The 245024-nt window shown below is 41.2% G+C and overlaps 2 protein-coding genes across 8 annotated transcripts; one reads left to right on the top strand and one right to left on the bottom strand.

Annotated features, from left to right (window-relative positions):
* The first annotated feature begins 4736 nt into the window (after positions 1 to 4736).
* Positions 4737 to 228015, top strand: ZNF609 (zinc finger protein 609). 7 transcript variants are annotated; one of them, XM_032623517.1, is made up of 11 exons: positions 4767 to 4873; positions 13444 to 13524; positions 32791 to 33664; positions 163923 to 164148; positions 215853 to 215940; positions 216644 to 218984; positions 220216 to 220624; positions 222125 to 222300; positions 222549 to 222765; positions 223238 to 223316; positions 223626 to 228015. In XM_032623517.1, exons 3-10 carry the CDS (start codon positions 32918 to 32920, stop codon positions 223309 to 223311), a joined length of 4278 nt encoding a protein of 1425 aa, XP_032479408.1. In that variant the 5' UTR covers positions 4767 to 4873; positions 13444 to 13524; positions 32791 to 32917; the 3' UTR covers positions 223312 to 223316; positions 223626 to 228015. The 7 variants fall into 7 exon arrangements, with proteins under 7 accessions (XP_032479411.1, XP_032479410.1, XP_032479407.1 ...); XM_032623520.1 differs by lacking the exon at positions 13444 to 13524 and having other exon boundaries at positions 4737 to 4873; positions 220216 to 220582; XM_032623519.1 differs by lacking the exon at positions 13444 to 13524 and having other exon boundaries at positions 4737 to 4873; positions 223253 to 223316.
* A 2368-nt stretch (positions 228016 to 230383) lies between these two features.
* OAZ2 (ornithine decarboxylase antizyme 2) lies at positions 230384 to 243526 on the bottom strand. The gene is given in 6 exon segments (XM_032623747.1): positions 230384 to 230753; positions 230994 to 231079; positions 231848 to 232023; positions 233284 to 233364; positions 233366 to 233441; positions 243340 to 243526. Coding segments are annotated over 6 exon segments (570 nt in total). The 5' UTR covers positions 243360 to 243526; the 3' UTR covers positions 230384 to 230622.
* Positions 243527 to 245024: the final 1498 nt, after the last annotated feature.

Here is a 245024-nt window from a genome sequence, read left to right as displayed (position 1 = left end):
AGGAGGTTGGTTTGAAATGAGATTTTTACTAGTCATTCTGGTCCCACTTAGTGAAGCACTTTTTTTCTGAGGCTGTTCAGAAGAGCTGTCAGAATCTCAGTTGCTGGCATCCTCAGGAAATTCACGGTCTTAAATGTGTATGTTCTGCTTTTTATAAAGCAGCACTACCACACTGGGGAAGTTGGATTCCCTCCAGCAGTTGTGTGCATGACTTAAAAAAGAGAGCGCAAGGGAGAGAAAAAAGTGCCCTGTGTTATGAAAAAGATTAATTTCCCCTTTCTTTAATCCTTCATATTCAGCATTTATTTGCATTGAAATGCCTCCACTCATTATGCATTGATGCTCACTCAACTGTGAACCCTGCTTGTTGCAGAGCTCTGGGCATTGGTTTTGTGGGGGCCTGATCACTCTGGATTCCCAGGCAAAACCCACCCAATTCTTGTTCTAGTGATGAAGGCATGTTGTATTCTTTTTTTTTTTTTTTTTCTGTTCAACTTCTGTAGAGAAAGTTGGAAAGGACGCCAATGGCAGTTCTTTAGGGGGGAAAAAAGTCTCTCTCTGGCTTTCTGCAGACCCTAGTACTATTAATGAAGCCACACTGGGTTCACTATGCAGTTAATAGTTTACCAAGCAGTAGCAATTTGAATTCTGTGCTGGAATTGCCTGGTTTTCTTAATACCAAAATAAAATTGAAAGGTAGGCGGTGAAGAACCTAAGGAGCAAAAAAAAAAAAAAAAAGTTTATCTTTCTGCCTTTTTATTTGAACGACAGACAGCCTGAACACAGAGGAGTATGGATTGATTTTTCCACCTGGATAGATTGTGTGTGCATGCCTAAAGAAAAACATCAGGAGATGCAGGAGTTCAGGTTATGCAACCATTTTGTGTGCTGTGATAAGAAAGTTTACGAGAACTTTACAAGTTTATGAGAAACCCACCTCAGCAACCAAAATATGCAGCTGGAGCCACATGAGTAAAGGCAGAGTAACTTGGAAACTTCTCCTTTTCATGGTTAGACTGTGAAAGACTCTCTTCAGTTCACGTGGTGGTGGTATAAGGTCTCTCTTTTATTTGTGGAGACACCTGGGAGGAAGTGTGGGAGAGACTTGGGGGTAGATGGCCGTCAGTTGCTCAGTGATGAATAGCATAATTTAAAGCCTAGTGGAAAATCTTAGCAGCCCGAGTACAAACTCACCCAGGAGTAGCCTTTCAGTACTTTACAGCACTTTGCACTGACCCTGTAACTCTGGGATAGCTTGGCCTGAGGGAAGGTCCACATTTCTGAGCTGGTTTACTTCTACAGCCTAAATATCTGTACCCTCCTTTGGATGGTTGGGTTCATTGGCTCTCAATTTGTATAGTGGCTAAAGGATTCAGCGTTTTTGTTTTTCTAGGCAGGACACAGTCTCAATTATATAAGCTCAAAGTAGGATATATATAAAACTGGAGTCTTTCTCTGCCAGGATTTTTAGGAGGCTTTGGCCTTGCAGATAGATGTTTGGAATGGAGTAGGGGTGGGGTGCGGTGGTGTTTGCTTGCTATAGCTAATCTGGAGAAAGAAAACTAGGTGTCCCTTTTTTTCTTTTTAAGCAGGAAGTTTACAGAAACCCGTTTTTTTCCTAGGGAGTAAGTATAAAAAATTGACTATAAAGATTGCTTTTACAAATAATTACAAAGTTATGGCTTTTTATGAGTTATAACCCTAATCTCTTTCCATTTTAACTACTGTCTTTATTGAAGTCCATTTATGTGGATTTCATTTCATTTGGTAAGTTTTTTTTTTTTTTAATGCTTTTGCTAGAGCTCCTAGCCAAGATAGAGACAGTATTGGGGTTGTTCTCTTGCCCAGTTAGACAAGGCCAGTAAAAAAGCAAGCATCTATTAAACTAGAGAAACCAGCTAACTTCAGTTTATTAGGCCTCGGAGGGCAGGAAAGAAAGTCCTGTGATGAAGGATTTTTTTTCCTTGAGATTCAAATAGCAAGTGCACATCTGCTGTTCTCAGCTTCTGTGAATGTGTTTGGAGGGAGGTGATCCATATCACAGGCTCCAGCAGCATCAAGGAATCTAGCATGTGGAGGGCTTTCTAATTCTCTCATGCAGAGAAGAACGAACATAGCCACAGTGCCATCCTCTGACACAAAGAAACTTGTGTAAATGTGTGTCCATTTATGTGTGTGCACATAATGTGGGTTAATTCATGCAGTGAAACCTGGTAGACTGATTAGATTTCTGTTGTGACAATGAAGAGTCTAGAAAGAAACCCTAGTAAATATTGTACCCTGACTTGGGGTCAGATAGATAAGGTGGGGCAGAGAGGGCAACTGAGAATGTGTAGATGTGTCACAGGAAGGGAGTGAGATGTTGGGACAAGGGGCAAAAAATGTTGATACATAAGATTTGAGGAGCATCTAGAGCTGTGCTGTCTAATATAGTAGCTACTAGCCACATGTGATTATTTAAATTAAGTGAAATTAAGATTCAGTTCTTCAGTCACAGTACCATATTTCAGGTTTTCACATAACTACATGTAACTAGTGACTTCTGAATTGGACAGCTCAAGAATAGAATATTTCCATCATTGCAAAAAGTTCTATCAGACACTGCTTGTTCAGAGCAGGGGTCAGCACACTTTTTCTGTAAAGGGCCAGACAGCAACTATTTTAGGCTTTCCAGGCCATATGGTCCCTGTTACAACTATTTAACTCTGCTGTTGCAGTGCAAGTGAAATGAATCCATAGATAGTACGTAGGTGAATGAGCATGGCTATGAGCCAGTAAAACTTTTTTTATGGACACCGAAATTTGAATTAATATATTAATATAATTTTCACATCACAAAATAGTCTTCTTTTGATTATTTTTCAGCCATCCAAAAATGTAAAAGCCGTTCTTATTCTTAGTTCATGGGACATACCAAAACAGGCACTGCACCTGATTTGACCTGTGGGTCATATTTTGCCAAACCCTGGTCTAGAGGAATAAGAAGTCAAAGCTTAAGATTCTTTTACTGTATAGGACATCAATTGCTTGAAAATTTTTAATGGTTCTTCTAGGCTTGAAAAATTTCTGTCTAAAAATTGAAGTTCACTGTAGGAATGTTTGCTTTGTTCCCCATTTTTGCAGTCCAGTCTTTTTCAGTGGTAGAGTCATGCTCTTCAGTAGAAGATGACTACTCAAGTGTTAACCTTTAATTCATACCTAAGTCTCTAAACCCTTCTCTTTGTCTACCTGCAAGTAGCTGAATCCTCGCTTGTAACATCGTCCAGTACAGATTAGAGGTCTTCTGTCACCTGGGGTCAGTTTTGTTCTTGTATGGTCCTAGAACAAGCTGAATATGGGTGGATCAAGGGGATATTATTTTTCCTAGGCCAGATAGGCTTAGTGTTCATCTTTAGCCATCACCCCCTGACACACACACACACACACACACACACACACACACACACACGCACGCACACATTTTGCATGTGTATTTGGAGATATAAAGGGATTTTATGACCTGGCTGTATCCCCAAGTCACATACTCTCTTGAGTGGCACTGTTGAAGGATGCCTCAGGGTAAGGGAAAGGAAAGATAAAAACTGCAGAGCTGGGAATTCCCTGGCGGTTCAGTGGTTAGGACTCTGCACTTCCACTGCAGGGGGCACAGGTTTGATCCCTGGTCAGGAAACTAAGATCACACATGCTGCGCAGCCAAAAAAACCCTGCAGAGCTAAGATGGTCAAGGACATAATTGAGGCTAAGACTTGAGAATTAAGATAAATTTCTTTTCTCAAGGGAAGGGGGTGGACGTTTTAGGGAAGAGGTGGTGAAAAGTATGATAAGTTTCATGAGTGAGAGGTGAGTGGGAGGGTTCACTTAAACAAGGACAGGATGCCTACTAGATAGAGTGCTGGGCAATCAGATGAATAGCAGATAAGATAAAAGTTACAATAGTTGGAATGGTGGGTTGGAAAAGAACCGTAGGAGTTTTAGATAATAAAAGGCAACAAGATTTGGTGATATGGGGTGGTGAGGTGAAAAGTGATATTAGAAGGATTAGAAATGGGTACTTTTAGGAGGAAAACTAGTGGTAATCCTACAAAAGAAATTGGAGAACAAAGGATAAAAAATTAGGGGATTGATACTTTGCTGAACCAAGGGATACAATGGGTGAAACACGATGAGCTGTGCTTGCTCTTCTGTTCTTTGTGGATGTTCACGTTCCGACCCCTTGTGACCCTTTCCTCTCCCCACGGTTGGACACCTACAGAATTGATGTCTTCCGCATTTAAGGTATGATACTTCCCCAGAGACCTCTCTGCGAGGAAGTCTGGTTCAGCGAGAGTTCTTTCCACGAGGAGAGAGCGTTAGAGGTTCGAGCTCTCCAATCCAGGTTTCTTCGAGTTTATCTCTGTTTTAACCGGCTCGCCGGGTTTTCCAGCATTCCCAGAGCTCCGAGTCTCTAATCCCGGCCCCGAGTCTCTAATCCGGGCTCCGTGTGACCGCGCGTTCCGAGACCCAGGATTTGGTTCGTCCATCCAGGTTCCGGGTTTCCCCTGCGCTCTACCGCTCCAGACTGCACACCAGCCCGGGATCCGGATCCGAGGGCCCGGTAGTCCAGTGTCCGGGTCTTGCGGGCGGCCCTGGTTGTCCCGGATCGCGGCGGCGGCGGCGGTGGCGTCGGCGGAGGGACCCGCGGCCCCGGATACAGCGGCACCGGCGGGCGGGGCGGAGCGGCGCGAGGAGGGGGCGGAGAGCCGGAGACGAGGCGGGGTGGGGTGGGGGGGAGGGGCCGCGGGAACGGATGGCGGCCTGGGCCCCGTAGCAGCGGCGACTCGACGGCCCGGGGCCCGGGCGGGCGGAGGTGGCGGCTCCCGGGACCGGCCGCGCGGTGAGTCCGGAGCTTTGTGTGGAGACGGGGTTGGGGGAGGAAAGAGGCGGCGGCGCCGGGGGGCCAGGGGTAGCGGCGCCTGACAGAGGAAGTGGGGGTTGCGAGGCCGGGGCGGAGCGAGGGGGAAGGTGTGTATGGCGCGGGTGGTGGGGGTGTCGTTGCGCGGGTGGGGGAGGGGGCGTCGAGGGGCGCGGGGTGAAGTTCAAAGCGCGGCCAGGGCCGGTTCCGGCTGAGGGTAGGGGTGCCCGAGAGGGGATTAGGGTCTGGCCAGGTTGTGGGGACAGGCCAGAGAGTTTCAAAGGCGAGTCTGGGTATCTTGAGGGGGCCCAGGGCGACTGGAGCTAGTCAGGGAGTTAGGGGGGTTCAGGGCGAGGGTCTGGGAGCAGGACGTGTGCGCAGCCCAGGAGGGGGGAGCAAGGTGGCCGGGAGTGTGCAGTAAGTAGGTTGTGGGTGTGTACTCCTTCCAGTCTTCAGGTCACATTTACTCCTGTCCTTTTCTTCAAGATGGAGGGATTCCTGGGCCTGGCCTTAACTGCTATCCTAGTACCCCCGGGAGGGTTTGTGACCCTGTCCTGTTTGGAAAACCCATGCTGCCCTCTTTTCCCTTTATGTGTAATTACGGTTGGATCATCTCTGTGCTTTGCTCAGATTCTCCTTCCTCCCTCTGGGGTTGAGGAGGAGGAGACACATCTGACCAATTAATGTCTGTTTGTGAAACAGGCAGCAGCAAACAGTCATTTCAGGTTCTAGGAATTAGGCTCACACAGGGTGGAGAGATCAGAGCCCTTCAGGGGGAATATTTCTGAACAAATCACAGATGATTAAATTCTCTAAGAAACAGCTTCCAATCTAAATGAGAGTGGGAAAGACGGGGAAGAAAGCCTGTCTGTTTCCAGCCATGTGTCCAGAGCCCTAGGGGTTGAGGAGAGTCCTCAATCCCCTACAGGCCTCTCTTTTCTGTATGAGGCTTTGCTCTGCAGCCTTGAGTTAATTTCACCCCTGCTGCTTTGTCTTGGGGGAGGGAGTGCTGGTTTAGGCTGTTGTGAGGAGATGACTGTTCTGCTGCCACACACAATAGTCGTGTCATTTTATCGGGACTGCTACCCCAGGGCTGAGAACTGCTGCTGCAGAGATAAACCGGTCCCTCTCACCCGCCTATTGTGTACACAGTGAAGGTCATAGGTTCAAGTCTTGTCTGAGAGCTTTGGATATGCTCCATCTCCCAGGCTCCTCAGTGTCATTTTCTTCCTTTTCCAGACTGGGGCTTGCCATTGGAGGAGGCCAGACAGAAAGGCTCTTCTTTTTGAGTGAGGAACAATGCAGAGCTCATTGGCACACATTTTTCAGAAGAATAGGGAATGCCAGCCATGTTGTGCCTGACTCTTTGGCTAGCCTGTACTAAGTTGAGGAGGAAGAGTGGCTGGGAGGCCCAACCCTGATGTTTGTGTCAGACTTTTAAGGAAGAAGACTCCAAGGGGAGGGTTTTACTCTTGTTTGAGCCAGCATATTTAATCCTTTTTATAGAGATGGGACACACACAAAGATTGTTTATTCGTTTAGGAATACCGCTAAAAACCTGTGCAGGGTTAAGATAGGGAGTCAAGGACCTAGTACCTTTTTAATGGTGACTTCCTGGTCAGAATAATTGCACAACAAAAAAGCCACAGAATTTGCCTATCTGGGCAAGGGCTGGGGAAACGAAACAACTTTCCTTTTTATCTTCATTTTAATTCTGATGAAAGGAGGTGACTTGTCCATTGTGTAGAAAATCCATGTGTGCTTCTGTGTTAGGGAGAAGTTTGCCAAAGAGATGAACATAAAAAAAAAAAAATCATGTGAGATCTTGGGAGTTACTAATGAGAGAAGGATGAGAACAAGCTAGAAGGAACCCTGTCCTTGCATTTACCTCATAGAAGTGCCCAAATAGCATTTAGGCACTATTAGTTGGGTAAAGAATTATTGGGGGCTACAAATGAGGTTTTCCTTTAGGACATTAAAGAAAACTTTTCTTTGAACAGAGACTAGAAATCAAGCTCATTGTGGGAGGACAGTTGTACACAATGTACACTGTACACAATAGCCAACCATTTCCTATAGAGTGTTGTTGAAGAGGAACTTTAGCCTTTGGTCGTGGTAAAGGTCTTTCTGAGGCCCTAAGTCTGACCATGTTGCCTCCCTTTTCTCTTTCAATGAGTTTCTTAAAAATGATGGCTTGCCACTTAGGTGTTGGGCTTTGTTAGGAAGGAACAGGTTGTTCTGACCTTTATGTTTCTTGATGACAGAACTGTCTTAAGGTCTTACTAGAGATGTTGTCTGTCTTTAGACTGTTTCCAACTATATGTCCTAGGTCTCTGAGTGAAGTCTCAGCTAAACTGAGTCCAAAGCTTTTTGCTCTTGGGCTGTTGGCATTCGTTTCTTAATCCTGTCACGTGACAGTGAAGGCAGGAGCCTCAGATTAAATTTGCCCTGATTAGATTTAGTGGTTTCAGAATTGGGCCCTTGCCACAAGGAGTCTTATAAGTCTTCTGACTGTGACCATATTTCAGAGAGCACTTTGGATTTTTTTCCCCCAGCTTCTTGTTAGAAAATGTTTCCTTGTGAGAGGTCTAGATATCTGGACAGATTATTGCTTATTTTGTGTGAGGATATGGAAGCATAATTTTGGCTCCTGGTAGTAATTATGCTGCAATTAACATATAGCCACTAAATGACTGGAACAGGATAATTTGTTGAGGGGTTTACTGATTGCTCTGTCAAGTGGAAGTGCCACTCCTTACTTATTTGACTCAGAACACTACTGCCTGGGCTCAGCCGTGGAGACTTAATAAGTACAGGAATGATGTGTGGTCTCTAGAAGTTCACACTCTGTTTTCTCTCTCATCACTGCCAGGTACTATAGAACCTTCTAGTGCCACTTTCTCCTGCTCCATAGGTAGCTAAGCAATTGTTATTTCCCTTGTGGAAACTGGTCATGGATGGGAATACTGCCAGACAGATGGGGCCACTCTGAGATGAGGCAGCCTTATGTTGTGCGGCAAATTTTCTTTTAAGCAGCTGAATTCTCTCTTCTGCCTGATTTTTAAATATCAGATTCCTTTAAAAAAAAACAACCCTGCAAAATACAAAATCACGTAGTGTACTAAATATGCCTTTGTGATATCTCACAAAAGTTGGCTATGACAGACAAAACGAAAAGAGGAGATGCTGATTGGCAGGTTCAGCGCCCACTAAGTGTCAATGAAGGACTGTTTCCACTAAGGAACAGGTAATTCACCAAAGCACCTGCCTAGCTGGGCATGTGGAATTGGCAGCAGCTGTGCAGTTGCAGAGGGATTATTGAGCAGGTGGTTAAAGAATCACATGCCACAGTGACAAGAAAATACTTGGTCTTCTGTGGTTTAGGTTCAGTTCATATGTGTGAAATTCTTCTTTGTTTCACGTTTCTTAATGCCTGATACTGGTTTGTTAGTGAGATGATAATGGAAAAGAGATTCTTCCTTTTCTCTGTGTTTCTTTTAAATTACTGAGCAGCTTGCCTTAGACATGGTCCTAGACGGCCCTATTATATTTCTGAGAGTTCTGGCCTTATGCCCTATGAATGGGAAGGGAATAATAGTAATTCAGTGTTTCTAGCGCTTGTTTATTAGGGGGATAGGGAAGGAGAAAATTCTTTGCTTTTAGGGTAGTGAAAAGGATTTAGCTGCTGGGAGGATACCCAGGTGCAAAGGATGTAATTGACTTTTTGTGTTAAGTCTACCTGACATCTTACTCAAGACTTTCACATGTGTTTTTATTTTATGAATGTAATTCTCCACATGAAGTTTGCACCTCTTCTGTTGTTTGTTTTATTCCATTTTTAGTTTCTCCCAGCACCTTTATAACTCTTTTTTTTCTGGCTTTCAGATTAACATCACTGTTAGAATCAGGTCATCATCAGAGGGCCAAATCATGCTAAGGAAGTATCTCAACTAAATGTTTATCTTAAAAACAAGAGGTTTTCTGCAAATTCCCAGATTTTCCTTCTAGGTTATCATCATCTTCTGTTAATATCATTTTATTTTTCTTTCACATGATCATGCCACTATAGTAGGCAGTGGCGTAGAGCCTAAAATTTATAAACAAGCAACTTGGTGTTTATTTTGTGACTTCTTAGTGTCCTCCAGTGATTTTCTGTGTTGGGCTGACAAGCTGTGTGCTTGAAACACACGCAGGCACACACATACACACAATCTAATTGAATTCACAGGGTATTAATTAACAGTTGATTGACAGCAAAGAAGTGACTTTAAATGTTTTGGAGTTCAGAAATCCCTTTTCCAAGTGAAGTGAAGGCTCTGATCTGTCAGAGAGATTGAGACAGAGATTTAGGTAGATGGCTGGCTGTCTGGATGGATAGATAGATTTTTTTGATTGATTTAGGGAAAAGGGAGGCAAACAGTGTGACTGAGGCCAGGGCCAGTGGACCACTACAGAGACAGGGACATTTGCAAGAATCTGTTTAAACCTAGTTTGCAGCCTAGCTTTAAGTAGGAGCCTAGCAGTCATTTGTATAATATTCACTTCTGGGAAAAAATATAAACTTCTTTATTTCCCCATATGAAGCCATCACAGCTATTTGTTTTAAACTGTTCACAAACCACCATGTATTTTCCTAGCATTCTCAGTAGTTTGCTTCCTCATGTTTTTCCCCCTCCCCCTTCTCCCATCCACATTCTCTGCTCTGAAGACTTCCCTAGCAGCCTGGAAACACTCTAATTACTGTAGCTATTATAGTCACAACCCAGATCTTCCACCTCCTTCCCACTCACCCCTTTCTATCTTCCTTCCCCCTCCCCTTGCTCTAGCAGCAGGAGTTGAACTGCAGTCTCATGAGCACAGTCAGATCTATGAATGAGCTTTATATCTTGTCAAGGCAGAACTCCAGATCCAACAGGGCTGATTTTTCATGGTTCTCTTGCTGTTTGTTCTTGGATCAGAGTCCCAGAAATAAGAGATGGCAAATACCTATTAGGTCATATCTAATCCATCACTCAGGACCAAACCTGCGATCTTTCTCTTGTCTCTGTGAGAATTTTTTCCTTCTTTCTTTTGCAGGTGAGAGCTGTCTGATGCCAGGCAAGCTCTGAAACTGCCTTCTTTTTATTATGCTCTCTGGTCATTAGTGTCAGGCCAGTGTTGCTCCCTTGGATTTTTATTCTTATCCCATTTTCAGGATTACTTGCTCCCAGCAAAATCTCCACCCTCTTCAACTTCAGTCCTCTCTTCTTTTTTTTTTTTTTAAATTAATTAATGTATTTATTTTTGGCTGAGTTGGGTTTTTGTTGCCGTGCGGGGCTTCTCATTGCAGTGGCTTCTCGTTGCGGAGCACGGGCTCTAGGCACGCGGGCTTCGGTAGTCGCAGCACGCGGGCTCAGTAGTTGTGGCTCCCGGACTCTAGAGTGCAGGCTCAGTAGTTGTGGCGCACACGCTTAGTTGCCCCGCGGCATGTGGGATCCTCCTGGACCAGGGCTCAGACCCATGTCCCCTGCATAGGCAGGCAGACTCTTAACCACTGCGCCCAGGGAAGCCCCCAGTCCTCTCCTCTTGATTGTTGGCACCACGTTTGTGGGTTCCTTTTGTACCATCAAGTTATCTATGCCAGAAGTTACCACTTTTCAGTCCTTTGCCACAAGAGTCAGTGTGGCATTCTCTTAAGGAGTTGCATTTGATGGAGCACAGGACACAAATCCGAGCAGGTGGTAATTAATAAAATGGCACAGAAAATATGTACGAGGTTGTGCCCTTAAGAAAGCCCCGTACTGTATGAACAAATGCTCCTTCTTTCTGTTTGAATTGGGGTACTTCCTATTCTAACCCTTTGTTCTTTTTAGATGGATGAATTTTATTTTTGTGTGGCTTAGTTACAGTTAGTTATTTTCTGATTTAATAGTGTAAAATGTTTATTTGCTAATATAGCTTTTCAAAGCATAGAGGAAAAAGCACAGAATTGCGAGTCATAAAACCCAGATCCTGATCACTGTTTTGCCTCTGACTAGCCATGACTTGTGCTAGTCACTCCTATGTTTTCATTTTCCTTATCTGTAAAGTGAGCATATTAGACATGATCATCTCTAAAGGTTCCATATAGTGTTGAATTTTATGCTATCAAGATTATGATGAAAGAATGGGACAAAAATGGTTGATGGTTGACATAAGTGGGCAGTTTTTTATTATTGTGTCAGTATTCAGAAGGGCAAATAAGTGCAGCCTTAGTTCCTGGGGGCTTGACTCTCACTCCTCTTTGATATGTTTATAAAGTTTATGCTGTGCTTTTTTTTTTAATGAAGTTATCTTCTTTTGGAGAGTCTTGTACCTCCATTCTGCAGGTTCACCAGTTTGTCAAATATACCTTTTTCTAGCCTTCTCAAGCCATAGGAGTGGGGATCAGAAAGCTGTACAAAAAGAACCTCAGCTTGGGAGAAAGAAATCAAACCTGAAAGGATTTGCCTGATATCATTAAGAAGTAATTTTGTGTATTCAGTCAGTAATCTAAGATCTTTAAATCTCTTATATCTGAAATCTTGAGCCAAGGGACTGATTTTGGAGGTGGGTTGGGCATTTTTCCATTTTTGTCCAGTTAGTGGAAAACCTACTTTGAATTAACTTCTTGGGATTGAATAAGAGTTGCCCACTGTTTTGTTTACAAAATAAAAGTGTTATTTTTAATGATCAAAATGCAAAATCTGGCAGTTTGACCAACAAGGGGGATCTCTGAAATACCCCCTAAAAGGGACTGAGCAAATTAAAGTTGATGGGTGACTTTAGGAACTTTGAAATTGGTAGTACAGTTGACCCTTGAACAACACAGCAGTTGGGGCACCCCCCCTCCCCCAGGGAAGTAAAAAATTCTCATATAACTTTACAGTTGGCGTTCCAGTATCCAAGGTTCCAACCAACTGCAGGTTGTGTGGTACTGTAGTACGTATTTATTGAAAATAATCCAGATATAAGTGGACCTAAATTACAGTTCAAACACATGTTGTTCAAGGGTTAACTGTGATGTTAGAAAATCTTTGCTTTCAAGCAGTTTAAAGGAATAAAATTGTATAACCTAGTTGTTAATTCCCCAAGTTAGGATTTTTATCAGTATTTTCCAGTTAGTTTTTGGATTTGGAACTTCCAATAGCAGCTGTTTATTGAATGTTAAGAAGATGATGGTCTTTTAGTCTTTCTTTTTGGGGAATGTGTTTAACATGGCAAAATCACATGTTTAATCTACCTTTGAACATTGGAAGAAGCATTCACTCTTCTTAAATTTGTACTTAAAACATCCATCTGTCTGTAATAGAAAAATTCAGTGGGAGGAACTACTGTTTATTCTGGACTCATAAAAAGTCCTGGGAGTGTTTTGCTTTATTCCCAGCCATCTGTAGCACATTACTAATTTTCAGGTAATCTAAAGGTTATTTTGAGAAGTGTTCCACTTGCATGAGATTTTTTTAAAGATTTGTATTAGAAATATAAGTGGCTTTTGTAGATAGATTTTTTTTTTTTTTTTAAGTGTCAAGTGAAGGGTTTTGAATTGGAAAGTGACCAGTGCCATGCAGCCTTAGGAAATCAAACCACACCATGATTGAAATCCAGGTCTGGCAGTTAGGCCACGTTGCCTGCTGGTACTGCATTGCATGCTGGTACAACATTGCATGTTGGTACCTGTAGTTTCTTAGGCTGCAGTTCAGTATTCATAGAGTAAGGCAGCAGTGTCTGCTCTGTTCTATGTACAGAGTAAAGCCAGAGGGCTTTTGGTATGTTATCAGAGTGTTCCTAGTAACATTCCTAGGTAAGCACTTTGGGTTTGGTTAAGATGAACTTTTATTCATGTGAGCAGAAGTGAATGTTCAAGAATGTCCCTTGTAACTTCAGTTACAAATTCTGAGGTTTGGTGTGAAACTCAGCAAGAATGGTATCAGAAATGGAACTATAGAGAAATTGGAATTGTGAGGCTCATGGGGTCTATGAATCTGAAAGGTATAGTGGGAAGGGGGAAATTTTTTTTCTACTTGGTATTTGCTTTCGAATGTACCTCCAGTCCATCATTTCTGAAACTTGCTTACCCTTTTCTCCCCTAAGCATTACAGTTCTTCCAGTTGCCGTGGCACAAAACTTTGGGTTCATATTTGGTTCTTTTTTTCTTCCTTACCACCTCATCTGATCATTCACCAAGTTTGAATCATTCTAGATACTTTATCATTTAGCTTCACCTTTTCACCTGACCTAGTTCAGGCCTTCATCTGTATATTATTTTAGTAACCTCATGGTTAATGCTTCTTTCTGTATTACATACTACATACTACTGCAATATTATTATAGTTTTTATTTATTTATTTAGTGAATACAGACATCCCTTGTCTTACTGCGCTTTGCGGATACTGTGTATTTTACAAATTAAAGGTTTGTGGCAAGCCTGTGTCGAGCAAGTCTATTGGCACCATTTTTCCAGCAACATTTGTTCACTTCATGTCTCTGTGTCACAATATTTCTCTAATTCTTACAATATTTTAAACTTTTTCATTATTATTATATTTGTTAAGGTGATCTGTGATCAGTGATCTTTGATGTTACTACTGTGACTTGCTGAAGGCTCAGATGATGGTTAGCATTTTAAAATTAAGGTATGTACATTATTTTCTAAGACATAATGCTATTGCACACTTAATAGACTACAGTATATAATAAACATAACTTTTACATACACCGGGAAACCAAAAAATTTGTGTGACTTGCTTTACTGTGATATTTGCTTTATTGTGGTGGTCTGGAACCGAACCTGTAATATCCCCAAGGTATGCCTGTATTTATTGAGCACTTATGTGCCAGGCTAGACATCATCTCTGTCCTTTCTGGACTTACACATCTAGTTGAGGAAACTAGCAATCATTTAACGAATGTATGATTATGAGCTGAAGTGCTTTGAAAGGAAAGAATTTGTTTCTAGAAGAATATGTAGCAAGGAATCCCAGTGTAGACTTTTAATTAATTAATTAATTAATTTATTTTTGGCTGTGTTGGGTCTTCATTTCTGTGCGAGGGCTTTCTCTAGTTGCGGTGAGTGGGGGCCCCTCTTCATCGCGGTGCACAGGCCTCCCACTGTCGCGGCCTCTCTTGTTGCGGAGTACAGGATCCAGATGCGCAGGCTCAGTAGTTGTGGCTCACGGGCCTAGTTGCTCCGCAGCATGTGGGATCTTCCCAGACCAGGGCTTGAACCCGTGTCCCCCGCATTGGCAGGCAGACTCTCAACCACTGCGCCACCAGGGAAGCCCCCAGTGTAGACTTTTAAAAACACAGTTCTGATTATTTCACTTCTTGCTGAAAACTTTTAAGGACTCCTTACTGCCTATATAGGCCAGCACTCAAGATCCTCTATGATCTGACCAACCCTAGCCTTCAGTCTTACTTCTTTCTCTTTTTCCAGCCATTCCTTCCGCTTACCCTGCATTTTTCAGTCTCAACACCTTAGTTTTTTTCTTTTCTTTTTTGTTGGAATGCCCTTCCCTGCTCCAAGGCATTCAGCTTTAAATCTGACCCTTCCTTCAACCTACCAAAAAATTTCATCTCCTTCCTGAAGACTTTCTTAACTTTCGTCTTCCCACCCGCCTATATCTCCAGAATTGATTTTGTATTCCTCTGTATCTCTTTAACTCTTTGCTAGGATCTCTGTTATAGCACTGTATCACACCTTGACTTTAATCATATGTGAATATATTTTTTCCCTACCTTATTCTAAACTCCTAAGAGACCTGAGTCTCCTGTTTCCCATGGCTTTCACCCCAGTGCTTTGAATATAACTTTATGTGTAATGCTTGCTGAATTGAATTGGAATTTGATTTTTGAAAACAGAAACTTCTTGTGATTTTTTTTTTCAGACCTTCTTTTATGTTAAGGTAACTTGCATTTAACACATTTTATCCCAAACTGAATAACCTAGGAACAAGGCACAGACTGTGAAAGCCTTTAGAAATCCTTCAGACTCAAGGACAAGCATTTGTGCCCTTTAGTGCCTGCAGCAGTACTGTGGTTCCATATATCCTAGCTGATGGAAGACTTGAGGGGAAGGGGAGAGGTAGTACATGGCAGACAGAAGCAATGTAGGTCAGTCGCGGGAACCAGACTGATTCTGTAAGAGGAATATAGGCATGGTTGGGCCCTCTGGGTATTGTTGACCTCCAAGAGGTCTTTTTAGTTTTTCTTATTTATTTCCTTCGTTCCATAAATATTTATTGGATTCCTGCTATATGTGAGGTCCTGTCCTAGCTGCTTAGGATCTATCAGTGAACAAAATACACAAATCCCAACCCCATGGATCTTGTCTTTTAACAAAAGGAAATATAAATAACGATAATAAATAATTATATAGTGTAAAGAGGGTGATAAATAATGTGGGAAAAAATAGAACAGAGTAAGGGAGATTAGGAGTATGGAGGAAGGATAGGTGGGGGAGGTAGGAAGGTTGCAGCTTTTTTTTTTTTTTTTTTTTTTGCGGACACGCAGGCTCAGCGGCCATGGCTCACGGGCCCAGCCACTCTGCGACATGTGGGATCTTCCCGGACCGGGGCACAAACCCGTGTCCCCTGCATTGGCAGGCAGACTCTCAACCACTGCGCCACCAGGGAAGCCCTAGGTTGCAGCTTTAAATAAGATGGTCAGAGTAGACATCTTTGAGAATTGTGATGCTAGTGTGTTACTGGTTTGTTAGGCACTTGCCTGAGGGTGCTAAATACTCTTCTGCCCAGAAGAGAGATAGAGGCACAGTCTGCAGTTGTTCCAAAGGGTCTAGCTGACAGTGAGGCGGAAAAATGTTCTTTTTTCTTGGCTGCCTCCCTGGCTGGCATTCCTGGAAGTTAATCATGGTGAAAACTGCAGTCATGTCTGGAAGACACCAAGGGTAGAACTGGAGGCCTTGTAGCCAGTTCCCTGAGGAGTGGGATTTACTCTCCTGTTGATTGGCCCTTGGGTGCCTAGAGTAATGGGTGAGTGAGACCTCTGAGTTTTCTCCTTCCTCAGCGGGAAAAGCCCATTATCATGACCTTCCCTCTTCTAGTGAGACCTCAGCAACTTTGTTTGGGGTAGCTCATTAAAAATAAGTTTTCAGGGACTGTACACTTTGCTCTCAGCCTAAAAATAGAATTTTAAGGTTTGTGGTATTTCGACTTCCTCTCAATGCATAGCTAGCTATGTTCTGGAAGTCTCAGTACCTAATTCATTAGCCTGAGGATGAAGATGTCTTATGATGTCTAGATGCTCTCCTGTTTGACTTGTGTTTTGTAAATTTTCTTATAGTTTCCTTGCTTGCTCTTTACTAACCCTTCTACTACTTCATTATTTTTCCTGTTGCCTCTTCCCTTTTTCTTTACATTAAGCTGATAGGAAACAGAAATCCCTTAGGCCGTTTTGGTAATTGGCTCCAAGCTAAAATTCCTACCTAACGTATGAGAGATGTCTTATTTCCGTCCTTGGGTTGTGTAGAATGCAGCTTATGGACATCAAGCTCTCAGCACGTTTGTTACGTTGTATGCTATTTGAGGTAGCTGAGAGGTGCAGGATACCTGTACGCTCTATTTTTAGTTATTTATATCATCATCTTGTGCAGGTGCAGTGCACAAGGAGACCTATTTGCCATTCTGAAAAAATGTGCTATTTTGATATAAAATTTTAGAGTAAAGGTTCTCGATGAACTTGGGGTCGATGCTAAGAAAAATCTGTTAACTTTTAGGCAGATATGGTTCTAATGTTAGGTGAGCCTCTGGGCAGATTTCACATTGCTTTTCTTTGTCAGGATTTGCTGCATATCAGACTTGAAGTCATACTTCCTCACCACATACACTCAAGTGGTACAATAACATATTACCGATATTATGAACTTTAAAACCAGTGTCTGTTAATTCAAGTGTGTGTTGTTTTTTTCCTCTAGTGGTTAAAAGGGTTTCAGTTTAACTGACCAAGTTGTTTGCTTTATTAGTAAAAATGCTTTAATGTTGCTTAGTTTGCTAGTGATAATTGCTTTTTTAGTAGTATTGTTTCTGTGGTTTGTATTAGTCGTCCCTTCTAGTCCTAACAGAGCTAGAAATCCTGGCAGTGTGGATTTCACATGAGTTCCATAACACTACCTGGCAAAGAGGGTAATGCAGGACAGTGTCTGGTAATATTCTTTTTCTTATGGAGCCTTCGTATAAGAAAGAAATTCAGCTTTAACAAGATTACATTGGGGTAGGTAATATAACAGTGACATTTTCTTCCAACAACAAGTCTATAATATATTTTACCTGAATTTGTGATCTGAAGCATTAGATTTGTTTTAAAGTGTTACATAAACATCATGAGTGCCATTTCTGTCATCCTCATATAATTTTTTTCCCTTCTCCTTTCTTGGTAGGCAAAATAATGATACAGTGGTTTAATTCACATCTCAGATACTTGATGGAAGGAAACTAATTGTTGAAATATGGTGCTACTAGGCTCTGCACTTCATAGGAATGATACAGGTTGCAAGGGATTAAATTTTTATAAGGATCGAAATCCTTACTTAAATAAGAATGTCACAGCCCTAATCACAATAATGTGGCTGAGTTGAAACTGTTAAAGGAGATTGGAGAAGCTGCAGAATTAGGCCAGATAATAATAATGTGGGGTTTATTTACTTATACATAGATTAGTTAAATACTTTATTGACAGCAAGTATGAAGATGTGGTTTTGAGTAAGATAAACCACTTCACACAGTTGGCAGTTTTAGATCCCATAAAGCAAAGAAATAACCTGGATTTTGCTTTGAGGAACAAACAAGAATTGATAAACTTTTCTGTAGGTCAACACTATTTAATAGTAACCATAATGTTGATTAAGCTCAACATTCTTCAGGGAGAGCAGGAATAAAATCTATCATATGAGGATTCATTTTTAAGAAATTGAGCTGCAATCAAGTATGTACAGTAGGAAAAGTGGAAAGATTTTAAAAAACAACCCACCGGAAGTTTAAAGACCTAAAAGCCATTTTATTAGAAAGCAAGGGATCAAAAGGACTGTGCAAAACAGATGGTCACTTGGCATAGTCTCAGAGGTTGTGGAGAGGAGAAAAGCATCTTTTAAAAAAATTTTTAAACATTTTCAATCAAGACCAAAGAAGCCCACAAAGTGATGGTGGTTAGTCACACGTGCTGCCTAGAAATTAGGTGAAAGAAAAAAAGATGAATTAGTTAAGCTCTTTGCTCAACTGATGGTAAGAGTTTATGTTTGTTTTTGCTTTTTTAAGAAGACATGTTAAAAATGGAAAGGCAACTAGAAAATTGTAAGACTGCTTGATTATGATGTGAAAGATCCATTCAGGGATGAAGACGTTGGAGAATTTCCACTTCTGTTTTTCCCGCTTCCCAAGCAGTTTAAAGCTTCTGGTCAAATGATGATAAATGCTTAACTTTAAAAAAAAATTAGGGCACGAATTAATCTTTTTTAATGCATAGAAAGCACAGAAAAATGTACAGAAGTCCCTGGGGTTATTCCAGAAATGGTAATATTTATTTAGTCTTTCCAATACATTTTTTTCCTAGCTACCTAGGCTTTTCTTGATCATATCAGTAAATTTGATGAGATTAAACCTATCTACCCAAGAATTGAGAAAGAATTCAAGGATAAACTGTAACTCTTAGTGAAAGTATATCACTTCATGTTTTAAGTGGCATGGTCATTACACTAAGGGACTAGTGTAGATATGTGGTTCTGTCCGTAGAAGGGTTTGGAGGTGGAGGGAATAAAATCTATATTAGAAAATTGAAAAATGTAAATTAAAGATTGAGATGACTTGGTATCATTCATATCATATACTGGGGCCAAGACGATGGGTTAGTTTATATAAGGAGAAGTCACAAATGACAAATCATTGACAGTTGTGTGTGGACAGAGTTGTTACCAGTGGACATTGTTTAGTTTTGGTGTTTTTTTTTGCGGTACGTGGACCTCTCACTGTTGTGGCCTCTCCCGTTGCGGAGCACAGGCTCCGGACGCGCAGGCTCAGCGGCCATGGCTCATGGGCCCAGCCGCTCCGCGGCATGTGGGATCTTCCTGGACTGGGGCATGAACCCGTGTCCCCTGCATTGGCAGGCAGACTCCCAACCACTGCACCAGGGAAGCCCTAGGTTTTTTTTTTTTTTTTTTAATATTTATTTATTTGGCTGTGCCGGGTCTTAGTTGCGGCATGCGGGATCTTCATTGCAGCTTGCGGGATCTAGTTCCCTGAAGAGGGATCGAACCCAGGCCTCCTGCATTGGGAGCGCAGAGTCTTAACCACTGGACCAGCAGGGAGGTCCTGACACTGTTTAGTTTTAAAAGATTTTTTGTTAAAGTCAGGCCAAAGGCTATTTAAAAACTTTAGTCTTGGAAAGGGAGAAAATGTTCTGTTGTGCCTTAGCAAACTGACTTTCTGACAGTAAACACTTCTGTGTAGGTCCACAGTCTCTTCTCTGCCGTTTTAAAACCCCAAAGTTCTGAAAGCTGAAAGATTTTTTGTAAGGTAGGCACAAGCCTGACTTCAGCTAATGAGGCTATTTATAACCTTTTTTGGTGGTTGTTCTATTTCAAGTAAATATTTATTCATTTTGTTGTAAGAATATTAATGAGTTTCTTGTCAGGGTGCTGTTCCAGTTTCTACTGAGAGTATTAAACTGTGTATGGTATACTAATTATCTCAGCTTTTTATAGGTGAAATAACTGAGGCTCAAATAAGTGCAGTGACTTGCCCAAGATTCTTACACATCTAGGGGGGAATAAAGAGTAGACTTGAGCTGTTGCTACGTCCTCCTTTGTTTTGTTTTGTTTTGTTTTCCATTGTACTGTGCTGGTTTCTCATGACTTTACCTCCAGAAACCATCTTGATAAGTTCTTCTAGGTGGAAGGGTTTAAGTAGTGACACTCATTTTATTTGACATTTTAATAAATGTTTTACAAAAGTGACATATTCAGGTTTTCTCATGACATTAAACTCTTTCAAGTACTTAGGTTCCCAAATTGTTCAAGATTATACTTCTGAAATATCTTGGCTGTGTGTGGGGAATGAAAACTAGAAGATGAGCTTCAGTGTGCATAGTATTACATTTAAAAGAGGCAGAAAGTCCAGGGGACTTCCCTGGTGGTGCAGTGGTTAACAACCCGCTTGCCAATGCAGGGGACACGGGTTCGAGCCCTGGTCTGGGAAGATCCCACGTGCCATGGAGCAACTAAGCCCATGCACCACAACTTTTGAGCCTGCACTCTAGAGCCCACGAGCCACAAGTACTGAGTCTGCGCACCTAGAGCCGGTGCTCCGCAACAAGAGAAGCCACCACAATGAGAAGCCCACGCACCACAATGAAGAGTAACCCCCGCTCGCCGCAACTGGAGAAAGCCTGCGCACAGCAACAAAGACCTAATGCAGCCAAAAAGTAAATAAATAAATAAGAGGCAGAAAGTCCAAACCACTTTGTTAGCATGAGTAACTTCTAGCTAACAATTATAGCCCCCAAAGGAGACTAGAAATCTTGGTAAGCTATCCCTCAAAAAATTAGCTCAGTGTGCTGCCAGGGAAATGCTAGGCGTCATTAGGAAGAGAACTAAAGAAAGATAAAAATAAACTTCCCTCTATACAAAAGCAAGGTTTGTCTTTGTGTTACTGTGCGTTCTTTGCATCCCTAAGAAATATGTATCAGAGCTGGTGGCCAAATGAGATGAAGGCTTTAATGAAGACATGTAAAATGAAAAAAAAAAAAAAATCTTTAGCTTTTAAAGACAGAGGGAGTATTGTCAAACCCTATCAGGCGATGAGAAGAACATATAGACTTGTTCACCAGTTCTTAGGATCCTGTATTGGATAGAGAGCACCTTTTTTTTTTTTTTTTTTTTTTTCGGTACGCAGGCCTCTCACTGTCGTGGCCTCTCCCACTGCGGAGCACAGGCTCCGGATGCGCAGGCTCAGCGGCCATGGCTCACGGGCCCAGCCGCTCCGCGGCATGTGGGATCTTCCCGGATCGGGGCACGAACCCTTGTCCCCTGCATCGGCAGGCGGACTCTCAACCACTGCGCCACCAGGGAAGCCCGAGAGCACCTTTTCAAATTAGAAATGAATTTAGCTTAATTATTGGGTTGCTCTTATCAATAGTAAATAAATAAAATTTAACACTAGAGGTAGTAGAAATTTAAAAAAGGGTTTAGGGCTTCCCTGATGGTGCAGTGGTTGAGAGTATGCCTGCCGATGCAGGGGACACAGGTTCGTGCCCCGGTCTAGGAAGATCCCACATGCCGCAGAGCGGCTGGGCCCGTGAGCCATGGCCGCTGAGCCTGCGTGTCCGGAGCCTGTGCTCTGCAACGGGAGAGGCCACAGCAGTGAGAGGCCCGCATACCGCAAAAAAAAAAAAAAAGGGGGTCTAGAAGGCTTTCTTGTTTTTTTTAAATTAAAACTTCTTATTTAAGATAATTGTAAGAGTCTCATGCAGTTGTAAGCATAATACAAAGGAATCCCTTGTACCCTTTACCCAGTTTCCCCCAGTGGTAATGTCATGCAAGTATAGTACAGTGTCACAACCAGATATTGACATTGATACAATCCACCCAGCTTGTTCACATTTCCCCAGTTTTACTTGTACCCATTTATGAGTGTGTATATTTAGTCCTATGCAATTTTATTACCACCAGTCAAGATACAGAACAGTTCCATCACCACCAAGGTACCTCACATTGCCCTTTTATAGCCACACCTGCCTCACTTCTGCTACCCCTCTTCCTATCTCATAAGATTTTTGATAAATTATTGGATTAATATATTTTATAATAATCTGTCAAGGGGATCCAGGAGTATTTGGGGGAGTGTATCCTTAACTTTTTATAAAATTATTTTATTTTTTAATTTATTTTTTCAGCATTCCAGTTTACTGTATTTATTGTAATGGAGTAATGACCCCTTTAAAAATCAGTGTCCATTGATGGACAGGAAACAACTATTACAATGAAACTAAAATATTTGAATGTTACAAATGAAAAATAAAATCAAATATACAATCTCTGAATAGGAATTGCTTTATGCTCTCTTAGAACTTTGCATCTATTTCTTTTTAATTAATTATGGAACTATAATAACCATAGAAAGTTATTTTAACATGTTTTATTTATCAGATTAATACATGTACTTTTTTGTTTTTGTCTTCCCATGAACTTTATATTAAAAGTCAAATAGTAGTATGGCTTTTAATGAAAATCAGTAATCCACTGTTTATCCCTTCCCATCACCAAGTCTCACTCCCACTAGGCACCTGCTTTAAAATTTTCAGTCTTTTTCTTGTATTTACTCCCATATTTCTAAGTAATAAATAATATACACTCCTATTGCCCTCCCCTTCTTATCAAGTCAAATGTTTGGTTTCATCAGTATCCATTATTTATTGTGTTAAGTAAATATTTATTATTGAACCGTTTAGTATACTACTATTATGTTTGTTTGGTTTTTTACATTTTAGTTTGGCTGCATCGGGTCTTAGTTGCAGCACGTGGGATCTTTCATTGTAGCATGCTGGATCTTTTGTTGTGGTGTGCGGGATTTCTCTAGTTGTGACGTGCGGGCTTCTCTCTAGTTCTGGCATGTGGGTTTTCTCTCCTCTAGTTGTAGCGTACGGGCTTTTTCTCTTCTCTAATGTGGCGCGCAGGCTCCAGGGCATGTGGGCTCTGTAGTTTGCGGCATGCAGGCTCTCTAGTTGAGGCGCACGAGCTCAGTAGTTGTGGCGCACGGGCTTAGTTGCCCCACGGCATGTGGGATCTTAGTTCCCAGACCAGGGATCAAACCCGCGTCCCCTGCACTGGAAGGCGGATTCTTTACCATTGGACCACCAGGGAAGTCCCCTGTTATGTTTTCTTATACAACTTAGGTTTTTTTCCAGGATTTAATATCATTAAGTACCTCACTGTTTTTGGTTTGTTGTTATTAATGCTTTCAGACTCTCCAACAGATCTATAAATTTCCTCACAATATCATCAAACACATGGTAATCCTTAAATGTAGTTCCCTTCCTTCCTTCCTTCCCTCCTTCCTTCCTTCCTTCCTTCCTTCTCTCCTTCCCTCCCTCCCTCCCTCCCTTTCCATCCCCCTAAATATCCTGTGGGGATTGATGGCATGATTCCCTTTTACCGTGATCACATAAAATGCTATTTTAGGACCAGGACCATGATCCAGTAATATAGTCCTTTTATTCATAGGTGTTTACTATTTTACCTTTTTTTTAATATAATGTGCATATGATAACGTGCATAAAGTACACCAATCTTAAGTGTACAACACAGTTTTTTGTTTTTGTTTTTTATCGTTTTGTTTTTTTTTTTTAATTAATTATTTATTTATTTTTGGCTGTGTTGGGTCTTCGTTTCTGTGCGTGGGCTTTCTCTAGTTGCGGCGAGCAGGGGCCACTCTTCATCGCGGTGCGCGGGCCTCTCACTGTTGAGACCTCTCTTGTTGCAGAGCACAAGCTCCAGACGCGCAGGCTCAGTAGTTGTGGCTCACGGGCTCAGCAGCATGTGGGATCTTCCCAGACCAGGGCTCGAACCCGTGTCCCCTGCATTGGCAGGCGGATTCTCAACCACTGCGCCACCAGGGAAGCCCCTACAACACAGTTTTTACATGTCTATATAGCCATATAACTACCATCCAGCTCAAGATAATAGAACACTTCCAGCACCCACAAGGTTCCCTCATGCTTCTTTCTGCTCAGTCACCTCCTCCCAGACATGACCACTTTTCTGACTTCTGTCACCTTTGATTCATAGATATTTAAAATGTGCTAACTGAACGTTTTAAGTCTGATAGAATGTATCATACATTTAAGTATGAGGCTTCCAAGGGATTGCTTATGTCCAGAAATCCTGATTTGTGGGCTAGCCCTATTTTGGGTAGCAGCTATGCATGGATGAGACTGAAGGCTGAGAATACTCCAGAGCAGTTAGGCATTTTTTAAGAAATGTGGGGACTGGATTGTTTTCTTACTTTTCCCCTAGACTCTTGGTAAATCTGTATCCTTTATCTGTATCTTAGAAGAAAGAGGAATCCACACTCTGTTCTAGTAAGTTTGAAAACTGTTAGGTAATTGAGACAGCATATAACTAGTGACAAATCAAACTCAAGTAAGAATGGAGATGAGAAATGGCAGCCTTGGCAGTGTTATGATTCTGCGCATTGAGGAAAGCAGTGTTCATTCACTCATTTATTGACCAGAATATTTATTGAGGGAGCACTGTGACATAAACACTGTTATTAGGATACGATGGTGAGCAAAAGGGATGCAGCCCCTTGCCCTCAGGATGCGTGCAGTCCAGTGGAGGAAACAAATGTTAATCAAATCATCACACGCACTGGGAGGTAGGATGTGAGCAGGGAATGTCTGAGGTAAATGCCAAAAGGCAGTAAGGTGGGAATGGGGTGCAGAGGACAGAGTGTGGCCATGAGATGAGGCTGGAGAAGTCAATCTAGCTTAGATATCCTAAGGGATGTGTGTGTGAATTCCACCATTTTTTATGGTTAGTCTAACAGTGTAGATAGTATCTTTTTTTCTTTTGGCCGCCCCACGCAGCATGTGGGATCTTAGTTCCCTGACCAGGGATCAAACCTGTGCGCAGTGGAAGCACGGAGCCTTAACCACTGGACTGCCAGGGAAGCCCCTAGATACTGTCTTTTGATAGAGAAGTTTTCTTTGTGTGCTTTTTAGAGTTACTATAGGATAGTAGTTAAGTAAGAGACTTAGGAAGGGAGGTGAGGTCTAGAATATAAAAATGAAGGTAATTCCTCATGTTTCCTGAAAAGTGCTTAGGTTTTTTTTGTTTTGTTTTAAAATATTTATTTATGTATTTTATTTGGTTGTACTGGGTCTTAGTTGCACCACATGGACTCCTTAGTTTCGTCAGGCAGGCTCCTTAGCTCCAGGGCTCCTTAGTTGTGGCACATGGTCTCCTTAGTTGTGGCATGCGAACGCTTAGTTGCGGCATGCATGTGGGATCTAGTTCCCTGACAAGGGATCAAACCTGGGCCCCCGGCACTGGGAGCGCAGAGTCTTATCCACTGTGCCCCCAGGGAAGTCCCTGCTTAGATTTTTTCCTTTCCCCCATTCCTATGAACTTGACCCATATTATTCCCTGTTTTAGAGGTGAGAAAAGCTCTGCCACAACAGTTCTGTGTGGAGGGCCAATTTCTTAGATCTCCTGATTCCTAAGCTAACTCCACTATTCACTTTTTTCTTGAGAATTTGACATCACCTCTTTCTCTTTAGTACAGAATGTTTACCTCTGGGGAAAAGAACTAAATTATAAAGGGCTACATAGCCCTTCAGTTTTTAGGGGAGGAGGGATGGTAGAGCTTTATTGTTTACTTTAGATGATCTTTGCCTTCTGCTTATACATAGGCCTTGGTAAGGGTTTTCTCTGTGAACCAGTTCCACCAATGAATCCCTATAAGGTTGGGACTGAATTATTTACATGTTTAGTATGCTGTTTAGCCTATTGTGAGATGTATGCTGGCACAGAGCAGTATTGACAAACACCAAGGCTCTAAACCTGAGCCCTGTTGAATAATTATGTCTAGTGGAAGTGTCATTTGCTTATGTGAAATGAAACAGGTCAAGCCTCATAATCTTACTCTGAGAATAGCAGCCTGTGAGGACCATAAAACTATTCATGAGGTGCAGGTTATAAACACTGAGGGACTGGAAGATGCTACACTTTTGCTCTTCTGTCCTTAGGTGACACATGGTCAGATGAGCCCTGTTGAATTGGATCCATCTTCTCAAATTGGCACTCTTAGTCTATCTTTATCTGATCCCCATTGGAGATATAAGCTGAGAGGTATGGTACTTGAGGAGATGACACAGTTCCTTTGTTGCAGTAATTAATGTAATAAATTAAGGAAGAGACCCAAAGGAAAGTTGATTGTTTCTTGTTAGAGCCCCAGTTGGAAATTCAGTTGATTAGTGATCTCTAATGTGGCAGCTGGAGAGGGAGATGCCTGTTCTTCCAGCTGGGTAAGCTCAGAGTCACCACGGATGGTTTACATGTTGTACTAGCCTCACCTGAGGTTGGCTGAGTATGTGATTTCAGGGTAGCATCTGGAATTCAGGGAAGATGGTATAGTTTGGTTTTCTCTCAACTTTGTTTTATCCCACTGCTTTATTGACAGTTCCCTGGGGCATCAAACCCTGTGAACCTCACACAATTTAGTTTTGAAGGCCTGTCAGGGGGGGTCAACAACCTACTGGACTGGAACAGTTGGCAAAAGAGATAGTCCAGATGTTAAAACCATGAGCTTTGAGGTTGGTACCTTGGCCCTGAGGGGTTTTTGAAGCAAGATGGAGTCTTTTTGTCAGTCACTATAGTGTAGGATTTTATGAGCCACATCTGAAGGTAGGAGTAGCCTAAATGGAAAACCAGAGTAAGTGAAAACCACTGAGTAATTGAAAGAAGAAAGGATTGCCATTTTCTTTCGTAGAACTCAAATGAATATCAGTACTACCTGTAATTTAATTTGTAAAAATTTTTTTAATATTTATTTTTACTGTATTTTAAAAATACTTTAGGTCTTTATACAGTGTATAACCATGAAGCAGGCCTCTTTAAGTTGAGACCCTAGAACATTGTGAGAATATTTGGGTCATTTTATACTTTTGAGTTGTCATATTTTTCAGATTTGGATCCTCATAATATGCTTAGAACCATGATGGATTCTCCCTCCATTTTATAATAAGAAAATTAATATTTAATGAAGCAACTTGGCTAACATCCTGGCTAGGGTCATTGGAAATCTGAGTCCAGAAATCACATCTCTCTCTTTTTTTTTTTTTTTCAGAAATCACATCTCTTGATTCTCAGCTCAGTTTTGTGTTCTACACCATGCTGCCTTCCTAAAATTGAGTGTAGCATATTTTTCTTTGTCCATATAGCTTTCCGTGAGAACTAGCTAGCCAGACGGATCACCCGCACACCCAAATGTGTGTGACCTGTGTGGTTGCAAGCAGAGTGTACTCACTCAAACACAACTGTCACTTGCACAGACCAAAGCCTGTAAGAAGATTGATACAAAAACTGTAACAAGAGGGGAGGACAGATAAATTTACACTGGGAGAGCATTGGACAGTTTGCTACTTAGACCAGATTAGCTCTAAGTAATTGGCAGTTAAAGAGATCCTTTCTCTTTGATGCCCTGTAGGATGGATACAGAGCTCTATCTGGGCAGAAGGAGAAGTATTCTTCTTCATATTGTGTTTGGACATAAGTAGGGTCAGTTGTTGCTTATGTCCTCTGGGCAGGGGCAGAGACCTCGCGTGAAGACTCTTTTTCTCATTCTTAGTCTGGAAGAGAGGCCTTGCTCATTACTGAGGTAGGGAAGTGGTGTAATCTATGGCATATGCCCTAGTAAAAAGCAATTAATGACCTGAAATGTATGATTACAAACCAGCCTGTGGGCTGGGAGTCTGAGGGATGGAGTTGGGTTCCAGAGAGGAAACTGGAATTTGAACTTTCATTGTTATAGATACAGGGTATGAGGAGTGATTGTCATGGCCTATCTTGGTCCCTTAGCTATATCCACGCAGAGAAGAGTTCTTAGTGATCAGGTGCAGAACAAAGCAGAAATGGCACTGGCAAGTAATTCCAGAGTTTGGTGAATCATGGTCCTAAATAGCGAAGTGTAGTACAATTAGACAAAAGAAGAGAGAAGAAAATATATCCAGAAGCTCCTGCAAGTTTAAAGTACTTTTTGGTCTCGGTAAGGTATTGGTTCTCCTGATTCTGCACTTTCTCTGCCATGGAAGCAAGAGGTCAGTGCTTTTCATTTCCAGCTACCATGTTAGTTACCCTACCTCCTGGGGTTAAACATCTCTGCTGTGAACTGTCAGAGAGTTTGATTATTGGCTGTATAAAGCCAGGGATGTGGTAGGGAGCAGATGGAAAGTGGTCTGGCTGCTGTAGCCAGGCTGATTAAAGAATCCTTGGCAATTTTTCAGTATATCTTTGGAAAGGTACCACCAAAGTTACTATGAAACCTGCTGGGTTTGGTAAACTGAATTTCTGAGAAGTCACCTGGTTGAAAAGTGGTACTTACTTAACTCACTCAGAAATTAGAGGACAGTGGCTCTCTATAGAGCATCAGGACCACTAAATATCAGTCCTCAGGATATGTTTTCTTTGTTTGCATCCTGGTCATTCAGAAATTCTGGGTAGTTTTCTAGTAGGGAAAGCACTTTAAAAAATTTTTTTTATTTATTTATTTTTATTTTTGGCTGCATTGGGTCTTCGTTGCTGCACGCGGGCCTTCTCCAGTTGCAGCGAGCAGGGGCTACTTTTCGTTGCGGTGTGCAGGCTTCTTATTGCGGTGCTTCTCCTGTTGTGGAGCATGGGCTCTAGGTGCGCGGCCTCAGTAGTTGTGGCTCACAGGCTGTAGAGCGCAGGCTCAGTAATTGTGGCGCATGGGCTTAGTTGCTCCACGGCATGTGGGATCTTCCCGGACCAGGGCTTGAACGTTGGCAGGCGGATCCTTAACCACTGCACCACCAGGGAAGCCCAGGGAGTGCACTTTTTGATAGGTACATTAACAGAATTTCAGATTTGAAAAAGGCCCTGGGCATGTCCAGACTACTCCCTGTCACACATAGAAGAATTCTGTAATTTGCTTGACAGGTGATTATGGTTTTTCTGGTCACTACTTTCAGTGATAAAGATATGGCTTCATTAAGCATTGTGGGTCATTGTTGGGAATTCCAGGGTATTACATTTTTTCCTGAGTTAAACATCTGTCTTTCTGTAACTTCTACTTACTGGTCCATTTTATACCCTCAGCATAACAGAATAAGTTTCTCTCTTCCACATTGCAACCATCATATATTTGAAGCTAACCAGCCTGTCTCCCTTCAGCTAACTCCTTTCCAGATTAAAGAATACCAGTTTCTAAGACCTTTCCTCTTACGAAATGGCTTTTTGGTGTTTTACTATACTCTAGGATATCCTTCCACTTAATGAATATCTCACTTAAGATGTGGAACTTGAAAATGAGCACAGAGCATCAGATGTTCTTTTCATCTCCAGCTCCCTTTTAAGAAGAAGCACAATTTAAAAATCATGTTAACAGCAATATTTCTTTTTTTTTTACATCTTTATTGGAGTATAATTGCTTTACAATGGTGTGTTAGTTTCTGCTTTATAACAATATTTCTTGCTTACTAGAAAAAACAAAACAATTTGCCATGACATATGGAATTGGGACAAAAGGAATTTGAGGAAGTGTCTTTCCTTACTGATGTTAAGGCTGAACGTTCTAGGTTCAGCATTATTACAAGCATTGATTTTGCCTCCTATCTTTTCCAGGAATGTCTGCGTTGAGTTTACTCTTAAGATTACAAAAATCATTTGGTATTTCTGTTTACAAGAATTATTCAACTTTATGCTACACTGAACTGATTTTAATGCTTCAGATAGTTTTTAACAAGGTGGATATATATATGTTCCTACATAACTGAAAATCTTTTGTTTTTACACGTGACAAACAACTTGACTCAGTGAAAGACTCTTGAAAAATAACCTTTTCTCTTCAAAATTCTTTGTAGATTTTTCATTCTCTTTTAACATTTAATATTGCAGAGCAGTCTGAGGTTGGCCTAAGTTTTGTCCTTTGTAATTCAAATATTTTGTTAGGATGTCTGCAAGTTTGGCTTTTTTTAAATTGATTTTGCTGAAAAGGTAGTGAACTTTTTCAAGATCTTTTTCAGCTCAAGGTGTTATTCATATATTATGCCTCGACGGGTTGCTTTTCTCCCGTTTGTTCTAGTCTCTTCAGTTTTGCTTTGAGTATTGTTAAATACTTTCTCTGTCTTTCAGTTTCTCTCACTGTTTTCTTTTTGCTGTCCTTTGCCTTTGCCTTCTGGAACAGTATCTCAGGTTTTCTTGTAATTTACAGATTCATTTTCCACAGTTTTAGTTCAGTGCTTTTTTGATTTCTGTATGAATTTTAATTGCATTTTTCATTTCCTTGCATCTTCCTTTTTTAAAAAATAAAATCAGATTCTTTTGTCTAAGTTCGTATCTTTCCATTTCAGCCTAGTATCTCCTTAATGCTGTGTCTTCTTTACTGTCATATTTTGTTTACCCTGCTCCATACGACAGGTCAGCCAGTGCAGAACTGTCAGGAGCTCTCAGTGAGCACAAACACTTTTATGTACTTTATATTCTTCCCTTTATATACCTTTCCAGAGTCTCTCTTCCATTAGCATCCTGTTTTCTAGAGGAAGGGTTTTTGTTTTTTGGAGGAAGGTCTTTTGAAAGTTTTATTGAATAAACAAACATGGAATTGTTCTTATGGTTACATTACATACTGATGATAGTGCAGCTCAAGAGGAAAGTGGGTAAGTGTTAGATGAATGTGGGTTATGCTCTGAGCCTCACCACAATTGCAGAGATTGCAGAGGTGACAAATGATGATGTTGGGAAGAACTATACTTTAATAATCCTTTGTAGTGCAGATTCAGTTGGCATTTCCATTTCTAGAAATGCCTTTGTCCCTCATAATAGAATTATTTTCAGTATCATGTTCCACTGCCTTATACACTCTCACTTGCTACTGTATTCCCAGCACCTAGTTTAGTGCCTGGTACTTAGTAGGCAATTAATACACGTTTTTTTGAATGAATTAGTGTATAGTATAGAGAATTCCAAACATTTTACTAAAAATGTCTTCAGAATTCTAGATCACTATCAGAGGTATCATTTCTTTAATTTTTTCAGAGATTATGTTGCCTTTACCTTGTGGGTGGCATTTTTTCATAGTTCTTTTTTTTTTAAATTATGTATTTATGGCTGCATTGGGTCTTTGTTGCTGCGCGCGGGCTTTCTCTAGTTGTGGTGAGCGGGGGCTACTCCTCATTGCAGTGTGCGGGCTTCTCATTGCGGTGGCTTCTCTTGTTGCCAAGCACGGGCTCTAGGTGCACAGTCTTCAGTAGCTGTTGCACATGGGCTCAGTAGTTGTGGCTCGCAGGTTCTAGAGCACAGGCTTAGTAGTTGTGGCGTATGGGCTTAGTTGCTCCGCGGCATGTGGGATCTTCCCGGACCAGGGCTCGAACCCATGTCCCCTGCATTGACAGGTGGATTCTTTAACCACTGTGCCACCAGGGATGCCCCATAGTTCTTATGTGATGTTTTCCCCCACACACAGTTTTTGCTCATCGTTTTATGAAGTAAGATCTATGTGGACTCAACGTCAGCAATGATTGGTTGTTGGCACTAAGCTCTCTACTTGGGTAAAGGATGTGTTTTCTTCTCAGATCTATGGCTAAATGGCAGGTTAATGTGCTGCCATTATTAACGCGCTGAATTTCTCTCTTACATCCCAGTTGCTGTCAAGCACTCACTTGGTATAGCTCTGCTCTCCTAGGTGACATCTTCTCTTGAACTGCACCCTGGTTCTTTGACACTGCCTTGAGAGAGGCATATCTCTTAAGAGATATTGATGGCATTTACCTGTTAGATATTTACTTTGTAGGATTCATTGTGCCACCTCTGTTTTACCCTTTCTGCTCTGTCATCTTATAAGTTCTATATGCATATAGAAAGATGGTAAACGGGAGTGAGCAAGAACAGAAATCTTTGGTTTCATCATAAAGTAATAGCTGGGGGCTTCCCTGGTGGCACAGTGGTTGAGAGTCCGCCTGCCGATGCAGGGGACACGGGTTCGTGCCCCGGTCCGGGAAGATCCCACATGCCGCGGAGCGGCTGGGCCCGTGAGCCATGGCCGCTGAGCCTGCGCGTCCAGAGCCTGTGCTCCGCAAAGGGAGAGGCCGCAACAGTGAGAGGCCCGCGTACAGCAAAAAATAAAAACAAAATAAAGTAATAGCTGGATGGTGTATGTTGGCTGCCAGGTTTTCTAGATGGTACACTCCCAAGGAGAGGTATAAATTGCCTTTTTTACCACCCACCCCATGCCACCCCCTTTTTTAGCTATCTCTGTTCCGTGTGGTGAGGCCCTGGTATTTATCAATATAGTGCCATCAGTCTTATACTATTAGAATGTAGAGACTTTTCCCACATTCTAACATGAGGTTTTTTAGTACTGTTCAGTTATTGATAGGGTAATATTTTTTCTGTGTGTGTGTGTGTGTGTGTGTGTGTGTGTGTGTGTGTGTGTCTTCCTGGGTATTTTAGTGGGTAGTGAGAAAGACTACAGTGGATTCTGCTATTTAGACATAATTTGAAACCTGGAGTTTAATAAGGCTGGCTTAACTGAACTGAAGCTGATTGGTTAAGTCCTCTCTGAGGATTGTCTCCTCTAATTGCAGGTTTTGCCCCTATCCTGATATTGTATTTTTCCCCAGTTCTGTTTGCTTTTCTCTTTTACTTACCCACAATTAGACACCACCACCCCCAGCAGTAGAATGACAAGGAATCTATATTATTTTTAGTAGGGACAGGCCCTGTGAGTAGAGGGATTTAGCCTTTGCTAGACTATGTTCTGAATCTCTGATAGTTCAAGAAGAAGCAAGGAGAAAAGAGGTATGAGTAAAGTTGTGCTAGAGGATGTGCCAGGGCCTGTATTGATAGAGGGAGGATTGCCGCCTGGCAGTGGTAGTAGAAATAAGTCTCTTCGGAATGGGAAACTAACTCTAGAGAATTCCTAGTTAAGACTGCCGAATTTCCGGGCAACTGCAAATATTGTACTCTCCCCTGTGGAGATGGAGTGGGAATTAGCTTTTCCCTTGGTCCAATGTGACTTGGTTAGAAATACAGCTGAACCTGTTTGTCTTGTCTATTGTGGTGTGATAACCACCTAGGAAGGGTCTGTTTTTTGTGGGAGTTTATTTCAGCCTCTTTGCCTGTATTGTTTCCTTTAACAGCTCTTTAAATTTTCTTTTTCCAGCAATGATGTTGTCCACTGGGCATATACTGACCAATGTGGCAGGTCTGAGAACATAGCTGAAGCTGAAAATAGGAAAGCTGGGGGCAAGGAAGAGCCTTGAATCTTGAGGTGGGACGTTGACTCTAAGATGTCCTTGAGCAGTGGAGCCTCCGGAGGGAAAGGAGTGGATGCAAACCCGGTTGAGACATACGACAGTGGGGATGAATGGGACATTGGAGTAGGGAATCTCATCATTGACCTGGACGCCGATCTGGAAAAGGACCAGCAGAAACTGGAAATGTCAGGCTCAAAGGAGGTGGGGATACCAGCTCCCAATGCTGTGGCTACACTACCAGACAACATCAAGTTTGTGACCCCAGTGCCAGGTCCTCAAGGGAAGGAAGGCAAATCAAAATCTAAAAGGAATAAGAGTGGCAAAGACACTAGCAAACCCACTCCAGGGACGTCCCTGTTCACTCCAAGTGAGGGGGCAGCTAGCAAGAAAGAGGTGCAGGGACGCTCAGGAGATGGTGCCAATGCAGGAAGCCTGGTTGCTGCTATTGCTCCCAAGGGCTCAGAGAAGGCGGCTAAGGCATCCCGCAGTGTAGCCGGCTCCAAAAAGGAGAAGGAGAACAGCTCATCTAAGAGCAAGAAGGAGAGAAGCGAAGGAGTGGGGACTTGTTCAGAAAAGGATCCTGGGGTCCTCCAGCCAGTTCCCTTGGGAGGACGTGGTGGTCAGTATGATGGAAGCACAGGGGTGGATCCAGGAGCTGTGGAGCCACTTGGGAGTATAGCTATTGAGCCTGGGGCAGCGCTCAACCCTTTGGGAGCTAAACCGGAGCCAGAGGAAGGGGAGAATGAGTGTCGCCCGCTAAAGAAAGTCAAGTCTGAAAAGGTAAGAGGTGGCCAGATCTGGCTGCCCACTGCCAGTCAGAACTGCCCTGGACTAACCGCCAAATGCTATGTGCACTCTGTGGGAGCCTCATTAGTTTGTGGGTAATGACCAATTACAAGGTCAGAGCAGCTGGTAATGATAACGTGGTTTTGTTCCAAATTAGGGGATTCCCTACAGATTCATTAACAGCAGGCCTGGACATTTTGGAGAAGAGTGTCTGTTGTTGTGGGTAGCTGCTTGGTAGAATGAATTTTCCGTAAGTCAAGAACCTCCAGCCTTGTCCTTGTCCCACCTCAGATACTTGTTACTAGAGGCTGGCATCAACCTTTATATGGTTCCCAGCTTGATTGACATTTCATCCTTAGAGTCATTGATAAACTTAACAAGTTGATAAACTTAATAGGCTTTCAATTGAGTGCTGTTTTTAATGGGATAAATGGTGCTGCTGGGTCTCTGGAAGAGAAAAGGGTTAAGTAAGTTTCATTACATGGTATCTACCAAGTGTTCTGTTGGTGACTGCCAAAGAGCAAAAGGTCACAGTTTGGGGCAGGTAAACAGTGGAGCAGGAGGTACTGAGGTACTTAATCAGGTCTTATGGATTAGTGTAGTGGCTATGAAAGTTTGGCCTTGAAGGAGATTCTTTGGCCACTAAAGTATAGTTCTTGTCTGGGTATCTCCCTCAACTATTGGGAATCAAGGTCTCCTGGTGGTTTAATAGCTGCCATATGGTGTAATGATACCTTGCCTTCTGCTTGACTTGGAAGGACAGGTGCCTGCAGCCCCACAAGGGGTTCTCCTCCTTTGGGAAGATGATCTTAGTTCATGTCTCAGTAAATGGAGTTTGGAGGCCTAGACCAGAGTGGGTGTGAATCTAGGGTCAGCTCAGGCTGCCTTAAACTTCTGCAGCTTACAATTTCCTGCAAAGCGGCTGGCCTGGTAATGTGCTGTTCACTGGCTCTTGATTTTCCGCTCTGTGTTCTGCTCACCCTATGCTTTCAGCTGATTCCAGAAGATGCAGTATAAATTGATTTCTCTGTAATTGCATCAGCTGCAGCAGGGAATACCTCTTTCCATATGTAAGTGTTAATAGAGGCAGGATGTGTATGTTTGGGTGGTGGTGTCCTCTCAGTGCTAGGTTACGCTTTCTTTGCTGTAGGTGTTTTGGTCCTTGCCTCTGGCACATCTGTGACTCTTAGCAACATCTGGGCTTCCCTGGTAACAGGACTGTGAATTTTCTTCCACTAATAACACAATGGTTTATTCCCTTTTACCAGTGGCAGCTGCCAGAGAGTCTGCCTATGTTTAGGTGGCAGATGCTACAGTCCACCTCAGCAGAGTCAAGTTCCAGCTGGTTACTGGCATGGTGCATCGTGTGCTGGCTGTGATTTACCATTTTCTCTGGGGTGCAGATGGATAATACTGTTTTAAAGAGGCTTAGGAGTACCAGGAGTTCTTGCTTCTATTCCAGGCCCATTAGACTGTTCCCTACATCTGGCTCCAGTAAACTCTTGCTGTATATCCGTGTTCATAATCTTTGTTCTTCCTGTGCTGAAAAGTGGCCACTTCTGAGGGTGGCCTTCAGTTTCCTTTCTGTTTAGAACTCTTGACTCATGTTGCAATCTTCTAAGCCCAGTAGTGGTCTGTGGATGAAAGGATTAATGATGCTTATCTTCATATTGGATTTAAGTCTAAATGTCCTTGAGAGTCTCCAACAGAGAAGCAATGGAACCCTTTTTCTTCTTACAGGTTCGGGGACTGGTTGGGTGGCTGCCCTTCAGATTATAATTGGGCTGAAAGATGCAGTATATTCAGCTAAGAATACACCTTGGTGCCAGGGAGGTTTGCTTCTTAATAATATAGCTGTGTTATATGCCTTGTCACCCCAAAAGACTGAGATTGGGGCAGTGGAATGGGAGAGAAAAGGGAAAGAGACTGTGCTTCTGTTTTTGGAGGAAAGGTAAAATTGCTGAGAAGTACTCTTAGAAGAGGAAATTTGCTGTGCAGTTTGATGTCACTCTAAGCAAGAACCTGCTTTCTTAGTTCTTTTCCCTGTTCCCTCAACCCTCTTGAACAGTCTGGTTCTGTGGGGTGCCATTCTAAAGCATTTGGCCATTGAAATAAATAATTATGTAAATAAATATTTGGAAGTTGCTAGGAGATGAAAACACTGTGCAGAAAGACAGCGTTTCTGGAATGGGAGGAGGGAAAGGTGCAAAAGGGAACGCAGGCTAGGAATCTCGGAGTGGAGCAGCTTTTGAGAAACAAGGATCCCAGGTTGTTGGGCATAAGAGGTGTTTGAGTCGGTGTTTGATGATTAATACTATAACTCATAAGCTAAGTCTTTAAAAACTTTCTTAAGATTTTTGTCTCTGAGATATGGGCTTGCCTATGGCTTAACTGGTTTGGAATGTTTTCTTCCACGTGGGGGACAACCAACAGAACCAAAACAACAAAACAGATGTTTTGATATAATCTAGGAATTACATACTCTGAGCTGGAAGCTGTCATGAAGAGGGAAAACTCATAAAATTTGGAAAGTGTCTTAGCTGGAGTCTCCTCACCCATACCCACTCCTGTAACCCCTTGGAAACAAGAGAGAGAAGACAAGTGGAGTTTGTGGTGTAGGACAGAATTGTCACATGTCTACAACTAGCTAATTAGGGAGATTTGAATATTCTAATTCTCTACCTCAGGACCTCCTCTCTCATCAAGGTGGGTATCTCAGTCTATGGCTGAGCGAATTTCAGTCAGCCAAGAATGTGAATTTCCCTTCATGGGATCCCACTTTTGCTCCACCACACCTCTCTCTGGCAGGCTTCACTGTGCTATTTCCCAGAGTTCTAGGAGAGACCTAGAGAGTCTTAGCAACTACTGCTGCCCTGAATTGTCATTGAACACTCTTGCCTCATACTTCCTGCCAGCTGAAGCGATGGGGGAGGGAATGTTGAGGAATAAACAAGACAGAGCCTTCCAGCTCCTGTCTGTTCCTTGTCTTTGGTTTGATTGATAGGTTGTTGAGTTAGGGATGGAAAGGGAGGTAGGATGAGGGAGAGTGCCTGTCTGAATGTCCCCAGCTTAGTGCTCACGTTACCACTCTGACAGGCAAGAAAAAAGAATTTACAAACCACAGAAGGCAGTGATCTATCTGTGTTGACTCTGAGTTGGGGCTTAAACCAGGAGTTTAAGGTGAGACTCCTTTTTTTTCCAGATTGTATAAAGTAAAGCTCTAGTGGCTAAAGGATCTAGAAGTTTGCAGCCAGAAGCTCTCCTTGTCTCTTCAGCTGCTGCTTTTTATCTTGGAAGGTAGAAACACTGCACTGTGCTTTCCCCATGTTTGTGTCTTAGCTTCTGCTGCTCTCAGAATGCTGCATACACATATTTACCACTTACCCATTAGTTTAGGAGACAAAACTAAAGTGTGCTCTTTGCTCTTTCCCCTTCCGATCATGTTTGCTATCATATCCTGTGTTCTAAGAGCATCTTCCTTTGCCCTTGATTTTGTTTTCTTGCCCTAGTTTATGCCTTCCATCTCATTTCTCTCGTGTTGCAATCCCTCATTGCTCAACCAAGGTCAGGTCTCCTTTATTCCTTCTGATCCAGGGCTTGCTCTCTTAACACCTTCCTCCTTCACAAGCTGTTCTTTCTCAGCTAGGGATGAAATAGCAGTTAGCCTTGCTTCCTGAAGCCAAATGCCCTCAAGCATTTTCCTTCTTGGAAAAAATTAAAAGAAGTTGATATTTATGTGGGACAGAGATGCATTCTCTAACTACAACGAAGTCTGAGCTTAATTTATTTTTTCTTCAGCAGCTCTGTTTTCCATCCGGGTGTTGTAATTCAAGGAGGGCCCTGAGAAAGATTATCTTGTCCAATCTCCTCACTTTATAGAAGAGGGAACTGAGACCAGGGAGGTCATGTGACTTACCTAGACTGTCACAGGTAGTCAGTGGCAAAGCCAGGTTTTTGTTTACCAAGTTCTTCTGGCATATTGTTACTCTGGGATTCTTAACAAATCCTTCATTGTTATGAAGGATTCTGTTTTCCCACTTAAAGACTACCTCAGAAACATTGGATGTAAATGCCTAGGTGCTCTTAAGACTGCTTTCATTTGTTTTCTATACCGATTTTAATATTGTAGGCACTCAGTAAACAAAGGATCTTTGAGTTTCACTTTCTTTGGTAAGGTGATGATGTTTACAAAGAACAACCATTTATAGCTGGTGCTGAACCTCCCCTGTTATACATACAGACGGAAAGTTACTTTTTAAACTGCTACTTTGAGTTTGACTTCCTGAGAGAGTGTGTGTGTGTGTGTGTGTGTGTGTGTGTGTGTGTGTGTTCTGGAGTATTGCATTCAGTCAAATTTTCATTGTAATCATTGAGGCATTGCCAGTTCCCTCTTTATTTGGCAATTGCAGGTATGAAAAAAAAAAAAAAACCCTGCCCTTGTGCTTCTTGGATATATCACTAACAGGCAGACCGTAAATGTATTGTGGATATTAACTGTTTTGTAAAGAGATGATACTGTTAGATACCATTGTCATGTTTCATTCATTCTGTATATTAACTGAGTGCATTTTACATTCCAGGTATTGTGCTTAGTACTGGGTGTATACTGGTGAACAGAACAGAGATGGTTGCTGCTCTTTGCTTACAGTTTACCATCTAGAGCAGAGTTCCTGAAATTGTGGTCCATAAAACCATGTGCATCATGTCATCTGAATGTCAGAAATGCAGAGTCTTAGACCTTACCCCAGATCTGCTAAATAAGTTTTAGGGGTAGGGGCCCAGAAATCTGTACTTCCAGAAGACTCTCCAGACAATTGGTATATACTTTAATGTTTGTGAATTTTCTTTAACCATCATTAAAGGTGGGCACTTCATAAGCTGGGCATTGGGAGCCACTTCCAACCTAAAACACCAGTCTTGTAAACTTAAACTGCACATGAGCTCTTATGCATAACTTAGTGATTAAGAGTATAAAGTCTGGAGCCAAACGACCGGGGTTTGTATCCCAGCTTTGACACTTATTAACTGAGTGATATTGAACAAATTACTTAACTGAGCTACCTCAGTTTTCTCATCTGCAAAATGAGGAAACAATAGTTCCTTAATAGGATTTTTGTGAAATTCAATTAGTTAATTCATATAAAACAGAACGGTGTTTGGCACATACGGAGCATTTAGTAAATATTACAAAAGAAGAATAACATGATTTGAGTTGAAATATGTCTCAGTTTGCTGTAGGCAATAATGGGCTGAAATATAACAACATACCACCTATACCAGAAGCCCAGTATGAATAGATAAGCATGTTGGCTAAGACGTGCAGCACTGTTCTCAGGAGAAGTTCCAAACCTGGATTGGGAAGCTTGAATGCTGGTAATGTGTTCTAAGGGCCCTGATATTTATAGTGGGGTTTGATGAGGTAGAAACCAGAAATTGGCTTCAAAGGATATTGAAGTGGCCTGTTGAATTTCAGATTTCATATGAATTGAGTTTCCTTTTTGGCCATATCCCTGGTATGGGGTTGAGTATGTGGGATAGATATTACTGTGGGTTTGCCAGCAGGTGCAATCTCATGTATGCTGGAAGAGCACTAAATGTTTCTGTTTCTGCACAAGAGTACATGGAAAATCTAAGTCCTAGTCCTTAATCTTCCTCCCCCAGCGTGAACTTGTATTTTTGCCATTTGTGTATAAGAGCTTTTACCAACAGAGCTCATCCAGGGAGGCAGCAGGGCTTGGGCTTTCAGGCTGGAGATGGCAGTAACATGCACAGCTGAGATCCTGCCACTGCTGGCTGTCTGAGCCCTCCTCTCTGTGGTTTTCACTCTTCAGGCCATGCTTGAGTAACCCACCTCCAGAGCTGCTGACAGGGCTGTGTTCAGAGGCCTTGGAAATTACACTATTCATTTCCTTATCATCCCCTGACCTGCAGTGCAGAGCCTTCTGGTGCAGGAACAAGGCAGAAAAAAATCCAGACGGCTCCCAGCCAGCATGTGTCAAGGGCTACAAAGAAGGAAATTGGACTTGCTCACTTAAAAACGTTGGGGTTAGGCTTTGATTTTTGGTTCCTGCTGAGAGTTATTTGTGTGTGTGCGAATGTTCTATCTCAGTGTATATGTATAGAAATGAGTCTGTGCGTGGCAAAGCTGTAGAGGAGGAGCATCTGAAAGTAGAGAGCAGAGAGGAGATTGCTTTTCTCTTCATTTAATTTCCCAGTTGTGCCATTGGGATGGGCCTGGAAGGATTACCATCAGGAAAGTGCTAGGCCATATTAATATTTTAAAATATATTTCTCTAGGTACAGTTTAGTCACGGTTGAGAGCACCCACCCGAGTACGAAGCTTCCCAGGCTGACTGAGGAGACATTTTTAACAAATCCTATTCTCTGAAGTTGTTCATCCTAGGTGACATTGACATAGTCAATATTTAAGCTACCTAAGAAAGTATAGAGTTTGGGTCAGTCTTCAGTAAGAGGAATAGCTCTTTTGAGATGGAGAATAGTATGACAAAGGAAAGATAGGGATTCATAGCATTTTGTGATTTTTTTTACTTATGGAGCAAGATTCTCTTGTTTTCAGAGCCTGTCCTTGTGTTTTTAGTGTTATGAAACAAGCTACTTCTTTCTTCCTTTGGGCATTTCTCTTGCCTTAGGAGACCCAAAGGAAACACTTTTCAGACTGAAGAAGTAATACGTGCCTGGTAAGGTTCTTGAGCAGAGTTTACAATCATTCTGACCTTAATTTTCCTTTTTCTGGATTTCCACTGCTTTAATGTCATTTGTGACATTGGAGCCCTTGTGAAGTGGGGAAAAAAAAAGTCTTTTAGCTTTCAGAACCTGGAGATGTTTTTAAATCCTAAGTGTCTCTCTTGTTGGAAGTGCTCCGTAGAGAAGTGTTTTTACATGAGAAAGGTGACAGCTAAGGTGAGAGAGAATTACTTCCTTTTACCTTCTTATAAAACTGTTATCCCTATACCAGCAACATCAGCATAGCATCTGGGAACTTGTTAGAAATTCAAGTATCAGGCCCCATCCCAGGCCCCCAAGTCAGAAACTCTAGGCTTAAGGCCCAGCAATTTATGTTTTACCGTTAGCTCTTCCATTGATCATGATACACACTAAAGTTTGAGCTCCACTGTTGTAGAGCACATTGTCCTCTTAATAGTGAAGATCAAATTCACCAAAAACTTGAAGGGGTAAAAAGTAACTCTGGACAGTAGGTATGATTTTTTTTTTTTTTTTTTAATTTCCTGAGTGATGTTCAGATATATCTTTTCTCTTTATGGGCAAACTGACAGGAGCCTAAAATTGGAAGCAATCCTAAGGGTTTGGGACTTTGAAAGCAAAAGGGATATTTAACTTTTGTGTGTGTGTGTGTGTGTGTGTGTGTGGTACGCGGGCCTCTCACTGTTGTGGTCTCTCCCGTTGCGGAGCACAGGCTCCGGATGCGCAGGCTCAGCGCCCATGGCTCACGGGCCCAGCTGCTCCACGGCATGTGGGATCTTCCCGGACCGGGGCACAAACCCGTGTCCCCTGCATCGGCAGGCGGACTCTCAACCACTGCGCCACCAGGGAAGCCCCTGAATTATTTTTCTAAGCATTGAAATGGCTATAACATGATTGTTTTAGTAAATGTGCTGCCGAAGCGAGCACAACATGATTGTTTTAGTTCGGAAAGTTTTTTTTTCCTTCTGTTAATCTTTGAAGAGTGCAGACTTTAGCCTTTTGAAAGGATTAGAACTACAGGTAGTCTAAATGGTCAAGAGAAGAATAAGGATTGAGATGCTTCTTTTTGTGAATTTGTCACTAGCTGCAGGAAATAAAAAGGCAGTTCTTAGATTTTTAGGAGGTGGTCAGTTTTCAACTTGAAATATTGTCCACTGGGAGAGTACAATTCGACTGTGTGCCTGTGAAAAATACACTAATTGAGTATTTTCAAATTTGAGACCACTGGGTTCCAGCCTTAGTGGCAAATACTAGCTTGGTTTAAATGAGCCAAACCTTTACATTAAATCCATTCTTGGCCTTTTTTTTTTTGATTGAGGTATAATTGACATAACATTATATTAATTTTGGGTGCACAATGTAATGATATAATATTTGTATATGTTGCTAAATGATCACTTCAGTAAGTCCAGTTAACATCCTCATTGTTACAAAAAAAAAATTTTTTTTCTTGTGATGAGAATTTTCAAGATTTACTTTCCTAGCTACTTTCAAATATGCAATACAGTATTATTAAATATAGTCACTATGCTTTATGTGATATCCCCACGACTTATTCATTTTGTAACTGGAAATGTACCTTTTGACCTCCTTCACCCATTTCGCCCACCCCCCACCCCCTACCCCAGGCAGCCACCAATCTGTTCTCTATGTCCATGTCCTCAGGATTTTGTTTACTTGTTTTTAGATTCCACAGATAAGTGGAATCATACGGTATTTATCTTTTTCTGTGTGAATTATTTCACTTAGCATAATACCCATTCATGCAGTCACAAATGGCAAGATTTCATTCTTTTTATGGTCAAATAATATTGCATTGTGTATATGTGTATATATATACACATGCACACCCCACGTTTTCTTTACGCATTTATCCATTGATGGACATTGAGGTTCTTTCCATGTCTTGGCTATTGTAAATAATGCTGCAGTGAACATGGGGGTGCATATGTGGTTTTTTTTTAACATGTCTTTTCAAATCAGTATTTTTGTTTTCTTCAGATAAATACCCAGAAATGGAATTGCTAGATCATATGGTAGTTCTATTTTTAATTTTTTGAGGAACCTCCAAACTGTCTTCTATAGTGGCTGCACAATTTACATTCCCACCAACAGTGCACAAGGGCTCCCTTTTCTCCACAACCTTGCCAACACATGTTATTTCTTGTCTTTTTAATAGCCGTTTTAACAGGTGTGAGGTACTATCTCATTGTGGTTTTGATTGGCATTTCTCTGATGATTAGTGATATTGAGTATCTTTTTGTGTACCTGTTGGCCATCTCTTTGTATTCTCTTGGCCTCTGTTTTTGTTTAGTAATGGGTTCTCTTTACTGTAAAAAGTTTTTTGTAAACTGGTACCCCAGCCCACTCAGCTCAGACTTGACATTTCCTATTTGATATGTTTCTTTCAAGTTAAATACTTAACTCTGCACTGACTGGTACAGAGAGTATTGTAGAAAGGAGGTGTACATATTCATCATATACCAACCAAAGTAGCATGAGGTTAGAGAAATTCTGGATGAAGAGTCTCTTGGCGCTGAGGCTTCTCAAGTGGAGGTGCATGTCAGACAGAATCCCTTCTGGAGCTTCTACAAAGTAAAAGTGCCCTACTGAAGTAAAATCTACAGGGTTGGGGACCCCAAGCATGTACATATTTTTTTAAAACTTCAGCAGGTACTTTTAATGTGCCTCTTGGTTAAAAACCACTGTCGTGGGCTTCCCTGGTGGCGCAGTGGTTGAGAGTCCGCCTGCCGATGCAGGGGATTCGGGTTCGTGTCCCGGTCCAGGAAGATCCCACATGCCGCGGAGCGGCTGGGCCCGTGAGCCATGGCCGCTGAGCCTGCGCGTCTGGAGCCTGTGCTCCACCACGGGAGAGGCCACAGCAGTGAGAGGCCCGCGTACCGCAGAGAAAAAAAAAAAAAAAAACCACTGTCGTTGCGGAAAGGACTTTGATTTCACTATACAGCCTCTGGAAATCCCTGTTACTCACTCAGCCAGGGAACATTTAAAGTTCTTGCTTTTTGCCATTTGCAGATGGAGCTGTGCACTGCACTTTAGATATCGTGTGATCCTCAGGTGTTTTACAGCATGGTCAAGATCTTCCTCCAGCTTTCCTTTTTCATTGCTCATTGTGTTGGGATCATTTAGGTATAGACATAATGAATCTGACTTCTCATTATCCCCTTAATTAGGAGAATTAATTAATAAATTTTTGATAGTTATAGCCTTTAAGGTAGAGCATCCAGGGCTTCTCTGGTGGTACAGTGGTTGAGAATCTGCCTGCCGATGCAGGGGACACGGGTTCGTGCCCCGGTCCGGGAAGATCCCACATGCCACGGAGCGGCTAGGCCCGTGAACCATGGCCGCTGAGCCTGCGCTCCGCAGCGGGAGAGGCCACAACATTGATAGGCCTGTGTATCACAAAAACAAAACAAACAAGCAAACAAAAAAAAGTAGAGCATCCATATCAGTGTTACTGATTCATTTTAAAATTATTGTTTCAGATTTTTTAAAGCAAATTTGAACAAAATTCCTATGACTAGATATGTTTTGCCATATATAGGCAACTTGTGGTTTTTTTCTATTTAAATTGGAGGGGAGCAGAAGACAGGTTTAGATAATCTAAATTTATTGCTAATCCAAAAGCAGCTTCTTTTCTCTTTGATTTGTGAATGTATTTCTGTGCTTATATTGGACAATAGGTGGTCTTAATTTTCCAGAAATCCATGACACTCCAATATAAAATAATGCAGCTATCCAATAAAGACCTGTTCCTGAGCCTTCTTCTGGACATATTCAAATTAAACATGCTGTTTTAAGAAGAGACAGCATCACTTCACAAAAGTAGTAGAGGTTCACTGTCTTTCTTTGCTTTCTTTTTGTAAACACATACTATTTCTTTGAAGTCAGGAAGAAAATTAAATGTTTTTGAGTATAAAGTATTTCCCTACTGGGATTTTAAGTCTCATTATAGTTAGAATGCTAATTGTTACCAGAGATGAACACATACTTGAATATGCTGCAAACTTATAGTTAAAATCATTATGGAATGTCATGTTTGGGGCAAAATTATAATCACATAACCTGAAATTTTCATATAATAAATTTTTTTTAAAATTCGGCTGCACTGCACAGCATGTGGGATCTTAGTTCCCTGACCAGGGATCGAACCTGAGCCCCCTGCAGTGGAAGCACAGAGTCTTAACCACTGGACCGCCAGTGAAGTCCCCATATAATAAAATTTAAAACATGGTTTTTAGTACTGATAATTGTATTATCTATGCTGTCAAAATTTACAGTAATCTATACTTAAATGGATCTTTTTAGGTTTTTGAGTATGCATATACCATTGCAAAGGAGGAGAAAAAATTGGCAAATGTGGGGAAGAAGTCATCATACAAAGTGACTACACATTTATATACACCATATTAGACTAGATCTTAATTCTATCAGTATGCAGATTCCTAAACATCTGGTAGAGTGTCTGTTTTAGATAAAATATGCCATAAGGCATTTTTCCTTTTGCTTATACATATGTTGGAGATTGCCATACTGGCTTCATAAATTCAACATGAACAATTTTTTCTTTAGCATTGAAACAAACCATTATTTCTTCAGTTGCGGTCTCATGTAAAAGCTGGCTTGTGTTTGAGGACTGTATTGATGAAAAATATGTATTTGTAAGCACTAGAATTACCCTAACCCTGGCAAAATGCTTACGCTATGAGGAGACACATTGTAATGGAAACCAGATAAGTGAACAGCCAGTTCAAGTCTCCCATCTCTGGCTCCCTCCAGAGTGTATACTCAATGGATGGAATAACTGCTAGGCCCAAACCATTCACATTGTTCTTTGTTTTTTCTTTTTCTTTCTTTCTTTTTTTTGCCAGTCACATAAAGTTGATTTGGTTATGTTATCTATTTAGTGTACAGAAGTATTTTATGACAGAAGAAATCTTGGGGTCCAGAGTCTCTCTATAGTGGAAATTTACGGGTCGATGGATTGAATCCAGCCCAATATAATGATTATTCTTCTGTAGCATTTACTTTTCAGTTCTGACTTTCTTTTCTTTTCTTTTTTTAAATTTATTTATTTATTTATGGCTGCATTGGGTCTCCATTGCTGTGTGCAGGCTTCCTCTAGTTGGGGCGAGCGGGGGCTACTCTTCATTGTGGTGCGCGGACTTCTCATTGCGGTGGCTTCTCTTGTTGCAGAGCACAGGCTCTAGGCATGCTGGCTTCAGTAGTTGTGGCTGGCGGGCTCAGTAGTTGTGGCTCACGGACTCTAGAGCTCAGACTCAGTAGTTGTGGCACACGGGGTTAGTTGCTCCACGGCATGTGGGATCTTCCCGGACCAGGGCTCAAACCCGTGTCCCCTGCATTGGCAGGTGGATTCTTAAGCACTCTGCCACTAGGGCAGTCCCAGTTCTGACTTTCTTGTTCCTCACAATACCACAAATTCCTTCTCTTTAGGTTCCCTTGATCACTGAAGAAATAAAGCCATTTGTATATGCTAACCTCATATCTTATCCTTGAGTTAAACAAAAACCATCCTATAGGCAAACTGAAGAACAGAGCTGTTCTCGTCCTACCAACATAAATATCCTTGAGCCTAATCTCTCTTTCTTAGGCCCAGTGCCTTTTGTAACCTCCTTCAGCTACTCTTCATTTTCTGTCCTTTTCTGACTTACACTTAGAATCTATATCATGCTTCTTTAATATCCTGTAGTTGTTTTAATTATTTTTTGTTATTTATGATACTCACTTTTACATTTGTTATTGATCCAGTCCTAACCGTATGGGATTATATTTCATTATGGAGATTTAGAGAGGGGCTTTTCTTCTCTCCAATTGAAAGTAAGTAGCCAGGAAAAAGTAGTCATTTTTATATGTTCTACCATGGGTATTCATTACAGTCTGGACACAGCATTGGTTGTATCAAGAAAACCACTGTACTACTGACTACAGGTTTTTACCTGCTGTGAATAGGATACCTTATTTGAAGGCTTGGTGCCAGTGCTATGCTTCTAGCTGTGTACTGGTGGCAGCTCTTGGCCAGAACATTGCAGTTGGCCTATAGGACTGGAGAGACAGAAGTTTTCGTGTTGAAGAGCTAAGTGAAATGTTTTTGGTTGTAGGCCAATGCATCGCTGAGGAAGAAGGAAAGTACAGTTTGCCACTCCCTGGGAAGCAGTTTGGCTAGAGCAAAGCTACCGGAAATGGAATTCTGAACTTATTGATTTAGGAAGCTTTGGGGTTTTTTCCCTTAGCCTTTGTGAAATGGAGCTTCTTTTCAAAGCGGGGGAAGGGATGGGATAGAGCGGACTTAAAGGCTCAAAATAATGTCACTTTCCAACTCTTCAATCAGCCCTTTTAGAACTAAGCAGGTAGGTGTCCTTAGATATCGCACAAAGAGGAAAAACTGACTGTTGTTTAGAAACCAAGTTAGTTAGGGCTGTCTCTGGCTTCTTCTGGATTAGTGACCTGAAGTGGCATTCAATGCAGAGAAAAGTCTGGAAAGGTAGTTGGAAAATAATACTCCAACGACATTTTCATATTTGACTAATATTTTCAGATTTTTCATTTGTTTTTATTCCCTAGTCACATTTCATCTTCCATTTCATATCTAATAACCAAAAGCAGGAGCAAAGAGGCAGCAAATCCCACTTTAATCCTTCCCATTCCCTTGCCCGCATAGAGCTTTTTTTTTTTTTTTTTGCGATACCCGGGCCTCTCACTGTTGTGGCCTCTCCCGTTGTGGAGCACAGGCTCTGGACGTGCAGGCTCAGCGGCCATGGCTCACGGGCCCAGCCGCTCTGCGGCATGTGGGATCTTCCCGGACCGGGGCACGAACCCGCGTCCCCTGCATCAGCAGGAGGACTCTCAACCACTGCACCACCAGGGAAGCCCCCGCATAGAGCTTTGATGCTGGTGAAAGCTTGTTGAAATGAACTGGGAGCAGCCTGAGAGGTATGTTTGGATGATTGTGACAGTGAGGAAGTAGTGGAGTTGGGCTTTGTGATGGTGGGGTTTGGAATGAGTGCCTAAATATAAACTTTGATGGTTTAGTTTTATTTTTAACAACAACAAATAAATATTACTACTTTTGCTATCACCTGTTTACTTGCTACTGGCAAGAAAAATAGCAAATGGCTGGTTTATCACCCTTTAGGGATGGTTTTGGGTAGGAATTTGAGATCAGTGTAGTTTAGGACTTGATAGCAAGAGATGATATCTTTGGCCTAAATAATACCTCCCAAGAAACAAACTTATAAAGGAAACTTAGATTTTATTTATTTATTTATTATTATTTTCTTTTTGGCCAAGCCATGGGGCTTGCGGGAGTTCCCCCACCAGGGATTGAACCCAGGCCACGGAAGTGAAAGCACAGAATCCTAATCACTAGACCACCAGGGAACTCCCAGAAACTTAGATTTTAATTTGGTGCTCACTTAGTAAAAATTATCTTTTCTTAAATGTTCTCCTACTGACCTTATCTTAGGAAATGGTTCCTTATCATTGTATTTATCCTGCTTATATTCTTCTACATCTTTCAGAAACATTTCCCAAGTTCAACTTGCAGGCCACTGAGTAGTAAATCTAGTAGGAGAGACAGAATGGAATCAAATAATCACATGCATATCAGGGTCACTGTCAGAGAAAATATCCATGAAGAAGTTTGAGTAAATATCTGAAGAATGAGTAGTAGTTAATTTGGAGAAGGGAGTTAAATGAATGAACAACCAAGTGGAAATGTCCCTTAAGGTCTAGAGGTTATGAGAGAGAACTGGAAATCTAAAGATATGGGGATTACTAATGTGAACAAGTAAATGGTAATTGATGCCATAAAGGTGGGTGAGCTACCTAGGGAGAATGTGACCCTTGAATGAGACAAAAAGGAAGGGGCCCAGGATAGATCCCTGAGGAGCACCAAGAATGTAGCTAACTTAGATGGCATACTGGGCAGTGCTTCCCTGTGTAATGGAGAGTGTACAAACCTACAACAGGGAACACATGTCTACAAAATCATTTTTAAATTCTCTGAAAGGGATTATAGAACTTGCTTAGGGGCTTCCCTGGTGGCACAGTGGTTAAGAATCCGCCTGCCAATGCAGGGGACATGGGTTCGAGCCCTGGTCTGGGAATATCCCACATGCCGTGGAGCAACTAAGCCTGTGTGCCACAACTACTGAGCCTGTGCCCTAGAGCCCGCGAGCCACACCACTGAGCCCGCATGCCACAAAGACTGAAGCCCACGCGCCTAGAGCCTGTGCTCCGCAACAAGAGAAGCCACCGCAATGAGAAACCTGCGCACCACAACAGAGTAACCCCCGCTCCCTGCAACTAGAGAAAGCCCGTGAGCAGCAACGAAGACCCAATGCATCCAAAAATAAAATAAATAAGTTTCTTTAAAAAAAAAAAAAAAAGAACTTGATTAGCTCTGTAGTTAGATTTGGTTTACTGGATTGAGTCATGCTTTAAGGAAAAGTTCCTTCCCCATGCTACTTGTGAATAATGAAAGTGATCTTTGCTTTGTACTTTAACCACTTTCCCTATTTTTTTCTGCCTTTCACAGCCTCTTCCAAATCATTCTGAACTTCCACAATGGAATTAAAATGAAAGCATAGACTTTGTAATTAGACCTGTATTTGAACCCCAGCACTGCCACTGAATATATGTGGAATCTTGCAAACTGCCTCTCTGAATCTCATTTTCCTTAAATTGTTATGGATTAAAAACACACTGTAAGTGCATAGTATGTGGTAGTCTAGTAGTTGTAAGCCAGCAGCAAATGTTTGTTCCGTTTTATTTTTTCTTCCTTGCAACCTCTCCTGTTTTTCCCAGGCAGGTGAGTTTTTTCATCTCTGATCATGGTAACAGCAGCTTTTCTGCTGGAGCAAAGGAGTTTTGTATTTCAGTGGTAAAACCCCTTACTGGAGAGAAAGTAGAAGGAGGGTTTCTGGAGGGTAATCCAGAAGTTTCAACAACAGCATCATTGGCATTTGGGGCTGAGGGCAGCCCAATGTATTGTAGGATGTTTAGCAGTATCTTTGCCTTTACCCACTAGGTGCCAATAGCATTCCCCCCAAGCTGAGACAAACAAAAATGTCTCCAGGCATTGCCAGATGTCCCCTAGAGGGCAAAATCCCATTTGAGAACTATTTGCTAAAATACTGTTTCTTGATGTGGGTGTTACACGGCTGTGTTTATGTAATTTTATGTTTATGAAAATGCAGTGAGTTGCATAATATATGCAGTTTTCTGTTGTTAATGTTATGTTTCCACACACACACACACACACACACACGCACGCACACACACAAATCTTTATCTTTTTTTTTTACCAAAGGCAGTAGAGAACCAGGCTCTAACCAATAGCTATGTCTAACTATGTCTAGGTTTTCACTCTCTTTTAATCCCTAAAAGGTGGGATGGAATTATGGGGGGAAAGGGGTCTATGGTAGGATGGAAAGGCAAAAAATAGTCTAAAAATTTGGCTTCCAAATGTCTCTTTTCAACTCCTAGTCAATAGGGTGTGGAATTTCAATGTAGGAAAATTTCTATTACAAGATTTCAGAAATAAGCTCTGGGTGCAGGACAGATTATTAGCAAAACAGGTATCTTCTTTCCCACCCTCTCTTCTGTATTGTGACAGCAAAGGAGAGGGTCACCCGATTTTGGGTCATTTCCACTCTTATGACCTCTTTCTTGATGGCCCATTGAAGTTACTTCTGAAAGTGTTTGCTTTTATCTTTGATATAAAATCGTTCAGTTTTTCTCCACTATGTATGGGTGGGTAAATTGTCCTTCCATATTGGATGATATTGCCTGCTCCCTGAGAAAACTGTCCCCAGAGAAGTCATTGGATAGGACCTAGGCTGGAAACAGGAGGTCCAGTAAACCACCTCAGTGTCTTAGGAGGAGTCCAAGAAAAGATCGCGTTTTGAAGTTTGAAAGATCTTGCAAAGAGAGGGCAGGCCTTGGGCCAAGCAGCCTTTGAGGTAGTAACGGGGCTCATAAACGATAACTGGCATGTGCCCACGGAATTTCTCATCCTGTCTCCACAGTTGGCCGAGGAGGGAAGTGTGTGGAAGGCTCTGTAAGTGGAAGGATTGTTCTTGGCTTTGGCTGTTGTGTGGCTGGAAACAGCAGGGAGGGAGCTTGGACCTGGTCTCTGGAGTCTAGGCATTGTCCTGAGAAGGTTTTTTTCCCCCGCTTCCATTTCTTGTTGTTAATGTTTTTTTCCCTCCCCTCCCCAACCCCCTTTAGTACTTAACATTTCAAGGTACAGGAAATAGTTGCATATTGAGTGTTTTATAACTCTTCTAACACAGCCTATTAATATTGGTCTGCCAAGACGAAAGCCGGAAGGGATTTAACTAGGTAGAATCAAGGCTCATAACTTTTATTAAAGTACCCCGAGCAAGGTACCTTCGGTTTATTTGGAAGTGTTTAAGTTTTACTGAAATCCCATCATTGCCAGCATGGTTTTTTAAAAAGGATAGACAGCCATGGGGACTTCCCTTGGGGGCGCAGTGGTTAAGAATCCGCCTGCCAATGCAGGGGACACGGGTTCGAGCCCTGGTCTGGGAAGATCCCACATGCCACGGACAGCTAACCCCGTGGGCCACAACTACTGAGCCTGTGCTCTAGAGCCCATGTGCTACAACTACTGAGCCTGCACTCTAGAGCCAGCGTGCCACAACTACTGAGCCCTTGCACCTAGAGCTGGTGCTCCGCAACAAGAGAAGCCACTGCAATGAGAAGCCCGAGCCCCGCAACAAAGAGTAGCCCCCGCTCGAAGCAACTAGAGAAAGCCTGTGCGCAGCAACGAAAGACCCAACGCAGCCAAAGAAAAAAAGACAGCCATGGTGGCTAAACCAAGGAGACCATAAGACCTGAAGTTGGCAGCAACATGAGCCGTCTGAGGACAAAAGGAGAGCGTTGGTATGGGAAAGAAACATAACTATGTCTCTGGACCCCTGTCCCCTCATTATTCTTTACTGGCCCTGGCAGCTGCCAAAGCTTGCTCAATAGAGTTGTGGGCTGGGGATTGTTTCTTAATCCCTGTAAGGAGTACCAAACCTCAGCTGTGTTATCTAGGCTCTGAGCCTCTGGCACTTGGCTAAGGCACTTGCTGAGGCATCTGGTGACTCTAGACAAAAGCCTATTTTGTCAGTGAGAAGATTGGGGCAAAGTACAAGCATTGTTATCTCTGATGCCCTCAGAGCAAACTGTCTACTTGGCAAGTGGGAGAGTCTTGACCTTGTGAATTACAGCAACCTGTCCACGTGGTTTTAGGTTTCTTTGAGATTATTTTCTTCTCCTGAAGTTTCAGCGTTTAGGCATTAAAATCCACTATTAATGCTTTTTTTAAAAAAAGTTTTAAATACAAAAGTAATAAGTGCTTTATTTTAAAGAATTTGGAAAACGCAGAAAGGTAAAAGGAACAAGAGAAAAATCATGTTTAATTCTACCATATTCATTTTCTTAATGGAAGAATTTTTTTAATGTGAAGCTGGCTGAGATTCTTCGTTCAGGGCTGGCTTGTACATGACCTATATACCTCATAAAGCTCAATCCTGTTCCCTTAAGTTTAAGCATCTTTTATTTTACCATTTGAGAACTGACCTGGTCGGGCTCTGCTTGGCTAGATTTTATTACATTTGATGAAATCTCACCCTGGAGTATGAAACTATCTTCTATATTTAAGTTTTTATAACTTGTTTTAAGCCAAGTTTTTATCTTCATCTGTGATTATCTTTAGAAGTCTGGGTGTTCCTGTTTTAAATTAGTGATGGTGAATGAATGTGTAGGGGGAGATGGTTTTGTTATTTTTAAAGGCTAAATATTGACCTGCTTTCTCAAACCCTTTTTTGGAAAGAGGTGTCTGTGGTATCAGTTAACATAATAATTTGCTTTCATTGATGAGCATTGTCAATTTTGTCTTTTGAGATTTCTTGTTGTATAAAAGAAAAGCGCTGTTTTTCATGGAATCTTGAGACAAACTGAGCTACAGGAACTTTTTCTTTTCCCCTAGAGCAACATTTTAGTTAAGGCAACAGCACAGAAACAAATCCTCCCTTTTTCTCTATATAATTTTCTATCTGGATTTATGTTGACCAGTCTGGAGCTTCTGCTTATTAGATATTTACATAGATATTATAGATTTTTGTTTAACTCTTAAAGGTTTATGGTAAAGAAGATGGAAATCTTGGCTTAGTAGGGAAATTATTTTGGTCTTGTTTATTATTCCTTATTAACATTAAAATGAGACAGGAACTTCAAGACACTGGTGTCTGAAAGTACTCTTTGACATTTGCAGTATCAGGTATAGCCATTCCCAAAAGAGACCTTCATTAATATACCCTAAAGATCTTTTGACAGGACAGAAATGGGGAGAGATGCTAGTTGGGCCTGTTTTTATTTATATTCTCTGAAAGTGTGCATTCTATACTGGTAGGTTATTATTGTAGATTTTCTTTTCGTTTAACATGGAATCTCTCCATATAATAGGAGAGAGAGAGCTTCCAGTCAAAATAATCACTCTAGCAGCTCTGAGACTAATCTTTGGAACTATCTTTTTACAGTCTTTCAAATTTTGGTTTGAAGAAATCAAATCAGACAGAAATGTAGATCAATGGAACAGGATAGAAAGTCCAGAGATAAACCCACACACCTATGGTCACCTTATCTTTGATAAAGGAGGCAAGAATATACAATGGAGAAAAGACAGGCTCTTCAGTAAGTGGTGCTGGGAAAACTGGGCAGCTACATGTAAAAGAATGAAATTAGAACACTCCCTAACACCATACACAAAAATTAACTCAAAATGGATTAAAGACCTAAGTGTAATGCCAGACACTATAAAACTCTTAGAGGAAAACATAGAAAGAACACTCTATGACATAGATCACAGCAAGATCCTTTTTGATCCACCCCCTAGAGAAATGGAAATTAAAACAAAAATAAACAAAATGGGACCTAATGAAACTTAAAAGCTTTTACACAGCAAAGGAAACCATAAACAAGACAAAAAGAATGGGAGAAAATATTTGATAATGAAGCAACTGACAAAGGATTAATCTCCAAAATTTACAAGCAGCTCATGCAGCTCAATATCAAAAACACAAACAACCCAAACCAAAAATGGGCAGAAGACCTAAATAGACATTTCTCCAAAGAAGATATACAGATTGCCAGCAAACACATGAAAAGATACTCAGCATCACTAATCATTAGAGAAACGTAAATCAAAACTACAATGAGGTATCACCTCACACCAGTCAGAATGGCCATCATCAAAAAATCTAGAAACAATAAATGCTGGAGAGGGTGTGGAGAAAAGGAAACCCTCTTGCACTGTTGGTGGGAATGTAAATTGATACAGCCACTATGGAGAACAGTATGGAGATTCCTTAAAAAACTAAAAATAGAATTACCATATGACCCAGCAATCCCACTACTGGGCATATACCCTGAGAAAACCATAATTCAAAAAGAGTCATGTACCACAATGTTCATTGCAGCTCTATTTACAATAGCCAGGACATGGAAGCAACCTAAGTGTACATCAACAGATGAATGGATAAAGAAGATGTGGCACATATGTACAATGGAATATTACTCAGCCATAAAAAGAAATGAAATTGAGTTATTTGTAGTGAGGTGGATGGACCTAGAGTCTATCATAGAGTGGAGTAAGTCAGAAAGAGAAAAACAGATACTGTACGCTAACACATATATATGAAATCTTAAAAAAAAAAAAAAAGTTTCTGATGAACCTAGGGGCAGGACCGGAATAAAGACATAGACATAGAGAATGGACTTGAGGACAAGGGGAGGGGGAAGGGTAAGCTGGGATGAAGTGAGAGAGCAACATTAACATATATACACTATCAAATGTAAAATAGATAGCTAGTGGAAAGCAGCTGCATAGCAGAGGGAAATCAGCTCTGTGCTTTGCGACCACCTAGAGGGGTGGGATAAGGAGTGTGGGAAGGAGCCGCAAGAGGGAGGGGATATGGGGATATATGTATGCATATAGCTGATTCACTGCTTTACAGCAGAAGCTGACACAACACTGTAAAGCAATTATACTCCAATAAAGTTGTTAAAAAAAAAAATCAAATCAGGATTGACACCTAATAGTAGGTTTTGACCATGAGATTGATTTAAGAATTTAAGGAAATCTAGGAAAATCTTTGTAAATCTTCCATGTTATTAACTTAAATTTTATATGACTAGAAGGTTGAGAAATTATGGAGCCCAAGCTGTGGGTAGAATTTCTGTTTTTTCATGTTTATCAGATGGCTTTAATGTTCCCGCCTTTCCTTATTTATTGTCAAAAGGTAGAAATTAACCTATTTCTAGAATCCATTAATGACTAATAGATAGTTGGAGAATTTGGTTGCAAGAGGTGAGCTAAACAGGTTATAGATGGGGATTTTTTTCCCTTCATACACAATTTAAAAATTTAAGAGAGTCATATTTCCTTTTTTTAAGTGTATATAACTCAGTGGTTTTATATACTGCAACCATCACCAATACTTAATTGCAGAATATTTTCATCACCCCATTAGCAGTCTCTCTCCCCCCCCACACACGCGTGCATGCGTGCGCGCGCGCACACACACACACACACACACACACACACACACAGCCATTCTCCCTTTCTCCTACCCCCTGCCAACAACTAGTCTACCTTCTGTCTCTATGGATTTGCCTATTCCGGACATTTCATGTAAATGGAATCACACAGTATGTGACCTTTTTGTGTCTGGCTCCTTTCACTTAGCATAATGTTTTCAAGGTTCATTCGTGTTGTAGCACGTATCAGTACTTCATTTCTTTTTATAGCTGAATAATGTTCCATTATATGGATATATCACATTTGTCTATCCATCCATCATTGATAGACATTTGGGTTGTTTCCACTTTGGGGCTATTATGAATAATGTTGCTGTGCATTTGTGTATAAGTTTTTGTGTAGACATGTATTCTTTTGGGAATATACCTATGAGCAGAATTGCTGGGTCATATGATAGCTTTATATTTAACTTTTAGAGGAACTGCCAAACTTTTTCCTAAATCAGTTGCACCATTTTCCATTTCCACCAGCAATGTATGAAGATTCCCGTGTCTCCACATCCTCGTCAACACTTGTGATTGTCCATTCTTTGATAATAACTATCCTAGTGAGTGTGGAGTGGTATCTCATGGTTTTGATTGGTATTTCCCTAATGACTAATGGGCATCATTTCATGTGCTTATTGGCCATTTATATATCTTCTTTGGAGATATGTCTATTCAAATTATTTGCCCATATGTTTTTTTCTTAAAAAATTTGTTTTTGTTTTGCCCGTATTTTTAATTGAGTTGTTTGTCTTTTTATTGTTGAGTTGTAAGAGTCTTTATTCTGGATACTAGTCTAGTCTCTTAACAAATATATGGTTGGCAAAATTTTCTGCTGTTTCTGTGGACTGTCTTTTCACTTTCTTGATAGTGTTCTCTGAAGCACAGAAGTTTTAAGTTTTGAGGTAGTTCGTTTCATCTTTTTGTCCTTTGGTTGCTTATGCTTTTTGGTGTCTTTTTTTTTTAATTAGTTAATTTATTTATTTATTGCCATGCCTTGGGGCTTGCGAGATCTTAGTTCCCTGACCAGGGACTGAACCTGGGCAACAGCAGTGAAAGCATCAACTCCTAACCCTGGACCACCAGGGAGCTCCCAAGGTGTCATATTTTAAACCATTGTCATGAAGGTTGACATCTATGCTTTATTTTATTAGTTTCATGGTTTTAGTTGGGTTTTTCTAAATAAATTTATTTATTTATTTTTATTATTGGCTGTGTTTGGTCCTTGTTGCTGCATGCGGGTTTTCTGTAGTTGCAGCGAGCTGGGGCTACTCTTCGTTGCAGTCCGTGGGCTTCTCATTGCAGCGGCTTCTCTTGTTGCGGAGCACAGGCTTTAGGTGCGTGGGCTTCAGTAGTTGTGGCACGCGGGCTCAGTAGCTGTGGCTCCTGGGCTCTAGAGCGCAGGCTCAGCAGTTGTGGTGCGTGGGCTTCGTTGCTCCGTGGCTTGTGGGATCTTCCCACACCAGGGCTCAAAGACGTGTCCCCTGCTTTGGTAGGCAGATTCTTAACCACTGCGCCACCAGGGAAGTCCCTGGTTTTAGTTTTTACAGTTAGATCTTTGATCCATTTTGAGTTAATTTTTGTACATGGTGTGAGGTAAGGGTCCAACTTCATTCTTTTACATGTGGATATCCAGTTTTTCCCATCTCCACATATTGAAAGGGGTGTTCTTTCCCCATTGGATTGTCTTGACACCCTTGTAGAAAATTAATTACCCATAAATGTATGGGTTTTTATCTGGGCTCTCTGTTCTGTTCCACTAATCTACATGTCAATCCTTATGCCAGTTTTACCATCTTGATTACTATAGCTTTGTAGTAAGTTTTGAAACCAAGAATTGTGAGTTTTCTGACTTTGTTCTTCTTCTCAAGAGTTTTTGGATTCTGAGTCCCTTGCCTTACCATAGGAATTTTAGGATCAGGTTGGTAATTTCTGCAAAAAAAAAAAAAGGTAGCTAGGACTTTGATAGAGAGTGAGTTGAATCTGTCACATAATTTAGAGAGTACTGCAGCCTTAACAATTTTCCAATTCATGAACATGGAATCTCTTTCCATTTACTTAGGTCTTTAGTTTCTTTTAGTGATGTTTTGTGGTTTTCAGAGTACAAGGCTTGGACTTTTGTTAAATTTATTCCTAAGTGTTTTATTCTTTTAGATGCTATTTTTTGTTGTTGTTTTGTTTTTCTTTTTCAAATTCTTTTCCCATTTAGGTTATTGCAGAATATTGGGCAGAGTTCCCTGTGCTATACAGTAGGTACTTGTTGGTTATCTATTCTAAATATACCAGTGTGTGCTCGTCAATCCCAAACTCCCAATCTGTCCCTCCCTCCACTGGTAACCATAAGTTTATTCTCTAAGTTGCAAGTCTGCTTCTGTTTTGTAAATAAGTTCGTTTGTATCTTTTTTCTTTTTAGACGTATAAGCAATATTATGATATTTGTCTTTCTCTGTCAGACTTACTTCACTTAGTATGGTAATCTCCAGGTCCATCCATGTTACTACAAATGGCATTATTTCATTCTTTTTAATGGCTGAGTAGTATTCCATTGTATATATGTACCATATCTTCTTTATCCATTCATCTGTCGATGGACATTGAGGTTGCTTCCATGTCTTGGCTATTGGAAACAGCGCTGCAATGAACACTGAGGTGCATGTATCCTTTCGAACCATGTTTTTCTTCAGATAATATGCCCAGGAGTGGGATTGCTGGATCATGTGGTAGTTCTATTTTTAGTTTCTTAAGGAACCTCCATACTGTTCTCCATAGCGGCTGTACCAATTTACATTCCCACCAACAGTGTAGAAGGGTTTCCTTTTCTCCACACCCTCGCCAGCATTTATTGTTTGTAGATTCTTTTTTTAATATATATGTAAATTTATTTATTTATTTTTGGCTGTGATGGGTCTTCGTTGCGTGTGGTCTGTCTTTAGTTGCATCCAGTGGGGGCTACTCTTCGTTGCGGTGTGAGGGCTTATCATTGTGGCGGCTTCTCTTGTTGCAGAACACAGGCTCTAGGTGCACGGGCTTCAGTAGTTGTGGCACACGGGCTTAGTTTTTCCATGGCGTGTGGGATCTTCCTGGACCAGGGCTCGAACCCTTGTCCCCTGCATGGCCAGGTGGATTCTTAACCACTGTGCCACCAGGGAAGCCCTGTAGATTCTTTGATGATGACCATTCTGACTGCTGTAAGGTGATATCTCATTGTAGTTTTGAATTGCATTTTTCTAATAATTAGTGATGTTGAGCATCTTTTCTAGATGCTATTGTAAGTGGAGTTGCTTTCTCACTTTCATACTCGAGTTACTTATTGCTGTGTATAGAAATACAGTTGATTTTTATTTATTGATCTTGTATCTTGCTTCCTTGCTGAACTCATTTACTAGCTCTAATAGTTTTTTCATGCATTCTTAAGGATTTTCTCTGTATCAGATCGTGTCATCTGCAGATAGAGATACTTTTACTTCCTAACATGGTTGTCTTTTTTTCTTTTTCCTTGCCTAATTGCCCTGGCTATAACCTTCGGTACAATGTTGGATAGAAATGGCAAGAACAGATATCCTTGGCTTGTTCCTGATTTTAGGGGAAAACATTTAGTATTTTACTATTAAGTATGATGTTAACTGTGGTTTTTTTCAGAGGTGTCCTTTATTAAAATGGAGTTTTGAAGGGAACATTTATACTCTTGTTTGAGATTTAAGAGTATTTTTATTTTTTAATTTTTAAAAATTTTTGGCCACTCTGTGCTTGCGGGATCTCAGTTCCCTGACCAGGGATTGAACCCAGATCATAGCAGTGAAAGCCTGGAATCCTAACCATTAGGCCACCAGGGAACTTTATTTTTATTTTTCATAACAAATAGTCCTTGAGGTAGGGGCATGTGTGTGAGGGTGGGGTTGGAGAAACCTGTGTAATGTAAAGTATAAAAGATTGAGAGTAACTGGATCCTAGTGTCCATTCTACCACTTAAATTGTGTAACTTAGGACATTCTGTTTTATTCTCTGTGCCTCCTTCATTCATGCTTTCCATTCATCAGATATTTATTTATTTATTTATTTATAAATAAATTTATTTTATTTATTTTATTTTTGACTGTGTTGGGTCTTCGTTGCTGCACACGGGCTTTCTCTAGTTGTGGTGAGCAGGGGCTACTCTTTGTTGTGATGCGCGGGCTTCTCATTGCGGTGGCTTATCTTGTTGTGAAGCACGGGCTCTAGACACGTGGGCTTCAGTAGTTGAGGCTCGCAGGCTCAATAGTTGTGACACACGGGCTTAGTTGCTCTGTGGCATGTGGGATCTTCCTGGACCAGGGCTCGAACCCATGTCCTCTGCATTGGCAGGCGGATTCTAAACCACTGCGCCACCAGGGAAGCCCTATCAGATATTTATTGAACGTCTTTTTTTTTTTATATGAAGGTGGAGGTGTTGGGTATATGTTGATTTGTGGGCATGTGTTAAGGCCCTGCTTATTTTCAGAGTTCAGTATGGTTTTGGTGTTAAGACTGGCCTTATATGTAGATAGCATTAGTGCTACTTACATGTCAATCTCTTATACTTCCATTTTTTCAAACTTCTGTAGTCACAGCAAGGACCCCCAAATCCTTGTCCTCTGCCCTGACCTCTTTCTAAAGTTTGGCCATGGTTTCCAGCTGCCTAAAATTTCCTGGCTTGGTTGTCCCAAATGTACTTCAAACTCACAATGTCCAAAACAAAATTGTCCCTAAAGCCCATCTCATGTTTTCGCAGTTTCAGTAGTGGGAATATTTCCTTCCTTTTAGCCAAACTAGAAACTTCTGAGTCATCCTTACCTTTTCCTCTCTGCTCAGATCTAGTGCATCACAAAGGCCCTTTGAGAGACTATATGCTGTATACCTCTTTTTATGTCACCTCTTCTCTGTACTTGTTGCCACTTCTTTTGTTCAGACCCTTATCATTTTGTACCTGGACCAGACTCTACTCTCACCCTCTTTCATTCCCACTTGGTAAATTGTCATTCTGGACCCAGTTTAAACATCACTTCTTCTTTATGGCATATTCTTGTTAGCCAAGTCTTCAGACTTCAAGATGAAATTAAACATCTTTCTATTAATGTTATGGAATATTTGAATATTGTATAGGTATTAATAACGTATGTTGTAAAATCATACAGACTTGAGTTTGGATCCTGGTTATTAATAGCTGTATGACCTTGAGCATATTACTCAGCTTCTCTAAGCCTGTTTCCTATCTTAAAGTAAAGCTAATAACTACTTCATAGAGCGGAAGTGAAGATTAAATGCAGTATAGATAACCAGTGAGAACCTACTGCACAGGGAGCTCCGCTCAGTGCTCTGTGGTGACCTAAATGGGAAGGAAATCCAAAACGGAGGGGATATATGTATATGTATATCTGATTCACTTTGCTGTACAGCAGAAACTAATATAACATTGTAAAGCAACTATACTCCAATTACCAAAAAAATCTCAGGTATCAAAAACAAAAAGATTAATCAATGATTAATTGATTAAACAAAAAGAGGTAATCAATGATTATAGTAATCATGGCCACGATACATTGAACATTTGTTATTTGCTAAACATTGAGCTAAATATAATACTCGATACAAATTGCTTATTAAAAGCATCCAGCTTAGTGCCTATTGTATAGCAGACATTCAGTTAAAAAAAGGTAGGGACTTCCTTGGTGGCACAGTGGTTAACAATCCGCCTGCCAGTGCAGGGGACATGGGTTCAATCCCTGGTCCAGGAGGATCCCACATACCGTGGAGCAACAAAGCCCATGCGCCACAGGTCCTGAGCCTGAGCTCTACAGCCCGCAAGCCACAACTACTGAGCCCGCGTGCCACAACTACAGAAGCCCGTGCTCTGCAACAAGAGAGGCCACCGCAATGAGAAGCCCTCAACGAAGAGCAGCCCCTTCTCACCGCAACTAGAGAAAGCCCGCGCGCAACAACGAAGACCCAATGTGGCCAATAAATAAATAAACAAATTTATTTTAAAAAAAATAAAAATAGTATTTTCTGTGTTGTTTTCTTCCACTGTGCAAGAACCATGCCTTATCTTTATGAAGACAGTATGGTAGATCATCAATAGACAGTTGCTGAATTTGAATTTATTTACTGTGATTTGACGAAATGTTAGGAGGTTTTATAACATTCCCTGCCAACTTGACTGCACTTCCTTTGGGATTTAAAGGTTTTGAGTTTCCTATTAAAGTATACATACCCCTGGAGAGAGATAATACCTTGTGCTATTTATGAAGAACTGTCCTGTGGGAATTAGTTGTCTATCAGCTGCTTTCTTTTTTTTTTTTAACATCTTTATTGGAGTATAATTGCTTTGCAATGGTGTGTAAGTTTCTGCTTTATAGCAAAGTGAATCAGTTATACATATATTCCCATATCTTTTCCCTCTTGCGTCTCCCTCCCTCCCACCTTCCCTATCCCACCCCTCTAGGTGGTCACAATCCAGGTAGCTGATCTCCCTGTGCTATGTGGCTACTTCCCACTAGCTATCTGTTTTGTGTTTCATAGTGTATATATGTCCATGCCACTCTCTCACTTTGTCACAGCTTACCCTTCCCCCTCCCCATATCCTCAAGGCCATGCTCTAGTAGGTCTGTGTCTTTATTCCCATCTTACCCCTAGGTTCTTCATGACCTTTTTTTTTTTTTTCTTAGATTCCATATATATGTGTTAGTATACGGTATTTGTTTTTCTCTTTCTGACTTACTTCACTCTGTATGACAGACTCTGGGTCCATCCACCTCACTGCAAATAACTCAATGTCATTTCTTTTTATGGCTGAGTAATATTCCATTGTATATATGTGCCACATCATCTTTATCCATTCATCTGTTGATGTACATTTAGGTTGCTTCCATGTCCTGGCTATTGTAAATAGAGCTGCAATGAACATTGTGGTACATGACTCGTTTTGAATTATGGTTTTCTCAGGGTATATGCCCAGTAGTGGGATTGCTGGGTCATATGGTAATTCTATTTTTAGTTTTTTAAGGACTCTCCATACTGTTCTCCATAGTGGCTGTATCAATTTACATTCCCACCAACAGTGCAAGAGGGTTTCCTTTTCTCCACACCCTCTCCAGCATTTATTGTTTCTAGATTTTTTGATGATGGCCATTCTGACTGGTGTGAGATGATACCTCATTGTAGTTTTGTTTTGCATTTCTCTAATGATTAATGATGTTAAGCATTCTTTCTATGTGTTTGTTGGCAATCTGTATATCTTCTTTGGAGAAATGTCTGCTTAGGCCTTCTGCCCATTTTTGGATTGGATTGTTTTTTTATTGTTGTTATTGAGCTGCATGAGCTGCTTGTAAATTTTGGAGATTAATCCTTTGTCAGTTGCTTCATTTGCAAATATTTTCTCCCATTCTGAGGGTTGTCTTTTCGTCTTGTTTATGGTTTCCTTTGCTGTGCAAAAGCTTTTAAGTTTCATTAGGTCCCATTTGTTTATTTTTGTTTTAATTTCCATTTATCTAGGGGGTGGGTCAAAAAGGATCTTGCTGTGATTTATGTCATTGATGTTCTGCCTATGTTTTCCTCTAAGAGTTTGATAGTGTCTGGCCTTACATTTAGGTCTTTAATCCATTTTGAGTTTATTTTTGTGTATGGTGTTATGGAGTGTTCTAATTTCATACTTTTACATGTACCTGTCCAGTTTTCCCAGCACCACTTACTGAAGACGCTGTCTTTTCTCCACTGTATATTCTTGCCCCCTTTATCAAAGATAAGGTGACCATATGTGCGTGGGTTTATCCCTGGGCTTTCTATCCTGTTCCATTGATCTGTCTTTCTGTTTTTGTGCCACTACCGTACTGTCTTGATTACTGTAGCTTTGTAGTATAGTCTGAAGTCAGGGAGCCTGATTCCTCCAGCTCCATTTTTCGTTCTCAAGATTGCTTTGGCTATTCGGGGTCTTTTGTGTTTCCATACAAATTGTGAAATTTTTTGTTCTAGTTCTGTGATAAATGTCATTGGTAGTTTGATAGGGATTGCATTGAATCTGTAGATTGCTTTGGGTAGTGGAATCATTTTCACAGTGTTGGTTCTTCCAGTCCAAGGACGTGGTATAATCTCTCCATCTATTTGTATCATCTTTAATTTATTTTATCAGTGTCTTATAATTTTCTGCATACAGGTCTTTTGTCTCCTGAGGTAGGTTTATTCCTAAATATTTTATTCTTTTTGTTGCAATGGTAAATGGGAGTGTTTTCTTAATTTCACTTTCAGATTTTTCATCACTAATGTTTAAGAATGCCAGAGGGCTTCCCTGGTGGCGCAGTGGTTGAGAGTCTGCCTGCCGACGCAGGGGACGCGGGTTCGTGGCCCGGTCTGGGAAGATCCCACATGCCGCGGAGCGGCCGGGCCCGTGAGTCATGGCCGCTGAGCCTGCGCGTCCGGAGCCTGTGCTCCGCAACAGGAGAGGCCCGCGTACCGCAAAAAAAAAAAAAAAGAATGCCAGAGATTTCTGTGCATTAATTTTGTATCCTGCTACTTTATCAAATTCATTGATTAGCTCTAGTAGTTTTCTGGTAGCGTCTTTAGGATTCTCTGTGTATAGTATCATGTCATCTGCAAACAGTGACAACTTTACTTCTTCTTTTCTGATTTGGATTCCTTTTATTTCTTTTTCTTCTCTGATTGCTGTAGCTAAAACTTCTAAAACTATGTTGAATAAGAGTGGTGAGAGTGGGCAACCTTGTCTTGTTCCTGATCTTAGTGGGAATACTTTCAGTTTTTCACCATTGAGGATGATGTTGGCTGTGGGTTTGTCATATATGACCTTTATTATGTTGTGAAAAGTTGCCTCTATCCCTACTTTCTGCAGGGTTTTTATCATAAATGGGTGTTGAATTTAGTCAAAAGCTTTCTCTGCATCTATTGAGATGATCATATGGTTTTTCTCCTTCAATTTGTTAATATGGTGTATCACGTTCATTGATTTGCATATATTGAAGAATCCTTGCATTCCTGGAATAAACCCCACTTGATCATGGTGTATGATCCTTTTAATGTGCTGTTGGATTCTGTTTGCTAGTATTTTGTTGAGGATTTTTGCATCTATGTTCATCAGTGATATCGGCCTGTAGTTTTCTTTCTTTGTGACATCTTTGTCTGGTTTTGCTATCAGGGTGATGGTGGCCTCGTAGAATGAGTTTGGGAGTGTTCGTCCCTCTGATATATTTTGGAAGAGTTTGAGAAGCATAGGTGTTAGCTCTTCTCTAAATGTTTGATAGAATGCGCCTGTGAAGCCATCTGGTCCTGGGCTTTTGTTTGTTGGAAGATTTTTAGTCACAGTTTCAATTTCAGTGCTTGTGATTGGTCTGTTCATATCTTCTATTTCTTCCTGATTCAGTCTTGGCAGGTTGTGCATTTCTAAGAATTTGTCCATTTTTTCCAGGTTGTCCATTTTATTGGCATAGAGTTGCTTGCTTGTAGTACTCTCTCATGATCTTTTGTATTTCTGCAGTGTCAGTTGTTACTTTTCCTTTTTCATTTCTAATTCTGTTGATTTGAGTCTTCTCCCTTTGTTGCTTGATGAGTCTGGCTAATGGTTTATCTTCTCAAAGAACCGGCTTTTAGTTTTATTGATCTTTGCTGTTGTTTCCTTCATTTCTTTTTCATATTTTTCTGATCTGATCTTTATGATTTCTTTCCTTCTGCTAACTTTGGAGTTTTTTTGTTCTTCTTTCTCTAATTGCTTTAGGTGCAAGGTTAGGTTGTTTATTTGAGATGTTTCCTTTTTCTTAAGGTAGGATCTTATTGCTATAAACTTCCCTCTTAGAACTGCTTTTGCTGCATCCCATAGTTTTTGGGTCGTCGTGTCTCCATTGTCATTTGTTTCTAGGTATTTTTTGATTTCCTCTTTGATTTCTTCAGTGATCACTTCATTATTAAGTAGTGTATTGTTTAGCCTCCATGTGTTTGTATTTTTTACAGATCTTTTCCTGTAATTGATATCTAGTCTCATAGCATTGCAGTCGGAGAAGATACTTGATACGATTTCAATTTTCCTAAATTTACCAAGGCTTGATTTGTGACCCATGATATGATGTATCCTGGAGAATGTTCCATGAGCACTTGAGAAAAATGTGTATTCTGTTGCTTTTGGATGCAATGTTCTATAAATATCAATTAAGTCCATCTTGTTTAATGTATCATTTAAAGCTTGTGTTTCCTTATTTTCATTTTGGATGATCTGTCCATTGGTGAAAGTGGGGTGTTAAAGTCCCCTACTATGATTGTGTTACTGTCAATTTCCCCTTTTATGGCTATTAGTATTTGCCTTATGTATTGAGGTGCTCCTATGTTGGGTGCATAAATATTTACAATTGTTATATCTTCTTCTTGGATCGATCCCTTGATCAGTATGTAGTGTCCTTCTTAGTCTCTTGTAATAGTCTTTAAAGTCTATTTTGTCTGATATGAGAATTGCTACTCCAGCTTTCTTCTGATTTCCATTTGAATGGAATATCTTTTTCCATCCCCTCACTTTTAGTCTGTATGTGTCCCTAGGTCTGAAGTGGGTCTCTTGTAGACAGCATATATACGGGTCTTGTTTTGTATCCATTCAGCCCGTCTGTGTCTTTTGGTGGGAGCATTTAATCCATTTACATTTAAGGTAATTATCGATACATGTATTCCTATTCCCATTTTCTTAATTGTTTTGAGTTTGTTATTGTAGGTCTTTTCCTTCTCTTGTGTTTCTTGCCTAGAGAAGTTCCTTTAGCATTTGTTGTAAAGCTGGTTTGGTGGTGTATCAGCTGCTTTCTAATCTGTGAAAGATCTTGCAGGATGAGACTGGTGGGGAAGAAAGGGGAGAGGAAGAGACCTGAACACACAGTAGCATGGGAAACAAAATCACTGTTTCCCATTTACCTGAGAGTTACTGACTCTCTCTCGTAATTTGTAATGCACATCATACCACCTAACATGCAGGGGCAACATTTGGTAGCCTCGGCTCTGCTGTAGAACCATAGGATTAGACCATGTAAAAGTAAGTCATTTCTGTTACTTGAAGGTCTGAATTAGTTATCACTTTGTGATGTTATTAGCATGATTGCAGATTCATTCCCTGTAAAGACAGTTAATAGCTTTATATTGAGTATTGAGAGAGAATATTCTAGACATAGCCCCTAAATTTGGCCAGCTGTTTTGTAAATGGTTGTCAGCTATCACCTACCCAATAAGCTGCCCAGAGGATTGTTGAGCACAAGATCGGATGATAAACCTGAAAGCACTGAAAAGGCTGCACAAATGCAAAGTGTATTATTCCAGACTTTAATACAGTACCTGTCTTTGGAAAACTCATTTAACTTCCTAGGCCTCAGTTTCCTTATCTCTAAAATGAAAAACTTGGAAAAAGATATTTCCAAGGCTCCTGCCAGTTCTAAAATTCGGGAGACGCCATTCTCTCTTGCCTTCTAACTGGTATCCCTTGCTTCCATGCAGTCTTAACACATCAGCTGTAGTTATTCTTTTAAAACTTGTCCGTCACTCTCATGACTTTCCTCAGAACCCTCCATTGGCCCTTCATTTCATTCAGAGAAAAAGCTGATGGCCTGTACGTCCTTACATGATCTGTGCTTCTCACTGCCGTGCCTCTATGGCCTTATCTCCTATGTTCCCCCTCTCTCAACTCCTCTGCAGGTGTTCCTTGAACATCTCAGGTGTGCTTCTCTTGCCTTAGGACTCTCACACTGAAAGTTTCGGCTTCTAGAATTCATAGACAGCAGCATTGCCAACTCCCTCATCTCCTTCAAGTTTTTACTCAGATGTCACCCTGCTTTTTTTGTTTGTCTGTTTGTTTGCTTTTGGGGGTACGCGGGCCTCTCACTGTTGTGGCCTCTCCTGTTGCAGAGCACAGTCTCTGGACGTGCAGGCTCAGCGGCCATGGCTCACGGGCCCAGCCGCTCCGCGGCATGTGGGATCTTCCCGGACCGGGGCACGAACCCGTGTCCCCCGCATCGGCAGGTGGACTCTCAACCACTGCACCACCAGGGAAGCCCTGTCACCCTGTTTTAAATTTGCAGCTGCCTCTGCACTGCTTCTCCCCTACTTCTTTACCCTGCCGCATTATTTTCTCTCAAAGCTCGTATGTCCTTCTAATTTAGTAAAATGTGTACTTAACTATTATGTTTATTGTTTATTGACTGACTCTGTCTGCTAGAATGTAAGCCCCATTCACCCGTGTTTCCCAAGCAACTTTAAGAGTACCTGGCCTGGGCTTCCCTGGTGGCGCAGTGGTTGAGAGTCCGCCTGCCGATGCAGGGGACACGGGTTCGTGCCCCGGTCCGGGAAGATCCCACATGCCGCGGAGCGGCTGGGCCCGTGAGCCATGGCCGCTGAGCCTGCGCTCCGCAACGGGAGAGGCCACAACAGTGAGAGGCCCGCGTACCGCCCAAAAAAGAAAAGAGTACCTGGCCCATTAAATATTTGTTAAACATATGATGGGCTGTGCAGTGTAGTGAGTACTGATCTCATTTTTAGCTGATATAAGCCTCAGTTGACTCATTTATGAAATGCTGGTTTTGATGTCTATCTTTATGTAAGAGGCTTTCCTCAGATATCTGATAGTCCTTGGTTGTCTGCTCATGTTTTAACCATCTTTAAGATGGGGCACTGAATGATTGAGTGGAAGCTAAGTGCATCAACAGAGCATATTATGGTCTTCACAGTGAGATGGTTAAGTTGGCAAACCCTAGATTTCAGTATCTTTAGGTCTTTCTTCATGGGTTTACCAGATTCCTTAGAAAAGCCTCTTCTAATCCTCATGGAAGGTAAGATTTTGCTGCCAGCTCTCTTTGGCCAGGTGAATAGAAGAGGACTGGGGCCTTGGCCTTCAGCATTCATTATGCTTAAGTCCACATTTAATCCCCTTATTTTAGTTTTTAATTATTGTTTTTTAAATATTTATTTGGCTGCATCAGGTCTTAGTTGCAGCATGCGGGCTCTAGGGTGTGCAGGCTTAGATGCCCCGTGACATGTGGGATATTAGTTCCCTGATCAGGGATCAAACCCGCATCCCCTGCATTGGAAGGCAGATTCCTTTTTTTTTGGCTGCATAGGGCTTAGTTGAGGCACGCGGGATCTTTCATGGCAGTGCACAGGATCTATGTTGTGGTGCGTGGGCTCCTCTCTAGTTGTGGCATATGGGCTCCAGAGCACATGGGCTATAGTTTTTGTGTGCAGGCTCCAGAGCGTGTGGGCTCTGTAGTTGCAGCACGCGGACTCTCTAGTTGTGGTGTGTGGGGTTAGTTGCCCCATGGCATGTGGGATCTTAGTTCCCCAACCAGGGATCGACCCGCGTCCCCTGCATTGCAAGGCGGATTCTCAACCACTGGACCACCAGGGAAGTCCCTAATCCCCTTATTTTAGAGGTTCCTCAGGTCCTCCCCTATGCCTGGAGCACTCTAGTCCAGAGATCCTCTGTTTGACCCATTCCAGAGAATAAATCTCTAGTCTTCTGATTTGGGGATGGTAACTGAATGAGAAAAGGGATTGAGGATATAATTGCTTCTGAAACAATTTTCAGTCACTCTTATTCAAACTAAATCACCAGGCTCTCACCCACCCACCCCCAGCTTGAGTTATCTGGCACCAGCAGTTCCTGAGCTCTTGGAGGGAAGAATCTGTGGTGTTGATAGTTACAGTTGAAAGTTTTCTCCATTGCAGGATTAGTATTCAGCATTCTTATGTTGACTTAACCTGTTACAATACTTTCATTTCCTTTCTAGATTCCAAAATGTTAACTGTTGTTTCTTCTTCCCTTCCTTGTGGGTTTGTCTTTTAGAAAATCCTTCAGTGTAGTTTTAGTCTGTTTTTGTCTACTATATTTATTGTAGCTATTTTCTTCTCTGTCATTTGTCTTTTGTTTTTAATTGACATTTTAACTGAGATAGTTATTTAGAGTCACATGCAGTTAAAAGAAATAATACAAAGGTTCCCTTGTACACTTTACCCATTTTCCCCCAATAGTAACATTTTGCAAAACTATAGTATAAAATCACCCAAGATAAGGACATTGATACAATCCACCAGTCTTATTCAGATTTCCTTGGTTTTGCTTGTTGCTTGTTTCTATGCAGTTTTATCACATGTGTAGGTTTGTTTATCCACCACTATCAAGATTCTGACCCAGTTCTCCACTACAATCAGCATAATTCTCTGGAGATTCATCAAGGTTGTTGTGTGTAGTAGTTTACTGTTTTTTATTGCTGAGTTTCTATGGTATGGGTGTGTATGTGCCACAGTTTAACCAGTCACCTGTTGAAGGACATTTGGACTGTTTCCATTTTGGAGCTTTAGCGAAAAAAATTGCTGTGAACATTCATATACAGGTTTTTGTGCCAACATAAGGTTTCGTTTCTCTGGGATAAATGGTAATTGTGTGTTTAGTGTTTTAAGAAACTGACGAATTATTTTTTCCAGAGTGTCTGTGCCATTTCACATTCTTGCTAGCAATGCATATGAGATCTTTTTTTTTTTTGTATCCTTCTCAGCATTATCACTGTTTTTACTTCAGTCATTCTGATAAGTGTGTGGTAGTATTTAATTGTAGTTTTAATTTGCATTTCCCGGGGCTTCCCTGGTGGCGCAGTGGTTGAGAATCTGCCTGCTAATGCAGGGGACACGGGTTCGAGCCCTGGTCCGGGAAGGTCCCACATGCCGTGGAGCAACTAGGCCCATGAGCCACAACTACTGAGCCTGCGCGTCTGGAGCCTGTGCTCCGCAACAAGAGAGGCCGCGATAGTGAGAGGCCCGCGCACCGCGATGAAGAGTGGCCCCCGCTTGCCACAACTAGAGAAAGCCCTCGCACAGAAACGAAGACCCAACAAAGCAAATATAAATAAATTAATTAATAAACTCCTACCCCCAACATCTTAAAAAAAAAAATCTTAAAAAAAAAAATTGCATTTCCCTAATGACTAACATTGTTGAAGTTCTTTCATGTATACTTGTTTGGCATCAGCATATCCTCTTCTGTGAAATGTCTCTGAATGTCTTTTGCCCATTTTATAATTGTTTGTTTGCTGTTGTTTTTAGTGTTCTTTATATATTCTAGATCCAGTCTTTTGTGAAATATTTTTGCCCAGTCTGTAGCTTATATTTTTATTCTCTTTACATGAGCTTTCACAGAGCAAAAGTTTTTAGTTTTGATGAGGTCTAATTATCAATTTTTCCCTTTATAGATTATGTTTTTGGTGTCAAGTCGTAAGAACTCTTTACCTAGCCCTAGATCCTGAATATTTTCTCCAATATTTCTTCTAAAATTTTTATAGTTTTATGTTTTACACTTAAACTGTGATCCATTTTGAGTTAATTCTTATAGAAAGTGTGAGGTTTAGGTTGCAGTTCATATTTTGTGTGTGTGCTTAGGATGTCCAGCTGCCCCAGCACCACTTTCGAAAAGGTTCTCCTTCCTTCATTGGATTGCTTTTGCACCTTTGGCAAAAATCATTTGAGCATACTTGTATATGTCTATTTCTGGGTTCTCTGCACTGTTCCATTTGTTTGTGTGTTTACCCCTCTGCCAGTAGTACCACATTGTCTTGATTACTGTATAAGCCTTAAATTAGGGTGAGTGATTCTTCCCATTTTATTTTTCTTTGTCAGGGTTGTTTTAGTTATTTATATGGAAAGGCCAAGTCCTTTAGTTTATCTGTATCTACACAAAACCTTGCTAGTATTTTGATAGGAACTGCACTAAGGGGAGAATTGATATCTGTCAATTTTTTTGTTTACTGATGCGTTTTTGATCTAATAGAAGTTTATAGTTAATGAAATCTGAGGGTTTTTTTTTAAATGACTCCTGAATTTCACGTTTAATTTAAAAACAACTTCCTCACCCAAGCTTATAACAATATTAACCTGTATTTTTTTCTTGACTCTTTGTTAAGCCATCTGATATTTATTTTGGTATTCTATAGGAATCTAATATTCTGTTTTCTAAAACCCAATTGGTTCGGCTTCCCCGGTGGTGCAGTGGTTAAGAATCCGCCTGCCAATGCAGGGGACATGGGTTAAAGCCCTGGCCCGGGAAGATCCCACATGCCGCAGAGCAACTAAGCCCGTGCGCCACAACTACTGAGCTTGCGCTCTAGAGCCCGCGAGCCACAACTACTGAAGCCCATGCACCTAGAACTTGTGCTCTGCAACAAGAGAAGCCACCGCAATGAGAAGCCCATGCACCACAACAGAGTAGCCCCCACTTGCCACAACTAGAGAAAGACTGCGTGCAGCAACGGAGACCCAACACAGCTCAAAATAAATAAATATAATAAAATTAAAAATTAAAAAATAAAACAATTGAAGAGTTAGTTGTCCTCATCATTTACTGATTATTATTCATAGTTTTTCATTGATTTGAGATGCCATCTTTATCATAATCTAATCTATGTATTTGGTCTGTTTCTGGGCTTTCTTGTCAGTCCAGTCATCTATTACATCATCATATCACAGTTTAATGATCTGCTCTAGGCCTATGAGGCAATGCAGTGTCTAGGAGGAGGCATAGCATGATAGTTAAGAGCTTAACTTGGAGGTTAGACTTGCCTAGTTGAATGGTATTTCCCCGTTTACTAACTAAATGACTTAGTGCGAGTTCTTTAAATTCTCTAGACTTCAGTATCATCTGTAAGATGAGGATTATAGTATTACATACAATAGAGGGTTATTGTGAAGATTAAAAGCATTAATATATGTAAAGCTCTTTTAATGCTGTGTAACATAGGGCCATGTAAGAGTTAGACTGCATAGTTGTTCTCGTAGTCCTTCTTTCCAGGATAGCTTTCAAAATGCTTTTTATTCTCCCCCAAATCCAATTCAGCTATTGACTGGAATTACATTGATTTTATAGATTTAGTTTGAGGGAGAAATGTTCTTTATAATAATGTAATAAAGTACTGCATTATCATTATATAATATTTGTTTACCACCTAAGAACATGACATAATCTCTTCATTTACTCAAGTCTAGAGTCTTGTGTCAGTTCTGGCTTAATAGATGGAGAGAGTGTTTTTTGTTCTCATCCAATCTAAAACACAAAAAGAGAAATATCAGGACCTATGTAAACTTCACAAGTGTGACATTATTGGCTTCCTTTTTCCCTAGAATAGCAACACAAGACAAATGTGATGCCATAGACTACATCATGAGGTGCTATGTAGGTGTTTGTACCTATGTTGGTGGTTTAAGCACATCTTCTCAGTGTTGTCTCACATTTCTTAACCCTAAAGTTAATGAGTGTTTGAGTGAATAAAGAAGAAAAACTCAAGGAATGATAACCTTTGGAATGATACTAAAACTCAGACAATATGTGAAAAAATATATGTGTGTGTGTGTATATGTATATATGTGTGTGTGTGTGTGTGTGTGTGTGTGTGTGTGTGTGTGTGTGAATATTGAGTGAATATATGGAAATGAAATATTTAAATACAATTGATTCCTTTGAATTTGACCATTGGAATTTTCCTAAGGGAGAGCCTCCCCCACCAGCCCCGCAAGATCCCTGCTTTAGGAGAGAATGCCTATATCCTCAACCCCTATCTTCTTTCCTCAATCTTCTTTTTTTTTTTAATCTTTTTTATTTTATTTTTTCCCCTTTTTTTTCCCCTCAATCTTTCATATCATCTGACAATGAACTCTAGCTAGATTCTTTATATTTTAGATTATTCATTTTTAGAGGAGAAACTACTTTGGATTGTGTGTAAATGAGATGCCTGAAACCAAATTCCCAGCCTGCATGTATCAGTTAACTGCTTCAAGAAAATAACAAGTAGAGCAAGACTCTTTAATTCCAATGAGGGCTACAGGAGATGTCATATACACATGTACTTAAACCATGCTTGTTCCTGTTTTTCTGATTTTTCTCCCAGAATTCTTTAGGTTTGATAGGTGGTTATATTTACACTAGGAAGTGGTGGATTAGGGGTAAACAACAAAATAGCTGTATATTTTGATAAGAAACTTTGAGTTGAAGGACAGATCAGTAGAGATGCCAATCATAATTCACCAGTGTATACTGTTCTTTCTATATTTGCATATGTTTGAAGTTTTTAATAACATTTGGGAGTACAACAATATATGTAAGTAAATAAAGGTAATAATTATCAATTATATAGAATAAAGTATGCTTAAAAAAAACATTTTAGGGGCTTCCCTGCTGGCGCAGTGGTTAAGAATCCGCCTGCCAATGCAGGGGACACGGGTTTGATCGTTGGTCCAGGAAGACCCCACATAATGCGGAACAGCTAAGCCCATGTGCCACAACTACTGAGCCTGTGCTCTAGAGCCCACACAACTACTGAGCCCACACACCACAACTGCTGAAGCCCACACACTCTAGGGCCCACGTGCTGCAACTACTGAAGCCCGCGTGTGCGCCTAAAGTCCGCGCTCCGCAACAAGAGAAGCCACTGCAATGAGAAGCCCCCGCTTGCCGCAACTAGATAAAACCCGCACGCAGCAATGAAGACCCAACACAGCCAAAAAAACCCATTTTATTGTACGTACAAAAAGTGCACTAGTTATAAGCTTACAGCTCAATGAATTTTCACAGTTTGAACACACTCATGTAACTAGCCTGGAGATCGAGAAACAGAATATTGCTCGCCCCTGGAAACTTCCCTTGTGCTGCCTTCTAGTTACGAGCCCCCTAAGGCTATAAACACTATTCTGACTTCTAATAGGATATATTAATTTTGCCTATTTTTGATTTTTTTTTAAATTGAGGTATATGTGATGTACAATATTATATAAATTTCAGTTGTACCATATAGAGACTGAAAATTTTTAAAGGTTATATTCCATTTATAGTTATTATAAAATATTGGCTATATTCCCTGTGTTGTACAATATATCACTGTAGCTTATTTATTTTATACATAGTAGTTTGTACCTCTTAATCCCCTGCCCGTATCTTGCCTTCTCCCCCCTCCCCCTTCCCACTATAACTATTGGTTGTTCTCTATGTCTGTGAATCAGTTTGTTTCTTTTTTTAAATAATATTTATTTATTTATTTAGGCTGCTCGGGTCTTATTTGCGGCATGCATGTAGGATCTAGTTCCCCAACCAGGGATCGAACCCCGGGCCCCCTGCATGGGGAGCTAAGAGCCTTACCCACTGGACCATCAGGGAAGTCCCTGAATCTATTCCTTTTTTGATATATTCCCTAGTTTATTTTATTTTTTAGATTCCACATATAAGTGATATCATACAGTATTTGTCTTTGTCTGGCTTATTTCACTTAGTGTAATACCTTCCAAGTCCATATATGTTGTTGCAAATAGCAAAATTTCATTCTTCTTAGTTGTATTCCATTGTGTATATATACCTCATCTTTACCCATTCATCTGCTGATGGACACTTAGGTTGCTTCCATATCTTGGCTATTGTAAATAATGCTGCTATGAGCATTAGGGTGTATGTATCAAGTTAGTGTGTTTATTTTTTTCAGATGTGTACCCAGGAGTGGAATTGCTGGTTGATAGTTCTAGTTATAGTTTTTTGAGGAACCTCCATATTGTTTTCCACAGTGGCTGCACCAATTTACATTCCCACCAACAGTGTATTTTTATATACATGGGGAGTCATACACTTTTTTATCTTTTTATAAATTTATTTATTTGTTTTATTTTTGGCTGTGTTGGGTCTTCATTGTGGCGCGCAGGCTTTCTCTCGTTGTGGCTAGCAGGGGCTACTCTTTTTTTTTTTTTTTTTCAGTACGCGGGCCTCTCACTGTTGTGGCCTCTCCTGTTGCGGAGCACAGGCTCCGGACGGGCAGGCTCAGCGGCCATGGCTCACGGGCCCAGCCGCTCCGCGGCATGTGGGATCTTCTCGGACTGGGGCACGAACCCGTGTCCCCTGCATCAGCAGGCGGACTCTCGACCACTGCGCCACCAGGGAAGCCCAGGGGCTACTCTTCATTGCGGTATGCAGGCTTCTCGTTGGGGTGGCTTGTCTTTGTTGAGGAGCCATGGGCTCCAAGCGTGCAGGCTTGGTAGTTATGACTCGTGGGCTCTAGAGTGCAGCAGGCTCAGTAGTTGTGGCACACGGGCTTAGTTTCTCCACAGCATGTGGGATCTTCCCAGACCAGGGCTTGAACCCATGTCTCCTGCATTGGCAGGCAGATTCTCAACCACTGAGCCACCAGGGAAGACCGGGAAATAATTTTTTACTTTTTTTTTTTTTACAATCTACCATATCCATATTTTGCATTTGCTTTTAGGAAAATAAATCCCAGTGTTCCAACTTGACTGACAGCTTCTCTTTCGGTTTTGATATGCATTTATATAAACTTTTGTTTTCACCTCTGTTTTAAAACAGTCTTTGGAGTGATAAGTGGAACTAGGGCATTCTTGAGAGTGGTATTTTAATTTTATTTCTTCTTCTTCCCCTGCTTTTTTTTCTGTGCTATCCACCTCATTCAAGATGCTTAAGAACACCTCTTCAACAAAGCCTTGTGTCATTCCACCACACCCCCACCCTGGCATCTTTCCTCAGGAACACCTCATGACAGTATTTAGCATACACAACATTTTATTACATTCAGTTGTTTTCATGTCTGTTTTCTGTTATTAGTCTCTAAGCTTCATTCTGTATCTTCAGAATCTGAGATGCAAGTTTTTAAAAATGATGGATGAAATTGTGAGAGAGCTGCTAGACTTTTTTCCTTTACCAGACCTGTCTTTTCCATTTTAGTACAGAATTGTTTATCCCTATGCTTTTGTTTGGGTGTAAACGCTGCTACTTTGACTGGTTGACAGGATTTAGATTTAGGTTACTGAGAAAGGTCCAATATCACCATTCATATATAAAAATAATTGCTATTACTTTTTTTTGTAATACTTATGTTATTTTGATTAAATATAATTTTATTTTCTCCTGATATACTATGCTTTTATTTAGAATGTAGTATTTTACATAAATATGCCTGTAATACTTTGGAAGATGGAATAATTCAATACATATAATGACCGTTTGTCTTTTTTTTTTTTTTTTTTTTTTTTTTTTTTGTGGTACGTGGGCCTCTCACTGTTGTGGCCTCTCCCATTGCGGAGCACAGGCTCTGTCTGGACGCACAGGCTCAGTGGCCATGGCTCATGGGCCCAGCTGCTCTGCGGTATGTGGGATCTTCCCGGACCGGGGCACAAACCCGTGTCCCCTGCGTTGGCAGACAGACTCTCAACCACTGCGCCACCAGGGAAGCCCCGTTTGTCTTTTTTTAATGCTACCAATTATCTGAGCCTCTGGCCTTTGGGGGATATCCTCACCTTATAAGTCCAATGTCTACTGTAAAATCAGAAAATACCAGATGCTTACTCTCCCAGCTCTGTTAGCAACAAGGTTTTGAGACCTGACCCAAGCCTCACCAGCTGAACATGTCATCCCTGGTATTTTCAATCAGTCCCTGATGCCAAGGAACAATGGAAAATTGTTTATAGTGGTGGTCACAGCACCATCCAATCTCCAGTGGCATCACTGGTTCAGTGGTGGAGGTAGCAATGTCCTTTGCAGACTGATAGTGTGGCATGATTTGTAAGTGGTTCTGGTTGTATAGCCTCTTCCTGTGCCTGCTTGTTTTCTGAGCCTAATTTTTCAGACTTCCTGGGAGTTCTACACGTCACCCACTTGCATCTTTTGTTCTAATCAGCCACAGTTAGTTTCTATAAGCAACCATGAACCGTGAGAGATATAGTAAGTTGAATTTTGAGAGTAGAAACCACAGTATATATCAAAGAAGTGTACCTCTTATTGAGAGACAAAACTCATGAGATGGTAGATCTATATTACATAGAAATATGATAGCTTATATAACAGATTATTGATATAAAGAAAGGAAAAATAAGTGGAGGAGTATTACAAAACAGGTTTATAGAGAAAGTGGGACTCAAATAGTGGGTAGAATTTGGATAGAAAGAATAAATGTTTAGAGAGGTACAAGTCTTATAGCTGTATTGTTAATTATTGTCACTGAGAACTTTTGATAGTATTTAGATACCTCTGCTTCAAACTGGGTGAAAACAGGAAAGGAGATGTTAGGAATAGGAAAGGGGGGAATCTTAGGATTGTATATCAACTAAGCTAGATAAGTGTGTGCTTTCAGTGTGCTTCTCATGACTCCCACTTCTCATGGGAGTACTTCTCACTCCCCTGTTTCACTGGGAGTGCTACAAGTCTGCCCATGGAAGAATACGTAGACATTTATTTTTGCAGAATTTCTTGTTTTAAAGTTCCCTGAAGGCTATTAATAATTTTTTTTTAAGGGCAGGGAGATTTCGCTGTTTCTCTCTCTTTCTCTTAAACTTAAAAAAAAACTGTTTGATATGTGATTTACTTTTGGAGTTCATACTCCCTAAAATCTGTTGATAACCAGTAATCCATTTGTTCATCAGATATCCTAAGCCTCAGGGAGTACACTGGAACTTTCTCTTTCTTCATTTGGTAAATTAAATAAATAAATAAATAAATTTAAATTTTATTGGATTATAGTTGATTTACAATGTTGTGTTAGCTTTAGTGATTCAGTTATGCAAATACATATATTTATTCTTTTTCAGATTCTTTTCGCATATGGGTTATTACAGAATATTGAGTAGAGTTCCCTGTGCTATACAGTAGGTCTTTGTTAGTTAATCTTTTTTTTTTTTTTTTTTTTTTTGCGGTGTACAGGCCTCTCACTGTTGTGGCCTCTCCCGTTGCGGAGCACAGGCTCCGGACGCGCAGGCTCAGCGGCCATGGCTCACGGGCCCAGCCGCTCCGCGGCATGTGGGATCTTCCCGGACTGGGGCACGAACCCGTGTCCCCTACATCAGCAGGCGGACTCTCAACCACTGTGCCACCAGGGAAGCCTCCTTAATCTATTTTATATATAGTAGTGTGTGTATGTTAGTCCCAAGCTCCTAATTTATCCCTCCCCCCTCCATGTTTCCCCTTTGGTAACCATAGGTTTGTTTTCGAAATCTGTGAGTCTGTTTCTGTTTTGTAAATAAGTTCATTTATATCATTTCTTAAAGTTAGATTCCACATATGAGTGATATCATATGATATTTGTCTTTCTCTGTCTGACTTCACTCAATATGATTATCTCTAGATCCATCCATGTTGCTGCAAATGGCATTATTTTGTTCTTTTTTATGGCTGAGGAATATTCCATTGTATGTACGTACCACATCTTCTTTATCCAATCCTCTGTCGATGGACATTTAGGTTGCTTCCATGTATTGGCTATTATAAATAGCGCTGCAGTGAACATTGGGGTGCATGTATCTTTTCAAATCCCAGGAGTGGGATTGCTGGATCATATGGTAGTTCTATTTTTAGTTTTTTAAGGAACCTTCATACTGTTCTGCGTAGTGGTTTTACCAATTTACATTCCCACCAACAGTGCAAGAGGGCTCCCTTTTCTCCACACCCTTTCCAGCATTTATTGTTTGTAGACTTTTTGATGATGGCCATTCTGACCGGTGTGAGGTGATACCTCATTGTAGTTTTGATTTGCATTTCTCTGATAATTAGTGATGTTGAGGATTTTGGTTTTTGGCCATCTGTATGTCTTTTTTAGAGAAATGTGTATTTTGATCTTCTGCCCATTTTTTGATTGGGTTGTTTGTTTTTTTGACATAGAACTTCATGAGCTGTTTGTATACTTTGGAGATTAAGTAAATATAGTTTATAATTGACTTTGTGCAGGTGAAAGTAAAGCTTAATTGAGGCCTGTTCTTCTCCAGCAAATAGATTGCAAATGAGTATACTTTTTCTTTGCTCCCATGATTATTTTGCACCCTTTATTGTAGCACTGATTTGTATTATTCTATTGTAATTTTTGTTTTTGTATGATTCCCTCCCCTCCCCAACCTCCCCCCTCCCTGTCTATTGGCTATTTGGTAAGGACCAGGACTCTTATCTATCTCTGTAGCTCCAGTGTCTGGCTTCTAACTGGGCTCTATAAATATTTTTTAAGATATAATAGATTATTTCCTTTAAAGTGCTCTTTGGTAGGAGTTATGAGAAGAATTAAGATTTTCTTTAACTCAAAGTTATCTTGGACATTAACATTGTGTAACTGTTCTGGTATGTTTGTTTGTTTTGTTTGTTTGAAAGATTTAAGATACCTTGGTCAAATGTGATTTGTTTTGGGGTCTAGCAATTTCAACAATTCTTTTTTTTTTAAATAGACTATCTTTTAGAACATTTTTAGATTTACAGAAAAATTGAGATGATAGTACACAGTTCCTATATATCCCACATCCCGATTCCCCTCCTATTACCATCTTACTAATTTGTATGGTACATTTATTACTGTTACTGAACCAGTATTAATATGTTATTATCAACTAACTTCCATACTTCATTCAGATTTCATTAGTTTTTGCCAGATGTCCTTTTTCTGTTCCAGGATCCCATTCAGGAGACCACATTGCATATAGTTTTCATGTCTCCTCTAATTCCTCTGGCTGTGAAAGTTTCTCAGATTTTCCTAATTTTTTATGACCTTGACAGTTTTGAGGCATAGTGGTCAGATTTTTGTGGAATGCTTCTCAGCTGGTATTTATCTGATGTTTTTTCTCAAGATTAGCCTGGAGTTAATGGGTTTGGAGAAGAAGGACGGAGAGGTAAAGTAACATTTTCATCCCATTACTTCAAAGGTAATACTGTTTACATGATTTATCACTGTTGATGTTGACCTTTTTCCCCTAGCTGAGATAGTGTTTGTCAGGTTTTTCCACTGTAAAGTTACTCCCCCTGCCCCATTTCTGTAGCCTTTGGAGGGAAGTCACCCTGTGCAGTGCACACTTGAGTCAAAAGTCAAGTGCTCTCCCTCCCTGAAGACAGAGTAGCTACATAAATTATTTGGAATTTTTCAGCATGGGTTATTCTTTTACGCTTTTTAGTAACTGATTTATGATGGTGGAGGAAGGTAAAAAGGTGCAGGGTGTTAACAGAACTCCCTAGCTCCAAGGGTCTTGTCCCTAGGTTCTTGTTTCTGTAGAAAGTCATGATTCTTTGGTTTAGATGGTTTTTGTTTCACCTCCTTTTTTTTTTTTTTTAATAAATTTATTTATTTTGGCTGTGTTGGGTCATCATTGCTGCATGTGGGTTTTCTCTAGTTGTGGCGAGCGGGGGCTACTCTTTGTTGTGGCGCGTGGGCTTCTCTTTGTGGTGGCTTCTCTTGTTGCGGAGCACAGGCTTTAAGGTGCCCAGGCTTCAGTAGTTGCGGAACTTGGCTCAGTAGTTGTGGCTCAAGGGCTCTAGAGCGCAGCCTCAGTAGTTGTGGCGCACGGGGTTAGTTGCTGTGTGGCATGTGGGGTCATCCTGGACCAGGGATCAAACCCGTGTCCCCTGCACTGGCAGGCGGATTCTTAACCACACTAACCACTGCACCACCAGGGAAGTTCCTGTTTCACCTCCTTTTGCTGCGTAGACTTTCTTTGAAAATAACATTAGTAAGCATCTGGAAAACACTGAGAGCTTTGTCCGTATACCTGTGTCCAAAAAAATATACCCTAGGACACTAATGGTTTCTGAAGAGTCAGCTTCAGTTTTAAGGAAGAGGAGGTTTTATGACTACATACAACCACATTGCATATTGAAAGGCAATGTTTGTTACAGTGCTGTAGGAACCAAAGATCAAGACCCACTGGAGTGGTTCTTGAAGATATATCTTCACTTTTCCTTAAATGTTTATATCTGGTATATGACTCAAATATGACTACAGTAAATATTTCACTGGTGTAGTCTGTTCGTTTAGATCAGTGGTTCTCAGAGTGTGGGCCCCAGATCAGCAGCATCACCATCATATGGAAGGAAGCCTGTGGGGAATTCAGTTTCCATTTTCATCCCAGACCTACCATCTTGGAAACTCTAGCAGTGAGCCCCAGCAACCCATCTGTCTTGACAAGCCCCTTACGCCTTAATGATTCTGATACCCTCTAAAGTTTGAGTATCTGGTCTGGTTTACTGAGTGTGAATGGAGAGCAGTTCTTAGGGCATATTGGCTATGAGTAGCATTTGCTTTTCCTACAGGGCCATGAAAAATCTTTCCTCTTTTAATCAGAGTGTCTGATTTCTGAGATGTTAGTTTATATTTTTTTTCCCCTAAGATCATATTTGCTGAATTGCTGTATCTACAACAGGGGTTGGCAAACCATAGACTACAGGCCACATCAGAGCCATCTCCTGTTTTTGTACAGTCTGAGCTAAGAATGGTTTTAACCTTTTTAAACAGCAGCTTTACTGAAATATAGTTCACATATCATGAACTTCATCCATGTAAATCATTGGTTTTTAATAAATTCACAGAGTTCAGTCATTCACCAGTATCTAATTTTAGAATATGGTATCACCCCCCACAAAGAAACACAGTACCCTTTAGCAGTCAGAGCCTTTCTTCCCCACCCTCACCCCGACCCCACCACCCTAGCCCAAGGTAACCACTATTCTATTGTCTGTCTCTGTAAATTTACCTCTTCTGGACACTTCCTATAAATGAAATTATACCATAAATATGTGGTCTTCTGGGACTAGCTTCTTCCACTTAGCATAATGTTTTCAAGGGTCATTCATGTTATAGTCTCAGCACTTTATTCCTTCTGTTGCTAAATAATATTCCATCATATGGATGTATCACATTTATCTGTTTGTCAGTTGATGGACATTTGAGTTGATTTTTACATTTTTGAATGGTTGAAAAAAATCAGGAATATTTTATGATGTGAAAATGATAGGAAATTCAAATCTATTGTCCATAAATAATGTTTTGTTGACACACAACCACACTTAACTCCTTTTATGTATCATCTGTGGCTATTTTCATGCTACAGTGGGAGAGTGGAATAGTGACAGCCTTCAGCAGAGCCTAGAATATTTACTGTTCGGCCCTTTGGAGAATACGTTTGCTGACCCCTGTTTCTCAACCTTTTTCTTCATGTTTGTTTCCTAAGGAGTCTTTTTAGACATTTTTTCCCTACTTGCCTTCCTCTCCATGAAATTTTAATACCAGAGGTGTACTGTATATCTCTTTGTGTACTGATGTCTCGGTGGAACACAAACCACTGTAATATCTTAACGACTTTTTTTTTGTCCCCTCAGGGACGATATCACCCTAATTGAGAGTGACTACTTTAGAGTAGTGTTCTGGTTAGGTTAATCTTCCTTTGTTACATTAGGAGGTGAAAATTATTTTCAGATGGGTTATATTTCCCCCAGAAAAATTTCTGGTGTTGAGGTATTTAAGCAGTATGTTGTGATCTCCTGTTAGATCTCAAAGCTAAGAGAAATGACTGTCAGCATAGAACACAAGATATTACCGTATTGGCATTTTTAAATTTTGGGGAATTTTGATGACTGCTCATCAAAATATTTGAGGCTTTTGCTTTAGTTCATAGATTGGTTTATTAGATTATCAGTGTTTATTAGTAAATTTGGCTATAGGAAGAGGCCAGAGAGTTTAATTTTAAAAAATTTTATCTGTAAAGAGAGGTTTTTCTTATTACCAGCTGGTTTGTGATGCTAGCTGTCTGCATTTCTCCTATGCCTTATAGTTCATTAGAGAAAAGATTATTTTATCTTCCCTCATCCTCATCTTCTGTTCTTCCCTAGAGTGTATGTTCTTGGGGAGGTAGGAATAGGCAGAGCTTTGTGAGGATTTGAAGGCTGGAGAGAGGAAGGGCTGGTCAAAAGAGGAGATTCTATTCACAATTTACATTGTAAATTGGAACAGCTGCTATGGAGAACAGTATGGAGGTTCTTCAAAAAATTAAAAATAGAGTTGCCATATGATTCTGCAGTCACACTCCTGGGCATATATCCAGACAAAACTCTAATTTGCAAAGATACATGCACCCCAATGTTCATAGCAGCACTATTTACAATAGCCAAGACATGGAAGCAACCTAAATGTCCATTGACAGATGAATGGATAAAGAAGATGTAGTACAAATGTACAATGGAATATTACTCAGCCATAAAATAGAACGAAATAATACCATTTGCAGCAACATGGATGGACCTAGAGATTATCATATTGAGTGAAATAAGTCAGACAAAGGCAAATATATGATATTACTTATATGTGGAATCTAAAAAAATGATACAAATGAACTTATTTACAAAACAGAAATAGACTCACAGACATAGAAAACAAACTTATGGTTACCAAAGGGGAAAGGCAGGGGGGAATAAAGTAGGAGTTTAGGATTAACAGATATACACTACTATATGTCAAAATAGATAAACAACAAGGACTTACTATATAGCACAGGGAACTAACTATATTCAGTATCTTATAATAATATAATAACCTATAATGGAAAAGAATCTGAAAAAGAACAGGTGTGTGTATGCGTGTGTGTGTGTGTATAGCTGAATCACTTTGCTGTACAACTGAAACTAACATATTGTAAATTAACTACAATTTTAAAAAATGGTTAAAAAAGGTTCTAATTTAAAGCAACAGAACACTAATGCTAACTACCTCTTCTTTTTGTCAATTGTTGATGGTTTTGTGTTTAGTAATCTAGAATAGGCCATTAATCTTTATGAAAACAGATATGTTTGTTAAATGTAGATTAAAAAAACAAGTCTAGCAGCAAAACAAAATCCATTTTCGTCCCCTTCCTCTTCTTTACCAAATAGGATATATGGAAAAGCAGAAATGAGTTGCATTTCTTTAAAGGGAGAACGCTTGGCAGAATTGAACATTGTAAATGAATTACACTGGGACAATAACTGATTTCATGGAAAGGAATTGTTATCCAGATGGGGTCTCTTCTCTTTGCCCTTGCCTTTTGGGTCCTGCTATTCGGTGAACTGAGACTTTTCTTCTCTTCAGTTTGTCTCTTTTCTTCAGTTTAAGTTTCTCTTCTGAGAAAGGTGAACCCAGAACTTAGTCCCCAATGTATATTTTCTATGCTGTATGAGAGTAGGGAAGCTTAAAAATGGTCTAAAATCATTCTTCCTCAAACTCTGAACTTGCCTTACAAAATTTAAAATATAATTTTGCCTGAATATTATTAGAATTGTTTTACAAGTAGTTATTGTGAGAAATGGCAGAAGAAATGATAACCCCTTTCAGGTACAACTATGAGATGTAATACAGTTTTTCTGTAATTTTATTCCTGACTTAAGATTTCTCTTTGTTATTTTTTCACATCATCAAATGGAACGTCAGCCCTGTAATACTGAAATAGAATTTAAATATTGTCACCTTTCAAGGTTCTGTGCACTATAGTCCAGTACTTACGTTTTAATCAACATATCTAAAATAGTTATCTTTCTACTTAAACTTGATTTTCTAGTAATATTCCATATCTTAGTGATGCTTAATGCACATCCACTCAATTGCTAAAGCTGAAAACGAGAATTGTCCTAGACTCTCCCCTTTTCATTTATCCAGAGGTCAGAAGTCCTGTGAATGATTCCTATTAAATATATCCTCTCTTTTCCTCTAAGGCACACAGGTCTTCAGAATCCCATCCCAGTCTGCTTTTTCCTAGCTTCCTCTTCTACCACTCCTTTATTTCAGCCATAAAAGTACTTGCAGTTCTCTAGACATGCCATGGGGTTTCATACTTCCTATTGTTTCATATCATTGTGCCTTTGTATATACTTTTTTCCTCTACCTAGAATACTTTTCTCTGCCATTTTTGATCAGATAACTTCTGATTCTGCTTCACTAATCAGTGGAACTTTTACTCTGGGTTTTTTTTTTTCAAAGACCTCATATGTATTTGTGTCATAGCATTTATCACACCATACGATAAGATCGAATTCTCTCTTTTCCACCTAGACTGTAAGATATTTTTTGAGGGCAAGTGTTGTGTTATCTTTATCTTAGGCTCCATATTACTTAACACAGCACCTGGTTCCAAGTAGCTTGCTCCATAAATGCTCATTGACTGGATCTCATTCATGTTAAAAAGAAAAAAATTTCAATGGAGCAGACAGGTTTTCAACTTGAGCTCTGAACCCATTTATTTTGAGTAATATTAATTAGACCCAAAGTCCAACAAAATCAAAGAATTTGAAAGCACTTTGGGGCCTGTTGAAATATAATTTGATGTGCTCTATATGTTTACTGATTTTTGGTATCCAGATTCATACAGAATGTGATTAAAGGTAAATTTTGTCAACTAGACAAATGATGCCAAGGTTGAAAGTTCTCTTTTCAGGCTCGCTTGCATTCCTTTGTGTTGAAACAGCAGGCAGTATTCTTTTTTGGATAAAATGAAGGCCTGGTTTCTTCTACAGCCTCATCTGAAACCCCTTTACAAGGCCATGGGTCACTGTCATACTTTGCTCATAGTTTTCTCAACAGCAATGCCGGGACTAATCCCTTCTCATAAATCCTCTAAGCTGTCAGCAAACAAACCCCTTCTTACCAATCTAGCATGAAAGCCATGAGCTAGGAATACAGAGCAGGTACATAGCTGTTTTAAGGGCAGTTGTTTTTCAGTCTCCAGATTGCCAGTCAGTGCTTTCTCCTCTGCTGTTGGCCCATCAAGTTGTAGGTGTTGTGCTGGGTGTTTCAGGCTGGCCCCTAAATGTTGAACACTTGCAGAAAGCTGCAATTTCCCTATTATGAGAGACCTCTGTACTTGTGGTTTCTGCCGCTCTGATTAGCAAGTAAAAGAGATTGACGGGCTGCTTTCAGGATTGTGTGAGACTAGAAATCCACTTCTTTCTTGAAGCCTTTGTGTCATTCCTGGAGGTACTTTCAGCCCTTTTGCAATCAGATCTGCTTGATAAAGGGAAGGAGAAAGGGTTGGTATAGTGAGAAGAGGATCCAGATAATCAGGACTTTAAAAAATCAGTTTGTTGAAGTATAATATTCATACAATAAAAATCATACATTTTGGGCTTCCCTGGTGGCGCAGTGGTTGAGAGTCCGCCTGCTGATGCAGGGGGCACGGGTTCGTGCCCTGGTCCAGGAAGATCCCACATGCCGCGGAGCGGCTAGGCCCGTGAGCCATGGCCGCTGAGCCTGCGCGTCCGGAGCCTATGCTCCGCAACGGGAGAGGCCACAACAGTGAGAGGCCCACGTACCGCAAAAAAACACAAAACAAACCAAAAAAAACATACATTTTAAGGATACAGATTGATGATCTATGACAAATGGATGCATCTCTTTAACCACCACCCAAACCAAGGTGTAGAGCATTTTAATTTCTTCAGAAAGTTCCTTTGTTTCCCTTTGTAATCAGCCTCTTCCCCCCAGCCCTGTTGCAACCAACTGCTAATCTGATTTCTAGCACTATAGATTAGTTTTGCCTGTAAGGAACCATACAGTACCTATTCTTGTGAGTTCTGCTTCTTTCTCTCAGTATAGTCTTTGAAAATTGTCCTTGTGGTTGGCATGTATTAGCAGTTTCTTTCTTTTTTATTGTTGAATACTATTTCATTGTATGGATATACCGCAATTTGTTTTCTCACTAATTGAAGAAATTTGAGTTATTTCTAGTGTTGGGCTTTTATAATTATATAAAGCTGTGAATTGCTTTCTGTGGGTTTCATTTTTCTTGGAGAAATACCTAAGAGTGGAATTAACTGGGTCATATGATAAGTGTATATTTATTTATTTAAATTTATTTATTTATTTTTGGCTGTGTTGGGTCTTTGTTGCTTAGTGCGGGCTTTCTCTACTTGCGGTGAGCGGGGGCTACTCTTCGTTGTGGTGTGCAGGCTTCTCATTGCAGTGGCTTCTCTTGTTGCAGAGCACAAGCTCTAGGCATGCGGGCTTCAGTAGTTGTGGCACATGGGCTCAGTAGTTGTGGCTCACAAGCTCTAGAGTGCAGGCTCAGTAGTTGTGGCGCACGGGCTTAGTTGCTCCGCGGCATGTGGGATCTTCCCAGACCAGGGCTCGAACCCATGTCCCCTGCATTGGCAGGTGGATTCTTAACCACTGTGCCACCAGAGAAGCCCCTGATAAGTGTATATTTAACTTTATAAGAAACTGGCAAATGATTTCCTGAATGGTTGCACCATTTTATATTGTGGCCAACAATGTATGAGAGTACTAGTTGCTGCAACTCTTTGCCAAAACTTGATATCTCTCTTTCATTATAGCATTCTAGTGGGTATGAAGTAGTATTTCATTGTGATTTTAATTTTTGTTGCTGTTCTAATTGGTATATATATATATATATATATATATATATATATATATATATATATATATAGTTTGGCTGTGCTGGGTCTTCGTGGCGGTGTGCGGGCTCTTCGTTGTGGCATGCTGGCTTACTTACAGTATGTGGGATCTTAGTTCCCCGACCAGGGATCGAACTTGGGCCCCCTGCATTGTGAGCCCAGTCTCAACCACTGGACCACCAGGGAAGTCCCTAAATGGTATTTTAAAAATTTCATTTTCATTTACTTGTTGCTAGTACATAGAAATGCAGTTGATTTTTGTATACGACCTTATATCAAAGTCACTTCGTTCTTCTAGCAGTTTTTTCTTTTGTTTTTGTTTTGTTTTTAGATTTCCTGTGATTTTCTACATAGACAACCATGGTGTTGTTATTACATTTACCTTATTCAACTTTAGTCAGCAAGGATAGGATCCACATAATCTGGATTTTTGGCTTGTTTAGTTTTCTGGATATTTGAAAGCCTTATCTTTATAGGCCTTTGCATGCCTGTTAGGATGACACAATTGAAGTGTGAACCATGAATATGAGTGGATAAATACAGTTGCAGTAATAATTATATATAGAATTGGCATGGCAGATGGTAAAGAAGGCTCTTTTGCCCTTTGGGCTTTTGAAAATTTAGAAGGAAGGCCCTGTATTCTAAAGAACAATAAAATTTAGCTCTGGCCCAAAAGAAGCACTTCCTAAAACCAGGTTACGTTGAAAGGTATTGGCATTACCTCTGGCCATGTGTAAAGCTGTTTACCAATTCATTCATTGGACAAATATTTAGTGAGTGACTGCCCACCTAGTACCAGGAACTATTCTGGTACTTGGGATACACTAGAGAACAAAACAGTAAAAAAAAAAAATCCCTGTTTTGACTACATTCTTGTTGGAGAAATACACAATAAAATATTAAGCATTAAAATCTGTCTGTTGGTCTGTTTAGAGTAAACAGCGCTTTGGAGAAAAATGAGGTAGAGAAAGGGGATTGGGGGGATATGGGAAGTATGTTGTTTTTAAGACCCTTATAGACTACTTCATTAAAACTGGAAAGTAGTCAGATTCACCCCAAAAACCAAGTAGCAGGAAAACAGGTTAATTTATAATTAATTATTCAGTCCATGATGATCCTTTGATGAGGATTATCTCAAGTTTAGATACGTATTCCCCAATGGTTTTCTTCTCCAACCTAATTGACTTATTTTCAAGGAGGAGTTTTCAGAAGAAACGGTTCCAAGCAAACTACACTAATCCCTCACCACAAAACATCCATTTTCACAGAAAAAGATAAGAATTTTTTCAGTGTCTACAAACACACAATAGGAAACAAAGGTCATAGCCTTACACAGTTGCAGAATTGTTCATTTTACTATCTTGCTTAGAAATGGTCAATATTATGTTTGAGATCAGTGAAGAAAAGAAAATAGAAAAGGTGCCACTTTTGAGTAATTCTACTTGTGGACATTGTAAAACATCAGATGCCATAGAAACAAAACTATACCAGATGGCTATTAAACCTTGCTTTTCATTACAGATTGATGAATAAATAAACATTAGTAAGCATGCCCAGTTATTAGTAGTACTGGTTAGAGTCCCTAAAGAGAAATTCCTAGAACATTGTTCTCTACATATCTACTGAAACAAACTACTTGAAATGAAATATTCAAAATTATAAATGAAACCTTTGAAAAACTAAGGTATTATGGATATATTTCCTCAGTTTGTGTAAATGGTAGTCTGCTTTATATCAAGAGTTCACCTGAAAACCCTGAATACAAGATTTATCTTGTTTTGATTGTTTTATCCAATTTTGCATAGGGGAAGCTCAATTTTGCCTGTAGACCTGACTTCCATATTATATTATGTTTTCAAAATGGTGAATCTAAAAACAATAACAAACATTTAAAAATAGTACTCACTGTGTGCTAAGACTGTTGCGAGAAGTTCACATATATTTACTAATTTAATCACCACAACAGGTTGATGATGTAAGTACTATTAATGTCATCCCCTCTATAGCTGAGGAAATGAGGCACAGAGCTGTTAGGTAGTTTGCCCAAGGTCACGTAGCTAGGAAGTGGCAGAGGGAAGATTCAAAGCCAGGTGATGTGGTCCCAGAGTCTATACTCTTTTAAAATTTTTTTTAATTAAAAAAAAACATTGTGGTAAAACATACCTAACATAAAATTTAGCCATTTTTTAATGTACACATCAGTCGTGTTAAGTGCACTTTGTTGTGCACCCAGTCTCCAGAACTCTTTTCACCTTGCAAAACTGAAACTATATCCAGTAAATAACTCCAAATTCTTCTCTTCCGCTGCCCATGGCAACTACCATTCTACTTTCTCTTATGAATTCGACTACGTCATATAAGTGAAATCACACTTTTTGTTTTTTTGTAACTGACTTCGTTTATGTAGCATAATGTCCTCAAGGTGCATCTGTGTTATAGCATGTGTCAGAATTTACTTCCTCTTTAAGGCTGAATAATATTTCATTGTATGTATATACCACATTTTGTTTATACATTCATCTTTTGATGGACACTTGGGTTGCTTTTTCACCCTCGGCTGTTGTGAATAGTGCTGCTATGATCGTATTTGTGCAGATCTTAGCTTGAGTCCCTGCTTTAACTTCTTTTGGGTATATACCCAGAAGTGAAATTACTGACTCGTATTGTAATTCTGTGTTTAATTTTTTGAGGAATTGCTGTATTGTTTTCCATGTTGGCTATAGCATTTTTTATATTCATACTAACAGTGCACGAGGGTTCCAATTTCTCCACATCCTCACCAACATTCGTTATTGTTTCTTGTTTTGTTTTGTTTGATAATAGCTATCCTAATGCATAAAATGGTATCTCATTGTGGTTTTGATTTGTGTTTCCCAAATGATTCGTGATGTTGAGCATCTTTTCATGTGCTTATTGTCTATTCATATATATTCTTTGGAGAAGTTATCCATTCAAATCTTTTGCCCATTTTTTTTTTTTTTTTTTTTTTTTGCGGTACGCGGGCCTCTCGCTGCTGTGGCCTCTCCAGTTGCGGAACACAGGCTCCGGACGCGCAGGCTCAGCAGACATGGCTCACGAGCCCAGCCGCTCCGCGGCACGTGGGATCTTCCCCGACCGGGGCACGAACCCGTGTCCCCTGCATCGGCAGGCGGACTCAACCACTGCACCACCAGGGAAGCCCCTTTTGCCCATTTTTGAATTGGGTTGGGATTTTTGTTGTTGAGTTGTAGGAGTTCTTTATATATTTTAGATATTAATCCATTATTAGATCTGTGGTCTACAAATATTTTCTCCCATTCAACTCTTGATACATGAAAGTTGTTTTTTTTTTTTTAATTTAATTAATTAATTTATTTATTTATTGGCTGTTGGGTCTTTTTTTTTTTTTTGCGGTACGCAGGCCTCTCACTGTTGTGGCCTCTCCCGTTGCGGAGCACAGACTCCAGACACGCAGGCTCAGCGGCCATGGCTCACAGGCCCAGCCGCTCCGCGGCATGTGGGATCTTCCCGGACCGGGGCACGAACCCGTGTCCCCTGCATCGGCAGGCGGACTCTCAACCACTGCGCCACCAGGGAAGCCCGTGTTGCGTCTTCATTACTGTGCGTGGACTTTCTCTCGTTGCAGCAAGCAGGGGCTACTCTTCGTCGCAGTGTACATGCTTCTCTTTGTGGTGGCTTCCCTTGTTGCGGATGCACAGGCTCTAGGCACGCGGGCTTCAGTAGTGTGGCACACGGGTTCAGTAGTTGTGGCTTGCGGGGTCTAGAGCACAGGCTCAATAGTTGGGGCACAGGGGCTTAGTTGCTCCGTGGCACGTGGGATCTTCCCGGGCCAGGGATGGAACACGTGTCCCCCGCACTGGCGGGTGGATTCTTAACCACTGAGCCACCAGGGAAGTCCCGATACATGAAAATTTTTAAAATTTTGATGAAGTCCAATTTAGTTTATCTTTTGTTGCCGGTGCTTTTGGTGTCCTAGCCAAGAAATCATTGCCAAATCCAGTATCCCCTATGTTTTCATCAAACAGCTTTATAGTTTTAGCTCTTATGTTTAGGTCTTTGATCATTTTGGGTTAATTTTTATATATGGTATAATGTAAAAATCCAACCTTTATTCTATGGCTTAATTTCTGGCCCATTGTTTTTACCTCCAGGGGTTCTTACCCCTCAATTTAAAGAGTTGGCATAAAAGATTTAGGAAAAGTGGGTGGTAAAAAAGTGGCAGTAGCAAGTATAGATTACTCACCTAGAAATTTTAGTAGTTAGAAGGGGGAGGAAAAGAAAAGGATTGCTGTTTTTTAAGGAGAGAGTATTTTTTTAAAAAAACATACTCATTGAAAAAAGGAGAGTTCAAGACAGTATTAAGAAAAAAGGTAAACATCTTAGATCACAGTAATATATAATGTTTATAGATGCATAAATATATAATATGTGCTTAAAATCTATGCTTAGCAGTGATCACCCCTGAATTCATGACAGTGGTTTTACTTGGGGTGTGGGCAGATGGAGGGGAACAGGATGAGGGAAGGGTACCTCTGTGTTTTAAGTTTTTTAAAAGGGGATATCTGAAATAATATGACCTAATATTAAGATTCAACAAAACTCATTGATGGGTACAAGGGTATTTATGTTCTTTATTCTTATCTGTTTGAAATATTTTATATTAAAAATAATCCAAAACAAACAACATAAAAGAATAAAGCCTAGAAAGTTTAGTTATATCAGGAGGAGGATTAGCTCTTCCTTTAACATAGGAGGGGGCAGAGAAAATAGAAAGGAACTTTGAACTGAAAAGAATAGAAATTTAAAGAAGTCCAGGTCATATAAATCTTAGTCTCATTTTAGTGGCAAAGTCATTTGCTGAGGATAAGGTGGGATTACTAGGATAGTCTGGGGAGTTCCAGGTTGGATGGTTGACAGATTCAGGATAAGGAGTCATATAGAAAGAAATAAATTGATTTCTGAGTAGCATTAAAGGACTACCAAAGGATGGAGTTATCAGGAATTTGTTGTTGGGCAAGATACCACAGTTATGTGGATTTACTAGCACTACACTGTAGCCCAGGAGAAAAATAAAAGAATGAAAACAAAATAAAAGCAAAAAATTGAATGATAGGGATTGGGTTAAGGTTATTAGGAATAATTGGGTTGCAAGAGAAGTCCTCTCTAACAAAAGTCAGTGGGAGAGTTATTGTAAGGCTTCAGGAGACAATGATAAGGGCAACGAAAGGCAAAAGTACAGCTAGATACCTCTTGAGTACATTTATCTCTGCATCTCTTCTCTCTTTCTTGACTGGCCTACTCTGCACATGGCCCCACATGACTGACATAGAACTTACTTTGCCTGAGTCCCCACCCTTCTCATGAATTGCAGGTTTGACTGATTAGTGGATTGTGAAATCGTGTTGGTTGCAATCATCATTTTTTAAAAAAGAAATTCAGTACAGTTAGTAAGGTTAAATTGTATGTGTGTTTGAATGCATACTTATTGCAACATAAAATTAATTCATTCCACTTAGTGAGTAGCTACTCTGTAACACACAGGGATACATTAGTAAATAACCCCAACTCCTTGCCCTGTGCTCCTTCCTACCCAAGAACCTTTTAGAATAGAAGGCAGAGTTCAGTCGCCCCATGGGGAGGGAAGGGGGTCAGTGCAAGGAATAGGGATTGGAAGGATTTCAGGATACCTGCCTGAGCTATATGCTATATTCATCTTGCACTGAGTAGGAAACAGAGGTTGTCTGCCACTGGGGTAGTCTCCATCCCTAAGGTTCAGGTGCACAGGGCCTGCCTAAGACTGAAACTGGAGGAAGAGAATCCTGTTCCCACTACTAGCCTTATACCAAGTAACAAGTACTAGCAGTCTACCACTGGGACAGGGGCAAGAACATGGAGAGACACCTGCTCTATGGCACAGGTGTACAAGTTCTACTGAAAACTGATGGAGCAAAAATTCTGAGAAAAATTCTCTAGCACTCTACTCCTAGTACTAAAACACAAGGTAAATTGTCAGTTCACCACTGGAAGAATTTGAAGCCTATGATGCACTGAAGCTAATTAAGCAACAATAAAACCCAAACCCTCGGGCTTCCCTGGTGGTGCAGTGATTGAGAGTCCGTCTGCTGATGCTAGGGGACACGGGTTCGTGCCCCGGTCCGGGAAGATCCCACATGCCGCGGAGCAGCTGGGCCCGTGAGCCATGGCCGCTGAGCCTGCACGTCCGGAGCCTGTGATCCGCAACGGGAGCAGCCACAACGGTGAGAGGCCCGCGTACCGCAAAAAAAAAAACCACCCAAACCCAGTTCACCTAATCACTAGATTGATTCAAACCACCACCCTAATGGCCTGGCAGAAACAAGTGTGCTTATTTCAAAGTAAAATATTGTTTTTGTCTACTGTTCTTTTAGGCACAGTATCTAGTTCAATAAAAAATTAAGAGATACATAAAAAGGCAAGACAAGCAGTGCAAACATAACCAGACCTAGAGGTTGTCCAGATGTTGAAACATGAAGTAAGTTACTTTTAAGTAACTGGTAAAGATTCTAGAGGAAAAATTTCTGACTTTATGGCATTTATAATCTGGGGGACAGAGACAGACAATAAGCAAAATAAACCTGTGGTGTGTTAGATGGTGATGAGTGCTGTGGAGAAATATAAAGCAAAGGAGAAAGTGTGAAGAATTTGTGAGGGAGAAGGGCAGAGAAGATGACATTTGATAAATGACCTAGAGGAGGTAAGGAAGCAAGCTTAAGAGGACATCTGGAGGGAAAATGTCCTAGGGGGATTTAAAAACAGCAAGTGCAAAGGTACTGAGGTGAGAGGGTACCTGCATATTCAGGGAACAACAAAGGAGTCATTGTGACTTAGAGCCAAGAGAGTTGAGGAGGTAAGTAGTAGGAGGTAAAGTCAAGGAAGTAATGGTTGGGATGGAGTACATTATAAGTATTTAGGTTTCTGATCTGAGATTGGAAGCCATTTTTATTGAATTAAAAAAACATTTAAAGATACTTTAATAGCTTTGTTACAGTACAATTGACATAATATATTGTACATATTTAATGTGTACAGTGATGTTCTTTGATATACAAATATATACACACACACCTGTGAAAGTCACCACCGTCAAGATAATGAACGTTATCATCACCCAGAAAAACTTCCCTGTGCCCTTTTGTAATCTCTTCCTCCCACCCCTTTCTGTTCTTCATCTCAGTCTCCAGGTAACCATGGATCTTTTATTACTATACATTAGTTTGCATTTCTAGTATTTTATGTAAACGGAATGTATTCTTTTTTTTTTTGTCTAGCTTCTTTCAGCATTAATAATTTGAGATTGCATGTATATACCATTTATTCCTTTTTATTCCAGAATAATATAGCGTTGTATGAAACGTATACTACGATTTGTTTATCTAGCTTGTTATTGGACATTTGAAATATTTCCAGTTTTTGGCTATTACCAGTTAAGCGACCCTGAACAAGTACAAGCCTTTGTATGGATAGATGCTTCTATTTCTCTTAAGTTGTTAGGATTGGAATGGTTGGGTTACTTGGTAGTATATGTTTAACTTTCTAAGTAACTACCAAATTGGTTTGCGAGGTGGTTATACCATATGACATTCCTACCAGCAATTTATGAGAGTTCCAGTTGCTCCATAACTTTGCTAACACATTGTATGGTCTGGGTTTTTTTTGTTTGTTTGTTTTGTTTTTTGGTTATTTATTTTTCAGACAGTGGTTTCTCTTTTTTTTTTTTTTAAAGACATTCTAATGACATGTAATTGTATTTCTTTGTGGTTTTGATTTGTATTTCCCTTTTGACTAGTGATGGTCTCTTTTCATGAATTTATTTACTGTCTATATAGCTTCTCCAGTGAAATGTCTCTTAAAAACCTATTGCTTATTTTTAAAATTTTTATTTATTTATATATTTAGTTATTTACTTTTGGCTGTGTTGGGTCTTCATTGCTGTATGTGGGCTTTTTTTTTTTTTTTGGCAGGCTTTCTTTAGTTGTGGCGAGTGGGGGCTCCTCTTCGTGGTGGTGCGCAGGCTTCTCATTGCAGTGACTTCTCTTGTTGTGGAGCGTGGGCTTCAGTAGTTGTGGCACATGGGCTCAGTAGCTGTGGCTCGCAGGATCTAGAGCACAGGCTCAGTAGTTGTGGTTCGTGGACTTAGGTGCTCTGCAGCATGTGGGATCTTCCCGGGCCAGGGCTCAAACCTGTGTCCCCTGCATTGGCAGGGAGATGCTTAACCACTGTGCCACCAGGGAAGACCTCTATTGCTTATTTTTAAATTAGGTTGTTTTCTTATTATTGAGTTTTGAGAGTTCTTGATATATTCTGGATATATCTCTATTAGATATGTGGTTTGGAAATATTGTCTCCCAGTCTGGTTTATCTGTTCATTCTCTGATCAGTGATAAGGGAACAGAAGTTCCTAATTTTGGTGAAGTTCAATTAATCAGTACTTTCTTTAATGGGCCATGCTTTTGGCGTCATATCTAAAATCTTTGCCTAAACCAAGATTACAAAGATATTCTCCTATATTTTTCTTCCAGAAGTTTTATAGTTCAGGTTTTATATTTAGATCTTTCATCCATTGTAAGTTAACTTTTGTATATGGTGCGAGGTATGGATCACAGTATTTGTTTTTAAGCTGGGACAAAGTGAGAGAGTGTATGGACTTACATATACTACCAAATGTAAAATAGATAGCTAGTGGGAAGCAACCGCACAGCACAGGGAGATCAGCTTGGTGCTTTGTGACCACCTAGAGGGGTGGGATAGGGAGGGTGGGAGGGAGACGCAGAGAGAGGAGATATGGGGATACATGTATATGTATAGCTGATTCACTTTGTTATAAAGCAGAAACTAACACACCATTGTAAAACAATTATACTACAATAAAGATGTTTAAAAAAATTTTTTTTAAGTATTTGTTTTTGTTTGAGAATCCAGTGCTCTAGCACCATTTGTTAAAAAGACTATTCTTTTTTTCCACTGAACTATATTTCCACCTTTCTCAAAAATCAATTAACCATTTATCATACATGTGTGGTTCATTACTTGATTCTGTTTGATTCAATTTTTATATCTTAATGCCAATATTACATTGTCTTAATTGCTGTTACTTTATAATAAATCTTGAAGTCAGGTGGTATAAGTCCTCCAACTTTGTTCTTCTTTTTTAGAGTTGTTGTGGCTGTTCCAGGTCCTTTGATTTTCTTATACATTTTAGAATCAGTTTGTTCATTTCTTTTAAAAAAAAAGTCTTCTGTGGTTTTAATTGGGATTACATTGAATCTATTGATAAATTAGGGGACAACTGACATCTTAACAATACCGTCTTCCGATCCATGAACACAGTATCTCTCTCATTTATTTTAGGTCTTCTGTAATTTCTCTTAGCAGTCTTTTGTTTTCAGTGTATAGATTTTGCACATTTTTTGTCAGTTTTATTCTTATTTCATATTTTGATGCTATTGTAAATTACATTTCTGAATTTCAATTTCTGAGTGTTCATTGATATATAATAGAAATAAAATTTATTTTTGTAAATTGATCTTATTTTCTGTGACCTTGCTGAACTCATATATCAGTTCTTAGTAGCTTTTTTGTAGTTCAGTAGAATTTTCTAGCTAGGCGAACATGTCTTCTTCAAATTAAGAGAGTTTTACTTACTCCTTTCCATTTTGAATACCTTTTATGTCTTTTTCTTGCCTTTATTGCACTAACTATAACCTCTAATATAATGCTCAATAGAAGTGGTGAGAGTACGCATCCTTCCGTTCCTGACCTTAGGGGGAAGGCATTCTGCTTTTACCACTAAAAACTATATTATCTGTAGGTTCCTCATAGATGCCCTTTGTCAGATTTGGAAAGTTCCCTTCAATTCCAGGTTTGCTGAGCATTTTATCAGGAATAGTTGTTAGATTTTGCCAGGTACTCTTTCTGCATTTACTGAGATGATCACATACTTTTTTTTTTTTTTTAAGATTTAATTTTATTTATATTTGGCTGTGTTAGGTCATCGTTGCTATGCATGGGCTTTCTCTAGTTGTGGCGAGCAGGGGCTACTCTTCGCTGTGGCGCACGGGCTTCTCCTTGCGGTGGCTTCTCTTGTCGCGGAGCATGGGCTCTAGGCGTGCGGGCTTCAGTACTTGTGGTGCATGGGGTTAGTTGTTCCGTGGCATGTGGGATCTTCCCAGACCAGGGATCGAACCCATGTCCCCTGCGTTGGCAGGTGACTCTTATCCACTGCGCCACCAGGGAAGTCCTGATGCTTACATACTTTAAAAACATTTTTAGTCTGTTACTGTTTACTCTGTTAGTGGTGAATTACATTGATTGAATCTCAGATGTTCAAACAATATATCCCTGGGATAAAACTCAGTCATGATGTGGTAAGCTTTTTATATATTCTTGGATTTGATTTGCTAATTTTTAAAGAATTTTTACATCCATAATCATTAGTATATTGATCTAAAGCTTTCATATAATGTCTTTGGTTTGGGTACTAGAGTAATTCTGGCCTCATAGAATGTGTCAGCAAGTATTCCCACCTCTTGAATTTCATGGAAGAGTTTTTGCAGAACTGGTATTATTTCTTCCTTTAATGTTTAGTAGAATTTACCAGAGAAGCCATCTGGGCCTAGAATTTTTCAGGGAGTGGAGGACTGGGAAAATAGGAGTGGTAATGCTTTTAACTAAAAATTCTATTTCTTTAACAGAGGGAGGACTATTCAGATTATCTTTCTTCTTGAGTGAGATTTGGTAGTTTGTGTCTTTCAAGGCTTGCATTGTTTCTGTCAAATCTGTGGTCACCCTTATATTTGTTTCTCTATGTGAGTCTGCTTTTAAAGTTTAAATAAAATTTAAGTAAATTTAGTGATTAAAAAATTTTAGGCTTGGTTGGTTTAACATTTTTTCTATCACTCATTTTAATGAGGTTGATTTTGATGTGCCTTGATTTAATTTTCTTCATGCTTCTGGTGCTTGGGGTTTGTTGTGATTCTTGTTGCTGTGAACTTATGGTTTTCATCAACTTTGAAAAATTTTCAGCTATTATTCAAATGTTTTTCTTCCCCTCTTTGCAGACCTGAATTACGTGCTTATTATTCTACTTGAAGTTGTCTCTTTTATTCAGACTTGTTTTCATTGTATTTTATTTTGGATCATTTCTGTTGCTGTGTTTTCAAGTTCACCAGCCTATCTTTTGAATTGTCTAATCTGCCATTAATCTCCAACAGTGTCTGTTTCATCTTAGACATTATAGTTTCATCTCTGGAAGTTTCATATAGATCTGTTGTATTTACAAAATTCCACTTAACATTTTTTTTAAGATTTCTTTTTTATTTATTTATTTAATTTATTTTTGGCTCCCTCAGGTCTTAGTTACAGCATGTGGGATCTTCGTTGAGGCATGCGGGATCTTTTGTTGGGGGCGTGCGGGCTCTTCATTGCGGTGCAGAGGCTTCTCTCTAGTTGTGGTGTGAGGGTTTTCTCTCTCTAGTTGTGGTGAGCAGGCTCCAGGGCACGTGGGCTCTGTAGTTGTGGCGCATGGGTTCCAGAGCACATGGGCTCTGTTGTTTGTGACACGCGGGCTCTAGTTGAGGCAGGTGAGCTCAGTAGTTGTGGCACGCAGGCTTAGTTGCCCTACTGCATGTGGGATCTTAGTTCCTGACCAGGAATCGAACCCGCCTCCCTTGCATTGCAAGGTGGTTTCTTTACCACTGGACCACCAGGGAAGTCCCTCCACTTAACATTTTTAATCTTTCCTCAAGCTTCTTGAATATACGGAATATTAAAATGATTGTTTTAGTGTTCTGTCTGTTCTATCATCTGTGTCATTTCTGGGTTGATTTTGATAGATTAATTTTTCTTCTCATTCTAGGTCATATTTTCCTGCTTCTTTGCATGCCTGGGAGTTCAATGCCAGACATTGTGCTGGATATTTTATTATTACTTTAAATATTCTTGAGCTTTATTCTGAGTTGTGGTTAGATTTCTCAGAAATAGTTTATCCTTTTAAACTTCCTTAGTAGGACCAAAGCAGTGCTCAAGAAGGGCTGATTTTCTCCACTACTAAAGCTGAACCCTAATGTGGATCCTATCTGATGCCCTGTGAATTATGAGGTTTTCCTCCCTGGTGGTAGGAACAGGCACTTTTCCCTGTCCTATGTGAGCTACAGGTATTTTTCCCTTCTAATTCTTTTGGGTGGTTCTCTTCCTAGCTTTGGGTAGTTTCCTCACAGACATGTGCTCACTGGCACTCAGCTGACAACCTGAAGGGACCTTCTGAAGATCTCCACAATTGGGGCAGCACTTTCCTTTGTTGTACTCTGCCCTGCAAACTTGAGCTGCTTTTGACCTCTCCAAACTTCCAGCTCTGTCATCTCTGGGTGACTGCTGGGTTATGATTGGGTTCCTCCTTCCTATTACAGCTGCTTAGAAATTCTCTCAGGCAGAGCTGGGGCATTTGGAGAGCTTACCTCATTTGTTTCTAATCTCTCAAGAATTACTATTTTCATTTCCTGATGTCCAGGGTCTTGAAAAGTGTTTCATATATTTTTATTGTTTTTTTTTTCCTTGTTTTTTGACAGGAGGGTAAATCTGATCTCTGTTATTCATTGGAAGTGAAAGTCTCACCACTTAGTTCTTAATGGGATCCCTCTAGTCTGTCCTGAGAATAGACTGAGGGTTGTCAAGGGTAGAAGCAAGGAGACCATTTGGGAGAGAAATGTGTAATAGTCTGAGAGAGATGATTAAATAAAATGTAATTTTCACTATATGTTACAGTCAGAGAGGTTGCAAGCCGTTGATCTAACTCACTCTCCATCTCTTGTTTTAAATTTTCAAACATTTAACTGATCTTTTAGTGGTTCTCCTCTGACTTAGATCTTCAATACCTCCTATCCTCCTACTCCCACACAGTGCATTTATTTATTAGAAGTGTCCCTGGAAGAGGTTGGTGTGGATTGGGGCAGATTTCTTAAAGGAGAGGGGATAGGAAGAATCAATACTGAAGTGGAGAAAATATCTTCTAAGAAGAACTTCCAAAAGATGTATTCTAAAACAAAGTATCCATGCGTATTTTTTAACAGTCTTTAAATTCTCTTGCCATATATATTTTGTCATCTTCATGTTGAGTGATGGAAGGTGGCCCTGCAGCCTTTTCCAGACCTAGTCTGCTATGCCCAGCCCTTCAGGGAAAAGTCCAAGTACTGCTGAAGGGCAGACACTGATGTCCCTTAACTGCCTTCTATTCTATTCTGAAAATTCAGAAGTGACATCCATGCTTCAGTTCTGGTGGCACTAGACATCCTTATGTAAAGAAAATGATTACACAGAAAAAAATATTATAAAGGAAATTTAAAAAATTTGAAAATTAGAAATATTTTACAGCTGAAAAAATTTAATTCTTTTTGTCTTTTTTCTTTTCTTCCTGGGAAGGCACTGTCCTTTATTTTGAAATTGCCTTTCCTACTTTTGGTATTTAAATGCCCTTTTATGAAATTATGATAGTAGATGGTGGTGTTTGGGGTTTTATTTTGGTATCCTTTTTCGACTAAATACAAAGTTATCAATCGTATATTAGTCTCGTAATTTTTTTTCGTAGTTAGTTGTGGTTTATGAAATCCACCATAGTAAGATCCTAATTTAAATGGTCTTGAAGTCAAGCCAAGTGCAAGGGAAGTGTTGGTGAGGATCAGGGTAAACATGGAATATGACCAAAAAATCGAAGTACTGGAGTTCTCCAGTGGCTCACAGTAACCGATTGTAGAGACCTGTAGGACCAGGGGCCTAGAGAGAAGGGATTAGAATTAAGATCAGAGGGCATTTGTCATTTAATATCCTACAGGTGAGGCAGTTCAGAGTGATGATGAAATCCATAGGGTAGCAATGTTTGTGGGGATAAAAGTCATTGTGAAAATTTCATTTTATACCTTGGTCATTTTTTTCTTTATTTGGTGACGCTCTAGAATGTTGGGGCTAACCCAAGTATGTTTAGTACATGTCTAAAACAAGAAAAGATCTCTTTACTTACTACTGACTTTTGATGAAATCTGAACTCAGGATGAAGTATTTGTTTTCTCTCCACTGTCATCTCATCCTTGTTACCTGCTTGTTCTTCTTAAAAAGATATGTTTATTTGAAGTGTGCTGCATGTGATTTGCAAAACAAGTAAAAACTGTCACTTCTACTTACTGCCAGCCATACAGTTGTAGGTCCTAATTGACTTTGGTACAATCTTTCTTTCTTTTTTTACACAACTTTGCAGTAATAGCTTTGGAATTATTTAGTAGGGATTCTAATTGTGTTTCCAGTTCTTTGCATAGTGGAACCCAAAGATTCTGTGTTTTCCTAACATGTAGCAATAACCACTTGTAATAGTGCCTACATTTCTCTTATTATATACATTTTGCTTTGTACCGCTGAACTCCTACTGCTTTTTCAACTTCTTTATTTCATTTAAAATTTTCTGTAAACATTTTTAGTTGTTGCTAAATACTCCAGCATCAAGGTATATCATAAATTACGGAACAATTTCCTTCACTCCCTAATGTTAAACTTTTAGAGCTTTTTCAGCTTTTTACTTATAAATAAAATTTCAGATTCTTTTACTAGACAGTTTAATCTACATTTATTTTGTGGATAGAGTCTTAGATACTAATACTCCTACAGTGGACATTTTCATGCATACATTTTCATTTGCATCTTTTTTCTTGGGTAAATTCTTAGAAGTAAAATAATAGGGTTAAATAATTTTTCAAATGTGTGATACCTATTTCTATATATTTTTTGTAAATTCTGTTTTGTTTTTTTGTTTTTTTCTTTTTTGTTTGTTTGATCTTTGGGACTTTGTGGATCTCAGTTTGTTTTAATTATTTGTATGAGCCCTTTGTTACAACCACTAATCTGCTGTCGATAATAAGCACAGCACTTATTAATTGCCAGGTATTATTCAAAATGCTTCGTATACGTTAACTTGTTTAGCCCTCATGATGATCAGATATTGTTTTATGGACAAATTAAATAAGTGATCAGTTTCCTAAGTAAAACTTTAACACAGAAATCTTTGTCCTTCTCTCCTAGCCACTAATAACACTGCTAGTCTTTGGCATTGTACCAGTGTGTTTAATCTGACTAGATTAAACCTCACGATATCATATTCACAAGTACACAATTGTTATCATATACATTGTGTTTTAACAGTTGTAGCATTAGCTAGGTCTTTTGAGATTTTTTTCGTGACTAAGATTTAGTATATATTTAAAGTTATTCACCACTTCCAAGGATTTTTAAATTTTTATTTATATTCTACCTGCTTTGAAAAAGGATTTAATATAACTTACAATAAATGAGACATGCAATAGGACTTTTAAACATTAAAGATCCAAAACCTTAAAGAGGAAACAGGATAATTATACCCCAAGATCTAGGCTCATTTGGTATTAAATTTCATTGTTTTTCCTGACATTTCTGGTAAGAATGAAATTCTGGCTCTTGAGGATAGCCCAAATTTATTCACTTAAAATTATGGTGTTCTGTATGTCAGATGCTACTCTGAATGCTAAAATATCTGCCACTGAACAAACCTGAAATGTAGTTTTTTACATACCTTCCATTAGCTGGAGGTAAAAGAATTTTTTATACATGTAATGATTTTAAGGAGCATTGAGAAATATTAAGGTACTGTTGCACAAATTCTTTTCCCTCCTCTGTGCACCCGTTCAAAATTGTGAAACTGTGCAAGTGTGACAAATATATTGTTTGTAGGTTGAAGTATGATACAAAGTGTGAAATTGAAATATTTCTTCCAAATTTTTATTCAGCAAAGAGTGTTTGTTCCAAGGGCAAAAAAAATAATTATATCTGGGACTGAAATTTGTGATTGAGATTGGTAGAAAACAGTTTAGAAGAGTGATGGAGGCTGTTTTACAAAGGCTCAATAACTTGGAATGCATCCTATAGTCAATGGAGTGCTACTAAAGACTTTTTGAGCAGGGTAGTGATATCATGAAAATGATGTTTCGGGAAGTTGAATTCTGACGGTTGTATAAGGAAGATTGTCCCAAAGGAAGAGACACCAAGAAATAAGCTCATTGCTGTAATATACACACTAATGATTCTTGGGTTTGATACTGACTGCCTTAATCCAAGGTTTGAGGAACCCCAGCTTAATCTGGTTTCTCTTACATTTCCATTCTTAACCTTTCCCAACAGCCCACCATACTGAGCTTCCTTCAATTCTTGCTGTATCTTTTCTCCTCTCTAAGTTTTAACGCATACATTCCTCTGTCTGTCACACTTTCATTTTCCCTTTGCTTAACATCTCTTTCCAACTCACCCCATCACCTCCTATCTTGATGTAGAGATAGAGCCTCTAGAGTACATTGGTTCTAATCCTGGTTTCTGCCCCTACTTAGCAGTGTGACCTTGGCAAATTACTTAATCTCTCAAAGCCTCAGTTTCTTCATCTATACAAGGTAGATAATAAAAATAGTTCCTACTTCATGAGGTAGTTGAGAGAATCAATGGGTAAATATATGGAATTTATATAGTACTTGGAGCTTAAAAAGCACTGTATAATTATTACTGTTATTGTTGTCTGGCTCGTATTCATTTTTCTGATCTCAGCTTAGATTTTACTTCTGGGAAGTCTTTCCTGACCCTAAAACTGGGTTAGATCCTCCTTTGTGTTCCCTTAGTTTCCTGTATTTCCCTCACCATGTTATTATATCATCATTGCCTAGCTGTTTGACTGCCACACATTCTTTTTCTGCTACCATCACATCATCATATCCTCCTTGACTGGCACATAGTAACTGCTCAATAAAAATTTGTTGTCTAGCACACACATACAGTTCAAATAGAAAATTAAAACTGATTACAGTGTGGGGAAATTTTGGTATTTAAACTATTGAGGTTTATTTCAAAGAGTTTTATAGATTCATTTGTATAGCTTTTTTTGCAGTATGTGGGCCTCTCACTGTTGTGGCCTCTCCCGTTTAGGAGCACAGGCTCCAGACATGCAGGCTCAGTGGCCATGGCTCACGGGCCCAGCCGCTCTGCGGCATGTGGGATCTTCCCGGACCGGGGCACAAAGCCGTGTCCCCTGCATCGGCAGGCAGACTCTCAACCACTGCACCACCAGGGAAGCCCCATTTGTATAGCTTTGAAAGTCTAAAACATTCCTTCCTTCCTTCCTTCCTCCTTCCTTCCTTCCTTCCTCTCCCTCCCTCCCTCCCTCCCTCCCTCCCTCCCTCCCTCGCGCGCTCGCGCTCTCTCGCTCTCTCTCTCTCTCTCTCTCTCTCTCTCTCTCTCTCTTTCTCTTTCTTTCCACTCCATTTTCTTTTAGTCAGCAAATCTTTCATTTGGACCTTGACCCAAGAAGTAAAGGTTTTTCAATTTTACCCCATTTCCATCCCCCAGTTTGAAACTGAGCTATTATACTAAGTGAACTTTTTAGTATCTGTAGGAATTCATGCATCTGCAGTTAAATTCACCCCTTTAGCCTTGGCTGGAATATGAAGAAATGCCCAGAGAAGATAATTCCCAGGCTGGGCCCTAACCTCGTGAACTATTTAATGTGGAGCCTCAAAGATATAAATTTTTCATTTTAGATTGTGGAGGTGCTTGTTACTCTGCCTTAATTGCAGTGTCTGTTTGGAAAGAAATGATACCTCGGCTTAAAGATGGAATAAAAAAGTGATGACGGGGAGATTCGATTCCTGGAGATAAAAAATGGAGAGCCAAAAGCTGACCTGACTTTCTTGGTTAGTCAGCCAGGGATGGGGTGGAGGAAACCTCAAAGATTAAAGTGGCTGAGTGACAACAGCCACTGAGGCTCTGGGGTCTGATATAAGAGGGAAACTGACCACTAGTAGCCAGGTGAGGACCTCTTAGAAGGGGCCCTGTGGCTGAGCACTAGAAAAGCTTTTGTGTGAAGTATTCCCAGTTCTGACATTTATTTATCGTCTGCTGTAGTGGTCATTGTTTGGGGGAATTAAAAAATGACATGGTCTCCTAGAGAATTTCAGAATCTGATAGGAAAGATGGACATACAATGAATTAATTATATTAATAACTGCTAACATTCCCCACCACTTCCAAGGATATAAACTTCTGCTTCATGAGGTAGTTGAGAGAATCAATGGGTAAATATATGGAATATATACAGTACTTGGCACTTAAAAATCACTGTATAATTATTACTGTTATTGTCTGGCTCGTATTCATTTTTCTGATCTCAGCTTAGATTTTACTTCTGGCACATAGTAGCTGCTCAATAACTATTAACTGAATAAATTAATTTGTTTAATCCTTCCCAATTTACAGATATCTCATTTAGTATTCCACCTTTCTCTCCTGTTCACCCCCTTTGTGGTATAAGCAAGATGGATAATAGTATCCATAAGAATAGTAGTGTAGCATAAGACAAAATAATTTTGAGTTAAATAGAACTTCAAATATGAGACTGTAAAGGAGAAAAAAATTAATTCTGGCTTGGTAGGGTCACAGAAAGGGCACAGTCTTTTTACCAGGTCTTTAAGGAGAATAAGGTTTTAATAAACAGAGTAGAGGAAAATAGGAGCTTATGTAGCCATATCTTACACCAGATGGGTTGCTATACATCTGTCCTGGATCTAGAGTAACCACATACTTTCAATTTCATTTGCTCTTCCTGGTGTATCCCTAGTTTTTTGTTTCATCTTTATCAACAAAGGATCTTTTGGCTTTCTACAACCCATCAGATGCTGTTTCATCTAGATAGAGTTTATACATTCCTTGTTCATATTCCTCTCTTACCCAGTGAATCCCTTATTTCCTCTTCCTGGAAATGAAATACTGTTTCATACTCATTTAGATTCTAACAAAGTAAACTGAGGGACCTCCCTATAAAATTACCTCGTACATTGGGCTTCCCTGGTGGCGCAGTGGTTGAGAGTCCGCCTGTCAATGCAGGGGACACGGGTTCGTGCCCCGGTCCGGGAGGATCCCACATGCCGCGGAGCGGCTGGGCCTGTGAGCCATGGCCGCTGAGCCTGCGCGTCCGGAGCCTGTGCTCCACAACGGGAGAGGCCACAACAGTGAGAGGCCCACGTACCGCAAAAAAAAAAAAAAAATTACCTCGTACATTTTCTGTGCATTCATGCACATGAGCACATGATTGGGAAAAGGGGGAAAAGAACAGAGATGGAAAAGATTTTAAAGTGTGATGCTTGGCAGAAGGAATAAATAAATGATGATTTTGAAGGAGATATTGGCAAGACTTAACTGACTGGATTAGGGAAGCAAGGAATAGAAACAGGTCAAAGATGGCTGAAATCTATAGAATTTGTATTTTAATTTAAGTGCTAAACTTGCTCCGTACATTTCTCATGAACATTGAAAGGCTTTATGTGAACCTGTGAACTTTATCAGAAAACAGCATCTTTAGATTTCAGTCAGTCTCAATGTCCCTAATTTCTCTGCTTAGAAATCCTCTGGCTCATCAAATTAGGATAAAATCCAAATTCTTTTACCAAAGCCAAAAAGTCCCGCATATCTGACTATGACTGCCTATTTGTGTGATCTTAATCACTGTTGCCCATTCATATACCAGTTACACAAGATTTGTTTCTGGTTTTGCCTCAGAGTTTTTGCTCCTGCTGGTCTCTCAACCCGGTTGCTCCTCCCTAATAGCTGATTTACTCACCATTCAGCCATCAGTTCTTCCAGAACCACTTCCTTCCCCAGTTATTCTTAATCTAACCTATTACCTTCTTTTATTTTTGTAATAACGCTTACCACTTTATTTTCTTGTTTGTCAGTCTGTCTATTCTAGAGTAATCTTTGTGGGAATTGGTCCTTGTCTTTTCTTCACTGATTGCTGGAGTCCCATTGCCCAACCTTTATACTATATCAGTCTTAACATAACAAACCAAAATGGAATAGATCTTAATTTCAAAAAAATAATAATGCTATTTATTGAGATTTGATTGCTTAAGACTTAAGGTTTGTGTATTCTAACTTCCTTTTTATAATGCAAAACGGATTTTCTTGTAATAGTTTTCATGTCTTTCAGAGCTGATCTCTAGAGAGAAACTTGTACCAACTAAGGTCTTATGGCCAAAAACCAATGCTAGGCAACAGATCAACTGTTAACATTATGTTTCCTCTCCTCTGAGGACTAGGAACTAAACAGTGTTGTGTTGGGATATTATGAGGATGAAAGTCATTCAATTAGTATTTTTCAGAGTGGCTTAATGCGTGCCATTTGTTAAGCTACCTTAAGAACTGGAGGTCGTGCTCAAATTTAAGTGAGATAAGGATGTACCTACTGCTGCCTGTGAAAATTTTGATATTATGTTTAATAATGTAGCATCTGGCATCTGAATTATCCTTTTGAATTTTACAGGTCACCAAACTTCTTGCAAACTCCTGAGAATAAATCCCAGTTCCTGGTATAAAACCTAATAATTTCACTTCAATCTTTTCATTCTCCAAGATCCACTTTTCATTCTTTTAAGTACAAGCCTGTCTATCAGTTTGGCATAATACCAAGGATATTGATGAATGTTGGTTGCCAAATAAATGTAAAAAGTCTGTTCACTGAAAGTCATTGTAATTAGTAATAATGGCTATCATTTATTTTGAGTGCCTTCAAAGTAGACCATGCTAGGCAATAATTTATCTTGATAATCTCACAACAGCCTTGACAAGTAGGGGGTCACTATTCTCGTTTTACATTCGAAGGCACTTTGGCTTAGAAACATTTACTTCCCCAAGGTCACACAGCTAGAAAGGAGCAGAAGTTGATTTATCACCTAGGTCTGTGTGTAAATTTAAAGCTGGTCATCTTGCCACAATGCTTGGCTGCCTATATTGTTTTATTTGAGGGAGGCACTAATACAACATCCACCCTGGGTTCATATGTTACTAATAATCCCTCTATCACAGCCACACACATTCTTAGAGTTCCTGGTTGAGATGATTCTATTGAATTCTATTAAATTTCTTAGATTTAACTAATGGTGCTAGACAGATAGGAAGTAGGCTTTATTTGCAATAATATCATAATTGTTATAATTAAACAATAACCTGAGTTTATGGTTCAGAAGCAGAAGCCAGCAAAAATTTAATCTTAATATTAGCGGTAGCTTCGTGTGTGCTTCCATGTATGTGCACGCGTGCATGCGCGTAAGGAGGGAGAGAGTAGTTACTATGCCAAGTAAGAAGTCTGAAGTGTAATTGGCGGGGCGGGGGGGAGACCTGTACTTATAAAAAGGATTAAGATGATAACTAAGTATATACCAAACAATAGATGAGCCAGATGAGTGATAGCCACAATAATCACCCAGGTGGCTCAGAGAAGAGAGAGCTGTTGTGGTAAGGGAAGTTGCTTGTTATGAAATCCAGTATAGTGCAAGGTAATCAGATGAGAGGAGATGTAAGCATACTGAGTGTTGTAGCTTCTCTGGTCTTAGGGGGCATGGTATAAGGGAGAGGCTAACATTTAGAAGTTGAGAGCAAACAGTGAAGGTTTATTTTTCTTTTACAGAACTTGAAATAAAATGCATTTTGATTTGTTTTCAGGCATAATGATATCAATCCCGTAGTTAGAATTTATCCTCCATGGTATTTTGTCATACCAGAGGTATGTTTTGTTGTAGAGCAAGTGAAAAGAAGAGTACCCATTTCAGTATGGCTTCAATCTGTGATCTAAGTTTAATTAAACTGGCTGTATATAAGGGCATGTCAAACTCAGCTACTTCCCTTCAACCCACTGAGATTACAGTGAATGACAGCATTGTCACTGATCCATTGCTACGCCTATTGCTACCTAAACATATCCTTTTATCCACTAATAGTCCTTGCTTTTTTAAGTCCTTGTTTCTTTAGTAGGATAAAGTAAGTTCTTTGTTGATAATTTATAAAACTGTGCCATATTTACCATTAATGTCTGCTTAGGCTACTAAGAATGCCCAGTAAGTTACATAAGCATTTTAGTAAATGAATTTAATGTCTTTAATTTTAGCAGCACTGAATGCAAGAAGGAAAACCAGGAAATTAAGGTTTGGCAAAAAGGCATTTGAAGTTATCACTGTGGTGATTCTGATCATCTCTTAAGAGAACCAAGTTAGGAAGGATACTAGAATAAGCATCCTTAATATTAAGATAAGTTTCTTTTTTGTGTGCCTTAAAATTCACCACAAATTTTAGTTAAAGTAAGGAGGGCAGTAAGTATCCACTTGACACTGACCTGTATATTCATTTAAGTACCTTTCTATTGTCGTATTTTTTTAAATAAATTTATTTATTTATTTATCTGTTTTTGGCTGCGTTGAGTCTTCGTTGCTGCGCATGGGCTCTTCTGTAGTTGCGGGGAGCAGGGGCTCCTCTTCATTGCAGTGTGTGGGCTTCTCATTGCGGTGGCCTTTCTTGTTGTGGAGCACGGGCTCTAGGCGCGCACAGGCTTCAGTAGCTGTGGCTCACAGACTCTACCGTGTAGGCTCAGTAGTTGTGGCTCATGGGCTTAGTCGCTCCGCGGCATGTGGGATCTTCCCGGGCCAGGGCTAGAACCCATGTCCCCTGCATTGGCAGGCGGATTCTTAACCACTGTGCCACTGGGGAAGTCGTGGTAGATTTTTGATGATGGGCATTCTGACAGGTGTGAGGTGATACCTCATTTTGATTTTGATTTGATTTGATTTGCATTTCTCTAATAATTAGTGATATTGAGCATCTTTTCATGTGTTTGTTGACAGTCTGTATATCTTCTTTGGAGAAATGTCTATTTAGGTCTTCTGCCCATTTTTGGATTGGGTTGTTGTTTTTTTTTGATATTGAGCTACATAAGCTGTATATTTTGGAGATTAATCCCTTGTCAATTGCTTCATTTGCAAATGTTTTCTCCCATTCTGAGTGTTGTCTTTTCATTTTGTTTATGGTTTCCTTTGCCATGCAAAAGTAGGTCCCATTTGTTTATTTTTGTTTTTATTTTCATTACTCTAGGCAGTGGATCGAAAAAGATCTTGCTGTGATTTATGTCAAAGAGTGTTCTGCCTATATTTTCCTCTAAAAATTTTACAGTATCCGGCCTTACATTTAGGTCTTTAATCCATTTTGAGTTTATTTTTGTGTATGGTGTTAGGGAGTGTTCTACTTTCATTCTTTTTCATGTAGCTGTCCAATTTTCCCAGCACCACTTATTGAAGAGACTGTCTTTTCTCCATTATATATATTCTTGCCTCCTTTGTCGTAGATTAGGTGGCCATAGATGTGTGGGTTTATCTCTAGACTTTCTATCCTGCTCCATTGATCTATATTTCTGTTTTTGCCAGTACCCTACTGTTTTGGTTTTGGTTTTGGTTTTGTTTTGAGGTATGCGGGCCTCTCACTGCTGTGGCCTCTCCCGTTGCGGAGCACAGGCTCCGGACACGCAGGCTCAGTGGCCCTGGCTCACGGGCCCAGCCGTTCCGCAGCATGTGGGATCTTCCCAGACCGGGGCACGAACCCGTGTCCCCTGCATCAGCAGGCAGACTCTCAACCACTGTGCCACCAGGGAAGCCCGGCAGGCAGATTCTTAACCACTGCACCACCAGGGAAGTCTTCATTACCGCTTTTAAATATCACACCTATACACTCAAGTACTTAACTCCTCTGGATTCAATCGTTTTGCCTTCTAAACTTTAATCTAGTGTTAAAAGCCTAAGATTTCCCCAAATTGAAAGTTTGTATTTATCTCTTTCTTAGTTTTATTCCTATTAGAATCACAGTATTAGAACAGATTGAGGAGAGACCTGTATAATGAACAAATTCAGTTCCCTTGTTCTCCAGATGGCCATTTTGAACTAGTGGTTCTACGGAGTAATGGAAAAGGTGCTGGACTGGGAGTAAGAGATTTAGATTCTGGTTCCAGGTTCATATTGAACTACCTATAAGTAACAAGGCAAGTTGGCAAATAACTTCCTTTCTCTGAACCTCATTTCATTCGTGTGTAAAATGAACGATTAAACTGGATAGCCTCTAGCATTCTGCGAATCAATGAATCCAGGGATTTTGGCGTCCAGTTCCACACTACCTTACTACTTGCCCTCTAGAGACTTTTAAAGCATATGATGCGGGCTTCCCTGGTGGCTCAGTGGTTAAGAATCCACCTTCCAGTACGGGGGACACGGGTTCGAGCTCTGGTCCAGGAAGATCCCACATGCCGCGGAGTAACTAAGTCCCTGCGCCACAACTACTGAGCCTGCGCTCTAGAGCCCACATGCCACAACTACTGAAGCCCATGCACCTAGAGCCCATGCTCCGCAACAAGAAAAGACACCACAGTGAGAAGCCCACACATCACAACAAAGAGTAGCCCCCACTCAGTGCAACTAGAGAAAGCCCACGCACAGCAATGAAGACTCAAAGCAGCCAAAAATAAATAAATGAAAAAAAAAAATTTTAAGCATATGATGCATAAGGATGGGCTTATGTCTTTTCCCTTTTTTAAGTCCATGACATTGCCAGGAATGAGAAATGACATTGCCAGGAATGAGAAATTATTTTTCACAGAGTGAGTGTTGAGGTTGATACATAAATTCCTTCTTTAGACTGTTAATCCTGAAAGGGAAAGAAGGAACTTTGGAGCATAGATCCTTTAGTGGAGCAGAAAGTCCAGCAGAGTGCTTAAAATACTTCAGTAGAGTAGCTCATAATGCGGCCACTGATGATGGTGGTAATGAGAATGACAGCCAGCGTTTCTTTCCTGTGTGCTGAATACCATGCTAGGCATTTAAAATGTATTAATCGAATGGATTAAAGTGGGTTAATAAAAGTAGAACACACAGAATAATGCCTGGTACGTGGTAAGAGCTATATAAGTAGTCATTGGTATTGTCATTTTTATTGTCATGTTATTGTGGTGGTGGTGGTTGTAATTAGTCTTCCTAGCATCCCTGTAAGGCAGGTACTATTTTTATCCATTTTTTAGATGGGGAAGCTAAATCAGGCGTTAAACCAAGAAACAGAATAGAATTTAAACTCTAGCCTATGTAGTTAAGTTTGGATAGCTGTTTTACTTAGAGCAGCCCCTTCCCTCAAAGGGAAGGCCCCTTTGAGGAGGTGACATTTAGGCTGAAATTGAAAGATAAAAAGCAAGCCATTCAAAAATAAGGGTAGGGTACACCAGGAGGCCTTCTATGCAGATAGTAAGGCAAGTGCAAAGGCCTATATTCACCTTCTTAGTGAATACTCTAAAATTACATGCCTGCACAAACTTTCTATCCCCTCCTCTCTGTTTTATTTTCTCCCTAACCCTTCTCACTGTCTCACATACTGTATAATTTATTTTGGTTTTGTCCATCTTCCCCAACAGTGGGATAGAAGGTCCATGAGGGCAGGGATCTTTGTCTGATTTGTTTTGTCATTATACCTAGGGCCTCTTTTAGGCCATCGGGCTTCTTTCAGCAAATTAGGACAAAAGCCTCCATTCTAAGAGGTGGCAGCCCCACACCAGGACAAGCAGCTTAGCTAGCATAACATGATCTGGACTTCAACTTCCTCCTGCCTCCTCAGCCAGGAGCCCTTGTGTAAGACATAATTGAACAAGCATTACATGAGAGTCCTACATGCATCCATAGTACCTCCAGCAGCGCCAGGATGTAGGAGGCACTGAATAAATATTCATAGAATGACAGCATAGTTTAGAATGAAGCGGGTGAGTTGTTATGAGATGAGCAGGTAGGCAGAAACCAGATCTGGTAGGGACTTGTAAGGAGTTTGATTTTTTTTTTTCTTCCCTAATAGCAGTCAGCTAAGAACTACTTTTTTTTTTTTTTTTTTTTTTGCTGCGTTGGGTCTTTGTTGCTGTGTGCAGGCTTTCCCTTGTTGCGGCGAGCAGGGGCTACTCTTAGTTGCGGTGTGCGGGCTTCTCATTGCAGTGGCTTCTCTTGTGGAGCACGAGCTCTAGGCGCACAGGCTTCAGTAGTTGTGGTGCACAGACTCAGTAGTTGTAGCTCGCAGGCTCTAGAGCGCAGGCTCAGTAGTTGTGGCGCACGGGCTTAGTTGCTCTGCGGCATGTGGGATCTTCCCAGGCCAGGGATTGAACCCATGTCCCCTGCATTGGCAGGCGGATTCTTAAGCCTCCAGGGAAGTCCAGAACTACTTTTCAATGAATCATAATCTTCTGTATTTTTAGTAAGCAATGCAAGTAATTCTGTAGTACAGAAAGGCATAGGCCAAGTTAATTGAAGTCCAACTTTCAATACTTTTGGACCTTGGCTTTAGGAATCTGTCTCCTGCCTACTTTATCCTTATCGATTTGGCATTGCATTTTGCCTGCATATGTTGGTTTATCGTGTTCTATCAAGATCTGTGTGGGCACTGGGATAAGCTATATATAAAATGATCATTTTTCTTGCAACCTCAAATCCAGACACAGTAGGGTAGAATTTTTCAATAAGGGCTGTTGCAGAAAACCCAGGACATCTGGTCCTTGTGTTTGAATAGTGACTGAGCAGAGAGAGGAGAGCATCTGGATATTATTCTCTTTAGGAACTTCTTGTATGAATTAGTCAAGAACCTCTAATTTTTTATCAGCTCCCACCCTCACTCCCCCCAAAACACCAACCTTCACTGATGTAATTTAGGGTTCCCAGTTCACTGAGGAGATGACAGCTGGAATCTTGGCATTAAATGACTGTTTGTTTGAGCTTTTGTTTCTCTTTCGTGCTGATGTTTTTTTGGCACCCAAGGCCACATTTGAGAATTCACTTTCTCTCTGAGAGGTTTTTGTTGGCAGTTTTTATCTTATTTCGTTTCTTTTCTGTGATAGGTTAAGGTTACAGCTTGGAAAAAACAGAAAAACTGAAACTGCAGGGGTTTATTGATGGAGTTCCTGCCCCACCATGCACTAGGCCTAGTACGTGCATGCTTCTGATGAATCACTGCTGTTAGTATTTAGTATTTACTGATCCTCATATCCCAGTATTGTGCAAAGCATAGAATCTGCCCCAAGGACTTAATAGCTGAATAGCCTACTCAATCTGTTGGTTTCTCCCTCCCTCATCTCTGTTGGTGGCTACAGGGAGGAATATGGGAGACATGAAACTGTAAGCAAGAGGAAATCTAGACTCTGTAGCTTTATTGCTGCCTGGGAAGTGGCCTGAGAGATCAGATGCAAGGATTTGATGCTCTGTGCAGCTGCCATAAATAACCTCCTCTCATTGGGGTGAGGATGAAGTATTTCCACATGGTTGCTCAGGTCTCTTCTCTTTGCCCTGATGCTTCTTCCCTCTTTCTTTCATTAATTGCTTAGCAGTTGCTGATGCAATTAAAATGAGATGTGTCTGCAGTCTCTGTGGTTTGCTGTCAGGGCCCTCTCTCTAAGGTCTTCATCTTGTTGCTAGGGATGGGTGAACATCTGATGTTGAAGCGAGAGGAGGGAGGGACCTGTGGCTGCAGTTAAATGCATTTTTCTAAACGCAGCAGCTTGCAGAGCTAGATTTCTCCTGACACTCTAATCCTTTTACCAAACCAAGTGCTAGTCCCTTGTGCTGTTCATTAATGGAGCTTATATTTGGCAGCACAATATATAGAAATGAATTCTGCTGAATTGCTTTTGTTGGTGATATAGAAAGTGCTTTTCATTTTTAAATAGGCGAGACCAAGATGGAAACAGCAATCTCAAAGTTCAGAATTCTGAGTCAAAACCTATAATCCCCAGGTTTCTATGAAAAGCAAGAACCTGGAGATGTTAAGAGGGCTGGATTGCAACACTTAATCTGTTTTGGGTCACTGGGTGGAATATACACTACACCTGCTATTATGTGTCTCCCTACTGGCCAGCATTTTCAGCCTGCTTCTGACTTCTGTTCCTTTTTTGCTTGTCTTCAGAATTGCCAGGAGACGCTCAGAGGACCTAACCATTGTGTTTTTACTCAGTTTCTGGTAGAGGAGGGCTGACTGCTCTTTACCAGTGCTGCTTGGTAATCATGTGGCAGGTGGATTGCTGTGAGACATGAATTCTCCATCTGCTTACCTGCACCCCAGACCACTGTATGCATTTGCCACATTCGCCAAGGGATCACACTGCCTACTCAAACTTCAGCATGCATGAGAATCACATGGAGAGCATGTTAAAACACAGATTTCTGGGTTGAATCCACCAGAGATTCTGATTGAGTAAATCTGGGGTGAGGCCATTTGGCATTTTTAATAAGTTCCCAGGAAATGCTGATGCTCATGCTCCCAATCTGGAGACCATACAGAGTAATACTGGCCTAGGGATGATGCTTTACACATAAATAAGACTCAGTATTTGCTGATTTGATTTGATTTTTCTAGTAGTTCTATCTTAGGATGTGATAGATTCCAAAGATTTTTATCTGCTTTTACCTTCAAATGTTAGTCAGTTGAAATTATCTGAGTTTTTTACTTTCAGCAATCCTCCTACACAGATCTCTTGTCAGATCATCCGTGTTCGTTGCTGGCTATATATCTGTTAGGGTGCTTGATTCTGTTATGCAAAGATGTAGTTACTTTGCAACTTAAATGTCTTATATGTGTTTATGATTAGACATCTGATCTGATATTATGCGCCTGGATGACAGGTTCCAAATTTTTTCCTAAGGTAAGGGAAGTATGCAATGTATGTTTCCTTGTGTACTCTAATTTATTAATTTCCTTTACTGTTTTAGAACAGTTACAGAGTTGCAGAAAAGTTAGTTTAGACAATTCCCATATACCCCCACACCCAGTTTTCCTTGTTGTTAACATCCTGTATTATTAGATGATCTACGCCTTACAATAATGAACCAGTATTGGTTTGTTATTATTAAGTCTGGGATCTTATTTAGATTAACTATTCCTTTTTCTGTTCAAGTCTAATCTAGGATAACACATTACTTTTAGTTGTCATGTCTCTTTAGGCCCTTCTTGGTGGTAGCAGTTTCTCAGACTTTTCCTTGTTTTTGATGACTTTGGCAGTTTTGAGGAGTACTGGTCAGGTATTTTGTAGGAGGTCCCACTGTAAGAATTTGTCTTAGGTTTTTCTCATGATAAAACGAAGGTTATGGGTTATTGGTAGGATAACCACAGAGGTAAAGGACTGTTTTCATCACATCTTATCAAGCACACATACTGTTAACATGATTTATGACTGTTGATGTTGACCTTGATCACCTGGCTGTGGCTTGTCAGGTTCTTCACTATAAAGTTACTCTCTTTTCTTCTCCTCTTTCCATTTGTATTCTCTGGAGGAGAGTCACTAGACATGGTCTACAGCCTGAGGAGTGGGGAGTTACACTCCCGCTCCTTGAGGGCACACTATCTACATAAATTTTTTCAAATCTTCTCCATGGGAACTTTTGATTCTTCTTCCCTATTTACTTGTTTATCCAGTTATTTATTTATATCAGAATGGATTCATGGATATTTGTTTTATATTTTGGGTTGTATTCCAATATCACTTAATTTTGGTTCTCAAATAGTTCCAGCTTCGGCCATTGGGAGCCCTTTCAGTTGGTTTCCACATTCCTTTGCATAGCATCCTTAATGTGTGTGTATGTCCCCATGCATACTCGCTTGTGTGCATTGTTACTGTTGGTGCACTTCCTTGCCTTCTGGTGCTATAAGATGTGGTAGACTCATCTTGTATATTTCATACTCCAGCCCTAGAATGAGCCATTTCTCCAAGAAGCCCTGATTCCTTTTATTAGAGACTGGTACTAGAAAATAAGATCTAGGCAGTAGTCATGCCCCTAGCTACTGGAGTGGGGCCATTATTTATTTTTATAAATTTACTTATTTATTTTTAGTTGCGTTGGGTCTTCGTTGCTGCGTGCAGTCTTTCTCTAGTTGTGGCAAGCGGGGGCTACTCTTCGTTGCCATGCGTGGGCTTCTCATTTCGGTGGCTTCTTGTTGTGGAGCACGGGCTCAGTAGTTGTGGCTTGCGGGCTCTAGAGTGTGGGCTCAGTAGTTGTGGCACGTGGGCTTAGTTGCTCCGCGGCATGTGGGATCTTCCCAGACCAGGGCTTGAATCCGTGCCCCCTGCATTGGCAGGCGGATTCTTAACCACTGCGCCACCAGGGAAGTCCTGGTACTTTTTTTTTTTTTTTTTTTTTTTTTTTGCAGTACGCGGGTCTCTCACTGCTGTGGCCTCTCCCATTGCGGAGCACAGGCTCCGGACACGCAGGCTCAGCGGCCATGGCTCACGGGCCCAGCCTCTCTGAGGCATGTGGGATCCTCCCAGACCGGGGCACGAACCCGTGTTTCCTGCATCGGCAGGCGGACTCAACCACCGTGCCACCAGGGAAGCCCCGTAGGCCACTATTTTTTAAACAAACATACTCTAGGGAGTAGAAGTGGGACAGCATTGGGGGTGAGGGCAACTTTTTGTTTTTTAACAAACTTTGTGAAACTCATATTCTTTAAACAACGTGTATGTTTAACTTTGATATTTGAAAAATAGTTGTGGGGACTTCCCTGGAGGTCCAATGTTTAAGACTTCGCCTTCCAATGCAGGGGGTGCGTGTTCAATCCCTGGTCAGGGAACTAAGATCCCACATGCCTCAGGGCCAAAAAAATCCAAAACAAAACAGAAGCAATATTGTAAAAAATTCAATAAAGACTTTAAAAATGGTCCACATCAAAAAATCTTTTTTTAAAAATAGTTGTGTATAGCTAATCATCAGGAAATGCAAATCAAAACCAGGAGATAGCACCTCACATCTGTCAGAATGGCCATCATCAAAAAGAACACAAATAGCAAATGTTGGTGAGGATATGGAGAAAAGGAAACCCTAGTACACTGTTGCTGGGAATGTGAATTGGTGCAGCCACTGTGGAAAACAGTATGGAAGTTTCTCAAAGAACTAAAAATAGAGCTATCATATGATCCAGCAATTCGATTACTGGGTATCTAACCAAAAAAACACAAACATTAATTCGAAAAGATACATGCACCCCAATGTTCATAGCAGCATTATTTACAGTTGCCAAGATATGGAAGCAACCTAAGTGTACATCAAGAGAGGAATGGATAAAGAAGATGTTGTGTATATATGCAGTGGAATAGTACTCAGCTATAAAAAGGAATGAATTATGCCATTTGCAGCAACATCGAAGGACTAGGAGAGCATTATGCTAAGTGAAATAAGTCAGAGAAAGACAAATACATTATGATATCATTTATATGTGAAATCTAAAAAATAAAACAAACTAGTGAATAAAACAAAAAAGAAAGACTCACAGATATAGAGAACAAAGCAGTGGTTACCAGTGGGGAAAGGGGGGGGCATGATAGAGGTGGGGGGAAGGGTGTTATTAAAGTATTATATGAAATCACATGTGTGAAACTTTTGAAAACTGTAAAGCACTATAGAATTTAAAGAATCTTTCATTCAATTAAAAAAATAGTTGTGTGCCTAGGAGGAAAATGTTAAAGGAAAAAGACCAATTTAAAACACAATTAGTTACACTCTAAACAATAAATTTTACTGTGGTGAGACTCCTAGTTCAGTACATAAATCTTTGTCCACATTTCTGATTTATCAGTTAATATGCTTTTGCTAACCCTGTTTTTATTTTTTAAATGTGTGTTTTGTTTTGTTTTTTAATTTATTTTGGCTGCGTTGGGTCTTTGTTGCTTAGTGCGGGCTTTCTCTAGTTGCAGTGAGCGGGGGCTACTCTTTGTTGCGGTGCGTGGGCTTCTCATTGCAGTGGCCTCTCGTTGCAGAGCACTGGCTCTAGGTGCATGGGCTTCAGTAGTTGTGGCACGTGGGCTCAGTAGTTGTGCCTCGCAGGCTCTAGAGCGCAGGCTTAGTAGTTGTGGCTCATGGGCTTAGTTGCTCTGCGGCATGTGGGATCTTCCCGGACCAGGGCTTGAACCTGTGTCCCCTGCATTGGCAGGCAGATTCTTAACCACTGTGCCACCAGGGAAGTCACACAAACCCTGTTTTTAAATAGCATTAGGAAATTTCTTATCGCTCAGAATTTCAGAAGTAGGTCAGGTTTGGGTTTTTTGTTTGTTTGCTTTGGATAACGTGATGACTCCAGCTTTTTAAGGATTTCATTCAAATACCACAACATGAGGTTAAGAAGGGAAATTTCCTTCTATTTCTTAGGAGCAAGGAAGTCTTTCCCAGAAGCTCCCAGCAGACTTTTATTCTCACATCTCTGACCATAACTGGGCCATAAGCTCTCTTTTAAACTAGTTGCTGAGAAGGGGAATGGGATTTCAATAATTGTCTTTGATGTTCTCGGGTGAAATGGATGTTGGAAGCCAACCACATCTGCTATCCCAGTCATTACCTGTTAAGTACTTTTTGAGAAACCTCCTCCTCTTTCATGAAGCTTTACTGTTTAGTTAAAGGTAAAAAGTGAGTGGATAAAACAGTTGATCATCAATATGGACAGTGTCATAGGTCCATATTTATTGAATGAATTAGGTGAATGTAAGTAAAACTTTTTGACATAGATGTGCTTTAGGAGTTCTTAATTAGGGGGAAATACATGAAAATAGTTTAGTAACTAGACCAGGAAGCTTCTTGAAGAAGAGAGAAGACTTAAACTACTGTTTACTCATCAGCTAGTCACAGTGCTGTCCTACTTCTGTCCAGTGTTGTGCTGGTAAATGTTTAACCAGCTGGGAGAAGGGGACAGGGCTTTTTGTAGTGTTTACCAATTTTCAGAGTGTAAATGAAACCCTGGCCTATTTTAATCTATCAGTGTGGAGTCAACTGCCTTGCACACCACTGCTTATATCTAAGAGGATTGTTTAATTTTCTAATTAATCTACTGAGACCACGTATTGACAAAAGCAACATTTCACTTTTTTAGCCTTGTAAATCATCAATAATAAAACCTAGATTACCAATATAAGGTAGTTTGGTTGTGGTGTTTTGGACAGTGGTGTGTTAGAGAATTGTAATTTTAAGGTAATATTAAATACTGGTCTTTGTAGACTTTGAGAAATGAAAGAAACCTTATTGTTAGCTTTAGGTGGTAGGTGAAATGTTACTAATTCAGTTTTTATGGAGCACCAACTATGTGCTCCGTGCTGTAAAAACAAAAATAAATAAGACTAGAATCTCAAGAGCCTCTCTCCTCAGTCTGTTAGAAAGACAAAAAATTATCAACAGATAACTTGAAGTGGAAGCGTGATAAGGGCCCTTGAGCTTTAAAATGCTCTAAGAACACAAAGGGGAAGTCAGCTAAATTTGGGGACATCATGGAGGAGGGTGTTTGAATTATATCTTGAAAGGAAATACGGCATTTGCATTGAGGAGATGAAAGGAAAGGATCATTTCAGGCAGTAGGAAGAACATGTCCCTAATTGTTGAGGGATGAAAAATCTGATACGTTTCATGCCTTTTTTGGGTGACATGCAGGTAAAACCCAGGGTGAGTAGAGGATAGAGAAGAGAAAAGAGAGATAAGCCAAGGCCATATTGTGAAAGGTCTTAAGTCATATTATGGAGTTTGGATTTACTTATTATTAAGTATGAAACTTCTTAATATAAATAAGATTTTAATACAAAAGTTTCTGCCTCTCCATATCTTTAACCAAACTGGGTGTTTATGATTCTTTATAATTAATGCTAATTTGATGGGGGAGATGCTTTGTCGTTTTAATCTGTGCCTTCCTAATTATTAGTGTGGTTGAATGTAATTTTTAAAATATATCTATTGGTCATTTGTATTTCTTCTGTGTATTGCTTGTTCATATCCTTTACTCATTTTTCTGTTGAATTGTTTTTCCTAATGATTTGTAGGAACGATTTATATGAACTATAGATATGAGTCCTTCATTTTAAGGCTTTTTTAAGACAGTAATTCTAGCCTTTGTGGTGGATGGATTGGAAAAAGGAGAGACTGTTGTCAGTTTGGCCAATTGGGAGATATTACAATAACCTATAGCCATAGACCAGAGATGATGTGTTGTTAAACTGTGGCAGTGGGGGAAGAGGGCTGCAGATACAGAGATCAAGGTGCCACCCAGTGGCTTTGTAGTGGAGCTTGGATTAAATGTCAGTACTACTGCCTTTTAATTTAGTGATTTTTCTAGAATACGTTGTCTCCTTTACACTCTTCCTTCTGATTCTAGGAAAGAAAAATAAGACAGTTTTATACAGCAGAGTCTACAGTAAGGTTAAAATGAACGGAGGCTCTAATTTAGGAATCTTGTATATAAAAGAGAAAACACAGATGAATATTTTTTATCTGTTCTCAGGATATGATGGACTTTTTAAGCATGAATGCTAAGGGAAGAAACATAAAGGAAAATATTGATAAATTTTTACTTAAAACTTTAAATTTCTTTATCAAAAAAGATCATAAACATCTCCACAGGATCCTGCTACAGTGCAGTCCTCTGGAGTGGTATCTGTCCTCTCTCTCATGTTCCATATATCAGTGGACTTAAAAGTGGGTGTCCTCTTTTTTCTTTCTTGCCACTTGCAGATCATTATCTCTCCTTTTTCTCTAAAACCTCATAGGTTTGTAAGTCTTGTCATTTGTCTGTTTTAGTAATTTTATAGACACTGGGTTACTTCCCCTCATTCTTTAATTTGAATGTTTAATTTGATTACATTTAACATAATTACTGATGAAATTTATGTCTGCCATTTGCTGTTTATTCTCTATATGTTTTTTTTTTTTTTTTTTTTTTTTGCGGTACGCGGGCCTCTCACTGTTGCGGCCTTTCCCGTTGCGGAGCACAGGCTCCGGACGCGCAGGCTCAGCGGCCATGGCTCACGGGCCCAGCCGCTCCGCGGCACGTGGGATCTTTCCGGACCGGGGCACGAACCCGTTTCCCCCGCATCAGCAGGCGGACTCTCAACCACTGCGCCACCAGGGAAGCCCTCTATATGTTTTTAATATAAATTTATTTATTTTTGGCTGCGTTGGGTCTTCATTGCTGCACGCAGGCTTTTCCTAGTTGTGGCGAGCAGGGCCTACTCTTCATTGCAGTGCACAGGCTTCTCGTTGTGCGGGTGGCTTGTTGTGGAGCACGGGCTCTAGGCGCGTGGGCTTCAGTAGTTGTGGCATGCGGGCTCAGTAGTTGTGGCTCACAGGCTCTAGAGCGCAGGCTCAGTAGTTGTGGCTCACGGGCTCAGTTGCTCCATGGCATGTGGGATCTCCCTGGACCAGGGCTCAAACATGTGTCCCCTGCAGGCGGATTCTTTACCACTGTGCCACCAGGGAAGCCCCTATTTTCTATATGTTTTATGTCTTTTCTGTTCCTCTATTCCTCCACAAAGTCTTCTTTTGTGTTAAGTGGAGATATTCTAGTATACCATTTAAATTCCCTGATTGTTTATTTTAATATAGTGTTTAGAGTTATTTTCTTAGTGGTTGCCCCAGGGATTACAATTAACATTTTAATTTATAATAATCTAGTTTGGGTTAATGCCAATTTAATTTCAGTAGTATGCAAAAACTGTGTATGTGATAGGCAGAATAATGACCCCCTAAAAAATCCTATAACTCCTAGAACCTATGAGTGTTACCTTTCGTAGCAGAAGGGATTTTCTAGATGTGATTAAGGATTTTGAGATGGATAGAGTAGCCTGGATTATCCAGGTTGGGCCCAGTGTAATCACAAGGGTCTTTATAAGGGAAAGTGGGATGCAGAAGAGTAGGAGTCAGAGATTTAAGGATGTTATACTGCTGGCTTTGAAGATGGAGGAAGGGGCCATGAGCTGAGGAATGCAGGCAGCCTCTAAAAGCTGGAAAAGGCAAGAGAACGAAGTTTCCCCTAGAGCCTCTACAAGGAAATGTAGCCCTACCAACATCTTGAATTTAGCCCAGTGAGACCTATTTCAGACTTGCAACTTCCAGAACTATAATAAGTTTGTGTTGTTTTACGGCTGTAAATTTGTGGTAGTATGTTGCAGCAGTAGTAGAAAACTAATATAATCACGGGTCTACCTTTACTGATGTTCTTTATTTCTTCATGTGAATTCAAGTGACTGCCTAGTATTCTTTCAGTTCAACCTGAAGGATTCCTTTTAAAATATTTCTTATAGTGCAGGTCTGCTAACAATGAATTCTCTCAATTTTTTGTTTACCTGGGAATATCTTAATTTCTCCTAGTTTTTTTTTTTTTTTTTTTTTTTTTTTGCGGTACGCGGGCCTCTCACTGTTGTGGCCTCTCCCGTCGCAGAGCACAGGCTCCAGACGCGCAGGCCCAGCGGCCATGGCTCACGGGCCCAGCTGCTCCACGGCATGTGGGATCTTCCCGGACCGGGGCACAAACCCATGTCCCCTGCATCGGCAGGCGGACTCTCAACCACTGCGCCACCAGGGAAGCCCGCTCCTAGTTTTTTAAGAATAGTTTTGGTAGATGTAGAATTGAATGCTCACCCAGGCAGTTGACAGCTCTTCACTTCTGCTTGCAGAGCCTCAAGGTCAACCAGAGATGAGAGCTTAGAGCCTCCTCAGGCCTTTTCTGAACAAGTAGTGGTCAGCCCTGGGCATGTGGGTGCCTTCTAGATTCCCAAGAACACATCAGAACTTTTCAAAAGCCTCTGTGGACAGCTGCTTTCCTATCTTCCTTTAAGCTTTTTTGGTTAGCCTATTATTTACCCCAACTGTTACCTACTGTCTTAGGCAGCCACAAAGTTAAACACTTGGCAGTGGATATTTTTGGCCATGTTTCCATCCCCAGGGAGAAGGCTTTTCACACTGGGCAAGCTCTAAATCTGGTCAAATATAGACAACCTTGCAAGTGGGGTTTTCCAAGAAGCCACTAGAAAGGTCAAATAATGACAATTCTTTAGGAACAAAGCTTGTTCTGCCCTTTCCAGTAGTTGTCAGGCTGCTGCTTTTCACTGTGATTGTAGGCAGTTGATTTTCAGAGCTGAGGATGGGAATAGGGTAAATTCAGATGCCACAGAGCTCACTTTTCTTATTGAGATTCGGCTTATTTCTTGAGTAAATGCTTCCCTGATTGCTGCAAGCCTTTGGCTAATTTCCAGAATTCTGAAAAACTTAATTCTGACCATTTTTGTGTGTGTGTGCAGTACGCGGGGCTCTCACTGTTGCGGCCTCTGCCGTCGCGGAGCACAGGCTCCGGACACGCAGGCTCAGCGGCCATGGCTCACGGGCCCAGCCATTCTATGGCATGTGGGATCTTCCTGGACCGGGGCACGAACCCGCGTCCCCTGCATCGGCAGGTGGACTCTCAACCACTGCGCCACCAGGGAAGCCCCCTGACGATTTTTTTTTTTAGTTTTCCTACTTCTTTTATGGAGGAGAGAATTTTCAGAGATCTCCGCCATTTTGAGGATGTGTCCCCTCATTCTTTTTTTTTTTTTTTTTTTTTTTTTTTTTATGCGTTACGCGGGCCTCTCACTGTTGCGGCCTCTCCCGCTGCGGAGGACAGGCTCCGGACGCGCAGGCTCAGCGGCCATGGCTCACGGGCCCAGCCGCTCCGCGGCACGTGGGATCCTCCCAGACCGGGGCACGAACCCGTGTCCCCTGCATCGGCAGGCGGACTCTCAACCACTGCGCCACCAGGGAAGCCCTCCCCTCATTCTTTAAAGGTTTTAGTTCGTGGCTCACAGTCACTCTCTCCAGTGCTACTCCTGGCTTAATTCTTCTTAAACTCAATGTTCATACTAATGATCTTACTAATGCCTTTGCTTCTTAGTTCTTGGCCACATCTCTCCCAGTGATTTTATTCTCCATCCTGTCTCAGCTACTAATCCTAGGTCATATCCTAAACCAGTGCCCCTGGCGGTGCCTCTGCCAAACTGTGTATTTTTGTAAATAAAGTTTATTTAAATACAGCCTTGCTCCTCCATTTATGTGTTGAATACAGTTTCTTTCACACTATAGTAGCAGAATTGAGTATTGCAGCAGAGACCAGTGGCTCTCAAAACCTAAAATATTTACTGTCTGACCCTTTGCAGGAAAAGTTTGCAAGGCTTCTGTCCTAGACCTACTCATTTAGAGCTGCATCTCCTCTATTATCCCAATTTCAAGCATCCTGTTCTTCATCCAGCCCCTCGTTTTTAAAAGCTTCTTAAAATTTGTTTATTTTTGCAGTTCCCTTCCTCTAGAATCCATCAATCCTTTGACCTCACCACCTTTTGTACTGTGCATCTCACTTTTTTCACATATTTACTTCCCTCCTTACCCTTACCTCCTTACATTATTGATTACTTCCTTCTATACACTCTTAACTTGCTCATTGATAAAACCCCAACCATGGTTAAAACCATCTTTTGGCTTACTCCATGCCTACACCTTTGCATCTAAATGTGGCTAGAGAAAACTATGCAACTGTTCTGCCTGTTCTCATATTAAGTTCATGGTTATTACCCTTACGCAGGCCTTTAATACTTCACGGCAATCCTACTGCATTTCCCTATCTATTCACTCTTTCCTACCTTCTTTTCTCTTCAAACTTCCTGCATCCCTCTCTCATCTTCAGTCTTACCTTGCTTACTGTTTCACTGAAAAAATAGAAGCAAGAGCTTCTACCCATTCTACACACATCTTCCCATTTATTTTTTTACTCGCATATACCCATTTATCTGCATGTTTGCTCATGGGCTACTTGTGAACCTATCTAGAGCTAATCGCTCCTCTCATACAGAAGATCTCTTCCTCCTGTCTCTCAAGGGCTTCACTCCAACATATCACCTTTTTCTCTATTGCAGAATTACTATTTTTTCCTGTATATAGATTATTCCCATCAGCAGCACCCATGCACTAATTTTTTCTACTCTTTTAAAAACAACCTCTCTTGATCCCACGTCCTCATCCAGAAAGTGCTCTATTTCTCTGCTCCCTTTAGCAAAACTTCTCAAAGAGCAGTCTATACTCCAGTTACAGTATAGACTCAAATTATAGTCTTCACAGTCATCTCCATTCTTCTCCTTTCTCTCCTAAACCAACTTTAGTTTGGCTTTTTCCTCTGCCATTCTACAGAAACTGCCCTAGTCAAAGTCACCAGTGACCTGTACATTGGTAAATCCAATGATCAATTCTCAGTATTTTTTTAAGTAGGAGTCTTCTTGAGACACAATTTACATGCCATATAATTCACATTTTGAAAGTATGAAATTTAGGGGATTTTAGTATATTCAGAGTTATGCAGCTATCACTATTATCTAATTTTAGATCATTTACATCGCCCCAGAAAGAAACCCTGTGCCCATTAGTAGTCACTATACATTCCTGCCTTCCTGTAGCCCTTGGAAACCATTACTGTGCTTCAGACTGTATGAATTTGCCTATTCTGGACATTCATATCAGAGGAATCATACAATATATGACCCTTTGTGTCTGGCTTCTTTCACTTGGAATAATGTTTTTAAGGATCATCCGTGTTATATAGCATGTATCCATACTTTGTTTTATTTATTTATTTTTGGCTGCGTTGGGTCTTCGTTGATGCGTGCAGGCTTTCTCTAGTTGCGGCGAGCGGGGACTACTCTTTGTTGTGGTGCGTGGGCTTCTTATTGCAGTGGCTTCTCTTGTTGTGGAGCACGGGTTCTAGGCACGCGGGCTTCAGTAGTTTTGGCACGTGGGCTCAGTAGTTGTGGCTTACAGGCTCTAGAGCGCAGGCTCAGTAGTTGTGGCGCACAAGCTGAGTTGCTCCACGGCATGTGGGATCTTCCCGGACCAGGGACTGAACCTGTTGTCCCCTGCACTGGCAGGCAGATTCTTAGCCACTGCGCCACCAGGGAAGCCCCATACTTTGTTCTTTTTTATAGCCATATATTCCATTGTATGGATATATATATATACCACATTTTGTTTATCCATTCATCAGTTGATGGACAAATTAGAGTTGATTCCCCTTTCTGGATACTGTGAATAATGTTGCTGTGAACATTCATGTGTACATTTTGTGTAGACATATGTGTTCAGTTCACTTGGTTTTATACCTAGGAGTGGAATTGCTAAGTCGTATGATAACTCTGTTTAACATTTTGAGGAACTGCCAAACTTTTCCAAAGTGGGTGCAGTCCCACCAGCAGTGTAAGAAGGTTACAAGTTCTCCACATCCTCATCAACACTTGTTATTGTCTTGTTGTCTGTTTCATTTGAGCCATCTTGGTGGGTGTGAAGTGGGATCACATTGTGATTTTAATTTGCATTTCCCTAACGATTGGTGGTTCTGAGAGTCTTTTCATTTGCTTATTGGTCATTTGTAAGTATATGTGTATGTGTATGTATATATTTTTTTTTTTTGAAAAATGTCTATTCAGATCCTTTTCCCATTTTTAATTGGGTTGTTTGTCTTTTTATTGTTGAGTCATAAGAGTGTGTGTGTGTGTGTGTTTGTATTCTGGATCCAAGTCCCTTATCAGATATGTGATTTGCAAATATTTTCTCCCATTCCGTAATGGGTTGTCTTTTCACTTTCCTGATAGTTCTCAGTTCTCAATCCTTATCTTTCAGCAGATTTGATTACTTTCTCTTTCCTATACTTTCTTTACTTGATTTCCAGAATACCACATTCTCCCAATTTTTTTTTTCTCACCTTACTGGATTCTTCACCTGTCTCCTTTGCTGCTTATTTTTAATCTCTCCAACCTCTAAACATTGAAGTGCCCCAGGGCTCAGTCCTCAGACTGCTTATTCTGTCACACCACTCTTTGTTATCTCTTCTGCTCTCATTTATATGCTGACAACTTCACATTTACTATCAGTCTCATATATTCATCTGCCTACCTGACAATTTTTTTTTAAATTTATTTTTGGCTGTGCTGGGTCTTCGTTGCTGTGCACGGGCTTTAGTTGTGGAGAGCGGGGGCTACTCTTCGTTGAGGTGCACGGGCTTCTCATTGCGGTGGCTTCTCTTGCTGCAGAGCACGGGCTCTAGGCGCGCGGGCTTCAGTAGTTGCAGCACGCGGGCTCAGTAGTTGTGGGTCACAGGCTCTAGAGCACAGCCTCAGTAGTTGTGTCACACAGGCTTAGTTGCTCTGCGTCATGTGGGATCTTCCCAGACCAGGGATTGAACCTGTGTCCCCTGCACTGGCAGGCAGATTCTTATCCACTGCACCACCAGGGAAGCCCCTACCTGACATTTTGACTTAGATATCTGATAGGCATTTCAAATTTAAAATGTCCAAAACCAGACTTTTGAATTTTTTCTCCAAAACCTGATCCTTCCTCAGTCTTCATCATCTCAGTAAATAGCAGTTCCATTTCTCTAATTGCTTGGGCCAAGGAGTCATTCTTCTCAATCCACCAACAAATTATACTGGCTTTATCTTCAGTATATTTAGAATCCAACTCTTCTTACCACTTTCACTGCTACCAGCTGGTCTAAACCACTGTTTAACCTCTTCTGGATTATTGTAATAACCTTTAATTAGTCTTCCTATCTTTAGTGCCTTATAATTTTTTCTCAGCATAGCAGAGTGATCCTTTTTAAGCATGTCAGATTATTTTACTCCTCTACTTAAAACCATGTAGTGGCTTCCCATATCATTCTAAAAAACTCAGAGTTCTTATAGTCACTTAGATCATCTAGCCCCTATTTTCATTTTGACCTCCTTTACTCTCTTCTCTCCCTGTCTCACTCTTTTCCTTAATATTCCTCAAATGCTCCAGGCACATCCCTACCTTATGGCCTTTATGCATGTTGTTCCTTCTGTCTACAATGCCCACCCTTCTGTTATTCTCATGGCTTCCGTAACAGTACTTATGCAGAGCCATATTGAAGCCAGAAGCAAAAGGAAAAATCAATGAGGTCAATCTAATCTTTATTTAAATTTCAGTATTTTGTTCATTGTGGATTTTTGCATTACATTTGACTTTTTGAAAATACTGCATTAAAATATCATTTATCTTTATTACTGAGGTTTTTGGTGCCCCCTTAAATTTTGCACCTGTGGTTGATACTTCCCATGCCTCATTTGCCTCACCCTGTTCAAGAAAAAGGAATAGAAGCCAATCTCTTCCTGATAGATACCATAAACCTACAGCTGATGTCATAGTTAATGTTGAAAAACTGAATGCTCTTGCCTTAGGATAAAGACCAAGGTAAAGATGTCCTCTCTTACTACTTCTATCCATCATTACACTGGAGGTTCTAGCTAGTCCAGTTAGTCCAGGAAAAGAAATAAAAGGCATCCAAATTGGAAAGGAAGAAATAAAACTGTCTTTTTAAAATAGATGTTATGATCGTCTATGTGGAAAATGCTAAGAAAAAAAACAGATAACATGAGACTTTAATAAAGAAATATTTATTAGAATCATACAAAAAGAAACTGCTAAGGAAGCTACAAAAAAGCTATTAGAATGATAGTAATATGTGAGTTTAGCAATAGTGCAGGACAGAAGTTCATTGTATGACAATTGATTGAATTTCTATATTCTGGCAATCACATTGAAATTTTAAAAACATAATTTATAATGGCATTAACATATAAAATAGTGAGGGATAAACCTGACAAAAGATGTGTAAAACCTGTACACTGAAAACTACAAAACATTGCTGAAAGGAATTTAACAAGACTTTAAATGAATGGAGAGATTTACCATGTTCATGGATTGAAAGACTCAACAGTATTACAGTGTCAGTTGTCCTCAGATTGATTGATAGATTCAGTGAATCCTAATTCTCAGCAGTCTTTTTAATAGAAATTGACAAACAGATTTTAAAATTCATATGGAAATGTACTTACACTACCTGACTTCGGTTCTTATTATAAATCTATTTATCTATTATAGATCTTCTGGTAACTGTCTACTTGGTGCTATACATGTCAAAACTTATTAAATTATATACTTGAAATTTGTATGGTTTATTGTTTGTCAGTTATACTTCAACAAAGTTGGTAAACTAACTAACTAGACTCCCATTGTAATCAGAATGTGAAGCATCTCATGTCCTGTTACTAGGAAAGTTCACTGATGTAAACTTACTAAAAGGTAGTTTAAGAATATGTGTTGAAAACCCTACAATTTCACTTGTAACCAGTTTACGCTTATAAGAAGTAACTGGAAACATTTTGCAATAACTTATGGACAAGTATGCTTAAAACACAAATTCAGGGCTTCCCTGGTGGCGCAGTGGTTGAGAGCCCGCCTGACGATGCAGGGGACCACGGGTTCGTGCCCCGGTCCGGGAAGATCCCACATGCCGTGGAACAGCTGGGCCCGTGAGCCATGGCCACTGAGCCTGCGCATCCAGAGCCTGTGCTCCGCAACGGGAGAGGCCACAACAGTGAGAGGCCCGCGTACCACAAAAACAAAAAAACAACAACAAAAAAAAATTCAAGCAACCCAAAATTCTGATTATAGGAAGCAAGTTAAGAAAAATTTCAACATATATATATATGACATTATGCAGCCATCAAAAACTATATTCTCAATGGCATAGGCAAATATTCCCGTGAAAGTGAAAAAAATGCTTAAAAATAAGTATACTGGGTATGCCCAGCTTTTTTTTTTTAAGATAAGTATTAAAATATTTATAATGATTTTCTTTGGAAATGAAGCTTTTACTTTCTTTATACCTTCCTGTATTTTAAAATATTTTTTGCCACAAACAGGATTTATTATGCAAATATAACCTTAAATTTTTAAGTAAAAATTTAAAAATAAATATTGGCTCTAATATGGTTTGGAAGAATCTATAAGGTACCTTGTGGGAAGGGAGATTTTTTTCATTCTTGGACAGAAAGAAACTCTACAGCTTCATAAACTGCCCAGAAGAAGTGGTTGATTTTTAGGAAGAGAGTCTTATCAAAGACCTTGCATACCTATAAGCACATTGTTTTCAGAATGTAAAATCCTTTCTAATTTGAATGGTGATCAACTTTATAGTTGATTCTTAGGTGGGACTATTTCCCAAGAAAAGATTCAGCTACGGTATTTAATTTTGTATTCTCTAGTGGTATTTAGTTTTTGTCTTTGTCTACCCCCACCTCAAAAACAAACAAAAAAACCCCAACACCCCAGAATTGGGAATAAAATACTATAGTTCCAGAAATCGGCTCAGCAAAGTGCATTTTGTCATGGACTCATCAGCTAGGCATATCAAATTCATCTAAGGAAAAACCCCATCAAATTTTTGACATCCATACTCTTATGTGTATTTCTGTAGGTCATGCAAATTAATTTGATTCGTGTTTTATATGGAATCTCTTGATGTGTAATTTGTGTGTGTGTGTGTTACGCGGGCCTGTCACTGTTGTGGCCTCTCCCGTTGCGGAGCACAGGCTCCGGACACACAGGCTCAGTGGCCATGGCTCACGGGCCCAGCCGCTCCGCAGCATGTGGGATCTTCCCGCACTGGGGCACGAACCTGCGTCCCCTGCATCGGGATCCCCTGCATCGGGAGTCGGACTCCCAACCACTGCGCCACCAGGGAAGCCCTTGATGTGTAATTTTGAAGTGATTAATTTAGATGGCTTTCTAAAAGGATTCGTTTATTGTAACTAAGGGCTTTATATGCAGGTTATTTAATGAGATTATATTTAATTTGGCATACTGCCTTGAGCTATCTAGTTATTAAAGTAGTATCTGTATATAGTTTTTTTAAATCTTTTCTTTTTTTAATTTATTTGTTTTATTTATTTATTTTTGGCTGCATTGGGTCTTCGTTGCTACCCACTGGCTTTCTCTAGTTGCGGTGAGCAGGGGCTACTCTTTGTTGTGGTGCGCAGGCTTCTCATTGAGGTGGCTTCTCTCGTTGCTGAGCACGGGCTCTAGGCACGTGGGCTTGTGGCACGTGGGCTCAGTAGTTGTGGCTTGCAGGCTCTAGAGCACAGGCTCAGTAGTTGTGGCACACCGGCTTAGTTGCTCCACAGCATGTGGGATCTTCCTGGACCAGGGCTTGAACCCGTGTCCCCTGCAATGGCAGGCGGATTCTTAACCATCACCCCACCAGGGAAGCCCTGTATATAGTTTTAAAAGTTAAAAGTGCAGGGCTTCCCTGGTGGCACAGTGGTTGAGAGTCCGCCTGCCGATGCAGGGGACACGGGTTCATGCCACGGTCCAGGAAGATCCCACATGCCACAGAGCGGCTGGGCCCGTGAGCCATGGCCTGTGCTCCGCAACGGGAGAGGCCACAACCGTGAGAGCCCTGCGTACCGCAAAAAAAAATAAGTTAAAAATGCAACTTGGCGTATAATAGAACAGTCCCATGCCCTATCTCTCCACACTATAGGTTCTTGCTCCTCAGAGGCAACACTTTCAAGTCTTTTATTTGTTTCTTCTGGTATTAACTTCCATAGTTCAAAAAATATGCTTATTCTGCTATTTATTTTAATATTTCAAATTTATTAAATTATCTATTAACTTACTATGATGAAGGATGAAATTTAATTCTCTTACCCTTCCCACCTCACTGCGTGCACACTACCTCTCTTTTTTTTTTTTTTTTACACACTACCTCTCTTATGCTTCCTTTCTTGCACAGCCTTTTGTCTTCCTTGGATTTGTTTTTTGTTTGTTTGCTGATAGTTTTATGTATCCATCAATAATTCATGTCCAGGGACTTCCCTGGCAGTCCAGTGGTTAAGGCTCTGTACTTCCAATACAGGGGGCCTGGGTTCAGTGCCTGGTCAGGAAACTAAGATCCCACATGCCACACAGTGTAGCCAAAAAATTAAAGAAAAAAAAAAGTCATCTCCAAACTCTTCAATAGAACTGAAAATCTTTTCTTGATATGTTATAAACATATTTGATTTTTTTTTTTTTTTTAGGTTTTTTTTTCCCCTTAGAGACATTACTCCTTCAGTGCTCTTTCTCTAACTGTGAACTGGTGGCTTTCTAGCCCAGCTCAATAGCTTTTGTCCTTGGAATTTCCTTCTGTGTTGGATCCTTGCCTTTCTGGATGCCACATCTTCCTCTTTCTATTTCCTTATGATGATGGAGCATATCCTTCAGGAGTAGCTTTCTGAGAAAAGGAGTATGGGAGGTAAATATTTTAAGACCTTACAAGCCCAAAAAGTTTGTCTAAGTATTAAATTCAAGATTTGAAATATTAGGTTGAACTATGAGAAACTGCTGTTAGTTAATAATTTTTGGCATACAAAAATGGTACTTTGATGTGTTTAACCTAATAATTTTACCTGATGTGCTTTGGTTTGGGTTTCATTTCATCTCTACTACTAGTAGCTAAGTTCTAGATAGCCATTTCAATCTAGAAATTTATGTGTGGACATCTTTTGGTTTCTTTTCTTTTTTTCTTTTAAATAAATTTTCTTTCCCTTCCTTATTCTTTCTACAACTCTACTAGTTGCATTTCAGCCCTACTATACTGCTCGTCTCAATTTTTTATTTTTTCACAATTTTTCATCTCTTTATGTTTTTTCTAGGAGATTTCTTCAACTTTATCCTCCAACTTCCTACTTTATAAATATATATATATATTTTTTTAATTTCTACAATATCCTTCTTATACTCTGAATGCTTTTTCGTAATCTCTTGTTCTTGTTCCATGGATGCAGTGTCTTATGTATGATATGATAATTTTTTCATTTTGTTTATTTCTGCCCCCTACATTATCTCTACTTGCTACAAGTTCATTCATTGTTTAGTTTAGACTCATATTGGAGTGTTTTTAAATCAAATGTCTTGCCATTCTTGATTATCCACTTGTATTTAAAAGCAAAACAGTACAGTCCTTTTTTAGACGCTGTGTTTTCGTTGGTGGAGCTTGTCAATTGGTGGGCTTTACTCTAGTGGTGATTGACTATTTAGGTGAGGGTCACCCAGTTGCCAGCATCCGGTCTTTTGACTTAGGCAAGTCATTTTTCCCTTAGAGGAATGAACCAATCTTTTGCCTGCTTTCACAGAGCCCAGCGAAGGGAAAGGAGTTTTGTGTTTCACTGTTGCTGTCAGTGTTGTACTTTATCTCTGTTCTCAGTTGTGCTTGGCGTGGGTGAGTATGGAGCCTGTCTGTTCAATATATCCAGAGAATAAACCTTCAGACTTCTATAGAATTGTGAGGGGTAGGGGGTGGGGAGATGGGAAAGCTGCATTGTTGATGAAGATGGTCTAGAGTTCTGATGTATCTTTTAAAGATTTGGAACTGATCTTCCTGCTTTTAGCCCTGTCCTCTTTTCAGAAGTACCTGAGGCCACTGAGCTTTTCCTGGGTTTTGAATGTTTGCTAGTATAGTTCCTTCACTTCCACTTTACAGGCTGAGGTCTCTCACAGGCTTATGTTTCAGCTTCCTTTGGTCTGCTAGGTTAACATTTGTCCATCTGTTTTCTAGTTTCTTAAATGTTTTTGATATCTCATGCCTGCTCTTCTCTTCTCTCTTGCTCTCGTAGTCCTCAGAGATTTGTGCCTCTTCTTCTGTTGACATGTTTTCATTTTAATTAGGTTTTGGAAGAGGAAGAAGAAAAACACATATATAGGGCATTCACCCTCAGTTGTACAGGGTGTGCCCTTCAGGAGGGTCCCCTCCTGAGAGGGGTTGAATAAAGAGTTGAAATCCAGCCTGAGCTTGGCTCACAGTATCTTGAACCTGGTCAATATCTTGAAGGCAGCTTCTCTCTAATTCACAAAGGTCTTATGCTGTTGGTAGCCCTGGGTGTTTTATTTGTTGCTCTTGTCTTTAGGTAATCTGAATCTGACATACAGTTCTGCTTTATTTTTTCACTTCTACAGCAAGTTACCCAGTTTTTTGGTAAATATCCCTATGTATTCCCTTTGAATATAGTAATAAATAAATTTTATTTCTTTCTTTTTTTTTTTTTTTGGCTACGTAGCCCAGCATATGGGATGTTAGTTCCCCGACCAGGGATCGAACCCATGCCCCCTGCAGTGGAAGCTCGGAATTTTAACCACTGGACCGCCAGGGAAGTCCCAATTTGTAAATTTTCTTGACTAGTTTCCAATGCAGCTACCTAGCACCTAATTCAGTGTTCAGTATCCTTAGTTAATGCTCATTTGCCTTTGGCCTCATTGACTCATGTGCCAACCATTCTAAGTAGATTGAGGCATGAATGAATTACTTCAACATTCTGAGTGCTAAATTCTTGTTCCATAAACAGTGATTGACAGAGATGAAAACTGAATGTAAGATATTTTGAAATTCATACTTTTAATTGAAGTAATGTACAAAAGGAAATATGCCGGGCTTCCCTGGCGGCGCAGTGGTTGAGATTCCGCCTGCCGATGCAGGGGACACAGGTTCGTGCCCCGGTCCGGGAAGATCCCACATGCCGCGGAGCGGCTGAGCCCGTGAGCCGTGGCCGCTGAGCCTGTGTGTCCGGAGCCTGTGCTCCGGAACGGGAGAGGCCACAACAGTGAGAGGCCCGCGTACCGCAAAAAAAAAAAAAAAAAAAAAAAAAAAAAAGGGAAATATGCTTTGCAAAGTCAAATTAGCGGTGACTTTGTTAAATTTTCAGGAGGAAGTTAATTGCCTAAAAGAAAATAGAAACACAGTCCGTTTTGAGGGGTGCTGCTGGTTGTCCCCTTCATGTCCTACTTAATTACACTACTTGTCACCAACTTTCATTTCTTAACTTTTAGGTTGGCTTAAGGAAGGAGAAGGGAGTCAGGAATAACTGGACCTGATGATAATAGGTGTCAGCAACATTTTCTACTGTGGCCTTTAAAGGAATGCTGGGTAGAATGATGACTGTATTGAAACAGAATAAAAGGCAGCAAAGTTTTGAGTTTAGTGAAACAAAGTAGTTCTCAAGCTTATTACAACCACCATTTGATGGTTTTTCATTAGTTGTCTCTAATTTTAACCTTTCCTATAAATCGCAGGCAGAGGGGCAGCTGTAATGTGGCAACCTATGGCTCTTCTCTTTTATCTCCAGAATAGAGATGTTTGTCTTCAAGATAATAATTTCTTTCCTTTATAGCTTTTCTTCCTATGAGTGATGTCTCTGCCTGTTGCTTTCTAGAAGAGGTTCCGGAAGGCCCGTCCTTTCCTGTTTATTCAGTACTTTAGGAGAGGCTACTCTGCAGAACAAAGAATGATATAATTTAACTCAACAAGGATGGCAGAGACTAAAGGAATTAGTTCTTTGTTCAGAGCAGCTGAAGGAAATAGCAGCCCATTGTTTTCCAAAGTGGATCTTGTCACACATCGTTTGTGAAACCTCAGGCTTGCCTTTGTATACATTTCAGTGTCCTAAGAGGTCAGAGGGGAAAAATCCTATCCTGCCATCTCCTTTATGCCATGGAGTGGCTGTTATATAGATAAATGAGACTATTCCATCCTGTCAGTGCCATATTTTTAGCACCTAGCACAGTGCCCACTTATAGTAGGACCTTAGTAAATTTTGTTGTGTAAATGCTGAAATAACTAATAAATTCTGGGACAGTGGTTCAGAGAGCCGAATGACAGGGATGAAACATCAAGCTTCTGAAAAACTGTGGTGTGTTTTCCTACATTTGTGGAGAGACTAGTAAATTATCCCAGCCTAATTAGATTCTCAAGATCATTCGTTTATTCATTCTTTCAGAAACTTTTATTGAGTACTTCCCATGATCATGCACAGTGCTCGACTCTGGATAGAGTGTTGAAGGAGGGAAGGCCTTCCTTCATGGAATTTCCAGTTTATTGTGGAAGGGAGGCATTATAAAAAGTGAATTTGCATGCGATAACTGTGCTACAAAGGAAACATACCTCTGAGGTACTATGGAAGTGGACTCTCTAGCTTAATTTTTCTGAAAACTAACGTGGTTAGTCGAATCTCTTTACTACCTAAAAAGGTCATCTTTTGGAAGGCTTGTCATATTTCTTCATTGTAGCAATGTGTAGGGTAGACACTAGATAATAAGGAATAGCTTAGTATAATTTGTTTTCTTTTGTTGGTTTTAAACTGTGAAATATATCCTGTAAGTTTCAAAGAATAACAATAAAAAGAACACATGTACATGTTACCCATCTTAAGAAGTAAAGCATGACAATGCTTTAGGTTTAGAACCTTCTGTGTGACCCTTTCCTCATTGTACCCTCTCCTTCCTCTTTACTTCCCTCTATGTAGCATTTTATGTTAGTCACCTGCTTATCTTTTATGTTTTTCCATTTGTCTGTATCACTAAGCTATCCTTCTTAGTTTTACCGGATTCTTTTTTTTTTTTTTTCCGCCGTACGCAGGCCTCTCACTGTTGTGGCCTCTCCCTTTGCAGAGCGCAGGCTCAGTGGCCATGGCTCATGGGCCCAGCCACTCCGCGGCGTGCGGGCTCTTCCCGGACCAGGGCACGAACGCGTGTCCCCTGCATCAGCAGGCGGACTCTCAACTACTGTGCCACCAGGGAAGCCCTACCGGATTCTTTTAAATTAATTGATTGATTTTTGGCTGAATTGGGTCTTTGTTGCTGCACGCAGTCTTTCTCTAGTTGCGTCTAGTGAGGGCTACTCTTCGTTGCGGTGCACGGTGTTCTCATTGCGGTGGCTTCTCTTATTGCAGAGCATGGGCTCTAGGCGCACGTGCTTCAGTAGTTGTGGCTTGCGGGCTCTAGAATGCAGGCTCAGTAGTTGTGGCGCACTGGCTTAGTTCCTCTGCAGCATGTAAGATCTTCCCGGACCAGGACTCGAACCCATTTCTCCTGCATTGGCAGGCCGATTCTTTTTTTTTTTTTGCGGTACGCAGGCCTCTCACTGCTGTGGCCTCTCCTGTTGCGGAGCACAGGCTCTGGACGCGCAGGCTCAGCGGCCATGGCTCATGGGCCCAGCCGCTCTGCGGCATGTGGGATCTTCCCAGACCGGGGCAAGAACCCGTGTCCCCTGCATCGGCAGGTGGACTCTCAACCACTGCGCCACCAGGGAAGCCCTGGCAGGCAGATTCTTAACCACTGTGCCACCAGGGAAGTCCCTGATTCTTTTCTTGATTTAAGTAGAATCACAGTGTCATGCCTTTTTCTGTGACTTGCTTTTTCCTTGTCTCTGTTGATATATGCAGTGTCGTTAGTTTATTTTTACTGCTTTTAGCGTGCCACTGTATGAGTATATGAAAATATATCATCCATCTGTTGATGGGCACTTAGGCTCTTTCCAGTATTTTTGCTATTACCAACACTGCTGCTTTGAACATTGTTATGTCTCTGGGGCACAAGTGCCAAGGTTTCTCTAGTGTACACACCTAAGGGTGGAGCTGCTAGGTAGTTGGATGTGCACATGTTCTACCTCACTAGGTAAGGCCAGTTTATGAAAGTGGTTGTACCAGTAGTTTATGCCTCCACCAGTTTTGCTTAATCAGTACTTGGTACTGTCAACTTTAAAAATTCTTGCCAGGGGCTTCCCTGGTGGCACAGTGGTTGAGAGTCCGCCTGCCGATGCAGGGGACACAGGTTCGTGCCCCGGTCCGGGAAGATCCCATATGCCGCGGAGCGGCTGGGCCCGTGAGCCATGGCCACTGAGCCTGCGCGTCCGGAGCCTGTGCCCCGCAATGGGAGAGGCCACAACAGTGAGAGGCCCGCGTACCGAAAAAAAAAAAAAAAAAAAAAAATTCTTGCCAGGGCTTCTCTGGTGGCGCAGTGGTTAAGAATCCGCCTGCCAATGCAGGGGACACGGGTTCGAGCCCTGGTCTGTGAAGATCCCACATGCTGTGGAGCAACTAAGTCCATGCCCCACAGCTACTGAGCCTGTGCTCTAGATCCCTTGAGCCACGTGCCTAGAGCCTGTGCTCCGCAACAAAAGAAGCCACCTCAATGAGAAGCCCACACACAGCAGCGAAGACCCAGCACAGCCAAAAAATAAATTTAAAAAAAAAAATTTTTTTTTTTTTTTTTTGCCAGAACGGTGGATGCCTAATACTGTTTTAAATATGGCCAGTAAGTGATTAAGGACAATGTGAGCATCTATCAGTATGTTGTGTACTAAAGTCTGTCTTTTCTTTCCCTTAATCTCATTCTTTGAAGGAAACAAAGAGGGATACAGCGGGAGAAATTTTAAAATTCTCAGGGCACACCCTTAGATTTATAGGGGAAAAGTCTTGCTTCCTCTGAGTGCTGTGAAACAAGGCCAATGTACTAAGATAACATCCTTCTAAATATATGTGTCTATAGACTTTCCCTCTGAATGGAATTCTTACTTGTCTTCCTCATCCGACTCTTACTAGGTTGGTATTGAAATAACTTGGTACTTTGCCACATGGCTTGGAATATGCTGTATATGAAATGAGAGCTTCTTGGAATGTGACTTTATTTTTACTTTTTTTCCTATTTCTCCAGGAGATTAGAAATTTTTTGGTATACTATTAGGCAAAACCTTAGTGTGAGGGAGAACAGAAAGACCTGCTTTGGGTCTGTTGGTGTGATACTACTAAGGCACAGGATGGTGCCCATTGTGAAATTTTACTAGGAGTTTCTCTTTAGACCAGTGGAATTAATTGGATGCTGATTAAGGACGTGAGGTAAACAACAGTAAAGTTAAAAAACGTGTGTTTCTGCCACGTGCATTTGTTAGACATATAAATGCAATATATCTCTTCTGTACTGCTCCCTTCCTCCCTTCTGGCAGTTGTGACTTGGTTTATTTCATTTCTTGATAATTCTTGTGTGTGTGTGCCTGCTTGCTCACTCTAATCTTTTACTTGATCAGATCAGCCCAGCTTTGAGGCTAGAAATCCATAGAATCTCTTCTAGCAACCCAAGCAAAACCTATAAAGGAAAAAAAGTAAAATATGTTTAGAACTAGACTGTAGAATACTAGAGGTGTGAAAAACATACCAAAGTAGGCCATTTTAATATTTTATAGATTGAAAGAAAATATTGCCTGAGAGATAAATGCATCTCAACTTTTTCATCGTTTATTATATTTGAAATACACATATCTGTATGGAGCTGTAAAATTGTGTTTCTTCCAACACCTGTCATGCTTGGACCCTAAGCCTGATGTTAGTCCAAAGCCACTGTGGTTTAGGTGCTGCCTTTATCTCATTTATATCATTTTGAAGAGGTTCCTGGTTGGCAGTGTTTTATTTTTGTACTGAAAATGTGTGTCTGAATGTAGAGGTCTTCATTTTGATGAATACCCTTGTAAGAAAGCTGAAGTTAATAGCAGTGGTATTAAGGATAGCTCCATCTGACAGTTAACACCAGTTTGGAATTTAAGCAAGATTAGAATTTAGGAGAATAAAATCCTAGCTTTTTTTTTTTTAATCTCATAAGGAAACTGAGGCCAAGCAAGCTTAAATGACCACAGCTATTACCTAGAAATCTTTTTTTTTTAAATTGGATTATTACTGCTTTACAGTGTTGTGTGAGCTTCTGCTGTACAATGAAGTGAATCAGCTATATGTATACCTATATCCCTTCCCTCTTGGACCTCCCTCCCACCCCTCTCACATCCCACCCATCTAGGTCATCACAGAGCACTGAGCTGAGGAGCTGAGCTTCCTGTGCTCTATAGCATGTTCCCGCTACCTGTCTTATTTTACGCATGGTAGTGTATACATGTCAATCCTAATCTCCCAATTCGTCCCACCCTTCCCTTCACCCCCTGTGTCCACATGTCCATTCTCTACATCTGCATCTCTATTCCTGCCCTGCAAATAGGTTCATCTGTACCATTTTTCTAGATTCCACATATATACGTTAGTATATGATATTTGTTTTTCTCTTTCTGGCTTACTTCACTCTGTATGACAGACTCTAGGTCCATCCACATCTCTACAGATGACCCAATTTCGTTCCTTTTTATGGCTGAGTAATATTCCATTGTATATACATACCGCATCTTCTTTATCCATTCATCTGATATTGGATATTTAGGTTGTAGAAATCTTGAGGGTGCTAGAAAACAGTACTAGAAGCCAAGAAAGCTTCCTTTGCAAAATTAAGGCCTGCTTGTTATAAAGGACTCGGAGGAGCAGATGAGGGAGGGCCTCTCTGACCTTTGTAAAGACAGCTAAAGCATTTGTGCTGTAGGCATTTTTCCCTTATTAGAAGATGACCTACTCATTTGTTTTTCCAAAGGTTCCTTCTCCAGCAAGTGATTAGCCAAATGCCTCATTGAAGTGAAGATTAAGTGCTTTCTCTCTAACTCCTTAGAGAATTAGAAGATTATTACCATTTGTCACCTGCTGACCAGTTTTATCTGCTTGGGGAGACTGTGTGCTGGTAGGTTATACAGTTTCTTCTACAAGAAGGAGACAGATGTACAGACTACTGGAGATTATGGCAACCTCTTTCTCAGTCTTCGTGGTACAACAAGGACGATGTTTCAGCTACCCATATAAGGCAAATCGTTTAACTACACGTCAGAATGTCATTTTGGGACTTTCTCTCCTGGGTTTGTTCCTGGGTTGCTCAGATGGATACTAGTGAGTTTCATTTTAACTCTTCTGATGGAGCCCAGTGTAGAGTAGTACAAGAATTATGGAAGAGGTACTCACCTTATGTACACATCTTCCAACCTGAAATAAGAATGAGCTTGGGGCTTCCCTGGTGGCGCAGTGGTTAAGAATCCGCCTGCCAATGCAGGGGACGTGGGTTCGAGCCCTGGTCTGGGAAGATCCCACATGCCACGGAGCAACTAAGCCCGTGCGCCACAACTACTTAGCCTGCGCTCTAGAGCCCGTGCTCCACAGCAAGAGTAGACACCACAATGAGAAGCCTGTGCACCACAATGAAGAGTAGCCCCCGCTCGCCACAACTACAGAAAGCCCGCACGCAGCAAAAAAGACCCAATGCAGCAAAAATAAATAAATAAAATTAAAAAAAAAAAAAAAGAATGAGCTTGAAAAGCTAAAAAAAAGAAAAGCTCATTTGATTTTTTAAATTGCTGATTTAGTAGCCAGCTCCTGACCTGCTTTTAGCCTGAAAAGAGAATGCTGCTATTTGACTTGTGAGCCTTCTAACCTTTATTCTGTAGTAAAGGTCAGTGGATGATGCCCCTTTGGAGGATCCCTAGGACACATTTAATAATAACAGAAACTGCAGCAGCAGCTTTTAACATTTATCAGAGTATGTGCCAGGCAACAAGGCTGAATGCTTTTTATATGATATTTCATTTAACTCTCGCTGTAGTTCTGTGAGACATGTATTATTATGATTTCCATTTTATTAATGGGAAAGCTGGCTAAAAAAGGTTAGATGACTTGCCTAACGTTGCACAGCCAATAGTGGAGGATCTGTTTGAACCCAAGTTGACTATCTTCAAAGTCCATTTCTCTTAATCATCTCTTTTTACTTATCTTCACCCTTTTCTCCTGTTTGAAGAAGTCTTTCAAACCCTTATCACATTCATTCTTAAACCAGAATCCTCCTCTACTACTTTCTAACATAGGCCATATCTATGTAATTTTTCAGGGATATTCTTTTAGAATATTCTACAAGGTACAGATTATATTAGTTTGGCCAAAAAGTTCCTTCGGTTTTTAAGTAAAAATAAAAGACATTTTTCATTTTCACCAAGAACTCTATTGAACAACGTATTCACCATTTTGTTCCACTACGTTCTGCCATTTTTCAGGTAACTTCATAATTCCATCTTCCCGAAACTTTTTATCTTTTTGAGCAAATAACTGTTCCAGGTGCCTTTTACAGTCTTCCAGGGAATTGAAATTTTTTCCATTAAGAGAATTTTGTAAAGACTGAAATAAATGGAAATCCGAAGGTGCAATGTCTGGTGACTATGCCAGATGAATCAGAACTTCCCAGCCAGGCTCTAACAGTTTTTGCCTGGTCGTCAAAGAAACGTGGTCTTGCGTTATCCTGATGGAAGATTATGCGTTTTCTGTTGACTAATTCCAGACGCTTTTCATCAAGTGCTGCTTTCAGTTGGTCTAATTGGGAGCAGTACTTGTTAGAATTAATCGTTTGGGTTTCCGGAAGGAGCTCATAATAGAGGACTCCCTTCCAATCCCACCATATACACAACATCACCTTCTTTGGATGAAGACTGGCCTTTGGTGTGGTTGCTAGTGGTTCATTTCACTTGCCCCACAATCTCTTTTGTTCCACATTATTGTACAGTATCCACTTTTCATCACCCGTCACAATTTGTTTTAAAAACAGAACGTTTTCGTTACGCTAAATTAGAGAATAGCATTTGGAAATACGGTCGAGAAGGTTTTTTTCCACTTAATTTATGTGGAACCTAAACATCAAAGCAACTAACATGACCAAGCTGGTGCAAATGATTTTCATCGCTTGCTTTGGATCTTTTGAGTATGCTGGCTGTCTCATGCGTGGTATAACATTGATTGTTCTCAGTGTCTCGATTTGATCGCTATCAGGTTCAACTGGTCTACCCGCCTGTGAAGCATCTCCAGAACGAAACTCCGCAGACCACTTTTTATTTATTTGTTTGTTTGCTTGTTTGTTTAGGCTGCGTTGGGTCTTTGCCACTGCGTGTGGGCTTTCTGTAGTTGCGGTGAGCAGGGGCTACTCTTCGTTGTGGTGCGCGGGCTTCTCATTGTGGTGGCTTCTCTTGTTGCGGGGTATGAGCTCTAAGCACGCAGGCTTCAGTAGTTGTGGCTTGCGGGTTCTAGAGAGCAGGTTCAGTAGTTGTGGTGCATGGGCTTAGTTGCTCCGCGGCATGTAGGATCTTCCCGGACAAGGGCTTGAACCCATCTCCCATTCATTGGCAGGTGGATTCTTAACCACTGCGCCACCAGGGAAGTCCGCAAACCACTTTTGACACGTTCGATCAGTCACAACACTTTCTCCATACACTGCAAAAATCTTTTTTTGCGTTTTAGTTACATTTTTACCTTTCTTGAAATAATGAAGCATCATATGCCAAAAATGTTGCTCTTTTTCTTCCATCTTCAATATTAAAATGGCTACACAAAAATTCACCAATTTTGATAAGGTTTTTTTAAATGCACGCTAATATGAAAGCTGTCACAATACAATCTAACAAAATTGTTTCAAATGAAGTTAAAGACAGCTAAGCACTACTAGAGCCGTCTTACAGAAAAAACCGAACGAATCTTTTGGCCAACCCAATAAATAAAGCGGTTAAGAAATTTTACATGTTGGAAACAGACCCAGAAACTTAAGAGGTTTGTGCATTATGGCGACCTCTCAAGAAAAACTCTATCCTTTTAAAAAGCTCTCAGTTGTATTCACAGATAAGTGACAGAAAACTGAGACTGATAGATGCTGGTAAAATATTAGATGGTATGGTTGATCCTACTGGTAATGGTAAAAGCAAAAACATTATCCTAGTTTACTAGAAAGTTGAAGAGCTGCCAGAAGAAGTTGGAGAGAGGAAGAAGAAACACGTGCTACTCATGGCCCCCATTTCGTTTATGAACTTAAGTCTTTCCTGTCTGCCAGCTACTTGCCAATTAGAAATTTCAACCCCCAACCTGTACTCTACGAAATCTAGCCTTTTATTGTCCTGGCTTAAGAGGGACTCAGACTCTGCCCAGTGTTCAAGCTCTTGGGCCTGAACTGTTTGAATATTGCCTATGTATAAATATAACATCATGTATATAGGAGGGGGCATGAGATAAATGGAGATAGATATAGATATGTATATATAGATAGATATATAATGCATATTGTATGTTGTATGTTTTGTGTTATATTTTAAATACATCTGGGTTTTGGGTAGTCATTTGTAACCTAGGAAAGGAGTCAAGAATTAGTGTAGACCTCCTTAAGTGAAAGCAAGAACAGTGGCTATAAATGTCAGTTTACAGGGTTATAGTCAGGAAGACATTAAAAACAAACAGAAAATGTTATAATCCTTTGGGAATAACAACAAATAAGTTTAAAAGTAGAATACTTTGTATAGTCTTGGTAATACCTAAGGAAGGTCCTGAGAAGGGTAAATAAATTACCCTGGAAATGTAAGCAGTACTATAGACTTTTTTTTTTTAAGCTCTAGAGAGCCTGAAAGTTGATGGAATAGTGTGTATCAAAAAACTGTAAAATATGCATAGCCTTTTATTCACTAATCTCATATATAGGTTGTTAGCCTGTGAAAATCGTAAAACAGGTACAAGATATGTAGCCATTAAGATACTCCTCTCGGCCTTGTTTATACAAGTGAAAATTGGGACAACCTAAATATCCACCTGTAGTAAATTGGTCAAATAAATTATGCTTTATTTGTTCAAAAAGATTCTATTCAAACGTTTAAAATTATGTTTTAAATTAATCGACACAAAAATGTTTGTGGTACAGTGAAATTCTGATAAAATGGTTTTTGCAATCTGAAAATTCCATTTGGTCTTCAAGAAAGTTCCCATATTTAATAATAATTCAGAATGTTCTGATAATCCAACTATAACTCATTTCTGTAGTATAATTGAGTGGATAAGAAGGATTGATGTTTGCCGTCTGGCCATATTAATACTTTTCTGATGAAATGCCTCGACTATCATTCAAGTGTTTTGTTTGAGGCAGTTGCAGAAATTTAACGCTTTTAAGAGCAGGAGAGATTCGAAGGGTTTTATATCTTAAACAGGCATATTAAGGATGAAGCATGACTCTACCTTCTAAAAATAAATGAAATAAATATTTCATGAATATTTACATGAAATAAATATTCCGTCAACAGATTATTTTAGAAGAAATAAATAGATTGATGCCGAACCCACTCCAGAGACAGGCGACTGGAGAGACACTGTGATTGCCTATCTTACTAGAGCACAAGGACTGGGGAAGGGACAGTTTTCTATGAAAGATGGATGCTGGGCAGACAGAAACTACATATACACTGTGGTTTTAAAAATTAAAACTTGAAAAGGTAGAGACTTGGATGGAATATGCTTAAATATTTACAAAATATAAAGATTATAAAAATTGTAAGGGACATCAACTCTTAAATTCCAGAAGCTGGTCCAATCAGAAGGAACTTCAGGATTTTTGTTAGGTGGCTAGAAAAGAACCTGTCTGCCCACTGAGCCTGGAATTAAGAGCTTGTAAAGCTTGAACTGCCTCAGCTACCTTGCCACCTAGGAGGAGAGCCTGTCTGAAAATGAAGCAGAACTGAAAAGACACCACCAAGGGAGGAAGGGATAGAAACTAGGCCTCCATGACATCATGTGAGCCTTTATATCAGGCCATGCCTAATTTGGACTTTTTAAGTTATATGATAGCCTACTTTGGACTTTTTGTTTAAGCCAGTCTGGTGTGCTCTTCTGTCACTTGTAACTGAAAAAGTCCTAATACAGTCTCCTTAGAGATCATAAAGTCCAACTACTTCATTTCATAAGGTCAAAGTTTGGAGAAGTGAAATGACTTGTCTAAGGTTATACAGCTAAGTGGTGGAAAACTGAGACTGAAACCTGGCCCTGCTGCCTCCTTTGTAAGCTCATTACTCCAACATAAATCAGTTTAAGTAGGTTTGGGGCGAAGTCTTTGATGGGTTTGAGGATGCCATTTAAGATAAAACTAAATTAGCCCTACACAGTGTGTCTTTTGGAATGACAGTGACTGCTATTGGCAGAGAACTGACTCCAGTATTGTAGCTCTTACTTTTTCAAACTATTAGATAAGAGTTCTGTCTGTACACCATAGCATTTCATGACTGATAACTTAATGACTCATTCATCTGTGAACTTAGTGGATAATATTCAGCTGACTGTTCTCATGTTGCCCATTTCCTGGGCCTCCTTAAGCTTCTAGAATAAGCAGACTCAAACATTTTTCCATGGGCTTGAGTAGTAATACAAAATGAAATATGGACCTCAAATATATACCAAGCTCTTTCCTGCCTTAGGGATTTACATATGCTGTTCCCTCTGCCTGATTGCTCATTCCTAGGTTCTTCATGTCTTCTCATCTTTTAGGATCAGCTTAAATCCATCCTCTTCAGAAGAGGCCATCCCCAACTATACCGGAGATAGCTCACATTGTCCAAGAACCTCTTACCACTTGCCCTATTTGTGCCTTAGTAGGTTTCTATTATAGTTATTTACCAGTCTCTTTCATTTCCCACTGCATACCCAGTGTCTAGGACAAGACCTACACATAGGGGTACTCAATAATTATTTGTTAAGTGATTGAATTTTAAAGGTATTCAGGGCTTAAGGAAAAACAATAAAAAGCACTAAGTATTTGGGCCCTTCCCCAGCCCTGTCCCAAGTACCTTAATTGCTCTCATACCTCCACTGACTGAGCATATGGCACGAATCCTGAATAGAGAGGAAACTAAAAGCTGTACTTAACCACTGTACTGATAATTGTCTCAGGCATTTTTGAGTTAATATTTTATTGCCTCTGTTCTTCAGCTTCTCGTGCCTTGTTTTTTCTCTTCTCTGTGACTTCTCACCTACCCACTTGACTCTGACTCAGATTCCTCACACTGAAAGGGAGTATCAGAGAAGCGAGGTGGCCCTGAGAGCAGGGGAGGAAGGATGGAATGATGAGGGCCACGAGAAATCTCTTTCAGGACTCTAATTGCTCTAAGGTCACTGTTTAGAGTCTAGAATGAGGAGGACTTTGAGTGCCTCTTTTTCTTGTTCAGTGCCCTCAACTTGAGTGCTTAGCTGGCAGGCGGGCACCTTTTCCTCCTCAGTTACTGTCAGAACAACATAAAGGTCAGACAGAGAAAGACAAATGAGAGCAGCTCAGGGAAGGGAGGTTACCACAGTAACAAGCAGGCCAGACTGCTATTTGGAAACAGGCCTAATCTTTCTCCTCCTCCTCCCTCCTTCTCAGCACAAGAAGATGGGTATTGTCTAGCTGACCTGCATCCTTGGAGTGGGCACCATAATCCTTTTCTGACACTTCCCAGTGACACTGGAATGAGCTGCTTTGCATTTTAATTTGATAAGCAGCAGCCACAGTTTTCTCAGAAGTGCTGGAGACATGGCTTTTTCTGGCCCTGTTCCAGGTAGGATTCTGGTCGCCACAGAGAGGGGTTTGGGATTGTTGTTTATTTCTTAACAAAGAGTTTGCATATTTGCACATGCATGGAAGATGCCACTCAGTTCTTGGCAATTAGAATCAAATGAATATGGGCAGTGGCTGGTTTATGAATATCTGCCTTACGAAGATCTCAGAAATGTTCGTGTAGTACTGCCCATATCCCCAGCTCTTAGGTACCACCCAGCTGTTTGGGGCCATTCCTATGGCCTGTTGTCCCAGTGACCTATGCAATGGAAGTATTGACTTAATGTCATTACCCTCCTGCCTCCCCCGCTTCTACTTATGTGCCCCAGTATTCTTAACTCTTTTCACCTGCCTGCCTATTTCCTCATTAACCTAGGTCCCTTTTCTTACAATAAACGTAAACCTTCACATATGTAAACATCGCTCCCTTTTCCATTAAAAGTAGCTTTTTTAAAAACTAAATTTTAAAAAATATAATGAAGAAATCAAATACTGGAAAATATAAAAGAGAAACTAAATATCATCCAGAGTCTCACTACCCAAAGATGATTGCAAGAACATCCTTCTAAATCTCAACTTCTGTTTCTCACTTCTGATCTGCATAGTGTATAAGAATTGTACATAGGGACTTCCCTGGCAGTCTAGTGGTTAAGACTCTGAGCTTCCATCCCACGTGACACACGGTGCAGCCAAAAAAAAAAAAAAAATTGTATATAGTTACATAAAGATCAGTTTAACATTAATGGGCTAATTAATACATACTGTATTGTAAACTTTTTTTCACTCAAAAATATGCTGTGGATCTCTGTACTTGATGGTAGTTATAGATCTGTGCTATAATGGACATTCAGATTGTTTCTGGGTTTTTGTTTGTTTGACTATTAAAAACTAATACTGAAGCAAACTGTACGTGATACATTTTTGTGCACTTGTCCTTTTACCTTCTTAATATAAATTCTAAAAGTGGAATTTTTGGACAAAAGAGCATGTACATTTTACATTTTAATACCTATTGCCAAATCGCCCTCTCCAGAGTTTCTACCAATTCATATTCCCACCAACTAATACTGCGTAACAGTGTCTGTTTTTTTTCCATATTCTTGCCAGATTGGATATCGTTCAACTGTTTCATCTTTACCAGTCAGATAGGTGAAAAATTATATTGTGTTTTCATTTGTATTTATGTATTATTCTGAAGTCCTTAAAAAATACTCAGAAGACCCCTCCAGATTGTGCACTGATGACCCACCTCTTCCTTGTAACACACTTCCAGTCTTCTTTTCGTGGAATGCTGGCAATTAAGCAAAGTAAAAGCAATATAAAACTAATCTCACTCCTCTTTCTCCGGTCTCCCCAAATCAAAACTGAAACCTGTTCCTCCTCTTTTTTCTTTCTTTTTCTTTCAGTAATAGAATACCATTCCACTTGGATTTAAGCTCCAGAGACTGGGATTTTGATCTGTTTTGTTCATTGCATATCCTCTGCACTTAGAATAGTGCCCGGCATATATTAGGTGCTTATTAAATATTTGTGGAATGAATCATCTCCTAACCATCTGAATTAGAAATTCTAGTCATACCTGACTCCTATACTGATTACCTACATGTCTCATATGTCGTGAAGTCAAACTGCTTGTATGTCCTGAATGTCTCTTGAGGCCTTCTCCTACTTCTTACTTACTGGGTTTGTTGCAACAGGCATCTAGCTAGGTGCCCTCCTTTTCAGTCTCTTTTAGTCTGCCCTCTTCCATTAATTTTACTTTTAATTATACAAACCTGATATCACTCCTTTGCTTTAATTCCTCAGAAGTTTCTTAATACCTGCAAAGTTAAGTCCAAATTTTACTCTCCCTGTACTACTCTCTCCTCCAACCAAACCAAACGACCTGCGGTTCTTTGAATATACTAATTGTGTTTGTTCATGCCTGTGCACCTTTGAACAGGCTGTTCCTTCTGCTTAGAGTATGCTTTCTTTTTCCTTTTCATTTTTTAAAAATTGAAGTATAGTTGATTTACAGTGTTGTGTTGTTTTCTGGTATGTGGCAAAGTGATTCAGATATATATATATAGATAGATATTCTTTTTCATATTCTTTTCTATTACGGTTTGTTACAGGATATTGAATATAGTTGTCTGTTGCTGTACAATAAGATCTTGCTGTTTATCCATTCTATATATAATAGTTTGTATCTGCTAGTCCTAACCCCCCAATTCAACTCTCTCCCACCCCCCAACCCCTTGACAACCACAAGTCTGTTCTCTATGTCTGTGAGTCTGTTTCTGTTTCATACATAAGTTCATTTGTGTTATATTTTAGATTCCACATGTAAGTGATATCATATGGTATTTGTCTTTCTCTTTCTGACTTATTTCACTTGGTATGATAATCTCTAGGTCCATCCATGACACTGCAAATGGCATTATTTCATTCTTTTTTTATGGGCGAGTAATATTTCATTGTATATGTGTACCACATCTTCTTCATCCATTCATCTGTTGATGGACATTTAGGTTGTTTCCAAGTCTTGGCTATTGTAAGTAGTGCTTCTATGAACATAGGAGTGCATGTATATTTTCAAATTATAGTTTTGTCTGGATATATGCCCAGGAATGGGATTGCTGGATCATATGGCAACTCTATTTTTAGGTTTTTGAGGAACCTCCATACTGTTCTCCATAGTGGCTGCACGAATTTACATTCCCACCAACAGTGTAGGAGGGTTCCCTTTTCTCCACACCCTGTCCAGCCTTTGTTATTTGTAAAGTTTTTAATGATGGCCATTCTGACCAGTGTGGGTGGTACCTTGTAGTTTTGATTTGCATTTCTCTAATAATTAGCGATTTTGAGCAACTTTCCATGTGCCTATTGGCCATCTGTGCGTCTTCTTTGGAGAAATGTTTGTTTAGGTCTTCTGCCCATATTTTGATTGGGTGGTTTGGTTTCTGAATTGTATGAGCTATTTATATATTTTGGAAGTTAAGCCCTTGTCATCACATCATTTGCAAATCTTTTCCCCCAGTCTGTAGATTGTCTTTTCCTTTTGTGTATGGTTTCCTTTGCTGTGCAAATGGAGTATGCTTTCTATTCTTTTCTTGGGGAACTCCTTTAGGTCCACTCTACTATGAAGTCTTCCCTGTTGCCTCTTGGCAGTCACTCCCTGGGCAGGGTACTTGCAGCCCTCTGTTCACCTCTGTTATGATTATTTGTTTAACCGTTGTCTCCTAATATAAAATGAAGTTTTGCAAGCTAGGATATAAACTTTGTGTTGACTCTACAAATACAGGATATGTGTTTTTTCTGAGCCTTATAGAGTTCTTCATTTTATTACACTGTTGAATGGATTTGTGAGTATTACAATAAGGACCATGTTCAGTAATGAAGGCTGTAAAAATCTGTTACCTAGAATATAGCAACTCTTATTTACATTGTTGGGTTTGCCTACTGCTCTACCTTGGTGAGAGATTTTTAAGGCCAGAGTTTTTTCCAGTATTGAATGCTCTGATGCCTTTCTAAGTTACTCTATTTTGGAAGCTTAACTTTACTGGCCCTTGAAAGATGAAGTGCCCTTCTCAATTTCTGTAAGATTTTGTGAGCCCTGTATGTTAAGTATGTTGTACAAAATTCTAAATTTCATATAGTGTTGTTATTTGGTATTTTCACTTTTGTTGGTCTATATTAGAAGAGCTAAGCTAAGGAATTGTTGAAAAGTGAAACATAGTTTAGCAAGGCTTAACTGCATTATGATAGGTGTTTCAGTTCCACTTCAAGGGATATTTGTACTGGAAAATCAGAACCATATTATGATGCCACTTGAAGCAAAAAAATCATTGTATGAAACCAAGGATTTACCAAAACAAATGTGCAAATTCAGATCTAAAAAAGAGTAAAAACTCTTGAACAACCTTTGTTCTCTTTATAAAAGATGAGTTTGCTTTACCAAATTCTAAATAGCAACCACCTCCTTTCCTCTTCACAAAGCATCCAATTTTTGACAGAGTTCCGTGTCTAAATCCAAATTAATCACATTGGAAAATATTGAAAGAGTTTGCACATGTAGTCAGAGATCCTTTCATCTAGGGAATCCTGGTAGATGGGAGAGAACCATAAGACTGCAGACAGGCAAATGTCCAAATTTTCAAAATTGTAGACCATCAAACATAACATTGAATTTTAGCGAAGTCCTAGAACAAAATGTTAAACAGATAGTTTGTGAAGTACTTGCAATCTTCTTCCTGGTCATGCCGAAGGTTTTTCGGAGTAGCATGTATAATGGGAAAGAGCACAAGCTTTAGAGTTAGGCATACCTTGGTTCAAATCCTGGCCCTGCCACTTAGTAACTGGTCATTATGGACAAATCAATTAACCTTCATGGGGCTTTGTTTATTTTCTGTCAAACAAAGCATCATCTTCTTCACAGGAGTGTAGGAGATTTACTAAGATAACTGGTGCACAGTAGACACACAATAACTTCTGATTATCTTTCCTTCACCTCTTGATGCTTTCCCTTACCCAGTGTAATTTAGCTTCTGTGCCTTACCCTTTCCTGCAATTTCAACTTGCACAACGGCAGCCCATTTTCTTCTTGAAACTTCATTTTCCCTTGACTTCTTGTGACACCATTTAGTTTGGGTTCTCACTTCTTTATTATTGCATGGGTTCTAGAGCCAAATTGCCTGAGTTTGAATCCCAGTTTTATCACTTGGTAGCTATATGACCTTGGCCAACTTACCTAGCCCGTATAGTTTTAGTATATTCATCTTTAAAAGGAGATACAATGTTAATTACCTCAGAGGGTCATTTTGAGGAATACATATGAAATGCTTTGAAAAGTGCTTGACACACACACACACACAGTAAGCAGTAATTGAAGTTTGCTTCTATCATTTAAAAACCTTATTGGATCATATCACTTTCCTGCTTAAAACTCCACAGTGACCTTCTTTAGTATGACATGTAATCTCCCACCACTTGACCATTCCCTCCATGCCAGACTATTGTGGTTCCCTCTCAGGCCATGTATTTGGTGTTACATCTGACTAAAATAACCTAATTTTCCTTATCTTCCTGTTGAACTTACTTCTAAGACTCAGCTGAAACGTCAGCTGCCTCTCTCCCAGGTGTACACAAGTGATTTTGCCACCTTTGTACTTCTTTTACATCCTTTATGATATTTCTTTAATTACTTGTTCACATTTGTCTACCTGCCCAGACCTAGGGACAGGGATCATATTAAGATTCATCACTTGCCATAGTACAGTGCTTAGATTATAGTAAGTATTTAATGTTTCTGAATGAAGAAAGGAATCCGGAAAAATAATGCTTATTAGAAACCAAATTAAGTTCTAAAACATGACACTCTAAACTTTCTCTCTCTTCCCAATAGAGTTTTTGGGTGGGTAGATTGGAGTGCCTTGATCTCTTCAAGATATTTGAAAAAGCCTTTTATGATATTCTTGATGACATGTCAGTGAAGTGTGGACTGGATGGTGATACAGTTGGGTGACTTTATAGTTGGCTGAAGAACTATATTTAAAGAGTATTGATCACTAGATGTTAGCTAGGTTAGTATACCACAAGTCTCTGCCATTGATCCAGTCCTGTTCAACATTTTCATTATAACTTGTGACTAAATAGAAAGTATGCATATAAATTTGTGGGTGATATATAGTGGTCAGGACTTTTTCAGTTGTGATGGAAACCTGGCTCAAGTTAGTTTAAGCAAACAAGGAATTTGTAGGTTCTCACCAGTGGAGTCTATTAGTTTCCGGCGGGGGCTCAAATAATGTCTTTGGGATTCTATCTTTGCTCATTTCTATTCTACTTTCCCCTGAATTGGCTTTTTTCTTAGACAAGCCTTCTCAAGTGTTAGGGAAAATGACCACTAGCAGTTCCAGGTTTAGTTAGTCCTTCCAGCTTAAGGGACCAGGGGAAGAAAGAATCTCTATAGCCTGTGGAGAACCTATTCCATGTAGTCTGAGTAGAGTTGGGCCCACTCCTATAGTGGAATGAAGTTGGGGGAATGGATTTCCCACAGGAAAGAGAAATTCCTCTACCAGAAGAAGGGAAGACATAATGAAGTCAAAACTATACTAGAATGAACCACTGCAGATGGACAGTTCAAGTACTGAATGTCTGAATAGAAATTGACAATGTCATAAAAGACTGAAAGATAGAATTAAATTGTAAGATATTGTTGTTATTACTATTATTATCGTCATTATTGTTACTGGCTAATATTTATTGAACTTTTACTGTGTCTTGGGCACTATGCACTAAGCACTTCATATTCAGTTAATTGCTACAATGACCGTATGAAATATAGGTACCCCTGATGTTTTTACAGAGCTGGGATTTCATCCAGTCTGTCTTTTAGGATGATGAGCATTTAAAGTTTAAAACAGTTACCTCCATTTTCATTACATGAAGAAATAAGGTACAGAACAGCGTATGTAGTACACTGTCATTTATGTAAAAAGAATGAAGGGAAGGTACATATAAACAAGCAAATACATATGCATTGGGTTGATTGCTTCTGGGAAAGGAAACTGGTGGTGGTGGGTGGGGGTCAGAGGTGGAAGAGAATGTTTTCAAAGTTTGGGTAGAAAAGATCTAGGGAGTTTTAATGGCTGTGAAATTCAGTATGAGCTTTCAAGAGTGACTTGACTCTTAGAATAACTAATAATGGCTACCATTTGAGATTGCCAGAATACTGTAGACATATTGCTAGGCCCTTGACATACGTTAAAGAATTTAATCTTTTAAGCCATCCAGTAAAGTAAGGGTTATTTTCTCACCACAGGGTTGGGGCGGGGTGGATAAAGTTCAGATAGGGGTTTCATTTTTATTGTATTATTTTTTTAAAACTTATGTATTTATTTATTTATTTTTGGTTGCATTGGGTCTTCGTTGCTTGCGCAAGCTTTTCTCTACTTGTGGCAAGTGGGGACTACGCTTCATTGTGGTGCACAGGCTTCTCATTGCGGTGGCTTCTCTTGTTGCAGAGCATGACTTCTCGTTGCAGAGCATGGCCTCCAGGTGCACGGGCTTCAGAAGTTGTGGCACGCGGGCTCAGTTGTTGTGGCCCACAGGCTGTAAGCGCAGGCTCAGTAGTTGTGGCGTACGGGCTTAGTTGCTCCGTGGCATGTGAGATCCTCCTGGACCAGGGCTCGAACCCGTGTCTCCTGCACTAGCAGGCAGATTCTTAACCACTGTGCCACCAGGGAAGCCCTATTTTTAATTTATTTTTAAAAATATTTATTTATTTGTTTATTTGGTTGTGCTGGGTCTTAGTTGTGGCAGGCGGGCTCCTTAGTTGTGAACTCTTAGTTGCAGCATGCATGTGGGATCTAGTTCCCTGACCAGGGATCAAACCCTGGCCCCCTGCATTGGGAGCGCGGAGTCTTAACCACTTTGCCACCAGGAAAGTCCCCAAATAGGGGTTTTATGACTACCTATTATAGAAAAGATTTCACCCTTGAGTGGTTAGGTTAGTTAGATGATCTTGAAGGTTTTTCCACGCTATGATGCGATTTTATAATTTTGTCTTGCACATGCTCTCTAGGAACCCAAGTAGCTTTGCTGCTTAAGGTGCTTTGTTTAGACAGAATGACCTCTCATTGGAATCACCCATTGTTTCCTGTCAAATCTGTAGGTCTTATGTGGAAGTTATAGAGAATCAGTTGATATTCTGTGACCTTATATTATAGAACACAAAGTCACCTAGGAGACACTTGGGCATTGAAGCATATCTAAGCAGATGGCCATTTCCCACTTGGTTCAGTAGTGCTAAGGTGTCCATAATCAGGAGTTAACTCAGACTGTACAACACCCTTCATACCACTTTGAAGTTTTATCTCTATACCTTTAGCTTAAGTAGCAAAGACAAGGAAGACTTCTGTAGGAAATGATGGCTTCTGGTTAATTAAGGGACCCATTTTAAAATTTCTTTTAGATAAGGCATGTTTAATTTCTGAACTACTAAATTACAATTTCAGAGAAGTCTTATACTTAGCAATTTGAGAACAAATAGGCACTAGGGGAGTGATTCCCCCTCTGCCCACAAGGGTAAGGATCAATTTTATTAGTAGTTAATGACCATCATTCTTTTGTCCGTTCTAGAAACAGTTAACTGAGTGCTTTATTCTCCCATATTTTTAAAATACTCATTACTCAATTGCTGAAGTTTATTAATACCTAACTTATGAACATCCCTTACTTAAAAAATCCTTAGTCTGGATCTTAGGAGCTGTCTTACCTACTCCACTCTTGCTAATAATTTTCCCTGCCTTTGTGTCTCTTTTTCCTTCGCTGTCTTTCCAAACTGCCCTGTTGTGGCAGACATTGTTGTTTGCCTACTGAACAGGCAGCCTCCCTCAACTTCCTTGCTACCAGAATCCCAGTTTTGTTATAGGAATCAGATGGCATATGCTTCTGGAGAAGCTGATCACTTACCCAATCCCAGAACATGAAACTTGATTAATTCTCAAAATATAGCACTCAGACCCCTAAGTATCTCTCAGACCTTTTCAGAGGTCCTGCCACGTCAAAACTATTTTCATAATAATACTAAGGCATTACTTGCCTTTTTCACTCTGTTGACATTTGCACTGATGGTGCAAAAGCAATGGTAGGTAAAATGGCTGACGTCTTGGCAGGAGTCAAATCAGTGGCTCCAAATTGTACTAGTAATAACATTCTTAACTGCTGTGCCCTCACAGTAAAAGGTAAACATTTTTATATAGCTCGTTTCACTTTAAAATATCTTTAATAAAGCAGTAACATTATTAGCTTATTAAATCTTGACCTTTGAGTACATGTCATTTTATATTCTATGTAGCAAAATGGGAAGTACATATAAAGCACTTCTTCTGCATCCTGTTTGTCTCTAGGAACAGCACTTGTGCAATTGAGCTGCAAGCTGAACTAGCCGGTTTTTTCATGAAATGCCATTTTTACTTGAGAGAACAACTAACAAATTACAGTTATTCAGACTTGGGTATTTAGCAGACATTTTCTTGAAAATGAATGAAATAAGCCTGAGACAGGCTGGGACCAGGGACCCTTTGCTGCAGTGCTTGCACCTGTCTCCTCCAGCAACAAAATACCAAGAAACTATATGGGACTAAAAATAGCTTCGTGCATGCCCAGTTGGGGCAAATTATGGACAACAAGATACAAAAAGACCAAAAACTCAACTGCCACTTCTGAAGAGCCAAGAGGAAAAAAACAGGGTACCAGGAGCAAAAGCAAGATATTGTGCATGCCCCCTGCATACAACACCACCAAAGTGGTGGACAAACCACCTGAACTACCCCTCTGGCCCAACCCCCGGACCCACCCCTACCGTTACCCCATATAAAGAACCAGCTCACCCTGCCTCAGTGAGCAAGCCAGGGAACTTGCTACTTTTTTTTGCTCTTTCCTGCTGCAGCAGGAGCCCCAGTGAAGCCTTGCCTGAATTCCTTGTCTTGCATCTTATCAATTTCTACTGATCAGAGAAGGCCAAGAACCCTGGTTGGTAACAAGCCTATTATTCCAAGGACAACAACTGACAGTTATTTGTTGTTAATGATAAAATTTGAGCTTTCAAGCTAACATTACAATTTTGGAAAATTTGTATCTACCCCCCTATGAGTTTGACACCTTACCAGTATTTTAAAGACTTTTCTGATAAGCTCAGAGACAATATTAACAAATAACACTTTTCAATATTAATGGACTATGTCAACATTTGAAAGAGCTGTCTAACTCAGTGAACCAGTATTTTCCAAATGACTAATGCATGATGTTAAAAAAAAAAAAAATTATGCACTTAAAGAAACATTCCAAGTGCAAGCTAGACCAATGGATTGTAATCTAACAGAGTACAAAAAGTTTCAGATTCCACATTGTCAGTAACCTTTACGAACTATCACTCATTGGGACTTCCCTGGTGGTCCAGTGGCTAAGACTCCGTGCTTCCCAGTGCAGGGGCCCTGGGTTCGATCCCTGGTCAGAGAACTAGATCCCACATCCCGCAACTAAAAGATCCTGTGTGCCACAACTAAAAGATCCCACATGCCACAACGACAATCCCGCGTGCCACAACTAAGACCCCATGCAGCCAAGTAAATAAAATAAATATTAAAAAATAAAAAGAACTATTACTCTTTGCATTTTGGGGTCACATCAAAGGAGAATATCCACAATTATCTGAAAAGGACATACATATCTGTGTGAGACCAGCTTTCTTTTTTTTTTTTCTTTTCTTTAAATTTATTTATTTTTTGGCTGCGTTGGGTCTTCGTTATCAATGTTATCACATGTCTAGTCTGGGTATCTACCACATAGTCAAGATACAGTTCAATCACTGCAGGGATCCCTGTGTTGCCCTTTCCTCACTACACCCACCTTCCTTCCTCCTCCCACCAACCCTTATCCCTGGCCACTGCTAGTCTGTTCTCTGTGTCTCTAATTTTGTCACTTCAAAATTGTTAGTTGTTTTAAATTAATTAGTACATACTAAAATCTTTCAGTTTTAATTCTAACACAGTAAATATCAACAAATATAGCCTACATAAATAAAAGCTGTGTAAGGTTCTCAATTTTTAAATCTGTAAAGGTTTCCCAAGACCTGGAAGGTGAAGAACAGCTGGCTTAAAGCAGGGAGAATCATTCCCATTTCTCCTTCCCAAGCTGCTGCAGAGCAAGATGTGGTTTGTGATGTCACAATTACAATGCTTGTGTTTTCTCATAGGACCATCAATATAAGTGATGATTAGGTTCTTAAGTACAGTTAGTCATCCATGTTGGAGGATACGTTGAGACTTTTCTTTTGACATCTGTGATTCTGAATGATTCAGAGAAAGGCTTTAGCTTTCGGTTGTGTTTACTTTCCTTAAGGGGAAAGAGGATGGAGTAGAGAAGACACGTTCCAGCCGTGATGTTTTTAGGAAATGAGTATGTAAAAGGAGGTAAGAAGCGTGTTCAGGAGAGGAAGTAGTTGCAGCCAAAGAATGAATTTTTCCCAAATTCTTTATTCTTGAGAGCTAATTCTAGTGCTTCCTTTGGAAGAATGTAGGAATGGGAGGAGGGATCATCAACCTTGTGTGGAAAAAAAATGTAGTCAGTTTCAGAGGTAGGTAGTACTTAGGTCCCTATGGTTACTCATCAGCTACAAAGTTAATAGTTTTGCTGAAGGAGAATGTGGTGCATTTCAAGCAGGCAGGAGACTGTAGAGTGAGAAGATTTGGAAGAGCAAAAGAGATGCTTCATTCAGCAAAAACCTTTGCACAGTATTGGACACTGCCATGTGATTTATGTTATGCATTGATTTTGCTTATGAGATTTTTTCCTTTGTTCAATTTCCAGCATAATTTACTCAGTGCCACACATTGGGAGTTTTAGACAGGCTTGAATATTAGGATCGTATGATCTGCCATCTCCTTCTCTTTACCAGAAGAGTCTTTAGGGTCTGAGCCTGAGACTCTACAGGGATCATCTCGGAGAACTCCCTGTGGCTAATCTGTAGTCTTTAAATTATGTGTTCACTGCACTTGCATTTTCTAGTACACGCTGGAACAGCCTTCACTGCTGACCTTGACCAGGTGATGATTGGTTAAAATTGAATGGTAAAGTAAATCTTCTTTGAATACTAGAATATGTAGCTTTTAAGAACTGTTTCATGTTTGGCTGTGGTGCCAGCTACCACATCTTTCTTTTTCTCTTTTACCTCCTTGTCTTCTACTACAAAATGTCTGGGAAATTAACCAGAGTTACAACCAAATTCTTCTTCAAAGCAGCCCAAGTGAAATCTGGAAGCTCAGGAAACCGGCAAGCCTCGTTTTCCCCCTCTCTCCTCCTCTCCCCTCTCCTTCTTTCCTTCCTCCCTCCCTCCCTCCCTTCCTTCCTTGTTTCTTGGAGAGGCACTTGGAAAGGTACTTAGTGTTTGAAAAGGGACTCATTTCCTCCTTCACTAGTAGTTAAATGTTAAGCTCTTTGGGGATTTACTCGGAATATTCTGTTGCTTTCTGACAAGAGCTTCATGGAGAGGAAGAATTCAGATTCCTGCCTCCATCTTCAGTTATCCCATGATTTCCACCCTCCAGCCTCTCATAATAAAGATCTTTCAGAATAAGCAAAAATAATCCTAAATTATTAAAAAAGAATACAGTGAACTTATTTTGTCTCAAATTGCCAATCAACAGAAGGCAGTTCAAACAATTGAGGGTTTTAGCCCCTGTGTTTTAATTTGAGAGAAATATAAATAACACAATAAACTGATAAATGGGATTTTTTAAATTACCTTTTTTTTAAATAACCCGCAATAAAAACTTTGTGAGCAAATCAAGTTTACTATAATACATCAGGGTGAGTACTTATATTTTGTCCATCAATCAAGATCGTATATTACTGTTAGTGTTGCTGATGCCGAGTCACTATAAAATCTTGAAGGGTCTCTGGAATTATTGAAGAAAGAGAACTTCTTATTAATATAGTATTTAGTATATTTGATGACATTCTACTTTCTGCACAGTCTTTCCTGATAAATGTGAACATTCATCTAACCATGATCCCCAGTAATCTTTCACTCTTGAATAAAAGGGAGTTTCTTAGAGCTACTGCAGTTATCAGTCGAACCAGCTCCTTTTCTGCCTTTTGACTGTGAAGGTAAAGATGTCAGACTCATATTTGTGAAGGGGAGAGTCTGTCCCAAATATTTCTTTGCTATATTTTCTACCCCTAAAATTATGTTGCCGCCTTGAAATTTTTTTCCTCCATTAGTGCCTCTCAAGTGTGGGAGTGCTATTAGACTAATATCTAAAGGTGAATTGAAAAGAAGTATCATTAAAAAAATAAAGGACATGAAATATTGGGAAACTTCAGAGATCTCCATCTTTAAATTCTCTGTCTCTTTTCAGGTTTTGTTTTGTTTTGTTGTTTACCTTCCCATTTCAGTGAGCCCCAGGAGCCATGGTGGCACTTCTTAGCATTTCAGAATCTGAGAATTGGCCCAGCTTTTTTCATTGTCATAGCTGTTAAGGTATTTAATGACCGTAACTTTCCATATTTCTATTCCTTATTTTCCCTGCTGGCATCAGTCTCTTGACAATCCCTTCTCTTATATCCTAGGCATACAGGAAAGATGGCAAAATGAGTCCTTTTTTTATTTTTATCCTCTCCTGGAGAGTGTTAAATGAAGCTATGTTTGTTCCGATGAATAGTAGAATTTGAAATCCCACAAAGCCGCCACCTAGGTTATTAGATGAATATCACAGAGCTGTTTATTATGCACTGTGGCTTAATGTAGATGATAGATGTGACCTAACAGTAATTAGCAGAGCTAGGTCTGTAATTAAACATTACTGTGCTGCTCCTTAGATTTCTTTTGCAAAGTAGAAGGAAACTGAACAGTAGTTCCACATCCATAGGTGGATTTCCTCACTTCTCCTCACCCTCAGAAATCTCGTTTAACTAATCAGATAGTTAAATAAAGTCATCCTCACACAAACAGAGATCCTGAACTCTACTTAGTAACTTAACTCTGATCAGTAAGTGTGGTTTGATGCATACACACATTAATCAGCTCCTCATGTGTATTAGTTCTGTTATTCTTAGTGATCAGTTCAGCTAAGTTTCTTCTCTTCAGATGTTTTACTGCGGGGTTTAATTTGGCAAGCTGCTTGAATGCAACAGTGGTGTTTTGTACTTATATCTTAGATGTTGTTTTCTGGGTCTGCTAGTATAGAATTGGGAGCTTAGCTTTGTCTGGATGTTAGTAGCTTATCTTTTCCCTGGCCTCCCAGCAGCACTGAATAACCTAACAGGAAATGAAACCACTTACAGAAAAGAGCTGTCTTTGATGGCAGAGTGTGTAGGTGACTCCGTGGGGACTTACCACCTTCTCTGATTAGGATTGCTGCCTCAACGATAGGACAGGTTGGCAATAGGACTTGCTCAAGCGAGGCAATCAGAAGGTTCACAGGAGTGACCTAAAAGGTTCAGGCCAATTTCTTTGTCCAAGAAAGAGGACTTGGCAGGAATTTCTCTTGCTAGTAGAAGAAAGGTATAGAAAAGGGAACAAACTCTTAAGCAAAGGAAATGCACATACTAACTGTGAAGTTGCTTCTGTCTTAGTTCTTCCCCAAGAGAAAGAACCAAGAAACAGAGGTGAGGCTAAGAGTAAAGATGGTCTGTATACTCTGTCTCTGATTTCCCCTTTCTAGTAACTCTCACGGGTAAAATCTCCAGGAAACTTTCTTTCCAAAGAGTTAATGAACCACCTTCTTATAGCATTCCTGAGAGGGCTTAATGATAGAGCCAGAGTCCAGCACTACACAGGAGTAGTAGGAAATCCAGTTTATTTTTTCTGTTGTTTTCACCTTCATATCTGTGCTTAGAAATTTTAAAGGGTTTTTCAGGCATCTACCACATCCCAAGAAGTTTGCCAAATTGGATTATAAATGCCTGATTTTCAAGAGTACAAAAGACCAAAAATGCCTTTTGGCATTTGCCATTATGCAGAAGATTCATTAGACAGGCTGCCACTTCCATTTTATGAAAAGGATGGAGTTAGGGAAGTACAGGGTGGATGTGTGTAACAACAAACAGATAAGGATAAGGTTTTGGCAGCTTTTCAGGGACCAGAATTGATCAGAATCAGTGTTCTAGCACTCTGTGAACTCTGATAGTGACGGTCTGCAAATACCATCACTTGACTTGTAAGCCAAGAAGTCAGAGAGCTCCCTGTAGAGAATGGATGCAGTAGCCAGATCTCAGCTTCCAGAGTAGTGTTCGAGGCCAGGAAGGTGTAGGGGTGTGTGTGTGTGTGTGCGCGTGCGCGCGTGTGTATGTGTTTAAAAGGAGGGAGATGGATTATAAATAGAGTGGTGGTCATGCAGTAAACTATTTCAGAACCAGAGTTCTGTTGCAGAGCTGTCCAGCAGCTTGGATTATGGGTGCGTGTGTGCCTTGCTTTCAGTGTGGGTCTGTTGAAGGAGTACGTTCAACCTGGTCTTTCACAAGGGAAAGAGGGTCCCAATCCTTGACTCTTATTTTCTAGGTCTTCCGATTGGTATCATACTTAATCTTTAGGGAAGATCAGTCAGTGTGTGTATTGAGTGCCTTTGCATATTCCAGACACTGTTTAGTTAAGGTGTAGGCAGTATTGACTCAGGGTTGGTACTTTGTCAACCTGATAAATGCTAGGGTTTAAAGAATTAAGGGATTATTGCTTTTTATTACAATTTTTCTTTTAACTCTAGATGCGTTGCTTTCTTCTTGGCATCTAAGTAATTGCATTCTTGTGGGAGGGTCTAGTTTTTGAGGTAGATTGCTGGTTCTTGTGTTTGATGATAGACTGCTATAGATTGGTTTCTGGATAGTAACAGTACCTCCCGTTTCTTACATGTACACTTGATGTTAGATTCACACTCCGAAAGGCCATTCTCATTAACCAATCGCTGTTATAGTCTCTGTGGGTTAGAAACCCCTGACAGGTTGCTCCCAGCCCTCCTGTAACTTTTAAGTAGATTTCCTTCTACCCAAAGATGGATTAAAGCTCCAGGCTTCCTGAAGTGGCATTCCTAGGATCTGGATATTTCTCCCTTTCTTTAATCCCACCTGTATTCTTGGATTTTATACCTGATTAATGTATTATTTGTTGAATGATAGATGGGAGGGAAGCAAAGTGGTAGCAATAGAACATGCCTCAGAAGCTGAGCCTTTTCTTTCTCATCAATCTGTGTGCTCCCTTGCTGTTGAAGTCTGGCCCTGATTCCCTTTCACTAGAGATTTTTAAATGAGACAAGTTTTTTAATACACTTTTAGCCAAGCACAGTTTATGAGGAGGGTTGTTAATAAGAAATAGAGCTTCTCCTAGTCCAGGGTGCACTCATCTAAACCACTTAGATTTGTAATGGTGTCATGAGCTAGAACTTGGAAGTGAGGACCAAAGTCTTATATTTAAAGCCCTCTGCACTCTGGCAGGAAAGGATGTAGGACTAGATTAAATACAGAGAAGTTATTTCCTATAAATATCCTCCTTGTAACTCAGCTACTACTTTCTCTTCCCCCACAGATGGAGTCCCCTGTCTCCACACCAGCAGTGCTGCCACTGCACCTTTTGGTGCCAGTGGTCAATAATGACATCGCATCCCCCTGTGAGCAAATCATGGTTCGTACCCGATCAGTTGGGGTCAACACATGTGATGTGGCTCTGGCCACAGAGCCCGAGTGCCTGGGCCCCTGCGAACCTGGGACAAGCGTCAACCTTGAGGGCATCGTGTGGCAGGAAACAGAAGATGGTAAGTGCTATGTGTGGCTTTCCCATCCCTTCTCAACCTGCTTCTGTCAACAGGGGGCTTATTGTTATAAATAATACCTAGTATTTATTAGGAGTCTCAAATGACCATAGTTTGCTGGTGATACCTACCCAGAGGATTACAGCAAACTTGTCTGTAAAATTGCCTAGCTTCTAGAGATTGCCAGTTTTTTCAATTAATTATCTCCCCTTCATAGCTATTCAATGGTGTCGGCCCTGGTACTTAAGCAGTCATTTGATAGGTGCTGGCCATGCAGTAATTCAGACTGTGTCTATACTCTCCATTTCCCTTTCATTTTATATGGGAGAATATGAACTTTTGGGTCAGGCTTGAAGAGAAAAAGTAATAACAGGGCAGCCGTGGGAGTCAAGGAAATGGAAAACAGTCACCCCTAAGTTGACTTAGTGTTGGCTCATTGGATATGCAACTCTTGCCTTTTTTAGCACCTGGAGGTGCAGCCAGCTCCTTCCCACTGGTTGCCTCATTGCCCAGCCACCCACGCCACTTTACGCATCTGTCACTGAGTACAGATTTTATAGGCCTAGGCAACAGGGAACTGTTTACATGGTCTTGCTTTCAGGCATCCACTAAGCAGTTGGCTCACTGTAGGGTGCTGCTGCCCAAGGCTACCATCCAGACTTCTTGTATGTTCTACTTGCCCCTGAAAACAGAATCTCTTCTGCTTTGAAAGTTTGTAAACCTGAAAAATAAGGGGTGCAAAGGGACTTAACCAGGTATTTCAGATCCCTTGGTACCATCTGCGGAAATTTGATTTCAGTATACCTTCTTTTTATAAAGAATCCAAGTCCTTGTGAAAGAATGTGTGGTTAGAGAGGCTGGCCCTCAGAGTCGCATCATGTCTCTGCATTAGTGACCAGGCTTTCAAAGCATCCCCACTCTGAGGAGTTTAGAGGCCCAGAGGAGCACAGCTAATTATCTCTGATGATCATAAGCAATCTTATCAGTCTGCCTGTGGAAATTCAGGCATTTCATTCTAGTCATTTCAATAAAAACTAGTCTGCCTCTCTGAATATTTTGCTGTGATCCAGTATTTATTTAAGGTTTTCCATGCAGTAGGTGCTGATGTGATACAGGTTAAGAACTCTGTGTTCTTGGCTCTCTCCTTGTTAGCAATATAGTAAAGTTTCAGCCTTCAGAATAACACTGCTGATAAGGTTTTATTGTGTGCCTGAGACCATAATGCAAAAAGAAAAAGAAAATAATCCTATTGTGTTAGAAACTGATGCAGAGGCAGTGAAGAGACAGGTTGACCTAGAGGTTGACTCTGTATGTGTGTGTACAATATACAATCTGGAAATCCCAAGTGGCTATCTCTGATTTTAAAAATGTCATCTGCCTATGGCCAAATATCTAAACAGCCAGAGTCTGTTGGAATGACAAACATATCCAGATCACAGCTCTGTGCCACCAAGCAAACTTCAGGGCCTCTTGCTTCAATATATTGAAGATAGAAAACATCAATTTTCTGCCAATTGACTGTATTCTTCCCATCTTTATGGTAGTGACTCTCTCCAAGGGCAGTATGCTTTTTACGTATGTGAACCTGATAAAAACTCTGAGAGTGAGGCTAATAACCCTTTCACTCTCCTGAGAACAATGGTTACCTTTTTATCTGAGGATTCCTGTTCTCCCTCCCTGCCAGGGGGATGTTCGCACAGATTTTTTTTTTTTTCATCGTTTGCTCTGAAAGACTGCTCTGGTTGTCACTGGCGGCCTATCACCAAGTTCCCCTGTTACACATTTTCAATGCACCGTGTACTTTATTTCACAGCACTTATCACAATTTGCAATTTTGTATATAATTGTATTTTTCTGTTAATGTCTATCTCTTCCATTGTTCCAAAAGTTCTATGAGCTCAGAGACTGTGTTTTGCTCACCATTATATCCCCAGTACTTAATGTTTGGCATCTATAGTAGGCCCTCACAAATATTTATTTGAATGAATGGATGCTTACACCATCTCATTGTCATTTCTGGATCTATGTTAATATATATCTAATAGATAGTATAAAATCAGATACTTTCCAGAATTCTATACCTTCTCTGAAACTCAGAATAAATATTACTTTCACCAAGTTTAAGATCACTCTAACTTATTTAAACCTGTAAGATGTTAGTCTTCTACGTTTAATACCATATTTTTTCCCACTTATCATGTTGTATTTCAGGGCTTATTACCTCTCTTTTCTTTTTCTTTCATCCCAAGGGAAAGAGAACTGTTCTGCAATGATATACTCTACTTTGCTTTCTGGCCGTCCCAGAGGGCCTTCACCTGAACTGTCTGTGGGCAAAGGTCTGAATTAGGATCAGAACTGGTTCACATTCCTTTTCATCTTTAAACAGAGATTTCCTGCAAAGATCATCCTCTGCAGATCTATAAGATCTAGTGTACTGAGCCAGTTTTCAAGTTAATGATAAGAACTATATACAGATACTTTTTAAAAAAATCCTTCCAGCCTTGTAGGTTTTTTTGTCTGCTACCCCAACTTTTTATACTTTCTGTCTCTTTGCCTGGCAAACTACTGTCTTCAAACTGTAAAACCCTTACCGCTTAGAAAGAAGCTATGAATGCTTGGCCTCTGAGGGGAATGGAGGATCCTGCGGTTCCTATAGAACTGAGCCACCTTGCTGAGAACAGGTGTAGGGGTCATGACCTCAGTTCTTCCTGATTTCTTTGCTTACCTGTCCTGCATTGTTGCTTTCTTTCCTATCTCTCACTGTAAACCTTGCCTTGGAGGCATTTTGAAAGTCCTGCAGATCCCATCTCCTTTTTAGGCTGTTTGTGATGCCAGCACTACAAAGATCCTCCTTAACTAGGCTCAACCTTAGGACTATTAAGAAGACCCAAGTATAACCTGGAGTGTCTTCCTTGGCTTTTTTAAGACATATTCTTAGCATTTATGCAGAGGTCTGATTCCCCCGATTTCACTTTGTCCCACCTCACTTCAAATCAAAATAACAGGTTCCAAGTCTATTTCTGGTTCACAGATCTTACCTTAACCCATGGTCCTGGAAACACATACTTTTGTTGAGGCAAAATTGCTTACTGGCTTCTACGGCATTTTAAAGAAAGGCAAAGCTGACTTATTAGATAAGAATTCCAGGAAATGCTACAGGTTCTCCTTTCTAGACTACAGCACTAAGTCGAAGGCCATCACTAGTGATATATTTTACTTCAGCAAATGTGCTTTCTAGACAGAATTTGTGGTATAGTGGAAAGAGCCCTAAAGTGAAAATCAGGAGACCTCTATATCTCTGCCACTATTGTTGTGTAACCTTGGGCAAATTCCTTAACTTTTTTTGGACTGTAGTTACCTCATCTCTTAAGTATAGTTGAACTAGATGACCAATAAGGACATACCCAGCTTTTAAGTTATTAGAATCTATGGCTTAAACCTTGGAGTCAGCGTGGATCCAATACTAGCTGACTATGGCATCTTGAAAATGAATCGTTTCAGAGCTTCCCTGGTGGTGCAGTGGTTAAGAATCCGCCTGCCAGTGCAGGGGACACGGGTTCGAGCCCTGGTCCGGGAAGATCCCACATGCCATGAAGAAACTAAGCCCGTGCACCACAACTACTGAGCCTGAGCTCTAGAGCTCACAAGCCACAACTACTGAGCCCATGTGCCACAGCTACTGAAGCCTGCATCTCTGCTACCCAACCAGATGCAACCCAGAGCATTTCTACTTTTGGGTGATTTATATGTTAAGCTCCTTTGTAAAACTATATTTGAAGAGGATTCTGCTGTTAAAAAAAAAAAAAGCTTTGATAATCATTTATCTAGGTTCACCATCCCACTCCATTTAGAAATCCCTCTTACAACATCTCTAAAATTCTTTTTCTCCGGTCTTCTTTACCAAAATATTAGAAAGACAGAAGTTGTAGCGCTATAAGACCACATTTTTGAAGCTGAAATGAGTGCAACTACGTTGTATTCCAGAGGGTATGAAAAGCTCTGTGATAAGCTTGGCCTTATCCTCCACAGCTGAATTCTAGCTTAATGATTTGGTGAGGAGGAGAAAGTTTTCAGTTTTTGCACTTGGTAAAGGTTTTGTCATATATGTGCACAAAAAAACATGGAAAGGCTATGCGTCCCCATCTCCACATCAGGGTATACATTTTTAGTCCAACAACTAGGAGTGTCTGCAGCTGTTTGAGATGAATTGTTTTAAGGAATAATAGTGCCTTAAAGCCATAGTAATACAGAACAAATATCTCTGAACTAGAGTCTGGAGAGTTGAATTCCAGAACAGATTGTGCATTTAGCTACCCATGTGATCTTGGATAAGTCTCTAAACTTCTCCTGGCCTTAGATTTCTAATTTATGGGGGCTTGGGTTAGATCTGTCCTGTCCAGTAGATGGTTTGGTGGTGGAAATATACTCTCCAAAATGATAGTCTAGTGACGCATGATATTGAGCACCTGAAATGTGGCACGTGGAACTGAGGGACTGAATTTTAAATTTTATTAAATTTAAATATTCATATATAGCTAGTGGTTTACCATATTGAATATCATAGGGGCTAGGTGGAGTTGAAATTACATATACTCTAAAAGTGTATATTTGCTCTGAGATGGAAAGAGTAATCTATGGGAGAAGGATGAGGGTGGTAAATAGCTGACATCCACACAGAGCCAGGGTGACTTCTGTGTACTCTGGCCCCTGTTACCTAGCAGAACAGTTGGCCCTGCTTCAGACTCTGTGGTTGAGCCCTGTACTTTGGTCTGTGGGACAAAGTTTTCTCATTATGAGAGTAATAGGCAGTGGTTTTGCTTAGCAGGAAGTTAGTTAGCCTGTGGTAGCTCCGCGAGAACCTGCCTCAGCGGTTCTTCATCCTCATCTGATTACAGATCCCAACTGTGGGTGTCTTTGTCCTTCTCACTAACAGGAAGAGGCTATCCATTAGTCTTTCATGGAAATGGTAACCTTGATAGTTACCCTTGGTTTATTCTGTGTGGTTCTGATGTAGGAAAGTACTTGTGTGAACTATGAAATATCTAATTTTAGATATTTGTACTGGAAAGCTAAGATGGTTCTCAGCTACTGATTTTTCTTTTTCCTTGGCTATAATTAACACTCCTTCACTTTCAGTCTTGCCTCAGGCAGCACTTACCTGGAGAGGGATGGTGCACAGTGACCAGGGTTTCTCCACTGCGTAGCCAATTGCTTACTAGTCTGACTCCTGCAGAAACAGCTCAACCTAATAGCACAGTCATAGAGAGCCAGCAGCCATTGTCTGGCACCACAAATCTCATAGCAACAGACCACCACATGGCAACGGCAGCCACACAAAGGAAACATTGGGGAAATCAACACTTACTTTCTCCTAGCCCCTCCTCTACACAGAACAACAGCCAACACATTCTTTCCACCTAGCAGTTTACTCCCAGGGGGTGCTTTAGGGCAGTTACGTGTCTGAACACCCCTGTGGATTACGTTACCTGTCCACTGTCATAGATTTAAATCCCGAAGCCCTAAAGAAAAATTTCAGTTACAGCCTTTTTTGAGTTTCATTTTGCAAATTGCAAAATAAACTAAGAGATTCTTCTGTGCACTCTTACCCACCTCCTTCCTGCCTGCCAGCAAAGGACTGTCCGGCAGTTAAGTTGGCCAGGCTGCAGGCTTGCCAGATAGGTAAGGGATGTTTCAAATGAGATTCTTTTGGTATTTCAGTAACAAAACCCTCTCAGGTGGGCTCAAAGACAGACCTATGTTGTTATTAATGCCATCCTCTAACGAATAATTTAGTTCCTGATACTCATGTATAAACCCCGGAAGTGATACCTAGGCAATAAATATAGTTCTGGTATAAACTGGATCTAATCACTAGCCCCGGCTGATTGAGCTTTGGCACATGATTCCAAGGGGAAAAGGCTCCATTAGAGACCTTCGAGTTTTCTTGACCTGTCAATAAGGTTATTTAACTGGTCTGATATTTAGTTTGCTCATTTGTAAAATGAGGAGATTGGACTGCATATCTCTGTGGTCCTTCCAGCTCTGATGTTTGTGATTCTGTGATCATTTGTGTGGGACAGAAGAGGGAACTGTCTTTGTTAATCATTGGTTGTGGCGAGATCTGCTGGAAGATGTTGTACCCTCCCATTTCAGTGCTTACACTGCTAAGAACAGGTCCTGGGGCTTCCCCGGTGGCACAGTGGTTAAGAATCCGCCTGCCAATGCAGGGGACACGGGTTCGAGCCCTGGTACGGGAAGATCCCACATGCGGTGGAGCAACTAAGCCCGTGCGCCACAACTACTGAGCCTGTGCCCTTGAGCCCGCGAGCCACAACTGCTGAGCCCGCGTGCCACAACTACTGAAGCTGGCACACCTAGAGCCCATGCTCCACAAGAGAAGCCACCGCAATGAGAAGCCTGCGCACTGCAAAGAAGAGTAGCCTCCGCTCGCCACAACTAGAGAAAGCCCGCGCGCAGCAACCAAAACCCAACGCAGCCATAAATAAATTTATTTATTAAAAAAAGAAAACAGGTCCTGGCCCTGCCCTGATGGATAAAGCTGCTATAACAATGATGGGCAGAAGCTGTTAACAAACTTGGCAACTAGCCTTTTTCTCCCACAGCAGGAGTCACAGGCAGAGAGAGCTTTGCTTGCAGGTCGCTGCTGCTGCCTCTTGATACCAGTGAGATTTTCTCTCGCGCGTGCTGTCTCTCTCTCTCTCTCTCTCTCTTTCTCTCTCTCTTTCTCTTTCTCTTTCTCTCCACACCCCCTCTGTGTCTCTGACTATTCTGTGAAATGAGAGGCTGTTCTCTACCTCTTCTGCTACTTCATTATCCCATCTCCCTTAGGCTTTACAGAACAAAGAAATCATAGGGCATCAACTTTATAATTTAGGCAGCTGGAGATAATTTCCCCAGGATAGGATGGGTAGGTAGCTGATTCCCCCTGGCATGAGGCAGCAGTGCTAAATGGCCTTGTGTTTTGTCTGCCAGCCTTAGGCTTTGTTAGGCCCATTTAGGCTTCTCTGTATTTGAGTTAAATTATAGTGGCAAACCAGGCCCATGTACTTTTAGAGGGTTAGGGGTTAGGGAAAAATGGAAAGTGGGTGATTTATAGGCCCTGTTACTTGCTAATTACATAAGGAATTTTTGTTTAAACCGCTGTCCCTATGCTTACTCCTGCCAGAGCCTTTATTTCCCTTAGTTGCTTGCCTTCATGGCCTTCTCCATAACAACAAGGTCCATGACAAAAAGGCTGCGGGGAGAAATTGAGTAGCTCCCCTCCCACAAATTGTACTCTATTTTCTTTTTAGGATGTCTAAAAAAAGCCTGAAATACTGCTATCAAATAATTTTCTACCCCCATTGAACTCATAATCAAATGAAACTTTTAACCCTTAACTAATTTAGTGAACAACCTGCTTTCTTCTTATTTGACTCTGATTATCCCCATCTTTTGAAAAATTTCCCATATCAGTCAGTACACTTGAGATACAGTGCATCTTCCCATTAAGCAATCTCCCCTCTGCTTTTTAGTTTTCACCCTGCTCCTTAGAATTGTTACATTTTAAAAATCTCCCAGAATTGAGTATCAATATGGAGAAAGAATGGATGAAGAAAGTAGGAACGCCCCCCCCCGCCACCCCCAGATGCTGTTGCATTAGATATTAGACTGGTCTGCCACCCTGGAGGTTGCACAGACTGCCTAAAGTATAGAACTAGTCTGCATTTCAGCTGCTCCTGGCACTGATCTACAGGAGTCACAAACCCAGAGTTTTTCTTTTTGTTTTTCGTTAATAGGTCTTATTTAACAATAATATAAATATAAGTATGTGCACAAATGGTAGGCATACAGGTCCTTGAATTTTCAAGCGTAATGTTACACATTTTGAACAAAAATAGTGTATGTACTTGCTCACGTGTTTGTGTACCCTTGTAGCTATTCAACATTCGGCCAGTGAAAATCATCCGTGTTGTTGCATGTAGTTGTACTTTGTTTATTCTCATTATTTTACAGTATTTCATGGATATAATGTGAATATAACACTACTTACTTTCAGTTGTTGATGGACATTTGGGTTGTTTTTAGTTTGGGGCTGTTGTGAAAAATGTCGCTGTGAAAAAAAATTTTATTATTATTATTTATTTATTTACTTTTGGCTGCATTGGGTCTTCATTGCTGCGCATGGGCTTTCTCTAGTTGCAGGGAGCAGGGGGTACTCTTCATTGCGGTGCACGGGCTTCTCATTGCAGCGGCTCCTCTTGCTGCGGAGCACGGGCTCTAGGCCCACGGGCTTCAGTAGTTGTGCCTCACAGGCTCTAGAGCGCAGGCTCAGTAGTTGTGGCACACGGGCTTAGTTGCTCTGCAGCATGTGGGATCTTCCTGGACCAGGGCTCGAACCCGTGTCCCCTGCATTGGCAGGCAGATTCTTAACCACTGCGCCACCAGGGAAGTCCCTCCGTGAAAATTTTTGTACACATCTTTTGGGGAAATATATTCTTTTCTGTGTATTTCTATTATAGAAATATAAATATATTTCTATTCTGTGTATACTTAGGAATGGAATTCCTAGATCATAAGGTAGGTATATGATCAGCTTTAATAGATGTTGCCAGTTTCCCAAAGTATCTGAACCAATTTATACTCCTACTTCCAATTAGATTCCTGGTTGTTCTGCATCCTTGTCAACACTTGACCTTATGTCTTTTTCGTTTTAGCCTTTCTGGTTGGTGTGTAGTGGTATCTCATTGTGGTGTTAGTTTGCATTTCCATGATAAGTCATGAAATTAAGCATCTTTTCATGTACTTTTTGGACATTTGGAAATCTCATTTTATAAGTACATGTTCAAATCTTTTACCTATATTTGGATTGGGTTGTATGTTTTCTTCTTACTGATTTGTTAGGAGTTCTTTATATAGTATGGTTAAGAGTCCTTTGTCAGATATATGTATCATAAATATCTTCTGTTTCCTACTTTTTCATGAATGGAAGTTCTCTGTTTTTATAAAGTCTGGTTTATCATTTTATTCTTTTATAGTTAGTGCTTTTTTGTGTCCTGTTTAAGAAAACTTTGCCTTTCGCAAAATAATGACGATATTCTCCTATATTTTTTTCTGAGAACTTTATTGTTTTTCATTTCATATTTAGATCTGTAGTGTATCTGAATTTGATTTTTTTTAGGATGTGAATTTAGAGTCAAGATTCTATTTTTTTCATATGGATACATAATTGACCCAGCACTTTATTGAAAAGACCATCCTTTCCCCCACTGAAGTTCAGTGTCACATAAGTCATAAATCAAGTGACATATGAATGGGTTTATTTCTGGGCTCTCTCTTCTGTTCCAGTCATCCATCCGTCTAGTCTTGTGTCAGTTCTATACTGTCTTAATAACTATAGCTTTATACGTCTTCATATCTCGTAGTGTAAGTCCTCCAACTTTATCATACTTCTTCAAGATTGTGTTGGCTATTCTTGACCTTGTGCATTTCCATATAGATTTTAGGATCAGCTTGTAAATTTTTACTTGGGGAAAAAAGAAAAACCTGCTGAGATTTTGATTACATTGAGTCTACAGATCAATATGGGAAAGACCTGAAGTTTTATCCTTTTATTTAAGCTTAGGATTACTCAGTTGTGGGGTGGTACAAAATCAGAGCAAGTCAGTGATATCACTTGAGGAGCTTGTTTAAAATACATGTTAGCTATCCCACACTCATATTCTGAATCATCAGGTTCAGGATGGAGCTTGGGCATGTTTATTGTGAAATAGCTCCCCAAGATTTATGATTTGCTTCCATCACCACTGTTCTCCACCCACCCTACTGGTGAAACAGTGACCTAGACTGTAATCTCCTTGGCTAGTGGCAGTAGTTCACTGAGGCTGAAGTAAAATCTGACTTGTTTAATCATTACCAGTCTGCTTTTGAGGCTGTATTAGTGGGCCGCCATAACAAAGTACCAAAAATTGGATGGCTTAAAACAACAAATTTATTGTCTCATGGCTCTGGAGGCTAGAAGTCAGAAATCAAGGTGTTGGCAGAGCTGTGTTCTCTCTGATGGTTTGAGGGAAGAATTCTTCCTTGCCTCTTCTAGCATCTGGTGTTTGCCAGCAGCCCTTGGTGTCCCTTGGCTTGTAGGTGCCATCACTCCAGTCACATGACTTTCTTTTTCCTGTGTGCCTTCACATTTTCTTCTCTCTGAGTGAGTCTGTCACTGTGTTCAAATTTATCCTTTTTATTATGACACCAGTCATATTGGATTAGAGCCCACTTAAATGACCTCATTTTAACTTGACTGTCTCTGTAAGGACCCTATTTCAAAGTAAGATCGCATTCTGAAGTACTGGAAGTTTGGACTTCAATATATCTTTTTGGGGAGGGACACAATTCAACCCATAACAGAGGCCATCAAAAATTTTAGAATAGGGCTTCCCTGGTGGCGCAGTGGTTGAGAGTCCGCCTGCCGGTGCAGGGGACACGGGTTCGTGCCCTGGTCTGGGAAGATCCCACATGCCGCGGAGCGGCTGGGCCCGTGAGCCATGGCCGCTGAGCCTGTGCGTCCGGAGCCTGTGCTCCGCAACGGGAGAGGCCACAGCAGTGAGAGGCCCGCGTACGGCAAAAAAAAAAAAAACAAAAAACAAACAAAAATTTTAGAATACTTATTGTCACAAGTTAGAGAAAGGAAGGAAATCAAGAACTGCACAAAATAAAGAGAGGCATTGCTTCCCAAGCCAGTCTGGGCAGAAGAGGATCCACCCTCTGATCCCAGCTGGTCCTCTCCTATATTACTATTTCCCATCTCCTTGGCACTGAGAGCCTCAGTGTGGTTCAGTTCTACTCTGTTAACAAACCCTGAAAACGCCAAGTGGAGATTACCGGAAAGAAAAAGAAGCTTCAGCATTTACCTACGTCTCTCAGCTTCTAGCTGAAGAAGGCTGAAAGGGAAAGTACCTCTTGTAGGCTAGCCCCTAGCTATATTCTTATCCTGATTCTTCCTGCTAGGTCATAAAGCAGTAAAACTGTGGACAAGTGTGATTCCATCTCAGCCCCAGGCAAGTATTTCCTCAGAGCTGTCCCGTTGAGATGATACCTTCCTTCTTACTCCTGGTTTTCAGACAAGGACTGTAGCTGGACAGGCGAAGGCATGATGGCCTCTGCTGAGCCACTGTGTCTCACTATGGGTACACACTGTGTGGTTACCTTACCAAGAGGAAAGGGAGGATGTGAGATTTCAGGGTGTGGTAAACCAGCCTTTGTTACACTTACACAGTTTCCATGGTGTGAGAACTTGTAGGTGGGAGGAGGAGCTATATCATATCTTTAGCTTTCCTCCCCAGCCTCCTGGTCCCCGCAGTCTGGGGGTGGAGTGGTTTACATTTGGTGGGCGTTCCACTTTGGCCTTACATCTCTAACCTGTACTAGGATATAGTCTTCTTTTCCTGCTTAGAGTTTTAGCAGCATCAGATCTACCTAACCTACTCCCCAAATTGGTACTTGCCTAATAATGGCTTCAGCTGACGTCTATTATATTTGTACCTGAATATCTGTGGAGAGAGAAGACAATAGTCATGAGAAAATGGCTCCAGGATGATGGGTGTTGCCTTTGTGCTTTCTTTGGCTCATTCTGCCCCAAAAGATCCCAGAAAGAAGGGTTTAGGATTTTTGTTTCCTGTCATTCCCAGAACATTTTTGCTGCACATTAGAAAGTGGGGCGGGGATTTAAAAAGCCATGATGCTCAGGTCTCACCTAGCTAAACGAAATCAGAGTGGCTGTAGGTGGGAGCCAGGTGTCAGTAGTTTTTAAAGATCTCCAGGTGCATCCAGTGTGCAGCAAGTTGGGAACCACTGCTCCATAGGTTTCAAACATTTCTGGAGAGAACTTTATCCCAAATTGATTTATTGGATAACCTCACAGATTTCTACTTAGAATGTTAGTAAAGGGCTCCTGGGAAGCCCTTTACCAGGAGCCCTTTACTAAGATTCTCTTTGGAAGTATTCTCTCTAAAGGAATAATAATTACATTTCTGCCTTTGGGTTTCTGGTTTTGAAAGGTCCATGCATGATTTCATCCTTCCCTACAGTCAAATCCATGACTTGTAGATGAATGGATTGCCAGGGTAAGTGAGATAAAAACCTGGAAATGTTGCTGTTAAGCCGATTTTAGGTTCTGCCTGCATGGGGTTTGTTAAGACATAAGAATTTATAGCATAGCAAAACATTCTCTCTAATAATTGTCACTGAAGTAGGCAGATTTGGGACTAGAGTTTTCCTTGAAATATGGCACTCTTTACCAAAGTTCCTGATATTACTACGTGGCAAACCCATAAAAAAATAGTTTTCAGATAACATCCAATTTAGGGAAAAAAATCTTAGTTGGTAGATGAACCACAGATGGTCCTAATTTTCCCCAGTCTTTTCAAAATCTCTGAATGCTACCCACTCTTGTGAATTTCTGATTATGTTCACCCTCTCCCTGTATCTGTGATTTGAACTTTTGTCCTGGAAGAAACAGTGCTCAGAAATTTGCATAATCTCTAATCACTTGGCAAGATTAAATATTAGACAATAACATACCAGAGATCAGCTATGGGAAGTGAGCAATTCCTGCATTCCCCTAGGTGGGGCTTCCACAGAGGTAGTAGTACCCACAGTTCCAAACCAGCTTTCCTCACAGATATCCTTTTATAACTCCCTCCTCTCTCAGTCCTAGCCAGTTTCCTGCACTGTATTGCTGCAGGCCAAGCTGTAGCTATGCTTACAGGTTTCCAGAAACTGTGACTTATTTATTTTCTTATGATCTCTTCCTCTACCCCTATCTCTAGAGAGGACTAGAAAACCTGAAACTAGTATTGACTGGGAGCTGAGATTCGTTGCAGATGCATCCTCCTCCTTCTTGCCCTCACCCCTAACATCAGTAAACAAGCATGTCTGTCTTTCTCCTTTAGAAAGAACTTGAAACTACGCAGATCCCACTAGCAGGCTCTTGATCATTTAGTGGTGGCTGAAAGGACCTTTGGCCTGTAAAGAGGCTTGGGAAGAGTAAAGAGGACTCTACCAGGAAAGCAAAGAAAAGAGCACGGCTGAAGGTATATTCAGCTTCTATAGAACAGGACTAAATTGAGCAACAATTAGGCACCAGTGTAAAAAGTGTCAGCAACAACCATTAGTGTTTATTCTTAACCACTCCCATTAGCACTGGACATTAGGCTTAGCTCTTTTTCTAAGGTGACAAGCTTTTTAAAAAAGAAGAGAGGGCTTCCCTGGTGGTGCAGTGGTTAAGAATCCGCCTGCCAGTGCAGGGGACACAGGTTCGAGCCCTGGTCCGGGAAGATCCCACATGCCATGGAGCAGCTAAGCTCGTGTGCCACAACTACCGAGCCTGCGCTCTAGAGCCCACGTGCCACAACTGCTGAATCCCACGCGCCTAGAGCCTGTGCTCCACAACAAGAGAAGCCACCGCAATGAGAAGCCCACACACTGCAACAAAGAGTAGCCTCGGCTCGCTGCAACAAGAGAAAGCCCATGAGCAGCAACGAAGACCCAACACAGCCAAAAATAAATGAATAAATAAAGTTTTTAAAAAAAGAGAGAGAATAACAAAGAATAGAAACAGGGGTCTTTTTAAAATAACAGATGGTAGAACTGGTGTTTACACACCCAGGAATAAATCTCTTTACCAGAGCTTCTCTTAAGATGTGAGTCTTAGGGATCGATTGTAAATTGCATAAAATGTATAAAACTATTTAATACCAAAGGGCTGTTGCCAAGTGTACTAGTTTTTAAATCCAAAGCAGACACTGTACACTGACATGCCATCTGTAGTTGGTGAGCCAAAATGATGAGCTCTTTATCCAGTGGGTAGCTTTGTTTTCATTATGAAAGTTGGTAAGTTGAAAGTTTGAAGTAAAGAAGCCTTTTCTTTAAGAAACAGCATATAGATTTATTCTTGTTTCTACAACTTTTCGTTAAACAGATTAATTATATTCTTCATGATCTTAATCTGTTTTTAGTAATCTTTTTTACAAAATCATAAGTAATCCTTCTTATGGTGATTTTCATAGTATTCCCCAGAACATATTTTAATGTTGATTTGAATTATTTTTATTTATTCAGGTATAGTTGATTTATGATGTAGCGAAGCTTTTATACATACCTTTGGACCAAGAGCTCCTCTACCAGGTCATATTCTAGTAAGAGGAGGAATTTGGACACTTAAAACAATCTTTGTTTTAAGCTGTATTATAATGTGCTTTGTATTCAGAATGAGAGGCAATAAACTATACCACCTCCTACATTTTCTACCCCACTACTAGCAACTACTTTTTCCCCGTGATGTTTTTTAAAAATTACATTTTTTTTAAACTGATTTAAAAAGTAATGCTTCGTTCCTTGGATATGACACCAAAAGCATAGGCAACAAAAGAAAAAATAGATAAATTGGATTCCATTAAAATTCAACATTTTGTTCATCAAAAAGACAGTATCAAGAGAATGAAAAAGACAACTCACAGAATGGGAAAAAATATTTGCAAATCATATATCCGATAGTGAATTAATATCCAGAATATATAAAGAACTCCTACCGCTCAACAACAAAAAAACAGAACGACCCAATTCAAAACTGAGCAAAGGACTTGAATAGATGTTTTGCCAGAGAAGATATACAGATGACCAATAAGCACATGAAAAGATGCTCAGCATCATTAATCATAAGAGAAATGCAAATCAAAACCACAATGAGAAGAAGACGTGGCACATATATACAATTACTCAGCAATAAAAAGAAATGAAATTATTTGTAGTGAGGTGGGTGGACCTAGAGTCTGTCATACAGAGTTAAGTAAGTCAGAAAGAGAAAAACAAATATCGTATGCTAACACATATATACGGAATCTAAAAAAAAATGGTTCTGATGAACATAGGCACAGGACAGGAATAAAGACATAGATGTAGAGAATGGACTTGAGGACATGGGCAGGGGGAAGTGTAAGATGGGACAAAGTGAGAGAGCAACATTGACATATATACACTACCAAATGTAAAATAGATGGCTAGTGGGAAACAGCCGCATAGCACAGGGAGATCAGCTCAGTGCTTTGTGACCACCTAGAGGGGTGAGATAGGGAGGGTGGGAGAGAGACACAAGAGGGAGGGGATATGGGAATATATGTATACGTATAGCTGATTCACTTTGTTATACAGCAGAAACTAACACAACATTGTAAAGCAATTATATGCCAATAAAGATGTTAAAAAAAAAACAAAACACAATGAGATACCACTTCACACCCCACTAGGGTGACCTTATTTTAAAAATGGAGAAATAAGTGTTGGAGAGGGTGTGGAGAAATTGGAACCTTTGTGGACTGCAGGTGGAAACGTAAAATGTTGCAGCCATTGTGGAAAACAGTTTGGTGGCTCATCAGAAAGTTAAACATAGAATTAACAAACGATCTAGCAATTCTGCTCCTAGGTATGTACCCAAAAGAGTTGAAAACAAGTGTTTAAACAAAACTTGTACACGAATATTCATAGCAGCATTATTCACAATAGCCAAAAGATGGAAACAACCCAGTGTCCATCAACAGATGAATGCATAAACAAAATGTGGTATATACTTACAATGGAATAGCAATAGAAAGGAATGAAATTCTGATACATGCTACAATGTGGATGAACCTTGAAAATATTTTGCTAAGTGAAATAAGCCAGACACAAAAGAACAAATATTGTATGATTTCATTTATATCAAGCTATCTAGAATAGACAAATTTATAGAAACTGAAAGGAGAGAATAGAGTTACTAGGTGCTATGGGGCAGAGGGAATAGTTAGAGAGTTTCTGTTTCAGGTGATGAAAAAGTTTTGGAAACAGTAGTGATGGTTCCCCAACAGCTTTTTATTGTTGGAAATTTGGGAATAGAATAAAAAGGAGAAATCCTAAATCACAAAGAAGAAAATCATAAATCACCCAGAGATAAAACTCCTATTGTGATTTCGTTATGTTATACATACACTTTTTCTTTTTTTTTTTTTTCCCCGGTACGCGGGCCTCTCACTGCTGCGGCTGCTTCCGCCGCGGAGCACAGGCTCCGGACACGCAGGCCCAGCGGCCATGGCTCATGGGCCCAGCCACTCCACGGCACGCAGGATCCTCCTGAACCGGGGCACGAACCCACGTCCCCCGCATCGGCAGGCAGACCCCCAACCACTGCGCCACCAGGGAAGCCCCACTTTTTCTTTTTTTTAACAAATTGGTACCTGTCTCTGTATATTTGTAATCTTCTCTGTTTATAGAGGAAAATACCATGAACATTCTACCATGACATTAAATGGTCTCCTATAACATTTTAAATAACTACACATTATTCTATGTTAAGGATGTATCATGATTGATTTAGGTTAAGTTACATTCTTTTTTTTAATGGCTTATAAAAAGATACTTATGAAATTTTACAGCTCTTTAAGAACCAAGCTTTGTTTCTCATATCATCAACAAAATACTCACAAAGGAAACACGTTACAGATGGCCCTCCATATCCATGGGTTCTGAATCCACAGATTCAACCAAGCATGGAACAAAACTATTCAGGAAAATAAATTCCAGAAAATTCCAAAAAGCAAAACTTGAATTTGCCACTCACTGGCAACTGTGAACATTTTATTTACAACTATTTATGTAGCTTTTACATTGTATTAGGTATTATAAGTAATCTAGGGGTGATTTAAGGTGTGTGGAAGGATGTACATAGGTTATATGCAAATACTATGCCATTTTATAAAAGGAACTTGAGCATCCTTGGATTTTAGTATTGGGCGGGCGGTAGGTGGGGATGTGTTTTAGAACCAATCCCCTGAAGATACTGAGGGATGACTGTATGTGTTTCATAATAGCCTTGAAGCTTTGGACTTTTGAGTTTCCGTCCCCTACTCTTGCTCTGTTTCTATCCTCTTGGTGCCTTTTGCTTACTTTGACATTTTCTTTTTGCTTCTTGCCTCTCCTGCTCCATATATTTTCCCCTTTGCCACCAGCATGCAGTTTCATTGCTGCTTCTGTTTCTTCTCTGGTAGAGAGAGGGCAAACATAAAATCAATAACCTGCTTCTCAGCCAAAAATAAACCTACAGGTGTTGATATCTTTCACTCTAGTCCACAATTTTATTCTCAAGTACAGTACATGGACTATTTAGTGTTTTACACCTGGAAATGTGAGCTGCTGAGAACCAAGAAAGTGTATCCTCATCTTGCGAGACAGCATAGTTAAAAATACAGGCTTTAGTTTAGAGCCAGACTGATTTGGATTCAGATCCTGGCTTTGCATCTTATTTAGCTATGTAACATTGGAACAAATTGCTCTAAGTTTCCATTTCTTCATCTGTACAATGGGAATGATAATACTTTGGGGGTTGTTCAGAGGATTAAATATGAAATAATATATGGAAGACTCTTAAACACAGTAAATGGAAACTATTATCTTAAAAGCTGTCAAGGCTTCACCGAAATAATGTACACCCCACTCCCCCAACCAAAAGAAAAATATATCAGAGAAAGCAACAAAGGACTTAACCCATTGTGTGTGGGACTAAGCATCTTTTTGTATCATTAGGATTTGGGAAACCTCTTCAACAACTTTAGTGAGATTATATTGGAGTCTGGGCGTATTCAGTGTGTCATGATGGTTAAGGTCTAGGGTGCTGCTGATGGTTCATCTCATACGTGGAAGGGGAAGATGGTTACTTATTGCAAAACCTACAACAAATTTTGTCTGACAGCAGGACATAAAAGGCAAGAGTTTGAACTGACTGCAGCTTTGGTTGGACAAATTCAGATATTTGCTCCTAAATATGAGCCCAATGTAATAAAACGTGTCAGATTTTTACAGTCAATGTTTAACCCTTAGATGATTTTGAAAAAGTAGAATTTTAACTTCAAATGAAGCATCAGAAATATAAGACCCCCTTTTGTTGTATTTGTTCCAAAAAAATCTAAATCTTTACATTTTAATACCATAAACTCATTATTGCTATATAGGATGTTGTCACTTAGGCTTCCCAACACTCCTTCCCTGAACTCTAACCTGCATGTGCATGCACATGTACCCATGCTGCTGGAAATTTGGTGAACCACACTGGGTAGATAATCAGGAAGTGAAATTTTTAAGTAAGTAGTTGAGGAGTTCCTATTCTGCTGTCATCTCATCAGCCAGAGGTGAGATCTGATGCCTATCCAAACCCTGCCTTGATGGGTTGAACCAGTATTGGGGTTATTTATTCTGTTCAGTAGTTAACAAGTACCTGCTAAGTATTTATGTAGGGAAAAGGAAAAGATGTAGATGTTATTACCTCTTCTAACACAGCATCATTAGGGTTTGGGGGGGGAACACGGGTTACTTTTCGTTTTTTACATGCATATATAGTGGCTCAGTAGAACCAATTTGACAGTCCAGAAACAGGCCCTAATTTATAATCAAACTAAGGGAAATGGAAAGGATTTTTTAGTAATAGCTATTGGCGAAACCCTATGTGAGGGAAAAAAGTTGATTTACAGACGCATCTTACACTATCTAACATAAATTTATATAAAACTATACATATCTTGAATCATCACGTTGTAAACTTTAAATATCTGACAGTTTTATTTGTCAATTATATGTTAATTAAAAAAAGAATTTAAAAAGAAATAATTTCCAAAGTAGAAAAAAATAAGTTTTTATATATGTGTGTACATAAATACACACACACATATATTCAGGATTCTTAGGTATGTGGTTTTTTAAAAATTTTTGTAAAGCCATTCAGTTAAAATAATACATAAGTAAATATCCAAATTTCTAGATAAAAAGGCTTAGCATAAAAGTAATGGAAGAAATCACAAAGAAGATTGATGGATTTTGGTTACTTCAGAAATGTAAACCTTCACTAAGTCAAAGAACATCTTAAACAACTTGGCCTAACGCTAGTCCTGTTTACTTTCAATGGGCTGGAATGAAAAGAAATTTATACCTTGACACATTTTTGCCATATAATGCCAAAAAGACAGCTTTGGTTCTTAAATTTGTGGAGTTGTTTTTTCACATTTGCTTTGTATATGGCAGCTCGTTTTCAGGAAATCTTGTAGCTGAAGTATCTTCAAATAAATAATATGCAAATAACTAGCCCACCAAATAGCATGTACTGAGAGTTCTGCAGACCACAGCAGCTCTTCTTCAGCCTACTTATTTTTAACTAGGAGACCAGGTAACTACAATAGGTGCCTGTTATTATGAAGGATTAGTTAGGAGCAGTGAGCCGTTGCTCAGCTTCTTTTCAGTTTGGGGGAGGGGGTGCCCAGCCAGTTAATCACTAACATTGGAGAGGAAAGAATGTAACAGGAGCTTTTAATCTTGGACTATATGAGGAGAAAGCATCATTGACACATCAAGGATATAAGATGACCTAAAGGTTTGTGAGCTGCTTTGGCAGTGATAACTGATAGAGAGGGCCTGGTTAGAAGTTTGTCACAAGTGTTCTCCAGACACCAACACTGTAGTTTTGTACAGATGCTGCCCTCACAAGGAGGAAGTAGAAACTGTTCAACCACTTCTATTCACATGTTACATATTAGCTTTCTCACCTTACTCTCTGATTAACCACTGCCATCACCACCATCCCAAGCTCTCTGTATACTAGAAGTATGGTTATTCAAAAAAATTTTTAAAAACAAACAAAAAGTCCTTATAACATGAAATCTTAGAGCTCAGTTCACATCTCTCTATCATTATAGCCCATATTACATGAGATACTGAAAGTCTGTACGGAATGCACACTATGGCTGTTCCTAGACAGGGCTTCGATCTGGATATATCAGATGCCTGATGTAACAGTTTTGGGGAGCTACGATATGTATATCTAACAATAACTTTATTTTAAGCCAATTTTTAAAAACTTATTACTAATCTTTAAAGAACCCATTATTTCCTTAGGCAAGTTAGAATATTCATTACCTACACTTGTTATTTCTGTGATCTTTTAGATTAGTAGTGGTAAACATTGCTGGTGATAATGTCTTCTGCTTTATATTAGGAATTCTGTCCCTTCATTCTAAATTATAAGTTTTCTGGAAGCAGAGGCTGAAAATTATTCAACCCTACTTCTCCACCCCAAACACACACAAATAGTACATTGCTTTGAATTAATAGTTCTTTGTAGATTGGATGAGAAACCATTGGGGTTTAAGTTGTCTGTGATTTAAATTTCTTAGCATTGTCCAGGATTTCCCACTATCCAAGATGTAAGCCAAAAGGCAGTAAAATTAGTAGAGGAGCCATCAAGTTGTTAATGAGTCATAAATTACCTCTTACTCTTTATAATGTTAAAGGAAACTTGAGTTATAAAAGACAATGTGGTTGTTCTAGCACCATCTAGAGGAAAGCATAAAAATGATTAACAACATTTTACAACTGCACCATATCAGTTCATTTAAATCCAAATACCACATCCTTCCTATCTCTCCTTTTTCACTAAATATGTCATATTTTCACTAAATATATAGTAAGATATAGTTCATTTGGCCATTCAACCAAACTTCATTCTGTCTTTATCAGCTGCTGCCTGTTATCTTTATGTGTGTTTATCTGTTCCACCTGGATTGGTAAGATAGGATAGGGACCATGGCTTTTATTTCTGTATATTTCCATAGCTCCTAACTACTGATAAGAACTCATTAAATATTGATTATCAAATGATAGGTATGGATATTACAAATAACCTTATGGGTTAGATACAGTATAGCAAAATATAGATGATTCTTTTTTTTTTTTTTTACATCTTTATTGGAGTATAATTGCTCTACAATGGTGTGCCAGTTTCTGCTTTATAACAAAGTGAATCAGCCATACACACACACATGTTCCCATATCTCTTCCCTCTTGAGTCTCCCTCCCTCCCACCTTCCCTATCCCACCCCTCTAGGTGGTCACAAGAGCTGATCTCCCTGTGCTATGCGGCTGCTTCCCACTAGCTATCTATTTTACGTCTGGTAGTGTATACATGTCCATGCCACTCTCTCGCTTTGTCACAGCTTAGCCTTCCCCCTCCCCATATCCTCAAGTCCATTCTCTAGTAGGTCTGTGTCTTTATTCCTGTCTTACCCCTAGGTTCTTCATGACATTTTTTTTTCTTAAATTCCATATATATGTGCTAGCATACAGTATTTGCCTTTCTCTTTCTGACTTACTTCACTCTGTATGACAGACTCTACGTCCATCCACCTCACTACAAATAGCTCAATTTCGTTTCTTTTTATGGCTGAGTAATATTCCATTGCATATATGTGCCACATCTTCTTTATCCATTCATCCGATGATGGACACTTAGGTTGTTTCCATCTCCGGGCTATTGTAAATAGAGCTGCAATGAACATTTTGGTACATGACTCTTTTTGAATTATGGTTTTCTCAGGGTATGTGCCCAGTAGTGGGATTGCTGGGTCATATGGTAGTTCTATTTTTAGTTGTTTAAGGAACCTCCATACTGTTCTCCATAGTGGCTGTACCAATTCTACATTCCCACCAGCAGTGCAAGAGTGTTCCCTTTTCTCCACACCTTCTCCAGCATTTATTGTTTCTAGATTTTTTGATGATGGCCATTCTGACTGGTGTGAGATGATATTTCATTGTAGTTTTGATTTGCATTTCTCTAATGATTAATGATGTTGGGCATTCTTTCATGTGTTTGTTGGCAGTCTGTATATCTTCTTTGGAGAAATGTCTATTTAGGTCTTCTGCCCATTGTTGGATTGGGTTTTTTTTTTTTTGTTATTGAGCTGCTTGTAAATTTTGGAAATTAATCCTTTGTCAGTTGCTTCATTTGCAAATATTTTCTCCCATTCTGAGGGTTGTCTTTTGGTCTTGTTTATGGTTTCCTTTGCTGTGCAAAAGCTTTTAAGTTTCATTAGGTCCCATTTGTTTATTTTTGTTTTTATTTCCATTTCTCTAGGAGGTGGGTCAAAAAGGATCTTGCTGTGATTTATGTCATAGAGTGTTCTGCCTATGTTTCCCTCTAAGAGTTTGATAGTTTCTGGCCTTACATTTAGGTCTTTAATCCATTTTGAGCTTATTTTTGTGTATGGTGTTAGGGAGTGATCTAATCTCACACTTTTACATGTACCTGTCCAGTTTTCCCAGCACCACTTATTGAAGAGGCTGTCCTTTCTCCACTGTACATTCCTACCTCCTTTATCAAATACAAGGTGACCATAGGTGTGTGGGTTTATCTCTGGGCTTTCTATCCTGTTGCATTGATCTATCTTTCTGTTTTTGTGCCAGTACCATACTGTCTTGATTACTGTAGCTTTGTAGTATAGTCTGAAGTCAGGGAGCCTGATTCCTCCAGCTCCGTTTTTCGTTCTCAAGATTGCTCTGGCTATTCGGGGTCTTTTGTGTTTCCATACAAATTGTGAAATTTTTTGTTCTAGTTCTGTGAAAAATGCCAGTGGTAGTTTGATAGGGATTACATTGAATCTGTAGATTGCTTTGGGTAGTAGAGTCATTTTCACAATGTTGATTCTTACAATCCAAGAACATGGTATATCTCTCCATCTATTTGTATCATCTTTACTTTCTTTCATCAGTGTATTATAATTTTCTGCATACAGGTCTTTTGTCTCCTTAGGTTGGTTTATTCCTAGATATTTTATTCTTTTTGTTACAATGGTAGATGGGAGTGTTTTCTTGATTTCACTTTCAGATTTTTCATCATTAGTGTATAGGAATGCCAGAGATTTCTGTGCATTAATTTTGTGTCCTGCTACTTTACCAAATTCATTGATTAGCTCTAGTAGTTTTCTGGTAGCATCTTTAGGATTCTCTATGTATAGTAACATGTCATCTGCAAACAGTGACAGCTTTACTTCTTCTTTTCCGATTTGGATTCCTTTTATTTCCTTTTCTTCTCTGATTGCTGTGGCTAAAACTTCCAAAACTATGTTGAATAAGAGTGGTGAGAGTGGACAACCTTGTCTTGTTCCTGATCTTAGTGGAAATGCTTTCAGTTTTTCACCATTGAGGACGATGTTGGCTGTGGGTTTGTCATATATGGCCTTTATTATGTTGAGGAAAGTTCCCTCTATGCCTACTTTCTGCAGGGTTTTTATCATAAGTGGGTGTTGAATTTAGTCAAAAGCTTTCTCTGCATCTATTGAGATGATCATATGGTTTTTCTCCTTCAATTTGTTAATATGGTGTATCACGTTGATTGATTTGCATATATTGAAGAATCCTTGCATTCCTGGAATAACCCCCCCTTGACCATGGTGTATGATCCTTTTAATGTGCTGTTGGATTCTGTTTGCTAGTATTTTGTTGAGGATTTTTGCATCTATGTTCATCAGTGATATTGGCCTGTAGTTTTCTTTCTTTGTGACATCTTTGTCTGGTTTTGGTATCAGGGTGATGGTGGCCTCGTAGAATGAGTTTGGGAGTGTTCCTCCCTCTGCTATATTTTGGAAGAATTTGAGAAGGATAGGTGTTAGCTCTTCTCTAAATGTTTGATAGAATTCACCTGTGAAGCCATCTGGTCCTGGGCTTTTGTTTGTTGGAAGATTTTTAGTCACAGTTTCAATTTCAGTGCTTGTGATTGGTCTGTTCATATTTTCTATTTCTTCCTGATCCAGTCTTGGCAGGTTGTGCATTTCTAAGAATGTGTCCATTTCTTCCAGGTTGTCCATTTTATTGGCATAGAGTTGCTTGTAGTAACTTGTAGTAACTCTAACAAAGAGTAACCCCGCTCGCCGCAACTAGGGAAAGCCTGTGCACAGCAACCAAGACCCAGTAAATAAATAAATAAATTTATTTAAAAAAACCTGAAAACCATAACCTTCATTCTTAACCATATTTAGAAAACAGAATGGTGAGCAGCAGCTGTTGGGGGAAGGCAAATTAAGCCACCCAGCACACCAATCAAAAGTTTTTATCTTGTTTTCTATCTATAATTTAATTAATTAATTTTTGTTTTTTGCGGGGGCTCATTGGGTCTTCATTGCTGCGCACAGGCTTTCTCTAGTTGCAGCGAGCAGGGGCTACTCTTCATTGCAGTGCACGGGCTTCTCATTGCAGTGGCTTCTTTTATTGTGGAGCACGGGCTCTAGGCATGCGGGAGTCAGTAGTTGCAGCACGCGGGCACAGTAGTTGTGGCTCTCAGGCTCTAGAGCGCAGGCTCAGTAGTTGTGGCTCTCAGGCTTAGTTGCTCCGCAGGATGTGGGATCTTCCCAGACCAGGGCTTGAACCCGTGTCCCCTGCATTGGCAGGCGGATTCTTAACCACTATGCCACCAGGGAAGCCCTATAATTTATTTTAATGCATTAGTGTACCAATCAGTAATTAACAAGTATTTTTTTTAGCATGAAGTATTAGACTATCTTCTTCAGATCTTATTCCTGCTCTCCAACACGTAGTCTCAGCTCATTATCACATGGTTTCACTCTTCCTTATGTGTACCAAGCTCATCCCAGATCCTCTTAAGAGTTACCAAAATCCTATTCTTTCTCTGATCTGTCACACTGCATGTCTATACCACAGTATGTGTAGCATATTTTTTTAGTAATGATTTGATACATATTCATTTCCCTCCCCCCAAATAGAATAAGATTTTCAGTTAAGTGAAAGTTTTGAATCTCTACTAGCACTTGGCACAGTGATGGAGTATAATAAGTAAGATATATTTGCTGGCTCATTGCATGAAAGCACTGTTTGAGGTACATTAATCTGACAGTAGTTTACTGGCTGGATTGACAGAAAGAATTAAAGATTGGAGTTAGGAGCATAATTCAAAGTCTGTTAGAATAATCTAGAGTTGAGTTAACGAGGACCTGGATTCTGATGGTTGTGGTTGGGGATGGGGAAGAAGATATTATTCAGAGAGAGTTCAAAGGCAGAATGTACAGGCCGTGGTGACTGGCTCGTATCCAGATGCCACAGAAAGCCAGCTCTGCTTCCTCCTTTTTCAGCCCATGATCCCTTTTCGTTATGCCCCAAATTCCCTGTTTCCTTTAGAGATCATCAGTTGCCTCTCTTCAGGGTCCCAAATTCTCATAACTTAGGAGAATTCCAACTGGGCAAGTGGATCCCCACAAGGCAGAACTGACAGCAGTGGTAGAACTGGCTGGTCCCCAACTTTCTGTCTTCCAGAATGAAGATAGGAGCAGCTTAGTTAACATCTTTATAAAAGGGCAGAAGTAAAATAATGCTTGGGTTGTATCCCTTAAGTCAGCAGTTTTAAAACTTTTTAAACTCAGGACTCCTTTCCATCCTTAAAAATTATTAAGGACCTCTAAGAGCTTTTGTTTATATCTATTGATATTATAGTTATTGATATTTGCCCTAACAGAAATTATAACTGAGAACCTATTAAAAATAGAATAGACTTGAGGACATGGAGGGGGGGAAGGGTAAGCTGGGACGAAGTGAGAGAGTGGCATGGACATATATACACTACCAGATGTAAAATAGATAGCTAGTGGGAAGCAGCTGCATAGCACAGGGAGATCAGCTTGGTGCTTTGTGACCACCTAGAACGGTGGGATAGGGAGGGTGGGAGGGAGGGAGACGCAAGAGGGAGGGAACATGGGGATATATGTATACGTATAGCTGATTCACTTTCTTATACAGCAGAAACTAACACAACATTGTAAAGCAATTATACTCCAATAAAGATGTTTAAAAAATACATATATTTATTAATCTATTTAAAAATAATAATAAACGTTTTACCTGTTACCATATTTATGAAAATAACTACAGTTTCTAAAACAAAAATATTTAGTAAGAAGAGTAGCATTATTTTACATTTTTACAAATCTTTTTAGTGTTCGGCTTAATAGGAGACACTGGATTCTCATGTGTACTTCTATATCCAATTTGTCGAAATATCACGTCATGCCTCTGGAAAACTCTTATGTACACTCATGAGAGAATGAAAATAAAAAGCCAAATTTGTCTTAGTATTATTATGAAAACAGTTTTGACTTTGCAAAACCCCTTGAAACTGTCTTTGGGACTGCCAGACATCCCTGAACCATACTTTGAGAATCACTGCCTTAAGCAATGTTTTTTAGTTTCTCTGTCTAAGAGAGTCTTAAAGATGTATGTTTCATTTTATTGCCACGTCTAAGCGTTCTTGGCACCTATACTGAGACCCTCATTACCTGTTGGTAGAAATAACACACTTAAAAGAGGAATAAAAACAAGTCTTCAATTTTTAAAAATTTGTTTATTGGACATTGATCACATACACGCCACACTGCATTCAAAGCTCACTGACAAATTAGTTGTAGGGAGTTACCAAAAATGGTTTTGCCTGACTAACTGATTCCTTTGGCTAATACCTATAGAATTTTTCCCCATGGACTTTGTATTCCAAATATAACAGACTCTTAAGAGAATCGTGGAATTGATGCACGTGGAATGTATATGGCCGTGAAGTCAGATAAGAGGACCTATAGGGCCTGATGATAGACCTACGTTAGTATTGACTCCCTGATTTCCTCATCTAAAGTAGATTTATAAGAAGCAAGTTGGATGTGATACAGAGGTTGGGAATATGGAAATGACTACTACTGCAAAAGGTAGACATGTTAATGACAAAAATTGACTGCTGACAACCAGGTAGGAGACTGAAAAGCAAAACACAAAAGCTCAACAGAGAAGTCTGATCACAGTTAATAGAGTCATTAACCCTTAAGGCCTCGGTAACCTTTGAAAGGACATTCGTTTACCACACCACAGGAGAATCATATCTAGAGTAATGCCCCTGAGTCATGAAGAAAAATTAAAATATCCTCTGTATATTGAGTCCTCAATTTATGAATGGCTTGTGTTCCAAAGTTAATTTTATTTTCGAAACATTTATTGGGCTTCCCTGGTGGCACAGTGGTTAAGAATCCGCCTGCCAACTCAGGGAACACGGGTTCAAGCCCTGGTCCGAGAAGATCCCACGTTCTGTGGAGCAACTAAGCCCATGTGCCACACCTACTGAGCCCTAGTGCCTAGAGCCCACGAGCCACAGCTACTGAAGCCCGAGCACCTAGAGCCCGTGCTCTGCGACAAGAGAAGCCACTGCGATGAGAAGCCCACGCACCGCAACGAAGAGTAGCCTCCGCTCGCCACAACTAGAGAAAGCCCGCCCACAGCAAAAAGACCCAACGCAGCCAAAAATAAATAAAAAAAAATAAAAAGAAACACATTTGTTTATAGAAACAGATAAATAATTGTTATTTTGGGTTGCAGACAATCTGCTTTTTCAGTTTATCTATTCAACAAACAACCTTTGAGTGCTTAATGTCAATAGAAGTGTTTCAGTTAACTCTCATTTATAGCTTTGTTTCAGTGAAGGATACATTCTGAGGCCAAAGCCTGGGCATACATATACTGTTCCCCTCTGGCCTCCATTATTTGTCTTATAAGGTGCTACACTGTTGATATCAGGGGCCTGCAAATTACAGTCAAAGTACCAAATCCAGTCCACTGCCTGTTTTTGTAATTTCATTGGAACACAGCCATAACCCATTCATTTATGTATTGTCTGTGACTCTTTGTGCTACAAGGGTTGAGAAGTTACCACAGAGATTGTGTGGCCTGCAAAGGCTAAAATATTTACAGTGGGTTCCTTACGTTAGAAGTGTGTAAACCCCTGGTCTGCATGATCTGGGCTGCCCTCATCTCTGACCTCATCTCTTCCTACGCTTCCTCTCACTTACTCCACCATAGTCTCACTCCGCTTTGCGTTTCCTGAGAACATGCCAAGCACATTCCCACTACAGCGCCTTTGTACCTGGTTTTTCCTCTGCCTCAAATATTCTTCCTTCTGGGCTTCCCTGGTGGCGCAGTGGTTGAGAGTCTGCCTGCCGATGCAGGGGACACAGGTTCATGCCCCAGTCCGGGAGGATCCCACGTGCCGTGGAGCGGCTGGGCCCGTGAGCCATGGCCGCTGGGCCTGCACGTCCGGAGCCTGTGCTCCGCAACGGGAGAGGCCACAACAGTGAGAGGCCCGCGTACCGCAAAAAAAAAAAAAAAATTCTTCCTTCTAATTTCCTCATGGCTCACGCAGGTTTCTCTGCTTAAATGTCACCTGCTCAATAAGGCTTCTCTTGACTGCCCTTTATGAAATAGCAACATCCCATCCCTCACATTCTTTATTCATTTGCTCCTGCTTCGTTTGTCTCCATAGGGCTTACCACTGTCTGACATATATTTACTTGTTGTCTGTCTCCCACCACTTGAATATAAGTTGTATAAGAGCAGGAGCTGTCAATTTTGTGCATTGCTATATCCCAGATACTCTGAGCCAAAGTAGGTATTCATTTGTTGAAGGGAGGGAGGGAGGGAGAAAGGTATGATGGAGGGAGGGAGGGAAAGAGGGAAAGGGAGACTTGCATGCTAACCTGCCCTTTATTCGGGGGTAGTTGTCAGCATCAACCAGGATTGGCAGTTGGGACTGAAACAAGATTTAAAAGCAGCATATAGGTAAATACTGATGTTTCCATTTGAAAACTCAAAGCTACTGGCATATTCAGCCACATGTGACCTCTTGCCCCTAACCTATTTTTCAGTCCCGTATGTTGAGAGCAAGCAGCTGGCCTTGTTTATCTTTGTTCTCCAGTACCTAGTCCAGCGTAGGCTCTTAATAAATATTTGCTCCCAGCCCAGAAATGGACCTTGGTATCTTCTTAGTTGTTTTTTATAACTTCAATACTTACCATAATGCCTGACAAATAATAGAGGCTCAGTAAATATTTGCTCCAGGAAGGAATAAGTTGAATGAATTCTTTGTCGGCTTAGGATAAAACGCTATTCTAGGTTATCTGTTGTTGTATAACAAATTATTCCCAAAATATAGCATTCTAAAACTTACAGTTTCTGGGGGTCAGCAATTCAAGAGTGGCTTAAGTAGCTGATTCTGTCTCAAGATTGCTCATGAAGTTGCAGTCAAAATGTCAACTGGGCTGCTATCATCTGAAAGCTTATTTGAGGATCACTTCCAAGTTGGCTCACTTACGTGTTTGTTAGCAGGAGGCCTCAGTCTCTGGCCTCATGCACCTCTCCATAGGGTAGGCTACTTCAGTGTCCTCATAACACAGCAGCTAACTTCCCCAAGAGAAGTAATCCAAGAGGAAAAACTAGGAGGAACCCATGTTGCCTTTTATCACCTAGTCTGAGAAGGCTACTTTCACCACATTCTGTTTATTAGAACCAAGTTGCTAATTGTAACCCACAGTCAGGGTGAGGGGAATTAGGCCTCTCCATTTTGAGGGAAGAATATCGAAGAATCTGTGGACATATTTTAAAACTGCCGCAATCACCTTGATACTCTGAACTGAATAAAGAGAAATTACCCATTTACAAGAAGTGAGACAGGGTTTCAGAGATGGTATTCATCCTGCCACTTATTTGCCCTCTTCAATTATAATATTTTCCTTTCCTAAAAGAAAAAAAAATTAGCATTTTGTCCTACCAAAATTAACTACTATTTTTACCTTTTTTTTTTGAATAGGTAACACATGTATATGGTGTAAAAATTCAACAGTAAAATGAATATACAATGAAAAACAAGTTTCCTTCCACTGAATTCCAGCCACCCAGTTTCCCTCCCTAGGGAAGACCACTAATACTAGTTTATTTATCCTTTCAGAGACCTTCTGTGCACTTATAAATAGATACTTATAAGGTTATATTTACACAGATGGTAGCATACTGTAATTACTGTTCTGTACCTTGTGCTTTTTTTCCATTTGCCTGTATATCTCAGAACTTGTTCCATATCAGTTTATTTATAGTTGTTTTTTTAACAGCTGCATAGTATTCCATCGTGTGGATATGCAGAAATGTATTTGATTGCTTCTTCATTGAAGGACATTTAGTTAGTTTCCCATCTTTTTCTATAATAAACACTGCTGTAGTAGGTACCTTGTTCATTTTGTACACTGAGAATATTTGTGGATAAATACCTTCAAGTGGATTTGTTGGGTCAAAGAGAATGTGCTTTTTGAAAGATAATGCCCGATTGCCACCAGAGGTTGGACCAGCTTTATACACCCACCAGCAATATATGAATTTCCTGTGCCCTCTCTAGGCATAGTAGCAGTAGAAACACTTAGAAGTGTTGCCAGTAAATAAAGAATTATTATATGTATTTTACACTTTATGCCCAACACAGTCCCCTGATACATGTTGATACCAAAAAGTTGTTCATTTTTGTTTGTTTGTTTTTGGGGTTTTTTAACTGAAGTATAGTTGATTTGCAATGTTGTGTTAGTTTCTGGTGTTAAAAAATTGTTGGTTAACCTCAGGGGAGATAGACTTTCTCTGTGGAAGTTTACTGAGTTGGTCACTATATTCCAGAGAGTTTTTTAACTCTTTGATAGAGTAGAATGCTACTGAGAGAGAACCTACTGCCTGCTGTAGATTGCTTTAATGTTTTATTATTTTTTTTAATTTATTCATTTATTTTTGGCTGTGTTGGGTCTTCGTTGGCTGCGTGCGGGCTTTCTCTAGTTGTGGCGAGCAGGGGCTACTCTTTGTTGCAGTGCTCGGGCTTCTCATTGCGGTGGCTTCTCTTGTTGTGGAGTGCAGGCTCTAGGTGCACAGGCTTCAGCAGTTGTGGCACGAGGGCTCAGTAGTTGTGGCTCACGGGCTCTAGAGCACAGGCTTAGTAGTTGTGGCACACGGGCTTAGTTGCTCCACGGCATGTGGGATCTTCCTGGACCAGGGGTTGAACCCGTGTCCCCTGCATTGGCAGGTGGATTCTCAACCACTGTGCCACCAGGGAAGTCCCTGCTTTAATGTTTTATTGAAGTATAACATAAATAAAATGAACAAATACTAAGTACATGGTTTGATGAATTTTTATATATGTATATAACTGTGTGACTACTACCTACATCCAGAACTAGAACATTACCAGTACCCCTAGAAGATTCTCTCATGCCCTCTGCAGTCAATACCACCCCAAAAGGTAACCACTGTTCTGATTTGTATCATTATAGATGAGTTTTCCTACCTTGAAATGTGATCACATGGTATGTACTCTTGTTTGGCTTCTTTCACTTAACATTATGTCTGTGAGATTCATCCGTTTTGTAATGTATAGCAGTAGTTCATTCTTCAGAGCATTATAATATTACATTATGAATATACCACAATTTATCCATTCTACTTTTTACAGACATTTGAGTTGTTTCTGGTTTGGGACTATTATGAGTGAAGCTGCTATAAACATTCTTTTACATGTCTTTTGTTGGATGTAAGTTCTTGTTTCTGAGAATTGCTGGGTCATAGGGTAGATGTATGTTTAGCTTTAGAAGATCTGCTTAGAAATACGTGAGTTTGGTAGAAACAAAATAGTTTTCCAGAGTGCTTTTACCAGTTTATACTCCCACTCAGATAAAAATTTTTTCTACCAGGTAAACAATATCTGAAATGACATGCCTTATATTTCATGCCTTGTATGTTGTTTAACTTAAGTCTTTGATCATTGTTAAAACTCCATGGGAAATAGCATTTTATTAGTCACTTATACTTTTAAGTGCTTGAGTTTCATGGCCTTTCATAGAATCACAGAATTCTAGAGGTCTAGTCCAACAAAGGAGGATAAAGTAGCTTGCCCAGAATCATACAGCAGGTTACTGACTCAGTTGGGCAAAGTAGATGCCTATTCAACTCACAAAATAAACTATATTACTGTATTCAAACACTAGTAAGAGTCCCATTATGTATAAGCCCCATTATGTATAAGAATGGAACTACTTGGAAATTTTTCTTTAATTGACTTAAAACAAATAAAACTGCCAAATATTTCTCCAGCAGAGATGGGTTTATTCAGGATAGGCAGAGAATTGCAATTTGGGGTCTGCAACCATGGTAAGCCACATGCAAGTCCCTACATGGCAAGGGAAGGAAAATACTTTTATAGATGGGAAGGGGAAGCTGGGAGTGCTAAAGTATAAACAAAGAAACCACGGTTGAGTCCTTGCCAGGAAAGAAGAGGAGTCATTCTTCTTCCTGTTGGGCTCTGCTGTTATCACAGGGTATGAGAGCTCCTTCTTCTGGTCTCCCAGCTCTATTTAATTAAGGTTTCTGTTTATTTATTTTTTACATTTCCCCCTTTTAATCAAGATCTTTCTCTGAAAACGTCACTGACCAAAAGTTAGTTTTTCTAGTTTTAGCAGGTTTTTGTCCCTCAGTGCCAGGAAGGACCTTTCCTAGGTGTAATGTCTCAAGGCAGAGGAAAAGTGCACAGTTTGGAAACCTATTGAGGTCACGTTCGAGTGAAAAGGGAGGGTAGAAGGCAGAATTCTCAAGCACTTTTTATCTGAAGTCCGTATGTTATCAAGATCATAAACATTTGTGATCATCTGAAGTGTTATATCATCATCAGAGGTTTGGCAACAAACTTCCAACAGGGCTGGTCTAGATATGTTCGGAAAGGTGTCTCATCAGATGTTGCTGCTTCTCTTCTGGGAAATCTTCACTTTCAGGTAACCCAGATAATGTGCAGGTCCAGTCAGGGTTTGGTGCTTTCGTTACTTGTATCACATGACTCGCCAAGAATCTGTTTCTTGGAGTTTGGTGGTGCAAGGGTTGGCTAGCAGTACCCGATAGGGGCCTTTCCAGTGGGGTATAAGAGAATTCTTTCCCAATAGATGAAATCTCCAGGTTACAAGGTGTGATGCTTAAGGTCTTCGTCTCCCAAGGGTATACTGTGAAAAGACTGCTTTACCAAAGCATGATTATTTTTTTTTTAACATCTTTTTTGGAGTATAACTGCTTTACAGTGTTGTTAGTTTCTGCTGTATAACAAAGTGAATCAGCTATATGCATACGTATATCCCCATATCCCCTCCCTCTGCGTCTCCCTCCCACCCTCCTTATCTCACCCCTCTAGGTGGTTGCAAAGCACCGAGCTGATCTCCCTGTGCTATGCGGCTGCTTCCCACTAGCTATCTATTTTACATTTGGTAGTGTATATATGTCAATGCTACTCTCTCACTTCGTCCCAGCTTACCCTTCCCCCTCCCCTTGTCCTCAAGTCCATTCTCTACGTCTGTGTCTTTATTCCTGTCCTTCCCCTAGGTTAATCAGAACCTTTTTTTTTTTTTTAGATTCCATATATATTTATTAGTGTACGGTATTTGTTTTTCTCTTCCTGACTTACTTCACTCTGTATGACAGACTCTAGGTCCGTCCGCCTCACTACGAACAACTCAATTTCATTTCTTTTTATGGCTGAGTAATATTCCATTGTATATATGTGCCACATCTTCTTTATCCATTCATCTCCTGATGGACACTTAGGTGCTTCCATGTCCTGGCTATTGTAAATAGTGCTGCAATGAACATTGTGGTACATGACTCTTCTTGAATTATGGTTTTCTCAAGGTATATGCCCAATAGTGGGATTGCTGGGTCATATGGTAGTTCTGTTTTTAGTTTTTCAAGGAACTTCCGTACTGTTCTCCATAGTGGCTGAAAGCATGGTTATTTTTAATAGAAGCAGTTAGGCCTTTGCAGTATTAGAGTATCTCTCCTTTTATCACTTGTGGGTCAAAAGAAGCAGAAGCCAAGTGCATTGGACATCTTATGACTATCTCAAAGGGGAGAGTTTATGAGTTCTAAAAGGAGTGGATCTGAGATTTGGAAGGACCAACAGCAATGCTTTTGGCCAAGGTATTTGGAGGGCCTCTACCAGTTTTGCCAATTCAGTCTTAAAAACACGGTTGGTGTGTTCCACAAGGAAACCAGGGGATTGAGGGTGGTAAGCACAGTGAAACTTGTAAAACTGGATAAACAGCACAGACTCGTTGAAGTACCTGGCCAGTAAAATGGGTTCCTCGATCACTGTAAAGTTTGAAAGGAGTTCCCCAGGTAGGGTTAATCTTTTCCAAAAAGACCTTAGCCACAGAAGAGGCAGTAGCCTGTCTGCAAGAGAAGGCTTCATTTCATTGTAAAAACATACAGACCGTGACTAAAATATATTCACATCCATGAGATGGAGGGAGTTGTATGACATCCATTTGCCAAACCTCAAATTAATCAGTTTAGTAGCATTTTAAAAATTTTATTTTTTTATTTGGCTGCATCGGGTCTTCGTTGCGGCATGCGGGATCTAGTTGTGGCATGCAGGTTTTCTCTTCTCTAGTTGTGGCATGGGCTCCAGAGCGCTTGGGCTCTGTAGTTGTAGTGCGTGGGCTCTGTAGTTGTGGTATGCAGGCTCAGTAGTTGTGGCACGTGGGCTTTGTTGCCCTGCGGCATGTGGGATCTTAGTTCCCCAACCAGGGATTGAACCAGTGTCCCCTGCATTGGAAGGCAGATTCTCCACCACCGGACCGCCAGGGAAGTCCCAAATTAAGCAGTTTAAAATGTCCAGGAGCAGTACAAACAGGCTTCTCTGGGTTGTACTTTGGACAAGTGGGACAAGTGAGGTAGTCACTTTTTGTAGCTTTCTTAATGTTTCCCCACTCATATTGATTCATGAATGCTATCATTTTGTCAGTACACCAGTAGTTTAATGCATGGACAGTGGTGGGGAGTGGGAATTTTAGAGTCCTCTGTAAGACTGGGTTGTTATTTGGTCCAAACCAGAGCTTTCTCTTTTTATCAAACCAAAAATGGTTGAATTTCCAACCTTGCTTTTCCTTTTCTGAGGCCAACTGTTGGGCTTCTCTAGCCGGTTTCTCTAAGTCATCATTTGGGGAAATATCCCTTTGAGCCATGACAGAGATTTGGCTGCTTTCGTTTGGCGTTGAGTGTGATGAGAATTCAGGAGAACTTCTACTGCGTCAAGTATAAAAATGGCTAAAGGGCATCCCATAGTGATTTTCTTGGTTGCTTTAACTAAAATGGCAGCGGCTGTAATGGCTCTAAGGCAAGGACGGGAGGTGTTCCCATGCCACAGAGTCCAGTTACTGGCTATAATATCCTATGGGTTGTTGGTGGTCCCTTGTTTTTGGGTAAGTACCCCAAGGGCATTCCCTTCCTTTTCATAAACAAAGAAGGAAAAGGGGAGTTTGATAATTGTGATGCCCAAGAGCAGGTGGATTCATAAAACTCCCCTTTAAGGCCTTAAAGGCCGTGTTGTCCAGTTCTTCCCATAAACTTGGGTCAGGATTGTTACTGTTGAGTAAGACATACAGAGGTTTGGCCATAGAGAGAAATTTAGAATCCAATTTAAGCAATAACCAGTAGCTCAAGAATACCTCTCAGCACCTAGTTTTGGGTTTGGGGAAACTTAGGACAACATGAAGTCTATCTGGATCTGATTGTAGCCCTTATTTTGAGATCAGATGCTCTAAATATTGAAACTAGGTTTGGGCAAACTGCAGTTTTTCTTTGGTGATTTTGTGTCCCTTTAAGCCTAAATGTTGTTTGTTTTTTAATTTTATTGAAGTATAGTTGATTTACGGTGTTGTCTTTAATTTCTGTTGTACAACAAAGTGACTCAGTTATGCATATATATATTCTTTTCCATTGTGGTTTTTCACAGGATATTGAATATAGTTCCCTGTGCTATACAGTAGGACCTTGTTGTTTATCCATCCTATATATAATAGTTTTAAACCTGAAAGTTTTAGCAAGTGGTTGCTGTCTTCCTGTGAAGAGAAAAGGAGAGCAAAGAAGCAAATCATCTACATACTGCAACAAAGTAGAACCCCTGAACTTTATATCATCCAGATCAGCCTTCAGGGTTGGTGAGAAATGAAGGGCTCTCAATAAAGCCCTTGAGACATTACTGTCCTGGTGAATTGTTTTTCTTCCCAAATGAAGGCAAACAGGTGTTGGCTAGCTTCATCAACTGGAATACTAAAGAGTGAACTCATAAATCAGTTACAGTAAAGAATTTACTTCTGATAGGAATAGATGTTAGTAACCTATGAGAGTTAGGAACAACAAGATATTGAGGGATAACAATGTTTTTGTTTGTTTGTTTTTGGCCGTGCCACGCAGCTTACGGGATCTTACTTCCCCAGCCAGGGATTGAACTTGGGCCACAACAGTGAAAGTGCCAAATCCTAACCACTGGACCACCAGGGAACTCCCAACAGTGTTGTTTTTTTTGCTCAGAGGTCCTGGGCCTCCACCCTTGGCCCTTAGGTTTTCTCATTGGGAAAATGGAAGTGTTACAGGGCTAGTACAAGGGGTTCTAAAGAGGCCTCAAGCCTTGTAATCTTCTATTATGGGCTTTGTGCCTTGAAGGGCTGCTTTACTTTATATGATATTGATTAATTCCGGGAAGAGGTTTTGAGGAATCTATGTGAAACTTGATGGGAGATGCAGTATTAATTTTGCCAATATCAGTTGGAGATTTTGCCCATAAGGAAGGTGGTAGCTGATTCAATAGGGGCAAATGATCAGTGTTTCCAGAATCAGCTCTAGAACAAAAAAAAAGATATCAAAGGATCATTTAATTCACCTGGCTGGTTACTTTGATGACTACTGTCAAATTCTAGAATTAACTCCTCCTTTTGGGAGAAAGAAATTTTGGCGTGATAATTCTCTAAGAAGTCTCGACCTAATAAATGGGTAGGGACAGAGAAACTAAGGAGAAAAGGGTGTATGTATCTGAAAGGGCCTAAACAAAAGGGAATTGGTCAGAGATAGGAACCTTTTGAGGTTCATTAGAGATCCCCACTATTTGAACTGGGGTATTTTGGAGGTTTTTTTGGCCACGTCTCGTGGCATGTGGGATCTTAGTTCCCTGACCAGGGATCGAACCCGAGCCCCCTGCATTGGAAGCGTGGAGTCTTAACCACTGGACTGCCAGGGCAGTCCTGGAATGTTTTAATATTCCCAGGCAGGGGCTGCTTTATATTAGTTGGGTTGAGCACTGAGAGTTTAGCTCCAGCATCATTTAGGACTCGAAGAGATCCATTCCCAATCTGGAGAAATGTTTCTCCAAGTTGATTAAGAGGGAGAATTGGGAAAGTCCCTGGTAGCTCCTCAGAGCCCCATAATTGGGAGTTGGGAGGATGTTGGAAAGGCTGGTTAGAGAGCTGGAGATGCCTAAAGGACTTAAATTTGTAGCAGTCTCTTTTCCAATGTCCTGGCTCTTTGCAATAATAGCAGAAACTAGGAGGGTTTGGGTTTTGTTTAGGAGCCTTCATTTGCTGGATTTGAAGATTAAGAATTTTGGTGGTCTCCCATTTAAGTGACTCATCTAGAGTGCAAGAGAGCTGGTTTGTCAGATTAATTAAGTCTGGGATGGACATAGTTTCCCATTCCATCCTGGTCTTTTTTACTAGAAGGGAAAGATCCCAGTTCAGCCCATTAATAAAAATAGAGTTAAAAACTACCAGGTAGAATCAGCACATGAAGGAAGACCAGAATTTTTTTTTTAATCTGAAGTCGATTATAATAGTTATGAACAGTTTCATCAGATTTTTGTATGCAAGCCTGAAGTTTGTTCCAATCAACAGGCTTTGGAAAATTGCTTGATGAAGTTGCTTAGCCATATCTCTAACCTGATCATGTAGTAAGTTAGTGGGCTGGTCTCCCAGTTGTAATTCTAGAGACATTTCAGGATTTTCCCAATTAGCAGTTTTCATCAAATGCTGTGCCTGGCCTTCACGGAACTAGATCCCACACGCATGCCACGACTAAGAGTTCACATGTAGCAACTAAGGAGCCCATGAGGGTGGGATAGGGAGGGTGGGAGGGAGGCTCAAGAGGGAGGGGATGTGGGGATATATGTATACTTATATCTGATTCACTTTGTTGTACAACAGAAACTAACACAACATTGTAAAGCAATTATACTCCAATAAAGATATTAAAAAAGAAGAGCCCACGAGCCACAACTGAGACCTGGTGCAACCAAGTAAAAATCAATCAATCAATCCATTAATCAATAAAAGTTTAACAAATAAACACCTCAGAAAATCTGTGAGGATCTTCAGTTACTTTGGGAAAATATTTGACAATGGCTCACAGTTCAATATAAGGGAATATAAGAAATTAAGGGTTTAACCTCTGGATCCTCAGAAAGCTTAATTTTTTTTTTTTTTAGGATTTTTTTTAGGTTTTTTTTTGGCTGCATTGGCTCTTCATCGTTGCACGCAGGCTTTCTCTAGTTGTGGCGAGCGGGGGTTACTCTTGGTTGCGGTGCACAGGCTTCTCATTGCAGTGTCTTCTCTTGTGGAGCATGGGCTCTAGGTGCGTGTGCTTCAGTAGTTGTAGCACGCAGGCTCAGTAGTTGTGACTCACGGGCTCAGTAGTTGTGGCTCGCAGGCTCTAGAGCACAGGCTCAGTAGTTGTGGCACACAGGCTTAGTTGCTCCGTGGCATGTGGGATCTTCCCAGACCAGGGCTCGAACCCGTGTCCCCTGCATTGGCCAGCGGATTCTTAACTACTGTGCCACCAGGGAAGCCCAGAAGGCTTAATTTTTAAGGGACAGGTTCTAACAAGTTGAGAGGAAAAGGGAGCTGGGAGAGTTTCAGAGAGGGAGTAAGTTCTGGGAGAGAATTTGTATGAGGGAATTGAGGGTAAAGAGGAGGCATAGGCAGTATAGAAGGAAGGATTGAAATGGTGCTGGAGGCAGAGTCTGGCCACAAGAAGCCAAGGGAGAGAAAGGTGGTGCCAGAGGTGGAGCCTGAGACAAAGAAGCCAAGAAGAAGAGCCTGAGACTTCAGGAGCCATTTTATCTTTCTTTAATCATTTATTTGCCTCAGTTAATCTTAAAATCTTATTTTGCAAAGAAGCAGTTTTAGGTTCCTGATAATGTTTGGAAGCCTTAAAATGCCAGTTGAAATAGGCATACCATTCAGCTCTATTTCTGAGCTATTGTAGTCCAGTTCAGTTTTAAGGAAATTAAGTTTGGGGATTTTAAAAGTTCCCCAAAATGGCCATTGAGGGCTTCCCTGGTGGCGCAGTGGTTGAGAGCCCGCCTGCCGATGCAGGGGACACGAGTTCGTGCCCCGGTCCGGGAAGATCCCACATGCCGCGGAGCGGCTGGGCCCGTGAGCCATGGCCGCTGAGCCTGCGCGTCCGGAGCCTGTGCTCCACGACGGGAGAGGCCACAACAGTGAGAGGCCCGCGTACCGCAAAAAAAAAAAAAAAAAAAAAAAAAAGGCCATTGATATTCTAAATTGCCTTTGGACAGGTTGGTCCATTTAGTTAGAAATGTGCGTGAGGAAGGACCACAGCTTTTAAACATAAAATTGGCCAAAGTCCCAGGGTGTGGGGGCCACAGATAACTGGGATCCCATTTCTCAGAGGCTTTCCTCTAGAGTAAAAGAACAATTTCCAAACAGCTCGAAAAACTTACAGTTCGAACAGCTCAATTCAAACAACCTGCAAGCTAACACCAGCCATTTCTTCATACACAAAGAGGGCATGAGCTTGGATCCAGGAGAAAGACCCTCCAAATTCCACGGTCAGCAAGAAAAGCAGTGGGCTCAATTATGGGTACCTCACCTGTTTGCTCACCAGTCCTGGAGTCTTCAGGGGTCTCTTCTGGTCCCCGTATGGGCCACCAAAATGTTGACCTAAATCAAATAGATGACCAGACATTTCTCCAGCAAAGATGGGCTTATTTGAGATCAGCAGAGAATTGCATTTCAGCGTCTGCAACCATGGTGAGCCACATGCAAGTTCCTGCACAGCAAGGGAAGAACACTTTTATAGAGGGGAAAGGGAAATTGGGAACACTATAGTAAACAGAGTTCATAGCTTCTCATTGGCTGAGTCCTTGCCAGGAAGGAAGAGGAGTCTTTCTTCCTCCTGTTTGGGCTCTGCTACCATCACAGGGCATGAGAGCTCCTTCTTGTGGTCCCTCAACACTATTTAATTGAGGTGTCTGTTTATCAGTTTTTTATACCTTACTTGAACAGAGTTTCTGGAGAGAAACAAGGAGCATTCATTCATTCAACATATATTTATTGAGCATCTACTATATGCCAAAAATGTTTCTAGTTCTTATAGATACAGCAGTCCAAAAAAACTGACAAAAATCTTGCTCTTCATAGAGCTTACATTCTAATAGGACTTAACAGACAATAAGCAAGATGAATAAATAAAATTTCTGCTATGTTACATACTGATAAATATTATGGGGAGGAAGGTAGGAAAGGGAACTAGAAAGTATATAAGTGGGGAGTGCGAATGAGGGATGGCCTCACTGAGATGACTTTTGAGAAAATATTTGAAAGAAATGAAGGGAAAGTACCTTTGAGAATATGGGGGATGGGGGGAAGGGATGTTACTGATAGATGGAATGGCAAGTTCAAGGCCCTAAGATGAGAACATGCCTCTTGTGTTCAAGGAACAAGTAGCTCACATGCCAGAACAGAGTGTGAGGGGCAGAGTAGTAGATGATGTTGATCAGAGAGGTAATGAGGGCCGAGATCACATGAATCCTTTAAGATCACAATAAGAATTTTGCCCTTTAATCTGGGTGAAATGGAAAGAAGCCTTTGGAAGGTTTTGAGTAGAGGAATGATAAGATATGACTTGGATTTTAACAGGATCTCTCTGGCTCCTGTGTTGAGAATGGGTCAGAGAGGGATAGGATGGCTGTTGCAATAATTAGAGGAGTACCTGGAGCCAGAGAAGTGGAGATAGTGAGATATGATCAAAATCTGGATATATTTTGAAGGTTGAGCCAACAAGATTTGCTGACTGTCGGATGTGGGGTGGTGTGAGAGTAAGAGAGGAGTCAAGCAGAACTCCCAAGGTTTTTGACCTGAACACCTGAAAGGATGGAAATGCCATTACCTGAAATAGGGAAAACTCAGAGCCAAGTTGTTATTGGGAGCAGGGGGCAAGGGAGTGGTCAAGGGACAGGTGGGTATCAGGAGCTCAGTTTGGGTCATGTTAAGTTTGAAATCTCTTTTGAGACATCAAATGGAAATGTCAAATTTGCAATTAGATATATGAATCTGGAGTTCAGGGAAAAGGTAGGTGCTGGAGGTAGAAGTTTGAGTCATTAGTTAGAGATGAAGAAGTAACAGCAAAAGGTGCTGAGAAGGAGCGAGCAGAACAATGAGAAGAAAATCAGGCCTGTGTGGTGTCCTTGTCCTGGAAGCCAAATGAAGGAAGTGTTTTCAAGAAGGAAAGTGGAAGCTCGGAAGCAAGGAAGCACATGGCATACAAGAAGGAAAGTGGTCAACTGAGCATTAGTTTATTAGATCCCTGAGAGAAAGCATGTACTAAGTGGAAATGGTAAAAATGAGGGCTCTGGAGGTCAAATTTACTCTTTCCACTATTGTGCTTGTATCAGTCTTGACTGCATGACTGTTTTTTTTTTCAATATTTATTTATTTGGCTGCATCGGGTCTTAGTCACGGCACGCAGGTTCTTTTTTATTTTTTTAATGTTTATTTATTTTCTTATTAGTCATCCATTTTATACACATCAGTGTATACATGTCAATCCCAATCGCCCAATTCATCACACCCCCACCCCCACCCCCAGCCGCTTTCCCGCCTTGGTGTCCATACGTTTGTTCTCTACTTCTGTGTCTCAATTTCTCCTCTGCAAATCGGTTCATCTGTACCATTTTCTAGGTTCCACATATATGGGTACGCAGGTTCTTCGTTGCAGCACGTGGGCTTCTCATTGTGGCAGCAGAGTGCATGGGCTTAGTAGTTGCAGCATGCGGGCTCTCTTAGTTGTGGCCCACAGGCTGTAGAGCACGTGGGCTCAATAGTTGTGGTGCGTGGGCTTAGCTGCCCCACTGCACGTGGGATCTTAGTTCCCCATCCAGGGGTCAAACTCGCGTCCCCTGCATTGGAAGGCAGATTCTTACCACTGGACCACCAGGGAAGTCCCTGCACAACTGTTTTGAATTGTCCTTGAAACAAAGCAGTGCTGCTTTGGGATTGGGTTTTGTCTTAACACTGCACTCCTCCTGTTACCTGGGGGAACCTGATTGCTGCCTCATACCTAAGTCATTTCCCCTTTACCGTGTTCTGGTGTTGATCGCCTTTAAGAAGGGAGAATACTTAACTCAGCACTCTAAAATTTAGTAATGTTTAGTGAGATTATGTCTGTGATGCCCTTGGTAAATATGAAAATAACCACCTAGAGAAACACAAAGCACTACTTTTACTACTACTTTTAGCATGTTATTATTTTTATTATCTTCAAACATGCCAACCCTTTCCTTATTTTGTGAACACTTATTCAAAATAGAAAGCTTTCTAAAATGAAAACTAACTTTTCTCTTTCTCTTCAGCCTACTTGCTGCCTTAAAGCTAGCCCTTAATAGAGAAACTAGGTCTGTTAAGTGTTATTTTCTGCTTTTTCCTTCCTGTCTTCTTAATCTCCCAGCTGTCTCAACTCAGAACCTTGTAGGAAGAGAGTTATACTTCAGAAAACTGTTTGCTTTGACATTTAAACAAGCCTCCATTTTGTTTTTCCATATTAGAATTTTTCCTCTTCCCCTCTCCCATTTCCAGCACTCTGAACTGTCATCTTTTCAGCTCATTCATTATTGTTAACGTTTGCAGATTATACCAGAGGAGGGAGACAGATTTATAAACACGTGTTCCTACCCAGCTGTTTCAAGAGTAGGAATAACATTCCTCTTCGAATTGTATACCTGCTGTCTATATACAGCTATGCTCATCTGCCCTTGTAAATGAGGTGCCTACTTCTAAGTCTTACCTTGTCTAGAAATAAATGTACCCTGTTCCTATTCAAATTGGTTATACAGTAATCAGAGCAGCCCATCACTGGGAGGAGACATCCATGTGAATTCACTTTGCTAACAGCCAGAGAGAATTTAGCCCAATTGCTTTCTTAGGAGGTTTGTCATTTCCCTTAAGATGCCAGGGCTCTAGAAAGGGATAGAAGTCCTGTCCTCTTTCCCCCTGGATGCCTCCCTACAGTCCTTTATGTATCTTTTATGTAAGATGAAGATAAGGGGACATATTAAGGAAGTTGTGTAAAAAGAATCAGAACCCATTAAGAGATAGCTGTGTAATGCCTTGAAGATCTGACCACTCATCAATAATGAGTAATGAGTGAATTACTTAACCTCTCTGGGCTTCCATTTCCTTATTTACAAAGTAGCTTTTTTTAAAAAATGTATTTATTTATTTATTTTTGGCTGCATTGGGTCTTAGTTGTGGCATGCAGGCTCTTAGTTTGTGGCATGCAGGATCCAGTTCCCTGACCAGGGATCGAACCTGGGCCCCCTGCATTGCGAGCGCTAAGGCTTAACCACTGGACCACCAGGGAAGTCCCAGAGCAAGGATTTGGACTAAGGTTTTCTGACTGCAAGTTCAGTGATCTTTAGACAGCATTCTACATCAAAGAAGAATATAGTTGAGTTATTACAGATAGGCCCTGGGAGTGCTTAATCAAATAGTATTTTATTAGTCTATGACCAAAGACAAACAAAAGACTAATTCTGGAACCTTTTAAGTTGTTTTTTTTTTCTTTTCTGCTCAGTTCTTTTTTTTTTTTTTTTTTTCATATTTTATTTTTGGCTGTGTTGGGTCTTCGTTGCTGCACACGGGCTTTCTCCAGTTGTGGCAGGAAGGGGCCACTCTTCATTGTGGTGCATGGGTTTCTCATTGCAGTGGTTTCTCTCGTTGCGGAGCATGGGCTGTAGGCGCGTGGGCTTCAGTAGTTTTGGCTCGCAGGCTCAGCAGTTGTGGCACAGAGGCCTAGTTGCTCTGCGGCATGTGGGATCCACCCAGACCAGGGCTCGAACCCGTGTCCCTTGCATTGGCAGGCAGATTCTTAACCACGTCGCCACCAGGGAAGTCCAAATTCTAGAGTCTTATTCTCTAGATACATTACATAGAAAATGTGCCTTTGGGCACATTAAATTACTGTATTCAAACTTTCAACACATCCCTTTTGTTCTGAACACATAGCAAGAAGTAAAATATATAAAGTGAAAATCAGAGAACATGTTTGGGCTCACAAACAAAATAATCTTATCCATGGACCAAAAACAGAAGAGATGCAAGTCACTGAGTGAGGCTGAAACTGTGGGCCTGCTGGCCTCCAGGTGAACGGTGCCTGAGAGGTGAGTTCCTGGTACTGAAAACATCTATAGAGATAGTTCATAAATAGAGAGAACTTGAGGCCAGGGGAGTAGGATGCCACCCCCCCAACCAGTCTCGTGGAAGGAGACTTTTAAAAAGTTAATTGAACTTAGCAACAAAAAGAAATGAACTACTTACTGATACATGCAACAACATGGTGAATCTCAAAAGCATTATGTTAAGTAAGTGAAAGAAGCCAGATGTGGAAGACTACAAGCTGTCTGATTCATTTTATATGAAATTCTGGAAAAGGCAAAGCTATAGGAATATAAACCAGATTAGTCATTGTCTGGGGCTGGGGATGGTGAAATGAGATTGATTGCACAAGGGCTGAGTACTTTTTGACTAATGGAAATGTTCTATAAATTGATCATGGTAGTAATTATACAACTGTAAATATTAATCACACTCATCAAATTATATATTTTAAAATGAATGGATGTTATTGTATATAAATTATAACTATAAAGCAGATTTTTTTTAAAGGGTATATAGGTATAGGGCTTCACAACAGAGTGACAAGTGGCAAGTTAGTTGCATGGCAAATTGTGTAGATTCAGACAAAGGTGAAGAATTGGAGCAACTAATGAAATCAATCTACTGTATTAGGTTTGATTATAATAGAACCTACCTGTTGTTGGAGCTTTAAAAAAAATTGCCCTTGATAAAGAATTTGTTACTTAAAAAAGAAAAAAAGTTAATTGAGTGGAGGAGGAGGGAAGCCTAAGGAGGAGGGAAGCCTAAGGAGTCTAATGGCTCAGGCCATTAGAAGACCTCTTCAGACTAGGTCCTTAGGGGGCTAGATGGAAGAAATTGCAAAACTATTAAACAGAGAAGGGGGGAAATTAGTAACAAAAACATCTCTTTCAAAAAAGAGACTGCAAACCAAAATTATATATAATAGAAATCTAATGCTAAGAAAGATAACCACCAAAAATTAACCAGGACTTCCATTTTCAGGAAGATGGAATAGACATACCTTTCCTGATTTCTCCCACCAAATACAACTAAAACACCTTTACATTATATATATATATATATATATATATATATATATATATATATATATATAATATATAGAAATATCCAACAGAGGACTAGTATCTGAATACATAAAGAACTCTCAAAGCTCAACAGTAGAAAACAATCCAGTCAGAAAATGAGCTAAAATATGAACAGATATTTCACCAAAGAGGATATACAGATGGCAGATAAGCACATGAAAAAGATGTTTAACATCATTAGCATGAGGGAAATGCAAATTAAAAATCACAATATGAGATATTACTATACAACTATTAGAATGGCTAAGATTAAAAAGAGAGAGAAGGGACTTCCTTGGTGGTGCAGTGGTTAAGAATCCGCCTGCCAATGCAGGGGACATGGGTTCGATCTGTGGTCTGGGAAGATCCCATATTGCGGCGGAGCAACTAAGCCCATGAGCCACAACTATTGAGCCCATCCACCTAGAGCCCGTGCTCCGCAACAAGAGAAGCCACAAAATGAGAAGCCCGCTCACCGCAACGAAGACTAGCCCCCACTCACTACAACTAGAGAAAGCCCGCGTGCAGCAACAAAGACCCAGCACAGCCAAAAATAAATAAATATTTTTTTAAAAGTTAAAAAAAAAAAAAACTAAATGCAGCTACAATATGAACCAGTAAATGCATTCTTGGGTATTTATTTGGGAGAGATGAAAAACTTAAGTTCAGGGGACTTCCTTTGTGGTCCACTGGTGAAGACTTCACGCTTCCACTGCAGGGGGTGGAGGTTTGATCCCTGATCAGGGAACTAAGATCCCACATGCCATGCTGTGCAACACAGCCAAAACAAAACCAATAAATAAATAAACAAATTTATTTTTAAAAAACAAAAGAAGTTCACACAAAAACCTGTACACAAATGTGTATAGCAGCTTATTCATAATAGCCAAATACTGGAAACAACCCAGATGTCCTTCAGCAGGTGAGTGGTAGGACAAACTATGGTATCTCCATACCAAACCACCAATAAAAAGGACTATTATAAACTTTTTTTATAGTTTATAGACCGGGGCACGAACCTGTGTCCCCTGCATCGGCAGGCGGACTCTCAACCACCGCGCCACCAGGGAAGCCCAGGACTAAACTATTGATACATACAACCACCTGGATAAATCTCCAGAGAACTATATGCTGGTAGAAAAAAAAAAACAGTCCCAGAAGGTTATATACTATATGATTCCATTTATATAATATTTTTGAAATAACAAAATTATAGAAATGAGAAATAGATTACTAGTTGCCAGGAATTGAGGAGGGGTGGGGATGGGAGGGAAATGAGTGTAACTAGGAAAGGACAACATGAGGTACCCTTGTGTTGATGGAAATATTTTGTGTCTTCATTATATCAATGGCAGAATCTCAGTTGGGATATTATACTATAGTTTTGTTGCAAAATGTTACCATTAAAGGGCATGTGAGATCTCTTCATTATTTCTTACAACTGTATGTGAATCTATAATTATCTCAAAAATTTTAAATTAGTTTTAAAAATTTAACCATCAGGAATTGAATGCACACCTAATGAAATTAACATATGGTACAAAGACTGTAATAAGTACGTTTAGAATTCTTAAAGAGAAACAGAAAAATAAACTATGAAAAAAATAAAACTATGAAAAAAAATAAAACTGTGAACCAAACAGCCAGTAATTAAATAATGTCATGTAGATATGAAAAATTAACCAGTTTAAAATTTTGGAAATGAGAAAAAGTCATTTAAATATAATTATATATTATAGTCATTGAAATTTTTTAAAAACCTCAATACAGGGCTTCCCTGGTGGCACAGTGGTTGAGAGTCCACCTGCCGATGCAGGGGACACGGGTTCGTGTCCCGGTCCAGGAGGATCCCACATGCCGCAGAGCGGCTAGGCCTGTGAGCCATGGCCGCTGAGCCTGTGCGTCCGGAGCCTACGCTCCGCAACGGGAGAGGTCACATCAGTGAGAGGCCCGCGTACCACAAAAAAAAAAAAAAAAACCTCAATACATTGGATAAATTCTAGGCTGCATGTAGTCAAAGAAAAGATTATAAATTGGAAGAATCAAGCACAAAGAAAAAATATATGAGAGATCAACGTGAGTCCTAGAAAAAAAAAAGAATGGCAGAAAGACAGTAAATTAATATACAACAGGTAATGACTTTCCTGAATTAGAGAAATTCTAATTAGAAACTTAACTAGGTAGGTTGTACACTCCAAGTACTGTATACCAAACAGATAAATAAAAGTAAGTTCAGGGAGACTTCCCCGGTGGCACAGTGGTTAAGAATCCGCTTGGCAATGCAGGGGACACGGGTTCCACCTCTGGTCCAGGAACATCCCACATGCCGCGGAGCAACTAAGCCCGTGCGCCACAACTACTGAGCCTGCGCTTTAGAGCCCACGAGCCACAACTACTGAAGCCCGCACGCCTAGAGCCCGTGCTCCTCAACAAGAGAAGCCACTGCAATAAGAAGCCTGCAACGAAGAGCAGCCCCCACTCATCGCAACTAGAGAAAGCCCTCATGCAGCAACGAAGACCCAACACAGCCAAAAATAAATAATTTATTTATTTTTTAAAAAAAGAGTAAATTCAGTATTCTGGTTAAATATGGTAGGTTGAAAGTACATGTTTACCTCCTACCTTCCCCCTAAAACCCATTCAAATGTCAGTAAAGGGATTTTGTTTTTAAGATATATAAACTCACAAGGTAAAGAAGACAGACAGGTATAAATCAGTAAAACTTGGGACACTAGAAAGCAGATGTACAATGCTGATTTAAGAGACCTGAAAAAACAGAAGCTTGGTTGTTTCTTTGTTTACCTGAGGTTGGGAGGAAGGAGAGCCAAGAATAAGGAGTTTGCACCACAGATTTCTAGAAATATTCAGAAATTGGAAATATCAGTACCTTTGAACACAGGGAATATGGGGTGAAGCTGAAAACAGAAGACTGGCTGAAGGTCTAGAGAAGAAGCAAAGGCTGTGCATTATTATCCCCATCCTACACAGCCCCTCTGCCATTACAGAAAACTGATGTTCACTCTTCGGAGAGTTTCAACCAGAGCAGGGACACTGGGCATAGAGGAAGGCAGGGTGCTGTACCAAGGACCAAGTGAAAATCCATATAACATAGAGAAACTGGCAGGCAGGTAAGAAATTAAAGAGTTCTTCTCTGGGGGAATCTGACAAGTCCTGGAAAGGAGGAAAAATCTCTAGCAGTATTCATGGCTTAATGGAAAGGTCCACACATAGTGCTTCCAGTCCAATTTTTATTACTTTTCATTTAAATATGAACAAGATCCAAAGATCACCAGACTTTTTGAGGAAAACCTGAAAAACAAGAGAATGTAGGACAAAACAAACAAAAAAAGGAGTTAGAGGGAAAAAACTACTGAGAGAGCAAAAGACTATTGAGAGAAAAAAATATATAATGAAATATCTTCAGAGATAAAATACTGTATCCCATGAAACAAGGATACTTTTTTTAATTAAAAATGGTAAAAATGACAATTTCAGTATGTAGCCTAGAAGATGAAGGAAATCCCTTAAATATTCAACCAGAAGACAAAGAAATGGGAAATAGGCTAGAAAGATAAGAGGATTAGTCTAGAAGGTCCAAATAGGAGTTCCATTAAGCAAGCACAAGTGGCAAGTATAATTGATAAGAAGATAGAAAATTAATAAGGATATAGAAGATTTGAAAAACATCAATCAACTTGATCTATCATTTATAGACTACCCAACAACTGCAGAGTATACATTTTGAAATATTCTTTTCAGGTGCACATGGGATGTTCTTCAAGATAGACCATATTTTATACCATAAATTAATTCTCAATAAATTTAAAAGAATTGAAATCATATATAGTATGTTTTCTAATCACAATAGAATTATATTAGAAATCAGGAACAAAAAGATAGTTGGAAAATTCCCAGGTATTTGAAAATTTGACAACACTCTTCTAAATAAATCCAGAATCAGAAAAAAGCCAGGGAAACTAAATGTTTTGACCTGAATGATAATGAAAACATATCAAAACTTGTGGACTGCAACTAAAGTGGGCTATGAGGGAAATTTATACTTTAAATGCTTATATTAGAAAAAAAGATCTAAAACAGGGGTTGGTGAACCTTTTCTGTAAAGGGCCAAATAGTAAATATTTTAGGCTTTGAGGGCCATATAGCCTCTATTACACATACTCAACTCTGTCTGCCTTGAGGCGTGAAATTGGGCATAGGCAATGGGCAAATGAATAAATGTGGCTATATTCCAATAAAACTTTATTTCTGAGCAGTATTTGAATTTCATATAATTTCACATGACAAAATATTCTCCTTTTCATTTTTTTCTACCACTAAAAATGTAAAAATCATTCTTAGCTTGTTAAAGATACTTATAAAATATTTCATGGTGGGGGCTTCCCTGGTGGCGCAGTGGTTGAGAGTCTGCCTGCCGATGCAGGGGACACGGGTTCGTGCCCCGGTCCGGGAAGATCCCACATGCAGCGCAGCGGCTGGGCCTGTGAGCCATGGCCGCTGAGCCTGTGCGTCCAGGGCCTGTGCTCCGAAACAGGAGAGGCCACAACAGTGAGAGGCCCGCGTACCGCAAAAAAAATAAATAAAGGAAAAGCTTAATATATTTGACTTCATTCAATGTAAAACTAACCAAAAATAATTTAGAATTAAGGCAAAAAAAAAAAAAATTAAAAAGTCCATGTCAGGGAATTCCCTGGAGTTCCAGTGGTTAGGACTCTGTGCTCTCACTGCCTAGGGCCAGATTCAATCCCTAGTCGGGGAATTAAGATCCCACAAGCTGTGCGGCGCCTCCAAAAAAAAAAAAAAAAGTCTATGTCAGACATTTTATACCATATTAAATTCCAGGTGGATCAAAGATTAAAATATTAAAAAATCAAGCCATAAAAATACTAGAAGAAACCATAAGAGAAAAAACTATTAATAAAGTGATGGAATGGGGAAAGCCTTTTGAAATATGATAAAAATTCTGAAGCCATAAAAGATTGATAAATGTAACAACCTAAAAGTAATTTCTGCATAGCATTAACCACCGTTGCAAATGACAAACTGAGGGAAATATCTGATTTGTAGTACAGTCAAAAGGCTTACTGTGGTATATAAACAGTCAGAAATAAGAAAAAGACTATAATTCAGTAGAAAAATGAGAAAAGGATATGAACAGACAGTTCATTAGAAGGTAAATACAAATGTCTCATAATGGTATCTTGTAATGAAATGCTATACAAACTCATAATAAGAAACATGACATTAAAACTACATAAAACACCATTTTTCTCCAGTCAGATTGGCAAAACCAGAAAGTTTGAGAATACTATGTTGCCACAGGGAAGGGACAACAGGTGTTCTCATGAACTACTGGTGGGTTTATAAATTAGTACATCCTCTCTGAGGGCAAATTGGCAGTATTTATGAAAAATCCAAATACAAATGCTCTGTGATTAGCAGTTTTACTTATAGGAATTTATCTTACAGATATATTCTGTGATATGTAAGATAAGACATTTGTACTAGGTTATTTATTCAGCGTTATTTGTAACAGCAGAAGAATGAAGCAACCTAAATGTTCATCAACAGGGGACTGGATAAATAAATGTTGGTACGGTTTGAAATCATTCATATGCAGCCATTGAAAAGAATGAAGTAGTTCTATGTTTACTCGTGGAATGATCCAAAATATATGGTTATGTGGAAAATGTGCGGAACATTGGTGTACATTGCTACCATTTGAGGAAGAATGTATAAACATATTTGCTTATAAATATATAAAATACCTCTGGAGGAGTACATGGAGATATCCATGGGTGTTTCTGAGTATGGGACCTGCAAAGCTGAAGAACAGTGACAGGAGGGACACTTCATTTTATGTTGGGGTTTGTCTGCATTTTTTTTTTTTTTTTTTTTTGCTACCTTTTAAATTTTGGAGTATGACTATGGTATCTATTCAAAACCATTTTTAAATAAAATGAACATGTCAGGAATGTTCACTGTGATGTCATTTAAGAGTGAAAATGTGCAAGAAACATCTAAATTTCCATCAACAGTATGTATAAATTGTGGTCAAATCATGCAGTGACATACTTGAGCACCATTAAAATAAATGGGTTAAGCTCTTCATGTCAACATTGATAAATCTCAAATTTGTAATGTTAAGTGAGAAAGGTAAGTTATATACCCAGCATGATCCTATCAATGGCAAGTTTGAAAATATAGTAAACAGTGGTTTTCAACTATGATGTTTTATTCTTTAAAAAATAAATCTGTTGCAAGTATAGCACAAAATTTTATAAATCCATTGAGCTGGGTGGTGGGTACATGAGTTTTTGTTTAGTTATCCTTTGTATTTTTTTAGTGTATTTGAAATACTGTGTAATTTTTTAAAAGTTAGGAAAATGTGCCTTAACTGGACCATGGAATCTTTGCAACCATTGCCCATCCTAAGGGGCCCTGTTAGTGTTGTAGGCAGTTCCTGTGGAACTATTCCAGCCTAATGCTGTTAGGCCCACTGGGACCTAGAGCACCCCCTAAACCCTCCTACTGGAGCCAGAATGCTACTCAGATGGAAAATACTCTTCTCAGTGGCCAACAGCATTTCTCTTGTCTATATCTGAGTCTTCTTGTCTTTCAGGGATGTTGGTGGTGAATGTAACATGGAGGAACAAGACTTACGTAGGTACACTTCTTGACTGCACACGACATGACTGGGCACCCCCCAGGTAAGCACTCTACAGCTTTTTAGCTTATGTTAATCTGAACCACCCTCATCAGTGATCCCTTATACCTTTATCCTGTTAGAATTGGACAGCTTTTAAAGGACAGTTATGTTATAGAAACAAGGGAAGGCATTATATTCATCTGGCATTCAAGAAGAATAAATCAGTGGGTAGGAATGGTGAGAAGATCCTATTTAAGCCTTTATCTGGAATGACTGAATTCTGGCTTCTACCTACAGTCACCTTGAGACCAAGGCCAGAATCTGACTACAGGTGAATAAGCATTCATTGATGATGTTTTTTGATAGCAGCTATCTCTCAGAAGTTTAAACTCGAAAACATCTTCAGTTTCATAAACTCCACTAGACAGTCTGGGTTTCACAAGGACCTTTTCAAGTTGCAGTTGGCCGTAAGACTGATATTTCAGTGAATAGCACTTTACGGCTTGTTCCTAATATTAATTTCCAGTTTGTCAGGGTTAGGGGAACCCAAATCTTGGGGAATAATTTATAGTTAGTATGTAGATAACATTCTAGGAGCTCACCATTTAATGCAGTTACCATGCTTTCAGAAGTTCCTTTAACAAATCATATTCACTGAAAATGATAGTTACCATATGGACAGTTCTTCTGGAGGCTGCAGCTACACTGGTTTGAAGATAGCTTTTTTTCTTAATAATATCCTGTTGTGTTTGTCATTTGCCAAGGTTCTGTGACTCTCCCACCAGTGACTTGGAAATGCGCAATGGTCGGGGTAGAGGCAAACGCATGCGTCCCAACAGTAACACACCTGTCAATGAGACAGCCACAGCCTCTGACAGCAAAGGGACCAGCAGTAGCAGCAAAACCCGAGCAGGAGCCAATAGCAAAGGCCGTCGGGGCAGCCAGAATTCTTCGGAACATCGCCCAGCTGCCAGCAGCACCTCTGAGGATGTCAAGGCCAGCCCTTCCTCAGCTACTAAGCGGAAAAACAAACCCCTTTCAGACATGGAGCTGAATTCTAGCTCAGAGGACTCCAAAGGGAGCAAGCGTGTCCGTACTAATTCCATGGGCTCAGCCACTGGCCCCCTCCCTGGGACCAAAGTGGAACCCACTGTTCTAGACAGAAATTGTCCTTCCCCAGTCCTGATTGACTGTCCCCACCCAAACTGCAACAAAAAGTACAAGCACATCAATGGACTTAAGTACCACCAAGCTCATGCCCATACAGATGACGACAGCAAGCCAGAAGCAGATGGAGACAGTGAGTACGGAGAGGAGCCCCCCCTGCATGCAGACCTCGGGAGCTGCAATGGTGCATCTGTGTCACAGAAAGGTTCCTTGTCCCCTGCCCGCTCCGCTACCCCCAAAGTTCGGCTCACAGAGCCCCACAGCCCTTCTCCTTCAAGCAAATTCAGCACAAAAGGCCTCTGTAAGAAAAAGTTGAGTGGGGAAGGGGACCCAGATCTTGGGGCCTTATCCAACGATGGCTCTGATGATGGACCCTCAGTAATGGATGAAACAAGCAATGACGCCTTTGAGTCTTTGGAAAGGAAATGTATGGAAAAAGAAAAATGTAAAAAGCCCTCTAGTTTGAAACCTGAAAAGATTCCTTCCAAAAGTTTAAAGTCAGCCCGGCCCATTGCCCCTGCCATCCCCCCACAGCAGATTTACACCTTCCAGACAGCCACCTTCACAGCAGCAAGCCCAGGCTCCTCCTCAGGCTTGACCACCACAGTGGTCCAGGCCATGCCCAACAGCCCCCAGCTGAAGCCCATTCAGCCCAAGCCCACTGTGATGGGAGAACCTTTCACAGTCAACCCTGCCTTGACTCCAGCCAAGGACAAGAAAAAGAAAGACAAAAAAAAGAAGGAATCTTCAAAGGAACTTGAAAGTCCTCTGACCCCTGGGAAGGTGTGTCGAGCAGAAGAAGGCAAAAGCCCATTCAGGGAATCATCAGGAGATGGGATGAAGATGGAGGTGCTCCTAAATGGCTCCTCAGACCCCCACCAGAGCCGACTGGCTAGCATCAAGGCGGAAGCTGACAAGATCTACAGCTTCACGGACAATGCTCCCAGCCCTTCAATTGGAGGCTGTGGCCGCCTAGATAGCACTACCCCTACCCAGCCCATGACCCCCTTACATGTAGTGACCCAGAACGGGGCTGAAGCCAGCTCAGTCAAAACCAACAGCCCTGCATACTCCGACATCTCTGATGCGGGGGAGGATGGGGAGGGCAAAGTGGAAAGCGTCAAATCAAAGGACCCTGAACAGTTGGTTAAGGACGGGGCCAAGAAAACCCTTTTCCCCCCTCAGCCACAGAGCAAAGACTCACCATATTACCAAGGCTTTGAGAGTTACTACTCTCCAAGTTACACACAATCCAGCCCAGGGGCTCTGAACCCCAGCAGCCAGGCAGGAGTGGAGAGCCAGGCCCTGAAGACAAAAAAGGATGAGGAGCCTGAGAGCATAGAGGGAAAAGTGAAGAACGATGCCTGTGAGGAAAAGAAACCAGAGCTGAGCAGTTCCAGTCAGCAGCCCTCCGTCATCCAGCAACGTCCCAACATGTACATGCAGTCCCTGTACTACAACCAGTATGCCTATGTGCCCCCCTATGGCTACAGCGACCAGAGCTACCACACCCACCTCCTGAGCACTAACACAGCCTACCGGCAGCAGTATGAAGAACAGCAGAAACGGCAGAGCTTGGAGCAGCAGCAGCGGGGACTGGATAAGAAGGCAGAGATGGGCCTGAAGGAGCGGGAGGCAGCACTCAAGGAAGAATGGAAGCAAAAGCCGTCAGTTCCACCAAGTCTCACCAAGGCCCCCAGCCTGACAGACCTGGTGAAGTCAGGACCCGGGAAGGCCAAGGAGCAAGGGGCTGACCCTGCCAAATCAGTCATTATTCCCAAGTTGGATGACTCTTCCAAGCTCGCCAGCCAGGCCCCGGAAGGACTTAAAGTAAAGCTGAGTGAGGCCAGCCACCTAGGCAAGGAGGCCTCTGAGGCGAAGACAGGTGCCGAGTGTGGCCGACAGGCAGAGGTGGATCCAATACTCTGGTACCGACAGGTAACTGTTCTGGAAGGAAATAGAAATACCGTTTGATAGTTTTTCTGTCTTCCTCACAAATCAGGGCTGTCCTTTTGTAGGGAATCAACAGAATACAGATTTGCAGAATAAATCTATAATTTTACGGATTCTTTACTTTGGTAAATCATTTTAACTTTTTTTGTTTGTTTGTTTCTTATTTATCTTTGGCTGCGTTGGGTCTCTGTTGCTGCACGCGGGCTTTCTCTAGTTGCATCGAGCGGGGTCTACTCTTCGTTGCAGTGCGCGGGCTTCTCATTGCGGTGGCTTCTCTTGTTGCGGAGCACGGGCTCTAGGTGCGCGGGCTTCAGTAGTTGTGGCACGTGGCCTGTAGAGCGCAGGCTCAGTAGTTGTGGCACACGGACTTAGTTGCTTCATGGCATGTGGGATCTTCCCGGACCAGGGCTCGAACCTGTGTCCTCTGTGTTGGCAGGCGGATTCTTAACCACTGCGCCACCAGGGAAGCCCTAACATTTTTTTTTAAAAAAAGCACTTTTTACACCAGTAAAAGGTGTTTTTCGCATTTGACAAGAGAGGCCCAGGCAAGTTAGCTTGATTTGTCTGGAATTACTTGAGACTTAACTGGCAGAGCCAGAACTGGAACCCAGGTATCTAGTGATTCCTAGTCCAGTGTTTCTTCCACTGTGTGGTTCCTATGGAATGAGTTAATGGTGGTCTCTCCATTTTTTAAAGTAGGCCAGAAGTACACAACTCACAGTGAGTTACTCTCAAAAAGGTTTTCTAGGCAGAGTTAGAACTAAGAACTTGGTCTTACATTTTGCTCTGTTCCTCAGACTTAGAAAGTCTCCCCTTCCCTCTTTGTGCCACAGTTAGACCACCCTCCTCTGAGCGGGGCAGCACCTGTAGCTCTCTGCCCCTGAGTTTGCTCTGAAGAAGGGAAACCACCTAAATATCGTTGGAAAGGGAACGGCTTCTTCTAGTCAAGGAGTCCTTTCCCCAGAATGCTTGTTCTCGCCTAGAGAAGACCCACTGGTGGATTTTCTCTTTCTTTCACCACATCTTATTTCCTTTTATGGGGGGAGGAGACAGGCATTTAAGCAGGAGGGACCAGAGGTGATTTTAAACAAAGGTCAGTAGAGGCCAAGATCCTGCTGTGCCCCAGATGTCTAGTATCATCTGCTCTGGTGTTTCTACGGGGACATTGGGCTTGAAATCTGTAAAACGCTCAGAGCTCATTCTGTGATTGTTGTAGGAAGCAGAGCCCCGGATGTGGACATATGTTTATCCTGCTAAGTACTCAGACATCAAGTCAGAGGATGAGCGGTGGAAGGAGGAGCGGGACCGCAAACTGAAGGAGGAAAGGAGTCGGAGTAAGGACTCTGTGCCCAAGGAGGATGGGAAGGAAAGCACAAGTAGTGACTGCAAGCTGCCCACGTCTGAGGAATCCCGCCTCGGGAGCAAGGAGCCCCGACCAGGTGTCCACGTGCCTGTGTCCTCTCCCCTCACCCAGCACCAGTCCTACATCCCCTACATGCACGGCTACTCCTACAGCCAGTCCTATGACCCCAACCACCCCAGCTACCGGGGTATGCCTGCCGTGATGATGCAGAACTACCCAGGTACGGCACCGAATTCCAGCTGCTGTTCCATTCAATGGGAAGGTAAATGAGGCACCGATTTCGAATCCAGAGTTTTCTTGCTCAGCTCTAAGGCTTACTGAGGCTCAGGTAGATGACAGCTCTGATTTGAATGTGGCCTTGTGTGAAGTGGGCACTAATCCTGAGCTCCTTGAATGACCCCTACTTACAGTCTGTGGGACCACTTCTCCCTCCCTTGCACTAGCTAGAGGGTTGACTCTACAGTCAATTTTTATGGGTAACTAAAGGCAAAACCCCCTCTCTACCAGAGCCGTCTTCCCTCAGCTGGGATTTTCTAAACACATACTCTAGGGACTCCCCTGGTGGTCCCAGCAGGTACAGGTTCAATCCTTGGTCAGGGAACTAAGATCCCACATGCCTCGGGGCATGGCCAGAGAAACAAACAAACAAAAACACATACTCTCTACTTTTGCAATGTGCTCTAGGCACTGTGGGGAATACAAAAGAAATAGCGGAAGACTAGCTCAATCCCCTCAAGGAGCTTACAACTTAATTGTAGCAGGAGAGAAACGTGGAACAAATAAAATTCAACCCAGGAGAGTGCCTGTATTCATTTGCAAAATTGTGTTTAGCTGTAAGGTCAGGAGGCAGTTGGTGAGGGGAAGAGCAGTTTGAAGTCATACTGGGGGTAAGTCCAGCTAGAAAGATTCAGTCTGGGAAAGATAAACTCTTTATACTGCCATCCATGAGTTCTTGGGGAGGGAGGCACAAGGTAGGAGTTAAAGTGTTTTTTAACTTGTTAGAAGAAAAGGCTCACTTTACTCACTGATCTCTGTTGCCTGAAGAGCCATGTGGGATGCTTCTGGGGTGGAAGACTCTTTCACTTCTTGGAGCTCCCACCTCCCTATAGGAGAGCAGCTGAAATAGGCTTGATATTGACATTATAAGGCAAATACTAAATAGGACACTTAAGCTTTTCAAACTGAGATAGGAAATTGTCTCATCCTGTAGTATTCCCTTCTCCTGTTACCCCAATCCTTCTATATAAAAACAGTTGTTCTATTTGATGAGTACCTGCTCTGTGCCAGGCACTGGACTAGGTGATTTATGTACATTATCTTATTTAATCTTCTTTGTCATCCTATGAAATAAGTATTGGTATCTTCATTTTGATGGTCAAGAAACTGAAGCTCAGAAGGTTAATTTGAGCTAATTAATTTGTTAATTTTGTTCAGGGTTACCTAACTGGTAAGTAGAGGAAGGATTTGAGCCCAAGGACATCTCCATATCCAATATCTTTCAAATCCTATGACTGTATCACCTCTCCAAGATGAATCTGAGATTGGGGCTCTAAGGAAGTTGGTTCCCCAGAAACTGAGGGCCATGTTCCTAATATCCCTTAGCTGTTTGCCTCTAGAGCTCAGTAAAGGAAGTACACACTGAGTCTCAGCCTGAAGACACTGCGGTAGAAAATATATCTCAGCCTGAGCCTCACCAGGCTCACTGAAGCAGAGTTTCTTCTCCTTCTCCCATTTCTTTGACTGCTTTATTTCTCTTCCCCAGGTTCCTACCTGCCTTCCAGCTACTCTTTCTCCCCGTATGGCAGCAAGGTCTCAGGGGGTGAAGATGCTGACAAGGCACGAGCCAGCCCCAGTGTCAGTTGTAAATCCAGCTCAGAGTCCAAAGCCCTGGACCTCTTGCAGCAGCATGCCAGTCATTACAAGAGCAAGTCTCCCACGGTGAGGGAAGTGCAGTGACACTGACTGTTGTCAGAGACAAATAAGGCCAGATCCAGGGTCTGGGAGAAGATGGACTAGTTCAAGTCCTAACCACAGTGTGGTTTGGCTGACTTGACAATAGCTCTGCCAGGCACCTCCTTGATTCTTAGGTGACCTGCATCTTTAAGGAGTTGTAATGTGGGCTCTGGGCATCTTGCTTTCATGTATGTGTCTCACAGTAGAGCTTTTGTGTCTGCTTTCCTTTCCAGATAAGTGATAAAACTTCTCAGGAGAGAGATCGGGGAGGCTGTGGGGCGGTTGGGGGTGGTGGCAGCTGTAGCAGCGTCGGGGGAGCAGGCGGGGGTGAAAGGAGTGTTGACCGGCCCCGAACCTCCCCTTCTCAGCGCCTGATGTCCACACACCACCACCACCACCACTTGGGGTACTCATTGCTCCCAGCACAGTACAACTTACCCTATGCAGCAGGTAAGCCTCACTTCCCCACTTCCTATCCTTTCTACTCCATCCCAGTAGCACTGCCCACAGCAGGGGGCCCCTGGCAAGAACCGCCCCCCCCCCTTTTTCCCCTTGAGCGTCTCATCTGTCCATAGTCCTAGCCTCCTGCAGACAATCAATAAAATCATGACATTTGTTTCATCCCTTGGAGCTTGGGGATTCTCAAACTCCTCCGGAAAATTGGCTTTGATATTCAGAATAAGGAGCAGGTGTTCCCACAGCCAAAGAGTAACAAGCAACTGAAAAACAGAGCCTGACTATCTATCCCGAGCCGCTGTATCTATCCAAGTATCAGATTTTCTTCTGTCAGCACCCCGGAACTCAGTGGAGCTAGGAATTTAAGGAGAAGCTCTTCCCAATACCCACTCAGCTGGCAAAAAGGGAGAGTGCTTAAGGGGAGGGTCTGGGAGTGCCACACTAACACATCCTCCTTCTCACTCAGGGCTTTCTTCTACAGCCATTGTTGCCAGCCAGCAAGGCTCCACTCCTTCACTCTACCCACCCCCCCGGAGGTGAGAATGGTAAGTAACTTTTTAATTTGGGGCAACACCTAGAGAGCAGGGATAGGTGATACCTGGATCACAGAATCCCTGCAGAGCCACGGTGAAGGATAGCTCTGTGGGCTGTGGTCTGGAAATGGCGGAACCCTGGGCAAGCCTCTTGTATAAGTCTCCCATGAAGCCATCTGTCTCTGAGAGGAGCTGTGGAACACGTCTTCCCTAGCGACCAGGACTGGCCTCCTCTACAGTTCATTTTCTTGGAGCACCACCCTGTGGTTCTTTTTACCAGCGGGCTGAATACCTGGTTATCTGTCCATGTTTCCCTTGCAGAAAGAACACCAAGTGCCCGGATAAAGTCAGCTTCACGGGCCCAGACTGGCTCACCCAAGGAGGTGCTGGAGGTGCCATTTAGACATCAGTTAAATGGTATTGATCATCCTGTTTGCCGTTCCCACCATGACTGAAGGCAGACCCTTGGTTATCTCGCCTCCACCAGACCCCCGGACTCCCTGACCCTCCCTCTTCCTCAGGAGCTGGAGAGCCGGTACTTAGCAAAAATATTTATTCTCTTGGCCACAGTAGTGACTGTTGTGGCCTCTGTGGAGGTGAAGGCACGGGGAGCAACCAGGGGAACAGGGCCTAAGCCCAGAGAAGTCACTGGTCTGTTCCCCAAGCCCCTGGTCAGCTGCCGGAGCAGTACCAAGCCCCCCAGGGAGGGACCCCCGAGCACTGGGTAAGGTCTGAAGACAGCACAGCAGCCATACCCCTCTCACCATCATTACCACCATCACCAGACCCTGCATCTCCCCAGTGGTTTGGGCCCTGGGAACTGGCAGCACATGGAGGGATTAGAATCTCAGGAAAGAAATTGGGGGCTGTTTTCTCTGCAGTTGTGAAAACAAGGTCTTCAAACATGAAGACTTCTCCCGTCTCACATGAGCACATGTAAACGCTCAGAGCCCAGCCTGGAAAGGGAGACCAAGGCATTTGCCCCACCGTGGCCTTGGGCTGCCTGTCAGGCAGAGGGCCAGGGGTCCCAACACCAGCACAGAGCTCACCGGGGATTCCGGGCGAGAGCTTGAGCTGGAGCACGAATTGGAGTCTGTGAACTAGAAGCTGCAACCCCACTAAGCCCTGCTGCTGCTTAGCCCCCACTCCTTGCCCTTTTCTCACCTCCCTCCTGACCCCTTGGTGCCTTTCCCAGGGGGATCCCCACACTGATCTCTCCTCTTCTTTTCCACTGCTTGGCTCTTAAGGCTCAGGCAGGTAAAATAGTCTCCCCCAGCGTGGGGAGCTTTGGAGTCTGCCAGGTCACCTGAGCACAAGCCAGGAGGCAGGCCCTGGGAGCACCCAGCCCTTCTAGATGTCCTGTCCAAGCGGCCATCTGAGTATCCTCCTCATCTAGGGCCACAAGTCTATACAGCCCAATTTCTCTGTACACAACTACAAGACTTTATGTAGCTCAACCTGTAACCCCATGTGTGCCAATATAAGCCGTGTTTTTTTGTAACACACTTTTTTGTTTTAGGGGCTACTGACCATGGGAGATTATCTATTCCTTACACCCTGGGATAACACATGCAAGCCATTATTCCTTGGAGCTACAGAGTGTAGTCAGTGGAGCTGTGCTTTGAGGCAGAGACATTTCTCTGCTCTCCTTAGAAATGCAGTCCCAGTCCAGGCTCTATGCTGTGTCACTGGGAAAGTGACAGTGATTTGGTAGCTTTATTGGAGTCACTTCTTCCCCAAGGTGTGGGGAGCTTTAGCTCTTAGTTTTTGACGTGTCATCCCTTTGTCTTCTTCCTCTCCTGTCTTTCGTTGACCTTGTGGATTGAGAGAGAGATGAAGACTGACAGACACCAACCTAGGTTAGAGATGGGTGTTTGTGACCAGAGTGCCAAAAATGACCATTTAAGAGCAGGGACTTGGCTCTGACAGTTTGGGGCATGGAGATGAAAGACAGTAAGCACAATGCCCAGTGGAGGCTGCGTTCCAAGATCCCCAGAGCCCTGTTCTAGAGAGGCTTAGGGTCTTTTGCCCAAGAGGAGCCCCTCTGACCTATAGACCTTTCCTCTAGGTTTCCATGTCCTTGTTTTTGTTCAAGTTGGGTTCTGAGCCCTCCCCAAAACCCCACTGATTTAGACCTCTTAACAGGCCCCAGGCAGCCTCCCTTCCCCATTCAGTCCTTCTGCCTCCTGATGCCCCAGCAGGCAGTGCTCTGAGCAGTGACTTCCCTTTTACCCATGGAGGTCGTTGGTGTGGACACCTTCATCCCACCTGAATTTCAGCCTGATTTTGCCCTCCCAGACTCTGCCGGGTGGAGCCAAGGCCCATTTCTGTTCCTGTTTGTTTTTAAATATTGTTGTGTGTTTTGTATCTGGCGCTGGCTTTTACAGCGTGCTCTGTACATATTGTGAAGAAACGGTTTGGAGTCATTTTCTTTCCTGTTGGGCAGGCATGGCCCCTTTCCACTTTGTTCTGTAACAGAGAAGAAGAGCTTCTGTATTAGCAGGGCATCCTTGGGTTCTGCAGAAGGGAACAGTTTTTTCTTTTTTTTCCTTAAAAAACATTTGGCTCTTTGATCCTTATATCCAAGTCTCCCTTGAAAGGCAGGAGCTGAGCTGCCCAGAAAAGCAGGTAAAAGGCGCAGTGGCAGAATGGCACTGCCTTCGCCTGATCCCTGATCCTCCTGGTCCCCGATCCTTGCCAGGCCCAGTCTTCCCTCCCTGAAGTAACACAGAACAGCAGCACTGATGGATGAAATAGAGACCCTTAACGAGTACTGAGTGAAGGGTTTGCTGTCCGCCCCTAACCTCTCTCCATGGGGAGAAAGAACACAGAGGGGGAACCTGTGGCACCCATGACCTGGTCATAGGGATGAGACACTCAAGGATTCCCACCCACCTTACCCCAGCAAAGGCTGGAAGTGTTGGCTGCTAAGGGCCGAGACCACCAGGCCAAGGCTCTCTCTGAGCTACCCCTGCCCAGTTCTTTTGACAGACATTGTTCCTCCAGGCCCCACAGAGAAGCTGGAGGGAAGAAGCCTTGTCCCCAGGTAGGACAGCCATGGCCTGGAGAGCTGCTCTTTAGGATTCACATCTGCTTCTTCCTCATTTAAGCTGTGCCAGTTCCCCTCATCCCCTTTCCCTGCCTGTACATGTATGTATACATGTGTATTTCCTTCTCTTACCTCACCCTCTCCACACATCTCAAGGTCAAAGGACCACATGCAGAAGGGTTAAGACGGCACCCCATGAAGTGAAATGATGCTTCTTGAACCTCTTCTCTCCAGGCTCCAAGGTGGGGGTGGAAGGGCTTGGTCTCGGGAGTGGGAGGGTAAGACTACAGAAGGGCTAGAGTGTTAACTGTATACGGGCTTTGAGGTCACCCACGCCACTTATTATCCCATGTACCCTACCACCATCTCAGTGTCTACTCTGATGCCCCCAAGATTCAACTGGGCAGCTAGCTGGCCCCATAATTCTGGGCCTTTGTTATCTGTTTTATTATTAGGGCATCCCAGGATGCTTTCCGATGATCCTCTGCCATGGGCCCCTCCTGGGATCAAGCCCCTCCCAGGCCCCGTCCCCAGCCCCTCCTGCCCCAGCCCACCCGCTTGCCTTGGTGCTCAGCCCCCCATTGGGAGCAGGTTGGGGCGAGCTGGAGGCCCGGGCTGGAGGGGCAGTGTTGCTGTTCATAGCTTTTGTTCCACTGGCATTGCTCTGTTGGATTTAATTTTAGTCTTCCTGATTCTTCCCTTCTGTAAAGTGTACATTACCAAGTTCCTTGTTTTTTTATATATATATATAAATATATATATATACATACAAACTGTACTCTTTTTGCCTTTGTACATTCAGGCAAGAAGAGAAAATAAATCTTTTTAAGAGACAATCACAAATCTGTGAGGGCTGCTGGTTATTTCTCCTGGAGTTTGCTGCTGAGCTGCCTCCTCTTTCCTCCTCACTTTTCTCCCTCAGCTTTCCCGATCTTCCTGGTCCTGCTCCTGCTCCATATGCATACTCAGCTCCACCTTCCCTGGCTGATGGCAAGCTGTTGAATCAGTGTCCAGACTACCTGCCCTGCAGCCCCTTCCTGCCCAGCAGTATTTTCCAGCTTGGCCGCGGGCTTACCCAGGAGCTTTATCCTGTGCCCTGGCCTCTCCTGTCTTCTCCCATAGATCCCATTCACAAATGGCTTTGGACCCCTGGGTACTCTGGGACCTGTCTCCCAGAGGCCCTGGCTTTGGACACTCACCTGTGAAACTATGCAGCTGGGAGCTCTCTGCCTAAGAGTTTGCACTACTTCTTAAACCTGCCTGGGCGTTAGATCAGAGGGTTTTTAGAACTGAGTGGGAAACTAGCCTCTAACAAACACTCCCCCAGATGCCAGCCTCCAGAGTTGCTCTGATCCACAGCCCAGAGAATCATTCCTGGCCGCTGAACTCCTGTGGCTACCCCATCAGAACAAGGGCTAAGGGCTTATGGGTCAAGAGCATTTGATCAAATTTCAAAGGGTGGTACATTCGGAAACACAGCCCAACCAAAACCATTGTTCCACCTCTTGAACTTTCTCCTTTTCCTCTGACTTCCTCCTCCCCCCTTTTTTCCCCCTATCTATCTCTCTACTTCCTTTTCTTAATTGGCTTTGGACTTGAAGTATATTTTTAAATTATTTGTTGTATTTATTGAATAAAGTTTTTAATGTCCCTGTTCTTAAATTTAGACTTAGTTTGCCTTTCACATATCTCCCCTATCCTACCCCACCCTCCCACTCCCAAAATATTTCCCCTTCTAAGTTGCTTTTTTAATTGCAGATTTTGGGTACCATATTTCTTTCCTGACAGACAGTGGTCTTACCCTAGCAGAAGTTTTTTCTTTTTGAAAGAGAAATCTTAGCTGAGTGCCTGGGTTTCCAATTCAGCCTTTCTAACTCTGGCTGTGTTAAAGAGGAGCCACCAGCAGATGGCAGCAAAGTCTCAGGCATGTTTGCTGTCCACTCGCTAGCTTTGCAGATGAGAACTGTTTTTCTTGGTTCCTTATCCCTCCCTGCCTTATAGATTCCTTGGGTTTGAATTTAACATCAGAATCCTAAACTGCCTACATTAACTTGGCCATTGTCAGCATTCGTGTGGACCTCTGTTGTAAATATCTCACTGTAATGACCACTTTTCAGTCACGGACTTTATAATACCTCTAAGGATTATGTGCTCAGTGGAAGACATCTTCAAAGCCCTTCATATTTCAGTTGAATCATCTCTAGGCCCAGAGTTTTTTTTTTTTTTTTTTTTTTGGCCGCAATGCATGGCATGTGGGATCAGATCTCCGACCAGAGATCGAACCTGTGCCACCCGCAGTGGAGCATGGATTGATTCCTAACCACTGGACCGTCGGGGACGTCCCTAGGCCCAGACTTTCTACTAATACCGTGTGGGGTAGAGGTGCTGAACTCCTTTTCATGAGTATTAGGTAGAGTCCAAGATTAATGACTTGTCCAGGGTGAAAACACAAGTAAGCTCCACACAGAACAATGTGAAAATAGGCCAAAGACTCAGGATGTAAAGACAGCCACAGCTCAAAAGTAAGTATACGGTTCTAAAGCTGTAGGAGGTGGAAAAACATGCCCAGCACTTCATTTGGGAAAACAGAAAAGCAAAAGGGAATAAAAATACTGGCGAGAAATTAAAAAACAAAACATAGGTGAAGAGGATTCTAGCCCCCTCCAATGCCACTGAGAGCTTATCCATCAGGCTGGTGGTACAGGGGAAGGGCAGCCATGCCTTACGGCACTGGGCTCCAAAAGGAGAAAACTATCTTCCTAGGGAAGGTGTGTTCCGCTTCCTTCAGACACCCCCCAGGAATGGGAATGTCAGGCAGCTCCATGTGAAAGCCAAAACCCAGTTTCAGGACCCAGCCTTCTACACAAAAACTAAGAAGGGCTTGGATCCTGGTATGTATAGCCCCTATTCTGGATGAAGCTCTGTGTACATACCTGTCTCTAGGGGGCTCCAGCATTCTGTCCCAGACTCCTAGCAACCCCGAGTTTTGCGTTGTAACGTGGCCCCAGAGACCTCAGCCGTTCATCTGTCCTGATGCACTGCTGCTTTTTTCCTGAGAAGCATGTATCACACCCCTGCTGGGCTGGGCTCTAGACTCAAAAGACAGCAGTAGAGGAAGCTGGCCCTGGTACAGGAATAAAGGACAGACCAACCACAACTTTAAATCAGTTTATTGACACAGTAACACAACACACTTGCCTCCCTGACACCCCCACCCCCTCGCCCAGTCTAGACCTCTCCCCCTTCCTCCCCCCTTAGAACAAGCTGTTCAGTGAAAACAGAAAAGGGCAGGCCACTTCTACACCCTCAGTGCCACTGCCAAGCCCTGGGGAGCAGGGTCTCAGGCACTACTCAGAACCTGCCAGAGAGGGGCGCCGTTAGCACTAGACTTAGCCAGGCAGAGGCGTCCCGTCTCTCGGAGCAGATTCTCCCACAACCCCCAGGCCCTGAGCTGCTCTTCCTCTTGCCCTCTGCTGTCTGTGACCCTAGGAAGGACACACCTTGGGCCTGCGGCCAAGAGGGAGAACTCCTGGCCGTAATCTGAGAATTGGAGTTTGGCTAGTGTTTTTTAAGGCCCAGGCACCCCAAAAAAAGCCCTGGTGGTGGGAGTGAACTTCAATGCCCCTATTTTAAATGCACTGAGAACATGAAACAGATTAAGCCAGCTTAACCAAATGCCAGAATAACACGAAGCTGTAAAGGAGGGGTCAGACCTGCTTTCTCCAGGCCAGACACAAATGCACAGAGAGAAGCCCAGGTGGAGTGTCAAAAACAACTGAAGGACACTGCCCAAGGGCTGAAAAGCCTATACTCCGGAGTCCCCAGGGTGACAGGAAGCAAGGAAAGAAAATACACCGGTCTTAAAAACCAAAAAAGAAAGCCCAACGGCAGGGGAACCTCAGCCTGACAGTGCTGTCCACCAGCTCTCCAGGCCTTGCCCCTGGACCCAGACGGTCCCTCCCCCTCTAGGCAATGTCCTCCCCTAGGCTAGATAGAGCACATCACACAGCGCGGTTTAAAAAGCTTCTAATGCCAGTTCATAAACATCTTCATTTACTATTGGTGATTACATGTGAATAATATGTTTATACTGTTCTTTATGGAAAACAATTTCAACGAGTCAACGCTGAGAGCACAATAGGCAACCCTCACCCTGAGCGCCTCAGCGTCCTTCCCTAGACAGCAAGAAGCCCCCTCCTCTGTCCCAGGGCTGCCTAACTTCCCCTCTTCCCCCACTGTGGCTCTTGGGCAAAGCATCCTCTATGACCATTAGTCCTCGTCGGACAAGTTCTGGTCCAGGGGGTAAACCATGAACATCACATCTGGTCGAGAGGGGACACAGGGATGGCCTGGACGCACAATCTCAAAGCCCAAGAAGCTGAAGGTCTTCAGGAGTGGAGCTGCAGAAAAGAGTGTAAAAAAGGATTCTGGTAAGAAACAACAAGGGTAGGCTCAAATCAAGGGAAAACCCAGAACAAAGATGGAATAAGTAAGCACTAGGCCTTTCCTAAATTTGGACACTCTCAATCCCATGATCTCCCAGGGTTTGTATGTCAAACTCAGGAGCCCCACCTTACTAAGAGCCCCCTTTTCCCCTCCCCAGCCTGGGCAGTAGGTCTCAAGCTGCTCTGCCCCGTCACCTCTGTCTTCCCGGCCCTTCCTGAAGCAGATGAAGACGTAGTTCACTTTCATCTTCTCTTCAGCAAACTCTAGCAGTGCTAACAATCTGCAAGAAGCAAGGAAAACAACTCAGGCCCACTGCCCCCTCTAAACTTCGGCCTCACCCCTCTACACCCCACCCAAGGCTTTCCTGAGGCTTACAGCCAGCACTGTAAATAGGGAAGCTTCAGGAAGAAGGTTTCTATTTCAAGACCTCAGGAGCCCTGAGTTCAGAAAAAAATAAACCACAATCCCTAAGAAAAATGTCACTGAATTCTCTCTTCCTGGAATAAAGTTTCTTCATCTGAAATTAACACTAACCAACTTAACTAATGCAGTTCACAAGAAAGTATGGGACCTAGGAAGAGAACCCAGTTTCTCAGAGGTCCTCCAAAGTTGCCAAGTATAATGGTGACCACCTGCTGCTGAGAGGGACTTTGGGCCCTAACACTTCCTAAGAGGATTTGCTCAAGAGGCCGGAGCCACTCAAGGGAACTCCATTCTCAGGACTGTTTCTTCCACAGCTGGGTGTGCCCAATCCAGTGAAATCCCACTATCTCTGAGCTCCTGGCCTTTGAACTGTACCATTATACGATGGCTCAAGGGGAATTTGATGTCCACTGGGGTGATTAAATGACAGGAATTTGGTTAATGTGATAATGATCCGCTTTCATTATAACAGGCCTGTTTTACTGGCTGAAACTAACCTGTTACAAAATGGTATCTGCTTGGGCAGCCGAGAGCTAGGGGGAAGGCTAGCCATCTGTTGTCTCTAGTAAGCATACGCCCTTCTCTAGAGCAGGCTTCCTGCCCTTCCCCAGCACTTGCTCCTTACCCTTCTTTGCTCCCATCAGCTAATAATCCATCTGGGATTTCTACAAACAGGCTCTGGCTGGACAGGACTGCATCCCAGGAAGAGACCTTCACCTTGGTGACCTCATACTGGAAGTGGACGATGTGAGGTTTTCCATCGTTCACAGGGAGGTCCTGGGTCACAGTGAGCTTCTCGTCCTGGGAGGAGATCAGGTCAGAGGACCAGGTCACTACTGCTTCTGGCCACATCAGAGGCTCCCTAACCTAGGTGGTGTAAGGAGTCCTCTTGGGCCAACCTCAGGGTAGCACGGGATAGAGGGCATGCTGAAAATGTAGAGCAGCATGCTGGCTAAATGGAGCCATCGGGCACTGAGACCACTTGGTGTCAGCTAAAAGCCAGCATGATGGGAAGGGAATATTTACCGAGCATCCACCAGATGCCAAGTCCTGTACAAAGTACTTTCCCATTTTTCAATCACCACAACAAGCACTTGAGGTAGGCATCAGTATCCCCACTTTAAACGTAAGATACTGGGGGCCCAGAACAATCAAGCAACTGACTCAAGGCACCACAGCGAGTAAATGGGAGAGCTGAGATTCAAATCAGGTCTCCCTGACTAAAAGCCCATGCTTATCCCGCCAACACCACGTTCTTTCCCTTCCTTCTCTGAAAGAGAAACATTAGAAACAAATGAGGATGTTCATTAGGGCTTAGCTGGAGCACAGGTCAACCCAAGCTGGCTTCCAGGTGGCTGCAGAGTCCATGATGTCTCCCCTGCCACAGTCTCAAGAGACCAGGACTCAGCTGCCCTGCTACCCTTCAATGCCAGTCTTAGAAGTTAAACCACTTCTGGCCTCACAGGAGATTAAAAGGCAGCAAAGGGCTAGCTGCCCCAGCCCAGATCACTCTCGGGACAGACTCCCAGGGTTCTCTATAGCTCCTGTGCTGTGCCCTATGCTGCCAGGGTGATGGATGACTGAGATGCAAGGTGCCCTCTCCTTACCACCCACCCCTGCCACTGCCCTGCCCCATGCCCCCCAGACTGGTAAGGGACAGAAGTCAGAATGCCCGGGAGTCGAGGCCAATGGGAAGACTCCTCCTGGCCCTTGGTACTCCTCAGGAGAAAACTGAGGAGCAGCACCAGGCGAGAGCTCTTGCATTCTTCCACTCACTGTTCCCCCCCGCCCCCTTTTCTTCCGCCTCCCACTCAGGGCCCAGAACGAGCACTAAAGTGCTGACCTAAGCTGAGAAGATGGCAGGGTGTTTGCTTGGTGCTGATATCCTCCTGGTACTCCCCAAAAGCCTCATAGCAGCCTCAGTTGAAAAAGTCCTCCCCAGTCCCCCTACTGGCCTGGCCTAAGACTCAGAAGACTAAGGAGAGTGATCACTGCCCTTAAGCAGATGCTCAGCAGTGTCTGAGAAGCGCTGCTCCAAGCCTTCCACCCCACAGTCCTTACCTTATATATTAGAGCTGAGAGAGAAGGATCCCTGCCGCCCCCTCGCCCACCGGGGATCTTCGACAGTGGGTGAGGGGCATCAGGAGCACCACAGAGGCCCCGGAACAATGTGCCTGCAGCACTGGAGCTGGGGACAGTTACTCAAAGGCAAAATACTACTGCAAGAGATAAAGTGAGACAGTAAACACAAAGTCTTGAAGATTTAACTCAGCATCCTGCCCCACCCCTGCCCTGGCTCTCCCTAAACAAGTACTCCCTCAACAACTGCCCCAGTCCTTCCAGCTACAGCTCTCAGAACTACTTCTCTCTCAAAAGGCAGGAACCCATCCTACAGAGGCACAGAGTCCCAGAAGGGCTCAGGGTCAAGGGGATAGGTCTGACCAAAGGAGCCCCTGTCAAACATCAAACAAATCTCTGTGGTACCGGCAGACCTTGGGAAGAACCAGATGCTGGCTTGCCTAGTAGGCCTAGAGGCCCAGACCCCCACCAGCCCCTTTCCTTACCCTAACAATGTCTCAACAACCTCTGTGGAAGAATCACAAAGCCTACACAATCACTTCGGGCTGGAGAGGCATATGGGCCTCAGGAAGTCACATGGGCTGGATACGGAGTCCCTGAGGAACTCCCAAGGCCACTTTTCCAATGATGGCCTCCCTGATCTGAACAATGGAACTAAACAAGAAATCACTTACCCAAATCCCTCTAGGGTCAAGAACTGAATCAAATCCAGGGATTTGGCTCCTGGAGAGGAGATGCACTATAGTACAGAGTATTATGATGGCATCTGAGTTAGTCCCTGGTGTGCCACCAGACACAGGGTTGCCCTTCTTTGCTGGAAGCTGACCTGGGCATGGGAGTTCAGGTAATCCTGATGCGATTAGAATGGACACTCAACATGGATATATTGCCAGCATGGTGGTTGCTAGGAGGAAGTATACATGCCAGGACCTGAGTAAGGAAGCCAGTTATCAGATGGATCACAGAGGGTGAAAGGCTCCTAAAGGAGCTCCCTGTCACCTTCAGGTGTGTCCCCTTTACTGGCCACCAGGATTTTCAGGTGGACCAAACAGGGCTCCAAATCTACTCCACTCCTTCTCTGAATCCAATTTACTGGCTCTTTAGGCTGAGATGTAGCTCACTCCACAGGCGAAGAGCAAGTGAAGCAAGGAAAGAGAAAAACTGCATTTAACACCATGACTCAGCAGCAAGGCCTGGCCCCAGCACACCAGCCTCAGGGCAGATGGAATGTAGTGGGTAACATACATGGGAAGGTGCTGCAGTGGGGTGCTGGGGCCAGCTCACCTAATTGTTCACATCTCTTCCCAGCTATAGTTGCATTTAGTGATGGCATGTTGGTTAGCTTGAGCCAGCCACAGGGGGAATATTTAAACCACAGAAAACAGCAAATGCTATAAATCAAGACCTTTTTTCCCTGAAAACCCTTTGTAAAATGTTGAGAGGCACCATTCTGCACACTGTCCTTTGCTTTACGTTGCATGGCGTGCCAGATTTGGATTTTTCGCTTAGGCTCAGAACAACAGAACTAAACTCACACCTAATGTGGCAATGGTACAGTAACCAGAGGCGCAGCCCACTGAGACCCTCCATACTAAGAGACCTACATGAGCATTCCACCTGAGACAGGAAGTCCAAACCCATCACTGCTATAGCTCAGCTCCTCTGTTCTCTCAAGGACTTCAACCAGGGGCCTGAAATCACACTTGGAAATTTCACTTGGAGATGGAATTCCCAGGCAGTGTCAGTGGGCCCGGAGAAGCACCAGCACCTGGGGATTAACCATGTGCCCGGCCTTGGGCCTCCTCTGGAAAGCCTCAGGGCATCCCATCTCCCCTACTCGGCCTCGCCTCACCGACAGCTAGAGCAGAAGGAGCATGAGAGAGGACTGTACTACAGACTGTTCTTAAGAACAGGACTTATTTTCTGCTGGGGGCAATGAGCTGTTAACCCCTTCCAAGGGGTGGGGTGGGAGGAACTGGGAGACTGGGATTGACACATTATTGATACTAGGTATAAAACAGACAACTGATGGGAACATACTGTATAACACAGGGAACTCTACCTAATGCACTCTGGTAACCTAAATGGGAGGGGAAGCCCAAAAGGGAAGGGATATGTATATGGCTGATTCATTTTGTTGTGCACTGGAGGTTATTAACACAACATTGTAAAGCAACCATACTCCAATAAAAATTTTAAAAAAAAAAAGAAGAAGAAGGGCTTTCCTGGTGGCGCAGTGGATAAGAATCCGCCTGCCAATGCAGGGGACACGGGTTCGATCCCTGGTCCGGGAAGATCGCACAGGCCACGGAGCATCTAAGCCTGTGCACCACAACTACTGAGCCTGCGCTCTAGAGCCCGCGAGCCACAACTACTGAAACCTGCACGCCTACAGCCCGTGCTCCACAAGAGAAGCCACCGCAATGAGAAGCCCGAGCACCGCAATGAAGAGAGCCCCCGCTCACCGCAACTAGAGAAAGCCCACGTGCAGCAATGAAGACCCAACACAGCCAAAAATAAAGATTAAAAAATTAAAAAAAAAAATCCCCCCCCTTCCAGTGTGCTAAGGGACAGAATAATAAGACTGTCCAGGCCAGAAAAAAAGGAAAACGAAAGTGGGAGTTTCCCCAAGTAAAGGCACCCACACACACCCCACATGGGACAGTTCCCTTCCCATTCCCTAGTGACCACCTTCAGGCCTCTGTTGAGGTTGCTGCAGGAGCACCAGGAAGGCTGCGCTGCTGGAGAAAGCTGCCTTGCTTGTATTGGTCAGTGGAGCTACCCAAGGACTGGGCAAACCTCTGGGGTAGATAGATGAGATGTAGCCTTGTATACCAGGAGAATTGCATGGGTTCACAAAACAACCAGATCACCAAGGCCCTAGCAGTTCTAAAATTCTGGTGCTAACTCACTTCCAAAGAAATTACTCCTCAATGGTCTCTAGATGGGAGAGCTACATTCAACTCCTGACCTGCATTCCAACCACCATCTTGATTCTGAACTAATTTTCACTTGCAAATAGCAGAAGCAATGGGGCCAACCCACTGAAAAGATCAGAATGAGGTGGGGTTTTTTTTTCTTTTTGATCCAGAATCCCCTTTGTCTTCCTAGAAATAATCCCTAGGGCCTGCCCGGTGTCCAGCACTAATCTATGAGGTCGTGATATTTCTGATGTCATGATCTCACTCCTTCAAATAAAAATGCAAGTAGTCTATCCCACGGTAACAAATTATTTACTTCCCCACTCACACAAGGATCCTGGAAACTCTTTCCTCCCCCACAAAGTCTGCACAGAAAGCAAGTGTGTGTGTATTTGTGTGCGTGTGTGTGTGTGTGAGAGAGAGAGTGGGGGGTGGAAGGGTGTTTCAGGTCCCCAACCTGGCATCCAGTTCCAGTTCCCCAAGAGAAACAGCTGGTGTTTGGGATAAGCTTAGTAGACAGTAGATCACAATCAATAGTTACTTTAATCATCCATCATAATAAATCTGTTTTTAGTTACTTGCTATGCGAATGGCAAATTGCTCTCTTTCAAAAAAAACCTGGCTGTCATTTCTGACATGAAAAGGGAAGGGATATGGGTACATATGTGGTGGTTAAAGTAATTCAGGGGCATAAAATTGACCAGCAACGGCCTTCTCGTATCAGCTTTAGTGTTCAAAATGGTATTGTGGCAAAATACGCCACCAACCTCAATAGGAATCGTGAATCCTGGAGGAACTTAAGCACAAGAGAAAGTGGCTTTTAAACACAAGTCTCCCTGTCACAAGATCCAAGTCAGGTTAGGTTTCATATTCAGTTCAGTCATGTTTCTACTGGCTCCAATGCCCAGCTTCTTCCATTCCTCCCTCATATCCTGTTCACTGCGGGGCAGGCATGGTTTAATCTCTACCACCAAAGGATGATTTAAGAAGCTCAGTCTGGATGCTGAAAAGATCAGGCTGATTAAGGAGAATCAAATGTTATCAGACTGAACTCAAACATCCAGCTGGGCTGGCCTTGCTTCTGGAGAAGAAGAAAAAAATACCATGCTGGAAATGAGGGTGTCAGGTATCCAAGTCAATTCGGAAGATAGATGGGAGATTAGAGCCGACGTGTTAGTGCCTTTTATTTTCTCAGTTGCTATCAGACATGCCCTTGGAAACACTCCTCAGGATACATACGAATGCTACCAACTTACCACATCCTGCTGCCTCTAATTTAAAGTGTTCTGTGAAACTGCTGTCTGGAATGTCCTTAGCAGGTTATAATTTCATACGCTGGCTACAGACAGGCAGCGTATGCCACAGATGTATTCCTGGGGAACATTGCTGGTAAATCATGTTTTTATAATTCAAATCCATTTTAAATCTCTAGGTGCTTACTATTTAAAGGAGGTAACCTAAAATCTCTTGAGAAAATAAAAGATCTCCTGTTAAAGAAGCACTTCCAGTTGACTTTATGTCAGTTTTGATTTTTATATTTAGTTTGCTCAAAGCAGAGTACAGCCTGCTACACAGATTTATATAAAAGTAATTCTGTGGCTAACTTCCATTCAGCTACATTCAACAAATACTTGAATTCATATTCTCCTTGATATACTTTTGATCATGTTTCACTTGAATAAGTGGCCTGAGCTCATTATTCAAGCCTACACCCTTTCTCTCTGGTTTCCATTACCTGTTAGAGGAGGATCAGGCGGCCTTAGTAATTACCTACCTTGTGGTATCAAGTGAAAAGACATAAAAACCACATTCCCAAGCATTCTATATTCATTCCCTTCTTTTCAACCTCTTCTGACCCATTCCTGTCTCAGCCCTCCCTCACAGAACACTTTCTAGGGTGCCCTGACTTCCCTCACACGGGCTGCTTTTACTCTGAGACTAGGAAGGTCTCTGATGACTAATCCCTACGCAGCAAAGAGGGGACCAATCCAGGGCTGCCATTGCAATTAGCTAAAAGAAATAGGAAGAAAGGTGGGAGATGAATGGCCACCTTCAGTCTAGTGTGAGCATACAGGCTGATCTCCAGCTGCCAATTCCCCTTCCATATGAGAAGGGGGCCTTGGTCAGATGCCAGGCATAAGTCATTTCACTAGGGCTGTTTGGTGTGCCAAAGGGTGTCTACTTGCTAAACACGATTATAAAATTATGATTGTAAAAATTATAAAATGACATCACCACTCTGAATCACAGACTGAAAGCGAAATTGGGGTTTTGGTTGATTTTCCACAAGAAACACACTCATGGTGGCAGCTAGATAGAATATCTGTGCCCCTGAGATTTGCTTATCTTGTTACACAGCTGATATTTGTAGATCTTCAGCCAAAGGTAGGCACAATCACATATGCTATCAGAGATGGGTAGATACCTAGGTGATCATGCTTTAAAATAGGACCTTGGGACTTCCCTGGTGGCACAGTGGTTGAGAGTCTGCCTGCCAATGCAGGGGACACGGGTTCGATCCCTGGTCTGGGCGGATCCCACATGCCGCGAAGCAGCTATGCCCGTGCGTCACAACTACTGAGCCTGCACTCTAGATCCCACGAGCCACAACCGCTGAGGCCCACGTGCCTGTAGTCCGCGCTCCACAACAGGACAGGCCACTGCAATGAGAGGCCCGTGCACCGCGGTGAGGGAGTGGCCCTCGCTCGCTGCAACTGGAGAGAGCCCGCATGCGGCGACGAGGACCCAACACAGCCATAAATAAATTAATTAAAAAATAAAATAAAATAGCACCTTAATTTTTCATTTCTAGTACCTCAATCTAGTTTGTATAGTACTCTCATCACCCAGTTCCAGCCTCTCTTCCCAGGACAGAATTACCTCATTGTTTATACAATATCAAAGACCTAGAAAATTTTCTTAAGGCTTATCTTATACAAAGCATTTTTACTATGCTGCTGCTAACCAGAAACTACCTTGTTTTGTTCACTTCAAGTAACAAAATTCTTGCTCACCTACCTGGCCGTTTCTGGTCTATAGATTTCAATTAGGCTTCACAGCCTTCCAAATCATGGCACCAACTTGAATCAACACTGTGTATTGTTGTGTATCCCATTCAAAAAAGGGATGAATTACTTTTTTTTTCCCTAGAAATAAACATACATAACATCCCTCTACCCCACTCGTCAGTCTCCTTTTTTTATATTTCTAAGCTGCTCTGGGGCTAAATTTGGATTTCCTGCCAGTGAGGAATTACTATTATTAGTCCACACAGCTTTCTGAAGCATACCTCCAATTTGGGGGGATTCCTGACTATGCTAGGAGTGTCTCTCTCTATGGGATGGCCTTGAAGGCACATCAAAGGAAAATCTGTTCTCCCTACCACTCCACAACGACAAACCATAGTGCCAGTAAATAAGGAATAACCAAAACCAAATTCTTAGAGGGAGAGACAGAAATTCCATTACCCAGGGAACCATTCAGTGAAGATGCTCAGAGCAGCTATGATGTGCCATTGTGCCCGGGAAAACCACCTGTGGAACCAAATACTTCTCCTCAAAGCCATCAGACACAGACTAATTATAATTAAGGGTATCAAGCCAGAGCAAACTCTTCTCCACATACTGTACCGTCACAAGGTACTAAGCAAGCCCTAGACAGAGACTATCTTCCTGACCCTACAAATCCAGGGAGAGAAAAGGCATGAAGCTTGATTTACTTGGATTTAAACCTGTTGTTCAAAAACCATAATAAAAGTTCTGGTACTGTGTCTTCTTCCCTCCCCCACCATTAGTAATTTTGACATTTTGCAAGTACTAATCAGAACAAAACTGGAAAGGAAGACCCTTGTTTTCAAAACATACTGCAGGCTCCTCTGCAACTATTTCTTCCAGGAAACCAAGCTTCCACCTCTTGAGTATTTCACTGGAGCCAGGGAAGCTGGAAAGCCCATCCCCCACCGAATGGGCCCTAAACTCCCAGCCAGCTCACCCCTCTGTGGATACAAAACATCAAGAACACTGACTGGGAAGAACATCCGGCTCTTAATCGAAATCCTTAGTTAGGGCCCTACCAGGATTCCTTTTAGAAAGTTAGGTGCAGGCCTGAGGAGGCTCGGAAACATGCTATGGAAACAAGATTGCCATAACTCAAAGAAACCAGACACCCTGCACACCCCACCCCACCCCCAGGCCAAAGTGGAGGAGCCTGATCCCAGGCCTTGCTCCTGCCCAGGCCCTGGCAGGTCAGCTGGCTCCTCCCTTCACCTGCCTTTCATACAGCCAAGCCCCTCAAATTACCAACAACCTAAGCAGAAAGAAAAAAAAAAAAAAAAAAAGCAAGGGCTCTGGAGACAAGCAAGCCTGTTTTGCCACTTAGGAATCTGGAAGGAATCTTCATAGTTAAGCGAACCCAACTCTCCCTTTTTCACATGTAAGCAAACTGGCAAGGCCAGAACTAGAATTCAGGTCTCACACTCACAGTCGGTGAAAAGACCCTTACGTGTTGGTCCTAAGTGCTCAACTCTCAGGGCTCGGCCTGCAAATGACTTGGCACCTAGACCAGTTCAGTCTGGAGGACTCCAGAGAAGGCCTGCTGAGACCACACCACTTTCCAAACCCCACTGCAGAGACAAAAACATAAGACTAGAAAAGAAAAATCCTTCTCACAATGCCCTGGGATTTCCTGTAGGTTCCTCTGCTTCCCTCCACCCCTGCACTTCATTATGCCCCCCTCATACCTGCACTCTATCCTCAGCACACACAGCCTTCTTTACCCCAAGTAACACCTTTTGCATCCAGTACCATCCAAGTATCTAGCCACTTCCACCTCCTCAGCTCCAGAGGGACTGGTTTAGAGAAGATGAAATAAGTGGGGACTGCAAAGGGGGATGGACATGGAGAGTCTTGGAAAAGGAAAAGAGAGCAGCAGAATACGGCTGCAGGTAAAGAGGGCTTGGGAGGTGGGGTTTAACGGGTCAAACAGGACTATAAACAAACCAGGAAATGAGGAGTGAATTTTCTTTCTGCATGTAAAGAAGAAACAGGTGTGGGAGCTAGATAAGAGTCTTAAGAAATAAGGGAAGAAAATGGTTAATGGCTGAGAACAGAGTTACTTGAGGTAGGAGAACTGAAGAGGCTGTTGCAGGTATTTTGGGTATTTCTGGATCGTTCCTGGGAAAGACTAAGACAACACCCTTTTCCGCAGAAAAAGGGCTGACACCCACTAAAGGAATATGATGGGAAGGGTCTTCTGGCAGGAAGGGAGGGGAGGCAGTGTTTCTCAACCCTGGTTTGCCCATTAGAGAGAGCTTCGAAAATGTATACTAATAACCGGCCCTACCCTAGGCTAATTACACCAGATCTGTGAAGGGGGGCCCAGGTGATTGATTTTTCACATGTGTAACCTAGGGTTGAGAAACAAGAAAAGCTGAGCAAGAAAGCTGAAAACCCATTTGGAATATTTAAGAATGGTGCTGTTAAAGGAATGGGAAAATGGCAAGTTAGAAACCATTTTTGTGAGAAGGGAGCCCAAGTTTGAGAGGAACCTTGAGTGGTACTCAGAGCTCTGTGTGAAGAAAAGCAATTAGGAGGGCTATGTTTGTAAGAGGAACCAAAACCCAGTTTTGGATAGGCCATGGCACAATTTAAGGAGGATTTTCAGGGAATGGATCTGCTTGCAAAACAATGTAGCCCAAGTGAGAGGCAGAGGCCATAAGGCCAAATCTGGAGACAAAGGATCTGGTGTGGGGAACTAATGAGCTTCAGACTCATTTTGGAGGGAGCAGCAACAAGTCTTGGGAAACAATGAGGAAGAGAATTAGAACCCAAATTCTAAATAAAAGCCATTCTGATGTATAAGCAGCAGCTGGGGTTAAAAATTATGGGGAATCAGAAATTAGGAAACAGTTTCACAGAAGAGTTTGGGGCAGAAATATGGGATATGTTGGAGGGAAAGATGCATGACAAGGACTGCCTCAGAGAAAACGAGGAGGAGGTGGAGAGAGGAAAATTGAATCATGAATTCTGCCTAGTTTGGGCAGCGGGGAAGTATATATGAAGCAAGTTTAGAAAACTACTGGTGCTCAGTTTCAGAAAGATGTGCAGCTTTTCTCTCCAATTAATGGGGGAAAGCTGGGTTCAGGTTTTGAGGAAGGACACTTGCAAAGGCCCGGTAAGCCGAGTATGGGGACTAATTTGAAAGCACTGGAGGTGCAGGGAAAGAGGGTAGGTCTTCAACAGAAGCAAAGTGGGCTGAACTCTGTGATCTAATAGTCTAGAGATGGGGCTCAGTTAAGATGGGAGGAGTAGAGTATAGATGAGAGAAAGGTGTTTAAAGGGGTAGGAATGTTTAGAAGTGCGTTGGGGGGAACATCATGGAGGACAGGAATCAAGCCCAAAGTGAGAAATAAAAAGGATGATGTTGGCAGACCGGGAAAATGGGGCCTAATTGGGAAAGGGGTGCCGGGGGTGGGGGGAACGGGAGGGAAAAGATGAAGCTGGAGTGAGGGACCAAGGGGAGCACTGAGCGTCACGGCAAGACTATTAGGCCTGACTGGGAGGGGGCTGAGGGTGACAGGTGGGGGTAATGGGTCCAGTTGAGAACTGAAGGACGGAGTCTGACCTGGGGCGGGGGGGATGGGAAGTGATAAAAGAAGCGTCTGGTTGGAAGGTGCAGTTTAAATTAGAGGAGGGATTCAAAGGGAAGAATTTTAAGTGACTTAAACGAGCAGGAAGAAAGATTAGGGGAAGACGGGAAACAATTTGGGGAATCTGGATGAGAGCGAAAGCACAGTTTCGGGAAGGGGCCACCGTTCGGCGGGGCTGAAAGGAACTGGGGACTGGATTGGAAGACTGGTCCCGGTCTTTGGGGGCTTCACCGGGCTGCACGCTCGGACGAGGGTGGATGGGCCAGGCTGGAGGAAGGGGCGCTAAAGGACGGAGGGAGGCCCAGCTGCGGGGCTGAGGCTCGGACTGGGGTGGCTGAAGTAGGGAAGGGACCCAGTGGGGGCCGGATGGGGCCCCTTAGGAGGGGCGAGAACCGGCCGGGGGGTGGGGAGGAGGCCCTCTGGAGCAGAGGAGGGGAGGATGGGGGCGGGGAGCCTAAACCGGGCCGTTACCTGTCCTGGGTGTTTATCATCCTCGGCGGCTCTGCTCAGGGTGGGAAGAGGCGGCGCAGGGAGTGGGTAGGTGGATGAGTGGGCGGGTGTGGGGTCGCGCGCGCGCGCGCGGGGCCGAGCTCTGCGGGCTAAGTCCCTGTCAGGCAGCGGGCCCAGAGCCCTCCTCCTGCCTCAGCGAGCGCCTGCCTCCAACTGACCCTCCCCGGCCGCCGCCGACGCCGCTGCAACCGCCCCGCCCCCGAGTGCCTTATCTGCATAGCCCCACCCCAGCGCCGCGCGGTGTCCTGGGAAACTGGGGCCCCAAACAAAGGGCAAAGCACCGCCCCACCGCCGCGCAGGCGCACCAGGGGCGGTAGGGGCCAGGGGCGGTAGGGGCGGTAGCGGCGGTAGCGGCGGTCGGGGCGGTAGGGGCGGTAGGGGCGAGGGGCCGTAGGGGAGGGGGCCGGGCGGAGGTCCAGATAAAAAGCGGCATGTGGGGGTGGTCGTGGTCGTGGCCCTGGTGATGTCGTGGCCGTGGCGGCAGCCTAGCGGCCCGAACGATGCGTTGACTTTCAGGTACCGTTTACTGAGCATTGACCTGACAGTCCTGGTCTCTAGCCCTTGTTTGCATGGGGCCGAGTAGGGCTGTGTCATTTGTAGGCCCTGGGAGGATATTTTATTAAACAAATTCGTAAAATCTAGACGTACTACACATATTTTAAAAAAAAAAAGAAGTACTACACATATTATATTAGCGCCACTCGAGACTAAGCCCGGGCCAACAGATCTGTTACCTTAGCTAATATGCAGATCAATAACCTCAGCTATCAGCTGAGATCAACAATCTCTGCACCTTATAGACATATCTCAGGGCAACAGTCAAGGCCTGCTACTGGCTGGGGTCATCTGAAGCCAAATGGCTGTGAGTGAGGATCACAGTCACCTGACAGCAGTGGTGGACTGCATCAACGCATCAACGCTGACTTGTTTACAAGCGCTTCAGATCACAATCATGCAAGGTTACTAGTTAACAGTCACTATCCCTGCTGGTTCTTATCACAGATCAGTGTCAACAGGTCACAATCACTGATGCACAGACCCCTCAGATGACAGGCACTTCAACACAATCGTCAGAGCTCTGACCGTGTTCATGGTCAACCCAGACTGCAAAGAAGAGGGGTCATGTTATCTCAGAGTACAATGGGTAGCTGTCACCTCAAATCCCATTCATTCATTTATCAACAAATAATTATTGAGCAGCTACTTACTCCGTGCTCCAGGCATGTGCAAAAGTCCAGGAATACTCAAGGATCAACTAGGCAAAGTTCCTGCCTTGGATGTCACATTCTGATCAGAGGGAGGGACACAGACAGGCCATCATAATATGAGGTAAGTGCTCAATCTGAGGGAGGCCACAGAGAAAGTAACTAGGGAATTAGAGATGGTTTCACAGAAAGGATGATCACAATCACTCCAGATCAAAGGTCACTATGACCCCCAGTTGATAATAGCCACAAGTCACAAATGTCCCATATTAAAACCATCCAGGACACTATAAACTCCACCAAACATGCTTATGTGTTTTAGATGATGGGAATTCAGGGATGGAAGAAAGCGTGGAGCTGCCAAACTAAGGCTTTTTCAGCAGAAGTTGAAGTGGTAAACGATACCAGAACTGCCCAGATTATCATTAGATATTAAGCACG

Source organism: Phocoena sinus, chromosome 2, assembly GCF_008692025.1.
Source record: "Phocoena sinus isolate mPhoSin1 chromosome 2, mPhoSin1.pri, whole genome shotgun sequence".
Lineage (NCBI taxonomy): Eukaryota > Metazoa > Chordata > Mammalia > Artiodactyla > Phocoenidae > Phocoena > Phocoena sinus.
The sequence above is the reverse complement of the archived record's forward strand: the minus strand, read 5'-3'. Positions and strand labels throughout refer to the sequence as shown.

Coding starts and splice junctions, on each gene's coding strand:
- ZNF609 (XM_032623516.1), top strand. CDS start 32,918: ATGTCCTTGAGCAGTGGAGCCTCCGGAGGGAAAGGAGTGGATGCAAAC. Junction 220,625..222,124: donor CTGTTCCATTCAATGGGAAG/GTAAATGAGGCA, acceptor TCTCTTCCCCAG/GTTCCTACCTGCCTTCCAGC. Junction 222,766..223,237: donor CAACTTACCCTATGCAGCAG/GTAAGCCTCACT, acceptor CTTCTCACTCAG/GGCTTTCTTCTACAGCCATT.